This window comes from Sminthopsis crassicaudata, chromosome 2 (genome assembly GCF_048593235.1).
Source record: "Sminthopsis crassicaudata isolate SCR6 chromosome 2, ASM4859323v1, whole genome shotgun sequence".
Taxonomy (NCBI): Eukaryota; Metazoa; Chordata; class Mammalia; order Dasyuromorphia; family Dasyuridae; genus Sminthopsis; species Sminthopsis crassicaudata.
This window is the reverse complement of record NC_133618.1, coordinates 561118889-561356943: the sequence shown is the minus strand read 5'-3', so window position 1 is coordinate 561356943 and position 238055 is coordinate 561118889. Positions and strand designations below refer to the sequence as shown.

General features: G+C 34.7%; 1 protein-coding gene across 5 annotated transcripts; it reads left to right on the top strand.

Annotated features, from left to right (window-relative positions):
* Nucleotides 1–55211: 55211 nt before the first annotated feature.
* SV2B (synaptic vesicle glycoprotein 2B) lies at nt 55212–225893 on the top strand. 5 transcript variants are annotated; one of them, XM_074295084.1, is made up of 14 exons: nt 55212–55393; nt 64504–64554; nt 157388–158277; nt 179221–179401; nt 181081–181232; nt 189316–189449; nt 190976–191065; nt 195600–195710; nt 196405–196493; nt 197502–197666; nt 206399–206532; nt 207761–207961; nt 215492–215651; nt 217466–225893. In XM_074295084.1, the coding sequence occupies exons 3-14, from the start codon at nt 157731–157733 to the stop codon at nt 217647–217649; spliced, it is 2148 nt and encodes a 715-aa protein (XP_074151185.1). In that variant the 5' UTR covers nt 55212–55393; nt 64504–64554; nt 157388–157730; the 3' UTR covers nt 217650–225893. The 5 variants fall into 5 exon arrangements, with proteins under 5 accessions (XP_074151185.1, XP_074151183.1, XP_074151182.1 ...); XM_074295082.1 differs by having other exon boundaries at nt 64504–64558; XM_074295081.1 differs by lacking the exon at nt 64504–64554.
* The last annotated feature ends 12162 nt before the right edge of the window (nt 225894–238055 follow it).

Below are 238055 nucleotides of genomic sequence, written 5' to 3'. Positions count from 1 at the left end.
AACTTTCTAACAAGAACAATGGTACCAATTTTGTGCAGTTCAGGAGTATTTTATTAGATGATAGAATAACAGCCTTTTAGAGGCATGGAGAATAGTTATTGAAAAGACACAGTCAGGAAATGGAGTGTCTTGGTTGAGAAATAGCAAGGAGGTCGTGTTACTGGATCTCACCAGATATGGGAGGGAATAAGGTGCAAGAAATTCAAAAAGTAGGAAAAGCCCAGGTTGTAAAGGTCTCTGAATGCCTACAGAGGATTTCATATTTGATTCTGAAGGTGAAAGGGAATCACTGGAATTTATTGATTGGGAGTGACATTGTCATACTTATGCTTTAGGAAGAGAAACTCTAAATAGGAGATGGACTGGCATAGATGAAGACGTGATATAAAGACAAATATCAGGTTTTTGCAATAGTCTAAGCATGAGTTGATGAGGGTCTTCACAAGGATGGCAGAAATGCCATGGGAGAGAAGAGGACACATATGAGAGATGTTGAGAAAGTAAACTGACCACTGATTGTATAAGAATTACTAAGAGTAAGAGTAAGGAGAAAAGGATGACACTTAGTTTGCTAATTTGGGTATCTGAGAGCATGATGCTACTCTCCATAGAAATAAGGGAAGTTAGGAAGATGTAAGGATTTGAGGAGAAGAAGACTGTTTTAGTCATGTTGAGTTGAACATATCTACAAAATATCTGGTATGAGATATCTAAAAGGAAATTGGAAATGAGAGTTAGGAGGATCAGGAAGAATTTAGGACTAGAGAAGTAGATCTCAGAATTATTAGTACAGAGATGAAAATATGAAGCCACGGGGGTGATAAGATCAAGAAGTTAAATAGAAAAGAAAAGATGGCTCAGAACATACACCCTTAGGAACAGCCACCTTGAGGGTAATAACCTGAATCAAATCTAACAAATGAAACTGAGGAGTGATCAGACAGGTGAGGCGAGAACCGGTCAGGACAGGGTTGAGTTCAGTTTTAAGTGACTCAATTCTATTAATTCAATTTGATTCAAAAAAGCCTTCAATAACTACTATGTACAAGGGCCCAGTACAAAGAAAATCAAGATGAAATATGAATCCTTTTCCTCAGAGTTTACAATGAACAAATTAAAATTTATATTAATCACATACTCTGTACCTAGGAATAGGATATGGAAAAGTTGATGACCTAGGTTTGGTAGTTGAGTAATTTGGCAGTTGAAATTTCCCAATAATCTGGTTGGGAAAACAAATCTCATATACAGAATAGCTTCTTTTTGTATGTACTAAACTTTTTTCAAAGCAATTTTATAATTTTATTTGTTCTTTGCACCAAAATTTTAAAAACATAGAGTAGGTGTTATTATAAATGAGGATGCTGAGATCTAGAAAGGTTAAGTGCTTTGTCAACACAGTAAGCTAATTGCAAAAAATTGCCGAGTGTTTTAATTGGAAGGGAACTGAGAGATCATTTAGTCTTTACCTGTGCAGAGAGAGATCATTTAGTCTTTGCTTTTCAAAAATTAATTGTTTTTAGTCTTTGCTGATAGAGATCAGATAACTTGCTTGAGGTTGTATCTAGTTAGTGGCTGGTGGAGCCAAATCCAGAACTCTAATTTTCAGGTCCTTTTAGCTCTAAAGAGACTAGTAGAATGTGATCTGTGTAGTCCATTTCTTTTATAATATTAATCAGAACACCTAACTTTTATATGGTGCTTTAAGGTTCACAAAACATCTATATACTTTATTAGATTTGATCTTCATAATAATCCTGTGAGTTAGGATTTATTATTATTTTTAATGTAGTAAGTTTATTTTTAATATACATTGCTTTATGAATCATGTTGGGAGAGAAAAATCAGAGCAAAAGGGAAAAACCATGACAGAGATTTAAAAAAAAAAAGAAGTGAACAAAGCATGTGTTGATTTACACTAAGTCTCCTCAGATATTTTTCTGGATGCAGATGGCATTTTCTGCCCAGAGTATATTGGGATTGCTTCTGATCACTGAACCACTGAAAAGAACCAAGCCTTTCATAGTCGATTATCACATATTCTTGCTGTTAGTGGGTACAATGTATTCCTGGTTCTTCTTGTTTAGTTCAGCATCAGTTCATGCAAATCTCTCCAGACCTTTCTATAATCAGCTTATCATTTTTATAGAACAATAATATTCTATGTACTACATAGAATATGGTACACATGTACCACATGTACCACAGCTTGTTCAGTCATTACCCAATTGATGGGCATCCATTCCTTTTCCAATTTTTGCTACTACAAAAATTTTGGAACATGTGGGTAATTTACCCTCCTTTATTATTTCTTTGAGATACAGATCCAGTAATGGCACTGCTGTATACACAGTTTTATAGCCCTTTGGACATAGTTCCAGATTGCTCTCCAGGATAGTTGGATCATTTTACAATTCCACCAATAATGCATTTAGTGTCCCAGTTTTCCCACATCTCCTCCAACATTTATCATTATCTTTTTCTTTCATCTTAGCCAATCTGAGAGGTATGAGGTGGTACCTCAGAGTTATTTTAATTTGCATAGGATTTATTATTAACCCCACTTTACTGATGAGAAAACTTGTCCTAAGAGAGGCTGAATGACTTTCTAGGGTCACATACTACTAAGTGTCTGAGGCAGGATTCCAATTAAGGTCTTGTTAACTCATCAGACCCAAAGTTCATGAGCTACCAGTTGCTCATGAATGAAATGTGAGAAGCAATTAACAAACAAAATTGATGCAGAACTAGGATTTGCCTGCATGGTGTAATTTGTGGATTCTGAAAAAGTACCCCTATCCAAATATCACTTCTAGTTGCCTAATTCTGTTTCTGAAATTCTCCCATTACAGATTTGTGATCTCAAAGATTCTTCTGTGTGTGTGTGTGTGTGTGTGTGTGTGTGTGTGTGTGTGTATCTATCTATATATCTCTGTCTCTATATCTTCTCTCTCACTCAGGAACATAGTCTTATTATTAGTCATTAATAAGTCAGAGACCAGAACCATATCTAGGAATTTTAGTACCGAGACAAACAAAACAAATTGTATCTAGGGTATGGAAGCTTCTTCAATTGGTATGTGTTGGGAAATGATGCTAGGAGACTGGCTTCTGTGATTGGAGATCACAGGATACCACAAAGGGGATGCTGAAGAGCTCCCTTCAGAAAGCAGGAGAATTAGGTCTTCCAAAGTTAACCAATTATTCTTAATAATTACATACTAAAGCCAGTCGTTCTTTGCACTTGCCATCTAAGAAATCTGATTACTGTAGCATGCCAAGCCTGGAGTTAGGAAGACTCTAGTCTAATTCATTCACTCATACTTATTAGGTATGTGACCATGTGACCACTTACAGTCTTTTTGCCTCAGTTTTTCCATCTGCAAAATGGGGTAATAATAGCACCTATCCTTAAAAAAAAAAACCGTGCTTTTTAACACTACTATTTTCTTTAATCCTTTCTATCAAACTGAAGAGAAAAATCAGTACCATTTTGTTGACAAGTTGCACTTAAAAAACCCTTGCTTTTTATTTTATTTTTTAATAATAGCATCTACAGCATCTACTCCCAGAATTGTTGTGAGGATCAAAATGAAATAATATTTATAAAGTTCTTAGCATAGTACATGGCACATAGTAAATATTAGTTATTGTTTTTGTTGTTGTTACTGGGGATGAGGGTGGGAGTGAAATGACAAACAGATGTCTTTGAGGAGGGGTTTGGAAATAAAACAAAACCTTGATGCCAATCTTTTCAGAAAACTTCAGAGTATCATGTTACAGGTAGAAATCATTTAATCATTTGGGATCATCTAATACAACTCCTACATTTTAAATTTCCCAGAGAAGGGAAATGTCTTGCTTAATAAGAAAGTTCAACTTGACTATAATTGAGACTGTACTGGATTTGAGTGAAATGGAGCCCAAATCTAATATACTTAAAGATTATTAGAGCTGGAAAGGACCTAATCCCTCATTTTGGATAGGGGGAAACAGAAGTACAGAGTTAGTGTTAGAACAGACATTGGACCTAAACCTCTTGTCTTCCAATGCAATGTTATTTTATCCAGGTTATTGAAATTTGGCTTCCCTTGGGGTACTAGCCCTTTCATATTATTAGTCTCTATTCTCATGACTCATCACAGTTGGGAGGCATTTGATTCCTGTAGTACATTCTGGCCCCAAATAGATCTTAGCCAGTGTACTAGTCTGTTAGCAGGAAATTTTGAGAAGTGAAATAAGGCAAGACTTGCATGTAAAGAAAAGGCTCCCAGGATGTGGATAGATAGAGACATTCCTAGGAAGGCATAGTCCTCCAGCAAGAACTGAAATATTGTTTTCTTTCTCTTCCTTTATGTGCTACTGAGCAAGGGTGGGGATGGGCAATGGGCTAATTCCTAGACAGTTCCCCAGATTCCACAGGTATGTTTCCCTTTTTCCTCAGGTTGCATGTGCTGTAAGGCAGTCCTTGAAGAGTATCCAGATAGAACTGGGGGCACTCTCTTGCTAGACCAGATTTAGAACTTACCTCTTTATACCTGAAATGTGGTTCTATTAGCTAGTCTTCTGTCTTTCCTACTACTTCAGTAGGGAATCTGGAAGAGAATGAGCTGAAGTGAGGTTTCTGACTCAATTCTCAAACTCCTGTCACATTCCTACTTCCCCATCCCAATAGACTCTGCTCTCATCTTTTTAAAGGGAGGAATATAAATGTTGGAAATGTTCCTTTAAATTTCTCACTCTGAGGTAAGCCTGTTTTCCAGCTTTGTTGATAGTGCCGATAGTGAATACTCAATCAGATGATATTACAATCTTGTCTGGAATTAAGCTGCCACATCACTTTTTGGCTACTGTTTAGCCATGGGCCTGCATTCTGATCACATTTCTCAAATCACTCCCTAAACCATTATAGAAGGAGGACTCTGGTTTTGAACTCAGGAATCTGGTAAGTGGGTTTTTGCTTAATTTTGTGCAGAACTGGGTTTCCATGGCACTTTTTGCTAATTTCAAACTATGCTGTCCTATGAATATCCCATCCCTTTTCTTTGTTATTGATATTTAGTAGTGTCTAACACTTTGTGAACTTGTTTGGAGTTTTCTCGGCAAAGATACTGGATTTCTATTTGCCATTTCCTTCTTTATTTCATTTTACAATTGAGAAAACTGATATAAACAATTAAATGACTTGCCCAGGGTTATGAAACAAGTAAGTGTCTGAGGTCAAATTTGAATTCAGGTCTGGTCCAGTCTTCATTGAACTGTGTCATCTATCTTCCCACTCTTTTCTAGCTCCCTTTTATATATTGTTTAAATATATTGTATATAACTATGTAAGATAATTTTTATATTTTTATATATGTTTTCCTATTAGTGTAAAACTTTAATGGTAGAGACTTTCTTGCTTGTATGTATATCTTAGCATAGTGACTGCCACAAAATAAGGGCTTAATAATTGCCTTTTCAATCATTAAAAATACAGTAACATATATGACAGGTAAATTTTGAGGGAGATGATGGTAGAATCGTGCTCAGAAAATTGGGATCTGCCCAAAGGGTGGAGTACAATGAAGAATCTATGGGCATCCAGGGAACATCATTGGAGGCAATAGGTACCAATTTGAGGAACAGAAAGGATATGAGAATGCTAAATAAAATTTTACTAATTTAACAAATTTTGCTGATGGCTGGCCTTTTGTATATATACTATTAAGAGGATTTCAAAGGGAAGAATAATTGTGTTGGAAAAAGGTTAGAGAAAGCTCTGAGGAACAGGTTTGAAAGATTTGAATTGACAGAGAGTAGTGAGAGCAATTTAAGCTGTGGAAACAGTTTTTAAAAGGCTCTGTAGTACTGTGGTGGTGCTAATGAGTCAGGTATATGGAGACTAGCTTTATGGTAACGGCTTATATTCTGAAGCAGGGAAGAAATAACCAGGGACTCTTTCATCTTTTCACTGACATCTATTTAAAATGCTGCTAGTTCCCCTCTATGGTTGTTCGAGTTTTTGTGAGATTCCCTTAAAAGTCCTCCTATCTCTTTTTCCCTAACTCTTTCCCCTCCTGTGTCCATTACCTTTTCATAGGTAATAGAGAGACAGGAAGATATAGAGAAAGACATACACAGAGATACAGAAACAGAGACGGAAATGGAGATAGATAGATAGAAATAGAGACACATACAAGAGAGAGAGAAAGAAGAGAGAAAAAAAGAGAGAAAGAGGAAGAAGAAGAAGAAGAAGAAGAAGAAGAAGAAGAAGAAGAAGAAGAAGAAGAAGAAGAAGAAAAAAAAAAAAAAGAGAAGGAGGAGGAGGATGAGAGAGATACTTAAATTATGTATATAATTCTCTAGGGCTGAATTGGATGATTCCTGTCATATATTTCTTTCCTGGGATCACATATAAGTTTTGTTCTGCCAAAATTCTTCTCGGGAAATTTGAAGAGTGGGTATATTCAAGTCCCAATCATCCAGAGCCATCCTATGAAATAGAAGTAGAAATGAAGTACATGAAAAAATCTTGATTTCAAAAATTAAGTTTCTGAATTGTCCTATCTATGTTTCTACAGATAAGAAATGTGGTCCAAGGCACCATGTGGTATAAGGGAAAATAGCCTGAATTAGGAGTTAGAGGACTTAGACTTCTATCCCAGTGCTGCTGTCTGTTTTCTGAATGATGCTGAGGAAGACCCTACCTTTCTGGGTCTTAATTTTTTCACCTGTAAAATGTTGGGGTTGCATTATAAAACCCCATAATTCTCATCACTTTAAATCTATGGTCTGATCAGCAGAGATGGAGCATTAAAAAAAGGTTTATTATGTGCCCTGTACCTTTAATTTGTTGTGTTGAGGCAATGGAGTTAACTGTCTTGCCCAAAGTCACATAGCCACTAACTGTATGACTTTGTATTTAAACTCAGTTCCTCCTGACTCTAGGGCTGGTGCTCTTATCTATTATGTCTTCTAAATGCTTGTAGCATTTTATAATGGGAAGTAAACTCATTGAACAATAAACCAGATCTGGTTTTTTAGACTTGTCTTTGCCACTTCATAATTGTGTGATCTTGGGCAAGTCAATTTCCCTCAGATCCCGCATTTATAAAGTGGGAACAATAATAACCTGCCTAGCTTTATTTCACAGTTATTGTGAGAATCAGTAAGATAATATATATGAAAAGTATCTTGTGAGCCCTAAAACATTTTATAAATGAAAAGTATAATTATTGTGTGATGTACTCTCCACTTCATAGCACATCTCATCCCATGGGTGCTTAAGTTAACTACATTCATTATGATTTAATTCAATTAAAAGACCATAAGACTCAAGGTGTTTATGCTTTTAAAGAAAGCATAATAATGGTATAGTTGTAATAAAAATGAAAAATCTCAGCTTATTTTTAGTTACTATTCCCAATTCTGACAAAGCTTCTGGGGACACAATAAATAACCAAGAAGAGGAGCTAAGAAATCACAAAGAATTTAGGGAAGACTTTCTTTGCCTTGTATTCTATTGTGCTGTTAATGTGAATAATAGAAGGGCAAGGTTTCTTCAAGGAGAGCTGTTTTCTATAGTTCCAAACAGTCACATTGGCATTAGCTGTATGCCACATCAATATAATAATAACCATAATTTATAAAGCTTCATCTCAACCGAATCTGGGATGGTGCACAAATAATAAACAAAAATTAAGCCAAGCTGGGCATGGTGCCTAGGAAACCAGTCTCATGCACGCTAGTCAAAGAATACTTAGTATTTATAAAGCTTGTTATATCTTCAAAGGGCTTTGCTGGCCAAATTGGGGAAAATATGAAATGTTTCTTAAAGAAACAAACAACTGGAGTACTTGGAAAGGAAAATGCTTGGATTTTTTTTTAAAGCTTGGGACATGGTCAATATTGTTTGACATCAGCAGGCAGACCTGTGACTAGGATTTTATTTTATTTTATTTTTTTCTAATGATGCAAATAATAATAGTTAACCTCTATATTGTATTTATTATATGCCAGGCAATATGCTAAATACCTCATAATTATTTTCTGATTTGTTCCCCATAACAACCTTGGGAGGCAGATGCTGTTATTATCACACTTATTTTACAGACGAGGAAACTGAGGCAAACATAGGCTATTTGTCCAGGATCACATAACTAATAGATATGTGAGACTAGATTAAATTCAGGCCTTCCTTGTTAGGTTCTTACTAAGTGCTAAGTCGGTACTTAACAATTCTCTAGTTCCGGCCTTTAAAGGGAGTTTTACCCCTTTGAACTTCAGGGGAGGAGCTTAATGTTTAAAAGGAGCAAGTTCATTGGTAGAAGTAATCTTCCCACAAGCCCTTGCGTTATCCCCCATTCTCTGGGAGGATAAAAGAGGGTGGCACTCTGGAGGAGGAGAAGTCTCTACTCTAGGTCAGAGCTGGCAGCAGTTGAGACAGCAGATCTCCTCCAGAGAGCAATGGGCAGTTTCTGGAGACAACAGGACATTACATATTAGTGTCTACAACGTGGGGCAAGGACTTTTGCTTATCCTGGCAAGGACTGATTCTGAGCCCTTCAGAGGAGCTAGCCCAGACCTTCGCGCTTCCTGATTCTAGATCTGGAGGTCTATGTACTGTATCACCTAGCTGCCCCACAAACAGGAGCAAAGTAGTATGGAGCATTCCCTCAGTTAAGAAGGGAGTTGAGAAGGGACATCAGCCCATGCCAGGAAAAGAATAGGAATCTGAAGATACTTGCTGGCACAAGATTATCTTTGGGGGCTATTATATAAAAGTAGTAGTGGACTGTACTACCTAGCTGCCTTTTGCTAATTAGGTACTTTAGCTTTATTGTTTCTGTACTACTGAAGGGCTATAATTGCTGTCATCTGGCAGCACCCTCTATATTTGGTGTTCTTCAATTCAGTGCCTGAGACAAAGCCCCAATCATTTTTATTAGTTTTAGTTTGACTGACAAAGACCATGAATGTAGTTTTTGGGAAATCCTGTCTTTTCTGTTTATGCAAGATAATAAAGATGATATTAGAATCAGTTTTTTTTTAAATTTTTTTTATTATATATATATATATATATATATATTTTTATAATATTATCCCTTGTATTCATTTTTCCAAATTATCCCTCCTCCCTCTATTCCCTCCCCCCGATGACAGGCAATCCCATACATTTTACATGTGTTACAATATAGTCTAGGTACAATACATGTGTGTGAATATCATTTTCTTGTTGCACAATAAACATTAGAATCCGAAGGTACATGCAACCTGGGCAGACAGATATTAGTGCTAACAATTTACATTCACTTCCCAGTGTTTCTTCTCTGGGTGTAGCTACCTCTGTCCATCATTGATCAACTGGAAGTGAGTTGGCTCTTCTTTATGTTGAAGATTTCCACTTCCATCAGAATACATCCTCATACAGTATTGTTGTTGAAGTGTACAGTGATCTTCTGGTTCTGCTCATTTCACTCAGCATCAGTTGATTTAAGTCTCTCCAGGCCTCTCTGTATTCCTCCTGCTGGTCATTTCTTACAGAGCAATAATATTCCATAACCTTCATATACCACAATTTACCCAACCATTCTCCAACTGATGGACATCCATTCATCTTCCAGTTTCTAGCTACAACAAAAAGAGCTGCCACAAACATTTTGGCACATATATGTCTCTTTCCGCTCTTTAGTATTTCTTTGGGATATAATCCCAGTAGTAGCGCTGCTGGGTCAAAGGGTATGCACAGTTTGATAACTTTTTGGGCATAATTCCAGATTGCTCTCCAGAATGGCTGGATTCTTTCGCAACTCCACCAGCAATGTATTAGTGTCCCACTTTCCCCACATCCCCTCCAACATTTATCATTATTTGTTCCTGTCATCTTAGCCAATCTGACAGGTGTGTAGTGGTATCTCAGAGTGGTCTTAATTTGCATTTCTCTGATCAGTAGTGATTTGGAACACTCATGTGAGTGGATATAGTTTCAATTTCTTCCTGTCTGTTCATATCCTTTGACCATTTATCAATTGGAGAATGGTTCGGTTTCTTATAAATTATGGTCAGTTCTCTATATATTTTGGAAATGAGACCTTTGTCAGAACCTTTGTTTTTAAAAATATTTTCCCAATTTGTTACTTCCCTTCTAATCTTGTTTGCATTAGTATTATTTGTACAGAAACTTTTTAGTTTGATGTAATCAAAATCTTCTATTTTGTGATCAATAATGATCTCTAGTTCTCCTCTGGTCATAAATTCCTTCCTCCTCCACAAGTCTGAGAGGTAGATTATCCTCTGTTCCTCTAATCTATTTATTATCTCCCTCTTTATGCCTAAATCGTGGATCCATTTTGATCTTATCTTGGTATATGGTGTTAAGTGTGGATCCCTATCTAATTTCTGCCATACTAATTTCCAGTTTTCCCAACAGTTTTTTCTGAATAATGAATTTTTATCCCTAATGTTGGTATCTTTGGGTTTGTCAAAGATTAGATTGCTATAGATGTACCCTTTTTTGTCCTTTGTATCTAATCTGTTCCACTGATCTACCGGTCTATTTCTTAGCCAATACCAAATGGTTTTGGTGACTGCTGCTATATAATATAGCTTTAGATCAGGTACACTTAGACCACCTTCCTCTGAGTTTTTATTCATTAGTTCCCTTGCAATTCTCGACCTTTTATTCTTCCATATGAATTTTATTGTTATTTTTTCTAGGTCATTGAAATAGTTTCTTGGGAGTCTGATTGGTATAGCACTAAATAAATAGATTAGTTTGGGGAGTATTGTCATCTTTATTATATTCGCTCGGCCTATCCAAGAGCATTGAATGTCTTTCCAATTATTTAAATCTGATTTTATTTTTGTGGCAAGTGTATTGTAATTTTTCTCATATAATTCCTGACTTTTCTTTGGTAGATGGATTCCCAAATATTTTATACTCTCAACATTTGTTTGGAATGGAATTTCTCTTTGTATCTCTTGCTGTTGCATTTTGTTAGTGATATATAAAAATGCCGAGGATTTATGTGGATTTATTTTGTATCCTGCCACTTTGCTGAAATTTTGAATTATTTCTAGTAGCTTTTTAGCAGAGTCTTTGGGGTTCTCTAAGTATACCATCATGTCATCTGCAAAAAGTGATAGTTTAATTTCCTCATTTCCTACTCTAATTCCTTGAATCTCTTTCTCGGCTCTTATTGCCGAGGCTAGCGTTTCTAGTACTATATTGAATAGTAATGGTGATAGTGGTCAACCTTGTTTCACTCCTGATCTTACTGGGAAAGGTTGCAGTTTATTTCTATTGCATATTATGCTTACTGAAGGTCTTAAATATATGCTCCTGATTATTCTAAGGAATAGTCCATTTATTCCTATACTCTCAAGAGTTTTTAGTAGGAATGGATGTTGGATTTTGTCAAATGCTTTTTCTGCATCTATTGAGATGATCATATGGTTCTTATTAATTTGATTATTAATATGGTCAATTATATTAATAGTTTTCCTAATATTAAACCAGCCCTGCATTCCTGGAATAAATCCTACTTGATCATAGTGTATTATCTTGGAGATGATTTTCTGAAGTCTTTTTGCTAATATCTTATTTAAGATTTTAGCATCAATATTCATTAAGGAGATTGGTCTATAATTTTCTTTCTCAGTTTTCGATCTACCTGGTTTAGGTATCAGTACCATGTCTGTGTCATAAAAGGAGTTTGGTAGGACTCCTTCATCCCCTATTTTTTCAAATAATTTATATAACATTGGGGCTAATTGTTCTTTAAATGTTTGGTAGAATTCACATGTGAATCCATCTGGCCCTGGGGATTTTTTCCTGGGGAGTTGATTAATAGCTTGTTCTATTTCTTTTTTCTGAAATTGGACTATTTAAGCAATTTATCTCCTCCTCTGTTAATCTAGGGAGCCTATATTTTTGGAGGAAGTCATCCATTTCACTTAAGTTATCAAATTTATTGGCATAAAGTTGGGCAAAGTAACTCCTTATTATTTCTCTAATTTCCTCTTCATTGGTGGAAAGATCCCCCTTTTCATTTGTAAGACTATCAATTTGATTTTCCTCTTTCTTTTTTTTGATCAAATTTACCAAAGGTTTATCTATTTTATTGGCTTTTTCATAAAACCAACTCTTGGTTTTATTTATTAAATCAATAGTTTTTTTACTTTCAATTTTATTGATTTCTCCTTTTAATTTTTGTATTTCAAGTTTAATTTTTGGTTGGGGGAGAATCAGTTTTTAAAATATTGACCATAAAGTCTTAGAATATTAGAACTAGGAATGATGTCTGGAGATCATCTAGTATAATTCCCTTCCTTTTATACAGATGGAAACAGAACTTGTCCAAAGTCATGCAAAGAGGTATGCTACTGACAACTGTTAGTACTGACCCACTGCTATGACTTGACAGATTTTCTGGATTTACAATTTTTCTATCTTCTTTTTTGAATGTATTATTCAATAGGACTAGCTGCACAATACCACTTCTCCCTGGACAACTGGACTTTTGAAAAAAAAATGAATGTTTCATTCATTCAGCAACTATTATAAGAAAGACATTATACTAAATACTTTTTATTCCCTTTGACCTTTGAGGCATTGTGAGGTAAATACAACCAAAACTTTGTATTCAATAAATAACAGTTATACAGTTACTCCCCCTCCAGTAGGTTATTTTGATTATCTTCTTACATCATAAACTTTTAAGTGGCATGATAACTTTGACAATTGTCAACATGGATTGAGATGTCATTATTACATTGCTTATGGTGAATATAATGATAATAATTTATGGCCATGAAGATAGAGTTGCTTGGTTTTCTCTGCCAAGAAGAATGACCTTTGGCTTAGAAAGGATAGAACAAAATGACTATTATGGAGTTGGTATCCAAGTGAAATAAGGATATAGCAAAAAAAACTTAGCAGTCTTTGATGTGGCCTACTTACTAGACCCAGATGAAATAGATTCAAGGTTCTGGGGGAAAATGGTAGCTATGATGCTGTGTCAGTGATCTTGTAAAGCTCATGGGGAATGTATCATAGATCTAAAGAAGGTCAAGTGCAAAAATTTTAAATAAACTATTAGCAAAGAGATTACAGCAACTTATCAGCAAGATAATACACTATGGCCAAGTGAAATTTATACCAGGAATGCAGGGTTGGTTCAAAACTATTATCATAATTGACCATATTGATAACAAAATCAACAGAAATCATATGATAATCTCAATAGATGCAGAAAAGGTTTTTTTTTTTTTTTTTTGACAAAATACAATACCTATTCCTATTAAAAACACCAGAGAGCATAGGGATAAAAGGAATTTTACTTAAAATAAAACCCATAGCAAGCATTATTTGTAATGGAGAGAAATTGGATGCATTCTACTAAGATCAGGGATGAAATAAGGATGCCCATTATTACCACTGTAATTCAACATTGTATTAGAATTGTTGACTTTAGCAAAAAGAAAAGAAAAAAAAATAAAGGAATTAAAATAGGCAATGAGGAAATAAAACGTGATCTTTGCAGATTATATGATGATATACTTAGAGAACCCTAAAAAAATCATACAAAAAATCTACTAGAAACAATTCACAGCCTTAAAAAAGTTTCAGGATATAAAATAAACCCACAGAAATCACCAGCATTTCTATATATTACTGACAAAGCCTGTTCACAAGAGATAGAAAGAAAAATTCCATTTAAAATTACTGCAGGCAAATAAAATACTTTGGTATCTACTTGTCAAGATAAATCAAAGAACTATATAAACACAATTACAAAACACTTCTCACACAAATAAAGTCAGATGTAAACCATTGGAAAAATGCCAATTGTTCATGGATAGGTTGAGCTAATATAATAAAAATGACAATTCTGCCTAAACTGGTCTACTTGTCCAGTGCCATGCCAGTCAAATGAACAAAATATTATTTTATAGAACTAGAAAAAATAATAACAAAGTTCATCTAGAAGAATAAAAGGTCAAGATTATGAAGAGAATTAATGGGAAAAATTACAAAAGATGGTGGCTTAGCATTACCAAACCTAAAACTATATTATAAAGCAGTAATCATCAAAACCATTTGGTATTGGCTAAGAACTAGATTAGATACACATGACACAATAATCAAAGTCTATAGCAATCTAGTATTTGATAACCCCCCCCCCCCCCCGGTCCAACTTCTGGAATAATAACTCACTATTTGACAAAAATTGCTGGGAAAACTGAAAAATAATATGTCAGAAACTTGGCATAGACCTACATCTCACAGCCCATATCAAAATAAGGTTAATTTAAATTCCAGGACATGCATTCTGGTGTTTTCATAAAAGAAAATATTGTAGTCATTATGTTTATTCATTGTGCGGTGTTTTGGAAATTTCCCATGTAATGAATATGCATTCTTATATAAGATTTGTATGCACTCCTATTATGATTTGGGCATAAAGGATGATACCATAAATGAATTAGGAGAACAAAGGATAATTTACATATTAAATCTTTGGAAAAGGGAGGAATTTATGACCAAAAAAGAACTAGAGAACATTATAAAAGGCAAAATGAACAACTTTGATTTCATTAAATTTAAAAGTTTTTACACAAACAAAACTAAAAGAAACAAAATAGAAAGGGAAGTACAAAGCTGGGAAAAATCTTTACAAATAGTATTTCTGAAAAAGGTCTCATGTCTAAATATGTAAATTTATAAGAATATCAAATTTATAAGAATACAAGTCATTCCCCAATTGATAAATGGTCAAAGGATATGAAATAGACAATATTCAGATCATAAAATTAAAGCTATTTATAGTCATATGTAAAAATGCTTTAAATCTTTATTGATTAGAGAAATGCAAAATAAAACAACTCTGATTACTACCTCACATCTCTGAGATTGGGCAGGAAAAGATAATAATAAATGTTGAAGGGGATGTGGGAAAACTGGGACACTAATGCATTTGAGTTGTGAAATGATTCAATCATTCTGGAGAACAATCTCGAATATGCCCAAAGTGCTATAAAACTATCACACTCTTTGATCCAGCAGTGCCACTACTGGGTCTACATCCCAAGGAAATCATAAACGAGGGAAAAGGACCCATATGTGCAAAGATGTTTGTAGCACCTCTTTTTGTGGTAGCAAAGAACTGGAAAAGGGGCAGATGCCCATCAATTAGATAGGCTGAACAAGATATGGTACATGAAGGTAATGGAATTGTTCTATAAAAAACAATGAACAAGCTGATTTTAGAAAGGCCTGGAAAGATTTATATGAACTGATATGGAGTGAAACAAGCAGAACCAGGAATACATTGTACACAATAACAGCACCAATGGGGGATGATCAGTTATGGAAAGGTTGGTTCTCCTCAGTGGTTCAGTGATCCAAAGCAATCCCAATAGACTTTGGACAGAAAATGCCATATGAACCCAGAAAAAGATCTAAGGAGACTGAATGTAATTCAACACATGCTTTGCTTACTTCTTTTTTCTGTTTTTTTGTTTTTGTTTTTGTTTTTGTTTTTAATCTCTCCCATGGTTTATCACTTTTGCTCTGATTTTTTTTCTCTCAAAATGATTCATAAAGCAATGTGTGTTAAAAAAAATAAACTTACTAAAATAATAAAAAAAATCCAAAACATTTTCTTCCACAATACCCCTGCCTATGTCTTCAAAATCTCTGGAAATTTTCTTTGTTAGCTCAGGATGCTGTTCATGTCTTTTATTGCTCTTCTTTCTTTTCCATTTCCTCCACCTTCTTGAATCATTGTATCTCTCCCCACTGCTCCTCTTCCCTCTTCTTTCCTCTTCTCTTTCCTTCTTTTTCTTTCTCTTCAATTCCTTCAATTTTCTTCAATATTCAGAATCCCTCCTCCTTTTCTTTTTCCTTATCTTCTTCTTCCATCTTCCTCCTCTTTCCTTTTTTTTTTTTTTAATGTATCAGGATTTTTGGTGAGAATGAATGGATAGTCACAAATATTAATTCACTGAGATTTTTCTTTTCTTGCTTTATAGTGTCACTACTTATATGTGTTTGAGTAAGTAGGTGGGTAGTGACTTGAGATTCTTTCTTTCTTAATTATATGATTTTGTTTTGCTTTTCCAGTTAGGCCATATTGGATTGACTTTTGAATTGGATATTTATTAGTAAGCTAGGCTTATGTATTAAAGTGTTTCTCTAATGCCATATTCTACTCTAAATTATTTAAAATACTCAAAGGCTCCTCTCTGCTTATAGAATACAAGCTGAATTTCTTAGTTTGATCTTCCAGACCTTTTCCAAGTAGGAATTCATTTACTTCTACAATTTTTCACTTATTTTCTTTTATATGCCTTTTGCTGTAATGCTACTGGACTACAAGTTTTCTTTATACAGTCCAAACCATTCACTCTATCAGGAATGTTATTCTCAAATTTTTGCCATTTCAAATATGCACTTTTCAAGTCTAATATATTCCTACCACAAAAACTTTCTTTCAGTAACACTCTATATTTCTAATGGCAATTACTGAATTTTGAATTATAGTATAGCTAGCTATTTGTGCATGTCTTAATTCTCTGAATAGTCTAAGTTTTTTTTTGAGGCAATATACAGAGTCTCATTCACTTTTGTCTTTTCTACAATGCTTTACATAAAGTAGGTAACTAGTAAATATTTGTTGAATGAATATTTGTGAAGAAGGTTTCAAGGGCATCTTTATCTTCTGGGAATGGTGATATTGACTCATATGGTGATGTCAGGAAGCACTGTTATCTTGATTTTTTTGTACACTCAATTCTGGTTCTTTTATCTTGGGGCATTTGCCAGAGAATGTTAACCAGTAACAGAGACTCTAAATGGGCACAGCTTCTGAGAAAATAAAAATCTCATCTGGATCAATGATGCTGTGGATACCCAAAGGACTTGTTAAAATTCATGAAAAATAAACTGAGAACACATGCTGGGGCCTCACATTATTTTTCTTCCCCTAGTTAGGGAAGTCTTAAGACTGAATGCTGAATTTGTGGAGAAGGGTAGCAACTGCTTTTACATAGATTTTTACTTATGCATAAAGGCCTCTCCACTGGAACAGTGAAGTTTCTTCTCAACTTGTGTGCTGTTGAGGCCTTTACTTTATCTCTTTAATGCTTGGATGTTTTCCCTAATGCCAAAAGTTTCCACAGTTTTCTAGCCAAGAAGATTGATTTCAATAAAATGAAAAAATTTGTTAAGGTTTATCTTTCTTCATTTTTATTACTGATTTCTGAATTCTGAAAATTCTATGTTGTCTTTGAGAAGAGATAAAAAAGTTAATAAATAATTAAGCAAGTTAAAGGACACTGAAAATTGCTGAATGGCACCAAATGATTCATTCTTATAATATCTGAAAGTCACATCAAAGCTTTCATAGAACAGTGATTTCACTGGTGAGAGTACTCCTTCCATCAGAGATCTACACAATGATTTTTTTATTCCATGTGATTCTTCTATGTCTTTCCATAACTCTTTCTAAGAGGATCAACCCAATGTATTGGTAAGTCTTAGTTTTTTTTTTATATCTAATATGTTCATGACCTTTTCATGAGCTAAATGTGGAGCAGATACTCTCTGCTTGCTTTTGTTCTAACATGTGGAAGCTTGGAGCAGAGTACAGAGTCCTTTGTATAGGGTCCTTTATTTGATTCCTTTAAATGGCCACTGAATCAGAACAACTGATAACTCAGGGGACCTTTTAAAAGAAGAGATAGCTTCTGGCTGGACTTCTTTGTTGTGGCTTTTCAGACAAGATGTGTCTCGTGAGAAGTAAGGATAATCTCTAGTGAGAAGAAAGATAGGGCTCTCAGTCCTAAAGATGATCCTGCCCATATGGTAACTAGTGGGCAAGAGATTCAACCAGGCGAGATACTGTCAGGTCTTCTGGCTACCTTTGCCTCCTTTGTGTTTGTAATTTCCTGATCTTAGGTGTGCATGCGTCCAGGCGATGTTGTGAATAGCAAAAAAGGTCTGAAGTTTTGAGATTGTGGTGACAGAAGAGTATATGCTGGCAGAATAGTAGCAATGATGTTCATCCAAACAGCAGTTGTTGATGACAGAGGAAGCAGAAAGATCAGGAAGTCCAGGAGAGAGATTGCAAATAAAAAGAACAAACTTGGCTTCTGGATCAAATAGTGTTCATAGCTAAAATGAAATATGAAATGCCTAATTAGCAATATTGTACAACTATTGTGTATTGTGAGTCTTAAAATACTAGTCTTTCAAATGGCTGTAATCATAGCTATAAGTTAAATTATTGAATCCTATTTTAAATTTTCCATTAACTGATACTATAATTCTTTCTTTGATTTAACATTTTTTTACTATAGCTTTTTATTTATAAGATATATCCATAGGTACTTTTTCAGCATTGACCCTTGCAAAACCTTCTGTTCCAACTTTTCCCCTCCTTCCTCCCACCCCCTCCCCAGTTGGCAGGTAGACCAATAAATGTTAAATATGTTAAAATATATGTTAAATACATTATGTATATATATGCATATATACATATAGATACGTATATACATACATACATATATATATATATACATATATATATATCTCCATACAGTTATTTTGCTGCACAAGAAGAATCAGACTTTGAAATAATGTAAAATTAACCTGAGAAGGAAATAAAATTACAAGCAGACAAAAACAGAGGGATTGGAAATACTATGTAGTGGTTCACATTTGTTTCCCAGAGTTCTTTCACTGGGTAAAGCAGGTTCTATTTATTATTGAAGAAATGGAACTGATTTGGTTCATTTCATTGTTGAAGAGAGCTACGTCCATCAGAATTGATTATCATATAGTATTGTTGTTGAAGTATATAATGATCTCCTGTCCTGCTCATTTCACTCAACATCAGTTCATGTAAGACTCTCCAGGCCCTTCTGAAATCTTCCTGCTGGTCATTTCTTACAAAATAATAATATTCCATAACATTCATATACCACAATTTATTCAGCCATTCTCCAATTGATGGGTATCCACTCAATTTCTAGTTTCTAGCCACTACGAAAAGGGCTAACACAAACATTTTTGCACATACAGATCCCTTTCCCTTCTTTTAAGATTTCTTTGGGATATAAGCCCAGTAGTAACATTGCTGGATCAAAGGGTAAGCACAATTTGATAACTTTTTGGGCATAGTTCCAAATTGCTCTCCAGAATGGCTGGATGTGTTCACAATGCCACCAACAATGTATCAGTGTCTCAGTTTTCCCACATCCCCTCTAACATTCAGCATTATCTTTTCCTGTCATCCTAGGCAATCTGACAAGTGTGTAGTAGTGTCTCAGAGTTGTCTTAATTTGTATTTCTCTGATTAATAATGACTTGGAGCATCTTTTCCTATGGCTAGAAATAATTTCCATTTCTTCATCTGAAAATTGTCTGTTCATATCTTTTGACCATTTATCAATTGGAGAATCACTTAATTTCTTTTTTTAAAAAAATTAAAAAAAATTTAATAGCTTTTATTTACCAGATATATGCATGGATAATTTTACAACATTGAGAATTGCCAAACCTTTTGTTATAATTTTTCCCCTCCTTCCTTCCCCCGCTCCCAGATGGCAGGTTGACCAATACATGTTAAATATGTTAAAGTATAAATTAAATACAATATATGTATACATGTCCAAACAATTGTTTTGCTGTACAAAAAGAATCAGACTTTGAAATAGTGTACATTTAGCCTGTGAAGAAAATCCAAAATGTAGGGGGACCAAATTAGAGGGATTGGGAATTCTATGTAGTGGTTCATAATCATCTCCTAGAGTTCTTTTGCTGGGTGTAGCTGGTTCAGTTTAATGAGTTATTTTCTTCATTAGCTTTTTTTTTTTAACTTCTTTTTGTATATGTCCAATTGAGTTTTTAAATGAGTTGTTTTGCTCTATGGAATTTTTTTTATCCATTTCACTAATTTTTTTTTTTTACTGAGTTATTTTCTTTCTCCAATTCACAAATCCTACTTTTCTGGGAGTTCTTTATCTTTTCCAATTTAAAAATTCTGTTTCCCTGGGAGTTCTTTATCTCTTCCAATTCATATTTTAGGAAGTTATTTTCTTTTTCCACTTTATTAATTTTTTCTTTTAGTGAGTTACATGCCTTTTCTGTATTCTATTGCATGGCTTCTCTTTCTGTTCCCCATTTTTCTTTTAGTTCTCTTTTAAGATATTTTATAATTTCTTCTAGGAGAGCCTTGTGTGATGAGGACCATGTTACATCCCCCTTTGGGGTTTTATCTGGAGACTGTCTGCTATTAGTCTCCTTGGGGTTGAAAACCTGCTCTTTTTCTGTATAGAAGCTATCTATAGTTAGAGTTTGCTTAGCTTTTTAATTCATTTTTTTAAAAAGCCTTTAGGTTCTGCCTTCAGGGCAAGGAATTTACCAGCTTCCTTTACAGAACAAGGATAGATAGATGAACAGTAGCTGTCCTGCAAATGGGTTGCAAAGAGATGCTGAGCTGCAGAAGTGCCCTATGAAGAGCCCTGCAGCAGAAGTTTCACTGCCCTGGGAACTGTGGCTAAGCTGAGGAAGTTCTACTGTCCCAGGCACAGCCTTCTCCCCAGTGCTGTGCAGAATTGTGGCTGCCCTGGGCAAAAGCTCCTTACTGCAGGATGTGGCTGCACAGTTGTGCTGTGGTCCATGCTGAATCACTTCTGGTGCTGGGTGGGTAGGGCCAGGTCCTGTTAAATTCTGGCGTTTTCTGGAGTACACTCTACTTTTGGCATTTATATAACTTCTCTGCTGATCTACTGCTTTGCAACCAAAGCAGAACAGCCAATCTGTGGTAGAGTCCTCTCTGCAAATTCTCCACTTGTGGAGACCATCCCCACCCCTGGTCTGCTCAGTGTGCTAGCCTCCATATTCTGCCTGCCTGCTTACACTGGCCTCCTCCCCCAGGTCTGGAAAAGATCGCCTTTTTCTGGCAATCTTCCAGATTATCTTTGGCTGGTAATTTTTTGTACTCCCAATATTTGTGGATTTTACTAGTCAAGCACTATTTCTGAGCCTGAATTTGGTAATTAGTAGTGAGGGTAGAAGGGGAGCTTAGAATGATGCATGTGTCCTCTCCTCAATCTTGGCTCCGCCCCTTGATTTAATATTCTTTTGCTTCTGAGCAGGAATAAAGTACATGTCCCCTATCTGATTCATATTCTACCTTTAGTACATTTTTGTTTCTTCACTTTTGGAGTGCCACCTAGACTTTTGCAGCCATAAATATTATTATCATTGGTATTGTCTCTGGACTAAGGGCTAAGCAAACCAATAAGTGGACACAAGACATAAGGCTTTTCTAGGAATGAATTCTGCACAAATTTCAGTGGCTGGACATAGAACAAAGAATAGCATAACTCCAGTGACTTTTGGCAATGATTTCTACATGTTTGAAATGTTTTGTGGATATTACTAAAAACAGCCTTCAAAATTTCAGGAAAAAATCCTTAAATTTTTTTTATGACTTTTTTATTATTATGGTTTTTATTGACAAAACATATACATGGGTAATTTTCCAACATTGACCCTTGCAAATACTTCTTTTCCAACCTTTCCCCTCCCCGAGATGGCAGGTAGTCCCATACACATTAAAGTATATGTTAAATACAATATAAGTATACATATTTATGCAGTTCTCTTGTTGCACAAGAAAAATCAGATTTAGAAAGAAGGTAAACATAACTTGGGAAGAAAAAAATGCAACCAAACAAGAACAGAAAGAGTGCAAATATTATGTTGTGGTCCACACTCATTTCCCAGTGTTTTTTCTCTGGGTGTAACTGGTTCTATTCATCACTGATCAATTGCAACTGATTTGGATCCTCTCATTGCCAAAGATAGCCACTTCCATCAGAATTTATCCTTATATAGTATTGTTGTTGAAGTGTATAATGATTTCCTGGTTCTGCTTATTTCATTTAGCATCAGTTCATGTAAGTCTCTCCAAGCCTCTCTGTATTAATCCTGCTGGTCTTTTCTTTTACAGAACAATAATATTCCATAATATTTATATACCATAATTTACCCAGGTGTTCTCCAATTGATGGGGCATCCATTCAATTTCCAGTTTCTAGCCACTATGAAAAGGTCTGCCACAAACATTTTTGCACATACAGGTCCCTTTCCCTTCTTTAACATCTCTTTGGGATATAAGCCCATTAGTAACACTTCTGGATCAAAGGGTATGCAGTTTGACAACTTTTTGAATATAGTTCCAAATTGCTCTCCAGAATGGTTGGATCCGTTCACAAATCCACCAACAATTCATCAGTGTCCCAGTTTTCCCACATCCCCTCCAACATTTGTCTTTATCTTTTCCTATCATCTTAGTCAATCTGACAGGTATGTAGTGGTATCTCAGAGTTGTCTTAATTTGCATTTCTTTGATCAATAATGATTTGGAACACCTTTTCATATGAGTAGAAATAGTTTCAACTTCATCATCTGAAAATTGTCTGTTGATATCCTTTGACCACTTATTAATTGAAGAATGGCTTGATTTCTTACAAATTATAAATTATTACAAAATCTTATAAATTAGAGTCAATTCTCTATACATTTTGGAAATGAGGCCTTTATCAGAACTTTTAACTGCAAAATGTTAGGAAAAATCCTTTAAAGGATAAATGACATGAATGGATAGGAGTTGAAGAAGTTATCAGTTCTCATAAATATTTTAGAGAATAGTGTCAAAGATATCCAGGAGTAGTAGTGGTGGGAATAATAAAACCAATAATAGTAACAATAATAATTTCTTTTTTGTGACACTATTAATTTCTCACAGTTTTCACTGTGTGAAAACTTTCACTCAGTGAACAAGTATTTATAGAGTGTCATCCTTCTCTGTACTAGGTATTTTAGAGGATGCAAAGATAATTAAAAAGTTTCTGACTTTAAACAGCTCACAATCCCCTAGGAGAGATGATATAGAATGTGAGGTACTTGAAAGTAAAGATAATTTCATTCTTTGTATTGGTATTTCCATAAATTATCACAATACCTGATACATAGTAGGTACCTGATAGTTTCTTGCTGATTAATTGAAATAACTGTACTACCCATAAATATTTGTAGTAGCTCTTTTTTTTTTTGTGGTGTCTAAGAGTTTGAAATAAAAGGGATGTTCATCAAGTGAGGAATGGCTAAACAAGTTGCGGTATATGATTGTGTTGGGATACATTATTGTGCTATAAGAAATGATAAGCAGGATGATTTTATAATAATCTGGAAAGACATACATGAACTGATGCAAAATGAAATGAGCAGAACTAGGAGAATGTAGTTAAGAGCAATGTACAATGAAGAAATTATAAATGACTTGGCTATTCTCAGCAATAAAATGATCCAAGACAATCCTAAAGGACTAATAATGAAGCATACTATACATCTCTAAAGAAAGAACAGATATTGTTTGAATATAGACTTAAGCATGCTGTTTTTCTCTTTTGTTTATTCCTTTTATTTATTCAAATGCTATTGTACAAAATGATTGAAATGAAAATGTTTTACATGATTACACATATATAATCTATACTAGATTGTTTAATATCTTGAGGGAGTAGGACAGGAAGGATAGAATTTGGAATTCAAAATAAAAAAAAAACAAACTCAAATGTTAAAAAATGTTTTAATATGTAATTGGGGAAAATAACTGTATGATACAGAGGTTTGGATAAGTACATGTAAGTGGTATAAGAAGAGTACTCTTCTTATACCACATCACAGAAACATGTATTTAGAGCTGGAAGAGATCCCTCAAAAGTCATCTAGTCCAACCTCCTAATTTTGCAGATGTGGTCAAGAAAGTTTGCACAGTTAGTATATGGCAAAGCTGGAATGCAAATCTAGGTTGTCTTCCTCAGAATCTAGCACTGTAAAGAAAATATGTCATTTGAATGGCACCTATATTTCATGTCTGTCTTATTTTACTCTTATAGAAAACCTGTGAGAGATATGAGATGGATATTATTATTTATTTTTTGACCAGTCAGTAAACAGAGGAACTGTTATTTGCCAAGGTGTCATAGCAAATAAGTAGAAGAAATGAAACTAGAACCCAGGTCTCCAAATTTCTAGTACAATAATCTTTCCACTATAAATATTATCCTGGCCTTCAGGGCTAATCAGTGATATAAAGATTATAAATAGTACTTTAATAGGCTTTTAAATGTGAATATTAATTACAATTCTCTTTTTCATATTTAGAAGGATATGAGTAAATGTTCCCTTTTCATTTTTTCCAAAGTAATCTTAGAAAAGTGACTTAGTCATATATGGCTCAGTTTCCTCCTTTGTAATAAGTTATATCAATATTTTCCTTGTCTATCTTATAGAATTATTGTGTGAAAAAAATTAGTTGTGAGAAAGAACTTGAAAAATATATTTTAAAAATCCATTTAAAATATTTATCATTATGATACTGATCATAATTATGATAGCCCATTATCTGCATTTGTATTCAATCATTTTGGATAGCTACAGTAGGGTTTCATCATGGTGTGAAAATGACCCTGAATTTTCGAAGGCAATGCCAGCAAAATATACTATCAAGCTCGGAAGGTTCAAAAGTAGGAGCCTGGTGGCAAATTGTGTCTGACAGCTGAGTCTTAGCCTAGGTAAACATAGAGTCTTAGTACCAGAAGGTGATGAATATTTTTGCCAGGATGACCCAAGAAATAAGCAAAACAACAAAACAGCTGTCAATGATCTGGTTTTCTTGTGTTTTGGGAAGTATGGCAAAAGAAGTAGAGAGTAATAATAATAATAATAATAATAATAATAGTTAAATTCATGTAACACTAACTATAGGCCAGGCACTGTTAAACACTTTATAATCATTATGTAATTTAATAAAAAAAACCAAATTGTATCTACAAAGAAGTTATCTACAGACATTAATTTAATTTTTGGCACTTGGGTGCATGCCATCTTTGTTTAACAAGAAACAGAGAACAAAAAAAAGAGAAAAAAAGCCTTATAAAATAAATGTAGTTACCTGAATATGATAAGAAATACAATGTTTCACATCCATGGTCCTTTGTCTCTACAAGAAAGGGAGGGTGATACATTTTTTTTTCAATCTCTGAAGCTAAACTTGGTCATCATAATTATAAGACTTATTTTGTTCTTTCTATTTACATTATTGTAGTTCTTGTGAATCATTTACCTGGCCCTATTTCATTCTATAACAGTTCAGGTGTTTTCCAATGATTTCCTAAGTTCTTCACATTCATCAGTTGTTAAGGTGAAATAATATGCTAATATATGCTAACAACTTGCTTAGTCATTTCCAAATTGTTGAGTATTTACTTTGTTTCCAGTTCTTTGCTATCATAAAAATGCAATTACTATTGATTTAATAAGAACTTTCTGTTTCCCACATATATTTAAAAATAATACAGAATTCTTTGATATGTATGATTATGGAAGTTATTTTGTTCAATGATCTGCATATAGACATCAAGTGTGGTATAGATTGGAGATTCACAAAATCATAAGATAATCACTTTGGAAGGGACTGTACCTATCCTCTAGGGAGTATAACTTCTTCATTTTACAGATAAAGACAGGGAAGCTCATAGAGGTTATGGGACCTCTCTAGATTCCATATTAAATGACACAGTAAGAATCTGTGTCCTGTGGCCTTTATTTTAAATTTAGTGCCTGTTGATAGTCACTTTGTAGAATATCTTAGACTGAGTGAATTCTTTCTCATTGGCAAAGTCTTTTTGTGATAATATTTTCAAATTACATTGTACTAATTGTATTGAATCCTAATAAATTATGAAGCCTTCTTAGTGAAATACATAAAAGTTCAAAAGAGAGTTGAAAAATGAAGTGTTTATAAAATACATATTCCCCAGACATGTACCTGGAAAAACAATCCACTGAACAAGCACAGATACACACATACACACATGTATAAATGTATGCATGTACATATGTACACAAATACTGTGAGCATGTGTTTGTATATGTATCTATATTACATATTCATATATAATAGATACTGTAGATAGATAAGAATGTAGGTTCAAAATTGAATTGGAGGGGATGAGATTAGATTGTATAATATTTGGGAAACTGCATAGTGTTTTTAGTGTTCTTGATGTAACAGAGATTTTATCTATGTTCTTTCTGACTAACCATTGCCCTATATTTCAGATAAACCTTGCTCATAAAGCCAAGGAGAACCAAGGGAAACAAAGGCAGTGGATCTAGGATGGCAATGATCTGAAATACAGCTCCATCATGAACATTTAAAGAGTATAATTGAAAGTTAACAGGAAGTAATGGTAGCTTGGAACTCTCTCTGTGCCCATCCTGTCCTTCATTGCACTCTATGATTCTACTAGTAACAAACAGGCATAAGGATCATTTGGGGTCCCATGCAGTCATCCACACCAAGAAAAGTCAGGGAACAGTTTTAGAAGCTGTTTCCAGAGGCAGAACTATGATTGAAAAAACAGCAGCAACAGGAATCACTTCTGGTTTCCGAGGTCACCAACTGATGTGACTTTCATCCTCTAGGAATCTGTGATTAGGGAAGCAGATGGTGAGATAACTTCAACTCTGATTCAGAAAGCAGTGAGCATATTTGCTAAATTCAATCCTTGGTGAGAGGAGGAGAAAGAACATGTGAAGCTCTAGTTGGGAATAGCTGAGCCTAAGCACCTGAATTATATCTGAGACCTCTTGGGTTTGGGGCATGCTTACAGAAGAGTGTGTCTTATAGCCTAGGAAAGGGATACAAGGGATTATGGCCTCCCTCAGAGCAGGACTTAATTCTGGCAAACCTGGCTTCTCAAAAAATCAGTTTTTGCTGTATAGTTATATCTACTATTCTGGAATGACTTCAGGTGAATCTTAGACACAAACCTCTTATATTGCACAAAAGTCAGTGACAGAGTTTATATTAGAAAAGATACTTATTGTTCTTATATAAGTATCATGTAAAGAACAGCTGTTTATTTCCTTCACTACAGAGATCACCCAAGGAAAAAGAGTCACAGAAATGAATCAACAAATGTAGAAAACACACAACATCTCAATAGCCTATTACACTTCTTATTCTCCCTGGAAGTTAAAAACAACTCTCACCTTCATTTTGCTTATGCATTCACTGACTTGGCAGTGTAAGCTCTAGATTTCTTGAACTGCCAATGCATGGCTTTCTTTAATCTTCTAGCTACAGGATTCTGGAGGTAGTCTTGTTCTCTTCTGAGAAATGTTCTTTTGTATAAATCTCCTTTTTGTTGGCTGATTGAATGCCAAATATAGGACTCTCAGCTCATGAGGTAATCATTAAGGCTAGAAATATCCATTTCTAAAGATCACTAGTCATTGATCTGCTCTTATCAAAGGAAATAAAAACAGAAAAAAGGCATTTAAGACTCAGACTCGTCTAAACAGACACATATTCCATTTCCATTGTTTGCATGACAAGCCATCATTAGTGACAAGCCTTGGTGGATGAAGAGAGAAATTCCCTCAACTTTGCCTGTTGATGGAAGTCCAAGAGAGATCAAATGATGGAAAGAGGTACTCTAAAGAGGACAGAGCTCTGTCTCCTTAATTCTTTTATAGACACAAACAATGCTGTTTATTCCAACAATACTCTATTCTCTCAACTCTTAGTCAACAGTCTTAGAAGAATCAAAATTGCAAGTAGACCAAATGTTAATAGATAATGTTATAAGGGATGTATGTAGGCTGCAGTATTCAATGATGATTTGTGTGTGCAGGGTGACATGGATAACATCATTTATGCTTAGAGAGGGAGATGAGTCAACAGAAATGAGAAACAACAAACTAACAGACTATATTCATATCAGAATCAGAGGAATTCTTTGAGTGCATCAGATGATTCAACAGTGTAAGATTTATTAAAAATATGTGGGTGAAAACTGCTTGGGATGAGATGGTCAGGAGAGCACTATTTGTGAAAGTATTGTCCAGAATAATGAAATTAATTTAACGAACATTTATTAAATATCTAGTTATGTTCACGGCATGATGCTGTGTTGGGAACATAAAGAGAAAAAAGTTCTTCCTCTTGAGGAATTTACATTTTATTTAAGTATTATGGGCTTGAGAGATCACTTAATCTCTACCTGTTATTTTACAAATGATGAAACTGAGGCATAGGGTAATTAAGTGATTGGCTCAAGATCTCACACAAACCTGAATTGGAAACATAAATCCTCACTCCAAATTGAACTCTCCATTTCAGCAGCTACTGAAGTGACTGAGTTCCCAGATGCACTATAGTTAGGGAAGGCATGTGTGTGTGTGTGTGTGTATGTATGTATGAGAATAGTGACTTGAAGGCAGTGGGAGGCATGGCAAATAGAAATACAGGAAGAATTGCCATAGTAACTTGCTCCCTTGCTTTACCTCTTCCCTTTCTGAGTCATCTTTTCTGTGATGGAGAGGCTCCTTGCTTTTACACAGAAAATTCTTTTCTTTTCCTGCCTCCTTAACTCTACCAGGCACAAGAGACTAGAGTCAATAAATCTATTCACTGCATATAATATGCATATATGCACACATGTATCTTATCTATGATGACATATGCATAAATAGAAGTAATATTTTAAATTCAACCTTTTCCAATAAAACTTTCCTGGTTCTAGTAATTGTCATCATTTAACCCTGCCTGATTGTTGCCAAATAGAAACAAAACAAAGAATGTGAAATATTAATGATTGGGGGTTTGTCACAGCCTGCTGTAAACATTTAGAGATCATTTGTCCTTTTCAAATCAATAAAGCCTGAATAATATATGAGTGCCCTGAAAAGTCACATTTCTCTTCATAATATATTCTTTTGAACTGTAGTGATAAAAGAAAAAGAGCAGTTAGCTAACTGAATTCAAAGAATCTCTATTTTGTGAGTTCATGATGCCTTTCTAACTGATCTTACCAAAAACAAGATCTCCAAATAAGAGAATTTAGGGTCAATACTTATTAGGGAAATTACTACTCTAGAAACTCTTGAAACACAAAGATGGAAGGTATTCATTAGACAAATTTGGAAGTCAAATTATGGAAGCTGTGACAAATAATTGAGTTTATCCTTACCTACTAATTTCAATTTTCTACAAATCTAGGAAAGAATATTTACAGAATCTCTGAACCCCCAAGTCTCTATTATTAAATACTGCCATAATACCCATTTCAGCTAAAGTTTTCAAATTCACATAATACCTGTAATAGTTAAGGCATTGTAAGGAGAATGATTGGTGTTGTTTTAGATATATCTGCATTGTATTAAATATTCAGTGAGGGAGTGCAATAATTGAGCTTACCCAATGGGTGACACTCTACTGGGACCACTAACTTGATGGGCTCTTTAATCTTATTGTGATCTGTGTAGCATACCCTTCTTAGAAGGCTGTATTATTGCCACTGGTCACCTGATGTGGAGACTTTCTTTTCTCTCTCTTTAACTGTTCAACTTGTTGCTAAGCCTGTGACTTTAAGTGGTAGTACTGGATTGAATAAGAATATAATTCAAGTGGTGAAAAGAGATTCTCAAAATCAAAAATTAAAGAACTATATTTAGTCTAAAATTTGTTCTGGAGCCTGGATTCTTTTTTTTTTTATTATCTTAGCTCCATCTATACGAGAGGACTCAAATACTAACCATACTATGACCACATAGCATCATGAATATAGAGCTACAAGAAACCAGAGAGGTCATCCAATCTAATCCATTCATTTTACAGATGAGGAAATTGAGTCTTGTGGAGGTTAAAGTGGCTTGCCAGAAATTTGCATAGCTAGTAAATAAGAAAAGTAGTACTTGAATTCAGATCTTATATCTCTAGAGTTTGCAAACTTTCCCCCATTCCTTTCTGATTCATTAGTGAATAAAGTAAATAAATACCTCCAATTCACAGATCTTTAGAGGTGGTAGAAAAAAATTGTCCAGTCATTTACAGTCATAGTTCATGAAAAAAGTAAAAGGTACATGCATGTATATGTGTGTGTGTGTGTGTGTGTGTGTGTGTGTGTGTGTGTGTGTGAATATTTGTGTGTATGTTTTGGATCCTGTCTGTTACAAATTATTGCAATGAAAATTAAGGACAAAAAAGTAGCCCCTTCTCAGCCCAACATTCAATTGATTTATAATAATTGTTAGTTTGGGCATTCTTACTGCATGTTCAGAATTTCCTCTGCAGCATAGGTTTTCCATAGTCTCAGTCACCAGTGGATAAAATTCAGATCAGAGAAATATAGTCACTGCAGTCAATCTCATGGAAGCCTGGCTATCCCAAACCAGTAGTAGCTACCACTCATCCATTATTGCTTTTACATGGATATCAGCAAGTTGAGCTCCAGTGGCAGTTCTCATTTATCCCAGAAACTATTAGAAAGTCTGAATCTCAATGGTTGTGGAAGTAAAGGTAGCCTATTTAACTGCCGCACACAGATAGTATGCCACTTCGTCTTAATTTCCTTCCCTCCCTCTTAAATGGGATGGAAGACTGCAACATAACCCCCCTTTTTTGTGCCAGAAACATCAGAAACTTTATCAACTCAAGTCATTATCAATCTGTTCCTAAAGGAAAATAATAATTCAGAGAGTTGAAAGGGTAAGATATGACCACTGAGCTATACTTGGAGGCATACACTTTCTGAAGATTAGATATACAATTGGTTAAATGTGCTAAACTTTGAGAATACAAAAATAATAAAATAAGGAGGTTCCTTCTCTCAAAGAGATTATATTCTAATAGAAGAAGACAAAACAAAAAAGGTGAAAAGGGTGTGTTGAGAGAAGAAAAGAGGCTACCTAAGCTGAGGCAAAGTTGTTGCTGAGGAGGTAGGACAGTCTGAAGAGTGAGTTAAGCTTGGCTGAGGACCCTCATGAAATGGTGATCCTAGCTAGGGACTCACAAATTAGGTATACAGATTAGGCACATGTTGTGGAGATATATTTACCTGAGCAAGGATTATAAGGAAATTTATAATCTGGTAGGAACATCATTCAAAAAATTTCTGTTAAGGTCTCATCTGTTCTAGCCACTGTGCTAGGTAAGATAAGAAAATCACACAAATAATTATATTACAAGACAGAATATGAAATTCCATATATAAATTATTTGTGATTTTATTCACAAAGGAAACTCCTTTGAAATAATAAAGATGGCAACCTTCTGTGATTTAGTGTTTTAGTATCTGAGATTTTCTAGAAACATGAAGAGGTTAAGGGACTTGCTTTCCAGTAAGAGAGGAAATATTTGGACCCAAGACTTTCTAACTCTAAGTCAACCACACTATCCATTATGTCATGTCACTTCTAAATCAATACAGCAAAGACACTTCGGGAAAAAAGATAACATGACTTGCCATTGCTGAATTGTGAAAAGATTTTCTCAATCCTGTCTCTATCTTTTTTTGTATAAGGTATAGATATTTCCTAAATTGCTTTTGTGGTAAAGGAGATAATTCTTTGTTTTGTTATTAATAAATGTTAAGACTCTCAAAGTGGACATAAATAGATTGTGACATATTACTAGCAATAATTGGTGTGTAGGAAGTCATGTCAGTGATATTATTGATGATATGATTGATAACCTGGCAAAGGTTAAGTGGTCATGTGAAATTATGAGAGGTAACAGACAAAGAATTGCAATGGTATATTAATAGTCCTTGGTACTCAAAATTTAAAAAAAAAGTAAGAGGAAAGATTCTAACTTTCTTGGATAGATCCTCTGAGGAAGATTCCTGGAAAAACAGAAGAATTAAAGAGAATGAGAAGGCAAAGAGGGATTATATTTAATATCCCAAGAAAGTTTATCCACACCAATGAATTAGAATTGAACAGATAATGAATTTATGCCTGAATTTAAGAGACTTTAGAGAGTTGAATCTAACCTCATCATTTTTACATTTGAGGAAAATGAGACTCAGAGAAGTTGTAACTTATTAATGATCACCAGCTAGTAAGTATTTTTAGTGGTATTTGAACCTTGGTCTTCTGGATTCCAGTAAAAAAAAAAAAGAAAAGAAATGGCAGCTATTTTTAGAATTCACGTGATCTGGAAATATGCTTGGCATGGTTACACTTGCAAAAAATAAGAGAGAAATTGTGATTCTTCGAAAATGCATTGAGCCAGTAGATAGTATTTTAAAAACATGGCTTCTACAAATCTTGTGAACTAGTTAAAAGTCTATATTTTGCTTTGATTCTGGATGAGTTCAAAAGGCCAAAGAGAAATAATTCTGGATTTTGAGCCATGATTTGCTAACAAAGTGTAATGACATCTTTAAGCATTTCTAATATTTGTGGGTTAATCCTTTTACTTCAATAGGCTATTTTCTTATTTTGTGTACCACATTTTACAAGAAGAGTTTGAAGAATTTGTAGATAAGTCAGAAGGATGTTCTAAAAATGAATAGGAATTTGGAAAATAGGATTAAAAATAAAAGCTTAAGTAATTGTTGTTACTTCACTAATGGGAAAAAAAATGATTGGATGTTCACATGAAGGACATTTGTACAGACATAATGGCCAACGTTTTTTTCAGTCTTTTCTAAGGAAATCGATTTAAAATAGGGGATATTCAAGGCATACATGAAAAAGAACTGATACCTTTGTCACTTAGCTGTGTGACACTAAGCAAGTCACTTAACCTGAGTGTTAGTTTTCTTCATTTGTAACAGTAAGTTCTCATGTGGATTAGATGGCCCCTCATTTCTGATGTGCAATTTTGGATAATAAAATGGATTATTGAAGAAAGCTGTGGAATTTTCTTTTCTGGAAGTCTTTAAGAATAAAGTCTTTACTATCTATGCTGTGTCAAGAGGCACATGTAGGAGTTTGAAGATCTCTAAATTCCTTGAGCATAAAGCTTAATCATCCTGTAATTTATTAGTCCTATAGTACCCTGACTTGGTTGAGCCCCATGTCCTATTCCCCAGGTGATATCTGATTTTTTTATTAGCACTATTGGATAAATAAAGGGAAAGGCCTTTGGCTTTTCTCACTCCACTGTCTCCTCAGGCTGTAACTTCCTATTATCTGAGCTACTAGCCCAGCATTTCCTAATAATTTTAATGAACACCTAAAATTTACTACCATGTGGAAGAATTTCAAGGTATAGGCTCCAAGCAACTGAGTTATGTATTTGGTATAGTTTCAATTTATTCAATCAGTGGACTTTAAATTAAGAATGCAATACTCAGTCATCTCACTGGGGATCAACCAGGTTACTTTTGGATTGCCTCCTTTGATTCCTAAAATACCACAATCTGATGATTCATCTGGCCCCTCTCTAACTAGGTCTCTGTTTTCCCCACTAACTGCCTATCCTCTTCTGCTGATTGTTAAGGTAGGTGTCTCCCAAGATTCTATCTTTGGTACTTTTTTATTTCTATATCCTTTCTTTTGCTGCTTTTTGATCATTTGGCTTTATCAGTGCTACTCAATGTCCAAGATTATATTTCCATAAAAGACAGCATGACCTAGTAGATAGAGAACTGCTTTGGATTTATGAAGACCTGAGTTCAATTCCTGTCTCTGAAACATGCTAATGAGATGTAACTCTTGGACAGTAACTAATTTCTCAGTGCCCCAGGCCATTCAGTAATACTACAAGTTGCCTCATGCTTTAGATTTTTTTGAACTAGGTGAAAGAGGAGATTCTTTGCCTCAACTGCTTCTTAGCCTTAATCACTGAAAGAAGTTGTCTCAGACAAATTGAAATGTGTTGAAGACCATAACTTAAAAAGGCCAAGGTTTCTTATTTCAATCAAGATATCTTGATCTATATCCTGCCACTGGACCCAGAGGGTTCTGGAGAGGGAAAGTGAGACAGGTGACCTTGCATAGCCCTCCTTCACTTAAATCCAACTCATTTGCATGTTATGGCATCACCTTCTTGATGCCATGGTTCTCTTAAAAAAAGGACAACAACAACTGCATCAGACTTCTCTCCTCCAGGAACTCCTTAAAGTGATGAAGTCACAGGTCTAGTTAAAAATAAGCTTTCCAAACCCAATAACTCTTTCAGGATTTAGTCCTATGTCTTCAACTTCATATAAGGCAACTGAAAAAAACTGTTTAAAACCAGAGCTCTTTGTTGTATTGCCCAGATATAAGCCAGGATCAAGGTTAGAAGCAATCAGGCTTTACCCCAACTCAGATAATTTTGGACACACTGAAAGTGTGCAGGTTCTCAAAGTGAACGATTTTCAAAACCCTTGGAGAACAAAGCATTTATATCCTAAAAATTCAGCAGCAAACCCTTAAGAAAAAAATATAGGACTAATCAAGGCTTGGATATAAGTGTTCAGAAGTGCTAGGAACCTGGCTCTGACTCAAAGGCTAAATTAGTAAAATTCTCAAAAAAAAAAAAAAAAACCCCACCCAAATATACATTGGCAAGTATGGTTCTGGGAATTTATAAAGTAAGTATGGTGGTTGATGAATAGTATAATGTGTCTGGAGGATGGGATGCTGTATACACACACACATCACACACACACACACATTACACACACATACACACACACACATAACACCCCCCCCCCATATATCCAGATATGGGTGTGGGTAACCTAGCTCTGGAGTATAACCAACAGAGTTACTAGCTGGCACATATTCCTGTACCATGTATAGCATTAAGTTCATTCATGTTGGATCTGTAAACTGTTCTGGCCTTAATTCACATAAGTTCCCTGCTTGGTCTCTGTGCTGGAAAGCCAGAAGTCTTCAGAGTTTGAAGAACCTTGGGATTGAAAAAAAGTTTCATTGTTATTTTTCCATGGATTTCCTGATCAGACATCAGTGAAGTATATTTTCTAGGTCTTTGCTGAACGAGTTATAGAGAAGATCTAGCCTGAACTCTGTCATTCCTTACTCTCCCCCCCCCCCCCCCCAGTCCTTTCTGACTCTTTACAACCTCATTTGGAGTTTTCTTGGCAAAGATACCAAAGTGGTTTGCCACTTTCTTCTCTAGCTTATTTTATAGATGAGCAAACTAAGAAAAATAGGACTAAATTATTTGCTCAGGGTCACACAGCTCATGTCTGACACCAGATTTGAACTCAAAAAGATGAATCTTGCAGATTCCAAAACCAGCACTCTGCTCAGAGTACCCACTGTTTTGCTTCCTCCTATTTCACTAACTTGGGTATTTCCTATTCTTTGTGCACAGAATTCCTTCCCCCTTTCTGCCTTTAAGTTCTAGCCTACATGCTCTTCTTGCAGCAAATCTCTCATTTCCTTCATAGTCAGAAAGACCTTTCTATGTATTTAGTATCAGATAGTTTGCACCTATCTGGTATTTTCATGTGTTATTTTATACAGTATTTGTTCTTGTGCCATATGATGCTATCATCTTATGAGCTCAATGAGGAAAGAGACTGAATGCTTTCTACACAATGAGCAATCAGTAATTGAACTGAATTTAAATTATAAAGATAAAATGAACAGTTTAAAAGACAGCTCTGTATCTTTCTGAGGTATTGTTTCTAAGTCCATAATCACTTTTTTTTTTTTTTTGTATATGGAAGGGATACTATTACAGGGCTTGAGTCTCTCTCTGCCTTCATACTGGGGAACACACATTTTCTTGGCATAGAAAATAGAGCTACTCGGATTTGTGTTTGGCTCCTGGGGAGGTCTATAGCCAGAAGTTTGTGATGCAGGCAGCTGTGACAATTTTCTGCATAGCAGTAAGGGACTTTGAGAGAAGTTCAGGATTATCCCTATAATATAGGGATAATTCCTGGAATTGTGGATCATGGGAACACAGGGGCATATGGATCATCTTGATTAAGATGAGGTTGGGAAGGAGGAATCATTTATGTTCTCACTTTTATGTAAATGGACAAGAGTTGGATGGGGGAATTTTATACATCGATATATTCTTTTTTTTTTTCTGATATAAGTACCTCAGACTCATGACAGCTAGACATTTGACTATTTATGCTTCTGATATCTCTCTGTATTGTTTGCCTGCCTGTTACCATCTTTTTTCCTCCTTTTCTCTATTTATCCAGGGAATTGATTCTCAATGGACAATATAAATGAAAACACTGGAAATTTCCTAAATGATTTCCGAAGGGCTCTTTTATTTCCCGACTGATTTGACAAACTAAATTGTTTATACCTGAAGGAATATTTTTGAGTTGCATTTAATACTGGGTGTTAGATGATCAGCAGAATGATTTCAGAGAGGTATTGAGAGACTTAGATGAACTGATGCTAAGGGAAGTGAGCAGAACATGGAGATCATTTTCCATGGCAACAGGAAGATTGCATGATGATTAATTCTGATGGGCATGGCTTGTCTCAACAATAAGATGATTCAGGCCAGTTTCAATGATATTATGATGAAGAAAGGCATCTGCACCCAGAGAAAGGACTATAGGAACTGAGTGTGGACCACAATATAATAGTTTTATTATTTTTTTGTTGCTTGTTTTTTCTTTCTTTCTTTCCTTCTTTCCTTCTTTCTTCTTTTTTTTTTTTTACTTTTTATTTATTTTTTATTAAAGCTTTTTTTTTCTCTTCAAAATATATGCATGGATAATTTTCAACATTCACCCTTGCAAAACCTTTTGTTTAAAATTTTTTTCTCTCCCTTCCCTCTACCTCCTTTCCTAGATGGCTAGTAATACAGTATAGTTAAACATGTACAATTCTTCCATACATAGTTCCATAATTATCATGTTGCACAAGAAATGCCAGTTCAAAAAAGAAAAAAATGACACTTACCATCAGTTTATGTAAGTCTCTTCAGGCCTCTCTGAAATCATCCTGCTGGTTGTTTCTTATAAAATAATAATATTCCATAACATTCATATACCACAATTTATTCAGCCATTCTTCAATCTATAGGCATCCATTCAGTTTCCAGTTTCTTGCCACTACAAAGAGGGCTGCCACAAACGTTTTTGTATATGTGGATTCCTTTCCCTCTTTTAAGATCTCTTTGGGATATAAGCCCAGTAGTAGCACTGCTGCATCAAAGGGTATGCACAGTTTGATAACTTTTTGAGCATAGTTTCAAATTGCTCTCCAGAATGGTTGGTTCTGTTCACAGTTCCACCAACAATGTATTAGTGTCCCAGCTTTCCCACATCCCCTCCAACATTCCCCATAATCTTTTTTTTTTTTTTTTAATCTTGCTTGCATTAGTTTTTTTTTTCAGTACAAAACCTTTTTAACTTAATATAATTAAAATTATCTATTTTGTGATCAATAATGATCTCCAGTTCTTTTTTGGTCACAAATTCCTTCCTCCTCCACAAGTCTGAGAGGTAAACTATCCTATGTTCTTCTGATTTATTTATAATATCATTCTTTATGTCTGGATCATGAACCCATTTCAACCTTATCTTGGTATATAGCATTAGGTGTGGGTTTCTGCCTAGTTTCTGCCATACTAGTTTTCAATTTTCTCAGCAGTTTTTGTCAAATAGTTGGAGTCTTTGGGTTTGCCAAACACTAGATTACTATTGTCATTGACTATTTTGGACTTCCTTTTTTGGTGGGGGATCCTTTTTCTAGATGTTTCTAGCCAAAGCTGAGATGATTATTTGGTATGTTGTGGACTGGAATTTTCTGTTCTTATTGGTGTAATCCTTAACACTTTTCCCCTGAATTATTGCAGTAAACCTTCTTTTATATCTTTCTATGTCCAGTTTCTCCTCGCATTACTCTACACTCCATATACTTGCCATGATATTCCTGAATTCCATATCATTCTTCTAATCAAGAAGTTCTGGTAACTTCCAAATATCCATAAGATAAAATACAAATATCTCTAGTTGGCATACAAAGTGCCTCACAATCTGGCTCCAATCCATCTCCCTAAATTGATTATGGATTATTTCCCCTTACATAAACTATATTCCAGGTAAATTGTCTAACATGTTATTCCTCGTACACGGACTTTCATCTACTACATTTGTGCCTCTGTGTGGAGTATCACCAAGCCTGGGACATATACTTCCCTTATTTCCAACCTAATAATACTTTTTTTAAAAATTTAAGGCTCATTTCATGTACTGCTACCTCCATCAAGAGATCTTTCCTAATTGTTAATACCAGCCTTCTCCAATTGTGATGTAATTTTTTTTATATTTCTATTTCCTTCTAGTAAAATATGAGGCCCTTGAGAGTAGGAATTGCTTTATTTTGTCTTTATATTCTAGGACATCACATTTCCTTTTACATAGTATGTATTTATAAATGTTTGATTGATTCTAGCTTAAATAAACCCTATGATTTTGTAATCAGAATATGAAGTGTTTTGTTATTGTTCAGCTGTTTCAGGCATGTCTCACTCTTTGTGAGTTTTTTTTTTTTTTAATTTTTTTTGGGCAAAGGTATTGGAGTGGTTTGCCACTTCCTTCTCCAGTTAATTTATAGATGAAGATACTGAGGCACAGGGTAGCTTTCTCAAGGTCACATTGCTAGTATCAAATTTGAATTCAGGGAGATGAATCTTCCTGACTCTAGGCCTGATACTCTATCTGCTGTAACTTCTACTTGGCCATTAGATGTTAGTAATCTGTATAATTGTATAGTAATATATGTAATGAATATAAAGTTAAGGAGTTTGAAGCAGCATCAAAAGTTTTTAAGTAGGATACTGAAGCTAAGATGTTTTAGAAAGATTAAAGTGTCAGGGTGATTGATGCCAGAAACCTGTGATATTTAGTCAGTGAGCCAGTGTGTGAAAATGTGAGGAGAGACAAAGGTATCTGCTAATATCTGAATAGATTATTTAGATGCCATTTACAGTAAAGGAAATGATATTTAATGATAATAAGACATTTCAAGATTCCTTTTGTTACTGAACTCCTTTGTTGTTAAGTGTTTTATTCACATCCAAATTTCTGTTTAGAAGCAGTGATCAGACTTATCCGGAACTTATCTGGACCTGACATTTCTCCTCCTATAATGAGTATCTTAAATACCTTCTTCTTGGGGGTTTTAATTTCAACCTTTAAAAGATGCAGTAATAAGATGCAAACCTATGGAAGCTTCTAATGAGAATTAATATTGGACTTTTCATCATTATATCTAATCTAGATACAAATTTCAGCCAAAAGTGCCTGCTGGTGTTTTCCCCCTTGTAGTTACAGAAAAAAAAAGAAAGCTATTTCTTTTCTTTTAAAATAAATGTGCATGTTTTCCATGGTGTAGCTTCAGTTGGCATTTTATCCTTTTTGATTGCAGATTTTAAGGTGCCTGACGCTAGCCTGGTTCCTAAGTACTGATCATCTTTTTAGATATTTTCTGGATATTTTGCTGACTCATGGTTTTATTCAAATTAACTCTTTTTCTAGGAGCAGTTTAGGGGGTCCATAGACTATAACTTGTATTTTGAAGAATATAAAACAAAACAAAAACAAACAAAAAAACTCCACAGCCAAGTTGTTTCCCATCCTGCACTTGTAAATTCATTTCATTATCATGATACAAACTGCCTGCTAATACTGCAGTGGGAAAACAGATGCTTTTCAGAAACCTTTCTCCAACTTCTTGTAAGAAAGAAAAAAATTCAAAGGTGGATATTTAAGGAAACAGTGTTTCTTCCTTGTAATCACAGGAATGAGGGGGAAATAATTTGTAACAATGGAATTATTTATCAGAGTTATGCTGCTATTAGAAATAATGTGTTGCCCAACAAATGCAAAAGGACATTGTATGCATTTTCTTCCTAAAATATGCTCAGTGTTAGGAGTAAGACAGAATTTCCTTAAATAAGGAATTACCTTTTATTTGTTTTATTTTTTTTTCTATTTTAGTATTTCTTTATTTTTAAAAACATTTCTTGTTAAAAGTTTTGAGTCCCAAATTCTTTGCTTCCTCTCCTTCTTCCTCCTTGAAACAATACATAATCAGATATAGGTTATGTATGTGCATTTACTTATAACATTTCCATACTAGTCATTTTTTCTGTTTACTTATTTATTATTTAAGATTAAAGGTATATTTTCATTTTTAATGTATTTCCATAATCAGAACAAAAAGGAAAAACAATAAGAAAAGAAGAATAAGGGGAAAATTCTGATCAGCATTCAGTCTCTATAGTTCTCTTTCTGGATACAAATTATATTTTCTATTCAAAGTTTATTGGAATTGTCTTAGAACACTGAATTGCTGAGAAGAGCTAAGTCTATTTATCATAGCTAATCATCGTACAATCTTGCTGTTACTATGTACAGTGTTTTCCTGGCTCTTCTCACTTTATTCATCATCAAATCATATAAGTCTTTCCAGGCTTTTCTGAAATCAACTTGATCATCTTTTTTTTTTATAGAACAATAATTCCATTTCTTTCATATACCATAGGTTACTCATCCATTACCTAATTGATGGGCATCCACTCATTTTCCTATTTTTTTTACCACTACAAAAAGAGCCACTACAACGTTTTTGTAATTGTTCATCCTTTCTCCAATATTACTCATTTTGTATTAGAAGACTTGAATAAAAGAAAAAAAGCTAGAAAGCATGCTTCAGTATATATTCAAATGATATCAATTCTTTCTCTGGAGATGGGTAGTGTGTTTCATCATTAGTCCTTTGGGATTGTCTTGGATCATTATACTGCTGAAAATAGCTATCATTTATAGTTCTTCATCAAACAATAATGCTATTATTGTGTATAATGTTCTCTTGGTTCTGTTTACTTCATTATGAACCAATTCATGTATATCTTTCTAGGTTTTTCAGAAATCATTCTGCTTGTTTTTCTTATAGCATAATAATATTTCATCACAATTTATGCCATAGCTTGTTTAGCCATTGTCAATTGATGAGCATCTCTTTGATTCCTAATGCTTAGTAACCACAAAAAAGATTTGTTATAAATATTTATTTATATTATTATGTATTATATACAATTTATATAATATATGCACAATATATTATATATTAAATATAAAAATTGATTCTTTCCCCTTTTGGGGGTATTTTTGGGATAAAAACATAGCAGTGGTATTATTGGATCAAAGGGCATGCAGTTTTATAGCCTTTTGATCACATTTTTTTGCTCTCCAAATGGTTAGATCAATTTACAACTCTGCTGACAGTGTACTAATGTTCCAGTTTTTCCACATTCCCTCAAACATCCAACATTTTCCTTTTTTGGGGGTCATATTAGCTAATCTGAGAAGTGAGATGTGGTACCTCAGAGTTGTTTTAATTTATATTTCTCTGATCAATAGTGATTTACAGCATTTTTTTCATGTCATTATAGATAGCTTTGGGTTTTTTTTTTAATCTGAAAAGTGCCTATTCAAATCCTTTGACCATTTATTGATTGGGGAGTGACTTGTATTATTTATATTTATATGGTTTATATTTGTGTTCATATAGTCCTGGGTGTGTCTTGGCAGATAGGCTCACAAGTATTTTACATTGACTACTGTTATCTTAAATAGAATTTTCTTTTTTAATCTCTTGCTGCTGGAGTTTGTTGATAATATATAGAAATGCTGATGATTTATATATATTTATTTTGTATCCTGCAACTTTGCTAAAGTTGTTGATAATTTCAAGTAGTTTTTTAGTTGATTCTCTAGGATTTTTCTAAGAGGGATAGTTTTGTTTCTTCACATCTAGTCTAATTTTTAAAATTTCTTTTTCTTCTCTTTTGCTATAGCTAACATTTATAGTATAATATTAAATAATAAAGGTGTAGAGAACCAGAATTCTGAAAAGGTGTACTTGAATCTAGATCAGCAGAGTACTTGCAGTTAAGCATATACTTAGTGTAATATGGTGATGTAATGGTTATAGTTGGCACATGCTCAGTATTCTGTGGTGATGTAATGGTACTGAAGTATTTAAGAGCTGGAAGGACACCGAACAAGCCTCTCAGCCACATAGACAAGAGAAGATGCCAGACTTTGGATTCCATCTTTGATCAGCCTCGTGATGGCCCTCTTGCCTCCTTCACTTCTCTACTAAGACCCGACTGGGCCTGATCCCAAGGTCCTCCAGAGAGCTAGACCACATTACAATAAGGGGCATCCTTGCTTTACCTTTGATTATATTGGGAAAACTTTCTGCTTATTCCCATTACAATTAATGCTTGCTGATGGTTCTAGATAATTATTACCATTTTAAGGTAGGCTCCTTCTATTCTAATGCTCTGTAGTGTCTTTAATAGGAATGAGGACTGTATTTTGTCAAAGGCTTTTCTTGCATCTAATGAAATAATCATATGATTTCTGTTGGTTTTATTATTGACATAATTAATTATGATGATAATTTTCTTAATGTTGAACCAGCTCTACATTCCTGGTTTAAATCATACTTGATGACCATCAGTTAGAGAATGGCTGAACAAGTTATGGAATATGAATGTTATAGAATATTATTGTTTTATAAGAAATGATCAGCAAGATGACTTCTGAGAGGCCTGGAGAGACTTATATGAACTAATGCTAAGTGAAATGAGCAAAACCAGAATATCATTGTACACAGCAACAAGACTATATGATAATCAATTCTTATGGACATGGCTCTCATCAACAATGAGGTGATTTGGACCAGTTGCAATGGTCTTGTGATGAAGAAAGCCATCTACACTCAGAGGAAACTGAGAACTGAATGTGGACCACAATATAATATTTTCACTCTTTTTGTTGTTATTTGCTTGCATTTTGTTTTCTTTCTTATTTTTTTTTCCCTTTTGGATCTGATTTTTCTTGTGCAGCATGACATTTATGAAAATATATAGAGAGGAACTGCACATGTTTAACATATATTGTATCACTTGCTGACTGAAAGGGAGGGAAGAGAGGGAAAATAATTATAACACAGGGTTTTGTAGGGGTGAATGTAAAAATTACCTATGTATATATTTTAAAAGTAAAAATCTATAATTAAAAAAGATAATTTCTTGAAAGATTTTTTCCAGATCTTAAATTTTTAGATCATGACTTTCAGATGATTCAATAGTTCTTACATTATATAGTCCTGGATCTATTTTCTAGATTAGCCATTTTTATAATGAGCAATTTAACATGGTTTTTCTTCTTCTTTTTTTCTTCTTTTTTCTTCTAATTTTTTATGTGTTATTGTATCTTAATGTCTTATGGAGTCTAATTTCCACTTTCTCAATTTTAATTTTTAAGGAATTATTTTCTTTGGTGATCTTTTATATTTCCTTTTCCATTTGGCTAATTCTATTTTTCAGGGAGTTATTTTTTTGGTAAATTTTTGTATGTTTTTTCCCATGTCTCTGGCATTATTCTAATTTCTTTCCCATGTATTTTTTTTTCCATTTTTCCAATTTGCTTTTAAAAATTCTTTTAAAGCTCTCCCAGGAGCTCTTTTTGGACTTGAGACTAGATTTCATTTTTCTTTGAGGCTTCACATGTAGCTATCTTGATACTATTGTGCTCTTCTAAGAAATAGAAGATCTTCCCTGTCCTATCTCTATCCCTCCACATTCCTCTACCATATTAACTTTCTGTAGTTGTTCCCCTCCCCCCTCATTTTTCTGCCTTTTTGGTGCCTTTTTATGTGAGACTTGGTCTCTGATGCTGTACTTTCCTGAGCTTTTCCCCCCCATACTTCAGGGTGTTACTGTTGAATTTCACTGAGCTTCAGGCTTCAACAGTTTGTTTTCCCTGGAGAGTAGGCTATCCTTTTGGCTTTTACTAGGAAATGGAACCTCTTTATTGTTCTCCCTTGGTTATCAGGTTTAGCTACTGACCTGTCCTAGGGTGGGGCCTTTCTTCTGAGTTGCTATGCTAATAGAGTCTTTCTGGTTGCTGGCCCTGGAGAAGAAATCTTGTTACTGATATGCCCTTGGTGTGTAACTCTGCTGCTGAATTGCTATGCAAATAGGGTCTCTCTTATGGCAGGCCCCAGCAATGGAATTTCAATGTTGATCAGCTTGGGATGGGCTTCACTACTGGTCAGCAAAGGTATCAGGGGGCAATTGTGACTGGGAATGAAGTCAGTAGGGTAGAGCCTTGGTGTGCTACATAGACTACTCACCTGCTTACAGGGTTTCTGGTTTGCAGGAGGGTGGGACCTCACTGATAGACTGCCCCAGGCTTTGGGCCTTGCAGTAGGCCCCCTGATATGAGGCTGGTTGCTGTTCCTGCTCTTAGATTTCACTCCTCTCTTACCTTAAGGAAACACTTCACTGCTGGTAAATTGTTTCCCTAGACCAATTCTTGAGGTGGCTTTCTAGTTTCTTGGAGGGGTATTTGGGAGGACTTCAGAGGATTCCTTCTTCATTTTGCCATTTTGGCAAGTTGGGATTTCCTTTTTCTCTCCTACTCTCCACCCTACTCATCTCCCTTTTGTCATTTCCATTGAAAAATTCTGACAGCAACAAAACCCTAGGAACATGTTATAACTCTGTATGTTTATTCTGAATGACTTCCTTTATTGATGGGTGGTCAAAGCTATTATTAAAGTTGAAAAATGAAGCCATGAATATCTTTTGCAATGTTATAAAGGGGAAAAACTTGTGCTTTCTCTTTCCTGTGCACATCTTGCTTGTGTTTTCCTACTTCTTTTAAACTGAAGCTAATCATTTTGCAGAAATGGGGAAAGATTTAGCAGGAATATTTTTACCTCTAGGAAGCCAATTGATTTACAAATGGAGCTGGGGTGAGGGAGTGAATACACATGTGGGTACTTACCTAAGTTGACATCTACAGAGTGGATGGAACATTCGGCCAAGAGTTGGGAAGAGCAAAGTTTCAATTTGGTTTCAGACACATAGTAGATGTTTGTCACTAGACAGGTTACTTATTTGTCTTAGTTTCTTCAATTGTTAAATAGAGATAATGATCACCTTGTTCACATTCCAAAGGTATGCTTGCCAAAAAGATGGTTTTATGGAGAATTCACACAAGACAAACACTCACAAAAGTGGTCAGAAAAAGTGATACAAGGACATTCTTAAGTTATCTTTTAGGAAATTTAGAACTGATTACATGACATGGGAGACACTGGCACAGGACCACCCAACATGTTGTGTCCTCATCAGAGAAGGTGCTGCACTCTATGAATAAAGTAGAATTAAATTAATCAGAAGAAACAGGAGATGTGCAAAATTAGAGTCCATTCCAAATGTTTATAGGGACTATTTGTGTTTGACCTGTGGCAGAGCATTCTGAGCTTGTATTGGTCTGATCAACCACAGTTGGATATACTGTAACTCAACCCATTTTGATCCTCTTTGAGAATGAAGGATAAGAACTACCAACCAACAAACCAACCAACCATTTTCTTCAATTGTAAAATGTGAATAATAATAGCACTTTACTCACAGAGTTGTTTCAGGATCAAATTACAAAATATTTGTAAAAACAAAAAAATGCACTTTTCACAATGCCTAATATAGTTCATACAATGTAAAAGCTTATTCTCTACCCTGAAGGTCATACCACTACTTACTGGCAAAGCTGAATTTGAAACCAAATCAGTGAGCTCCAAATTCAGTGCTGTTTCTGCCATATCTACATTTTTTTTTTTTTAACCAATGTGGAAACTGAGTCTCAGAAAGCTCCTACTTTCTGATCATCCTCAAGTAAACATCAAATCTCCAGCTTGAGTGGGAAACCACCTTGGCTCCCTGTAGCCTGGTTAGTGAGAGTTCTCTATAACTAGCAATTTCCACTGCTATTCTTAAGCCATCTTTGATCTATGCTATACACCATGTACCCTCTCTTTGATCCTTTTTTCCAAATCACTTTTTTGCTAGGGAACAAAAATTATATTAAGATTATAATTCTTTGAAAGGTTATATAAATTAATTGCCTTATACCTTCATTCCTCTATCTTCTCAGCCCAAAATATTTCTCCCTGGCCACCACTTCCTTATATGTGGTGTCTTTCTATATTAGAATATAAGTACCTTAAAAGAAGGGACTGACTTTCTTTTTACATTTGCATTATCTAACACTTAAGAAGATACCTGGTAAAGTAACCAAAGTGAACATGGCAAACTTTAAATAAATAAATGATTTATCATTCATTCAGAAATGAAGTGACTTCTTTAGTTTCACACAACTAGTAAGAGGTCAAGCCAAAATAATGTGTCTTCAAGTATTTTAAAGGCTCTTACATAGAAGAGGAATGTAATATTCTGCTAGTCCACACAGAGCAGGAATAAGAGTTATGGAGAGGTAGATGTGGGCTTGAGATAAAGATTTAACTTTCCAACAATAATGTAGTTTATTTTTGAATGTACTGCCTCAAGATTATTATGAAGATTGAATGATATATATTAGGTGCTTTGCAAACTTTAGAGCTCTTTTTATATGTGATGGTAAAGAAAAGGATGAGGATTATGATTGTTAATGGCTTTTCCCTCCCTAAAACTCTTCAGGCAAAGGCTAGATGACCATTTTTCAGATATCTGGTAGAATTGCTTGGTATATGAATGTTATGGAATATTTTTGTTCTATAAGAAATGATCAGCAGGATGATTTTAGAGAGGCTAGAGAGACTTACATGAACTGATGCTAAGTGAACTGTCAGAACCAGGAGATTATTATACAGGGTAACAACAATATTATATGATGATCAATTCTGATGGACATGACTCTTTCCAACAATGAGATGATTGAGGCCAGTTCCAATGGTCTTGTGATGAAGGGAACCATCTATACCCCAGAGACAGGACTGTGGGAATTAAGTGCAGATCATAACATAGTATTTTAACTCTTTTTGTTGATATTTGCTTACATTTTGTTTTCTTACTAATTTTTTTTCCTTTTTGATTGGATTTTTCTTGTTAGGAAGACAATTGTACAAATTTGTTTATATATATTGGATTTAACATATATTTTAACATGTATAGCATCTATTGGATTACTTGCCATCTGGGGGAGGGGTTGGGGGGAAGGAGGGGAAAATTTGGAACACAAGGTTTTGCAAGGGTCAATATTGAAAAAAAATTATCCATTCACATGTTTTGAAAATAAAAACCTTTAATAGAAAAAAAAAATCCCAAAACTCCAAATATTGCTTAGATTTGATGATCTCAGAGGTCTCTTCCAAATCTCTACCAAATTATGTGGTAATCTCTAAAACATTTTGGGATTTTAGGATAATCTCAAATGAAGAAAATGACCAAGACTTTTTTTTTAAGTAGATAAGAGAATCACACCTACCTTCAAGAAATCTAACCAAGAGGCCAAAATGGAGATGAGGAACAAAGCATCAGAGACTGTTAGGTCAAAAGTTTAGTCCTCCAGGAGGAGGAATGTCCTGATCATGACCTCATGGAAATTAGAGGGGAACATAGTTCTAAGGTTGAGAATGTGGGTGGAAAGGTGTGATGGCACTGCAAGGTGTCAGAGAGAGTAGAAAACAAAAGATTGGGATCAAGGATGCAGCAGACCAGGGAGGAATTTCCCAACTTGTTTTTTGTTTTATGTTAGCTTTGTATTGAGAGAACATATGGCATGAGTAATTTTTGCAACATTGTCCCTTGCACTCACTTCTGTTCCAACTTTTCCCTTCCATCCCTCTACCCCCTTCCCTAGATGGCAGGCAGTCTCATACATGTTAAACATGTTAAAGTATATCTTAGATACAATATATGTGTGCAGATCCCTACAATTCTCTTGTTGCACAAGAAAAATTAGATCCAGAAGGTAAAAACAACCTGCGAAGAAAAACAAAAATGAAAGTATTTCACATTCATTTCCCAGTGTTCCTTCTCTGGGTGTAGCTGATTCTATCCATCATTGATCAATTGGAACTGAATTGGATCTTCTCTATGTCGAAGATATCCACTTCCATCAGAATGCATCCTCATATGGCATTGTTGTTGAAGTGTATAATGATCTCCTGATTCTGCTCATTTCACTTAGCATCAGTTCATGTAAATCTTTCCAAGCCTCTTTGTATTTATCCTGCTGATCATTTTTTACAGAACAGTAATATTCCATAACGTTCATATACCACAATTTACCCAACCATTCTCCAATTGATGGGCATCCATTAAATTTCCAGTTTCTAGTCACTACAAAAAGGGCTGCCACAAACATTTTGGTGCATAGAGGTCCCTTTCCCTTCTTTAAGATCTCTTTGGGATATAAATCCAGTAGTAACACTGCTGGATCAAAGGGTATGCACAAATTGATAACTTTTTGAGCATAATTCCAGATTGCTCTCCAGAATGGCTGGATCCATTCACAACTCCACCAACAATGCATCAGTGTCCCAGTTTTCCCACAGCCCTTCCAACATTCATCATTATTTTTTCCTGTCATCTTAGCCAATCTGACAGGTGTGTAGTGGTATTTCAGAGTTGTCTTAATTTGCATTTTTTCTGATCAATAGTGATTTGGAGCACCCTTTCATATAAATATAAATAGTTTCAATTTCATCATCTGAAAATTATCTGTTCATATCCTTTGACCATTTATCAATTATTTCCCAACTTTTTACTCTCCACTGTAGTGGAGAGTAATGTGAATACTCGAGCAAAATCCCTGTTAACCTCAGATATAGCTCAAGGAATGAAGAATCTGCTGTTTACACAGTACCCAGGGAATTGTTTCTCTGGTGATAGTTCTCTTTAGTTGTATCAATTTAACTTGTAAGTCTTCACAGATTTTCTGTAGAATGGTAAAAGTCTGTCCTTCATCTAGATTGAGACATATACATATGGGAGAATGGATAAGTAGCAGGATTAGGTTTACCTAGGATAATATGTTGCTTTTATGAATTAAAAAATGAACTGAACTCAAGATTTGATATTTATTTGTGATAAGTTATGTTTGTAGGACAGTTTTCTTTTTCTGAAAAGCTCTAGATACTTTTCAGAAAGTACCTCAACCTCCAAAGTAAATACTAGATTTATTGGCCTATTTTAAGGGTTTTTTTTCATTCATTAAACATGTATTTATTAAATTCTATTAAAAAAAATGAAATAGTCCCTGACCTCAGGAATTACATGTTTGCATGTACATAAGTAATTCTATGCTACACACACACACACACACACACACACACACACACACACACACACACATAGTATACCATCAAAATTGCTATACATATATATGTATATGTATATATATACATATATATATGTATATATGTATATATATACATATATATGTATATATGTATATATATGTATATATATATGTGTATATATATATATATGCACACACACACACACACACTAAAATTTATATATAGTAATTTTGGTGTTGAGAAGGCACTCAAAACTGGGGGGAATGAAGAAAGGTTTCATAAAAGAAGAGGTATTTAGGCTTAGCCTTGATGAGAGGTAGGCAATGAAATAAGTGTGTTTTAGGTATCAGGGAAATCCTATATAAAGAGGCTAAGGTGGAAGAAAGAATGTCATTTACACAGGACAGATGGAGGCCAGTTTAGATGGAATGGAAAATATGTAAGAGGAAGTAATGTGAAAATAATTTGGAAAGATACGTTTTAGCCAGAATGTGAAGGAGTTTAAATGTTGAACAGAGGAATTTGTATTTTATCTTAGAGGAAACACAGAAGGAGGTAGAGCCAAGATGGAAGAGTAAAGTTAGAAAGCTGCTCAAGCTTTCCTAGTCTCCCTAAAAAAATCACATGAAACCAAACCTCTGAAGAGAGTCTGATGGAATGAAACCATTCTCCACTCAAGACAAACTGAAAAAAACTTCAAAAAAGGTCAGTCTCACTGTGATGAAGAGAATGTTTCTCCTGGGAAAGTAGTGAGAGTCTTAATCACAGCAAACCAGCTACTAAGACTCTGTCCTGGCTTATACAAGAGCAAATCAATGGGGCAGTTTCCAGTTCCAGCTGAGAAGGCAAACTCTAGGAAACCAGGTTGTTTCCTGAACAGAGCAGGCAAAACTACCTCCTGCAAATACAAGGGACCTCTTGTGCTCAAAGCCAAGGTTCAGAACTGCACAGGAAGCTTGGGACAGCACCACTTTTACCCTAGGAGCAGAGCTCTACTTTAAAAATTTAAAAAAAGGAAATACCAAAAGACAAGGAAGGAAAATGAGAAAGAAACAGAAAAGAACCTTGACCATAGAAAGCTACTATGGTGACAGGCCAGACCAAACAAAAACTCAGGTGAGGACAGAATGTCCACAGAAGAAATCTCAAAGAGTGAGATAAATTGGTCTCAAGCTCAAAGAAGCTTTTTGGAAATGTTCATAAAAGACTTCAAAAGGCAAATAAGAGAGGGAGAAGAAAAAATGAGACAGAAAATTAGAGGTATACATGAGAGAGTCAACAGTTTGGAAAAGAAAGGAAAAAAATTATCTGAGGAAAATAACTACTTGAACAGTAGAATAAACCAAATGGAAAAAGAAATACAAAAGATAACTGAAGAAAACCACAGATCAAAAACTAGAACAGGGCAAATGGAAATTAATGACTTTGTGAGATAGCAAGAATCAGTCAAACAAACTAAAAAGAATGAAAAAGTGGAAGAAAATGTGAAATACTTCATTTGCAAAACAGCCAACCTGGAAAACAATTCCAAAAGGGACAATTTAAAAATTATTGAAGGCCTGAAGGCTATGACCATAAAAAGAGCCTGGATAGCATTTCATAAGAGGTCATTGAGTAAAACTGCCTCAATGTTGTAGAAACAGAAGGAGAAATAAATACTCATTGAAGGAATTCATCAATCACCTGTGGAAAGAGATCCCACAAGGAAAATCCCAAGGGACATTGTTATGAAACTCTAAAACTGTAATCTCAAGGAAAAAATACTGCAAGCTGCCTGAAAAAAAAAACAATTCAAATATCAAGGAATAACAGTCAAGATTACCCAGGATCTGATAGCTTCAACAATAAAGGATCTGAGGGCTTGGACTACTATATTCCAGAAGGCAAAGGACCTGGGGTTATAATCAAAAATTAATTATCCAGTGAGGCTTAGCATCAGCTTTCAGGGGAGGAGATGGAGCTTCAATGAAATAAGAGACTTTCAATCATTTCTATTGAAAAAACCAGAACCAAACAGAGAATTTAATCTACAAACACAAGACTCAATATAGTTATAGAAAGGTAAATGGGGGAAATTGATCTGGAAGAAGAAATTCATCCAAAAAGGTCAAGAATATCAAGGGAATTGATGAAACAAAATACAAAGGATGGTGATTTAGCAATACCAAACTTAAAACTATATTATAAAGCAGCAGTAATCAAAACTATTTGGTACTGACTAAAAGACAGAGTGGTAGATCAGTGGAATAGCTCAGATACACATGACACAATAATCAAGGCTATAGCGTTTTGTATTTGATAAACCCCTATTTGACAAACTATTTGACTATTTGACTCACTATTTGACAAAAATTGTTGGAAAAACTGGAAAATAATGTCAGAATCTCAGCATAGTCTTACATCTTATACGCCATATCAAAATAAGGTCAAAATATTACATGATTTGGGTATAAAGGATGATTCCATAAACAAATTAGGAGAACTTTACCTGTCAGATCTTTGGGGAAGGGAGGAATTTATGACCAAAGAAGAACCAGAGAACATTATAAAAGGCAAAATGACCAACTCTGATTACATGAAATTTAAAAAATTTTGCATAAATTAAACCAACAGAAACAAGATTAAAAGGGAAGTACAAAATTGGGGGAAATATTTACAGGTAGTATTTCTGAAAAAGGCTTCATTTCTAAAATATATGAAGAACTGTGTCAAATTTATAAGAATATGAGTCATTCCACAATTGATAAATGGTCAAAGGATATGAACAATTTCCATATGATGAAATTAAAGCCATTTATAATTATATGAAAAAATGCTCTAAATCACTTTTGATTAGAGAAATGCAAATTAAAACAACTCTGAGGTACCATTTTATACTTCTGAGATTGGCTAAGATGACAGGAAAAGATAATGATAAATGTTGGAGGGAATGAGGGAAAACTGGGACACTGATGCCTTGTTGGTGGAGTTGTGAAATGATCCAACCATTCTGAAGTACTATTTGGAACTATGCCCAAAAGGCTATAAAATTGTGCATACCCTTTGACTTAGCAGTGTTATTACTGGATCTGTATCCCAAGGAAATCATAAAGGAGGGACTCACATGTCTAAAATCTTTGTAGCAGCTCTTTTTGTAGTAACAAAGAATTGAAAAAGGAGTGGACACCCATTAATTAGAGAATGGCTGATCAATTTGTGGTACATGATGCTAATGGAATATTATTATTCTATAAAAAATGATGAACAAGCTGATTTTAGAAAGACCTGGAAGATTTACATGAACTGATGTTGAGCCAAACAAGCAGAACCAGGAATACATTGTAATAACTACAAGAATGTGTAATGATCAAGTAAGAAAGGTTTAGTTTTCAGTGGTTCAGTGATCCAAAGCAATCCCAATAAATTTTGGATAGAAAATGCCATCTATATCCAGAAAAAGAACTAAGGGGACTGAATGTAAAGCAACACATGCTATGTTCACTTCTTTTTTCTGTTTTTTTTTTTTTTAAATCTCTCTCAGTTTTTCCCTTTTGCTCTGATTTTTCTGTTTCAACATGATTCATAAAACAACGTGTATTAAAAATAAATTTACAAAAAAAGAAGAAACATGGAGTTATTGAAGTTTCTCTTAAAAGAGATCTTTAATTGATGTTTTTTGTTTCCTCATTTTATTCATTTCTTAATATGTTTCTTCCCATCTTCTACTCATCTAACCATTCCTTGTTAAAAATATTGAAAAGGAAGATGACAAAAAATAGACCAGCAAAACTAATCAATATATTAACACATTTGATATGGTATATGAAAAAATCCACACTCATTGTCTTCTATCTGTAAGCTAAAAGGAGAGGATATACTTTATTAACTTCTTGTGTGCTAACCTTGGACACTGACATATATATGGATTACAGAGGAGACAGAGAGACCAATTAGGAGGCTAACTTTAGACAGCTCAATTTTCCAAGTGTAAATTATAAAGGTTGTGTTTAAAAACAATTTTTTTTAACTCCCAACATAACAATCTTCAATGTTGTTTTATTTTATTAATTCTTACTGCAGTTTTATGGCATTATCAATTATAAAGACCTTATAAAAAACCCTCTATTTAAAGTTCTACTTCTATCAGTCCTATAATCATAATCATCCTACAAATGGTACAGAGTTGTTAAGACATCTGGTCTTAGATTATTAAGTTAGCTATAGTTAGATTTAGATGGATTTCATTCTTATAGCCACTAGACTATACTACTTATATTTAAGTATCTTCCTTTCTAACCCCCTCTATGTTCTTGTAAAGAAGTAGGGTTAGTTTTTTCCTTCATGAACTTTGCCAGTGACTAGCTATTTGGCCATAACTAGCAAAATATTATTTATCTTGTTTAGCCTATAATATTTAGTATTAATAATATTAAATAACATTTTCTATGTTCTTGTTCTCCTCCTCCTCCTCTTCTTCCTTCTACTAATACCTTTCCTCTTCCTCAAACTCTCCTCTCAATAAAGGGAAAAAAATCCTTGTAGCAAATAAAGAAAACGAATTCACACATTTCCCATGTCTAAAAGCGCATGTCTCATTCTGCTCCCTGATCCATTGTCCCTCTGTCAGGAGGTGGACAGCATGTGATTATAGTTGGTCCCTTGAAGTCATTGTTTATTATTGCACTGATAAGAATTTTTAAGTCTTTCAAAAGAGATTTCCCTTGCATTATTTCTTTTGCTATATAAATAGTTCTCTTGGTTTGGTTTACTAGTTTTGACTATTTTAAATGAAAATCTTCCTGAAGTGAATCATATACTTTTCTGCTTTTTTAGGATACAAATAATACAATTTAATATTTTATTAGTGACTCAGATCATCATTATAAATATAGGTCAAAATACTGTAGTTTGATGCTTTCAGGACTTAGTGGGTCATGTAAAAATGATAATGCTCCTACATTAAATGACTTCAGAGTAGAATGCCTTTTTGTCTGATTTTCAAAAAAAAATTTTTTAGTCTCCTTGCCTATGTCATAACTCCTTCCCAGCGATATGCCTGTCTTCTAATATGTTGTGTCATCTTGGCTATCAGATTGGAAATCAGATAGCCATATTTGTTGAAATTATGTCTGATAAAAAGAGTAATTAGAGTATGAGTAAATGTTTGTATAATTAATTCTCTTATGAATAAAAGATGTGAGCTTTATTGTATAGAATTTCAGACATTTAGTTGTTATTGTTTTTTCTTTTTCCCCCTGACTCTTGGCTATGCTTCTTATAGGTAAGATTGCCAAATAGCTAAATTCCAAATTCAATGTCATTAAACAGAAAGGATGCAATTTTCTATTTTGATCCCTGAACAAGGTGTTTGTTTGTTTTACTTATACATAGGTCAAAATGAAGGAATTTTCTCCCCTCCTGCAACACACTGGTGTGCTGAGTCAATCCATCATTCAAGGGAAGGATGAGGCAAGTGGAGGAGTTGTGGAAAGTGCCTAGGAGAGAGCTTAGCTCTTTGCAGATGCTTAACTGTCAACTCATTGATGAAAGTTGAGGGGAGAACTAGACTGCTGATGTGGTTCCAAAAGTCTTTGGGGTTGAATAATCAGAGTACTCTAAGCTTCTCACTGGGGACTTGCTTCCAGTGTCTAAGAGTCTGGGCCATTTACCAAGAGCAGGGCTTGATTAGCTGAGCTGGGATCTTCTCACTGCAAATCAATCTCTTTTCCTTTTTGTTTTCCCCCCAAATAGAACAAAGCAAAATAAAACAAAGCAGACTTTGGACTTGAGAAGGAGATTGTTGGTAATGGATTTCAGAGACTAGAAGGGACCGTAGGGATTATTGAATTGGTCCGCAACCTGGATGAAGAGAGAATGGCTGGTAATGTAAGGTCAGTATCACCTGGGGCAGATTTAAGGGAGAAAAAGTTTTAGATACATTGACCTGCAAAATGTAACAGTGATGGAAGCCCTCAGTCCCACTTTGGTTTGTGGTCAAAGCAACAAAACAACAACCAAACAAACATCAGTATCTGCTTGCTAGAAGAAGATAGTTTACAAACTACGAGATTTGCTGCAGTGATCGCTTTTTGTGCAGAAGCAAAACGGTGGTTATTCTATTATCCTGATTCAATTATCCAAACGTTCTCAGGGTCTGTGTCTTGCTTTCCTCCCCCTCTCCTTCTGCGCCTGCAGAGCTCTGCTTCTTTCTCCCCGTCTGGGCTGCTGGCCGCGGGGGCTGTGATGCAGGTATGACATATGGTCGGCTCTTGCCTCAGCTGGGATCCCCTCTGGTGTCTCGTTATCATGCGCTGCCTGGTGGGGCTGCATCATTGTTAAAGGAGATTCCAGCGCAGCGCGTGCGTCCCTCTTCTCTGGGACTACGAGGCTGCTTGGGCTCGAAGGAAGCGCGGAGTCGGCTCAGCCTCAAATAACTTCCTATTACAGGTAAAGAAAGCAAAGTCCTTTCATCTGAGCTGCCGGGGAGGGGATATACTGAGCGTGAGGGAACGAGAGAAGCAGCTGGCTCGTCTAGGTTCCAATTACTTGTCAGTGCTCCTCTGCTCTCTTTTAGGGGCTTAAGTAGATAAATGCTGTTTACACTGATCTCTACGTCTAGTAAATGAAACAACGGATAGGAGGTAGAACTGGAAAGGGGAAAACCTAAGGGCATGGACTACTCAGCCCTACTGAGATGCACAGTCACGGGAAGGTAAAGGGCATGCTAGTGGGGCTGGATTTAATACCCCATATGGAACCATGAAAGCAATTGAATATATGATCTGACTATGATGGGTGTTACACTATGTATTATAGACTCTCTCTCTCTCTCTCTCTCTCTCTCTCTCTCTCTCTCTCTCTCTCTCTCTCTCTCTCTCTCTCTCTCTCTCTCTCTCTCTCTCTCTCTCTCTCTCTCTCTCTCGTCTCCTATTATTTTCTAGCAGGCTTTTATTTTTTTCCATAAATTATGAGTTCCATTCTTAATGTCTAGATAGAAAGTAAGATTTTATGATTAAAAAGATTTAAAAGGTGCCTGCAGTTTGGGTATGAGTGCTATGCCAGTAGATGGGAGAGCTTTCTAAGGGTTGATTTATGGTAAAATGGAACAAACTGGGTTGCATCTCTCTCTCTCTCTCTCTCTCTCTCTCTCTCTCTCTCTCTCTCTCTCTCTCTCTCTCTCTCTCTCTCTCTCTCTCACTTGGTGAACATATTATGTAGTATCTATGGATTTGTTTGTGGATGTATTATTTCGCATAAGGTAATGCACACATGAGTTGGCTTGTAGGAATGGGTGAATGAATACATTTATCTAGGGAGTAAACTCTGTTCTGCTCTTTTGCAGATTGGTATTATATATCTCAATTGCCCTTAGTAGAGCAGGGCCGCTGTAATATGATCTGTTATCTGAAAATCACAAGCATACACTAAATTCAAAAGATAATTTGACATCTATGCCCTTGGCTGGGACAGAATCAATCTTGTGTGATGGGGTGACTCCAGGGTTGGTTTTCATCTAGATTTTTGCCTTGCCTATGCCCTGTAAGTGGCTCTCTGCCCATGGCAAGCCATGGAGGAGATGAAAGGTAGGAACTACCTGACAGATGGATCTTAGCTGGCTCAAATGTTGCTGTGTATCATTATTTTTTTTTTTTTTTGGCTCTTCTCTTCTGTCCTTTTCTGGAAAGACATTTTGCTTAAGCCAGATATAGCCATCCAAAACTGGCTCATTGTGCACCTGAAAACAGAAAAGCAGGTGATTGTAGTTATTTAAATTGAAATACCACTTTAAAACTAAACTTGATCCTGGAAAAATCCCTTGTGAAAGTCCCTCACAAGCATTCTAAGATAGCTGCTCCTCCTTTACCACCATAAGCTACCATGCCTTGACTCAGTGATATGAGTCTTAAATTGGAGTTAGAAAATTGGGGTTCAAACACTACTTCAACCAATACTAGTTATATTAATTCAATTCATTTTACTTCTTGGGGCCTGTTTCTTTTATCTGTGAAATGAGAACTTAGATTATATAATCTCTGATATTCCTTCCAAATTTAAATTTATCATGCTCTGATGTAGAGAGGCTGTTTCTATATTATCTATAGTAAAGAGTAGCCTGGATTCCACTTCTTTCTTCTGTCTAGCTTTTGCAGAGAAATAAACCAATCCTTGGTCAATGTAAGTACTATCTATAAATTTCATAATCTTTCCATGTTGTATAACAGCATCTCACAAATACAGTCCCAGGAAAATTCTAAGGAGATGTGAAGAGCCTCTGAATATATCCCTCATTGTCACCTTCTTCTTTCTCTATCACCTATTATCATTTTTCTTCTCCTAATCTTAGAGAGACCCTGGGACAGAATCTGAAAATTTCTGAAATAGATGAAAAAAAATGTATATACACACATACGTAAATATGTAAAATCTGTTTGGCCATTTGTCTGGCTATCATTTGCCTAGTTATCGTTTTTCCATATAAGATGAAAATATTGCACACAATTTCTTATTTTCTGAAAAAGGAAGAAATGAATCATGATGGGACTTGGGATGAAAGATTGGAGTGCCATTGTTTTATGACATCTATATAGTATAAAGCTCCTGTAATTATAGTAAACAATTTACTTGTGGCATAAATCATTGTTGGGGTTTTTATTTTTCCTTTGAAACTTCTACATGAAAATATAAATAAATTTAATATTTGGTTCATAGATGGTAGAATGACTCTAAAATCCAATAGGTTTTTGTATTTTTCATTATATTTCTTGATAAACCTTGAAAAATATTTTCTTGAGGTGGAAAAAAAGGAGGCTTGAAAATTTTAGATTTGACATAAACTACACAGTATGCCGATCTGATTTTTCTAATAACTAACTGACTAAAAATGCATTTTCTAAGGAGAAGCAGTGATGAAATTCTTATTTTATACAGGACAGTCATTTTTAGTCATGTGAGTGACTTTGTGAGCCATTAGGGGTTTCTTGGCAAAAATACTGGAGTTATTTGCCTTTTTTTTTTTTTTTTCTCTGTAGCTCATTGTACAAAGGACGAAACTGAGGCAACAGGGTTAAATGACTTGCCTGGGGCTTCATTGATAGTATATGAGGTCAGATATGAACTCGGGAAAAGGGATATTTTTGACTGAGGCCTGACACTCAAACTACTGTGCCATTCAACTGCCCATGAATTCCTTCTGCTCATAAAATTGCCCAACCAAACTTCCTTCTAGCCCTAGGTAGAAAATTACCTATCCATCTAATCTATATTTTCTTTTCTACATGTTTATCTTTTACAGAGAGAAAAGCATATATATGTTATTTATATAGGTAGAAAGAGAGGTATCTCCTTTTTACTTATATAAAGAACATGTATACACACATATGTACACATATTCCTTATATAAAACAGATATACTATATAGAATGTCCCAAAAGTCTTAAGTGAAATTTTAATCTTTTAAAGTTTAAAAAACTTCACTAAGATTTTTGAGAGATTGTATAAGAACACACATGGTCCTTTGTGCAATGAGTTTATTGTAACTGCATCATTTCTCATCTTTACAGATGGAAACTCTAGTTTGTTAAACTTTTTAAGGCTTTCAAATTATTTAATAGTCAGGAACTTAAAGTATAGTTGATGAATAAGATGTAGAAATAATTTCATGTTAAAGCCATGTGAAACAGAAAAACTGCTTATACTTTAAAAAAATTGCCACAAAGACACCAAATGCTCAGAAAAGAGATAGCTGAAATCCATGGTGTAATGTTCTTTGGATGATAATTTGTGTTGGTTCTTGATTTGAGAAAGAGGAAAGGGAAGGAAACATAATGGGAAAGAATTATTTAAATACATTTTTATGTTAAGTAGAAATGATTATTGCCACAAGCTTTTCTGACTACAACTATATCAATAGCAATTTGCCTTCACTGTTACTGTTTAAAAATGGGGGAAAAGGAATATTTATGATGTAAAGGATGGGAATTTTCCTGTTTCCTTGACCCTAGAAATGAGCACTGGTGTGAAATGAACATCTCTGTACACATAGCTTTTGTTGCCAATTATGCAAGAGAATCTGCAGGTAAGTGTAATTAGATCTGTGATAGAAGTAGGGGAATGTCCTAAGTCCAAGTGTGTGTGTGTGTGTGTGTGTGTGTGTGTGTGTGTGTGTGTGTATGTGTGTGTGTGTGTGAGAGAGAGAGAGAGAGAGAGAGAGAGAGAGAGAGAGAGAGAGAGAGAGAGAGAGAGAGAGTGAGTTAGTTTATGATTTGATTTATATCTATTGGGGTATGTGGTATATAGAATTGTTTATTGATGTACCTCAGTCTATGAGACCTTGGATTCTAAATCTATTGATATAGAAGTCATTTGAACTATCTTAATTTCTTTAATATTTTAAAATTAGTAAAGATTTAAAAAATTAATGTTTTTTTAGGATGCTGTGTGTGATAAAGGAAATACCATAGAAGTGAGCACATTCACAGTATTCACAGAAAAGCTCATAGAAAATTCAGCTATCTTAAAGATCATCCACTCTTCCTTGTTTTAGAGAGGAAGAAAATGTGCTCCCCAAAAGTTTAAATTACTCATCTGCCAAACATATGGTAGAACTAGTACCAGAATTTAAACCTACTGGTGACTAATTCAGTGCTTTTTCTATAACGTTACTGGAATAATATAGGCATAGGTCTTTTTTTTGCTAAAATGTTATCTTTTTAATTCATAGGTCCATTTCTAGATTGTGATTTGTATAAGGGCAAAGGACTGCATCTTAACTGGACTTTGTAAAATCCATAGCTTTCCTCCCTTCCCACAATGGATTGTATCGTGCTCTGCTTATAGTCTGGGGACTAATAAATATTTGTTGAATTTAATTTCTGTCCTAGAAGTGGGAAATTCCTGTCTGGGGCTGATGACTCTTTCATAATTTCAGCCTATTTGACAGATTTGTTGGTAGTACTATTTTTGTTGCCTAGGCAACTTAGCCGGCCAGGGATGGGTGTTCATTGCCATTCCGATTTCAGAGTCCCTTAGAAAACACTGGCCTAGTGATGCAGTAGAAGTCTACAAATAACAACTTGAAAGGGGAAACAATTATAATTACAAAAATGATAATTATCTTCAGTAGAATATCAATAATTTAGAATTATAATTTATAAAAATTCTGAGTAGCTCATAAATAACTTATTAAGTCTTCCTCTCTTCACAAACAGTTACATATTACTCCAATCTCATAGTACCTTGTAACCTCAGAAGATGAAAAGATTTCACTTGTTTTATTTCTATAGTACGGCAGGCTGTAGAAGAATTAGCTCTGTCTTGTCCCAGGAATGACTCCCTTGTCTCTGCTTGTATTAAAAAATGTTCCAGAATGTTGAATTTATGGTCAACTGCTTTAATGTAATGTAATCATAAAATAAGCTATAAACATAAACATTTCCTTAAAGCTTATATTATATTCAAATCATCTCTTGCCTTTATTCCAAGTCATTTAGTTTGGTAATATAAATATAGCATGATATAATATAACAATATATATTATTGTCATTCAGTCATTTCAGTCATGTTTGACTCTTCATGATCCTACTTGGGGTTTTCTTGGCAAAGAAATTGAAGTAATTTGCCATTTCCTTCTTCAGTTCATTTTACAGATGAGGAAACTAAGGTAATGTGTTAAGTGACTTGACCTGGTTCATAAAATTTGTAAATGTCTGGATGCAGGATTTGAACTAAGGAACATGAGTATTCCTGACTTCAAACCTGATATTCTATTCATTGTACCAACTAGCTGCCTCACTATCTAATATAATACAAAATATTGTTCCTAAAAATAAGATGGAATGAGATCACTTTTTTTGGTTAGTTTGAGTATCCTTTGAAATGAAGTTATAGTGACTTTTTGTCAACAAACCACGGATTAAAAAAAATTCTATAAATTAGACCTGAGAGTTAATAAGGGAAGAATTTAGATATTTATCCTTTAGGGTGTTTTTTGTATAAAGAGAAATTTATTTAGATTCAAATCCTTGATTTCAATCTAGCTCTTTTCCATTGTTATTAGGTAAAGTTAAGTTTTACAATTCAAAATTATAAAATTCAGAGGAATAATGAATGATGCTAAGTTATTTGTCTTTACTTTGTCAAGGAAAGCAAAGCCCTTTTTAAGAAGGTTTTAGTTTCAATTTTTGGATTTGGTTGAACTTGATATTTTAGTCAGCTTTCTGTTCTCCCTGATCCCAGATCAAGAATTTTTATTAACATCTCTCCTACACCTTTGGATTCTACTCTATTTCCACATAATAACTTCAGGTTGCTTGATTTTCAAATACATTATCCTAGGTTTTCTCTTACGCTTTCCACCCCCCCCTTTTCAATTCAATTCAATTAATTTAGTTTAATAGATATTTATTAAGCATATTTATTTATTAAGATTATGAAGACTATTAGTACCTTCATGAAGTTCTTTGACTCTTCTTTTGTTTTTCTTATCTAGTATCTCTCAATTCCACTTCTATAACAATATTTTTGGAACCCTCAAACTCAGAATGAATGGAGGTGGAGAAATGAATATTTATGACAACCAAAAAATGTAGAGGAAAAGAGGAAGATCAAAGCATACTGCTTATAGGGGATAGAATGATGATAAAAGAAGATGGCTTGTAATGTAGTACTAAGCTCTTATTTCAGTTCACCAGTATGGTAAATCAGTAGTGGTAAACAAGAAGTTGAAATCCAAGATAACTGCAGAGGGAGTAAGAGAACATAAACCTGTCCACAATGCACTCAAAGGAGCTACTGCAGAGATTACTCAAAGTATAGGGTGCTTTTATTATAAAGTCATTTTTAGTGATTTGTGAAAGACTGTGGAGAGTCAGAGAAGTTCCTCAGAGTTGGAGATGGACAAATGTCCCTTTTTTAAAAGAAGAGGATAGAGTTTTCAAAATGTAGATCTTTGAGCCGAAGTCCTAGTCCTGGTAAAATTCTGTGAAATATCATTAAAGGGATTGTTTCTGAACATTTTGAAAACAAATCAGTGATCAGTAAGAACTTTGAAGGCTAGGTGGGGCAGTGGACAGAGTGCTGGGCCTAGAGTCAGAAAGACCCCTAGTTTATATGTGACCTCATCCAATTACTTAATACTCAATAATTACCACATAAAGGTATTCAAAGATACAATGGGGGAAGATAATATAAAATATGTTTGGATTTATGTCCAAGATTAATAAACGAAAGAAGTTAAAGGCTTAGGAAGTATTCAGAAATTTCACATCTAAGTATCACAATTTTTTTTTCAGGAAGAGAAGTAGAATATATTGGTTGTGATAAGAATGAAAGATCACAAATATAATATTGATGTTGTTTGTCTTTTATTCTCAAAAAGTGTCATGTCATCAGAAAAGTGATGTCATGATTTGCTAGTGAATTGGATTCAAGTGAGGGAGCCAGCCTTGATTTCTTCTCCAGAGCTATCTAAGTCCTATGGCAATACACAGATCAGACTGACTGAGAAGACCCTGGATGCAGTGGGCCTTTTTCAAGTATACTTATATTCTAAGAGTCACAAAATAATAATAAATAAACATCTAAATATCTAATCCCAGACACAAAACAGAATTAATAAATATGTAAATCAGCTGTTAATATGTAATAATACCATCATCTAGTTAGAGCAAAGGTTAAATATACACAAAGTTGGAAGAAAGCATAAAGATGAGAAGACACTAAGTGTAGTTACACTAACCTATTTAAATTAGCTACGGATTCTTAAAAATGGGGGGGTTGGGAATTGATAAGAGCAAAGACATAGGTTTTAAACATTTCTTAGAGAAGCATGACTGATTCCAAATAGTTGTTGCAATGAGGAGGCTAAAGGGGCCAAGAAATCACTTTGGTCTAAAAAACCTTGATCTTTTTGCCAAGTGGAAATATATGTCAACAAAAGCAAAGCCTATTTAGAGTTTTGGTTCATTTGCAAAATATCATATTGGAGGATATTATTTTTGCACAAAGCTGAAAAGCATTTGGTTAGGGGAGTATGATAAGATAAGAGTTGGGTCAAAATATTGTATAATCACAATATATGCTCTATTTAATAAGGATTTCCCCCAATGTGGGTGTCAAGAAAGCAGGTGTAGACTTCTAAGTGAGCAAAATTTCCTCATAGGGAGGGTCCACTTGAAGAGTATATAAGGGTCATGTTAGGTATTGCCCTGAGACTTCTCTCATCTACTGGGACTTTAATTCTATATTTAAGTCTGCCTTCATCTGCTAGTCACCAAACATATAGTCATAAGGAAATTAAAACTTCCTGGGATAAGAAGACATGAAAGTTTGTTTTTTTGTCCTCTACCAGCAAAAGGAATTCCCTACATAGGTGAGATCATTAGTCTACTGAATTATCAAAGTGCATTAGATAATTACAAATGAGAGTGTTATAACATAATATGTAATATATATATATAATATAATTAATATAATATAATATAATATAATGGATTTCCTTTATTCCTACACAGTCTTTCATCTTTTCACTTACTGAATTCTTGTGCCTCCTTCAAAGTCTAATTCAGTACTACCTTTATCAGGAGATTTTTACTGATCCTAACCAGTTGATGATATCTCATAACAATTTGTTTTGCATTTTTTTAATGCATTTAATTTGCTCTATCATGATATCTATTTGTGTTGGTATCTTTGAGGGCAAGGAACATACCAACCAAATGTATCCATCAAAATTCTAGATATCCATTAGTTGCTTATAAAATGTTTTATTGTTGTGTCCAGTTATTGGAAAAAGTAAGATTAACCTTGTGCTTTTGGGGCTTCTGATTTCTTGGTCCTCATGTTATTATTTCCTTCCAAATAATCTCTAAATGAAGTCAATTCAATGAATATTTAAGTGTCTACTTTGTACAAGACAAAAGAACACAAAGACAAAAACATAATAATTTCAAGGAGAGGAGGGGGAAGATGGTAATATGTATATTGGTAATTAAATACAAGGTACATATATGTATATATATGTATATACATATATATACATATATGTATAACAATGAAAATAGTTTTTAAAAAAGCTAATGGGAGAGGGATGAGGAAAAGCTTCTTGTAGGAGATAAAGGAAGGAAAAGGAAGGGAAAAGTAATTTCAAAAGACATGGGGGAAGAGGGAGTAAAATTCAGACTTGAGGGACTGTTTCTGCAAAGTGATAGAGATAGGAGATAGAATGCCATATATAAGGAATAAATAGATCCCATATATCATGGAATTACAGCTTCTTGAAGAATCACAGATACCTAGAAATATGATTATTGGCAGGACATCATGGGCCTATTGATAGGCTCCATGTCTTCCATCTGTGAACTAACCTAATTAAGGTTGAGAATGGTTATAAAGTGATGAATTTTTACTAGGTCATAGAAGAATTACTATCTGTATTAGAGGAGAAAGTGTCTGTGCTAATGAAATCAGACATAATCATATGGTTACATCTTTTTTTGTCTTACCACTCTAGTAGTTTATAAGTTCCACAATGGTAATAATTAAATTTTATTTGACCGCAGATATCTGAAGAAGGAGAGAGATGGACGGAGAGGGAGAAGAAAAGAGAGATAGTGAGTGAGTGTTAAAGACCTCTCTCTATTTACATCTAAGAGTATTGTGATCAGGTGCATATATGGCAGTATAATTAAGTGTAATGCACTATCTTATGCAAGAGATAAGCTATTCTGAGGCTTACCAGATACTGTAGTCACTGTCCATTCAGCTAGGAAGAGTTTCAACTAATAATTCATTAATTTATTGTGATCAATCAATCAATGAGCATTTATTAAACGTTGTGGCATGCCAGGCTGTATGCTTGATAGTGGGGATATAAGCACAAAGAATGAATTGTCTTATCTGCAAGGAGCTTCCATTTTAATGAGGTAAACAAGTTTAAATATAAAATATATACTGCTTAAATATAAAGTGATTTTAAAATGTGCTATATTAAACTATACTAAGTGATTTAAAAATTAAAAAAATTTATATATATATATATATATATATATATATAAAGTATATACAGCATAACATGATTTTAAAATCCATACAAAATACTTAAATACAAGGAACTTGAGAGGAAAAGTATTCATAGTTGGAAGATCAGATAGGTTTCATAAACTCAGATCTGACTGTGATCTTATTTGGGATTTTCTTGGTGAAGAAGGGTTTGTGGTTCCTTCTCCAGATTAATTTATACATGAAGAGATGGCAGCAAACAGGATTAAGTGACTTGTTCTGGGTCACATAGCTAGAAAGGATCTAAGGTCAAATTTGAAGTCTGTAAGAGAAGTTTTTCTGATTCAAGGTCCAACACTTGTACCACCTAAGTTCCCCAGCTGTGTTTTAAAGCAAGAAAGGAATACTGTGAAATAGAGGTATGGAGGACATAGAGATGGGAGATAGTGTGTTGTATAGGACTGAGAGAGACAGAGGGCAAGCAAGAATTGACGGTATTATAAGTTACTTTGTTTTTCTTGATGTCTGACTTGGCAATTATTCAAACATTTTTATATATGTACATTTTCTGTTTTTCATGTTATATAATCTAGGCTTATTGAGGATTAAAATCATGTGGACTTAATCTGAGAAGGCTTTCTGAAGCAGGTGGATTTTGGAGTCTAGATCTGGAGTGAAATGACTGATGTGGATTGGAATTCAAATTAGAGCTTAGAAATTAATATGTTATATATGTATTTGTATATATGTGTGTGTGTGTATGAATATATATATATATATTTAATTTTTAAGTGTAGTATATTTTTAAGCCAAAATAATAAAGCACCTGTGATCAGATCACTATCTCTTAGGGTTCTCTATTCTATGGGCCAAGTAGGCAAGACTAATTCTTTCCCTCAAACTGTCTTCAACACTTGATTGATCTAGGATTTTAAGACCTAAATCACATCTTTTTTTTGCTGCTTTTTCTTGATGGTCTAGGGCTGTTCTGAAGTAGCTTCCAAGTCACCTAAGGACATACAATGGCCCACCCATTTAGAGTTGGGACTCTTCAATCTTGTTGGATGTCCTGCTCTACTGAAAATATATCTTTCCATATGGAGGCCAAGAAAAGAATTGTCAATTTATGAATATCTTTTCTATTATATAGATAACTTTTTGTTAGCTGTTGAATAGTTTGTTTATGAGTGTAATTATATCCAAATTATCAGGGGACTTTTCCTAATCTACAATAACCATTAACCCTCCCCCTCAACCTTCCTCCCACCTCCCCTTCCCCATCCCCAGCCTGAAGAGAAGGGCTTTAATAAGGTAGGTAAGAAATTTCACAAATGAGATGAGGTAAGGGAGTGAGATGGTAGTAATAGTGATGGCATTTAGAAAACAACAGCCTGTCTCTGGTTCCCTGTAGTTGGAATTTGAGAACCATTAGGCAGAGCACCTGACTGAACTGACTTGCCATGATGGAGCACAAGGAGAGAGAAGATTGCTAATGTGGCAGCAGTTCAAACCATTTAGGATTTAGGGAACATATTCCACTCTTCAGATTGCTTTCAGCAGCAAAAAATGCAGCCAGTCTACTCACTAGTATAGTGTGCTCTTTAAAGACTGAATCCAGGCGCATGGTCTACTGGCTGCATTTTACACTGGCTGTCACTTCTAGAAGCTCTTTAGAAATTGTTTCAAGTAATATACTTTTGAAGAATATAAACTAGGGGTGACAAAGATGTAGTGTAGTGCAGAGGAAAGAACCCTAATTTTGGAGTTGAAGAACCTTTTTTGAATTTTGGTTATATTAATACTTGCTGTGTGATTTAGTGTATTTTACTTTACCTCTCTGGGCATTAGCTTCCTCAACAGAATTTGAGAGTCAGACCAAATGAACCATTAAGATCTGCCTTTTGAGCTCTAAATCTATGATATCTTGACCTCTCTGAATTGCATTCTCCTTGTATATAAAATGAGAGATTTGGACCTCCAAATTTGATTTTGGATTCTCCAAAGCACCTTCAATCTATATTGCTTGTGAATCTGTTTTCTTTTTCTTTTTCCTATAGTCATTTCTGAACTATGACTAAGACTTCCACAGTTAGCTCCTATTTGTTTCCTGTGTTTTTCTGCTAGGTTTAAGAGATAAAATGACACTATCTCTGCCCATGAGATGAAACTGAAGTCCCAATTTGTAAGGGAATTCTTTTGAAACTTCAAACAGGCGATTTTCTATTTTTATTTCTTTAGAATATAGACTGAGACTGTTCATGAGTTCATTATAAAACTGTACCCTAACACTCTGGAAATAGCAAGGAACATTTTCCTTTGTAGGAGATATCTTTCTTCAGCATTTGACAATGGGAGAAAAAGGGGCATTTAAAAAAAGTTTTGTAGTGTGTTGAAAGGGCCTCTTTTAACAAGTTGGACAGGTGAGATATCATTCTAGCTAAAGAGTGTGAAAAAGTAGTGGAAAAAAGTGACAGTTAACAATGTGCAGCTAGAAGAAATGAAAAATGATTCATACCATCTAAATATATTTTGCTTTGGGAGCCTAAACTCTTGTCCTACAATATTTATTATCAATTTACTGGTACTTTAATTTTAGTTAATTTAGATCAGAAAAATTTCATGGAAGTAGAGTATGAGAGGATGGAAAAATTTGGTTAGGCAGAGAGAAGAGAGATCATTTCACTCAGCAGGGTTGGAATAAGCAAATATACAGAAGCAGAACAACATAAAACCTTGTTTCATAGACTTTGAGAAGGCAACTTTAGCCAAACAAGAGGAGTTTTGTTAAAGGTTAATGAGATATTAGAGGTTAGATTGTGGAGAATCTTTAATGTCAGTATGTGAATATTATCCTGTAAGTCATAATGAACTATTGCTAATTTGCAAGCAAGCAAGGGACATGATTATAAAGTATACTAGTGATAAGCTTTTACATTTAGATACTGAGCTGGCCATTGTCTTTGACTATAGCAAACACTTCTGGTAAGCTTTTTCTTATTTTTTTTTTGTTCGACACGATACAAATAATTAGAAGGTTCTTGAACAAATCACACCCATCAAAGAATCTTGTACAGTACTTTGTCAAGTTTTCAAAATGAATTCACATATGGCATCTCATTTGCTCTTCTTGTCAACTCTGTGTTATAGATAGAGCTGTGTGCAAGGTAAATAGTGTGGGGATAGTAGAGAAGCTTAGTGGCAAAGACCTTGTTAAGAGGCTACTCTTTTCATGAAGTGATAAAGGTCTGAGGTAGATAGAGTAGTAGCCATGGGAAGAAAAACAAGGGAATTTTATGAGAGCCTTTGTCAAGGAAGAATCAATTGAATTGGTGATTGACCACAAGAAGTGATTAACCTCTCTACCAGGAGAGTGAGAAGGAGTTAAAGATGACAGATTCCAAAGCTGAGAGACTGGTTTATAATAGCTACTGATCTTTTAATTTTATGCAAGTTTCCATTAGAAATTCTGACACATTCTGGATTATAAACTTGCTATGATAAATTCACTTTTCTTTCCTAAAAAGGTACTTGCTCTATATCTTGAGAACAAAATATGTAGCCACCTTGAATTTTTTTCTTTTGTGAAATTATAGAAGCATAAATTTAAAGTTAGAAAGGATTGTAAATATTATCTAGTTCTACCAGTTCAATTTATAAATGAGGAAATGAAGATTCAGAGAAGTGACTTATTTAAGGTCTCACAAATGGCAGACATGAGTAGTATAGTAGCCATATTCTTTGACCCTAACCTTAATCCTCTTTCCTTTATAGCATATGATCCTGTCTGACAGGGGATTGACACAATGGCTCAGTGAGAAAAAACATTTGAAGAGGAGTTGGGAGAATTGACTTCTAGTCTTGGCTCTACCAATCTCTACATTCCTTTGAGCAAATTATTCCTTTCTCTAGGTTTTAACTTCCTTATCCACTATATAAAGTGGGCTGAAGTGATGACCTTTAAATTCTATTTTAGTTCTGACATGTTATATGCTATGAAATTTAGCAGTGACTTAGTCTGAATTTCTATGCCCAGGCTTGAACTATATGAGTCTAAAAATTTAATCTATTTGATCATGGCTCCTTAAAATGGTTCTATGAATGGTGGTGATCTGGGTGGGGGGATGAGGGTGGGTGGTGGTGGTGGTGAAACTGTATCCCCTTTAATGTGTAAAACGATGGCTCTATGAGAGTCATTATAAATAATGAGTCTATGAGAGAGCATATTTCCCAGGCTGGGCTTTTCTAAGGCAAATCAACTCTCCTCCCCAATTGATCTTTTGGATAGCAGATCCCCATTCAGGAAGCCTTCCAAGTCATTTTCATTCAATTGGGAGATCTGGGTCTGATATTGACTGGCTTGAAACTCCAAGTATCTAGGCATTGGCTTTCTTTTCAACTGGGAGCTTGAGCCTCAGACTCCTATAAAGGATGATTCTAAACTCCACATTTTTGCAGCAGTCCTAAGTAGTATGTTTTGCTCCTTGGCATAGCTGTCTGCTGGGACTCCTGTTTGCTGTGAAGAGACCTTCTTCTCAATGCCAATTAATTTACTTTTTTGCCACTAATATTTTGGGTTTGTGAATTCTTTTACATTGAGCCTGATCAGAAGGAGATTGCTACTACTCTCTGCACTGCCACTAGAACAGCATTAGTAGGATTGGCATTGTCATATAGTTCCATCAAATGACATGGCTCTATGTGGACCTGAAAAAAAATAGAAATCTGATTTGGTTTTTGCAATAGGGACTGAGAGAAAGAGGACAAATAAGTCCTGCAGATTAGTATCGAGTCTAGAAATATTTTGAAACATATGCGCATATAAAAATCCTTAAGAAACATTATAGAAATTAGGCACTCATAATTAATGTTAGTATAAAATGAGTGGGGCAGACATTTCCATGCTCTGAGAGCAAAATAAATGAATTGGGAAGGGAGCTCTGAAACAGAAGAAATCATGGCTCAGAGAGAGAAGTCTTTGAGAGATGATGTGCTTATGGGTTGGGAAAACTAGAAAGACACTGTGGTTTATTGCTGAGAGTATTGGATTTGTAGTAGAGGACCTGGATTTGAATTCTGGGTCATTTACTAATTGCCAGAGTGATCCTGGACTAGTCATTATACAAATCTAGGCCCCAGTTTTCTCATAGGGAAAATGAAGAGATAGGAATAGATAACCTATTCAGAACCCTTCTAAGATATTGGGGAAACTGGCAGATTGTCTTGAAAAAGTTATTGATACTCTTCACCACTGAGGTTGGGGCTTGGGCAGAGGTAGGTATAAGTAGAGAGTATTTGCCAAAGAAAGTGTAGGGGATTTCTCATATTCAAATGTCCATGCTTAAAATTTGAAAACCAAATAAAGTGCTTGATAGATAGTCAAAGTGGATGAGATGACTTTAAAGGAAGAATGGGTTCTATATTTAACATATAATTCCCTTTTAAGGGGTAATCCTCTTTGTCTGATTTACTCAGCTTTGGGGATTAGGTCATTTTAAACTCCAGGCCTTGTCTGTTCTATCAGTCTAGTGTGGTATACAAAGCTTTGGGGGAAAAAAATGTAACCTGTCAGATACCTATCACAAGGTGGCCCCAGATTATTTTTCCTTTTTATGACAATTACATCATTGGCTCCCCTCACTCGGGCCTCTGGGGAGATCTTTGCAATGGATAATAATATAATGAGTTGATAAGGTCATCTTCTTATTTGCAAGTAGTTTAATCACAATGTGCTGGAGTTTTGCTAAAAACAAGGAAAATCAACACCATTGATTGTATGGGATGCAACAGATGAATCACAGTGGGTTTTGTCTTTTTCTTTTCTGGCTAATTCAGAATACAGTTATTATTTCCAATTGGTTTTTCTACCTTTGTTTTCTCTCCACTGCAATCCGTTCAATACTCTGATTCCAGATTAATATTCATAGAATTACAGAAATCCAAATTAAAATAACTCTGAGGTATCACCTCATACCTACTAGATTGGCTAAAGATGATAGGAAAAGACAATGATGAATGTTGGAAAGGATGTGGGAAAACTGGGATATTACTGCATTGGTGGTGGAGTTGTGAAATGATCCAACAATTCTGGAGAACAATTTGTAATTATGCCCAAAGGGCTGTCAAACTGTGCATACCCTTTGATCCAGGAGTGCCGCTACTGGGTCTGTATCCCAAAGAGATCACAAAAGAGGGAAAAGGACCCACATGTGCAAAAATGTTTGTAGTAGCTCTTTTTGTGGTTGCAAAGAATTGGAAAATTAGTGAATGCCCGTCAAGTGGGAAATGACTGAATAAGTTAGGGGTTTTGAGAGCAATAGAATATTATTGTTCTATAGAAAATAATGAATGGATTGGAAAAGCCTGGAAAGATTTACATGAACTGATGCTGAATGAAGCAAGCACAATCTGAAAACATTGTACACAGCAACAAGATTGTTTCATCGTCAACTATGAAGATGGCTACTGTGTCTCCCTGGATGTTATCCAGACTAAACATCCTAATTTTCTTCAGCCAGTTTTCATATAGCATGAACTCAAGACCCAAAACTATTGGGATTGCCCTCATCTAGATGTATCCAGTTTATCAATGTTGCATCTAGAATTGAAACTAATACTACAGAGATGATCATATCAGTGCATAGTGCAGAGAGACTATGACCCTCCTAATCTGGGAAGCTGTGCCTTACTTAACAGAGCCCTAAAATGATCTTAACATTTTTAGCTACCATATCTTGCTTTCAACCTATATTGAACTTCCATTTCACTAAAACCTTTAAATCTTTTTTCTAACCAATTGCTATTAAACTATGTCCCCTCCATCTTGTATTTGTGAATCTGATATTCCGAACTAGGTAAATCTTTAAATTTATTCCTATTACATTTTATCTTAGACTTAATCTAATTATCTAACCTGTAAATCTGATAGATCATAACTTTGTCCTTTCTCAATTTAGTTATTTCTTCCTGCTTTATGTCATCTTCAAATTTGATAACATGTCATATGAGCATATATTCCTTTATGCCTATTCCTAAAACAACATTTTGTGATATGATGATTGTGGACAGTAGCTAGTGCTAATTAAATAAATGTCAGCATGACAAGTGTATATCAATCCTGGAATCCAAAGTTATTAACTTATCTTTCTATTAAACTATATGGTTCTTATAAATCAATTCAAGGTTCTTCCTCATAAGAACAGTTCACAATTTTCCTCATCTTAGTTCTCTTCTAGTGGCCATTTCTACTGCAAATCCTTGGCATGTAGCCACTTTTGGAGACTTCTCTGTCTCATAACTCAAAGAAGAATCAGGTAGAAAATTCTTCAAAATTCAAGAAGTAGGTGTCTCCAACTTAGCAAGCTTTCTGAAATCCAAAATATCTGAGGGCAGGAAGAGGGAGGTTCGTGAATACCCTCAGAGAGTTGCTGAATTCTTGAGTTATTCTGGTAGTCCTTGAAAAAAAAATCCATTCTATACAGAGAGGCTTGGAGAGACTTACATGAACTGATGCTGAGTGAAATGAGCAGAACCAGGAGATTCAACAGCAATACTATATGAGGATGTATTCTGATGTAAGTGGATATCTTCAACAAAGAGAAGATCTAATTCTGTTACAATTGATTAATGATGGACAGAATCAGCTACACCCAGAGAAGGAACACTGGGAAATGAGTGTAAACTGTTTGCATTTTTGTTTTTCTTCCCAGGATATTTTTACCTTCTGAATCCAATTCTTTCGGTGCAATAAGAAATTAATTTCTGCACACATATATTGTATCTAGGATATATATTTAACATATTTAACAATGTATTGGACTGCCTGCCAACTAGGGGAAGAGGTGGAAGGAAGGAGGGGAAAATTCAGAACAGAAGTGAGTGCAAGGGATAATGTTGTAAAAAATTACCCATGCATATGTACTGTAAAAAAAAGTTATAATTATAAAATTAATAAAAAATAAAGTAAAAAAAATACTTAGTATAGTACCTGGGGCATAGTAAGTGTTATTAAAATTTTAACTATTAAAAAAAGAAAAAAATCCATTCTATTTCTAAATATACTCATATTGAGTTTTGTGTCTTCTTCCAGACAACCTTAGACTTCCTTACTACTGTATTGTTTATCTGAAGACTAAGCTTACCAATTTCTTCCTTCTTAAAACCTCTCAATGACTTCCTAAACTAATAGAACTTGTATTTGTCTTGATTGAAAAAAAAAGAGCATTTGGTTTTTCTGAGCACATGGATTTACGAATTCAAGGTAATTTGCTTATGCATATACATTATTTTCCATGGTATCCAGAATCATCCATATTCTCATCTAGAACATTTTTATGCCAGCCTTCTATTGCTTCCAGGCATAAACCATTCTCTCTAGATGAAATGGTTATCCATTGCCATTTACTTTATTGGTCATATTTTGCTTATAGAAGGTGGATAGACGTGAGGATGGAAACACATTTATTATTTCCACCTCGTCTCTTTTTTCCTTGACAGTCAAATGTGAATTATTGCCCATTCTATCCTGAAAAAGGCATGTTTATTCCTACCTTCAAATACTTTTTACTAATCCTGTTTCTCCTACTTGCAGTGCTCTCCTTTCTGCTTATTTAAATCCTAGCTTTTCTTTAATGCTCAATTTCAGTCTCACATTCTGGAAAGTTTCTTCCAATTACCACAGCCTACATTGATCCTCTCCATTTAACTCCAGCACTTAAGTTTGGTACCATTTATTTGGCTTATAATACTTTAATTGTTATTTATAGCTTTAGAATAATAACAACTCATATTTAAGCATTCTTTAAGATTTACAAACTATTTTCATTACAACACCCTTGTTCCTTAATTTTTCTTCTGTAATCAGGTTCTACACTCTTGCCCAAGAATTCAGAACCAATTAGTACTCATGCTACTTACCCAATAGGGGAGTTATGAAAAAAGTCTGAAAAGTTCTTTACAAATTTGTTATAGGTTACAAGTTGGGTGACAGAACTGAAATGACTCAACAACAACAACAAAATGAACTTAGAGGCAGAAGACCCCAGCCCCAGCTCTTTTTTGTGATCTTGGATAAGACAATTCAAATCCCTTAACTTCATTCATTTACTTGATAAAATTAGGTAATAATACATCACCTAACTTGATCCTATTTGGGGTTTTCTTAGTAAAATATTGGAGTGGTTTGCTATTTCCTTTTCCAACTCATTTTACAGATGAAGTAACTGAGGCAAACAGGGTGAAGTGATTTGTTCAGAGTCACACTATTAGTAAGTGTCTGAGGCCATATTTGAATTCAGGTCTTTCCTGACTTCAGGCTCAGTGCTCTATCCACTGTGCCAACTAGCTGCCCAACTTCATTCCTTTTCCCAGTTCTCTGTTAATTAATTTGCTTGTTCCATGTATAATGAGTTCTGCTAGATATGGACCCTGAGAAGGCCACTTTTCAGTATTGCTGTCTTGATTATCTGATATTCTGCCAAGGAGCAGAGAAAGGTCAAATCAGGGGAAAGAAAACAGAACTAGGAAGAATGCTATTCCTGTTAGTTCTCTATGGGTCAACACTTTGTATATTATTGTTCCTAACTCTTTCATGCAGCATGCTTAGGGATAAACCTGGGAGAGATTGAGGAGTGATTGGGACTTCAAAAGCTCTGTGATTTCAAGGTGTGTGATTTCCTTTCACTTATTTTGATTGTAATCCCTTTATGCCTTGATAGACAGTCTTCATCATTTTGTTGTTGTTCTACTCTCCCCTCCATCTTTTAATTCATCACCTGTTAGCTAACCTACTTGTGCTAAACCTTTCTAGATATAGGGGGATAGGCAGATTGGTTCTTGAATGACATGCAGTCCATTTCTGGGTCCTATCCATGAAATCTTTCTAGCTTATTAGGACCTGCCAAAGTGTATATTACACAATCGAGGGTAAAAACCAAACCAACCAGTTCTTGGTTTTCCCCAGATGTATTAAATTCCTTTTCCCTATTAAAGCAGTGTGGCATAGTAGGAAAAACAAACCAACCAACCCAGCAGTACACACTTTGGACCTGGATCTGGACTCAAAAAACTTGGGTTCAAATATCAGCTTTGTTATTTACTAACTCAATGAATGGGAGCAAATCACTTAAACTCTCTGGGATTCAATCTTCTTATGTATAAAATTAGGGAGCTGGACCATATGGCTCTTAGATCCCTTCTAATCCTAAAACTGTAATATTGAATTTTTCCCATAGAACTAGGAGAAGACTGGATATTAAAAAAAGTACAGTAACTTCAACTTATTCCATCATTATATTGATTAGTCAAGCAGATGGAAATGATCTGTGAGTAAAAGGGTCAGTGCCACCAGCTTCATACAAGGAAAACCTATGATCTCACTTTAGGAAACTGGCTACAATGTTGAAAATGCAATTGGAATTGGTTAAGATGCTGGAATGAGAATTGGGAGACTAATAGCCCACTATTGATTCAGTAAGCAATATATAGTGAATCTCTGTGTGTGCTTCAATATTCTCATTCTATACAAAGTAGGCAATAGCCTATCCTGCTGTATCAAATACTTTTTAAAAAATTGTGGGATCTTTCATTCTCTTCAACTGTCAGTCAGTTTTGTGAGGATGAGTCTCTCTTTTTTATAATGCATCAAATTTTTAATCAATATGTCTACAGATCATTCTCTTCAACATTTTATAAGATGAAGAAGTAAGAATGTGGAATGGTAGATTTTGATGTTCTCTTGATCATCTTTTTGGGGAAGAAGGTAGTAATACTATCCATTGAATCGTTTCCTCAATTGTTCAATATCTTCCTATTTTAAAGAGAATTTGAAGACTGAGTCCTACCAAATTTGTATTATATTTAGCATTAATTTCTTTCGTCTTAAGTGCTTTCCCTATGTTTTTCTTTATTCCATGCTATTTTTGCATCCTTATAAGGTACAATAGTGACTGAGATGTTGGTTCTAAATGTATTTCTATCCACTCAGTTCTGAACTGAGACCATGTGCCTTCATCTTCATCTTGCCCATTTCCACTCTACTTTGGAATAAATTCTCCCAGCAAGCTTTGCCTTTTTCTACTTCTTTATTTGAGAATTATAATCAAACTACTGCTCTCTTGCCCTCTGGAAAGAGTACATCAATGGACTGCTGTAATGTGACTTCCCAGATCATTATTCCCTTCCAAAGCCACCATTCCTTACAGGTGTTATCTTGCTTTTTAAAATGCAAACTCCTTGAGGGTAGAGACTGTTTCATATTTATATTTGTATCTTCAGAACTTAGTACAATGTTTCACACACAGTAAATTCTTTCCATTCATCTACTCACTGGTATTGATGACAAAATAATTGGTTAGAGAAATATACAGATTTATCCCAGTCTGATGATGTTGTCTTGCTTCCAGTTTTATTTTTAAATTTCTTAATAATCTGACTTAGTTGAGTCTAAACTTGCTGAAAAGTTATGTTTACCTTCTTCTCTTATGCTTTCTTTGAATTGATGTTATTGAGATTTCTTGATTTGATTTGGAATATCTTCTCAAATATTTCATAGAATTTTCTACTTCTTCATTCACTCCAAGAATCTGGTGTCTACATGGTATCTGCCCAAATTGGTGGGGGTTTTTGCTTATGTTTGCCCTGAGCACAGCAAAAGAAATAATGATGATGATAAATTTACTTATGTTCTCTTATTTGATTTTTGTAACAACTATTTGAGATAGGTTTTAATATCCTAATTTTAGAAATGTAGAAATGCTAAGAAAGATTCATAGGATCATAAATTTAGAGTTGGCAGAAGACTTAGGGGTCATTTAATTCGACCACTTTATTTTATAGAAAAAGAATATGTGTTGTTAAGAGAGAACTAGCACGGAGACATTTTTAGGCTTATTATCCACCTTTGGTATCTAACTGGTTCACCTAATTTTCACCTGTGGTTCCAAAAAATTGTAGCATGTGCAGCAATCATAAGTAGGTAAAACTATTGTGGCAGACAGGCTAAACCAGGCTGAAGATAATTAATATTCCTCAAAGCTGTCAGTGAGTTAGAGAGATGTTTTTACAAAACATGTGAAGACTTCCCCACTGTATGCATGAGAACAATTTGTTCAATGGCCAAGGTAGCTAAAGTACTAAGTACTTAGAGTTTGATCAGACATCTGAGGTCAAAGTCATCCACTACACTCTAGGCCATCTCCAGTCATCTTGACTTTTATCTTGTCACTAGACTTTGATAATTCTAGAAGAAAAATGAGGCTGATGACTTTGTGCTCCTCTACTTCACTTAAATCCAATTCATGAGCTAATCAAGACATTACTTCATGATGTCCTTCTGCAAAAAAAAAAAAAAAAAAAAAAAAAAAAAAAAAGTGGTTAAATTCCTCTAGGTCCTCTTTGAAAATGAAGAATGAATAAAAACAGATGAAGAAACTAAGAGAAAGAAACTAAATGCTTGGTGTAGAGTAGCAGTGAATAGTGAATACTGGAGATAGCATTTGAACTCAAATCTTTCTCATTCTAAGTGCAGTACTTCTATTTCCTATAACTTGACAAGTTATCAGTAAAAGGAGCACAGGATGGTTGTTGAAGTGGGTGAACTCTAGCAATATCCTTAGCTTTCTGTATGCATTCATTGAAGAAAAAAGGGATTTGTCCCTATGGTTGAATATTCTCAAAAGGGTTACTTTGATGTTGGGTGGGAAAGATCCTTAGATATTTGTATATATGTCCATCTCGTTCCCCTTCCCTGGACATCCAGGTCCTTAGTTCTGAATTTCAAATATTTTTATTTTATTTTTCTTAGATACTTTTGTTAGATTCATAAAATTTCACAGTGGGAAAGGAACTGATAAGACATCAACTTTAACTTGCACAAAAATCTTTATAGCATCTCAGCAAGTAGTCGTTATTGGTACGGCTGAAGACTGAGAACTTACTGCCTTTTGAGGCAGTCTGCTCTCTAGTTTTGTATAGTTCAAATTGTCAGGAAGATTTTCCATAAATTGTGCTAAAATTATCCTCTTTGTAACTTCCACTCATTCCTCTTATTTCTTGCTTCTGAGCCCAAGTTAACCAAAGAGGAAGGAATCCTTCTTCTACATGACAATATGAAATATTTCAAGGCTGCTAGCCTTGTTATACTAACTCTTTACTTCTTTAGTTCTGTTTATTAGTTCTTCTATGGTATGCATCTGAGTCCTTTCACTACCCTGCTAGCCCTATTTTGGATATGGTATGTCCTTTCTAAACCATGACATCCATAGTAGATGTGATCTGATGAAGGTAGAGAAGAGTGGGCCTATCCCATTCCTTGTTCTTCACCTGATATGTCTTTTTTTGTTGTTTTGTTTTTGTTTTTGTTACCAGATATATGCATGGGTAATTTTACAACATTGGCAATTGCCAAACCTTTTGTTCTAATTTTTTCCTTCCTCCCCCCCCCCAGATGGCAGCTTGACCAATACATGTTAAATATGTTAAAGTATAAATTAAATACAATATATGTATATATATCCAAACAGTTGTTTTGCTGAATAAAAAGAATTGGACTTTGAAATAGTCTACAATTAGCCTGTGAAGGAAATCCAAAATGCAGGCGTCTAAAATTAGAGCGATTGGGAATTCTATGTAGTGGTTCCTGATATGTCTTTTAATGTAACCTAAGGTCATATTGTCCTTCTTGGCTTAGACCCAACTAATGTTGAGCTTGCAGTCATAGAAAATTCCCATTTTTCAAAAAATATGAACATTACCTATCCTATTAAAAACCTATTAATTTTTTTGCAATTTAGTTCCATTATTTTTTCAGATGCATCTTTTAGAGGGCATTAGAAAAACCTTATTGCTGCTTGAATTTCACTTGGAGTTCTGCAAACACAGTTGCTATGAGACAAGTTAACCTTTGTAATCTATAGGTCCATCTGGCCTCCACAGCAGGTGTTAGCTTTGGTTAAAGATATGAACATATTCATGATTTATCATTGTTTAAGTTCTACTACCAAAATCCACTTTTTTGAATCTGAGATGTTTTCCACTCATTGGCTTCATCTCATAAAATATTGTTTCTAATTATTTATTTATTCTTTAACAAATAATTGTCAAATATCTAATTAGTATAATGTATTGTACAAGATGCTGGGGAGATAAAAAAGAAAAATAAGACAGTCTGAACCATTGAGGAATTTCTTTATACTAAGTGTGACAAGACCTATATACAGAAAGAATGTGTATGAGATCCTTTCATGTACACAAGCTGGTTTTTTTTAGAGAAAGAATATGATAGAAAGTAATGAAACTATTTCCCCTCAAGCTCAAAGAAACTTTATTTTCCAAGGCTTAGGGGAATCAGAGGAAGGTGAAAGAGCAAAGAAGGATTCATAAAGGGTGATAAAGCAAAGGGGATAACAAATTTCTCTATATGTATGTTGTAATATTTCATTTACATGTTTTTTTTTTACTTCTACATATTGCTTAGAAAGACACATAGGTTCTACAAGCAAACATATTTATATCCTACCACCTTCATTGTTTACCTTTTTTTAAAAGATAAAAATAAATTAAATTGAAGCCATCTTTTATCTTTCCAATTTCCTAGGGCTGCTTCTTAGCAAATAAGAGGAGAAATTAGACAGCTCCTTTGTCTAAATAGTTTAACCTTATGAGTGATCTTTGTTCTCTCTGTGTGGGTTTCTTTGTCTTTCTTTATTTCTGTTTTCTCCTCCTCCTTGTCTCTCTCTCTCACTCCTTTTCTCTACCTTTACCCTTTTATCCCAAGGTATCTGGAGATAGAAGTATTTAGGGTAGCAGAAAACTAGCTAGCCCCCTTTGGATGACTTCCACTTTTATATATTTGGAATAATTTTCCCCTAAACATCTTTCTTCCAAGTCATATGGAGTTGGTAACTGTGCTGAGAGAAAAGAATGGGGAAAATCTTGTCTGAGGTGTTTTCCTACTTACCAAGTTTCCTTCACAGAATGCTACTGTTACTATTTTTTTGTATTCAATGGAGAATCATGAGGCCTAAATTTACATGATTTATTACCCTGTTTGGGGAATTTATAAAAATGTTAAGTACTAATAAGATTCTCTTTCTTATAGCTCCTGAGCCCCCAAATGAGATAGGATCCTGACAATTCAGATGGAAAGCCTAAACTTTTGTCCTTTTAGCTTCTGTCTATTTGCGTTGCTAACATAGCAACCTCCATCCCTTCTTTTTTGGACTTCCCTTTCACAACAATGAAGTGCATAGATCAGAAACAATAATTATTTATCACTTTATGTAATTGGAAAGTTCAAAAAGAGTTAAGCAAAATTGCAAATGTATCTTTAGAGAGCAGAGACAAGCATTGTAATAGAAACATTCTTGCCCTGGGAGAACAGAGGGAGAAGTGAGAAGGATGAAAAGTTTTACTCTCAACAGAATCAAGTAGCTACAATATCTTTTATCTTGGCCCTAGTTGGTATCTCCATAATTTTTAGTCCTCTTTCTTGTCATCCAGATAACAGCAGCTGGCACTTTCTCCATCTTTTTATTTCTTGTTTCTCTGTAGATTCTCTCAAAGTGCTAACATGAACTCATCTAGCACATTGTGTAACTAACACTCCATATCTTCACCCTCCCTTTGTCTCTTTCCTATTTCTTCTTTGGATTTCTTCCCTCCTTTTTGTTCAATAGGGATGAGTGCACTATCTTTTTCATTCACAAGGCATGAGTGTATTAATTTTTTTTTCCCTGGGGTACTGGCAGTGTTGAGGTTTCCAGAGGCTGGGGTAGCTAAACACTCAGAGTCTTCTTTGCCTAGGTAACTGACACTCAGTTTTTCGTGCTAAATATACAGAAAGGTAAGGAGGTTGGAGTACATTTAGTAGGGAAAAGGGAACCTTTGAATGTTTTAAAATTCATGATGGAATAGTACCAGTGTTATGTAACTCAGTTTCATTGGCTTCCTTGGAAATCTATCTCAAAAACAAATTGGTTTGTTCTCCTAAGATTGTGAACGAGGGGGTGGCATTCATCACTGTTGCTTATGTGCTAGAGTAATAAGAGAGTGCTAGTCAGCCTACTGGTTTCTTGCTCTGTATTTGTGTTTGGACTGCATATTTACTTGCTATTCTTGAGTTATTTGTATAAGTTTAGCAACTAATAGAAGTGCAGGTTTTAAAAAAAAAAAGTTGGGCGACAACTTTAGGCAGTGGTAGGGAGGGGGATATAATATTGATTATGATGTGACCTATACAATCTATTCCAAAAAGAAAATGATGATGTTGAGTTACATGACCTTGGGGGTATACTTCTCAGAAGGAAGAAATGATTATGCTATTTTGAGAAATCTTTATTGGGCTTACATCTTTAAAGTTCTAGGGGATGGAAGGGAAACCTGTTTTAATCCCACAACATTTATTAGGGGAAGAAAGTAATCCTTAGTACCTTAGTTTGAGGGGAAAAAACTTATTGTTTGTTTGTTTTTTCTTTTCTGACAATTAGCGTAAAAGCAATTAATGATTTCTGTTATACTAAGGATCAGACCTGAAATACAAACCTAAAATGGCAGAAAGCCACCATCAAAGCCTTGATCTCTCCTTTTCCTTCTGCCTATTGTTCTTTTCCTTCTATACTGAGAACCTCTTATTTACTGTTTGAATTGAGTCAATACATCTGTCATGCTGGTAACTTTCCCATCCCCCAACCCCTTCCCATCATTACCACCACCTGTCAACTCTTCATTCTCTTCTCTCTCTCTCTCTTTTTTTTCCTGGAACTTCCCTTTTTAAACTCTTCCTGGGTACGGATTTTTATTTTTCAAATAATTGTGACTGTATTCTTCCATTGGTAGTGCCTTAGTTCCTGCATGACTTGCCCTTGGATGAACAGCTTGGAGCTCAGAGCATTTGTTCCTAATCCACAGATTATGGCTTTGCAGCAAATGTAACTCTCTGCAGGGTTGATATTCCAGTTGCTGGCAGGGGGAATATGTGACTGGTGGATTTGATAGCAATTCTGTGACTGAACCTTCCCCAATTGTGGTAAGAGCTATTTATGTCTCTTCAGACAATATTTTATCTCTTATCTTGACAATTTCTTAACATTCAGTTAAGAAAGAAGGAGGTTAAAGAGCTAAAGTGGATAGTGGAAGGGAAAGAAAAATTGAGAAAGGAGATAAAGAGATCTGTGGTGTGCAAGATGCAATTTAGTTTAGGAACTTTTCCAAGTATCTATGTTATTGTTATTTAAAATGCAAGGAAAGAACTGAGATCAGTGTATTCTCTCACTGTTTATATCTGGATTGTGTATATTGCTTTGACTAGATCTAGTATGTGTCAAATTCTACATCTCTCTCTAAAAATATTTTCTTTGTGTGGTCTCTTTATGATGAATTAATGTAAGTAATGTGGTTATTTCTACCTCAGTGTTTACATGGTCACTCCCCAATGTTTCACTCTCTAGTTAGAATGAGATCACTTAGTTTCTTACTCGTAACTCACTAGGAGGCAAAATTACAAAGCTGAACATGTAACACCCTGTCTTTAGTGAAAGGGGCATTTTGAAACAAGAGAAAGCTTGGGTCCACACTGCCCTCATCCCCCAGCCTCGATCACAATTAGAGAAATCTTGATCAACAGAGAGTTCTTTGGGAAAATCTGGAGTTTGACTCAGAAGTTTAAAATGAAATTTCTGAGTGCTTGAATGTTTGGCAGGAGACAGCTTTCTATTGGTAATGGAACTGACTTAGAAAACCTACTAAAGAAAAAAAGTTTGGTGATAATGACCAAATAATTTAAGGAACTGAAAATCAGACTTGCCCTATTATTCCCTCTTCCAACTTCTCTATCTCTTAAGGGGGATTTAAAACCAATAACAATTTGGTTTTATAGATACTATATTTTTAATCAGTGATTTGATCTGAGCAGGTGTTCTCAATTCACAGAATGCTTTCTATTTATATTATCAAAATAATCTCCACTTTTGTCTAATGAATAAACATTTATTAAGTCCCTGATACTGAGGGAAAGGAAAGGGGGAACCCCATTTGTCGGCGCATAGATCCCATGAGGCACAGTGTCCCCTGTAAAATGAATTTACAGGCCCGAAAACCTAGATTGATAAATAAAAGGTTTATTGTAGGAATTTGGAAGTAAAGCTCAGTTAGAAAGACGCCAGGGCCAAAGGTGGCCTTTGGCGGGCAGGGACCCTTACATGGCTGGAAGGATACCATGTGTTGGCTGGGAGGGCTCCTGCAAAAGGGCGTTCCAGCTTGTTTCTTTTATACCCAAAAGATGAATTCATTACTGCTCTATTAGAGTTGATTTGGTTCATCTCGTTGAAGATGGCCACATCCATCAGAATTGATCATCACATAGTATTGTTGTTGAAGTATATAATGATCTCTTGGTCCTGCTCATTTTACTCAGCATCAGTTCATATAAGTCTCTCCAGGCCTTTCTGAAATTATCCTGTTGGCCATTTCTTACAGAATAATAATATTCCATAATATTCATATACCTCAATTCAGTCATTCTCCAATTGATGGGCATCTGCTTAGTTTCCAGTTTCTGGCCACTACAAAGAGGGCTGCCACAAACATTCTTGTGCATACAGGTCCCTTTCCCTTCTTTAAGATCTCTTTGGGATATAAGCCCAGTAGGAACATTGCTTCAGTATTCTTCTATTGGTTATATTTTGTTTTTAGACATGTCCATGTAAATGATAGGCTTACTGCTTTTGCCAATAACCAACTATTCCTTCTCTTTATCTTGCTTTTTGAAGTCTTGTTCTTCTAAATGACCATTTAAGCAAGCTAGAAGTTGCAGTTAGGAAAAAAAATGCTTTTTTGACTTGGTCTTTTGCTTGGTAACTTGTATTCTTAAAATGCTAAATAAGAGTTTAATGATATATGTTCACATCATAAACTGATAATTTGACTTTGACATGCTCATGGTAATGGAGGCATTACTCCATTATCTCAAGATTATCTCAAGATTTCCTCTCATGTTTCATAGTGGAATAGATAATAATAGCCAGGGGACATAGTGATAGAGCCTTGAACCTGGTATCACAGGAAGAGCTGATTTCAGATCCACCTTCCAGTACTAGTCATTTGAGCCTAGGTAAGTCACTTAATCTTTGCCTGTTCTAGTTTTCTTTTTTTTTCCTTTTAAATATTATTTTTTCCAAGTACATGCAAATATAATTTTTACATTTGTAAAAATTGTGTTCCAAATTTTTCTCCCTCCTTTCCTCACCTCTTACTCCCTAAGATGGCAAGCAATCTAATATAAGTTAAACATGTGCAATTTTCTGAACATATTTCAATATTTACCATGCTGTGCAAGAAAAATCAATTCAAAAGGGAAAAAACACAAGGGAAAAAAACCAAGCAGATAAACAAAAGGAGTAACAAAAGGGTAAAAATATTACTGCATCAGTTTTCTCATTTGTAAAATGTGAATAGTAGTACCTATTTCTCAGGGTTATATTGAGGGTAAAAAGAGTAAATGTTTATAAAGTGTTTTGCAACCTTAAAGCACTATAAAAATGCTTGTTATCATAAATTCCCTTTTTTTTCTCCTCTTACTCATTCTCATCATCATTGTTTTTATACATAGCTCTCAAAAGCTATATATGGCTAGCTTTACCAAAACAGTAAGTCTTCATCTGTGGCCCCATAGACAAAGGACCAGCCCCTATATTTATGGAGAAGTTCATAAATAGAGAAAAAATGGACTTTTTTTTTCATTATGGTAGCCTATAAAACATCAAAATGAAAAACACCATTAAGAGCTAGTCAGTCATTTTTGCTTCTTCAATAATGATAGCTGACTGCCAGGAAAGATGATACTCAGAATTTCCAGGGGATAGTACACTCACTATCATTAAATATATGCACAAACACACATAGGCACATGGGAATTGCATTCATTTGGTCAATGAATGGGTAGGACTCAAAACTAAAGAAAAGGAGAATAGGCAGTATTATATTTGGGAAACTAAATACTTTTAATGCTTTTCTTTCCTTCAGAAGTCCATCTTTTCTGAAATCATTTTTTATTTCAGTGATGATATATGAATATAAATCATGAAACATCAAGATCCCAGAAAACTCAAAATTGCAGAGCCAAAGGAAAATAGAAAAATTTATGGTAGGTGAAAATAGGCCTCAATATATTGATAATCATTTCTTACATATGAGATATAAAAGACATTTTCATAGGTCTGTATTACTGGAAAAGGCTGATCATATGTCTAGAGTAAAGGATTACAAATAGAAAGCCCAGATGCTTTATTTTTTAAAACCTCATTTATTAAGAAAATCAGAGGAAGATCCTTAGCATTTTGGGTGGATCCTCCATGGAGTATTTATGGGAGAACAATGACAAGGTTTTCACAGGTCTAGGGATGGAGCAGTTGCACCAGTAGAGGGAATTTTCCCACTAATGAGATCATGAATTCCTCAAAATTAAGTAAAGAAGGAATACTATTGACAATTCAAATTCACAAGGAATCTGACAGGATAGCCAAAGAGAGACTGATTTAGATTAGAATGAATTGGCTGATGATTTAAGGATTTTTTTGGAAGAAATCATTCTGATAGTAGTCAGCATTAGACTCGGTTACATACTCAATGTGCCTGATGTTGCTCCCTTACACAGAGCTTAAAAATCTACATAACTCTTCACCTCTTCACATATGTAGTAAGGTTATTTTTGTTTTACTGAAGACAACTGCTTGAAAACCTCCTATTGAAAAATACGATAGAGGAAAGGAGAGAGGAGAGAATGATATATTTAGGATTAGAAAATACATGAAAGGTTCAACAACTAAGAAAATTGAGAATTACAGATTATATGACTCTCCTAAACTCACAAAGGGAGAAAATAGCACAAATGGCTTTTGAATTCTGGTCCTCTAACTCTAAATTCACTGTATGATGCTATTTGCTAAGGAAAGGACTGTAAATGAAACTGTATCTGTCGGAAAGATCACAAATTCTTGGGGGGTGGCACAAAAATCTGGAGACTGTCATGTCATTATCATATTCTAGAGGGCTATTAGGTATTATACATTCCAATTTGAAGCTTTAAAACTATTTTGATGGGATTTTGAATTCACAAATGGTACTATTCTCTTTGTTGCTATGAAAAAAAATAATTAAGAAATGGTATTCTAGTGGGGAAACAATGAATTCTATCTCCATGCCCAAGTTTTTCATAACTTTTCATACTGCATTCATTAAATTATCAAAAAGCTATTTAGGTTTAAATGAAATCTTCGAATCTCATGGGCCATCTGTTCAATCTATTTATTCTTTTGGTGAAGTCACGATTCTGTTATTTGCGATATTGAAGTCATTTCTATAATGGAAAATTACAGTATTTCTAAGATGGGATGAGGACATCCTAACTTACAGTTCCTCCATATGGAGTTATCAGTGATAGTGATGGATGGTGATGATGATGAAAATTTCCTTGTCCAGGAAATTTTAACCTCTTAATTACTATTGTGTTACTGGAAATGAGACCCCCCCTCTCCTTATAAGGGAGGAAAGCAAATAAATATTGAGCCAGTCCCATTTTTATATAAAGAGAATTTTAAGTGTAGGAAAGATTAAAGGACTTGTTCCAAAAGATATCATAGATTATTAGTGGGAGCAAGAAAAAGTCTTAAATGTGATGATGGGGACTTTTCATTTTCACGATCATATAGCAATTTCTTATTTGAAGCTCTGCTTCCAAAATTCCTAGTTAGAATCACAAAACATTAGAACTAAAAGAGCCCTTGAGTATAATTTAATCTAACACATTCCATTTTACACTTGAGAACAGTGAGTGAGGTACTGAAAGGTTAAGTTACTTAACAAAGGCCATATAAGTACCATGTAACCGAGGCAGATCTCAAACCCAGGTTCTTTGACATGTAACCTGACCATTCTTACCACTACTTAGTCACTCTTGCTCATTTATATTTATTTCAATTGACATTGAACAATTTAGTAATTGTCAGCAAAATGTAGCTAAGATGGATTGTATTCCTTTGTAAATAATACAGATCATCTTGTCTTCAAGGACTTTCTCAGCTCTCTAACATTTTCACAGCACCCCACGAGGCAGCTTAACATGGCAATTCTCATTTCAATTGCTTCCAGATGGAATGATGGAAAGCTGGTCTGTGCATACAATTCAGGTTGTCAGTGTGTTTAGGGGCTTCCAATCCATTCTAAAGCAAAGCTCTTTTCCAACAGAAAACTATTATCAATGGCATTTTGTGTGTGTGTGTGTGTGTGTGTGTGTGTGTGTGTGTGTGTGTGTGTGTATGTGTATATGTACATGGGTGTATGTGCACGGGTATCTGTGCACAAATCTAATTGCTTTGCTTTGTAAGGAAGAGCCAAGAGAGGGATTCATTGGTTCTAGATGATAGTGATTTTGATTGATTAAATTCAGTCCTATGGAGCTGCTCAGTTTTTATTCTGTTTGTTTTCTGTGACAAAGAGAATAATTTTTGAACTGGAAAGGCCTAAACAAGAATGGTTAATGTGGAAATTAAAAGAAACAAAGTTGGCTGGTTTTTTAATTATGAAGATTTGGGTTCAGGTTCTGACTTTAATGGGTAATGATGAATGCTTAACTCATTTAAGCAATCAGTGCCCAAGCTCTCTCCAAGACTATAGTGATAAATTGGTACAGCTTTGAATAACTGGTGGGAATTTGTGCATTAATATTTTCCTACACTAACAATATACAAGATTGAGGAAGTGTGACTTGAGATGAGTTAATTTGAAAAAATGCTTGAATATTTTAGTAGATACAAGCTTAATATGGGTCAACATATGCCATATGATATGAAAGGCACAGAATCTATAATTTCAGGCTGTATTAATATAGTAATGGGGTTTAGGGTTATTTAGTTTTAGGTTTAGGACAGGAAATTCATGCTACTGTGTTCTGGTTAAATCACATCTGAAGCATTATGTTGTTATGAATTGTATGTTTTAAGAAGGACAGTGATAAACTGAAGAGTATCAACCAGGATGATGTAGATCATACCATATGAGGAATGGCTAAATGAATTAGGTAATGTTTCACTTGTAGAAGACTCAAGGAAGATGAGAGTATTTGAGAGACAGTTACATAGAAGAGGAATTAAACTTATTTTGCTTGATGCTAAAGACTGAACTATATCAGGTATAATGAGCAGAAGTAATATAGGGGCAAATTTACAACTTATGTAGGGAAAAATTTCTCAACCATGAGAACTATCTCAAAGTGGAGTGAGCTGATTTGGTAGTAGGGTTTCTTCTGCACTAGAGTTCTTCAAAGGCTGGATGACCATTTATTGGGGATGTTGTAGGGAGCATTCATGTTTATATATGAATTGGACTAGAGCATCTCTGAGATCTTTGATATCATGTAATTCTTCATGAGTGAGATGGATGTTGGTAAGATGGAGTTCCTGAAGAACAAATGTGTTGTTATGTCGTCTGTTGCTGGGTATATTTTCTGAGGAAAAAAAGATTGGGATCAGGAATGGAAGAAAAGCTATGCATCTCTAGGCTAAATCTGCATATCACTATTGCTCAAACTTTCCACTTTCAAAGCCACTGGTACTGAAGCAGGACCCATCTATAATCCCCATATAGATATATGGGGAAAAATATATTCCACTAAATTCCTGGCTGCTTCTTTTAGAGAATCACATCTTCTAGGACCACACATAGAAAAATAAACATCAAGAGAAGCAGGAAGCAGTGTCATACCAGCACTGTAGTAAGAGTTGCTATAAACTCTTCAGAGCTTTATCTAATAATTTCTTTCTTTACTAATACACTGCTCAGATATATCACAAAGCACGATTGGATTAAAAATCATAGAAATAATATATCACCATTGGTCCTAGTGTGGACTTTTCCCCTGGCTTGGGTGTGGGCAAAATTTCTATATCTTATTCTTGATACTTAGCTCCAGATATATTTCTTTGGACCCATATTGATTTTAATAGTTGTTCTCCTTTTAATGACCCTCCTCAACTAATTATTTTGAGGAAGTAGACCAGTGCCTTTAGTGGGTATTTGGCTTCTACCATTCTCAAGTCTTGTTTGATTGTTATTTTTCTTTGCTATTAATTATCTCAGTTCCTGATTTGTCACTTACAGGAATCTAGAATCTCCTGTACTTCATATTATTTCTACAAGTCAAGGTATTTTTGAGTTGATTTTCCCCTACTGTTGCAGGGAATATGGAGGATGTGCAGTGTTTAGGTAAGTGATATGCAACACTGGAAGGGGCTTTTCCAAGGCTTGGATAACCCTATTTCTTACATGGCATTGGTTTTAAATGTTAGTTGATAATAAAGTCTATTGAGTAATGCTTATTATGAACTGAGGAGAGTCTTCATGATAGGAGGTACCTATGGTTTAGTATTCTGGCTCTAATGGGGGCTCTCAGTTCTTTTACTTTCAGATGGATGATTATTGTTGAAATTGTTGGTTTATATAAAGTCCTACTGTATATAATAATAATAATAATAAGCTAGTATTTATACATCCTTTTAAGGTTTGCAAAGTACTTTGCATACACTAAGTCATTTGATTCTTTTAAGAGAACTATGGACTATTACAGTCCCCATTTTACAGAGAAGGAAACTAAGGCACAAAGGAGTTAAGCTCCTTGGGTAGGGTCTTAAAGCTAATAAGTATCTGAGGTAGGATTCAAACTTAGTCTTCTTGATTCTAAGTCCCATGATCTATCTACTGTATCACTTGACTTATGAATCCTATACTTCCAAAGGAGGCAATGCTACATCCTTCTAATATAGATTATTAAGAGATGCAGAGGATACCCACATAAAAACTGGAACTGGAATTGTTTCAGCATAGAGGGCATTGGGTAGTTGCAGTCAGACTTGTTCACTGGCAAGAGCTCTGCCAAATCCTGGTATAGATTTGTGATCTAGCATCTTTGCAAGTATTTAATCTTTTGGATTCCACTCCTATTTTGACTATATTAGTCATGCCATATATGCAACTGTGAAGAGTAAGTAATTTTTAATTTTTATGGCATCTCCTTTAGGATTTTGCCATAAATTGCAACTTTTTTATATGAGAATCTTTACCTTAGAAGCCTGCGTAATTTAATTTGGGAGGCACAAGACATTAATCATGGCATCAGGTGGCAAATTTGTAAGCAACATACATAGTAATGAAGATGGTTGCATAATCTAAGGATGGAGGTAAAGGCCATAATGTAAAAAAATCAGTCTCTATTTGAACCTGAGAGTTCTGAGAAAACAAATTTTATAGTAGATCCTGTAAGTTTTGCTAGGACTTTTTGGTACTAGGTCACAACCAGTGCCCTTTTATATAGTGACTACTAAATGAATTTCAAAGGATTCAGAGAAAGAATAGAAAGGAGCTCATGATGTAGAATTCTATAGAGGAAGCCAGTTCAAGAAAGTTGTAAAACTATTAAAAAATAAACATCTGGTCTCAAAGATTTTACACTGGAAAGAAAGGGGAAATTGAGAAAACTGTCTATATATAGAACACTGCTTGTAAAGCAGTAACAATAGAGAGTAGCTACAATATAGGAAGAATTTTAGCAGATACCCAGAAATTCACAAGGGACAAAAATCTAAGAAAAAAGACAGTTAAAAAACATTTGTTTTTAGATGTTTATAGAAAAATGCCCAAACTATCAATAAGAAATTGTGAAATAATCTTAGTAAAAGGAGGCAAATTTGGCATTTTAGCTAGAATAAATAGGGAGTGCTATAACCAGTTCCTGGTCCTCTTGAACAGTTGGGTGAATGGGCATATGACTGTCACTCAGGTACTCTCCTTCTACTCTCTCTCTCTCTCTCTCTCTCTCTCTCTCTCTCTCTCTCTCTCTCTCTTGTTTTTATATTATAACTCCACTGTATTGCCATGCCATGCAATCCTTCTTACTTTGCATGGGGTAGGGAACTGTGGACATGGCATCAGATGGTGACTTCATAAGAAATGATTCACAGTAAGGAAGATGGCAGACTCATCTTAAAATCAAAACTCAAATTCTCTGGGCAATTAATATTTGTGATGCAAAGCATCATTGTTTTAGCAAGCAGTATAATTGATTAAAGAAATATATAAGTAGAAAATTAATCACTTGACCTTGTTAAATCTTGTTAAAGCTTTTTATTTTCAAAACATATGCATAGATAATTTTCAATATTTGGCCTTGCAAAATCTTGTATTCCAAATTTTTTTTTCTTTCCTTCCTCCAATCCCTTTCCCTAGATAGATGTACAATTCTTCTATTCATATTTCCACAATTATGTTGCACATGAAAAATCAGATCAAAAATGAAAAATGAGAAAGAAAACAAAATGTAAACAACAATAAAAAAGGTGAATATAATATGTTGTGATCCATACTCAATCCACAGTCCTCTTTCTGGATGCAGATGGCTCTCTTCATCACAAGGCCATTGGAACTAGCCTGAATCACCTCATTATTGAAAAGAGCCATGTTTGTCAGAATTGATCATCATATAATCTTGTTACTGTGTACAACAATTTCCTGGTTCTACTCACTTCACTTAGCATCATTTCGTGTAAGTCTCTCCAAGCCTCTCTGAACTTATCCTGCTGATCATTTCTTGTAGAACATTAATCTTCTATTACATTTATATTCCATAATGTATTTAGCAATCATTCAATTGATGTTTTTAGTTTTTTGCCACTACAAAAAAGCTTCCACAAACATTTTTTTTTTTTGCACATATGGGTCCTTTTTCCTTTTTTATGATCCCTTTAGGATACAGGCCCAGGAAAGATACTGCTGGATCAAAGGGCATGCACAGTTTGATAGCCCTTTGGGCATAGTTCCAAATTGCTCTCCAGAATGGTTGGATTAGTTCACAACTCCACCAACAATGTATTAGTGCCCCAATTTTCCCACATCCCCTCCAACATTCACCATTATCTTTTACTGTCATCTTAGCCAATTGAAGAGGTATGTAGAATCACATGACCTTATGTAAAAGGAATAGGTAATATAAAAGAGAAGTGGTGGGGGGAGGTTGAATTATATATTAAAATATGAGATGAAATCAAAGGGCAATTAGCACATTTGAGAATGTTATAGAACATTTAGGTAAAATTCAATGGAGGCAGAAGTAGTAATGATGTTTTTGTGTATTCAGTAGGGTATCTGGTGAGAAAGAAGATATATCTATTGATAAGGAGTTTGGGAACCAGATCAAAAGTCTGCCACAGAGAATTTGAAATAGTGATATGGAGACTTCATTTTTTGGAAATCTACTGGACTTCTGTCAAATGCACAGTGGATCATTTCTTGTCTCACCATAATAAAAATAATAATAATAATAATAGTACTTAAAAGCACTTTAAGGTCTGTAAAGTACTTTGTAATATTATCTCCTTTTATCCTTATAACAACCCTGGGAGCTAGGTGGTATATTATTCTTATTTTATATATGAGGAAGCTGGAGCAGTTAAAGGTTAAGTGACTTGCCCAGTATTACACAGTTAGTAAATGATTGAATCTGAACTGGTCAGATTTGAACTCAAGTCTTCCTCATTAAAGGCCCAGCACTCTATCCACTATGATATCTAAATGAATCACAAAAATGGTACATTGATTATTTTATCCTTAAAAGATAGGAGACATGATGCTCACATGGTATGCTGTTTCAAAGTACATGACATTTTCATTGTTGGTGAAAATTGTAACTTGGATACTGTATCTCTCCTAAATGATCCCATGTTGCCAGGCTTGTCTTAAATACTTCATTCATTCCTGCATTATTCTCCTTTATGCTATGTTTTGCTTTTAAGTATCTAGAGTAGGCATGGCCAGCAAGGCTTCTTTTTTGGGGTGGAAATTGATCAAACTGCCTATTTTGTTCTGACATTTCAGGAGAGCTCATTATACAGTGCTCTCTGGTATTAGTTTCCAAGTACTTTACTCCCTTAAAAATGTCGACTTTATTACCCAGCTGTTCATCTTGCCATTGTTTCTTTATAGAAGCAGATTTCATTTCTCCTTCTTCATCTTGTGAAAAAGAATGATCCTTAGAACAAAAATCTTCAGTTTTGATTTTGAGAGAAAAAGGAGATATATTTGATACAACTCAGTAGTTTAGGGAGGTTAAAAAGAAATCTTGTAAGATCTCACTTTCTTCTTGTTAACTGAGAGCACATTTTGTCTATCATAGATTCAGCTCTCCAAAGCACCACATCCACGGTCTCAGGATACTATCATTATGACACTTTATTCACTTCATTTCACTTCAAGACACTTTGGACTTGACTAATACTAAGTGGTAGCTGGTCTTTAGCATTTTACATGTTGACAAAGTTACTGCTCTAGTGAAATTCTTGCCTTTGGAAATGAGAGAACTATGAAGGAAATATAAGGTTGATGACAGATGGATATGGTTACCAGGATCACATTCCTTAGTAATGTATTGTTCAGCTACAGAGTGGACTTAGAGATGGAAACCTTTCACAGGTTTGTACCCTAAATTAGGGAGCCTGGGAAAAACTCCTCTGTGCCTCTTTTAAATATGAAAGGAGGCTGAGAGATAACCTCTCCTCAACATAGACATCATATTAACAGGACAGACTTTAGTTTTAAATCCTTTCCTATTCTTTGCTTCCCCAGAAATACTAATGCCAGTTTATTTTCTGATTACTGATATTATTTTCATTTAGTCTTTTGATACAAAGTGGAATGTTTAACATAGTGTGTTTCTGCATAAGGAAAATTCAAGAAGTGGTTTGGTCTGGTGGTGAGCCAGCTTTGGAATCAAGACTACCTGAATTTGGAGTCTTGCCTTTAACACATACTGTCTATGTACCTAGGGACAAAGTTACTTAACCTGCCATTGTTTCAGGCAACCTTCTAAGATTGCAAATGACTATAACTGCATCAGTGAAGGGAATTGAAACACATGTGGAAGTCATATATATATATATATATATATATATATATATATATATATATATGGAAGAAAAAAATAGTGGTGAAAATGTACAAGTTAAATGCACAAGTGAACCCTAAATTGTGGGAAGACTTCATTTTCCACCAACATCCTGGGGACAAGCTTAATCATATAATCTTCTCTGTCTAGCTAAGATTTTCAGCACCCACAGAATTATTTTCACCTTCTCCCACCAGTGAGTCATCTTTAGAGACTGCTTTCCTTTGGCAGAAGGTGGGATGAGAAGGCTGGGGGAGGTGTGAAACCTGCTTTCATCTCTTCCAATGTAAATGACAAAGCAGTTTCTAAAAAGCTATGTCTTATTTGAGGCAGAGCAGTTGCATAGATAAACTCTTGGCCTGGGAGTCTGGCAACCTGACTCCGTTTGAATAAATATCTGGGAGCATAGTGTGACTCATTTGTGCTCCTCTTTCTTTCTGGTCAAGAAAAATGACACTGATTTTGAGTTTGCATGTAGTATGTTGTAGGGAAACAATTTTAGAGGCATGTCAATATCATGATATCAATAATGAGCACTACATACTAAAACTACAAAAATTGTGTTATTATTGAAATAATTAAATTGCTTTTCTTTTTCTCCCCTCAAAGATGTATGATAGAAATGCTTGGGACCCATGAACTTATTTTTAAAATTATATTTTGAGGGGCAGCTAGTCCCTGAAGTCAGGAGTGCCTGAGTTCAAATGTGGCCTCAGCCACTTAACACTTTCTTATCTGTGTGACCCTGGGCAAGTCACTTAACCCCAATTGCCTCAGGGGAAAAAAACTATATTTTGATAACTATTGTGCAATAATTCATTTTCTTTGTAATCCTTTGGATTTTCTTAAGAATTTCAAGACATTATTTTGAAGTGATCTATAGGCTTCATCAGACTGTCAAAGGTTCACTACACACTTCAAAAAAGTTCAGAACAATTATCTGCTCACCTCCCATAGCATTGTAGCTTCAGAATGGTAAGGAAACTTTGTGATCACCTACTTCCTCATTTTAGAATTAAGGACACTGTAACTCAGAAATGCCATGACCTTTACCCACAGTAAATGGCAGAGAGAGAATCTGAAGTCTCATCTTCTGACTCCAAATGCAGTATTCTTTCCTTTGTATCATGCTAGTGACCTAGTATCATAATATCATTTTTATTTTCTCACTTAGGACCTAAAACTCCATTTCTGTGTCTATTATTGTCATTATGATTGAAGGGCCTTTAAAGAACTTTGAAGAGCCACAGACTACAGGGGGAAAACAATCTTTGTGCTGATAAACATAAGAGGTTGAGGAAGGGCAGGTTTTTGCTCAGCAGCACTTCCTCTCTGAAAGAGATGTTCAGCCAAGGAACATGCTTTGATACTAGAGAAAAAAGAACTAGGTGTATTCTACCACAGTAGCTTAGCTCTTTCTTTTTTTAAAAAAATGAGGTTATCTCCTTTATGCAAGGGAATTTGACTAATTCTAATTGAGATCTCTTTTAGATGGAGTGCTAAATTATTCATCCACAGGCAAAAATGGAAAGATTCCAGACCTGGAGCCTTCCTAGCTGAATTGTATATGCCAATTTGTCAAGATTTAAAAGGGCCTTTGGATGGTTAAGGGCTTTGGAAACAGGATGTAGAACCTTCCACTATAGACAGAGAGTTTGGGTTTTGTCTGATAGTTGAGTTATTCAAACAGCCAATGATTTGCTGTTTACAGTCTGTACCCAGGGCTTAGGTGAAAGGTGGTGTGGCACCAGAGACACTAGGTTTGGTATGTTTTTGTTGACATGTGCCTCTCTCACATTAGCATGGTCATTAGCAAGGTAGTGGAGGGTACCAAAAGCCTTCTGTGCAGATCCAGATAGTCTCAGTTTTTCTGCATGTGAGCAGAGAAGTTATAGCATCACATCTTAAAGGGTGATAATATAGACAATTTTATATCATCTGAACTCTGGCAACTCTGCTTATGAATATATTTGTCCTAAGGGTGAATTAGAACATAGGAGAGCCTTTTGAGATTCCTGGGTGTGTGCTTTTTTTTGTTCTTCCAATCCTGTTTTGTACTCTTCACCTTTGTTTCTGAAAATTCTTTATAGGCTATCTCACCAGAAGAATACTCTTGAGTGATTTATAATACCCATGCTTTGGGAATTTAGGAAAGCATTAATATATTATTATTGTTATTCTTATGATAATGACTATTATCATCTATGCCATCTGGTACCCAGAATTTCTCTTCAGTATCAGTAAATCAGCAATGCTTTCAAAACAACTATTTTATCATTGTAGGAACTATTCCTGGAATCACTATTACAGATAACGATGTAAACTCAAAAAGTATAAAACAACAGTGAGCTCAAGGAGGGGAAAAAATCAGTTCATATCACCAAAGTGTCACCTGATATACTTATTTAGCACTGGGCCAATTGTCTCCAATTTCCTGCCTCTAACTCAGGTTGTCCCATATCAGCTATTGCCAGCCTTGTCGATTTTCCTTCCACGACATCCTTCACATCTGTTTTTTTTTTCCCAATCACATGGCCATCAATCTAATGCAGTCCCTCAGACTAGATAAACAGAGGTGTCAAATTCCAGGGCAAAACTTCCTTGAGCAGGTAGAATCTGATTAAAATGTAATGTAATTAAAATGTAATTAAGAACTGCTTAACAAAATAAAAATATAATACAACATAGATAATGTTAATTTGTGATTTTCTAGGTTAATATGTGGGTCAGTAGACACCTGTTTCTATTTGGGTTTGACATCACTGGGCTAGAACATTGGACCAAACCAAATGGTACAGCTTAATTGTGCAAGCACAGGTACTAGATGGGCAAAGGTTGGCTAGAGCATACTTAATCTGAAAAGATCTGGGGAGCTAAAAATCCAATGTAATTTTAGGTAACTTTTACCATTCAGGAATGGGGATGAAATCAACATACTGGGTTGCAGTGCTCTGGTCAGACAACATTGTATTCAGTTTTGAGTATTTAAAAGGACTTTAGGAAACTAGAGAACATTCAATAGAATATGACCAGGGTGATGAAGGGCCTTGAGATGAGCCCTTATGAGGATTGGCTATAACATATGGAGATATTAAACCTGAAGAAGAAAAGGCTTAACTGGGGACCTCTTTTTAATCTTCAAAGTTGTAAAAGATTTTTTTGTTGGAAGGAAGGAAAGGAGATAAGAAGAAAGGAAGAAAACAAGCATTTAGCTTAGCACACGCATTGTGCTAAGCACTTTTTTACAATTATTATCTCATTTGACCCTCATAACAATCCTGTTTTTATTATCATTTTATAGTTGAGGAAACGGGTTGATAGAAATTAAGTGACTTAGCCAGAATCATACAGCTAGTAAGTGTCTGAGAGAGGATTCGAATCCCTGATTCCAGGTCTAGCACTCTATTCACTGTGATACCTAGTAGCCTTGAACTTTCAGAAAAGATAAAGATATTGTTAAACTTGCTTGTCTTTGGAGGGTGGAGCAATGAGGGAAATAGCAGAGGGGAAGATTTAGACTTGACTTAGGGAATAAGGTGCCTTCTTCCCTATCTCCTCCTTCCCCCACATCAGCTAATACCTTCTCTGAGAGCTAGCTTTTAATCTGTTCTCTATATATCATATATATATGATATATATATGTGATATATATATATATATTATATATATATGTAGTGTGTGTGTGTGTGTGTGTATGCTAATGTATATGCTGTTTTCTTTAATAGAACACAAGCTCCTTAAGGAGCTTTGCTTTTTCTCTTTGCTTTTTCTCTTTGTTTTTTCTTTGTATCCTCATAACTTAGTATACTGCCTGATAGATCCTAAGTGCTTAATCAATGTTTGCTGATTGTTTTGAATATATAGTAGGAGGATTTTTGCTCAGGAAGTGGTTAGATTAGATGATAGCTAAGGTTCTTTCTGACTGTAAGATTCATTGGTTCTTGAGAAATAAGTGATATGATGAAAGCAGTATTTTCAATTACTTTGCCAATGTCATGTAACATGAACTGGAGGAGAAGGAGGAGAAATGGCAAAGAAAATACAGGGAAGTGACTAGGATACAATTGAGGGGATAAACCATATATGAGGTAATCAAGGCCTGGGTAAGGGATAATTGTAATGGAAATTGAGAAATCTTTTTTTCTTTCCAACTTACTCCACAGAAATTAAACAATAACTGCCAAAATAACCCACCTAAGGCACATATCTGACCATGACTCTTTTTCTGTTCTGGAAACTTCAATGGATCCCTATTGTTTTTATTTTTTTATTTTTATTTTATTTATTTATTTATTTTTGAGGCTGGGGTTAAGTGACTTGCTCAGGGTCACACAGCTAGGAAGTGTTAAGTGTCTGAGATCAGATTTGAACTCGGGTCCTCCTGAATTCAAGGCTGGTGCTCTATCCACTTGGACACCTAGCTGCTCCTCCCTATTGTTTTTAGGTTAAAATCCAACCCTCTTAACTAAACATTTAAAACCCTTTATACTCTGGCTTCTACATTTCCAGGTTTGTTTTATATTATTCCATTTTACAACTTTCTTTTTTAACCAAACAGTCCTACTGATCTGTTCTCAGAACTTGGCATTCCATTCTCTCCTTTTCAGCCTTTAAATAGTCTAGCTTCCATTCTTTAGCTTCTATCGAGTGTGAAGTCATTTCTCATGGGGAGCCTTTTCTGTTTTACCTTCTTTGCAACTCTCCTCCTGTATTTGCTAGGTACTTTTCCTTCCTCAAATTGTCTCACTTTTTCTTATGTAATTATGACTAAATATTCTCTCTGTCAATGAGGAGAGGCTTAGGCAAATGCCACACTGGAACTCTGGGTTATTCTTTTAAATATCTGTATTTTATCCCCTTAACAGAATATAGGTTCCTTGAGGGCAGGGTCTACATTTTTGTTCCCACCTTTGATCTATCTCTAGCACTTAGCACAGAGGTACTTATAAAATGTATTTTGAGCAGAGTTGAATCTGAGACATTTAAAGGCAAAATATGACAGGATTTGGTATCAGATTGGATTTATGGGATAAGAAAGAGGAAAGAGTCATAAAGGGCTTTTAGCTTCTATAACTAATTTCACTTCTAAGTAGAATTTTCATTTATTTATTTATTTATTTTAATTTCTTGTAAGAAAAGCTATCAAAACATGTTTAATCCAGGGTTAATTTTAGTATGTCCTAGTGCAGGATCATCTCCATAACAAAAAACACGCCAAACTTTAACATTAGCTTCAAATTCTTTTCTTACAGATACAGATACATCTACAGATACAGATGCAGCTTCTGTTCAATTGGCATCTTCTGGCAATTTTGGTAACAAGTAGACTTTAAGCAACTTATGTGTGTAAAGATGGGATACTTGGAAAAGAAAATAAGATACAATATACTTTTATCTTTATAGAGCTTGTAAATACTTATGTAGGTTCAACAACTAAATTAACTTTTGATTTGCTTAATAACTGTAAAGATTTTGTGATTCATATGTGAATCTTCCTTCTCAATATTTTTTAATCTTAGAATCAACAATCATAGAGTTAGAAATGGGAAGCACCTTAAAGTCTATCTAATCCTACTTCTTCATTTTGTAAATGAGACAATGGAGGCCTAGAGAGGTTAAAAGAATTCACATGGATTGGAAAGGGCAATATTTGATTCCAGATCCTTTGATACTAAATCCAGCTATTTTTTTCAAGTTACCAAGTTCTTTTTTCTCAGTCTAATTGGTTCCCAATCATGTGAGAATTTTCTCCCTTTTCTGCCTTTTCTAATATGAGGAGATACTAGGGCTTTGAGAAGACTAATGGTTTGTCATGTGTTATATTCTTTCAAGAACAATGTGCTGGTCAACTGGACAAGTGATAATTAGCTGAATATTCATTCAATTTAATAGTTTAGAGGAAAAACTCTCCCAAACAGCCTTTAAAATAATTGAACATAAATTCACTTTTTTAATGGGAAACATTATTAACCTTAATGGAAATCATTGGTGACTTTAGCTAGGGCAGAAAGCCTATTAGTTTGCATGAACTGGATAATGTTTATACACCTGCAGGAACTAGCTAGAGGGAACCAGATGAAATTTCTAGCTGTTTTATAATATTTACTTTAAAGAATGCAAAGGTCAGCATAGGGCTTAGATGGTTGGGGTGATGGAGGATGTTTAAATACACTGGAAGCAGAAGTTATTTTCCTTGGCATGTTTGAAGGTGAAAAAGGAAACTCCTGTGGGGAATTCGGTGCTAATTGCACATTTGCTGGGTCTTGGAGCCACATTGTCCAATATTTCACCAACTCTCTAATTTAACATGTTTACACACTGATTTTCCTGTATTCTTTTTTCTCTAGTGTTATAGAAGCTGGTAATGAATTATCAAAATGTCATCAGTGACTAAAAAATGACATGTAATTTTTTCTTCCTCTTTGTTAATAACCTTCTTAATAATTCATGATTTCATTATTTGCAGAGTCTCCAAGTCTTAAACTGGAAGAATTATAAAACTGAGCTAAAATTGATAGATTTTCTGAACCTATGGAAGTAAGCAAATCTCATCACCCTTTCATTTCTTGACAACAGTGATCTTCTGGCCAAGAAATGTTGAATGATGCTTTTTCTTCTCCTGCCACCTTAGTCAATGATGCTAAGCCTGTTTTGGCAACTGATAAAACCCTCTTATCTAATGAAGAGGGTTCTATAATTAACTCCAATAGTTGCTTCTGTGTTAATTAACATGAGCATTGTAGAATGCTGAATTAAAAAAAATTAAAAACGTGTTATGGAGATAGCTGCTTTTCATGGACACAACCTCCAGCAATAGCAGATGTTATAGGTTTTGCATTTGGGAAACCCAAACCTTGAACATAAACCTGAAGCTGGTGCTCATTAGCATGAGACTCTTGAACATAAGGCAGTAGTTCCTAAACTATGATCTATGAGCTTCCTCTTAGATGGCTGTGGGTGGAAGCTATCTTAAATTATGCATAAAAATGTAGCTATGTTTCATATTTTTCTTTCAGACATTATGATGTAGTGGGAAAAGGAAAGAATTCTAGTCTGAGTTCTGCAACTTAAAAACTATCATTCTAAGCAAATCATTTAACTACTTTAAGCCTTGGTTTTTACCTGTAAAGTGAAATTATTACCTGAACTGCCTGATTTAAAAATTAGTATGAGGATAAAAAGAAATGTGATTTTAAAATTGAGATCCATCTTCACTGATTGTTGAGTTGTTTTTTCTACTATAAGTTGGAAAGTCACCAAGGGTCCTTCTAAATCCAATGTTATGATTCTGTATTAGTGTAATTTCTTACTATCAATTATGTCACACTAGTTTCCCTCACCAAAACCTTCTCTTATCATTTACATGTATATTCTGGTGAATTTTTTCCCCCTAATAAGTAACAGAGCCTTCATTAAAAGCCTATTCTGATGCTCCAGGGTATGAACGTTACCCTTGGTTCTTCAAAGCTATGCCAGTGGATCAGAATCGCAGCTAGTCCTGTCAGGCTACAAAGGCTTCAAGTATGAACTTGGTAATGAATGCCACTTAGCAAAGGTCAGAGAGGTTGATGAAATTTGCCACAGCAACTCATAAAAATCAAAATTGCTAAAGTATGAAAGGGCCTGCAATTGAAAACACAAATCTTTTAAAGTTTTGATGTGAGGAGAAGAGGCAGAATATATTATAATTATATTCTGCCAGGCTGAAGTGATCAGTGATCCAAGAAAGTCTTAGAATTCCAATGCTGGGATATTTTGCAAATACCCAAAGTTAATCACTTTCCTTCTCTCTGTTTACCATTTTTCTTCTGCCCTTCTCTGACATTCTTGGAGATGGTGGAAAGCATGCTTGCTGGATGTAAAGTCCAAGGATCAGTATTCAAATCTTGGCCTTGATATTTTCTACCCATTCGACATTAGGTACATCATTATACCTATCTTGGTCTTAATTTCCCTCTTTATAAAATGAAGGGGTTGGACTAAATATTAACTTAACTTGTCAGAAGTAGCAAGTTTCATCCAAATAAATGGCTAATTAACTACTAAGTTTAAAACATTATACTTGCTGGAAAGATTTTTGATCTTGAAAGAAGTTTTAGAATGCTTTTTTCTTAGCTCATGGAAAATATTACAAGTTTAGTTAAAGAGAGAATGAAAATAAATAGTTTGGAGGAGAGTTCTATCTTGGGACTGAGTGTTGTGTTTCTTTCTGGTTTTGCTATGCATCATATTCTCTGTCTCTTCTTCTTTTAGAGAATAAAGATGCACATTTTCAAGGACATATATATACATATACATATATGTGTGTATATATATATATATATATATATATTTTTCATTCCAATAAAGTTCACTGTTCCTCATTTTGTATGCCTGGGAAGCACTATATCATTTAACAGGTTCTTTATAACCTAGCACAATCTCGGTGGGAGTTCTAAGAATGGCAGACATAATAACTATAAGCAAAAAACAATCTTAGGGACACAAGAATCAGGTTATGGTATTTTGAAAAAATCTAATCTATGATATTTTAATGAAGAGGAGGAATAGAAGATGTTAGTTTGTTTCTTTAGCATCATCTATGTTTAAGTTCAAGAGAGCTCTGAGTGTCTGTAGAAAAGGGCAAGATAAATTCCCTTTCATCTGCTAGGAGCTGAATAGTGTGAGGAATGCTGGGAAACCAAATAAATATGAGTGAAGGTAGCCAGTGACTGAACAGATGGTGCAGAAAACAGCCCTACCAAACAGATAAGGGGAGCATTTTTTGTCTGAAGGAAGTATCCTTTTTGACGTGATTGACCTACAGTGAGTTTGTGATGTATTTTTCATTCCTATCACCCTGTAATTCCCTGGTATGTAAGATAAAAAGACAGAGAGAAGGAGAGGGAGGGAGTTTATGACACCACAGCAGAAGTTCTTAATCCTTTTTTGGATTATGGACTCCTTTGGCAGACTGGTGAAGCCTATGGACCTCTCAGAATAATGTTTTTAATGAAATGTTGGATTTTAATTAGAGGTTAGAGAAAAAAGTGGAGATGTAATCCCTCTTCCCACCAAGTTAATGGATCAAATATTCATACACTAGATTAAGACCTCCTGCTTCAGTGAGTTTGTCATTTACATCATTCTCTTGCAAGAAAAAGTTGTGATAGGTGATTTCATAGCACTAACCCAGGGACCATTTCACAAAAGGAAATAAGATAATCAATTAAGATAGATCCTAGAACTCTTAAACTCTTGAATTTATGTGCTGAATGATCTCAGGAAAGCTTTTAATTTTCTGGTGCCTCTAACTAGTCTGATAATGGCTGATCGCCTGGTGCAGATGATTAAAAAAATAGAGTATAGTAAATAAAATAATAATGGTATAATTCTTTCCTTCATATGTAGACAAGGATACTGCAGATCCATCCTTAGTAGGTGTGTGATTTCCTTGATCGAGCTGATATTTCTCATTCAGTACTTTTTGTGACCAAGGGCATGGTATTTAAGATAGTTAACCAGAGCCACAATCAGAGCAAAGATTACTGGTTCACAGGAGCCTTAAAGCCATATATTTGACCCTATTAACACCTTGCTCTATGGAAGTTTCCTAAAATAATTTGGCTTTTCCACCTTTTTTTTTTTTTTTTTTTTTGTTCTTAAATGTATTGAGAGAACTGCAAATGTTTGATTGGAGGAATTTAGTAATATCCACGAAAGAAAGGGGTATTGAAGGAAAATTAGAAGGAAACAGAGAAAATTAAACCTATTTGCTTATTAAAAACAATTGGTACACATAATAAACATTTTAGACATATTTCCCAATTACATTTTTGTCTGAATATGACTGCACTTGGGAGTGTTGCAGTGACAAGCAGCCAGTAAACTATTATGTTTAATACCTTGGAGGTTAAATAACTTATCCAAGATGGTATAGCCACTGTGTATCAGAGGCAAGATTTGAATCCAGTTTTTCTTCATTAATGAAATCACAGGTTCAACAGAAAAACCCAGTGCTTTAATGACTTTAATGCAAAAGTAAAAATAAAACTGGATAAAGAAGATATGCTGAAAAAATATGCTTTAGAAGTAGGAAATTTCTATAATGTTTATAGAAACTTCATATTATACTGTCTTTAAAACAGTAATCAGGAAGCACTGAACATGCCATGCATCAAATGACATTTTACAAAAGGAATTTATTCTAAAGAAAATGGAATGATTATTGATGAGGGAATACTTTCAAAATCAGCTGTTTATGTAGAATTAGTGAAGATGAAAATCTACATGAAACTTGGAAAAAGAATAAAAATAAAATGTTGAAGCAACTCAAATTTGACCTATTTGAAATGTTATTAGGAAAAATATAAAAATGAAAAGATAGAGAAAAAATACAAAAGGACATTGATATTAACTATCACTATTTCCTTAGGGTGGCTAATCAATGTAAATTGGTCACTATTACAAGGAGACCAATAGAAACTTGATACCATTTCACCCAGAAAACACTTGATTTCTTTAATATGGATGAAGATTTGACATCCAAGGATAACAGTGGTTTAGACTATAAATCCATTTGAAAAATATTACAGAGAAAAATGTTGAAATATTATTGGCACTATCACCTTATAAATAAGAAGAAACTATGAATGATAGAAGAAAAATATCTTTATAAAAAGCTTGGCAAGAAGTCAAATTATGTCAAATCTTCATGCTATGTAAGGAAAGACAATAGATAAAAAATGGGGGGGATCTGGCTAGGATTTAATAACAAATTTTTTCTATCAATGACTGTGAAACCACCATATTTAGATAGATCTTGAGCAAGGGAGTAGAAATGGTACTAAAAGAAACCAAGAAAAAAGAGATAAAGTCTTATATTAGACTAAATATACCCAAATCAAGTTATTGCTGATTCTGATATAATTTTGAGGTTTGAAGGAATGATTTTTAGAATTTAGAAGAGGAGAGGATATCAAACAATTTGAAAAAAGTCTCTGTCTTTATTATAGTCCCAAAATGTTGACTAATAAAATTTCAGTAATTGCCAACATGTATGTTTAATTTCTGATCTCTATAAAACCCTTCAGAGAGGATGCTTCACATATATTAAGGTCATCCTTGACAAAGGTATGAGAAAGGAATAAGCAACTTTTATGAATAGAATTGATATTTCATGGTGGGGAGGAGGGAGTGTCTACCTTGCTCACTCTACCTCTGGCTCAATTTGTTCTTTGGAGTTCTCCATCTATTTAGCAAAATCCTTACCCCTTGCTCCTTCTGCCCTTTCCACCTTCCCCATGTGTATCATCAGGGACTGTCTCTTTTACTTGTTTTTATATCTGCAATATTTAGTACAGTGCCTGATTCAGAGTAAGCACTTCATAAATCTTCTGTTTATTGTTTTACAGTAAAGCACATTTATTTTTACAGTCATACAATTGACATCTATACAAAACCCAATTGCAATTATTGTTTGTTCATTTTTAATTATCAGTGGCCTAGAAACTTTATATCTTAGTTCAGTGTTTAATACTTGCTGGCTGGTAGACATAAATGTAATATCAGTGCAGATCCTGAAAGTGCAAAAGAAGCATTTCATTAGGAAGATTTAGTTGAAGTAGAGAGTGAAGTTCACATTGAGGGCAGATACTTTATGAATTCCTTTCTGCATTTCATGATCATCTTTGTTCACTCTATAAAAGCTGTTCAGGCTATCCCTAGCTGCTATAAATATTTAAAATTATAATCTAGATAGGAGTTTTGTGAGACAAGTTCACAAAGGTTGTTATTAATAGGCTGTGTCTTTGAAATACATTTATCAAATATCTGCTATATGTTATTTATTGTGCTAGGCATTTATGCTTTGGTGCAGAAGTAAAACATGGCCCCTACCCTCATGCAGCTTACTAAAGATACATGGTAAAAAAATATGAGTTAACAATTAAGAATACAGATAGGTATATGAGTAGTTATAATAAATTATTGACATCTGCATTTGAATTTGGGGAAAATATTCCATTTAGCAAGAGATAAGTCAAGCTAAATTGACTTCTTTGCTAGAGCATTAAAAGCATGTCTACAGGGACATTTTTTGCTTGAAGGTCAGATCAGGCTAATTATAACCTGTGTTTATCCATTTCCAGGGAGTCTGACCGGTTCACATATATATTTCATGGCTCCCTAGCCTTTTTGAGGCTTGTGGTGTAGGTGGATAGCATTGTGTCTGCCTGCAGGATCTTGAAAAGGTCTATGAATTGAAAGTATAATAAAGGGGAAGAAAGGGAAAGGAATTAGCATTTATATTGTATCTATTATGTGTCAGATACTATGCTAAGCCATTATTACAAATACTATCCCACTTGATCCTCATAAGCATCCTGTAAACTGGGTGCCATTATTATTCCCATTTTATAGTTGAGGAAATTCAGGCAAACAGAAGTTAAATGATTTGCCCAGTGTTAGATAGATAATAAGTTTCTGAGGCTAAATTTGAACTCAGGTCTTCCTCATTCCAGGTCCATTTCTCCATCCCTTATGCCTCCAGTTGCCTCATGAATGAGGAACTGTAGTTGTCTCCTAACATTTCTAATTTCTGAGACTCTCCTTTATACACATTCATCATTATAAAATTATGGAACCCCTTCTCCTTCCTTCTCAAGGACATAAGGAGTAAAAAATTAATATTTAAAGCAATGTAACACAATGGAAAGAATACTGGAGATGGGTTTAGTGGACCTAAGTTCTAATCTACCTCCAGCACTATCTGTGTATTCTTGAGCAAGTCATGAGCTTTCTGAACTTCATTTTCCTAATTTATAAAGTGAGGGAGTTGAACTAGATTGCGTCTGATGCTCTGTCTACCTCTAAAACCCTTAACTCTTTAAATAAACTGCTTTGTGACAAGGTAAGTTTCTCATCTCTGGAAATGTTCAAACAAGAACTGGGTGGACACTTGCCAGGAAAACTGCAGAATGGGCTGATCCCCCTAGTCAGGGAAGTAGAATAGACTCTTGAACTTTTCCCACTTGTGATTGCTTTTTACTCAAGAAATTTTTATGTGATTCCAGGTATATAAACTAGGTATGCAAATCAAACAAAATGCTAATAATAAGTCATAATTGGGGCAGCTAGGTGGTGTAGTGGGTAGAACATTAGCCTTGAAGTCAGAAGGACCTGAGTTCAAATCCGGCCTCAGACACTTAACATCTCCTAGCTTTGTGACCCTGGGCAAGTCACTTAACCCCAATTGACTCAGGAAAAAAAAAAGAGATAATAAACCATAATTTTGTTATTCCCCACATTTAGTTTTGAGATTCCATGGATAATGGTGAACCACAGTTTAAGAAACTGGAGATTAGATAACCTGTAAAGTTCCTTCTAACTCTAAGATTCTATGATTATATATAATACAAAGATAAATGAACTTTTAATGAGGCACTTCCTGGGGAGTAGATGGTGCCAGAGCATATGAGAGACATGATCCTTCCTCTCAGGAATATCATGCATTTTTGAACTTGCACTAGGCATTCTATCCCCTCAACTTCTATTATTGGAACTGATACTTATTTCTTACTGAATAGTCTACCTAATTCCTTCACAAGGACAGACATTTCCTAATGCCAATATTCTACTGAACTAAAGTAGACATGAATTCTGAGCACAGAGATTGAGTTTGTGAGAAGTGCTCAGTAGCTTGATATGATTATTATGTTGTTATAAGCTATAGTGGGTTTCCTAGTTAAAGATAAGTTGCATAAGCATAGGAATAGCCTTTGTCTTCATATGCATCCATTACTATTTTCATACAACTTTCATTCAAGCTGTATAATTTTAAACCAGATCTGCAGACTTCAAGGCTGATGCCCTTTTCACAACAAAAAAAAAATGTAAAAAATGAAAACTAACAACAAACAACCACAACTTGTCAGTTGAGTATTGCCATCCTAAACACTGCTAAACAGATGTTCTTTCAGTCCATTGTTCCTCAAGCATAAAATGGACTGAGTTCATGAGTCATATAAAGAACTTCCTTTCTCAATTATGCAGCCCACTAATTGGAATTTCTTTGTTCACACAAGGCACTGGGGGCTTAAGACTTTATTTAAAGCTGAATTGAGTAAAGAGGCTAGGGTTATTAGCAAGGTAAAGGAAGAGAGAAGGAAAAGACTAGTTTTCTCCCTTCCTTCTTTCCTTCCTTCCTTCCTTCCTTCCTTCCTTCCTTCCTTCCTTCCTTCCTTCCTTCCTTCCTTCCTTCCTTCCTTCCTTCCTTCCTTCCTTCCTTCTTTCCTTCCTTCTTTCCTTCCTTCTTTCCTTCCTTCCTTCCTTCCTTCCTTCCTTCCTTCCTTCCTTCCTTCCTTCCTTCCTTCCTTCCTTCCTTCCTTCCTTCCTTCTTTCCTTCCTTCCTTCCTCCCTTCCTTCCTTCCTCCCTTCCTTCTTTCCTTCCTTCCTTCCTCCCTCCCTTCCTTCTTTCCTTCCTTCCTTCCTCCCTTCCTTCCTTCTTTCCTTCCTTCCTTCCTTCTTTCCTTCCTTCCTCCCTCCCTCCCTCCCTCCTTCCTTCCTTCCCTCTTTCCTTCCTTCCTTCTCTCCTTCCCTCTTTCCTTCCCTCCCTCTCTCCATCCTTCCCTCCCTCCTTCCTTCCTTCTTTCCTTCCTTTCCTCCTTCCTTCCCTCCTTCCCTTCTTCTATCCTTCTTTCCTTTCAGATTCTACTAATAATTTGGGAAAGAAAATAGAATAAACTTGCTGAGTGTAGAATTGACCCATGATTCATCATGGGCATTTTATCCTAAGGGATCTCTAATCTACGTCATAGATGTTTGGCACAGCTTTTTGTCTTGCCCTTGCTGAGGCAGGGCCAACACATGTCAGTAATTAGGAAAATCCATCCTGGAAAGAAGAGTAATTATTGCCTGGGGTAGAGGAGAAAATTGGGAGAAAAACCAGTGTAATCCAAAAAGTTCCTCCAGATCGGCTCTGAAATGTTTATGGAGCCCAGAAATCTATAGGATTGAAAGAGTGAACCCTTTCTTAGAAGAACGTGCTAAGGAAGTAGAAGGCAGCTTAGGGAGATGCAACCTTTGAGAAACTGTGCAGAATAATTAATTCTTTTCTCAGCCTACAAAAAGATGTCAAGATGCTTCATATTAAAGATTGTTTGGCTTAATGAGTGTGAGATCCAGCCCCAGAAAGAATTTGGATGGCTAGTATTTGTGATTAATGACTGATCTGAGTCTGAAATGAAGAGTGAAGGAGTGAGATGAGTGTGGTCTTCAAGGCAAAGATCAAAGATCTTCAAGGCAGAGTGGTAGCCTTGTCTATATAGATTGTTGGAGAGATTTGGTATGAATTCTGGCCCTAATGTCACTATAAGCCATGATTTCAATTGGGAAGCCATGAACAGAGAGACTTACTTGGATTTAATCATGAATTGCTCTCTGAATTGTCATTTTCTGAGCTTCCTCAGCTTTTGCAATGAAAAGAGAATGTTGAGGAGAACCCAACAATAAATCAATCAATATTTATTTAATGTCTCCTATGTGTCAAGTGCTTTTTAAGCACTGGGAATACAAAGAAAAAAGATAGTCCTTGCTCTCAAGGAACTATATTTGATTTGACTGGGCTGAGCAAGAACAATAGCTTACATATATGTAACTATGCAACAATGTGAAATAAATTTTTAAAATGATAGGGTAAGTGAGAAGCTAAAAACTATGGGACTAAAAAAAAGGTTGATTTTAGTGAGTAGAATTTGTGCTTAATCTTGAAGAAAGATAGCAGATTTTAAGAAGTAGGAAATAAGGAGAGAAACATTCCTAGGAGTAGCAGACATTTTCTGCCAAGAGATGGAGGCAGAAGGTGCAATGTCAGACACAGGAATAGCAAGTAGAATAGTTTGGTGGGAGAATACAGTATATGAAGTAAATTAATGTATATGTGATAAGCCTGGAAATATTGGTACAATCTAGACTGGAATAAAATTTAAACAGACAAGTTAATATTTTATCCCTGAAGCAAAGAGGAGCCACTGGAGTTTTTAGAGCAGAGAGTGTGATGTGTTCAGACTGATGGTGTAGGAATATAAACTTGACACATATGTGGAGGATGGATTAGAAAAGGAAAACTTTAGAGATAGAGAGTCTAGGTAGGAGAGTGCAGAACCATTGTCACAGTCGTGATGGGGCTTGAGCTAGGTGGCTGTATGAGTAGAAAGAAGGAAATAGATATGATAGATACTGAGGAGGTGGAGTTAATAAAACTTGGCAGTTTTATTATAAGTATAGGGAATGAAGGAGAATGAAGTGTTGAGGATGACGCCAACTCTGTGAATTTGGCTAGTAGTGTTCTTGATAGGAAGTGAGAGGTTTCAAAGATGGATGGATTTTGTATTTGTATTTCCCCCTCCTAAAAAGATAATAAATTTCTTTTTTGGATGTTTTAAACTCGAGAGATCTATGGGACATTTAGTAGAAATGGTTGTTTAGGATATGGAGTTGCAAGATTGGAACTTAGGAGACTCATCAGGAACTCAGAAGATTTGAGAGTCATCTGCATAAAAATCCTAACTAAATTTATGGGCATTGTTGAGATTATAGAAAGAGAAGAATTGACATTATCAAGAGAGTCAAGAGAAAAACAGTCCAAGTCATATTCCACTGATGATGTCTCACAAAGGTCACTAGACTCAGTGTAGGGATATGTGTGTGTGTGTGTGTGTGTGTGTGTGTGTGTGTGTGTGTGTGTGTGTGTGTGAATTGTGTGTGTATGTAACAGATGCTTAGCACAATCCCCCATCACTTTGGGAAGGTTAGTGAGGTCATTTTATAGACAGCCTGGGAGAATAAGTTTTGAAGGTGTGATCATGAGGTGCCTTATGAAAATTTAAATTAGGTTAAAAGAAGGGAGGGAAGGAATGAGGAGAGGGAAGTAGAACTTTCACCAAAACCAGGGACTGATGTTATGTAGCTGCCTAGGGTACTGCAGTATGAAGGAGTGAAAAAAATGCTGAATTCAAGTTAAGAAAACATAAGTCCAAATCCTGGCCTTGTAACTTTAAAATATTATCAATATTAGGTTATCTTTAATTTCAGAGAAAATCGTTTTACCTTTCTGGGTACCATCTTCCTTCTCTATAGAATGATGGGGTGAGCCCAGTGATGTTTAGGGTTCTTTATAAGTTTAAACCTACAAACACAAGGAAATAAGTCATACATTTTTCATTAGAAATGTGTACTTTTTAAGGCTGAACATGTTTTCCCATAGCACATTGGTATTAAATTCTATGAACTGAGATCCAGTTTTTAAAATTTTGGGTTTCTTGCCAGGGGTGTTCTTGCATTGTCAAGGGTCTGCCTGTGACCTCTATCCCAGAATGTCTGGCATATTCTGTCAGATTTGTCACATACACAGAGAAATGGGTGAAAAAACAGTAGGGGTTACAAAAGAGAAAAAATGTTTAAAAATGTATCTTGTAAGAGCAGTAAACCTCAGATCAAAAAACCCAAATCAAAAGAGATTCTTCTTATGACAGGCTACAAGTCCATCTTTGATGGTCATTGCCTTAGGGATGCTTTTGGCAGAAAAGCTTTTCCATTGATAATCATTAAATCCTAGGATTAAAGTCCCATCATCTAGGGATAACCTTGGAGTGACAGAGCAGAGAGCAGGATGAGCCTTTAGTCTAAGCTGTCAGAACTCTGTAGTTGACCAGAATTATAACTGCTGAGTTATGATAATGGAGTTGTTATCAATATAATAGCCATCCTGATACCACGGGAAAAGGGATAATAATGATCTTTGGATTTTTCTGAAATAATTCTCTCTCCTCCTCATCAAGTAGGTGGAATACCTTATATTCTAATCCCTGAACTCTTCTCTTGAATGATATATTGCTATTTAAAAAAAAGGTAGCAATGATATGTTAGGGAAAGTGCTGAGTTGAAAGTTACAGATATGGGTTTGAATCCTAGCTTTGTTGCTATCTGTAGGACACTGAAGAAGCCATTTCATCACAAAGGGGTCTGACTAGATGATTTTGGGGGCCCTTCTAGTTCTAAATCTATAATTATGTTGGCTTTTCATAATAGTTCAATGGATTTATTGCACCATATGCTATACTTGTTTAGCAAATATAAACTTGTTCTTTTCATATTTAGTTTCATTCTAGATGTTGGGAGCTTTTAATGTTAATCCTTGAATGTCCTTTGTCTTACAGCAGGTCGTTATTCGTTTCTGGGACAAATAACCTCTTGGGATCATGAAGCTGAAGTGAAAGCCATGGAATTAGCATTGGTTATATAGAAAAAAAAATCTACTCTGCAATTTACTTAATTAATTACTCATGAACTCTGGGAGACTGGTAGATGGAATTACACAAAAGAAAGACAATGAATGACTTGGTCTTCTAGACTTAGGTTTTATAGTTGCTCAATCATTTTTCTGACAAGACACAAAGATTTTTGGGGCTCCTGAGGAAAGGAACTATGAGAGGAAAGAGAGATTTTTAGGCTTGGGTAGGTCTGAGATTATTTGGCAGAGCATCTCTGAAATGGGTTTTGGATTTCCATAAAATGATTTAGTAGGGGTTACTAGAAAGATTGAGTAAGATGGAGGATCTTTGGAACCAAAGATGGAACTAAAATCTAAAAGATGGAAGCTTCTTTGAAATTATTCTCCTTAATTGTTTCTTATAGCATAACAATATTCAATCACATTCACATACTGAAACTTGTTCAGGTATTCTTTTTCATTTTAGTATTTTGTTTTTCTGCAGTTTACATATGTAAAAACAATTTTTAACATTTGTTTAAAAAAACATTGTTTAAAAAACTTTGAGTTCCAGAATCTCTCTCTTCCTCCTTTCCCCCTTTAATCTTCCCCCTTTCGGAATGCAAACAATTTGATATTAGTTATACATGTGCAATCAAGTAAAAGATTTTCATAATAATCATGTTGTAAAAAATCATAAGTCCATCCCCCCCAAAACCCCCAAATGCTCAAAAACCAAAAAACCTCAGCTCTCAAGCAAAATAAAGTAAAAATAAGTGCGCTTCAATCTGCATTCAGATATTACCAGTTCTTTGTCTAGCATTTTTCGATATAAGTCCTTTAGAGTTGTTTGTATCATTATATTCCTGAGAATAACTAAGTCATTCACAGCTGATCATCTTACAATATTGCTGTTTTTTTGTACATAATGCATTTCATTTTGCATCAGTTCATGGAAGTCTTTCCAGGTTTTTCTGAGAGGATTCTGCTCTTATTTCTTTTTATTTTTTTAATAAGCTTTTTATTTTCAAAACATATGCATTCACCCTTGCAAAACCTTGTGCTTCCAATTTTTTCTTCCTCATTTTCCCTCCCCCCTCCCCTAGAGGCCAAGTAATCCAATATATGTTAAAAATCTTCCATACACATTTCCACAATTATCATGCTGCACAAGAAAAAATCACATCAAAAAAGGAAAAAAAAAAGCAAATGAAAGTAAAAGCCTCTGGATATTAAGCTTAAAGCTAGAATCCACTTTTTTCTGGTAGGGGAATGTATGGCACGTAAGCTCAGTAGTCTAAAAATGAAAGATCTATAACTTTATGCCCAGGATAATCATTCCTTGAAAAGACCTGCAGTGATCACTTTTTTTTTAGTGGGAAAGTATACTGTAGTTTAAAGTGTGGCATTTTTTGAAACTATGAAATTTAATTAAATGATTTTACTTTGAATTGTGTCATTTGGATGGCTAATACAAGAAAACACATTAGTGGGGTGTCATGAGCTGGATTTTTTTTTTTCAATTAAAAATTTTACATTTTGGATGTGGACTTATTAGCTCATATAGGCGCATTCATGTAAAAGTTGAATGATATTCCTAGGTATTTCACAAAAAAGAGTTTGGAAGTTAAAGGACATAAAATTAATTTTCTCTATTGGCTGGAAAAGGCACCTTTCTCAGAGGATTCTGGCAAAGAAGCCTGGTACAAGGACTCTTTAAATATGGAAGTTTTTGGTCTATCGGGAACTGAGCAGGTAGGTTTGAAATGTTCCAGATTCAAAGTTAGACAACCCTTTCTAGCAACTACTGGAGTGACTGCTACCCTGAAAATCTCTTAGCCGCTTCAAAGAGCTCTCCAGATTAGCCCTCTAACCCAAAGGCTTCTTAATACTATATTGGTTTAGGACTTTAACTTTTAGCCCTTGTTGTTTTCTGATTTCACAGGGATTTATTTTGTCTCCTTGACTGTTCTTGTGATTTGTCTTTAGTGTTAAACACTGATGACATAGAACTAATAAACTTGGAACAGAATAATTCTTAGGTTTTACCTTCCAGATGAATGGATCATAGATTTAAAGTTGGAAGGGAACAGAAAGGATACTTAGTTCATCTCTCTTATAGTATCAAAAGGATACTGAGGTCCCAAGAGGTAGTGATTTTGTCTAGGATGACATAGTACCTGTCAGAGCAGGGCCGATTTTATGATTTTATATTTCTAATTAAGTTATAATAACAACTATTCCTGTGTAATAAGCAAAAGTCCCAAATGGAAAAACTGGTTCTGGGTTTATATACTGAGACCAAAATAACCTGTCTGGCTAATTTAGAAAATAGGCTCAAATAACTAAACAGTAGTAGAGCATGCAGTTTGACTCTGATACCCTCTTTTCAATCATCTCTACTAAAAGAGAAGGAAGGAAGTGACTGCTCTCTTCTGGGTTCTCATTGTTAAAGAAGAATACTTCTTCTGAGCATCATTAAGAGGAATGGGTAGAGGGAGAAAAACACCTTCTAATTTTTGATATGAGGATGGAGAGTGGAAATCATGCTTTACAGCAGGTGTTCTCCTTACTTGGTATGCTGGATCAGGTGCCAGACTTGGAGTCAGGAGGACTTGGATTCCAGTCCCATCTCAGACTCATAATGGTTGTGGGACATTGGGCAAGTAATTTAACCTCTGATTGACCAAGGCAATTCTCTGATATTATAAGTTGAAGAGCAGGAGTTGATCTGCATTGGCAGAGTGGTTTTTTTTTGTGTGGTTTGTGAAAATAGAAAATTATTCAATTAATAATTAGAAAGGAAAAGACTTATTGAAGGAGAAGAGAAAAGAAAGAGTCAGTTGGAAGATTGACTTTTTCTTTTGGACCCTAGAGGAAATAGAAGCAATAGATGGAAGTTGTAGAGAGGCAGATTTAAACTTTATGTGAAGGAAAATTTCCTAACAATTATAGCTATCAGAAGATGGAGTGTAGTTTCTTGGAGGGTAGTTGATTTTTCCCTCACTGGAAGTCTTCAAGCAAAGGCAAGATAACTACTTTTAAAACATGTAGTAAAGATTCTTATTCATGTATGTGTTGGATTAGATAGCCTCTGAAGTCCTTTCCTAATTGCAGTGGTTGAGACCTTGTGAAATAAGGATTTAAAGTCATCAACTTCACTTTTTCCTCTAGAAACATCTGGGTCCAGTGGTCAGTTACAGATCAGAACAGCTGGAGATGACTCAGGGTGCTGTGATAGACCTTGGACTATTTAAACTAAGGTCTTTAACAGGTCTCAGTTTGACTTAGAAGGCTAGATAAGGAAGAAATGAGGCAAAGAAAGGAAGATGATGAAGACAACTTATTATGCATTGTAGCAGGTGTCCTTCATTTGTGGGTCCTTCATAGGCCTGGCAAAGGAAGAAGTAGGCCTGAGGATCAGAGTGGATCAGCATTCTGAACTTCTATAAACCTGGGATTGGAGGAATAGGTTGGTTTGCTCAGAGAAAGGGGAAAAAAGTATTAGGCAGGAAGATTAGGTGGAAGGTGAGCCTGGTGAAATCTAAGTGGATATCCAGAGGGAAATTTTGTAGTAATAAGTGTTCAAGATCTTCATGGACATGGAAATGTCACAAAACTTGTTAGTTCAGGGGCCATTTCACTCATCATTAGTGTAGGTCTTGAGAGTTAGTTCTTCCCAAAATTTCCACACAGTATGGTAAAGTGGAATGAACCCTGGCTTTGGAATCAGACAACCTGAGTTTAGATCTCAGGTTACTTTAGTAAAATTACTTAACTTCCCTGCTACTCATTTGTTTATCTGTAAAATGAGAGGTTTGGACTAGATGGCTTCTAAGGTCCCTTTCAACTTTATGTCTATGATTCTATTTGTTTTGAATTTGGTGCTCCTGAATGTTGCCCTTCATTTTTAGAAGTAAATATCAGATGGGAATGTAGTAGTGTTCAGGATCAGAGTGCTTAAAATAGTGTATTAACAATCTCCTTCCACTCCTCCCCAAAGAATACTGGAAAGAAAAGAGAGTTATTGGAGTATTTTTAAAATGCACAAAATTGAACAAAAGTTCACAGGAAAACACAAAAAATCAGTATAGCTTAGAAAATAATATTTTGAATTTATATATACTTCAAAATAAAAGCAAGTTGTATATATTAGAGACTTGTAGTTCTACACATGATCCTCTTCCTCTTCTACTTTTTATTTGGAGCTGTTCTTTTTTTTTTTTTTTTTTTTTTTTTAACTATTTCTGATGTTCATTCAATTCAGAATTATTTTTTATAAAGTAAACAGAAGGCTGTCTTCTCTTCATCAGTCTTCCTAAGTGCCAAATGACAGGCAGCTCATTGGGTCCACTGAATTTTCTTAAGATTAATTTACCTCTCAGAAGCCTTTCTATACTGCTTCAATCTCATGGGCCTTCTGTTCCATGTTAGAAAACTAAAAGATGAATTCCTCACTCTGTTGTATACTTCAAAAGGTAGAAAGAAATGTAAGAAAGAGGGTTGTCTTCAATTAGAAGTTTTAAATTGCAAACATGGAGGGACCTTGTGTATTTTGTGGTAACATAATTAATAGTCCAATTGAATTTAGTTCTTCACTGTGATTTTTTACCAGGAACTGCCTTTAGAAGAAGAGATAGTAAACTAGGAATGAAGCTGTCATGCAAAAGAAGCTAAAATGTTATCAATAACTGCTAAAATATAAGAGAATGAGCATTTCCTGGCATGTGGGAGCAGGTGGAGAGACTTTTGAGATATCCCATTATCAATGATAAAGGACACAATGAAGGATGCCTTTATTAAAGTAGCCCAGTCTTTGGGCACTACTTAAAAAAAAAAAAAAAAGAGGTTCATTAAAAAGAAAAATGAGCTTAAAGGATTTAGGAAGTAATGATGACCTTTGCAAAAATAGCTTTTGATAAGAATCATGTTAGAAAGGACTGGCCTTAGAAAATCTGAGCAATATAAATCTGCAGACCTTGAGAAGGGGAGAGAGAAAATAACAGTAGCTAGAGACTTTTCTAAACAAGATAAATATACAAGAGGTGTTAGAAAGATCTAGTTATAAAGTCATGTACTTCTTTCTCATCAGCTTCTCCCCACCTACCAGGAAACAAAACAAAACAAAATAAAACAAAAAACCCCGTGAATTCTGTGCATTCAAGTTGTACATTAAGATAAATGATGAGAAGGCTGCTGCCCTAGAAATTAATAGCTGCAATAGATCATCAAGCCTGTACTATGGGTGGCTCCTCACGCTTTCACAGAGGACATCTACCTAGGTTAGATTAATGGATACTTTCAAAGAACCTCAGGAGTTATTTATTTGCTCTTTGGGATGTTGCTGTGAGTGATTGTTTAGTGTAAATGCCTTATCGACATTACTATGCAGAGGCTTCTAGTAAGAGTTGGTGAATTGCTTCTCAGGCAAAATTTGAATATTGTGCCTCAGTCTTGTGACTTTCCATGGGAAGCTTTAAACTGTGCTTGTAACCTATGGGATTTAATTTTATAAATATTTTCCTTTGGATGAAATTTTTTTAGTATCTAAAATGTATTGTTCAATATTCGTATGGCTCAGTGATAGATGGTAGGTTTTCTCTCTAATAATTCAAATGGATAATATCCATATCTGTTAATCCAGACCAGGAAGAGGAAATCCACTCAACATGTGAAGAGCCTTTCTCATTTTCTCTTGATATCACAAGGATATTATTGACTATTTATCAGTTACCCCTCTTTTCTTTTGGCTAATCCATATTCTTGCTTGATCATGCTTTTAAAATGCATATCATGTGTTTAAAAAGGTAATAATAAAAGATGTCTTTTGTCAAACTCCTACTCTGCAAGAAGAAAGTGTCATATATGGGAGTAAGAATGGCATATCAGAAATAGAGGTGGACTTGGGATCAGAGAAGACTTGGTTCTGCCCTTGCTACCTGTAGGATCTTAGTCCTTTTTGTCCATATCCTTTTCTGAAAAAATGAAGGATTTAAACTAGGTGGTCTCTCTATCTTTTCTTGATCCTAAATATATGATTCATGATTAAATATATCCTAAATATACATTTATGCTTATGTAATTGTTCCTTGTTCCACTTTTGTGTCTTTTTTGAAGTCAGAAGAATAAAGCAGAACTATATGATTTTGGTGAAAGCAAGCAATCTGATGATACTGTGGGGCAGCTTGAAGTGCTACTCAGCTTGATTTCATATCCTATGACCTTAGACATGGCAACTTTCTAAGCTTCATATTTCTTGTGTGTAAAATAAGAATAATGTTCTCCCTAACTCTCCAACCTGGCTATTGTATGGGTCAAACTAATGGAAAGCATTCAACAAATACCAATTATGATTATGGCTGGCCTTCTTAGCTGCTGCTTAGGGGGAACTACACAATCCAGAATGTGTAGCTTCATGGTCACTATTGCTATAGTTTAAAAAATTCATTAATCATATTTCATTATGGATTTTGTTTTAATAATGTTTATTTTTTCTTATCAATTTCTTCCATCTTCCTCTATTCCTTTTTTGTCTATCCTTTTAAAGTTCAGAGAGGTTCTCCTCTTAAATAGTTCAAATCATTAAAGTTTTGATGGACTGCTCAGCAAAATAGAGATGGATTAGGGCATGCTGGAGGTAATTGCCTTCTCCTTCTTTGGGCTTTATAGATTCACACATATACAGGTTGTCAGAGTTGTAAATAACCTACTTGGATAGATGCTCTGTTTCCTTGTGACTCATCACTTCAACAGGTCATTGAACATGAATTATAAATCTGCCTTCTGGGGCGAGCTGAGCAAACTGGGAAACCTGTCTTCCCCTTTAGAATCCTCCTCACTGATTCCCAGTGGAATGGAAGTTTTTTGAGGAAAGGGACAGTTTTGCCTTTATATTTCCTGAACTTATCTGTGCTTAATCAGTCAATATTATCATGGTTGTATTTTTTAAATGAACAAAAACATCATTTATATCTAGATTTTCCCCAGTGGGTTATTTGGTAGAGTATTTTCAATTTGAGTTTTTGTAATTTAACTTTTGGAAAAAAGATGGCTTTATGGATCCCAAGTTACAAATAAATTTATCTCACAGACAGCTAAGTTAATTAGCTTTATGTTGGTCAGGAAAGTTAGACTGGTAATTGAATTCCTGTAGTATGGTGCCTTAAATTTGAAATTGTGTGTCAGCACATGCTATGGTGCCATAACCAGTGATGAACACTAAGCTTTCTAGCTGACTATCTGAAGTATGTGTTACAGACTGTATGTCAGGTTGGTGCTTCTTTTTGCTGAAATATTTTGCTCAGACTCTTACTCTACGTTTGCCCCAGAGACAGTGTCTGGGTACATAGTCCATAAAACACACCATCACAGCTAAAATGGCAACTGTCTTTCTTCCATGGTCGATATGGAGTGCTGCAGTTTTATTGATTGGATAGCAATCTATAGCAGCATTAAGAATTCTACTGCCAGCATGTCTAGCCCTGGTGGGCTTTATTTCCTTTTGCCAGACAGAAATATACTCACTTTTCTTAATTAGCAGTGTTTTCTCTATTTTCTCTTTTGAGTATATGATTATGCTACTGTGAAATGTAGACAAATTCTGAAGACTTAGCATTCTTTCATTCATTAATTCATTCAACAAGCCCTTATTAAGCACTTACTACATGTCAGGCAGTATTCTAGTCACTTAGGATATAAAGACAAAAAACAACCAGTCCTTAAATTCCAGGAGTTTATTGAGGGAAAATGATGCTTATAGCGAAAAAGCAAATACATGATATATGCAAAGTTGATACAAAAGAATCTTCAGGGGAGGGCCCTGACAACTGGGAGATCAGCAGGGTCTTTTAGGAGAAGGTTACACTTGAATTGAGACTTGAAGGAAATCAAGGTTGATTGAACAGGGTGGAGTTATGAAGGGACTGAGTGATTCCAGACATGAGAGACAACCTGAGGGAAGGTCCAGAGGTGGGAGAGAGAATAACATGAATAAGTCTAATAGTAAAATCTAACAACACTTAGAGCCATTTTGACAACTCCATCAACATTTAGTTTGCTCCAATTGTGTGTAAGGTACTACAATAGATTTATATATGACTGATTTTGTACTCCATCATAATTATGTACAAAGAGTGGGTAGATCACAATCTTATTGAGGGTCTAACTTTTTTTTTTTTTTTGGTCTTTTATTTTTACTTTGGTCTAATATGTAATTGTTTGATAAATGCCTCTTAAACTGAATTGATATAAAAATTGTTGTGATTACCATAACCTTTGTACAGACAAACCAAATTCTTAGAGTCTTTCTGTATTCTTTGCTCGTTTTCACATACATGTTAATGTTGATGATATTCCTTAATATCAAATTTTGACTGTAAGAAATGAAAATAATTTCATAAGGTACAAACAAAATCAGTCTCATTAACTTTGTATTCACATCTTGTATAGTTTGCTTCTCAGTTCTCTCTCTCAGAATGCTAAATACACTTAAGGGATTGGAAATGACTTGTATAACAGGGACTCCCATTTACATAGCACAGGGATCCCATTGCTACTTTATAATACTGCTTTAGTTCTTTCTGTTCTTCAGTCCATCTGATGTTCCTGGAACAGTGCTTCCAAATGTTCTCTCCCCATTTGAAGGATTAGCCCTAGTGTCCCAAGAGTCAAAGGAATACAGGAAAAACATTGGGGCATGAGGTTATAGATTGTTGACTCAAGGGCAGGAGCATGATTATCGCCCTTCAGGGATAGAGAGAAGTAGGAGAAATAGATTAAAAAGGTAAGACAAGTGATTGGATCAAAGGAAAAAAAAAACCTCTTAGCAGATATTTATGACCTTGCCTATGTGTATGGTATGGTAATGGTAGAAGGTCACAAGACCAGAAAGAATGTTGCAGGGAGGAAACATTCCTTCCTCTTTCCCTATGTTAATATCTTGGAAGGTCACTAGCCCAGGTATCTTTCAACCCCCAAGATTCTGATATGTCACATCTCTCTACTGAATCCCCTCTCTTTACTATTTTGAAGTATTACTTTACCTATTTGTAGGGAACTAAAACTGGAATTTATTCCATGCAGGATTCCAGGAACACCTCAAAATGATCATAATTTCAGCTATTGAGTGCTTGCAAGAATAACTAGAGGGGGACACATAAATTTGAAAATAACTTCTATTTATTACCAGTTAGAATTATATAGATTACTGTCCCTTTCTTCCACACCACTCAACAATTTATACCCTGTGACAGTATTTTCTCTTTACAGTCTCACAACTCTAATTCAATTCATATCTGAGAAAGAACCCTTCCACCTGTTATTTGTGTTGCCTCTGTGTTCTTTGTCTAGTCTTATCAAATCAGATAAGAAGTTTTAGTGGAAATAGATTTTATCTGGGATTTCCTGAACCCAAAATGGGTAGGGTAGTTCAAAGAATTTATGAAATATGGAATGGTAAATTTGGATCATGAGAATTAAACCACACACTTTTTTTTTATTATAGCTTTTTATTTACAAGATATATGCATGGGTAATTTTACAGCACTGACAATTGCCAAGCCTTTTGTTCTAATTTTTCCCCTCATCTCCATCCCCCTCCCCCAGATGGCAGGTTGACCAATGCATGTTACATATGTTAAAGTATAAATTAAATACTATATATATATGTATATACATATATATATACATATATATATGCACACACACACACACACACACACACACACACACACACGCACATGTCCAAACAGTTGTTTTGATGTACAAAAAGAATTGGACTTTGAAATAGTATAGAATTAGCCTGTGAAGAAAATCAAAAATGCAGGTGGACAAAAATAGGGGTATTGGGAATTCTATGTAGTGGTTCATAGTCATCTCCCAGAGTTTTTTCGCTGGGCATAATTGGTTCAGTTCATTACTGCTCTATGGAACTGATTTGGTTCATCTTATTGTTGAAGAGGGCCACGTCCATCAGAATTGATCATCATATAGTATTGTTGTTGAAGTATATAATGTTCTCCTGGTCCTGCTCATTTCACTCAGTATCAGTTCATGTAAGTCTCTCCAGGCCTTTCTGAAATCATCCTATTGGTAATTTCTTACAGAATAATAAGATTCTATAATATTCATATACCACAGTTTGTTCAGCCATTCTCCAATTGATGGGCATCCATTCAGTTTCTAGTTTCTGGCCACTGCAAAGAGGGCTGCCACAAACATTCTTGTACATACAGTTGTCAGGGCCCCGTTGCTAGAGACCATTGAAACTGGAAGCATAGAAATGAATTTTTCCTCTTAAGGACAATTCCATCCTCTCTGGGGAGTGATGTATTAGTAAAGCTTTGCATTTCCACTGTCCTTTTCAGTTTACAAAATATTTTTTCCATTCATTATCTCACTTGAGGAAATCCCTTTCCCTTCTTTAAGATCTCTTTGGGATATAAGCCCAGTAGTAACACTGCTGGATCAAAGAATATGCACAGTTTGATAACTTTTTGAGCATAGTTCCAAATCATTTTCCAGAATGGCCAGATGTATTCACAATTCCACCAACAATGTACCAAACCACACACTTTTAAAAAAATTTAATTTTATTTTTTGCCAGCAATACAATGGTGGACATCTCATGCTTGGGATACTGTCAATAAAATCCCTATTCTTCTCCAAAGTTTGGGAGTGATTGTGAGTAGAGGGCCTTCTTACTTCCTGTAGCATCACCATGGTCCTTTCATATCTGGGAATCAGAGCTTATAGTTTGTGGGACAAAAGATCCTGTGACCCACAACATTTACATATTTCTATTGGACTCTCTGGTTGATTTACTTCCTGTAATCTCACAGATGTTGGTATAACTTTCCATTATTGAGGCAAACATCTGAACCTAGTCAAGCCAACTTCTGAATTCTAGCTGTGTGGACTACAAAAGCTAAAAGACATTTGAGAGGTCATCCTGCTCAAACCTATCATTGTATAGATCAGAGTGCTGAAAACCAGAGAAGTGTAATGACTGTATGCAGCAAAGTCTTATCTCCAACTTGAATTTTCTGATTCTGAATCTAATCCTCCTACAATTCCTACATAGGAGGGACTTTATGAAGCATAATTTATAATCTTACTTTTTTATAAATGCACATATTTTAAATTATGACATAAAAAGGATTGAATAACTGTTGGACAACCCAGCCTGTACCCACATCTTCAGGATATTGTTTTACAGATGAGTAAATTGAGGCCAGGAGAACTAAAATGTCTTGCCTGAAGTCATAGGATTCAATAATGGATGAGCAAGGATGACAATCCAGGTTTGGGATTCTTTTCCTCTCACTATATGACATTTGCTAATATAATGAAATATGTAGTAAAACATTTTTTCAAGCATTTATTTAATAGTTAAATTGGCTTGCTTATATAACAATTTTGATCACTAGAAATTGCTATGGTTGTCTGACAGATGTTAACTTAGGGTCTGTGAACTTTTTAAAAATTGGTATTTCAATATATTTGAATTCTTTTATAATATCATGTATTTGATTTTATTATTATATTTAAAAATAATAATTTTGAGGTATTTGTAGGTCATAAACTCTTGAAGAAGTCCTTGGCACAAATGAGGTTAATACTCCTGCTTTAGAAACATGTTTCTAAAAGCTGCTTGTTGTTGAATTGAAAATAAAAGTTGCCTGCAAAAAGGAAATTCAGTAATATAGAGAACATGATATAAATTATTTTTCTAACCATTACTAATCCCAATTCAGATAATGATTAAAAAAATAAAAAGGGAAACCGGGTTTGCATAGAATATGTGTTTATTACTTAGCCAGGGAGTCAGAAAAGTAGTCCTCTATAGATGCAGAATATAATGTGTTTATAATATATTGCCTGCTGCCACTAGCCTAGCTGGGAGGCATTTGCTGGATGCTGTGAAATCAGTGGGGTTAAGAAAAAGAAAAAGAGATTTGATTTTAAGCCAAGCACCAAATTCCCTAATTGGATTAAGGCCCAGTACAGTAACAACCTTGTTTCCAGAGCCTTCATTGTAAATTAATATGAAAGGAAGGGGGAAAAAAACAAATAAAATCCCATTAAATCTAATCAAGAAAACATAAGGCTGGTTGCAACTGCTGAGAACTGAGGCAGTACACACCAGGCAGTAGAGTACCCTTGAAGGTAATTTTACTTTTAGGGAGATTGAGTATGCTGTGGAGGCATTAGGAAAAAAAACAAAAACAAAAACAAAAAGCCCTCTTTCTAAAAGAACACTCCCAATTGTGACATTTCAAGAGAAACTAGCAGAAGCTAGTTCAGAGATTTCCTAAGTTGTCAGGGCCCCATTGCTAGAGACCATTGAAACTGGAAGCATAGAAATGAATTTTTCCTCTTGAGGACAATTTCATCCTCTCTGAGGAGTGATGTAATAGTAAAGCTTTGCATTTCCACTGTCCTTTTCAGTTTACAAAATATTTTTTCCATTCATTATCTCACTTGAGGAAATCCCTTTAGGTCAAGCTTTGTGATCCTACAATTTTCTCTACAACTCTATAAGGTAGGGAAAGCAATTATTATTCTCCCTATGTTGCAAAGAAATAACTTTCATCTCAGATACATAGTGTAAAGAGCAAAACTGCAACTATTACCAAAAAATTCTTGAATTACCTTTTGTTTACATTTGCCCTTCTGCATAGACAAATAGCACTGTTTAATTTGACTTTACAAAAATTTTGCTTGGTCATTGTCTCAACATTTAGAAAGGAAACAAGAAAGTAACTGCCTCTATTCCAAAGCTGTGTGAACATCAACAGATCAAGGAAGTAAACAAGCCAAATCCACACTGACTTGTGATTAACAGAAAAACAGAGGGACAGGGAACTGTCAATTTGCCAAGGACAAAATGAACACTGATGGAATCCTACTTGTGGTCTTCAGAAATGCTGACATTTTCATGTGTTCATTATTTTTTAATGAATTTTTTTCACAATTTTCTTAGCATAATTTTCCTTGACTCCTTGAAGCAAGATCATAACTGCAACATAATGATGAATTATTTGTCATGAATTTACTGAGCAGACTATATTAATTTAAATTCTTTGTTGAGAGCCTAGAACCTCAGTCAACATTTAGATTATTGCAAAATATCATAGTGTCATGAAAAGAACGTTGTTAAGAGATAAGGGTTTTGAGTCTTGGTTCTGCCACTTCCTGGGTAACCTGGGATTGTAAAGGGGCTACAACTGAGCAGATGCAAGGTAACCTAGCACGTAGGGCTAATTACCAATTGGACAATTCTCTATTAATATATGATTGGAGAATGACCCTCCCCAACTATTCTGTGCTGGATCTGTGGGTGTGGACAAAGAAGGAAAAGAGAGAGAGGGTGGAGTAGGACAGGCAAGATCATTCTTTTAGCAGTGGAGAGAGAGAAAGGAGGTGTTGGAGATTGCTAGATCAAATCCCCTGATGGCGACCCCAAAAGACCAAGAATAAAGACTTTTGCTTATCTTGATTCTGGCTGATTCTAAGATATCCAGGGTCACAACAGGGAACAAGTAATTTAGCCTACCAGAATCTTGTTTAAAATTAGAGAATTAGATCAGGTGATATCTAATTATGTTTCTAGCTCTAATGATCTATGAATTTCTTCTATGAACTCATTAATATTCACAATAGTCTCGATTTCAAAGCATGGAGATTAATGAACAAAGGGAATTTAAAGCAAATAGCCCATTCAAAAGACTCAAATTAGAATCTAGGAGGTAGTTTAATTAGAAAATCACTTCCCAAAGGGTCTGACCAATACCAATTCACAAAGCTGTCATAATGAATATTGATCTTCTGTTCTTATCTGTAAAATATGTCTATGGAGGAAAGGTGAATTAGAAAAATAAAATAAAACAAAAGCGGATTTCCCTACATTCAGTCACAGAGGGTGGGGGATGGATAAGGAAACATTGTAGGAAGAAAATTATATTCTTGATTTGCTTTATACATCATCCTGAGCAACACAATATATACTTGGATCCCTGATACTGGCTATCAGATGTTGATTTGACTGTCAGAGAATAATTTGTACTCTAAGCTGCACAATACACATGTGGATTCTCAATTCTTATTATCTGATATTGACTTGATTGTATCCAACCAAAGTATTAGTTATTTATGAAATGTTCCTTCATTTTGTTTATCATATCTGATTTGAAGGACATGGTAATCTGGTTCTTCCCATGTCTGATCATTCTTCAGTGTCCTTGCCATTCATATATTGCTCTCTAACTGTGGGCATCTCCCCAAGGCTCTGTCCTAGCTTCTTTTTTTCTTATCTTACAATTCCCTCTATTTCTGCAATCCCATCAACTCCCATGAGTTCAATTATTTCTATGCAGAAGATTCTGAAATCTACATATCTGCTCCTAATTTTTCTCCAGGGCTCCACACATCAGTCAGTATATTGGTCAGATAAGAAATATTTATTAAGCCCTTGCTATGTGCCAGGCACTGGGGATACAAAAAAGGCAAAAACACAGTACTTCTCCTCAAAGTGCTCATATTTTCAAAGACAACTATGTATGTATAAAATATGTATACTATGCAAATGGAAAGTCAAGGAAAAGGGCATAGGGGAGAGCAGACTGGGGACTTTTAAAGAAGGTGAGATTTGAGGTGAGTTTTGAAAGGAATCTATGAAAGCCAAGAGGCAGAGGTGGAAAGGAAACATTCTGGGTTTGAGAGTTGTAAAGACAAAGGAGCTACAGTATTTGCACAGAGAACAACAAGAAGGCCACTGCCACTAGATAAATGGGTATAAGGAAGGGAATATGTAAGAAGAGTGAACAAATAGGAGAGAACTAAGTTCTGAAGGCCTTTAAAAACCAAGCTGAGGATTTTACATTCCATCCTAAAAGTAATAGGAAGCCCCTGGAGTTTATTCTATGGCATATATATGTGTATGTATATGTGACATTTTCATACATGTATTTTAACACTTCGAAATTTGAATAGAGAATGGACTGGAATGAGGAGAAACTTGAAGCAGTGAGATCATACTCTTGTAGTAGTATAAAGTTAAGGGATGAGGGTCTGCCCTCAGGGTGCCTATGTGTGTCTAAGGGGAGAATGGGAACATATATTATAGATGTTACAAATTGGATAAGCAGAGTGAGTGCAAGTCAGGAATCAAGGACGACCCTGGGGTTGTGAGTCTGGATGATTCTGTCCTCAACAATATAATAGTGAAGTTGGACAAACAACAGAATTTGAGGAGAAAGATGAGTTCTATTTGGACATATTGAGTTTGGGGTGTCCAATAGATAGTTGATGATGCAAAACTCTTAATGATGATGATGATGATGATGGAGAAAGGTTAAATGAGGCTTATAGACAAAGGTTAAATGGATTTGAGAAAAATCTGCATAGAGGTAATGACTGAATAATGGCAGCTGATAATATTCCCAAGGGTAGAGAGAAAAGAGAAGAGGACCCAGCATAGATTCTTGGACAACATGCACAATTAGTGAGCATGACCTAGAGAAAGATATAGCAAATGCCTGAGGTGCTTTTCCATCTTAATTTCCAATATACAATTCAAACTCAACATATTCAAAATTCATTATGTGAACTCATTATATGATAACCTTCTATTCTTCTTCCCACTCCTGCCACAGTCCCTTCTCCATACTTCCCTACTTTAGTCAATGACACTATTATCCTTAAAAATCTTTTTGTTGAATTGAATTAAAGAAATAAATTTAGTCTTGTCTTTCTCTTTATGACTCATATAATATGGAAAAGTTAAACAAGGAGTCAAGAAGTCTTTGGTTTAGAGCAGAGTCTTGAGATTTAGGCCTGATCAATTTAATTCAACAAATTTTTATAATATTCTACTATGGAGAATGTACAATGCTGAATACATTCAAAATACCATACAACATACTGAAGAAATATCTGAAAGTTTTGAATGAAACAGAAATCATAGTCATAAAATGTTAGAACTAGAAAGGACTAGTTCACCCTTTCCTTTTTACCAATAAAAATACTTTGATTCAGGGCAGATAGGGCACATAGTACATAGAGTGGAGTCAGGAAGATTCATCTTCCTGAGTTCCAATCTGGCCTCAAACATTTACTAGCTGTATGATCCTGGATAAGTCATTTAATTCTGTTTGTCTCAATTTGCAAAATGAACTGGAGAAGGAAATGACAAACTATTCCAGCATTTTTGCCAAGAAAATCCCTGGTGGGGTCATGAAGAGCTGGACTTGACTAAAGAACAAGAGCATTTTAAACCAGAGACTTTAAGTGACTTACCTGAAGTCACATAATTAGTTTTGACTGATCTGGATAAAGAACTTAGATCTTCAGATTTGCAACTTGGATATTAAAGGAATGCTGCTACTATAGCAGACTGTACTCTTTTGGGACACTGATGCTGTGTCTAATTATACTATGGAAAACAGAAGAAATTTTCAGATATTTCAGAACAAAGCCTGCTAGCTCTTAAAACCCCATGTTCCAGTCATAGCCTCCTTCTGCTATATAGAGGGTTGTAGCTTCAAGGTAACTTGGAATTCAAGATTTTCAAGAATCAATTCAAATGGAGCTTTATTCTCCTATGTGCCCTGGCTTGGCTACAGGAACAGAGAATGCCATATGCTCATAGATACTTGAGCTCTCAAAGGTAACATAGGACTTATACTCCCTCCCACAACTTCACCTCCATGATATTGCACATATCCTATATAATCCCTCCATTCCCCTCTTAAAGCCCTGCCTAGAGACTTATATCATGATTAAGGGGCAACTCCCCTTAACCAATATGTATTAATGTTACTTTAGTCAATTTGATCCAATCACTAATATCTCATTATCTCTTAGTTCTACATGTGATTCTTTTATCATCTTTTTTCTCCTTTATTCTTCCTGCTTTGATTAGTTTTGGTAATAGACCAGTAGTAACCAATCTTTAGAATTTAAGCTCCTTGACAATAGGAATTATTTCATGTAGCCCCTAGCACACTGTCTGGAACATAGAGTTCATACTTGTCACTTAGTTCAAATTTTGCTTTATGGGGCAGCTAGGTAGCACAGTGGGTAGAGCACCAGCCCTGAAATCAGGAGGACCTGAGTTCAAATTTGGTCTCAGACACTTAACACTTCCTAGCTGTGTGACTCTGGGCAAGTCACAACACCAATTGCCTCAGGAAAAAAAAATACTTTATTTTAGTATTCAAAAGTCTGTTATATAGAGAAAATAGATTAGATTTGTTGTCTGTTAAGACTGTTGGATAGAGGATGAAAAAAGAGGAAGTCTTTGGCCCTAAGGAAAAAATTCCTAAGTAATCAAAGGTATTCAAGTAGGATGTAGTTAAGTTTCCCCCTCAGTGGAGGTCTTCAAAGAAAGATTGAAGAGGAAGTTGTAGCAGAAGATATGATTGGATTATTGGAAAATATGAATCTGTAATTCTGTCATTTCCCTGACCAACCAAAATTTGTAGAGGAAACAAAAGAAGAATTCTCATACTTTCTTTTAAGTCATTAATTCTGTCATTAATCTTCATGGTCTTGGAACTAAACCACATCCTGTTGAAGCCATGGCCCTTAACTATCTTAAACCTGTGATTGCTGTTTGAAAAGCCAAGATAATTGAGAACAAAATTTTGGCATTTTATTCAGTTAATTGTCTCTATTCTCCATATAGTTCATAGACACACATAGAAAATTGGACAAATGTTTGGATAATTCAAACAAATAAAAGTTTATTTCCCCCTTCATTTATCTATGTAACTTAAGCAAAAGTGGAACACTTTGAAATTATATGGTAATTGTGTCTACAAGTAGATATAACTTCAGTGGGATAGAAACTACAGGGCTTTCTAAGCTCCCATCAATTATATATTTTTAAAAACTATCTGTGAGCTGTTAGCTATGCTAGATTTGCATTTGGCTTGTGGAATAATTTGAAGCTGATTATGGCCATAAGAGGATGGGAAAATAACATTCACATGATGTTCTTTATATAAAAAGGGAAACAGATGTGGGAAGACTATGGATGTCTTATCTCTAGTTTAGTTTAATTTGGGAAGTGTTTACTAAACAACCTCTGTGTGTAAGTAAGCATTTATTGAACATCATCTATTTGCAAGGCACTCTGCTTGATGCTAGGGATACAAAGAAAAATATAACAGTACCTGCTATCAAGAAGCTTACATTACACTGAGTAAAAACAATGGATACACTGAAATGTGAAATCAAAATATATGCAAAATAGATATAAATAATTTCTAGAGGAGAGAGCCCTAGCAACTATGGCTACATAAAACAGTGTGCCTTAGAAGAAGAATAGCTCCTATTTATTTGATACATTTAAATTTACAGAGTCCTTTGCTTTCAATAGCCATAGGCGCAAGAAGTTAGAAATGAAGGTAATGCTCTTGAAATGACATGAGCATCAAGTTAAACTTTGAAGTTTTTTATTTTTTGTTTTTTCCCCAGTGGGGTTTTGTTCTGGTTTATTTAGGTTTCTCTTTTGTATCTGGTGGCACAAGTTTGAGAAATGATTATTTGGAGTTAGAGATATTATCAATGACCACAGAATAAAGCAATCGTTATTTGCCTAATCAAGGATCAAATTATATGACTTTGGACCCATTAGCACAATGTTCTTCTAATCAACTTGGTTTAAAAAATCCAAACAACAAAAATAACAACAATAAAATGAACTTCTGAATTCATGAGACTATAGGCAGACTCTACTATCTGGATAGAACAAAAAAGACAGAATAGAAATCTATTAGCCTGATGAAAGTAGACAGAGAATATAAAGCAGAAATAGACCCCACTAATATTGTTTCAGAAAGAAGCTACCTAGTCTTTTTATGAGCTTCATTTCTTTGTTTTCCAAGCTGCCAGTAGTACACTTCAAAATGCAACTTTGAATCTTAAGCCAATGATATTTATCTACAGATCTGTATAGTCTTAAAATCTCAAATATACAAATATGATATATTGAAAGGAAAGGAGAAAATGGAAAATATCAAGTGCCTGTTTTATTCCTTTGTCCTTTCAGTAATGAGCCTTTAAAGTTAAGGATTTCTACTTGTTATTTTAAGAAATCTTATTACCATTGCCCTGATTGTATTGATATATGACACAGACTTGCATTAAAAGCATACTGCTTGTAAGAGCTATCTAAATGGAATTTTTATGCACTAAAAATACTCATGTTTATTTTCACCCTTATTTCTCATAATGGGTGACATTTGACAACCTCCTTACTTTCAGAGATGACAACCTTTGAAGCTGTTGTCAAACTGATTTATTCAATTTGGCCACATTCTAGTTAATTGGTTGATTGACTCATCATTTTGCGATAGAGATGAATATCACAATGGAAAAGAATTCCTTTTTAAAAACAGCCAGGAAGCAGGAGGTATGAGTCTTAGCAAAACAATAGTCTAAGTAGGTCACTAACAGGATGGTTCCAAGGATATCTGACAGCATCACATCCCTTATCAGACTATTCACAAAGCAAAGGTAACCAAGGTTTGGTCAGGTAAGGTCTTGAATAAAATCGCCATGAGTGCTTAAGAAGTGGGGGTGCTGTTGGGATTCTCCTTTTAAAATTTACTTATTCATCTACTTATTAACTCTATTAAGTATTATCATCTTAATATGATATTTTTGCTTATAAGAAGTAGGAAATTGCCCCTATGAAAATGGAAAGGTTCAACTGTAAACTTTAGTTATGTTTCTTTGGTGTTTTATTTTTCAGGTAGATATCAATAATGCCTTATATTTAGTAGTGCCTCATCATTTATAAAGCTCTTTCACACTTATTATCTTATATGATCCTCACAGTAATCCTATTATTTGGATAAAGCAGTTATTGCTATCATGTTGTAGATGGGGAAAAGGAAATTCACAACTGCTAACAGTTGACCCTAGTTGCAGAAGTCTCCAGGTGAAATTTGGATCCAAGTCTTCTGAAAGCATGGTGTTTCTTCCATCATTCCTAAAAGTATCTATGGTACTACTTTCCTTGAGAAAATTCCTTTGTACATAATAACTTTAACATTTCTAGCCTAATTTTATTCTTTATACAACACACTAATCTTTAATATCCACACAGTCCCTATTTTGGTATTTTCCTTTCCTTGTATCCATTTCTTTCTTCTCTGACTTTTCCTCACTTGATTATTAGCTGTGTTTCCTTTGGTGTACTTGAGGAATGCCTACTCATGGTTTGCCTCAGTACCATCTGCTTCAATTTATCATTAGAACTGGACTGAGCCAGCTGACCTTCTCCAACCTTTACTGAGCATCTTAATCATTCAGATGCAATTATATTTTTATACTTTGCTGCCTCTTTAATATATTTCAGAAAAATAATTCTAAGTCACACTGTAACCATTCTTTGACATAATGTTCCCCAAAGAAATTCAGCTGGAATGCTCCTTAAAGATTATTGTGCTAACTGATCTTTTTATAGATAAAGAAAATCTTGAAATTTATCCCAAGATCACCTACAAAGGGAATGGCACAGTCAAAATTTAATCCCATCTCTCCATTTAATTTCAGAGTTATTTACTTTATATCCTTTTATGTCCTTTCTTGGCTCAGTATTTTTTTTTTTTTGACAGAAAAACATAGATTGTTGTTTAAATTTTTTTCTTCTTATTCTCTCTTTCTGTCTCTCTGTCTCTCTTTCAAGGGGGAGAATGACTATTACAGATCTTTATTTTGCCTTTCTAGCACTTAGCACTTATGCCTCAATTTTTCACATAGAAGGGTCTAAATGAACTTCCATTAATTATTAATTATTACAGACCAGGGGGCAAAGTAGGTGCAAAGGAGGTTTGACTCTGAACCAATTTAAATCATTAAAATGAAGTGTGAAGAGAACAGTCAAAAAACCGATCTTTAATCATGTGTTCTTAAGTTCATGGTGTTAAAGACAATCTAAAAAAAGCTAAATGTCCTGCAGCATCCGAATAAGTAAGAAATCTTCAGAGACCCTGGTGTGATTTGTTCAGTGTAATGTTCTTAGGTTTACTGGTGGTCTCTGGGGCAGCCTTCATTTCAATAGAGTAATCACCATAAGAGTAGCCAGGGGTTAAAGTCCAAATTCTTTATTGTCTCCTTCAAAATCTTGTCTCCTTGTCTAGGGCTTCAGCTAGCTTTCTTAGAGGTCTTCTGAGTCTTGGTTTCAGTGGAAAAACTAAGGAGGAGAGCCTGCCACCAAGGTAGTGTGAGATGGGATGAATGAATCTGAGTCTAAGGGCTTGTGCTTTACCCTCCAGTCCCTTGTCTTTCCTAGTTCTGAATCTGAGCTCTCTCAGTCCCCCAGGGGAGCCTGACTTAAGGTGGAAATGAATCTCTCTCCTTGGCTCCAAGAGCTTGGTTTATATGCTCTACACTGAGTGTAAAACAATCATTATATTACTAGAAAACCATTAGTTGTTGTAAAAGTAAATCAATCATACTGAACTTAGAGAACTATCAAGCACCATGCTAAACTAGATAACCATTGTCTCATCAATTCCACTTAGTACCTTGTAAGAATCCTTGTTTCAAGTTCAGAGTTCTGGCCCATAATGGTTCAGTTTACCAAGGTGGTAGGCTTTTATAGACATGGAATTTTGATGTCCTAAGTCTGCTTCTAAGTTAGTGCCACGGGCCACCTGGTGAATTTTCCCAACTTGCCAAGAGATACCAACTTGGAAATCATGTCACTCCCTTCCTAGGTCTTTTTTTGGAAACAACAAGGGAGTTTTGTGATGAAACATTAATATAAGAAAAATAATAATTCCTTAAGAACCAGGCTAATGTTGCCTTATAATATAGAAAATCCTATATCCCAGGTCTGTACTCTATTTTGTTATAGGCCTTTGCAACAGTGGGGTTGCTATCACAAAATAAAATCTGTCATATGGTTAATCTCATTTAATCTGTTTTAATATGTTAATAATAGTGTGGGTCTAATAGCCTGTATTTATTTCCAGCTCTTAGCACAATGCATTGCAGGCATATAGGAGGCCCTTCATAAATGAGTATTGGTATATTTAGTTGTAATAATTAGTTAAGGCTACAAGGATAGTTGAAGTCAACTGATCAGCTAATTGTTTTATTGAAACAATGCTTTGACATATACTTGGACTTTAAGTCTAGCTTTGGCAAAGCAAAAGGGAAGGAATTGAATGAAGATATTTCATTCCTTCCTATCAAGATCTTCTAGACCTATAGGAAATAACACTGAGCTAATTCCTAAAATCTATGAGCCTAAAATAACATATATAGTGTATTATATATAGTGTATTAGTATATACTAATATACTATATGTATATATATACATAGTATATAGTAAGATATATATATATATGCATATATATATGTATATATTATAAATATAGGAGGAATTTTGTCTAGACATTTGTAACTAGTATGTCATGGATATCTGTATGTATCATAAGGTGAAGATGCTGTTTTTTTATATGTCCAGCTTTGGAGGCAAAGTGTCTTAAATCCATCCTGATATTTTATAATTGACTAACTTGCTCTTGAAATTCTAAGGCTAGGTCTTGTCCTGGGAAAACAATTGCTGAACTCTCTCTGTCCTCCTAGGATCATAAATTCAGAACTGGAAGGAACTCTTCAGAAGGCATTGCATATACCTCTCATTTTACAGATGAAGAAATTAGGGTATAGAGAGTTTAGATGACTTTCCTTGGGATGCCTAGCTGGGAAGTATCTTGAGATAGAATTAAAAATAAACGTTTTTTCACCCATGGTCTCTAAGTCCAGCATTCTATCAATTTTTGCCACCTAGCTACCTTTTCTTCCCAGTGTGTTCTACCACTTCTATTTTTGTTTTGTTTTGCTTTGTTTTGCTTTTTCATTATAACTAAGTGTATTTTTTAAAGGCTTGGTTCATCTATATTAATTTTAAGCAGTGATGTGGAAAATCCAGTAGGATTTCCTACCCCCTCTATCATAAAAAGTGGCTAAGTGGAAAACATTTAAATTTATAAAGGAGCTTGAACTGTTAAGCATGTTTGTATTGAAAAAATTTTGAAGTTCTGATATAACATCTCCCTAATTTTAGAAAAGACTAAAATATATTTGAGCTATATTCCATTATTGCCCATTCCTGTATCATTCTTCAGGAAACTAGATTCTTTTGGGAAAGAATATTATTCTAATGCCATTCTCTAAATTTGCTTTCATGAATGCTACACTTTTTAATGTATGTTTATAACAGGTTTATTTCATGGTTAAACAGATTTATTTCATGGTTAATAATGTTGTATGAAATGTTTTCTTTCCTTTTTTATTAACCTATATTATTTGGGGTTTAGGGCCATTTCTCTTAGTTAAGAGGTTACTGAGCTGACTAAAACTTGTCCAATGGGGTATTAAAAATTTACTGAAGATCACAAACATTCTTGAGATAAGAAGCCAATTTGACTTGCTTTATTTGGGGGAAGGATCTAAACTGGCTTTGACTCTGTGAGTATCTTTGTCATATGTCAATCTCTCCTCTCAATCAACCCTCTAAATGTAGTTTAATATGTGCTTTGACTAGGTTTACCTGTAGTCTGTTTGGCCAAATCTATTTCCATAAAGGATATCTAAGACTATGATTCTGTTGAAGCCTTTTCCAGTTTTTATGACTTAAGATATTCAAGATTGCTGTGTGATCAAAACTTTTTTCTCTGACTCTCTAATATAATTAAGATCTAGATAAGCTTCTTTAGCCTCTCTTCCTTTGACCTGTCTTTAGTCTTTTTTTCCCCTAAATGACCACATGTTCACTAGATTTTCCTAATAGAACTAAATTTTTTTGAGTTTGTTTTTTTTTCTGGTTGGAGAGGAAAGGAATAAACCAAGAGTTTTCTTTTTTTCCTTTCTCTTTCTTTTTTCTCTTTTCCTCTCTGGCTCTCTCTTCTCTTTCTTTTGCTCATTAATAATAATAATTACAAAAAGTCAGACTTTCTCCTTGCTCAAGACAGATTTATGTTCTATACCACCTTCATGTTGAGGCAGGAATGGTAATAGATCCATAACTTTACTTTAAAACCAACTGTATTATTTTCCCCTCATGCTATTCATTCTGCAGTGCACTGCAGAATGAATGTCTTCCATGACATGTAATGTTAAACTTAGGTTTAAAACTCAATCATCTTAAGGGCTTGAGGCTGTCTTTCTGCCTCACACTATTTATTTCATTAATATTTCTTCCTGGAAAATGAAAAACAGTGAAAAAATATTGGTTATTTTGTTTCTTCCATTTAATAGCTGGAGGCTTCTCTTATTCAGCATAGTGTAGAGGTAAGCAGATAAAGAGCAGTGGAAAGGAAGAAGTGGAAGATAGAAGCATAGTACTTGCACAAAAAGGCCCTTATGCTCTTATGGGTTTGGATAGGCTTTTCGTTATCTATTTCTCTGATCAAGGAGAGCTGGCTTTGTTTTGTCTTAACATTTATAAAATTGGTCTTAAAAATGGAGCTTGAAAATCTTAAAAGACACAGACATTCTTTGTTTCCTTCTCATTCTCTTGGGGAAAAGCAGATGCTTCCCTCCACCACTGGTTTAATCTTTCCTGGTACTCTAACCAAGAGTCATACCATAGCCAAATCATAACTATAAACCTTAAGAGAGTTTCAAAGACATTCAAAATCTTGTGAAGAAGAAGAAATGTTGGCAGTATACATTAAGTCCATATTTAAATTTTCCAAAGCTGTTTCACTTCTGAATTTTGGAAAAGCCTCAGACATTGATAACAGTTCAGTATCAAGGAACCATAGATGCTCAAAATTGAAATTAGAGATCTTTAATTTTATAAATAAGAAAATTAACACTCACTGAAGGTAATGACTTGCCCAAAATCACACAAAGTGTATGTGAAATCTGGAATGAAGTAAATGTAAAAAAGGAGAGAGAATTAACTTTAATTTTGTAAATGATATAGTTGTGATTGAGAACAGTAAGATACATTTGCTCCAAAGAAAGAAAATATTATATTTGTCCATGAAGTACAACAGATTATATAAAAGTCTTATTTAAAAAATGAATTTAAACACCAACTTCAATGTTTTGTTGGCCCTCTCTCTGTGCCAAATGTAGAAGCTTATATTTTATACACATATTCTTCTGTTTTCCAGTGAAGTAGAAGGGAAAGAATAAGTTGTTTTTTGGGAATTTATTTGAGACACTGGACTATAGTTCTGAGTATAGTTGAGTAAAATCTCAGGTAATAACTAGTTCAAATCAGGCGATGCTTAGACCAGGTAAGGTGACTAATAATGATGCTAGTCAAGAACAGATTAGATATAGATTGGGTCAGGCAATTAAATGGCTAAAGACTCAGAAACCGTGTAGGCTGTGTTTAGACAAGTGATTGGGTAAGGTTCAGGATGGGCAGAATTAGCTGGTCAGTCACAGAGACAAAAGATTCTGTTTTTCCACCTTTTAAAAGAATTGGTAGAGGGGTAGCTAGGTGGCCCTTGAATCAGGAAGACCTGAGTTCAAATGTAAGCTCAGATATTTTCTAGCTGTGTGACCCTGGGCAAGTAACTCAGCTAATTTCCTTAAAAATCACTAGAGTTTTGTTTGGACATGATAAACCCTTATAAATAAACATCTAAACACTCTACCAAGTACCATTTCTCACTATATAAAGTTATCTAATGGAGTGATTATGAGTGATGGATCAGTAAAATATGTACAAAAGGATTTTGCAAACCTTAATGTAGTAGATAATGTAATAGATAAATGCTAACTATGATGATGTTGAAGCCCTGTCTTTGTAGTTTCTGATCATAAATAGAAAAGAAGGATATGCATATTAAATTTATTCATTTGGTATCAACAATGTTGGAGGCATCTAGGTAGCTCAATGGATAGAGTGGGCCTGAAGTCAGGGAGATCTGAGTTCAAATTCAGCTTCAGACACTAGTTATATGACCCTGGGCTTCTATCTTTTTTCCCCCCTGAGGTAATTGGGGTTTAGTGACTTGCCTGGGGTCACAGAGCTAGGAAGTGTTAAGTGTCTGAGTCCAGATTTGAACTCAAGTCCTCCTGAATTCAGGGCTCTATCCACTGTGGCAACTGGTTGCTCCCTAGCCTTCTATCTTATTCCATTGGAGGAAAAAATGGTAAATCATTCCAAGAATGGACATGGACCCAATTGGTGTGCCATAATCCATGAGGTCACACAGTCAGATATGATTGAAAATAACAACCAGCAATATTATCTTTTGGTAGAGCAATGTATAGAGTGCTGAGCTTGAGTCCTGTATTCAAATATGGCCTTAGATACTCACTAATTAAGTTCTTGGTAAATCACTTAACTTCTGTTTACCTTAGTTTCCTCAATTGTAAAATGGTATGATATCACCTATCTTACAGAGTTGTTCTGAAGATCAAGTGAGATAATATTAATAAAAGCTCTTAGCACAGTACTTGGCACATAGTGGATGCTATGTAAACAACTATTTCTTCCCCTTCCCTTACTATTTATGTAGGTATTGTATATATTGGTTTTTATTTTTTGCTTCTTTATTCTTTACTTACAACAATTCATATGTAATACCTTAGAATTGTTTTAATTTGTATTTTTCTGGTTATTTGTGTTTTTGAATACATTTTTTGTGTTGATTTGAATTTCTTCTTTTAAAGCTGTTTCTGTCCTTTTAAAATTTATTAACAGTTGAATAGCTTTTATTCTTTTAGATTTGTGTTAATTTGTATCTGTAAATGTCAGACTTTTAACAGAAAAATGTAGATTGCTTCTAAGTTTTCTTCTCATTCTAGCTAATTAATTTTGTTTGTACAATATATTTCTTATATAATCAAAATTAATTATTTTGTATTTTGTAGTCTGTTTTATTTGGTGACTGGTTATGCATTCTTGTTTCTTTTCTTTGTTTTATAGCTTTGGCCTCCAGTCAAGTTCCTGCTCCTAACCTAGGAAAGAGAATGTGCTATTAGAGTTTCAGAAAGAAAGCTCCAGGGGAGATCAATCTGTGGAAATGTAGGAGGGAATCAAATTGCTTGATAACAAAAGAAGCTAGGTTCTAGTAAATATTGAAGAATTAGAAAAGTGTATTAGTGGAATTAAAAAGACCATGGCATGATTTGTTATGTTGGTATCTTTTTGGTCAGTGTTCACTTTTGTTCATGCCCTGTGGGATAGGAGGAATATTGTTTTGTAGACTGAAATAATTGAATTTGTAGATTGAATTTCTCTTCTTAAAGACCTATCCCATACAGGTTAGGCTAGTTTTTCCCAAGTCATTAAACAAGATTTGATTTACTAAGATGCCAACCTGGTCAATTGATTAAAAAAAAAAAAGTCAATGCATGAAGAATCAGGAGTCATCCCTGAGGCTTCTGGTGGACAAAAGTATCATGACCAACACTGGGGAAGTGTGCTTAGTTGATTCTGCCTTATACCTTCACAAACTGTCTCCTTGTTTGGCTGAGCAAACCTCCTTTTGTTAGCTGCTAAATGTATCATAAGTATTTTACTTTGTTCTAATTTTGAATCTGACCCAGGCCAGAGCTACATTATTTTACATTAGGTGATGTTTCTTTAAGTGACCCAGAGTGGCAGCAGGGCAAATATAGTATCAGATAAAGATTGGATTAATAATGGAAACATTTCATTTTCTTGATTAATGAAAGATAATTCTCTAACAAATTAATCACAATTTGGTCAAAGTAAGTTATAGCTCAGTAGTTTTTTTCCTATATAGCAACAATGCTATCCAAAGTCATATTAATAATCAAAAAGCTTCTATTTGAAAAGGGGCAAGTGTTGCAAATAACCCTCCACCAAAGCCTTGCTCTGATGGCTTTTGTCATTGGAGGTGACTTGAAGTCTGTGCTAACAATGTAGCACATATTATGGCAGTTCCTATAACTCTAGAAAAGCTACATATAATGGTCCCAGTCATCTGTTGTCCAAGGAACAACCTCATTTGTAGAGCTTTATCATCAAGTTGGCTGCAGGGTGATGGATTTTTCCAGCCACAGCAACTTTAATCTTCTATGAAGTTAAAGAGAGGGTTGTGTTCTGTATTAATGGAAGGGGTAGTATTTTAAAAGAGTTAAGAGATCCTTGCAAATCTTTAAAAAGTTAAACTTGCTAATAAAAATAAAAAACCAACAAATAATTATGTAGCACTTTATATTTATATAGCACCTCCATATAAATTATCTCATTCATGCCTAAAAATAATATTTGTTCTGGTCTCATATGACCTATGCTCACATCTCACCTCTGATATTTACTACATGTATAATGTTAGGCAAATTGCTTAATCTCCCTGAGCTCTTTTAGTTGCCTCATCTATAAAATGAGAAGGTGGTTTTAAGCTGCCTTCTAGTTATAAATCTCATTTATGATCCCATGAATACTGTGAGAATCAACTATAAGTATTATATCATTCCATTTTTCTGACTTTTTTTTCCAATTAGGAAATTGATTTTTTTTTTCTGCTTAGGAAATTAATCCTTATGGTATTTACCAGTCAATCAATATATATATATATATATATATATATATATATATTTTTTTTTTTTTTTTTTTTTTTTTTTTTTTTTTGCTGAGATTGAGGTTAAGTAACTTGCTCAAAGTTACACAGCTAGGAAGTGCTAAGTGAGGTTAGATTTGAACTCAGGTCCTCCTGACTTCAGGGCTGGTACTCTATCCATTTCACCAACTAGCTGCCCCTCAATAAGCATTTTCTAAGTACCTACTTGATACTAGGTACTATTCTAAGTGCTGAAGATAGGAGGGAAAATAAAAGACTCTTGAGTTCACAATCTAAAGAAAGTAATTATGTATAATCAAACTTTATATAAGATAAATTAGAAATAAACAATAGTTGGAAGACACTGGAATTATGGGTGATAGGGAAAGACCTTGTAGAGTATAGGATTTTGGTTATGTTTTGAAGGAAGATAGGAGATGAAAATGAGGAGGAACAAACATTCTAGGTTTGGAGAACAGCCCAATGAAAACTACTGGAGTTGGATGATGGAGTATCTTGATTATATGATCACAGAACTACCAGTCTATATGGCAGAGATCATAAAAGAGGAGAAAGGGCCCACATGTGCAAAAATGTTGTAGGAATTCCTTTTGTGATAGCAAAGAATTAGAAATTGAGTGGATGCCCATCAATTGGGAAATGGTTGAATAAATTATGGTATATGAATGTAATGGAATACTATTGTTCTTTAAGAAATGAAGTGCAGGCTGATTTTGGAAAAGCCTGGAAAGACTTACGTGAACTGATGTGAGTAAAGTGAGAAAAACCAGGAGAACACTGTATGTGACAACAGCAAAACTGTGTTAAGAACAACTATAGACTTAGTTTTTGCCAATGTGGTGATCCAAGATAATTCCAATAGACTTGGGTTGGAAAATGCCATCTGTCCAGAGGGAGAATTATGGCAACTGAATGTGGATCAAAGTATATTATTTTCATATTTTTATGTTTGTTTGCTTTTTTTCTCTCATGGTTTTTCCCTTTTGTAGTGATTCTTCTTTCCCAAGATGACTAATATGAAAATATGTTTAAGATTGTTGTATATATCTAATTTATATCAGGTTGCGTGTTGTCTTGAGGAGAGGGGAGATAAGAAAGAGAAGAAAATTTGGAACTCAGAATCTTACAAAATTGAATGTTGAAAACTATTTTTACTTATATTTGGAAAAATAAAATACAATTGAAATAAAAATAATAAAATTACAGAGCTAATAAGTGGCTGAGTCAAGACTTGAAGCCAACTCTTCTGATATAAAATTCAATTCCATTTCCTCATTTCTTCTTCAAACCAGCATAGTTGTTGCAATCATAAGATACAAGAATGAACAAAACGAAGCTGTCAAACAAGATTTTCTGGAGGTGGAAGTAAACATAAATAGTGAGTCTATCAATGTCCAGGCGTAGGAGTCACATTATAAAAGAGACATTGACACATTGAGGAAACATTTCCAAAGGAAGATGATTCAGTTGGTGAAGATCATAATAACAGCAACAATAATAACTCTCTTTTATATAGTAAGCACTTGTAAATTTGTGGTGGGCTTTTCCACATAATAGTTTCATGACAAAAATCTGTCTTAATATCTGTTATTTGGATGAGAAAAATAAGACCTAGAGAGATTTACTTGCCAGGGCCATGAAGCTAGAACATAAAAGAGCTGGGAGTTGCATCCAGATGTTTTGACTAAGGTTTTTTTTTACTCTTACATTGTGCTCCCTGTTCTGTGAGGTGAAAGAGTTGAGAAAATTTAAAATTGGAAAGATGGGGACATAATAATTTTTTCCACATATTGGAGAACATACATTTAGGACCAATGGATAAGAATTGTAAGTAGGACAATTTCAGATTGGTTTAAGAAAAAGGATTCAATAATAGCCACTAGAGATTTCTCAAAATGGAATTGACTGCATCTAATAAAGTCTCAGGGAATTTTTTCGTGGGGAGAGGAGGTAACTGGGATTAACTGTTTTGTCCAGAGGCACACAACTAGTATCTGAGGCCATATTCAAATTTAGTCCTCTTGATTCCAAGGCCAGGGCTTTATCCATTACATTAGGACTTCTTAAACTTTTTCTACTTTCAACTTCTTTTTGTCTGAGAAATTTTTACATGGAATATATAAAATAAACATTCAAATCATACCTTTACTGATAATAAATTATAAATAATTTTATTTTAAAAAATTCTTTGGTATACATATAATTTCACCACATATTAAAGTTGAAAGCAAATTTGCATACTAATGAGAGAGATACTTGTTTATTTTTACATAAAAAAATTAAATCTTGATACATTTTACTCTTACCAAATTTTTTACAACCCCATAGTCAGTTACAAGGCCTTTGTAGGGTACCACCTCACAGTTTTAAGAAGCTTTGAGTTATACCATCTAGCTGTCCCACAGGACATGTTTAAACAGAGGCTGGATGACCACTTCCTGGGGCTATTGCATTAGGCTAGTGTTTGAAGAGGTCACCTCTAATCTTGCCTCTAATCTTGCTTCTGGTTTTAAGATTGTGAGAATATTGGCAGGTGAAAAACTTAAGCACATGTAGCAAATTCACATAATTAATCAACAGATAAGAAGAATACCTAGCCAAGTTAAATCCTTTGGAGGCTATATGGTACAGTGGAAAGAACATCAAATTCAGAGACATAAAAACTCAGGTGAAGTTTTGATTCTGCTCTTATGTAAGTTAGTTTGGACAAATCATTTAATTTCTCTGGGCTTAAATTTTTTTCTCATCTGGTTTGGGCTAGGTGAAACTAGGGTTCCTTCCAGCTCTATATGTATGATCCTTTGATTGAATCAAATAATAGAGGATAGTCCAGTAACCAGCAGTTTACTTGGGTGAGGAGTAAAATATAAGAATGTCAAAGAATGAAAGAAATTGAATCTGATAAAAAATGAGACAGACAACAAGATTATCATCAGTGAGCAAGGTAAGTAAACTTTAGTTTTAAAGGAGAGATTCTTTGGTTTTTCTTCTAATTTATGCTTGTTGAGTTCAGAGACATTGAGTAGGATAGCAAGGAGTAGAATAATTTTTGATATGTCAAGAAACAAATTTAAATATAAGACATTGCTTGGTTTTGGTAGTGTGTCGTGTACAGGGAGTTTGGAACTTGGAGTTAGAAGATCTTGTTTGAATCCTACTCTAGATACTTAGTAGGTATATGATCATAATCGAGTTATTTAACCCCTATAAGTTTTAGTTCCCTCATCTTTAAAATGGAAATAATATTAGGATGGAAATCATAGTGATGATGTAAGACTCAAATGCTTTATAAACTTTCATATGCTATAAAAAAGTAGTAAAAAAAGGTAGTGAATTACTTGTAATTATTCTTAATAGTAATATAACTACTTTCCATCTTTTTCAAACTCTTACTGGCTTTTGTTTACTTCCATTAGGTACTTGGTAAGTGACTAGAAGCTTTGTTATTATCTATCACTTCTATACGTGAACTATGTCCACTCTTCATGACCATAAACTACAATAATCTCACCTTGAACTTTACTGAGAAAACTGAGTTTATTCCTTTTGAGATCTAGCTATGTTCTCTCCTCTACACTTCAAAACCCTTTTATGCTGACATCCATCTTCTTTGCTTAAGTATTTGAAAAAAGAGATGCCTTTTTGACAGGTTTGATTCTTTTATTTGTGCTCTTGATCTGTTCCCTGAATTAAAAAAAAAAAAAAAAGCAAACAAAAAGCAAAAAACAAACAAACAAAAAACTGCATTGACATCAGTTAATTCAGCTAAAGTATTTGACTTAGAGAGCCACATATTACAGGATGGTGAAAATCTGAAACTACTTTTTTGGAATTTGACCTTCTAGTTTCCAGGTCTCATGTTTGACATTCCTGCATAAGAATGGGATTTCATTTGTCTTTTTCTGTATATTGTCTTGAAATTAACAATGTTTTCTCAGGACTTTGGAAGGAATATGATCATTACTGTGTACTTTAGTGTAGAGAAAAACTATTTTCTTTCTAATATCTAAACAGTAAAACAGTGCAGGTAAATCAAGTGCTACATATTTATATGACTTTTGCATTTTTTGCTAATTATATTTCAACATTCAGGGAAAGAAATATCAGAAAATATTATGGATTTGGCTTTAAGCCCATTGGTCTTAAAGTGCAGATGCAGAACATTTCTTAATGAGTAGATTTTATAGCCTTTGTTTTAACTCCAGATTGTCCTCATGGCTTTAGGGATAGGGCTTTGGGCTGCTACCCTGCAAGGAAAATGCAGCTCTCAGGGGTAGAGAGGAACGTGATGCTTGATGAAGAAATTGTCAGTCAAGCAGAATGAGACAGTGAAGTACCATCTGTTTCAAGGGTTATTCAAATAGTTCAAAAAATATCCCTGAGTTGTTCTGTGAATTCTTCTATTTTTCACCCTCCCCACAATTAATCATTTAGTAGTATTTGGGGGACATTATTTGTGGAAAGGGTAATGTGATAAAAGACCAGTCTTTCTTTAGCCATTCCTCATCCTTGATCTTTTTGCACACAATGTGTATTTCTTTACTTTCCTCTTTTCTGGTTCCACATTAACTGGAAATAGCTTTTCTAAAGATCATTTTTGAATCAGAGATTTGTTTCAAGTCTCCTTCAGTTTAGTGTTCCACTGGCTTTATGCTGGAGTAGGGCAGGAGTCCAACAAGAGACTAAAAGATTTGAAAAATCAAAGCACAAACTGTCCTGATATCGTGTTGGTAACAGTGGTACTGAAAAGAACATTGAGTTGTATATGTTAGACTGTTAACTAATGTTGTATATCTTTCAATTCTTTACAAATATCTTGAGTGTTACCTAATTATAAGATTAGTACTTTGTTTAGACTGGCTGAAAACATGAGCAAAGTCAATTATGGAATAGATCTACTACACAAAAAGGAATGCAGGTTGTCTCAACTTATAAAAGAGTCATTTTTTTCCAAAAAAGTCATATGTGCCTTAATAGTTTGGAAACCTGAATTCATTTTCTCATTTAAACAATGCTATACCTAAGAGTTAAGGCCCTTAGATTAGTCTACAAAAGTCTATTTAACCCACAATGTACTATAATGCTATGAATTGGTACTAATAGGAACTTAATGATGACGGGTAATTATTTTTTGTGGGGCTATTCATTCAGAATTCAACAAGGGATGTTAGGGAATCATCTCCTCTAAAGTATATCCCTACCTCTCCAACTATTGTACTGGAAGCAGACACTCTCATTTCTCATTTTCACATCTAAAAGATAGTGGTATAAGACACTATTAGAGATTCAAGCTGCTCCAAAAGCCTTAAACTATGGAAGTAGGAGAACAGAGGTTCCAGGGGTGTAGACCCAAACCAGTACCAGTGACCTGCTCTTTGTAAGTTCAAGGTGCTATTATCCTAAGCTAAGTATGTATAATAAAGGAATAATTGGAACCTTATCTGTCTTGCTAACCCATTAAAGGAGTGATTTACTTGGATAGAACATGCTGTTTTCTTAATTGTCACTGGGTTCTGCTGAATTTATCTCTTATCTACTATATCCCTTTCTCCTTCATCATTATTTCTTGAACTGGTACCACTTACCCTTGGGAGTTTCTTCTTTTCTTTGAATCTTGTTTATTTTTTTTTGTCTGTACATTTATGATAAGTTTTGTCTCTAGATAAAATTAAACTGTTTTTCATTTTATAATAACAATGCATAAAAAGATTAAATAGTTATAATAAAAATGGTAGACTATATACCATGATAAAGGGGAAAAGAAAACACATGAACCAATAGCCCTAGATTTAATCACAAGCCTAGTGTCTGTCTCTCTCTGTCTCTTTGTCTCTCTGTCTCTCTGTCTCTGTCTCTGTCTCTGTCTCTGTCTCTCTCTCTCTCTTTATATATATATATATTTCTGTTTTTCCCTCTTTCCTTTAGTCCCTCCCTTCTTTTCTCTTCTTTCCCCTTGTCTCTCACCTTAAACAGTTAACAAAGTATATAACAATATACAGATAAGTGTTCTTATTTATCAAATGAAAATGTTGGTCTAAATCAGTGATTTGTTGGATTAGACCAGAGTGTCTAGTAGACAACTGATCTAGTGGTGTTATATTCAAATAGAAAAGTGGGCAGGGTGGGGCCTAAATTATACATAATATCCCTTTGGGATGCATGTTGACTTAGAAAACCTCATATTAATAATATGCATGTTTTATAGTGGAGGCTGCTAGGTGACTCTGTGAACAGAATAACCAGAATCAGAAGAACCCATCTTCCCAAGTTCAAATCTGTGTTCAAACTCTTATTGCTGGGTGATCGTGGGAAAGTCACGTAATCCTCAGTTTGCCTCAGTTTCTTCACCTGTAAAATGAGCTGGAGAAGGAAATGGCAAGCTACTCCTCTCTCTTTGCCAAGAAAATCCCAAATGGGATCACAAAAAGTTATACACAATTGATATACACAGTTATACACAAATGTTTTGTTGCATTTTTATTTGTTCAATATATTCAGTTACATTTCATTTTGATTTGTCTTTCTGGGAAAGTTGCCTATTGGCCATGTATTTAACATCTCTGGAGTAGATAATCTTTAACAACTTAAATGCTATGAATGGGACACAATAATGGGGTCCCAATAGGGATTTAAGATTTCAGCCATTAGGGAGATGGGGAATTAGAGAAAGCTTCATGGAGAATATTGTAGCAAGTGGGCCTTATAGGATGAATTGGATTTCAACAAATAGATGAGGGACAAAAGTATTATGGATCTAGGGCAAAAGAAAGGAGTAGTGGGATGAGCTTGTGGACAGCAAGAGATCTGCTGGTCTGGAGTATGTGATAAGATTGTTTCAAAAGGTAAATTGGAGACAAATTTTAGAGGACTTGAATGTTAGGTTAGTGAGCTAGTAAGTTAGTGAGTTTGTACTTCATTCAGGAGATAGTGGCAGCCACAGAAGTTTTTTGAGCTGGGAAATAACAGAATAATTATGAAGATGAATACACACAACTTTTAAATACTTCAAACCCAGTTCACTTTTGGTTTTTCTATTGGAGCAGACAATACTAATTGGCATTTTCCAATATCCACTTTTGTCTAGGAAACTTGTTTCTTTGACTTTTACATCAGAATTAGAAATTTCAGCAAGATGGGGAAGAAAAAAAATCTTAATTTTTTACTCTAAGGAGGTATGTAGAAAGGGATTGTGCTTTTTGACTGATACATTTTATAACTGGCTTGTCACTTCAGAATTGCACTTGAATTCTTTTATTTGTTTTTGATTTTAAGCCATTTGTTTATTTCTGATTTTTAAAACCACATTTTCAGGCAAGGGAATTTCTTTAGAGCAGATTTTATTCCAGGAAGAAAAAATAGCATCTAAAAGATCCGGCAGGTAACACTCTCTTTTTTTTGGCCGTTGGAGATTGAAGTCAGTTTGAAATAAAACTTGCCAATAAAATGCTACCTTTTAAGTTCCATTACTTGTCTTGTGTACCTCTAGATTAATTTGTGCCTGAAAATATTATTTCATTTAGATAGATTTCTTTCTTCCTTAAAAAAAAATAGTGCCTCTTAGGACAAAAGTTAAGACTGTAATATCTGACTATAAAACATTTTGTGTTGACAGGAGAAAGCAATCATAGAAGCAAATGTGGGATGGTTGAAGATTTAGAATATAGAAACTATCATTTAGAGCTTTTCTTCCATCCCAAGGCCTGCCCCCCTTCATAATGTATTATTGACCTCATTCCTTATCTCTCCCAAGAGAAGGCTGGGAAATTTAGATGGTTAAGACAGTATTTTTCTACCTATTACCATCTCTCCTCACATTATCCCTACTGCAAGGGTGTCAGGTTCCACCAGGGCCTGTAGATCCTTGCTCCTCTCCATGATTGGACACTTCTTTTTATGGCAAGGGATAAGCTTCCTCTTCCTGATAATTGCATTCCAGCTAACCTTTTCCCTTGGTACAAAAATAGGTAGTTATGTCTCTGCACTCCCTTTATTTCATTAAACTAGTCAACTTTCCCTAGATCTGCCACATTTTTCCATTTCAGCTACAATCTCTATCCTTTCTAATTCTACTGAAATCTTTGTCATTCAAACTCCATCCCCTTCACCTCCAAGGTTTCAAATAACTGATCAGTAAGTAAATGGATTTATGATAAAATATTAATGGAAGTAGCTAGAGGGTCCTGATGCATTTATTTGTCTGCTGATTGATCAAACATTAAGCAACTTAGTAAAGATCTACTATGCATTAATCACTGTGGTAGGTATGGGAGATATAAATACAATAAATATAATAGTCCATATTCTCCAAAGCTGATATTTTAACAGGGAGAAACATGAACATGCATATATGTATACACACCTCTACACACATACATATGTATGTGTATATATATGTACATATATATATATATGTATATATATATATATACACACACAATAAATATGAAGTGATTAAATATATCATTTTGCCTGTCTCTTTGAACAAGTATTTATTTTTAAACAGTATTTTATTTCCCCAAATACATGTAAAGATAGTTTTCAACATTCACCTTTGAAAACCTTGTATTCCAAATTTTTCTTCCTCTCTCCCTTCCTCTCCCTCCCCAAGATAGCAAAATATGTGCAATTCTTCTAAACATACCCTCCTTCTCCCTCCCCAAGATAGCAATTAAATATGTGCAGTTCTTCTAAACATATTTCCACATTTGTCATGCTGTACAAGAAAAATCAGATCAAAAGGGAAAAACATGAGAAAGAAAAAAGTAAGCAAACAACAACAATAAAAGTGAAAAGACTATGTTCTTATAGTAGTGTTTCTACTGGACTTGCATCCCCAAGAGATCATAAAGGAGGGAAAGGGACCCACATGTGCAAAAATATTTGTGGCAGATTGCTAGTGTGTAGATATAACTGTTTATTTGATTAAGTAGTAGTGGTTATTCCGAGCTGAGCTTATGTTTATGCAAGGAGAATCTGTTCATGTTACTAATGTTAGCATTATATCTTCTATATGTTTATAGAATTGTCCAATATTGGGTTAGGGATTTTGATGGATTTTTGGGATTAAATAGAATGTGAGTTTGAGCTTTAACGCTTTCTTAATTGGTGGCTGCTTTTAGGCCTACAGTGTTTTGTGTATACCTCATTCTCTAAGGAAATTTGTTTATGTGTCCCAAGAGTGGTTCCCCTTTTGAGTAGCATCTAAATTTAAGTTGCGTTTGTTAGTACTTGTGTTAAATTTAAAGTGTAACTTAAATTAGTTTTTTGGACAACCAGCTATCATTAAGTTCAACTAGGCTCTTCACCCCTATTGTAAAATCATCTCACTATTCTGCCACATTGACGAGTTCGTTCTAACAACTGTCCTATAATAACTCACTTATTTTCGGGGAGATAGGCTTTAATTCTTTTTGTCCGGTTTGACTAGCTAAATCATTATGCAAAAGGTTTGAGGTTTAATATTTGCTTTTTGTCCCTGTAGGTTTAAGGAATCTTTCAAAGTTCCCTCGCGGTACTATCATTATCATGCCTATGCATTATATGTTCTATTACCTATACTAAGTTGAATAAATGTTTTGAAGTGTAAGGTAAATAATTTAATTATTTAGATTTAGGACTTGGTCTCCTTCAAAATGGTCAGGGTTAGCTGAAATCTTTTAGGTGTAAGCTAAATGCTTTATTTAAACTACATTTGTGCTAGTGTGAGATCATTGTATATGGTAATAAGATGACCAATTCTGATGGATGTGGTTCTTTGCAACAATGAGATGATTGATGCCAGTTCTAATGATCTTGTGATAAAGAGAGCCCATCTACACCCAGAGAAAGGACTCGGAGAATTGAGTATGGCTCACAACATAGTATTTTCACTTTTTTTGTTGTTTGCTTGCATTTTGTTTTCTTTCTCATTTTTCCCCCTTTTTGATCTGATTTTTCTGGTGCAGCAAGATAAGTGTATAAATATGTATAGAAAAATTGCACGTTTAACATATTGGATTATTTAGGGGAGGAGGTGGGGGAAGGAGAGAAAAATTTGGAACACAAGGTTTTACAAGAGTCAATGTTGAAAAATATACATGCATATATTTTGAAAATAAAAAGCTTAAAAAAAGAAAATACTATGCCTTGATCCACATTAAGTCTCCATAATTCTCTCCGGATGCAGATGGACTTTCCATCACAAGTCTATTGGAATTGTCTTGGATCGTTACCTCACTGTTAAAAAGAATTTTGCTGTTGCTGTGTACAATGTTCTCCTGGTTTTGCTTCTTTCACTTAGCATCAGTACATGAAAGTCTTTTCAGGCTTTTTTGAAGTTAGCCTGCTCATAATTTCTTATAAAACAATAATATTCTCTAGCATTCCCATATTATAACTTTTTCAGCCATTCTCCAACTGATGAGTATCCACATAGTTTCCAGTTCCTTGCCACTACAAAAAGAGCTGCTACAAACATTTTTGCACATGTAGATCATTTTCCCTTTTTTATGATTTCTTTGGGATACAGACTCAGTAGAGACACTGCTGCATCAAAGGATATATACAGTTTTATAACCCTTGGAGCATTAACAAGCATTTATTAATATGACTATATGCTGGTCATTGGTTAATTGGTTGGTTATCCTTTGCTTTTGAAGAGTATCAATGACATCAAAGGTGATATCCTAACTTGGGAGAGAATTGGATTTGTAAGGCAGGATTGCAAAGTATCAGCCTCAGAGCTCAATAAAAAGACAAAAGTCAAGATAGCTTCTTGAAGCCATACGTGAGAATAGAGTGCCAGGTGGACCAGAAAGGTAGATGAGCAGTCCTGAAAAGGTCTCAGCAAGCCTTCACACCAGAGATGCTAATTCTCCTTAAATACACTTATAAGCTAGGCACTGTGTTAGATATGATAGATACAAAAACAAAGCAAGCAATTCCTTTTTTTTTTTTTCAAAGAGATCACAATTTATTATATACAAAGAATACCATGATAAAATATGCCCAACAAAATTGAATTGATCTATGTATTTTAACTATAGTCTTTAACTATAGTAATTCTAGTCTTAGAAAAAAGCCTGATAGTAAAGAAAAGAGGTTAAATTGGTGAGGTAAATATTTTGGGACAGCTGAGATTCCATTTTAATTTTACCTTTCGGATACTTAAGTAAATAGTATAAACCTGGGAGGGTACATTCATGAGCTCTTTGACCATTTATTATACAGATAACAAAACACAAACTTTTTGTGTAAAGATAGCTAAGGAAAGTAACCAAGTGACTGGATTATTCAGATTACCTAAAATTCCCTTTAAAGTTGTTATTCCTGCAAGTTTGAAAAGTGAGTTATATAGAACCTTAGAGTGTAAAGTCTGAACTCATTTGCATTTCTTTGACTTTTCCTTTCTACCTCCACCAGCTACTCCCAGCTTTCTTTTGTGTAATAATCCATTAGATTATAAGGTCCTTGTGAGTAAGGACCATCTTTGTTATTTATTTTTGTTTTCATATTTGTCTCCTGTGCTAACCTAGGTAGCACAATAGATAGAGCACTGAGTCAGAAGTTGGGAAGACTTGAATTCAAATGTGATTTCAGATGTTTTTATGACCCTGGGCAAGTCACTTAACCCTTTTGCTTCAGTTTCCTCTTCTGTAAAATGAGCTGGAGAAGAAAATGGCAAAATACTCTAGTATCTTTGCTAAGAAAACTCATAAATGGGGTCATGAAGAGCAGAACATAATTGAAATGATTGAAAAATAAATCTCTAATGCTTAACACTTGATAACATAATGGGTACTTAAATGTTTATTGACTATTAAGTAAAAATACTTAAAGGATCATCCATCCCTTAATCAAATAAAAAAAATTATTAATCTCATTCCCAATATTAGTAAGCAATCTAGTCCACACTTGAAGTCCTCCATTGATGGGATGGAGAATTTACTATATCCCCTTATAATTCATTCCATTTTTTGACAAGTCTAATTAAAAAAGCAATTATTCATTCTACAAAATTATTGCTTCTAGCACAGTTTAGCAATAGAGTAAGCACTATATAAATGTTAATAATAATAATGATAATTATTATTATTGTATTTTTTACTTTTATACCACATTTTTTCCAAAAATATTTGGCCCTGATGATAGGGCCAGTCTTTTAAACGAAGAAGAGAGGGAGAACAAGGGGGAGAGAGAGAGGGAGGAGGAGAGAAAAGGAATTCAGCAAAATTAACTACCATATGATCTAAGAATGATCATGTATGTAATATTTTATAACCGTATTCCTCATCTCTGAAAAAGAGGGAGGCAGGTACACATTGTTCCTCTCTTCTTTTGGTTTAATCTTGATGATTATAACCATATGGCATTTAGTTTCAGTTTTGATAGTTCTATTTAGAAAGATTTTTCTTATGACAAGCTGAATTCTAGTTCAATGGAACTTCTCTATTCATAGTCTCTAGTCAGGGATTTGCTGATAGATATTTAACATTTGACTCATTGGAGAAAAATTTAAGTATGATCCATTTTAAAGTTTCATCTACATTATCAACATTTTTCTCATCTCTCTAAGCCTAGAAAATCAACAAAACATTAAAACAAGCCTTGATTTATACTGTTCGTTGATTCAGAGGTTCAGATACTCATATTGAAAATCTAATTGGCTCTCCAGAGCTGGTTCAAACTGGCAGCAGCACACATCCCTGGTCCTAGAATTGCCCTCTCCAGGCAAGAAAAATAGGTTCAAATCCAAATATAATTATGGAGTTTGCAAAATAATTACAAATTCCTTTCTTTCTTTCTTTCTTCCTCTTTCTTCTCCTCTGTCCTCCTTTGTCCCTCTCCCTCCCCTCTGTCTGTTTCTGTCTCTTTCACTGTGTGTGTGTGTGTGTGTGTGTGTGTGTGTGTGTGTGTGTATTCTGAGTCTGAAAGGGGTTAGATACTTGCCTATAAATTCAAAATCAGGCCTTCCAGATACCAAATCTGGCTCTCCATACTATCTGACACTTAGTTATCTTCACAAATATATTTTGTATCCTGCTTCCATTAAAAAGAGGCATAAATGGGCTCTACTGAATCTTTAGATTGCTTATTTATTCTAGCTAATTGGAAAGAGAGCAGAGAGTGGAGGATTTCCAACTTGGGACTATCTGTCCCCATAACCTAAGGTTTTTATTATATCATGCTATTCACACATTATATATTTTGCCTTGATATTTATAAAATGCTTTCCAACAGATTGAAGTATCTATATCCATATCTATATCTATATCTATATCTACATCTACATCTACATCTACATCTACATCTACATCTACATCTACATCTACATCTACATCTACATCTACATCTACATCTACATCTACATCTACATCTATATCTATATCTATATCCATATAGATATAGATATAGATGTATGTGTATGTGTATGTGTATATGTATATGTATATGTATATGTATATGTATATGTATATGTATATGTATATCTATATTTTGCTTTGTTTTTTGGGTGTGTGTGTGTGAGATAGATGCTTTTTTCACAATGCCTTTTATGGAAATGTTTTGCATAATTTCACATATGCCTTCTCAATGGAGTGGGGGTGGGGGTGGGAAAGGAAGACAGGAGAGGATCTGGAATTCAAAGTTTTAAAAACAAATGTTAAAAATTGCTTTACTTGTAACTTGGAAAGTATATTAAATAAAAAAATGTGCTTTCCTTAAATTACTGACATAACTAATGAAACTGGGATTCAGAAAAGTTAAATGACTTGCCTATGGCCATATAAGTAGTAAGTATACAAATTAGGATTCAGATCCAGGTCTTTTAAGTTGAAACCTAGTGTCCTCTTTGAACATAATTCTTCCTTCTTGAACAAAGTGCTGAAAGTTTGGTTGACTGATTAAAAAAATTAGTGATATAATAACAAACACCATTGAAAAGTGGTGCAAAGAAAGGTGTTGTTGCCAGTCCCAAAGAAGTAACTAACACTTAAACCCAACAAAATAAACCATTCTGTTTTCATACCATGTGTTGATGTGAAGTATTCTATAAACGTCACCCAGTGTATTTCAGGACTCTTAGCAGGTGGTTAAAATAAATGAGAGCCAATAATACATTTTGTATTCAGGGAGAAAATAATAAATAACAGCCAGTACTGAAGGAAATTATTGTACACTCTCAGTCATCTCAGATATTAACTTCATTTTAATGGGTGGCTGTGGAGCAAAAAATTGACTTCTTAGAAGCAGTTCTTGCTATGAAAGCATGATTTCAGAGTGAACATTCAGATTGCTCTCATTTCCTTTTGTTGTTGTTGTTGTTGTTTTTTAATAGGGTTACTAGATAGATTGATTATGAAATTACTATATACATAATTTACTCTGTTTTCCTTGAAAAATTTGACAGATTCTCTCATATTATCTATGTGGCTCTATGGAGACTCTGGGACAGGTAATAATATATATAGCTAGGTAGAGAATTTTCAAATTTTGTTCATCTCCATTATCTCATCTAATGCTCACTACACACCCTGAAATGATAGTGAGGTATGATGTATGGGATGTTCAGGGAGGACCAGTACCTCTGCTGTAAGCCCATTTCAGGGATATTCATTTACCTTTGGTGTCCATCTCTTACCAAACTCTTACCTGTGGCTCCACAAAGCTGTAGCATGGACAGTGGCCATAGCTCACTAAAATCATCTCAGCAGATAAGCTAAACCAAGTTGAACCAATGGGCACTTTAAATTTACAATAACTTTAGTGATAAGTTTGATTCTAGGACTCAGTTTTCAGGGATAAGCATAAAAACCATTTTTTTAATGGTGTAATGGTATAAACAGGGAAGAGAGAATCTCAGGCTTCCTATAGCCAGATTAATATTTTTAATCCTCTAACTCATTTGTAGATATTAATATTGTCTTCCATATATTCTTGATTCATAATCTGAACCAGTTTTTTGTTTATTGTAAGGTAAGCTCCTAAAGTTTGGAGTTTGAGAAGTAGCATAATATAGTAGAACACTGTATAGTACACATATATAATACTTATAGTATTATGTAATGATATTCCATATTCTATATAAAATATGTATAGCTGTATAATATATATATATATATATATATATATATATGCATTTATGTGTGTATACATATACATCTATGTGTACACAATTGTGATTGAATTTAGAAGACATGGATTAAAATACTGCCTGATATTTGTTAACGATATGATAATGGTTTTTGAGTAAATCACTTAACTTTTTTGCTTCAGTATTTTACTTTGTAAAATGAGATAATAATTTGCTTTGTAAACCTTAAAACATTATACATTTTGAATTTGAATTTAAATTTGATTTTGAATTTGAATTTAAAAGATACATAGAGGAATCTCTTTGAGGATAGTTTAAAAAAGGCTAATGTCTTATGGAAAATATCTACAGTTGTTTTCATGGCATTCCTTAAAATGATTCTAGTATGATCAGTATTTTCCCTGGATGTTACCATTCATGACTGTCCATATCGTATGACTCTTATTTGTTTCTATCAGTAAGTTCACCATAGCAGGTGAATGTGCTTGGGACTTTTTAAGTTCTCCTGACATTGAGAAGATAGTGGTACACTAAGAAGGTGTCCATTGGTTCTTTTTTTTTTGTTTGTTTCATCAAAGAACCAGTTCAATTAATTTTTCTGGTAATGAATTTATTTGATAATATTCTTTATACTACTTGTACTTCATAATTTCATATTTATAATGTATTGCAGTTTTCTCATCCTCATCATGTTTCTCCCTATTGCCCTTTGGGTTCAAGGTCAATGTTTCTGAGATTGTAGTATTTCATAGTTTCCAAACATATGATGCTTTGATAACCTTTAGAGGGAGTTAGGTGGTGCAGTGAATACAATACTAGGCCTAGAATCAGAAAAAAACAGAATTCAAATTTGGCCCGAGGCACTTATTAAATGTGTGATCCTGGGCAATCTCTGTCTGCCTCAGTTTCTCATTTGTAATATGGAGATAATAATATCACCTACAACCCAAGGTTTTTGTGAAGATCAAATGATGCAATAAACAAAAATGTTTACCATATTGCCATATTACCATATTTAATAAATGTTTATTTCTTTCCTTTCTTCCCTTAAATCAACTCAGTAGTATAAATTCCTTGGTTCTGGGGCTGGTTATTTCCAGGGCTTCTTTGTTATTATGAAACAAAAATTGGGAGAAACAGTATCAGTATTTAGAGGAGTCTATGAACTTCAACTATGACATGAACATATACTTTTCTATATTTTATGTGGAAATGGCTATTGCCTCTCATTAATAAATGTGTGAAAATAGACATTTTCATCAAGACATTTGTTAGTAAATATGAATCCCTTCAAGAGTCAAGGATAAGGATCTAAAAAAATCCATATGTTAAAAGACAACATCCATTCATTTACCTAAAAGATTTGTCCTTCTTCAAGAGGAAAGTTTTAAAAATTTTGATCCCCCTAAAATCTCTGCATCATTTATATTCATTAAATCCTGGTCTTTTTATTGGGGGTGGGGTGGGATATAAACATATAATATTTTCCTGTTTCATGAATTTCGATGCATTGCTCTTGATTTGTATTTTATCTATTTTATTGAGTGTTTCAGGAATAATTTACAATTCGCTTACATTTGTTTTCTCGCCCCTTTCCATTCTACCTAGGGCTCACCTTCATCAACAGAATGAATCAGAGAATCAAGCAATCTACTAACACTTCCTAATTTCTTGTCAACCAAAGTAGGAGGTATATTTCCAATCAATATCTCCCAACACAGCACTCCTGTGGCTTTTAAAAGAAGCAAGTCTGAAGTGTGACACTTTTTTTCAAGACTTCTGTCTGAAACTGATCTGAAAAAAAGTTCCAGGAGTTTCTTTGTACAAATCCTGTATATTCAGGAAATGAAGTTCATTTAATTTTAGCAGAAGTAATCACACAAATATAACTGGTTATCTCTAAGTACCAGTTGATGCAGTGTGGAGACTGCACTTAAACCATATACTTATAATGGATGGTGGTTATAGAAACACTGCAAATCTCTATCATGGAGCAAGGGATATAGCTAGAGAAGCAAATCAACAATCTAGGAATCAAGGAATGGATGACTATAGGTATCAAGATGGCAATTATGAAGGGTATACACCCAATGATAGATATTACCGTGGAGGAGAGGAATCCAACCAAGATGAAGATGCCCAGAGTGATGCTACTGAAGGCCATGATGAAGATGATGAAATCTATGAAGGGGAATATCAGGGCATCCCCCACCCAGATGACATTAAGGGAAAGCAGAAAAAGAAATCTCCCTCCAGGTCTGATGACTATAGAGACCAGAAAGATCTCATGGCAGAACGACTGGAAGATGAAGAGCAGCTGGCTCATCAGTATGAGAATATTATTGAGGAATGTGGTCATGGACGTTTCCAATGGACGCTCTTTTTTGTGTTAGGTTTGGCCCTGATGGCTGATGGGGTAGAAGTTTTTGTGGTGGGTTTTGTACTTCCCAGTGCAGAAAAGGACATGTGTCTGTCCAGTTCCAACAAAGGAATGCTAGGTAAGTAAAACCTTTAAAAAGTCATTCAGTTGGGGGCAATAAAAGAAAAGCTTCAGAATCTAATTTCTTTTTGGATTCTAAACAGCTTTCCATCCCCAAACCAACAAATTGGATTTTTTCCCTATCAGATTTGAGATCTGCAAACTAATGGGGTTTCTGGACTTCATCATATTCTCTCTCTTTCTCTCCCTGAGTAGTCTCCCTGTGAGGTAGTGCCTCTGCTTTTGCACCTGAGGTCTTCTGGATAAGAGGTAGAGTGGCTGAATGCCCAGTTTCTTGAATGATGCATGATGAAGACCAGACATCTGCCTAGGGCACTCACAGCAGAGTAAGAGGCCAAAACACTGTAGGACCCAGATGGCTAATCTAGGGGAAAAAAAAAGTAGCAAACTTTAGCAAGCTCACAAATGAAATGTGGTATCAGAGTGATTAGAGTTAAGTAACCAGTGTCAGGGATTAAATCAGCTAAGATTTCAAATGATATTTGATTTATTTTTAGCAAATATGGAAAGAGGGATTGGGAAATAGAATCTGATTATAACAATTCATTACTTTAAAGATTCAAGCCTACTACAGCTCCTCCCCCCAAAAAAGTCCTTTTAAATACCAAACTTGTAGGAAATAAAGTCTGATCCAAATACAGTTAGCTTAGTACTTGGGTGCCTATTCTACAGCTCTAGCTTTCTAAAGGATTCGTATGACATTGTGATTTTTTGAGTTATTTAGCCATGTGTATCTCATTACCAGATTATTCAAAATAAAGAAAGCTCTAAAGACTATAGCCACTGAGGCAATAGGATTGTGAGAAGGAACTTAAAAAAAAAAAAAGACTGGGTATAAATAAGAAAAGAAAATGAATTGAGAAGTAGAACTTTCACCTAGCCTTCAAATACCAACTGTTTATTAGCAATATTCACCCTCTGCGTATATTTTAAAAAACCCTAACAACCTCTCATTAACACATTGTCAGTGTGAATGCCATTAAAAAATTCCTTCTCAGGATTTCCAAGACATTAATTTGTTTTTCAAAATTATCTACTGAATCCCCCAGTCCCTGTTAGTGCAAATTGGCAGTGTCAGTAATAATTTCATGCTGTGTCAGTGTCTCTGTTACTCGATGCCTGGCAACCTCTTTAACGAAGCCCCGCTATGTCTAGCTCTGCTGCTCATCAGTGTGAGTGTTTGGCAGGAGCGGGTCAGGGAAGATGAGGGTGTGTGTGTGTGTGTGTGTGTGTGTGTTCTGGTCCTAGCTACCACATTCCTTCTCTTTCCTAAAGATTCACCTGGTCATATTTTTAACCTTCTATATATTCACTGCTGATCTACTATCATAAACATTTCTTCAAACTTGATTTCTCAGCAAGGGGACTAAGTTTGAGGAAAGTCCTTTCACAGTGTCTCACTTGGTCCTCACTGGGACTGAATGGATGTGGGACAGAGTCTCAATGACCTTACATTGGTTTTTATCACTTAAGCATTTTCAAAGGACTTTTTCACACATTATTTTGTTTGCCCCAATGACACCATATCTGGCATAATTTTAAATCTCTCACTGACATGCTGTTCACCAGAAGGGAGATTAATGTCATGTTGTTCTGATCAGCTTGCACCTACACCATGTTGTTCAGTCCTAGGGGCTGCATTTTAGGAAATGAAGTAGCAAAGTGGAAAATATTCAAAGGTAGGTAACCAGAATGGTACGGTTTTGGAGACTGTGACATACTACAGTTGGTTGAAAGGACTGGGAGTACCTTAATTTGGAGAAGACAAGGCTTTAGGATCACAACAGCTGTCTTGAAATATTTAAGGGGAGTCATTGCTAAAAGAGTTTGGACTTATTCTGTCATCCCCACAAGGCAGAATTATGAAGAATTCAGAGAAACAAATTTCAGTTAGATGAAGGGAAAACTTCTTAACAAAATTGTGTAAAAGCAATAATATGTAATAGGTTCCCTCCTCACTAAAATTTTGAGGCAAAGATTGTGTGACTACTTCTTGGAAGGGTAGTTGAGTGGTTTCTATTGGGTTATCCTGGAGGACCTTGAGGTTTCTTCCTACCTATGATTCTGTGATTTAAATTTGAGAGGACTTAGAAGTCAACAAACATTTCTTAAGTGCCAGGCACTGTGCTAAGCAGCGGCATATAGCAGATATTATTATTACTATTTGATGAGGAAACTTAAGGGGAGAGAGAAAAATGACTTGTCTAAAATTCTACAAATAGTAAATAGTAGTCATGGGACTAGAAATAAGGGATTCTTCTTTATGTTGCCTTACTTTAGTTCCTTTTACTTCCCTTCTTTAGTTTCTTCTGGTAAGATAGGCCCCTCTGTTTAGGGGTGTAGTCTGTGGAAGGGAAGTCAGTTAATTAGTCCCAAGTGGGGACTAAATTCCTGATGCTGGCCTTCTAGTGCCAATTGGATTGGACATCTACAAGTTTCTTCTATCTATATCCTGTTCAACCATTGATTACAAAAATATAATGTAGTTGGAGTGAGTCCCTGAAGGGACTCCTCAACAGGAACTATTAAAAAAAAAACCCTCACATTTATACAGAACATTTTATATCTATTAACTTACTTTGGTGTCATAGCAATATTTTGAAATAGATATGTACTATTAGTATTATCATTCCATTTTAAAGATGAGGAAATTGAGGGTCAGAATGTTAGTATCAGTGGCAGGATTTAAACTCAATTTTTCCTGACTTCTAAGCCCAGCATTCTAAGCCCTATGCCATTTCCCCTCTCAGGAGATGCTTTTTTGTTTTTTGGTAATTGGTATTTCAGATGCTTTGAAGGGCACCTCCTTAAACGCTCCCTCCTCTCAATCCCATCATACTTTGTACCATAGATTCATGCAAAAGAAGTTACACTAGAGGCAGCTGAGTGGTACAGGGGATAGTGAAGTTATAAGCCCCAACTTTGAATTCAGCCTCAGATACTTACTGGGAGATTCTGGTAAAATCACTTTTGCCTCAGTATCCTCACCTATAAAATGGAAATGTTGATATCACCTACCTCCCATGATTATTGTGAGGATAAAATGGGATATTTGTACATCACTTTTTGTAAATTTGTAAAAAATTTTTTATAAAACATTAATAATAATAGCTTTAAAGCTTGCAAAGCACTTTATAGGCACCATCTTTTCTGAGTACCATAATCCTGAAAGCTTGGTTCTCTAGGTTTTATTTTCTCCATTTTGCTTATGAGGAAACAGTTTTAGGTTAAATGGTTTACCTAAGGGCAACTAGGTGGATCAGTAGATAACAGTACTGGATCTGGTGACAGGAAGACCTGAGTTGAAATCTACATATAGACACTAGCTAGGTAAAGTTGGGCAAATTACTTAATCTCTGTTTCCCTCAGTTTCCGGATCTGTAAAAAATGGAAATAATAATAGCATTTGCCTTCCAAGGATATCATGAGAACAAAATAGTATACTATTTTTAAAATCCCTTGGGAAATCTTTAAATTATAAATACATTTTTTCACCATTATTATCATTATTATTATTATTAATCATGGTCAGACAGAGGTTAGATTTAAATGTAGATCTCTTTGATTTCAAGTTCTCTTCATGGGACTATGTACAGAGTTCTGTACTAATTGCTAGGGGAATTATAAAACTTAAATAAGACATCCTCCCTGCTTTTTATATCTTATAATATTTTATACTATCGCATTTATATATATATATATATATGTATACACACATATATGTATATATTGTTTATATTATAGCATACTATAACATAGGAAGCTGGTTAATACTTATAATCTAGGAACAAGAATTTTGACTCAATTTAACTTATGTCACAGATGGGAAAGGTTAAGAAGGATCAATCTAAGAATGGAATAATAATATTGCAGCAACCAAAACCAAACTTCTGTCGCTTGTTTAAATTGCTTCTTTCATGTACAGGAACAAGAGGAAGCTATTGTTCACAATTGTTTGGTGATAAAATTAAATGTAATTGGATCAGTAAAGCATTGTTATCACTAGGCTAATCATCCGGATGTAGAAGTGATTTTATTTTAGAAAATTTTCTTTTTAATGGTTTTTGTTGCTATGAAGTTTTACATGTTCTTTACATTATGTGGTCTCAGGATTATGCTTTACATCTTTGCCTTGCTATTTATATCAATGGTGCCCTCTACTGCCTAATCTGATGTCTTGACACCAAAAATATTTATTGTGTTTTAATCATTGCAGGAAAATGCACATTAATTTGGAAATAATGTCTTATTGTTCATATACTTGCTGAATCAAGAAAAACAAAATTTACATCTGCAAAGGTTTTTAGTTCCTTCATGATTTTCACCCCTCTAAAACATTTATCTTCGAGTTTATTTGAAGTGTTACTGTTTATTTTTGCTAATGTTGCATCTATTCTGGCTATATACTATTTAAGAAAGTGATTTATGGCAGTAACAATTATATTCCAGAAGCTCTATGACTCCATCTTTGCCTTAGGGAAGAATACCTGGGAGAATAGAAGTTGGGTGAGTGTGTATGAAATGAAATTACCACAAGAATTTTCATAACGCTAAAGGGATCTAGGGACTACACATGTCATGAATGATTATCTGTTTGCTGTTTCCATGCAAATGGAATGAACACATAAAATTAGATTTGTTGGCTACTATCTCTAGTTATTCTCAAACTTGGGGAGCCACAGTCTCCTTTGATGGCAATAAAAGGCTCTGTGAATCAAAGTCACTCTTGTTAATCTACCATCAATGAAGGTAAAAATTCATTTTGAGTAAATAGTATTCAAGCTGGCAAATTACAATCATTGTGATTTTTTTTGTATGTTTCCCATTTGAGTTGCTTAATTTAGATGTATATTTTCACCTCTCTATGCTATATATCTATATCTATATATCTATATCACACATATATACACATATTTATACATTATATATACACACATACATACATACATCCTCATTGTTTCAAGTTTTCTATCTTGAAAAAAATATAGCATTTTCCCCATATTGAATGTTTGTTTGGAATACTTAGCAATTTTTTTGGTAGTCCAATGTGAAAAAAGAGAGATATAAACATAATAAAAGAGGTCATATAATTAATTCTTAATCAGGAGTCCATGGGCTTGGGGTTTGTGGATAGATTTAGGAGCATCTTTGGAGTTAAGGAGAAATTATATTGTTTTTTCAATAAAATTGATTTTCTTTGTAATCCTATATATTTTATTATATGCATTAGAAACAAACAGAAGGTGTCTAAGCTTCTCCACCCACATTGCCAAAGGGCTCCTTTACACATAAAATTTTTAAAATCTTTGATCTCATCCAATTCTTTCTTTTTACAGGTAAGGAAATTAAAGGCTAGAGAAATGAACAGGTGAAGCTTATGAGATTCTAGCTTATAGGGTGAGTTAAGATAGGAATTAAGATAATAATCTAGATTCCCCTAACTCTTAGTCTAATGTAATTTCCTCTATATTATAGTGAAACTCAATATGTATAATACATATATAGAATTAGGGCCCTCTGCCTTTTTTGTTTTGTTTTGTTTTTTTGTTAAATTTAAAGAGTTATTTTCTCATGTTCATAGATTCCTTGCCAGAAAAGATTAGAGACTGTAGTTTACACATCAATGATCTTTCAACATCAGATGTGAGCTTTAGGATTCTGTTATGTTAGCCTGGTGTTGGAAGCTCCTTCTGGCCCAGATTTAGATTTGGTGACATGAATTAATGAAAGACCATTTATGAAATACTTACTAAGTGCCAAGCACTGTGCTAAGATCTGGGAATAGAAAAACAAAAAGAACCTTCTACTTCTATAGTTTATTCATTCCCACCCAAATAATATGGGAACTTTAGTATTTTACATATCTTCCTTCCCCTAGTATTTTTTTCCTGAATATATAAACACTCCAAAAAAACCACACAGGTTTATTATTACTCAAGGAAAGCAAAAAGTCTTGAATCAATATCCAGAAAATAATAAAAGAAGTCATCAATTAGCATAGTCGATTCTTGGTAACAATGGGCAGGTCTTCCATTGAATGTGTTCTCATTGAGTATGCTAGCCATTTTTGGTTATTGTTCCTCCTTCATTTTCAAAAAGGACCAGTGGCATAGGGAGGGTGATATCTTGACTTGCAAATGAATTTGATTTAATTAAGGCAGAATTGTGCAAAGTCAACAGCTTTATTCTTTCTTCCAGAGTCATCTGAGTCCAGTGGCAAGAATAGGTTAAAATGACTGGAGATGGCCTGATATCAAAGCCATTCTTGTCTCTCCTGGCTGTAACTCAGGTCTAGCAATTGTTGCCCAATGCTCCGCCATTCTTTTTCAGACTCTACTGGTGGTACTTTGATTATTTTCTTCCTCTACACATTGTAATAGGCTGGTGAATCCACTCACTTGTCCCCTCCAGGCTGTACTTTTCATAAGAGTAGGGAGTGGACAGAGTTCTAGCAAAACTCTTTCATCACTTGTGTCCATTGATGAGGTCCTGGGTAACTAGGTGGTGTTAGCAGAGGAAGCCTGAAGTACTGATAACTCCTTGAGGCACACATTGAAGGGAATGAGCTCCACCTTTCATTCCCACCTTCTGTGGAGGTCTTAGATAATCAAGACTATATCCAATTTAACTTGCCCATCAATAGTATACACCCACCTCACAGTGAAATTCCCTTTCTCCTGGTTAATTCCACTGGGGAACTTGTCTTTTCCATTGCTAATTGTTAAAACCCCTTTCCTTGCAACAATATGCTCTCCCAAATATATTTCCTATTTACCACTTTTGATATCTATTTTATCTCTTCATTTTGTCTGTAACTTCTCATAAATAAATATACCTTTTAGCAAAGGAGAAAGCCATTGTGAATTCAAGCCAAGACCAAACCCCAACATTTGGTGCCTATATCAATCCCAACATTTGGTGCAAATTGCTCACTTGAATTTCATCATTTGGTGCCTACCTCAATCTCATCACAAGGACTTTCTTCTATCCTGTCCTTGAATCCAGCTACAGCAAAGAGATTGTAGAAAATCAGCTCTGTTTCTTCCCCAAGAGTTAAATATGGAAATCTTTCACCCCACTGACAGTTCTTAGTCACCAATGTGTCATATTAGACTCCATTCTACCCTCCTTTCTCTGCAAATTCTGGGATTTACCCCTTCCCCCTTTTGCTCTTTACCTTATCTCTTGAGAACATCAGAAATAGGGAACCTTAGTTAGTCCTAGGGTTTTTTTTCTTTCTGTAATAATTGTAATAGAGAAAAGCCAGGGTATGGGAGCAAAAGCTTGATATCAGCCACACACAGATTGTTGGAATTTTGAAACCTCTTCCATACTTATTTAGTGCTAGTAGGATGTCATTTAATGTTGATTATCCTATATATAATAATTTCCTCCTAAACCCCTGCAAAGGAATCCTTTCAATCAAGTACATATGCTAAATATGCATATACATAATCACAGGAAGAATAAAGGAAAATCAAATTATAGGTGAGCTCCCACCAGGTCATAGAGCCACACATATTATATATTATCTTGTCAGATTAGAAGGATCATTTGATTCGTTTTGCTATTCTCTGAAATTAATATAATAGTCTTAGTCTCCATGCCTTTGCCTGGGCTTCTTTTTATACCTGGAGTGTGAACTATCTTTACCTCAACCTCTTATAATTCCTGACCTATTTCAAAGCTCACCTCAATCACCACCTGCCAGGAACCTTCTTTGATCCTTGTAATTATCAGTTTTCTTTCCTGCCCAAAATCATATTATATTTCCTTATTGTGTCAATGTAATCCCCTGTAGAATGCTAGCTCCTTGAATATAGGAACTGCTTTTGGGGGGGTATGGGGAAGAGAGGTAGGAGAATTATTTTTAATTATATTTGAATTCTCAGAAACTAGCACAGTGCCTTGTACATAGTGAGTACATCAATACTAGTTCACTAATAGATTAATAGATCAGGAAATGACAACTGCTGAAATCTGGACAAGATACTAAAGACAAAAATTGGTCAGGTTAGAAATTGTTAGCCTGCAGGATGAAGGGTCAATAGGCCAGCAGTTCTTCCTCCATCAGCCCTGAAGATTTTTCTGTGTGAGTTAGTTGGATGTAATCCTGGGGAGAGCAGAAGCAAAAACACTAGTCTGGCCTTCCCTCCTGATATGTTTGAGATTCATCACCAAATGATAAGATAGATATAAGCAAACCAAACTAAGATAGAGGAGAGCAATTGGCACCAAATGTTGGGATTGGTACCAAATGTTATTTGGCAACAAATGTTGGGGTTCGCTCTTGTGAAGAATTCACAACAGCCATTCTCTTTGGCAAATGGTAGGTTTATTTAGAAGTAGAAGTTACAGACAAATTGAAAAGATACAACAGACACCATGAATGATAAATATGAAATAGAGTTGAGAGAATATATAGTTAGACACCATGAGGCAGGGTGGAGAGGAATGGGGTAAGGAGAAATGCACCATGAGGCAGAAGGCAGGAGTGGGCTAACCCAAAATGGATTCAGCAAAGATGGCATAGACCATGGACAGATTTATAGGGGAAATTTAACCTTGGAGATTTGACATAATTTGGCTTTCTGATTGGATATCGTAAGGTGGAGTTACACAAAACCTCCACTGATGTAGATTATAAAATTGAGGTAATCCCCATCAGTGCCCTTCTCTGCTTTCCTCAAGGAGCAATCTTATCATTATTTCAGGCTTTCTCTGCCAACCCCACTCAGGACTTTTATCACCAACTACTTCCTGCCCTTTTACTTTGTGAAAAGGAAGCTTAGGCCCTCAAGGATATTTCATAATCAAAAAGCAAAAATGTCTCATCTGATTCAGAACAGTGGTTGTAAGCATACCCTCTTTTTATTGTACTTTAATTATTTATTTACCAAGCATTTTTCAGATTTTCAAAACATATGCAAGGATAATTTTTCAACGCTGACCCTAGAAAATCCTTGTGTTCCAATCCCCATCTCCGCCCTTTACTCTATCTCCTTCCTTATATGGTAAATAATCCAATATCTATTAAACATTAAAAATATATGATACTCTTTTTTTTTTTTGTAAATAGCACTAAAATATTTCCCAACAAAAGCCCAATTATGCAGGTTTGTATGTAAAATTGAAGGATTCATTAAATTACTTAAGAAGATAATGGGAATTTATCAAGGGATAAGGAGAGGAAAGAAGGTAGAGGATGTTGTGAATTTTACAATTTATGGCCATGTCTTATGGTGTCCTTCTGAACAGATTGAGTGTAGATACCCTCCTACTATCTAGACTTAGTCAAGGCTGCTTAAAATATTCATTGTGTGCATTTTCTACTTCATGTGTGCAGATCATGTGCTGCCTTAGCCACATAAATCTACCTTATCTAGGACTCTGCAAAAATGAATCCAGAAAAGTAATATTGATTCTTCTAGGTTTCTCACCTTGTTCTGGAGAGAGGCTTTAAAGATAAACTTCTTTTCTCTATTGGTGTTCAAAGGACCTCTTGTATGTAACATTTAAGGCCATTTATTAGGAAACACTCCCACATTCTTTTTTTTCTTCAACTAAGAAAATGTCACATGAATCAGTCTAATATACTGTTCTAAATCCTATCACAATTAAAGGGCATAGAGATGTTAGATAAGTAGCTTCTTAACTAAATTGTCTACCAAGATAACTGCCATAAATATAGGGAAATTGAAGAAAATGACTCATACATTTAAAATAATTTTGATGCAGGTTCTTTTTGTTTTTAACACACAAAGTATATGTTTGTGTGTATGTGTGTGTGTGTGTGTGTGTGTGTGTGTGTGTGTGTGTGTGTGTGTGTGCGTGCTTTGATCCAGATCTGAGATTTTACAAATTCATAGAACTCCCACTGTAGAAACTTCCTGGAAAACCATAGATTGGCAACACACCTGTAATTTATATTCTTAGAAAGTTGCTTAAAGACACTGCAAAGCAAAGAGATTTGTTTTTGGTCAGGTAGCCATTAACTTTCAGAGACAAGTCTAGAGCTTCTTGGAGTGGAAGAATGCCCCATCTGATACAGCAGTGGTTATAAACATACCCCCTTTTTTGTAAATATAATTTTTTGTAAATTAAAATTCAATTCTTTGTGCCTTTTGCTAACTTTAAAATTTTATTTCTTATTGGAGAATATAGTCTTTTCTTGTAGGTTCTTATTAGCCTTTTTTTGTTGCTTTCTTTCTTGGGGGAATGGATGAATAATTATTAAATTTGTAGATGAATCAAAGTTTGAACATTGAGTGGAACAGTTGAAATCCCAAAAGATCCCTATAGATTAGAATATTGAACTAAACCAATTGTTCATCTGTTCAATATCGAAGTCCAGTCCTTATAGCTTCCGTACCTTTCCTTACACCAGAATATTTGATTAGGGGTTGTCTAGGTGTTTCCAGATCAACTTAACTATGACCCTAGATATATTAGATATTGGAAAGACATAGTAGAATAGAATAGAAAGAGACTAGATTCTTTCCTAATTACTATCTATCAGGCCTTGAATTACTTAACCTCAGGTACTAAATAGATAATATTTAATAATTGTTAGCATTTATATAGCACTTTGAGATTTGGGAAGCAATTTACAAATATTATCTCATCTGATCTTTGTTTTGAGAGGATCAGTCTTATGAAGTACACGCTATTATCTTCATTTACAGATGAGGGAATTAAAGTTGAGAGAGTCCCTTTAAGTTCTGGTGATAAAATTCTGGGCCTTCCTTTATCTGTCTAACTTTTCTCCCTCAATTCCCAGACAAAATCTCTTCTTCTATTGTTAGTTCTGTTACTTTTCAACCATACTTCTAAAAATGTTCCCCCCTGTGAAGGACACAGTTTTTTCACTCAGTTACTCTCTAAATTTTAAAAATTCCTTAAACAATTTTAAAGGATTTTTACCCTTGATGTGATATTGTATGGGCCTGGAGCTTATAAGAAAAAACCCTAACAAACTACCAAAGTAGAGACAAGGTAGTTGAGAAGAAATTTAAACCTTTTCCTCCTCGCTTTTCTAAAGTCATTTAATAAATGAAGAAATTGAGACCCATAGAGGGGGAGTAACTTGCCTAAGCTAGTGTCAAGACTAGACTTAAGTGCTCAGGTCAGAATCCGAGGAAGGAATACCTAGAAGTCTATTTTGCTTTAATTTCTCAGAGGCAGCTAGGTGACACACTGATTGGGCCTGGAGCTGGGAAAAACTGAGTTAATTAGCCATATGACTTAGGGCATACTAGCTGTGTGACTTTGGACAAGTCACTTAATTTACTTCAATTTCCTCAACTGTGACAATGGGGATAAAATAGTACTTACCTCCCAGAGTTGTTATGAGAATCAAATGAAATAATAATTGTAAAGTGCTTAGCACAGTGCCTAGCATATAGTAAGTGCTATTACAAATGTTAGGTATCATTAGTATTACTTAATCTTTATTTGCTTCTATTTTTTCAACTGTAAAATGGGGTTAATAATAGCACATACCTTGAAGGGATTGTTGTGAGAATCAAACTAAGATAACATTTGCAAACCATTTAGCACAGTGCCTGGCATATAATAGGGGCTATGTAAATGTTTATTACCATTCCTTTATGGCTCTTAGGAATGTTACTTGGCCATACCTGGGTCTTAGTTTCCTCATCATAGGAGAATAAATTTAAATTCTGGATCACCAACAAAAATAGTCAAACACTGTTACTTTATAATAACATCTGTAGCAGCCACTTTACAGGATTATTATGAATTTCAAATAAAATTATATATATGGCAAGATAAATTTGTATTAGCAACTATAAAGCAGGTGAGTATCTCAATTAAATTTTGCCAAACCAATTTTCTCAAGAAGGGCAGAAACATATATACCACAGACCCAGTGAGACTGCTAAAAATAACACACACACACACACACACACACACACACACACACACACACACGATAATTTGAGTCAGAGAGAACATTAATGACCTTCAAATCCCAGTTCCCCATTTGAGATTTTGAGGTTGAGAAAGCTAATTTCTGGCAAAGTTTGTAACCAGGGCTATATAACTAATTAATAGAAAAGTCTAGGATTAGAACCCAGGGTTTTTGGCTGCCAGTGTTCACTATACTACATTGTGCACAGCTAAAGGAGATCATGTATAGAAAGTAAGAAACCATTCTCAAATTGCTGCATTTTGGGGGTAGAAACAAGGAGAATAAAAGGAAGAATAAGCCCATATAAGTGAAGAGAAGCATGAAATTAACATTGACTAAAATGGTTGCGATACTAAAGTTATTTGACAGAGAAAAATCCATCTTTAGCAGAAGAAATTAAAACAATAAATTTGGATAATTAGAGTATAATAGAGTCCTCAAAAATAACTGTAACATAAAGCAGATAAGGGGCAAATTAGAATGGTAAAAATATGCTTTATATGTGATAAAAATTCTAGAAAATGTATTATATCTACAATTCCAGATGACAAGCTCTGAAGCATCTGGAAAAATGTTTTAATATTATGGGTAATTTACTAAAATTAAAAATCGTTGATTATTACCTGGAGGGATGCTGGAGAAAAGTAGGGGTGTGGTATTTTGTGAAGTGTAGGGGGAGGAGGGGTGAAAATTGAACAAAGGGTATATCATTCTAACCTTCAAAGGAGGATATACTACAGTTCCTTGAACAGAGTTCAATAAAGAGATATTGAGCTAAGTGAATGAAAACTTGAAATGACGTTGCAAGGAATTGGCGAAATAAAGTTGGAATGATACACTGAGAAGCTCTTTGGCAAAAAGATGAATGCAATTAAAAGGACATACTGCTAAGCCACTAGAATGATTAAAGGAGTGTAAATAAATAGTTTGCCCATAGAATCCTACTTTACTATCTTACTGTGATGTAGATCCAATGATGGTGGTGACATTGAGTTCAACAGAGTTCTGTCAGGTCTTGCCAAGCTGGCAAGGTTTCCATTGCACTCCTGGCAGTGGACTCCATGTTTGTTGTCTGAGAACCAGCTTAAGTAGCTTTGGAGAGGTTCATCACAAAAGGATCGATCATCAATCAAATGATGATTTTTTTTTTTGGCTGTAGTTGTTCATGAAGTTGGTTTTCTAAGAGGCACAAATGGTTTGCAATATGTATTAGTGGAGAGAGAATCCACAGACATGAAATCATTGGTCCTTGAAATATTAAAGTAAGAAAAACCCTCATAGGACCATAGATTTATAGCTGGAAGAGGTCTTAGAGGCCATTCAGTCCAACACCCTCATATTACAAATTAAGAAACTGAGGCCCATGCAGGTTAAGTGATTTGCGTAAAATGATACAAATAATGAAAGATTTAAACTCAAAAAGTCAAAATTTTATATACTTTCTTAGTGTAATGCAAAACCTAAATAGCACAGATGAAATCACTTAGAAGATCTGATTAATGTTCATTCTTCCTGTAGGTTGCCTTTTGAAATACTCAGAATTTAATTAACTCATATTAGGAGTAGCCTTAGAAATATGTCAAAACTTTAAAGTGGAATACTGAAATACAAGTCCCAGTTATACAATTTGTAAGTCATTTAACCCTCAGCTTTTCTCATCTGTAAAATGAGGATAATTATATTTTGATTACCTATCTCAGAGAGCTGCTGTGAGGATCAAAGGAGAAAATATGGGATACATGCAACATAGTCCTGGTATCGAGATGGCTCAGTGGATGGAATGAGGATCTGGAGTCAGGAAGACTTATTTCCCAAGTTCAAATCCAGCCTTAGATGTGTACTAACTGTGTGACCCTGGACGAGACAATTAATTTTGTTTGCCTCAATTTCCTCATCTGTAAAATGAATTGGAGAAGGAAATGACAAATCACTCTAGGATCTTTGCCAAGAAGACCTCAAATGGGGTCACAAAGAGTTGGACATGACTGATAAGTAGCAACAACAGCAAGGATCTGTATGGTTGATTTAATACTGATTGACATTTTTATAAATCTTGATTCAGACAGATCATATAATTTAACTAGTAAGTAATATAGACAGGATTCAAAGCTAGGTCAATCTAGAACTCTATCTTCTTTATCACACTTCTTCTCAGTGATGCCCTCAGCAGCAACTACATTCTATAAAATGATTTGTCTCCACAGAAAATTTCCCTAGATCAGGGATTCTTAACAGACTCCTTTCCAACATAGGAATAGGTTCAGGAAGTTCATGAACTTGAATGGGAAGCATTACATTTTTATTTTCCTTTGCCTTTAACTGTATCTCCTTCAAATATTGTTCTGAAAAGGAATCCATAGACATTTCCAAACTGCCATAGAGTCCATTACACAAAAAAGTTAATCACCTCTGCCCTAAAATGTCATGATTTTTTTAGTTTTTTAATTTTTTAAAATGGTTTTTCTATCTCCTTCTTTGTTGACATGTTATTTTAGGTATTACTTATATCACTGTCAATGTACTTATGTTTAGCAGTGTCCCCAGATTCTGAGTCTAATTTTCTTATTTTAATATTTTGTAATGTGGGAAACCGAATCACTAAAGTTGTTAGAAATAGGTGTGAATTAACAGTAAATAGCTTCAGCAAAGATCAGAGCTTTTGATGAATTAAGTAGGTTTTTTTTTAAACCTCTCTTTTGCATACTAGAGTTCTCTTATTGCTTAAATCCTGATATTTGACAGTATTCTGTCAAATACTGAGTCTGGTTGATAAGTTGCCTCTGGATCAATTATTGTATAAAACTGCTGAGGCTGATACTCTAAATTGATTTCCTGTTCATCAGCCATAAGAGCTGGACAGTAGTGATTTGGAGATTTCTGAGGATCAAAGGTCTTTGCATATCTGAAAAGAGGCAACTGTCTTCTCTGGTTTGGTATCAGAACACTATTATAAAAAAATAAAAAAGGGCAAAAAAATCACTAAAATCAAAGGAGAAAGGTCAGGAACATGAAAAGGAAAGGCTGAAGTGTTCTAGCAGACCAGGATCATTTGATTTGTTTGCTTTTAAGAGCTGAGCACCTGCCAACTTGGATTATTCACACACACACACACACACACACACACACACACACACACACACACACACACACACACACCCAAATAGCCTTGGCCAATCATTCATTTAGTCCATAGACCAATAATGTGCATTCAGTCATAGTCTACTCCACTTGCTGATTACACATTTATCTGCATGGCTCAGATTTCAGGCAAAATCAGATCTTTGCAAGTCCATTACCCCAACCCCAGTGATGCTGATGTTATATTGTACAACACACATCATTCAGGTGGAAACAACATAGGAAGCTATGAAGCCATACAATAACCTGATTAAGTTTTAATATTATAACCTTCCATTTTCAGTAATGTGCATCAAAAAAGTGCCTTGGAAAAGCAGTGCATCAAGAATTTATAAACAAATCCAGAGATGAGGCATAAGATGAAATTTCCTTTAATTTGCTTCTCCCTTGTTTTCCCTTACCAGTGGGTTTAGGCAAATAATCTTCCTTTAGTTCCTAACTCATCAATAGGTGGGTTGAGTACAATGAAAAAAATCTGCAAGAGCTTTGACTTTTGAACCAAAGGAAGTGTGATAGTGGATGAAGCTCTGAATTTGGAAGTTGAGGGCTTTGATTCAAATTCCAATTCTGTTCCTCCCTTCCCCTTCCTTTTCTTTCCTTCCTCCTTCCCTTTACTCTTCTCCTTTTCCCTTCCCCCTTCCCCTTCCTGTGCCCCTTCTCTTGCCCCTGACCATGACCTTTTCCCTTTTTCTTTTCTTTCCTTCCTTTTTTCTTTCCCCATCTTAAACTATAAAGTATTTTACTAAATATTTCTCACTTTTGTCATCTGAAAAAGGAAGGAATTGAAGTAGATGGTAAATCCTGTGGTACCATAATTTTTCTCCACACAATTGTAATTTTATTAATGTAGGGAGCACCTAGTAATGCATTTCATCTACTATTATTGGGTATGCTGAGACATGAAAACATTTCCCGGAATTACCTAGCAGCCTGTGTCAGAGACACAATTTGAATTCATATCATTCTTATGTTGAGTACGGCTACTCTCCATCAGTTGTCACTATTTTACTTTAGATTATGAGACTTGGTAATAGCTGTCCTTCCAGCTTCCATTATGAAGATGCAATAAATCTCATCCACATAATTTTAGAGCTGGAGAGGACTTTAAAACCATCTTATCTAACAGTATTGTTTGACAGATGAGCAACCTGTGGCTCAGAGAGATTAAATAACTCGTCTAAGATCCTACACCCACCTAGTGGTAGAATTAAGCTAGTATCTATGTCTCATGACTTCTAGGTCTGTGTTTCTTCCCATTACATCATGTTTGCTCTGATTAGTCCAATTATTTTATTTTATAGATAATAAAAATGAGGCTTAAAGATTCCATGCCTTTCCCAGAATGAGACAGTTAGTGGCTTTAACTCAAGTCATTTATTAGTTCAGAGTTCTTTCTAAGATATCCTCTGTCTTTTATCAGTTGATGCCCTCTGTAGCATCAGGATATCTGAAGCCATTCAGGTGGGAATTGCTGGCCTAAAGTAATAAACTGCCATCACCTACCTAATCATTGAGTCTTTCTAACTTTTACAGATATTGATCTATGATCTAACTGATACTCTCATGGTAGAGATTCTACTTGGCTTAGCACTGCTGTGGGCATGGCAATTCATGTTTGCAAAAAATCTATAAATCAACCTGTTTGCTTTGCTTTCGATATAATTACAAAGTAGTTAGAAAATCCGAAGTGAAATTTGTATGTCAGTCCAGTGGGTGGTAACTGGGAAGTACACAGATAAATCTAAATACTTCTAAGAATTAGCAATTAGTGGATGGAATAGAAGGGAAACACAATTACTATGGATCTGATTTCAGACTCTGAGTGGAGATTTGTTAATAGAAAGTTAATTTGAAAACCCAGAAACGAGAAGAAAAATAAAGTCAACTACAACTTGTTTAGAAGTCTCCATTCTGGTCAATTCCTAGTTGCTCTGTTCTTTCTTTCACCTTTGTAAATATAGCTCATTTTGATCAATCTTTCCATTCCCTTTGGATCACTCAGACATGCTAGTGCTTATGCTTTTATGTTTAATAAGAATATTTTTTCTTCACTAAATCCCTGCAACCCCATATTTTCCTATCTGTCCTCATTTTCTGCTTAGGAACATAGTTGATACACCATCAAATATAATCCCTTATTACATAATTTCAAATGGTAACATGAGCAGCTGCTATGTGCAAGATTTTAAAAGGTATATAGACAAATGAACCCCAGATTTAACAAGCTTATAATTTGGTTGACCCTTTTCCTGATGAAACAAACCAATGTCATGTGATAAACTTTTGTCAAGTTTCCAAAGTATTCCTCCCTCCTTCTTCTTCCCAAACACCAAAACACTAATAAAGCAGATGCCCAACCTGCCCCAACCTGCTTAGTCTTGTTTGCCATTACACTGTTGAATTATGGCCTTAGCCAGTGAGGAGAGAGAGACAGGATAGTCAGGTTGCTTGTTGGATCAGCTATATTTAAAATGATTTCAGTTTTAAAAGAATATGAAGGAAATGTTTTAACCTAGATCTAATTAGTCCTTCCCTTCTAGACCATTCACCTAAGGCAAACTTTCCTGGGCCATGGGCTGAATTGTTAATGCCTTATTTCTCCAGTTGAGATTTGTCTGATTCTGATTCATTTATGATGTGATTTTTTTTTTGACTGGGGGAGTATGGAAGAGAATGTGGTGAGATTGGCTGTGTCTATTTGATGTCAAAACATCTGGTCATTTCAGTCTAATATTCATTTAAACCAGTCATTTGAAGCCATTTGGAAAAAAAATCTAGATGAATAACTGAATTCTGACCTAATTGATATAATTGATGATATTTGTATTATTCCCCCATTTTATAGACAAGGAAGTTTAGATTATATGACTTGCTCATGGTCATAAAACTAGAATTAAAAGTAGGATTGGAACTTAGGCTTCCATTATCAACTGTGCCATGCATACTACCTCTTTGTCATTTGAACATGGTAAGAGTTACAGGATGAAATAATGGAAAGTGGTGCTGAGTTTGAATCCCAGCACTGCCACTACTGCCTTTGGAATCTTAGGCAGACCTTTGTTTCCTCAAGAGAAAACAGAGTCAGTAACCTCAAAGTTCTCTTCTAGCTTTAAATCTGTGATTTATTTGAAGGTAAGAGAAACTCTTTAAAAGAAAAAAGGTATAACAAATAGAATGTTAGACTTGGAGGCAGGAAAACCTGATTTCACATTCTATTTCAGATATTTATTACCTAGTTAGAAAGAACCCTAGAAAAGTAACTTAGCTTCTCTCAGCTTCAGTTTTCCTTATCTGTAAACTGGGGATAATAATAGCATCTTCATCAAAAGGGCTATTGGAAATATCAAATGAGATCACATGTAAAGTGCTTCATAAATCTTAAAATTGACTATAAATATTAATTATTATTGTGTTTTCATCCTAGTATGCATTGATTTCTATTCCATTTCCTTTCAATCTATAACATGAAAATTTTTGTTTGAATCATATAGAGACTAGTTTTGTTTTGTTTTTAACCTAAAACACCATGACTAATGAAATGGGAAACCTTGAGCTTTGTTTTTCTCTCTAAAGGTTTTTACAAAGAGAGGGAGATAATCATATCCCCAGAACATTTAATTCAATTTGATTCAGCTTTGCTTAGGTCACCTCAAATATATCCTCTGTGTGTCCCCTGAGTATAGTTCCTAGATATTATCCTGGCGGTGCTATAATAGCCCCATAGAATATTGTTTTTAATGCGTATTTCATGGATATGTGCAAGAACATTAGAAATGTAACTAATAGAACATATTCTAGAATTCATTTCTCCTAACCCCCACCTCTTAGAATCTGTAGACTTAGCTCAAATATAATCTCCTGTAGACTTCTTATGATTCTTTTGTTAGTGACTCTCAAGTCCCAACATTCCCTTCAAATTACTTTATATTTTCTTTTTTTGTATTTTTGTATATATATATAGTATATGTATATATATGCATATTATATATACATATCTTATATATATATTATGTTAATATGCTAAACTCTACATAGTTTGACCTGAAGTTTGCAATTAAGCTCATCAAGGAGTCATACTTCCTTCCCCACCCAACATATACAGCAGCAAACAAAATACCTCAAACTTGCTTGAAAGCCTGATTATACTCAGCTGTGCATCTATTTCCCCCCTTCCCCCAAATAGAATATAAGTTCTGTGAATATAAGGGTTATTTTCCATTTGCCTTCATATTCCCAGCATCTAAGAATAGTATCTGACACATAGTAGGAACTTAATGCTTGCTGAGCTTAATTGAATTTATATGAACATAGGCAAATTCTTTGATCTCTCTGAGCCTCAGGCTCTTCCCCTCTTAAAAAAAGGGAATTTTTAAAACATTAAAGAACTTTTTAAAAAGTGTCAGTTATTATCAGATGGAAATATTGATTGATGGAATGCTTTCCTACTAATTTTGTTGGTCGTATAAAGGTCACTTATGACTGTAGGAAGCTCAGCCATCTGGCAGCTGTCTTAGCATAATATACAAGTATCCAGAAAATAACTTTAAAGTATTTTTAAGAAATCACTTGATTACAAGGCAAGTAATTGTTTTACATTTTAAGACATTATTACTTTTCTATGTCATCTAAGAGATTATCATTGGACATAGACTTATATGTGTATACGCACACACACACACATATAGCCTTCTACCAGTCTACCAAGAAAAAAAAAAAAAAGACGTGTTTGACTGTGAAACAGGAAGAAGATTGACTTTCACAATGAACCAAAATTCAACTGTCTTTTGTTATTAGTTTCATTTATATTATCATATTCATTTTGTTGATTGTTTCTCTAGTTCTGTTTATTTTATTCTACATCAGTTCTCTATCATATTTGCCATTTTGTTTTAAGGTTAAATGGCATTCTAATTATACTTCCATGCCACAGTTTGTTCACCCATTTTTCAACTGATGAATTCTGATTTTGTTTCTAGTTTTTTGTGCCAACTTAAAAAGATGCTATCATGAAAGTTTTAGTATATATTGGGCCTATCACCTCACCTAGATATATAAGAAGCAGCAGAATGGCTGGGTCAAAAGTATAAATCTTTTATTAATTTTTCTTACACGATGCCAAATTGTTATATAGAATGGTTGAACAAATTCATAGTCTTACATCAACTGTTTCATCTTTTATCAGCTTTCCAACTTTGAGGAGAATCTTTGGAGTGATTTTATTTTGTATTTCTCTTATCATGGATAATTTAAAGTATTCTTTCATGTAGCTGTTGATAGTTCACAATATTTTTTGAAAACTGTTCATGTTCTTTTACCACTTAGCAATTAGAGAATAGAATTGGTATGTTGCTGACCTACCCATCACTGAAATACTTTGTTGACTTTAAGAAACTCTCCATAGCCATTTCAACAAAATGGCAATGCATTCCTTTAGGGGTAAAATTTAAAGATAGAGACACAGAATGGACATTTTCTGGGAAGGGGGACTTCTTTGACCAGGAAAGGAGCCATTACAAAACAACTAAGGCATTCCAAATTGCATTTAGAGCATGTCTACTAACCACAAGTTATTCATAAATGCTCACCGATAACATGGTATTATGTGCAGTGACTTACCCTTGTTCATTTACTGTTTATGTAATTCTACTGCCTTACATTCATAGAACCCACTTATCAGTTTGCAAAATGTTTTTTTTTCTTTAGATTATGTATTTTTATGATGCTGTGATTTCTAGGATAGGAAAAATGCCGGTAGTCCACCATTCCAGAATATGTTCCATGTTGGATGCAGAACACTTTGAATATTCCTAACATTTTTCTCTTTTTCTGTGTTGCTTTTTGTCACCCTTTCTCCTCCCTCCCCTCTCACAGGGCTGATTGTCTACCTGGGAATGATGGCTGGGGCCTTCATCTGGGGTGGCCTGGCAGATAAACTTGGGAGGAAGAAAGTTCTTGGCATGTCTCTGGCACTCAACGCCTCCTTTGCATCCCTCTCCTCCTTTGTGCAGGGCTATGGTTTCTTCCTCTTCTGCCGCCTTATCTCGGGTATAGGGTATGTACACGTAACATAAGACACGAAACTCTGAGTCAGACTAGTTCAAATTCTACTTCCTGGGGAAGTTTTTTAGTTTTTCTAAAATACAGGCAAGAAAAGGACTGACCAATCATCCAACTGTGACCTTTCTCTGGACCTCTTAAAGGCAGAAATCAAAGCCTCGCTTGAAGAAAGTTGGGACAAATTCCAAATCACTGCCACCTTTAGCCTTGGAAAGAAATTTCCAGATATTTCTTCCCACTCTAGATCTAGATTTTTTGGTAGCTTTCTCCTGCAATCTTCACTCAGGACTGATGGGAGGGACTATATACTGTGATCTATCCAAATGAGTATTCTGTCTCTACTGATCTTGGGTATTGGGATAGTTAGGACACAGTGAAAATAACCTCCTCTGATTTGTAGTCTTTTATCTCTTCTCTAAGAATTAGATGAATGAATTCTTATCTAAATATTTTTGAGGCTTTCTAGCAAGGAAGAGAAATGGGATGTTCGTTTATTTGGAATAAAGCTTAGAAATAAAATGCCACAATATGAATACAAACTAACAGTTTAAATTAAATTCACATTTATTAGACAAATTGCTTTGATAGTGTTGCTCAAAATTGACACGAGACTTTCCCTATTTTGCTGGACCTTATAATCTTTTTTAATTGAAGTTTTTTATTTTCAAAACATATGCAAGGTTAATTTTTCATCATTGACTCTTGCAAAACCTTGTGTTCGAATTTCCCTCCCCTTTTCCCCACCATCTCCCCTAGATGGCAAGTAATTCAATATATGTTAAACATGGTAAAATGTATGTAAATCCAAACCTTATAGTCTTATAATTATAAGTAAATTGGACATTTTTTATATGTAAAAGAAAGTTGAGGTATGATCAAAGTGGCAAACAATAGTGATTTTAAAAGACTGAAGATGAAACAAATATATCTTTCTTAATGGAGAAGGAATGGATTCAAGATGCTGAATGAGATAGGCATTCTTATATAAGACCATTGTGTTGATTTGTTTTGCTGGACTATACATATTTGTTTTAGGGAAAGTTTCTCTGAAGGTAGTTTATTGGTAGTAATCATTATAAAACAATACCATCAAAAACTATTTTGAAATTTTAAAAAAGAGAGCTAGCTGGAAGCAGCTTAAATTAAAGTAGTAAGCAATTCAGTGTGTTATTCTCTACATAATTTTAATATACTAAGAAAAAAAACTGGCACCAACATCATAATATTGTATCTAAGATTTAGGCACAATTTCGGTGCTTATTGGTTGCCTCAACCAGAAGGACTCTAACTATTATAGAGACAATTCCTTGCTCTGAATTTAATGAAATAATTAGGACTTCTGAGCTTCTTGATAAAATTTGCTCCCTAAATTTATCAAAATGCTTCGAGTTGTTTTATTTTTTTACTCATCATATGTTCTTGATTTACTAACTAGTCAATTCACCTTAGCTCATTAGCTTTGTCTTAGTTTAACCAGAATTTCAACTTCTTAATGAAACTTAGTTCCTTCATTTTATTCTGCCAAGTATTATATTTCAGTGTCCCTATAGTTCTATCATCTCTCAATATAGTACACTAATTGGATATGTAAGGGGGTGGGGTCAAGAGTTGATAATGCTTGTTATCTTCCCTTTTCTATACACATATTCCTCTTTGGTATTTTCTCCCCCTCAGGATCGGGGGGTCCCTCCCCATTGTATTTGCCTATTTCTCTGAATTCTTATCTCGTGAGAAGAGGGGAGAACATCTCAGTTGGCTCTGCATGTTCTGGATGATTGGGGGAATTTATGCTTCAGCAATGGCCTGGACTATCATTCCACACTATGGTAAGTACACTAGATTCAAAGTATTGATATCATGATTGTGTTTTCAATAGTTTTAATACCTATATCTAAAAGATCTTTTCCCTTTGTTTAAAACATTCTCTTAGACATGGTTTTTGGATAGCTTTCTTTTATTCCAAACCTCTTGTAATCCTCCTGAAATAATAACAATAAAAAAGTCTACCTGGAAATTATGCAAATTTTCCTCCTTCCCATTGAATATTATTAATATTTTTAAAAAGACAAGGGAAAAGAAATCATAGGTACTTTTTAGTTTATAGAGTTTGAAAAGGCTAAAGAGATCATATAATTCAGTTACTATATCTGAAGAAAAGATATTTTATTCTCAATTTATAGTTGTGTCAAGAAACACATGACACTATGATAGACATATCTCTCCTGAATTAGCATAGACCAATTCATAGAAGTGAAAAATACCATTTTAGGGTTGTATATCACTAATTACATTTCTGGCTAGGAAATATACTAGCACTAATTATTTAAAGACTGACACAGGGGTTATAAGATAAAAACACATGAGCAAACATTTTAGTAAAGTTTAGAAGTGATGACTTGGGACCTGAAATAGGGATCAGATTTGTTATCATCTCTACTGGAAGAATACAAGGCTGGAAGTGGGAATAGAGGGGAATAGATGTATTTGACAACCTTTGTTAATGTCACATCAATAGGATTTGTCAACTTACTAGGCATAAGAAGTAAGGGAGAGAGAAGAATCAAAATTAACATCAAGGTTTTAAATACTAGAGAACAGATTAATGATAGTGTCAGCAGAAAGAGTAGAATCAGAAGTAGAAATGTTTTGGGTTTTTTTTGAGGAAGATAATAAACTAATTTTAGGGTATGTGCAATTGAGATTCTGCTGGTATGTCTAGGAATTGAAAAGTTGGAAATATTGTTCTCTAGTGCGGGATATAATTCTGGAAATATCAGTTGGGCTTTTTCATCTATTTATTGGTAATGCTTGTAGCCATAAAATCTAATCATTTTTGCCAAGGAAGATAGTGTAGGGAGATAACATAATAGGATCAAGGAAAAAGCCTTAGAAACCATTTACCTTAAGAACTTAGGAAGAAGAAAAGAAGCAGTAAAGGAGAGATCTAAAGAGTGAGGAGAAATGTGTGAGAACTGAAAGAGAGTGGTATCCCTGAAGATAAGGAGGAGAGAAGATAATAAAAATAATATATTCACATAGCACGTCACACAATAAGTGTACCTTGTGTGCTAGTGTGAGTATTATTAACCCCATTTTACAAATGAGGAAACAAGTTCAGAGATATTAAATACTTCAACCTCTGTCACTACAAAGGAAACTACCACTTCCATAACTGCTGAACAGGCAAGGAAGAAAGCAACTGCAAAAAGATCATTGGGTTTGAGAATTAGGAGATATATGGATACTTTTGAGAGAACATTTTCATATAGGAATGATGAGGAAAGACAGATTGTAAAGGTCTGAAGAGAGAGAGGAGTATTAGAAAATGGAAAGATGGTTGTTAGATTGTTTTTTTCCCAAGAAGTTTAATTGTGGAAGTAATTGATACAGTAATTAGATGATACATTTTGTGTGTGTGTGTGTGTGTGTGTGTGTGTGTGTGTGTGTGTGTGTGTGTTTTAGGATTGAGAAGATTTAAATTTATTTATAGAAGGGGGATGAATCTGGGTTGTAGGAGTATACTGAGTTAGAGGCAGAAGTGGGTCAAAAGAATTGCCTTTGAATTGAGACTGATCTACTTTAGTAACACATTGGTTGTGTAATTCTTTACTGCTGAATCTTGTATATGTTTACTGTGTAATATTTTGTTCATTATCTGTATTTGCATCACATCTCCCAGTTAGATTCTAAGCTTTGTAAAGACTTGGATCATTTATTCTTGCCTAAACTTTGTATGTAGTCCCAAACATAACACGGTACACTTCACATAGTAGATTTTAAAATGATTTTGAATGAATGAATCTCCGCTTTGATGAGTCCCAATGAAGGCATAATGGGAAGAAGGCAGTACCTAGCAAGATTAAATACTTGAAGCAGAGATAGAAATAAAATTGCTTAGAGTCATTTAACTGATAAGTACTACAGATGAGCTATAGGTAATCTAGGAGTTATTTTTTCCCTCAGTACACCATGATTTGTCTTTAGGCTTATTGTTTGTTTGTAGTTATTTAGCTCTCCCCATGGAGGAGTCAATTATTTCAAAATATTCAGATGATTCACCTTTATTGTGATGACCATTCAGGCCATCGCTTAGCAAATGTACTCTCATTGTCAGTAATTTCAGGAAAGGAGAGATACTGTTATCTCCATAGGAAGAGCAAGGTAGGTGCAGTTTTGAAACTGTATAGCATTTAGTGATTTCATGTCCATGATATTTTTGAGCCTGTTGAGAGTAATGGAAATGGTGCTGGATTAAGAATTAAAGGTTTAAAGGCAGGTTTCCTGGTGTGACTTTGGTGAAGTGAATAACCTTCCTATGCCTCTGTATCCTTTAACAGAGGAGGGTTTGGACTAGATTGGGAGAGAGAATCTCACTTCTCTGGTCCTGTCTAGTTCAGAATTTATAATACTGACTTATCAGTACTACTCCACTTGGATCTTCTTTGATATTATCTCTGAACCAATGAGAGCTATATGTGAAGGAAATATGGTTTAGGAAAACAATGGGATTTTCTGTTTAAAACAAAGGGTGTGTCTGTATAAGTAAAATAAAATGAAGAGCAGAACAGTTTATCAGTTATTTCTTGTGATGTAGACAATTAATCTGAATATTTAGGATGAAAATTCTAACTTTTCTTAAGAATTTTTCTATTATCCAGCATTTTTTCCTAATATTCATTTTTTGTTTTGTTTTGTTTTCCTGTTTGTATTGGCTCATTCAGAAAAAGTTTGAGAAAAGGTTTGATTTTTATCTTAATATTTTCCTTGTCTATCTTTCTTTAATACCATTACATATAAGTTGATATTTAAAAATGAATCACACAACTAAATTAAATTATACTTTTCTTTGGGTAGGGGAATTAGAAATATAAATTATATCTAGAAGAAACAGGAGAGTGGTGTGACCATGAGCAGGTTACTTCCTCATCTGTAATCTAAAAAGGAGGGTAGGCCCATATGAAAAATCCAAATAGAAAAAAAATTCTATCATTCCATACTTAAAAAGAAGATAATTGAGGGAGTTATCAAAACTGTTTTTAACTGTTAGATAAATTTTGTCAGAAATAGCCAAATAGTTGATATATAGATATCAATCATCAAGATAATTTCTTATATTTTATTGTTTATTCAAATGTAGATTAAATAGCTAAGCATTAAGATAAAGATCTTAAGCAATCGAATTAGAAGCATATTGGTAGAATTACCTGAGATTTTGTGCTATTAGAAAGTCAGAGATCGATTTGAGACCTATAATTGCAATTGTCAGTGCCTAAAACTTGAAGATAAAAATTTAGCCAAAAATGCCTAATATTGTTTTATTGTTGTAGATTTGTATAGTCTCTAAGTTTTTCAGTTCTTTGAAAAATTTTCTTAAAGATTTTTAAAGTAAGACTGATGAATCAGCAAGCCACTAAGTTCTCTCAGCTCCTACTTGTCAGATTATTGGCGCCTGGTTGTCCTTAGTGCTCAGAGAAGGCCAAGAAGATATCACTTGACTTGCAGTCAAGGTACAGTGTGTTGGACTATGGCTGAATAATAGATCAATAGGAGCTTGGAAGGCTCTACCACAGGTTGGGCACAATAGTCCATATGAAGGTTTGGAGAGGAGATGTCTCTAAATTTGCACATTTTGTTTCCTTTGAGCTGTTACAGTTTTGCTTTGAGCTGGAAAGTGTGTTACTGTCCCTCTAGGCTAAATTACTTATTTTATAGATGATGAAATTATTTAATGCCCTTAAGTTACTAAAAATTTGGGGGGAGATTCTAAAACTGCTCACATTTATTTAGTACTTCAAGACTTATAAAATTTTTTTCTCATTAACATTCTGAGGTAGGCTACTGCAAGTTTTATTTCCATTTTGCAGATGAAGAAACTGAAACTTTTTTTTTTTTGCTAGGCAGATGGGGATGAGTGACTTGCCCAAGGTTACATAGCTAGTACATGTTAAATGTCTCAGATTGAATTTGAATTCAGGCTCTTTTGACTCCAGGGCTGTTGCTCTGTTCACTGTGCCATCTAGCTACTCTGTCAGAAAAAAATTAAATGACTTTCACAGCATCCCAGAGGTAATAATTGTTAGAGCCTAGACTCCTTATCCAGAGCTCTTTGGATTTGCAAAGCTAATGATTTTTAAAAGTACTTATCATGTATGATTCCTTAGTTTTTGTATTTTAGTACTTTTATTGTATTATGCCTTATGTTTTACAACATGCTTTCATATCATACTCTCATTTCAAGTCACAAAAATTCCATGAGGGAGGACTGGTACATATTAACATTCCCATTTTATGGATGAAAAATCTAAGTTTATAGGAATTCTGTGATCTCTCTATATTTACACAGCTGGTAAATAGCAGAACTGGAATTAAAATTCAGATCTTTTTGCCAGTCCTCTTTTTATAATATCTGAGGACCTCAGAGTGACTGATACCTACTAGAAAGGTTGGATCTCATAAGATGAAGTTAGGGAGTAAAGTATTAACATACAAAGTCAGGAAATTTAAGTGGTCTGCTTAGTCTAGTCTTCTTTCCATTACATTCAAAAATACACTGTGAAACAGATGCCCTAAATTTGATGATGTTTCAGAACATACATTTCTAAAGTATAACACATTTCTACTATTGTTAATATTGTTTGATTCCACTCTTTCTCATGAAGCAAGGAGATATGGGGAGGGGTGTAGGGATGGACTAAAAAGTAGTGAGACTGCTTTCCTATGTAGTTTGAAGAATCAATATCATTACTGTATTTTCAAGTATCGTACAAAGGGTACAGTGCCTTGAGGTCTGACAAACTTGATGTTGGGTGAAACTGTGACTAAGGTAGAAGGATTGGGCTTTTGCTCTGAAGGAGTGATTCTTCTTTTCAGTGATAATTCTCATGAACTTCCACTGGGATCACATTGTTTGGTTCCACTTCCAAAATTTTCTCTCTTCCTTTCTGACTTTCCTTTACTCCTGATTCTTCCTGGACATAAGAAGTTGGGAATCACTGGCTCTCCTGTTTCTGAAAGAACTATCTCCTTTTCTCTACACAACACAGCTCTATTTTGCTAGAATCAACTTTTCTTTTCATTGTTTTGCCCTCTGCCTTCCATCTTCCCCATCCAAACTATAAGCTGAATTTTTTCTTTCCCTGAGTTCCAAAAATTTCTAGCTATGGCTCTGTTAAAAACCCAGAAAAAAAAACTGGCCATCTCAAAAGGTTTTTTCTGATAATGACCTCAGTTTTCTAGGCTTAATCAAACTCCTTATGGGAAGAATTTGTCTTTAATATTTGTAATCTCACTATCTACCATAGAACAAATGAATGTTGATTGGTTGATTAGTTGATTGACAAAAATGAGATAGTTTAATTAGCAGAAATCCCAGGGCCCTTGCTTTTTTAATATTCTGCAGTTCTATGATTCATACTCATAGCTCTGGAAAATCTGAGTATCTATTATGAGAGATTAATTCCTGTTTCAGCCAGAAACACCAGCTGTTTGTGAAATCCTGATGGAGAAAAGTAGGGCAGCCTCAGAGAACATGAAATTGAACAATATCGCCTTTTGAAAAACTCCCCATCCCAGAAATGCATATTATTCCAAGTGTTGAGAAACAGCCCCATCATAAAAATTATTTTAATGCCTCAAAGATCTGTGAATGAGATAACCTCAGATTATTAAAAAGAAAATAATCATGGAGAGATGAGAGAGTAATGAAGCTGGAATAAAATATGTACATTTGTTAAAACAATAGCAATAATAGGAAGAAATCTCTATTGGGCAGTCTTTCTAAATTTCGGAATTGGAGAAGCTAGCTGCCTGTGTTTCTCTGGCCACGTTGCAGAGTTGGAGGCCAGTAGGAATTTTGAACAACTTCACTTTTGACTTTGCCAGAATAATTTTAGGACATTGTTTGAGAAAGCATAAGGACAATTTTGGTCATTGCCTGCTATTCTACTGCCCCCACTGGGAGAAAGGAAAAAGCTTTTAAATTAAAATGAAATGTCAGAAATCAAGAAGTTGAGGAAACTAGACCAGAGAAGGGAAGCTTGATTCTGTGAGAATGAATTGAATAGAGCATCTTTTCTACTGGAGTGGCTGGTTATATTTTAAGTAGCTGCTATATGGTGGTTTTCCCCCCAACTGGGAAACCTTCTGACCTCTTCCATCAAATGGTATAGCAAACTGAATATCAGTAACAGTAGTGGACAAAGAATATATTCTGTACAGGATGCTGGGTCAGGCACAGAGTATATCAAAGATGTGATCCCTGTCCTTAGAAGAACTTTGGTAAAATGAATTACAGTTATAATAATAGCTGACTTTTTATGCAGGTTATAACTGATTCATTTTACAGAGCGTCCTGAAGGCCTTTTAGTGCAGCTTTAGGCTATCTTAAAACTTAAAACTTTAAAATTACATTAAAGCTTAAAACTAGACTAAGAATTTTGGTACACCCTGTGTAATGCTTTGAGGGTTGCAAAGCAGTTTATATACATTATCTTGATTGAGCCTTATTATAATCATATGAGAGTAAGTGCTGCATTATTATTCTCATTTTGTAGGTGAAAAAACTGAAATTCATAGAGGTTAAGTGACTTGCCCATGAACTTGTCATGAAATATCAGAGGTAAAGGTTTGAACTCAGGTTTTCCTGGCTACAAATTCAGCATGTCATAAACTATAACATTCTGAGCATAAACAAATGAAGTATAATCTCAAAAGCAATGGAAATTTTCTTTTAATATAAAAACCTGAATTTATCCCAAAGAACATTATCCTTTTCAAAGGATTCATCTCCCAAGATTAGATAATGACATTTATATAAGGCTTTAAGGTTTGCAAAGTGCTTTACATTTGGGAACTCATTTGTTCCTCATAACTCTGTGAAATGTTTGCTATTATTATCCACATGTTACAGGTGAAGAAACTGAGGCAGAAATATATTATGTGACTTGCCCAAGATGATACTACTAGTCACTGTCAGAAACAGTATTTGAACTTGAATCTTCCTGATTCCAATCCCTATACTCTATCTATTGTACCATTTAGCTGCCTTCTTTTCACTCCTAAAATGCTTATATCAGTAGAATCTTTGGTTCAGACAAAATCTGTAGCATCATCTAGTTCATCCTCCTCATTTGATATAGCAGGGACCTGAGGTGAAAAGTATATAAGCTTTTCACAATCATTTGACAAGTCCTCGCCAGACATTGGACTGGATCCCATGTATCTGCTTCCTAGCCCAGTATTCTTCCCATTGTCTGATGCTATTCAAAATGCCTTTGAAATGTGTTCTGCAGCTGCCTTCTGTGCTCATTAATAAGTCAGTCAAGACTGGGCAGCTAGATGGTGCAGTGGGGTTGAGTACTGGCCCTGAAGTCAGGAGGACCTAAGCTCAAATCCAGTCTCAGATCCTTAATACTTACTAGCTGTGTGACTCTGGAGAAATTATTTAATCCCATTTTGCCTTGCAAAAAATGTCAGTCAAGAAACTGTCTTACTAATTCATAGTTATGCCTCATTTTTGACCAAAAAAAAAATGATAACAGTATTTACCTTCATCCATTAGATCACTCCATTAGAAGTGATTTTGAATGAATTTTATTTGTTAAAAAATGAAAACAAACAAAAAACCCAAGTACATTTCAGGGGACAAATTGTACTCTGTTCACAAGCTGAAAGGTATATTATAAAGGCTTTTATGTCAATTACTAAAAAGTAGTTCCCTCAAATATTTTGAGAAATGGAAATATTGTTGGAATAAGTTTATAACTTATCTAGGGAATCACTATGATAGGGACATCACATATTTATATGCTATGTTCCAGTGTATTTGCAAAGTTTAATTATCTTATAAGCATAGCTTCTTTAGCAGAGGAACTAATCCTGAGAGAAATGTGTCCTGGTGTTTCATTACAGGATGGGGCTTCAGCATGGGAACCAACTATCATTTCCACAGTTGGAGGGTGTTTGTGATTGTTTGTGCTCTCCCATGCATGGCATCCATGGTGGCCCTGAAGTTCATGCCAGAGAGTCCACGGTTTTTATTGGAGGTAAGTTAGCATGTTTCAAAATAGTATTTCATAGTAATTCAGTAAGCAACCAACTGAAGAACTAGATTTGAATGTTTTCACATTTTCAGGATCCCATATCTTTTATTAACTTCCTAGGCTCTTGTGAGGAACACCCATATCCTTAAGTTTGGGTTGGTTCCTATTTTTTAATGACTGCATCTTTGAATTTTTTTTTTTTATTTTCTAGCTATTTAGTTCTTGAAACCAAAATTTTGGGACTTTTGGGAATTCTTTCACATGGGCTTATAAGTTAACTTTACCTAACCTACTACTCTTGCTATCATAGTTCAAGGGAGCTTCCAGCACTGTGCAGCTTGTTAGAGAGGAGGAGAAAACCAAGGAGTAGTACAGAAGGCACCAAAGAGCAATCTAAAACAGTATTAAGAGGATGAACTGTCTCTTCTATTTCTGGCACTTGTCATGTTTTGGGTGAAAAAGACACTAGAGTTTATTCTTTGCTGCAAAGCACAAAATGGGATTAGCTAGGAATTAAGGATTCCAGTGAGAGGACAGTAATGTTCCAATAGGGATCAAAGGAGAGAAATGTAGATTACAGGGACAAAGGAAGAGGTAGGAGCAATGGATTCAGGCTAGTAACAATTATAGATGTAGTAGACTTCTGATGGTCAAACATGGCCCTTATGGTAAAAATCTTCCTGGATACTTAAACCCTGATATTTGATTGAAATCTGATGCTAGTGACTTGAGAGAACAAGGATAATAGGTAAAGGAGGAAAGAAAGAAATAACTTAGAAGGCTAGATTATCACAGATTATCACAGAAAGAATTAAAGAAATATCTCATGAATTACCATTATTAAAAATGTTCATAATGAAGGATGATAATAATATTTAACATTTGTACTTCAGAGCTAATTTCATTATCAAAAGCACGGATTATTTCACTGGTTTCAGTATGCCTTTTACAGATACAGATCATAAAAGTTTAATAAATATCTTTTAATGCAAAGCACTGTAATATGCAATTTTTCCATATCTAGACAATCTTTATAAGTTGCTATGGTGAAAAAACCCCAAATTAACAAAGCCTCATCACCTGGTAGTCAATCTTCTGATAATAAATCTCTTGACATTTAGCCAGGCTGGTTTTGAAGTGATAGATACACATATGTGATGGGGTTTACATTCAAAGCTTTTCCAACTTGGAAGGAAATGCCAGTTCTCATTCTTCTGACATAAGTTTTGTGAACCATGTCAACCTGCAGTGAAGAAATTGGGTCCTGGATACTTTATAACGAAAACATCATTCCTGTTTTATATATGAGATTAACAGGGAATATTCATCAAGAGTTGAATGAATCTCAATGACTAATGAAAAAAAAAAAACTTAGAAGGCACCAAACATCACCATATCTTAGAAGGACTTTTTCTTCCTTAGGAGTAGGAAGTATGAGAGAGACATCCTCCTCAGACAGTTAAACAAAGGCAAGATGAATAGAGATTGTGATAGTTGATTTGGAATAATACTTCCTTTGACTTTTTCAGATGGGTAAACATGATGAAGCCTGGATGATTCTTAAGCATGTGCATGACACCAATATGCGTGCCAAAGGTGCACCTGAGAAAGTATTTACAGTAAGTATGCAATTGCCTTCAGGAAACCAGCTATGACTCTTTTAAGACAGGTGTTCTCTGCATTAACTCTGATAAGCAATCCACCCAAACAATACCTTCTACTTTTCCTCCTCACTGATTAGTTTTCATCACTTCCATCAATGTCTTCTTCAAAACTCATCTCCTCTAGGAGTAATATCTGAGCACATTGACCATTATATCCTCATCTACTCCTTTGTGAGACTTGTACTTCCAATCTAAATTATATTTTTCCCACTTTCTGAAATTTCATGACATTGGTCTAAAATTTTAAATGAATGTCTGTTTTTAGTTTCCTCACTTAAAATATAAGCTCTTTAGAGAAGGGCATGGTGTCTTATCTATGTCACACTCTAATATATAAATATACTAAATATATGTTATTTGCTAAATAGTGACTATTAACTAAGCTTTTAGGAAAAGTTATTCTTAAATCAATCCAAATGGACTTATCCTATTTTTCAAGTTCTGGGTTATTTATTGTTCCTTCACAACACTTTGCAATGTTAGGAGTACACTTTTTTCAAAAAAAAAAAAAAAGAAATCCTTCCTTTAGGATTAACTTTGATATTTTGGTATTCTAAAGGTAAATGTGATACTTTTTACATGAGGACTAACATTTATTTTTTCTTTTTCTTATTCATTATTTATTTTTAACATTAAAAATATGTTTTGAATTTTCTCTCTTCCCACTCTACTCTCTGAGGAAGCATGCAATATGTTAACAATTATATATATTTCCATATTGTAAAAAAAGCAAGAAAAATAAAGAAAGTGAGAATATTATACTTCAGTTTATACCTAAAGTTGATCAGTAGCATTTTGGATTATTGTGTCTTTTAAAGTTGATCTTCCTTACAGTATCACTGTTACTATGTGCAATGAATTCTTGCTTCTGCCCACTTCATTTTGCATCAGTTCATGTAAATCTTTTTATGTTTTCTGAAACCTTGGTCATTTCTTATAGTACAATAGTACTATCCATCACTCCATCACAATCATATGCCATGGTTTATTTATCCATTCCATAATTGATGGGCATCCCCTCTATTTCCAATTCTTTACCAATTAAAACAAAAGAATTGCTACAAATATTTTTGTACATATAGATTTTTTCCTTTTTGTTTTACCTATTTGGGGGCACAAACTAGTAGTGGTTTTGAGGGATCAAGGTATTTTCACAGATGTTTAGCCCTTTGGGCATAGTCCTAGATTATTCTCTAGAATGGTTGGACCAGTTCGCAATTCCACCAACAATTCATTAGTGTACTTATTTTCTCTTATCTCTCCTAGCATTTGCCATTTCTGATAGTTGTGAGGTAGTACCTTAGAATTGATTTAATTTGCATTTTTCTAATATGTAATGTAATAATTGAGAACTTTTTACCTATATGCTTATAGTTAGCATTTATATTTTCTTCTGAAAACCAACTGTTTATATCCCTTGACAATTTTCAATTGGGGAATAAATCCATTTTTTTGTATTTTAATAATTTTTATTTACCAGATATATGCATGGATAATTTTGCAACATTGACAATTGCCAAACTTTTTGTTCTAATTTTTCCCCTCCTTCACCCCGCTCAGATGACAGGTTGACCAATACATGTTAAATATGTTAAAGTATAAATTAAATACAATATATGTATACATGTCCAAACAGTTGTTTTGCTGTACAAAAAGAATCGGACTTTGAAATAATGAATCCTATTTTTATTTGTCTCAGTTCCTTATAGATTTGAGAAGAAATTTTTTTGAGAGAAACTTACCATAATTTTAAAAATATTACTTCATTTTTTATGTACTTTTAATAAAAATGAAGTCTGCTTATTTTTTTAATTAAATCTATTTTTACTTTTACTTTGAGATCCTAATTACTACCCTGCCTTTAAAAAAAAAACTTCAGCCAAAATATAACAAATCTTGTTCTAACACCTTATTTTAACTCTGTGTATATATGTGTGTATCTTTCTGTTTCAAGTGTGTCTCTTGTAAACAACATATTTTTTGAAATCTTGTATCTAATCCTTCTGTTACCTGTTTCCATTTTGTGGGTGAACTCATCCCATTCACATCACAGTTTTGACCACTATGTGTTTCCTTCCATCACATTTTCTTCTGTTTATCTTTCCTTTTCTCTTTCTTTATCCTAACCCTCCTTAAAAATGTTTTGCTTCTGACTACTACTTAGTCTGCCCTCCCTTTTATCACTTCCCCTCTTTATCTTATCCCCTTCTGTTTTTTCCTTGTGCATAGATTACTGAATGTATGTATGTATACATACATATATACATATATATGAATAAGCATATATGTATACTACATATATATGTATATCTTTTTCCCTCTTTGAACTAATTCTGATGAGAGTGAGGTTCAAACATTGCCTTCCACGTCTCTATTTGCCCCTTTACCATAAAAGCTTTTCCTTGCATGTCTCTTTTATTTGAAATATTTCTTCCCCCTTCTCCCTGTTCATCCTTTTCTCCCTCCTCAGCAAGGAGACACTGGTCACTGTGTGAACTCCAGGCGGTCCTCCACATGACTCTCCTGTTTGACTGTTTCTTCTTTGTATCACTTCATATTGGTGTTATTATTGGTGTTATTAGTCTAAACTTTTCCAAAAGTCAGACTTGAGTTCTCTCCATAGCTTTTAGCTGAATGGTGCTAGGTGCTCCACATACTGCGATGAATTTCCTAAACCCATCTGTCTAGTCTTCACTGTTGCACTAGTTTGCTATGGAAAATGGGATGACTGTTTTCCCCAGTGAATTCACAAACTGAGGTAGAAATAGGTCAATTTATAATTTAGAATATGGATCTGAGTAGTGTGCTCCAGTTAATTGTAATTTAAAGTAATTGTACTTTATTTTGTCAGCATGCTAATGCTCAGATCTCTGTGGGATTTTGGTTAATATTCTTCTTAAAGATAAAAGAAGAAAGAAAAGTAGGATATAAATTTGGTTGCTATTTTCTATGTATTAGAACTAAAGCAGTTTTTAATGGTAAAAAGTATCTTTGTGGTATTACTAAGACATGATTTCAATCAATCCAAAAAAATCTTAAATCAAAGAACTCCCACAACATATAGTAGTAGTGTGCATGTAAGGGTGTGTGTGTGCATGTATACATGTGAGATGTTTAAGACTTTCCTGGGAGGGGAAAGTGTTGCTAAAATATAGAGGACATTGATTTTTACTCCTTTAGGAGGGATAACAATTGAACTTATTGTATGGGCAATAAGAATAATTACTTAAAATACCAGATGGTGTCCTTCCTGTCTAGCCCACCTATCCTTTTGTATCCAGCTGGGGGACCTTCACCATCAATTTCTTGGTGAGTTGTTTTGGCCACGGACACCAGACTTACTAGATTCTTCTACCTTTTTGAGTTTTGCTGATCCCGAGTGAGTTCCTTAAAACAAGTTATATAGTATCCAAATATCATGAAAAATGCAAAGGAACAATTATTTGTTAATATTATTAGTCTTATTCTAATTTCATTTGTTATATGGATGATAACAAATAATATTTGTGAACATTTCTTGTGATGATCTGAAGTAGTTGGCTATTATCTTATCTAATATCTTAAGTGCATAGAAAAGGGACCTTATCCTTAGATACAGGCCCCTACTCTGTCCCTTATGTTCATCGAGGTCTTTCCTTTTTGGTCTTTCTCCTTTTGTTGATCATATAATACTACCCCATGTTTTGTAAGCAAAGATGGTCATTTCCTATAACAGGTTACTAACTGTATGTTGGGTAGACTGTAAAAACAAATTTGCATTGTGGATGCTTCTAATCTCAGCTTTACTCTATCTATATAATGCAGTGTGGCAAAAAAGAAAGAGCTTTGAACTGGGAATCAGGAGAGTTAGATTCTAATCCTAGCTTTGATTAGCTATATGGTCTTGGTTCTCAGTTTTTTTTCCCATCTATAAAAGAGGATGAATAATATTTGCTTCATTGTACTGTTATAAAGATCAAATGTGATACTACAATCGTGAAATGTGTCATTATGACTATTCATCCATTTCCATAGGTCGTAAAATAGAGAACAAACTAAACTTTAAGTCACATCTTATTCTACCAGTGGAGCATCTTATTCTACCAGTGGAGCAACCAGGTTTCATGAAAAAAATAATGGAAGCAGATTAAGAAGAACCTGGCCCATCAATAATCTTTGAAATTTGCTACCTACATGTATATAGGGAAGACATTTAACTTCTCAGGACCTCCATTTCATCATCTGAATTATGAATAACATTGTTTCCCGCTTTTTTCCATTGACTTGCCATAGTTAAGATGAAAATGGTTCAAAGAGAAAGGTAAAGTGATCCATAAGCTAGGAGCCGATGTATTTTTTCATTGAGCTGATCTTTTCTTACAAGATGTTTAAAAATAATTCCAAAGCCAGAGTTTTTTATATAATAGTTAAGAAGCAAAAAGTTGGAAAAACATAATATCACTTTGAGTTTATACTCTTCAACTCAGATTTTATTTTTTTCTACTTTCAGGTATCCCATATCAAAACTCCCAAGCAAATAGATGAGTTCATTGAAATACAAAGTTCAACAGGGACTTGGTACCAACGTTGGCTGGTTAGATTTACCACTACTTTTAAACAGGTATGAATATGAATGATTGTTTCTCTTGTGGGAGTCTAGCTTTGAAGGGATTTACAAGCTCAGGGAGGAGAATGAATAAAGATATTGGATAATGTCCAAAAGGTGCCTTACTGTGCTGTGCGAGGCAGTGCCTGAGTGTGTTGGTGTCAGGAGACTTGGCAGATAATAATAAGTTATAAAACCTTGGGCAAATTATTTAAGCATTTTTCAGTTTTTTCCTCTGTAAAACGAGGAGGCTGGCCTTGATTATCTCCAAATTTTCATCTCCTTTATATATCAGCTAATAGAATCATATGGCTTACAATTGTCTGTTTTCAACAAGGAAGCATGTAAGTGTAATCTAGAAGAGATCCTTCTGAATGTAAAGGTTGTTCTTGTCTGAAACTGAAACCCATATGCAACTTGATTACCTGAGGTCCTTAGGTGCCTTGTTTATTTATCCTTTCAACATTTGGATCTGTGTGTTTTACATTATATTTTTGGACATTTCTTTATTTTCACTGGACTGAAGATACAGGACTATCTATCATGGATATTCATGGACAGCAAATCTATACCACGTGAGGATTCAAAATGAATTATTTTACCTCTAGGGACCTGCCTATGATTTTCAAATTTCAGGCAGAGATCAAAAATCAACTTGGTAATGTCAATGAAATCCTTTTAGTAACCACTCTTTGATTTGGGTTTGTAGGTCTGGGACAATGCATTATACTGTGTGATGGGTCCATACAGAATGAACACACTGATTCTGGCTGTAGTTTGGTTTACAATAGCTCTGAGGTGAGTAAGTTTGTCCTTGTCCTAGCCAACATTTTAAGAATTTATTAATAACATCGGATATGAACCTATAACATTACTAGTACTTTAAACTGCATGTTTCAAGTAAATGATTTTCTAAATTTGTTTATTTTAGTCAAGCAGCATGAGTTCAGATTGGCTCTGATTTTTCCTAGCCAGATTATCATCTTTCCACTGATTTGCTTTTGTAAAAACTACAGGAAGATTGGTCTGTCCAATATGCTAGCTATTTTCATTATAGCATAAGCATAAGGGAGACAAGGGGTATTTGTTGGATCCTCTTATCAAGTCTTTTGTCCCATGTATAGACAAAAATGTGATCTTGGCATTAATACTGCTAGAACAAAATAATTGGAAGAAGAATAGAAATATTCTCCTCTCATTGTCACAAAATAAGTAGAGGCAAATTTCATAAAAAATCATTCCTGTATCCTCAACTATCATCCTAATCCCTGCTGCTTGGTTCAAATCAATTTGAGTAAACTTTAGATTCTATAAGTCAGGAGACTTAGACTAACAACTGAAAACTAGTGTACTATGGCCATAAGTATTACAAAAACATAATCCTTTGTTTCCTTCATTGTTGTAGAAGTGAAATTTAAGCACAGTGTTAATCTCATATATTCCTTAGAGACAAATTTTTCTAAACAGACTCTTCAGTGCATCCATGTCAGGATACAGATTAAACTAAGAGGACTCACTATGTACTAATTTGAGAGGGCAGATTTACACAGAACCAAGGTCATCAGAAAATCAGGTAAATTTAAACACCAAGAAACAAGCAAAAAATAAAGTATATATATATATATGCATGTGTATGTGTGTACACACATACATATTGAGAGAGAGAGAGAGAGAGAGAGACAGACAGACAGACAAACATACATGTACACACACAGAGGGGAAAGAGAAAGGGAAGGAGGGAGGGAGAAAATATATTAAAAGGAGCTCTATGTCCCGATACTCTGATCTTCCTTCTTTTTGCTGCAGTTACTATGGCCTAATAGTTTGGTTTCCGGACATGATTCGCCATTTTCAAGATGAAGCTTATAAGGCCAAGGAGAAGATCTTTAAACATGAGCATCTAGAACATGTCACATTCAACTTTACACTAGAAAACCAGGTGCACGAACATGGAAGATTCTTCAGTGATAAGTAAGTGAAAGAGCTTGGACTTCCCTCATGTCAGAGTGGGAGGATATAAAACAACAACTGTTTCTTAGGAGAGAAAAATAGGAAATTGAACATTGGGGAGCCACTGTATAATTTATTAATATATTGTAGACTGCATATTTACTCTGATATACTGCTTTACACCTTTATTCAATCTGATCTGATGGCTTTCTACACCTTTGGCAGTAATGGAAATAGTTATTTTTGCTCAGATTTTTTGAATTTGAGAGCCCCAGTCCTGGGATCTCCTGGATTTGTAGGCATATATATATATGTGTGTGTGTGTGTGTGTGTGTGTGTGTGTGTGTGTGTATGTATATATATATATGCCTTCTATTACTTACCATTACTTATTATGATTATACAATTATGAATCCATGAAAGAGTTACTAGTGATGGGGTATATATGAATTTACTTTAAAAATGGACCTGGATTTCACTGGCATAGGGAACTCATGGTGATATTGTTTCTTCCCATGAAACAGATTGCTAGCTGTTCTTCTATGTGCAGTCTTATGGAATTGCCTAAGAATTCTGAGGAGTTGTTATTTGCTCATGCTTATATGATAAGCCAGGGGCAGGATTTGAACCTAGGCCTTTCTAGCTCTGATATTTACTATCTACTCATTATATCTTACTGTTTCTCAGTTTATATATTTATAATTTCCCAAATTATATTTCTAATTTATATATTGGAGATACATTCAATTAGGCACATGATTCAATTTAATTGAGGTTGTCTGAGAGAGTATATTGTTATTTCTGCTGCTAGATAAATCTAAAAGGAATCCATGAATTTCTCCATTCAAACTGAATAAAGACATAAGATAGTAGGTTATTGATTATTATTTTTTTCAGTTTTAGGTCATTTTAAATTTCATCCTTATTTATCTGACCAAATGGTATTTTTTATTTGGAATTTTGGCCAGCTTCAGCTATTCCTTCTGGAAAATATGGCAAAAGTGTTTATTTAGAATTGAATAGAAGATAATTCTTAGAAAGAGGCTTCATTTCAGTGTATTAATTTCTTCTGAGATATCTGAAAATTGAAAATTTTCCTTGATACATTTATTACATTTAAAAAAGTAGAGATAAAGTAATATGTATGTTGATGGTATGGGGGTGAGGGTGGAATTTCTTTAATGGTGAATTAGTAACATTTCACTGATCTAATGACCAATCATTCAGCTACCTCAACTACCTATAACCTAGATGAAAACCTAAAAGCAAGCCAAAGATCTTGAACAATTAAAACAATGTAATGAACACTTATTAGACACCAAATGTGTGCCAGATACTGTAGTAAGCACTGGATATAAAGTGAATGTTTAAAAAGTCTATACATATTTATTTGGCTTATAAGAGAAGCCCAAAGTTAAAACCTTCTCATTCTTACATGTAATTCTAATGGACAATATCTGACATCATCTATTAGCTGATTAAAAGAAGGAAAAATATATTAATATGAAATGAGGATATGTTGTGTTGATTCTAGAGACAGACATATAGGACAGTTAGGAATTGAGTAGGAAAACTATGTGAAGCATAAATGAATACTTAAAAAGAAACAGTTGCATAATTATGGTAATCCAACATATTTCAATAACTCAAGGGTATTATAAGACATTTTTATAGGACTGTATTATAAAATAGTGTAGTAATTTATATTTGCATGATGATACTGAGTTAACAAGGAAATTTAATTTATGTTAATTATATTGTTTTTAAGAGAGAGAACTATGAAGGTATCTTTTTTTGAAAAAAAATGCATTGAACATGGTTTTGATCAATTGGAATATTCTCCTATGTGTAAAACATTCCCTGATGATGCTGGATAAATGAGGAATCACATGTTCTAGCATTGTACATTATGAATTTTGATATGGGAAAGTCATGTTCTAAATCTACCTCTGTCATTAAAAATCATGTAATTTTCATCAACTCACTTAACCTTTTGGGGGCCTTAATTTCCTCAACTATAAAATGATAGAGTTGGACTAGATAATCTCTAAGGTCCTTTCTAATTCTAAAATTATGCAATCCTCCAAAATGAATAAGCCAACAGATATCATGAACATGTGGACAATATAAATGGATTCTTGCTGTGATACCATTTGTTTTGGAGAAGAAATTCATTAGAATAAATTGGAACTCTTTCAATGGTATTAAAGCAAGAAACCTTACTTGAGTAATTTCCCTCATAATCTGGTTTGACGGCATTGACTCATGGATAGTATTATTTCAAGGATCTGGTGTGATACATATCTTTTTATCATGTCACTTTGTTTCTTGGTGATTTTGGTTATAAATTTTTTGTAATAGTTTTTTTATTTTCAAAATACATACAAAGATAATTTTCAACATTCACCTTTGCAAAACTTTGTGTTCCAAAATTTTCTTGTTCCTCCCCATCCCCTTTCCCTAGACAGCAGGTAATCCAATATGGGTTAAACATGTGCAATTCTTCTAAATATATTTCCACATTTATCATGCTGCCCCCAAAAAATCAGATCAGAAAAAGAAAAACGAAAGAGAAAGAAAAAAAAAAAAAGCAAGCAAATAACAAAAAAGGTGAAAATACAATGTTGTGAACCACATTCAGTCCTCATAGTCCTCTTTCTAGATACAGATCTCTTTATCACAAATCAGTTGGAACTGGCCTGGATCACCTCATTGTTGAAAAGCTTGGCTGTAAAATATCAATCTAGCCTTTAGATCCTTTGAAGGAATGATAAAAGTCCTTTGTGATCTCACCACAACATATAAATAGGTGGATTCTAAGACTAAACTTTATTTGGAAAGTGGATTTTATTAATTGAATCACTCATTTCCAGTTTCTTCAATTCATCCTAATCATGACTTTCTTGCTTTAGAAGTTACTCTAGCAAGTCCTGACAGGAATATGATGGATAAATAGGTAGGAGCAACAAATCAGTTAGCTTATGAGAGGGGAAAAAACTCTCTTTCCTTAGGTCACACTGACATCTGGTGGTCTTCAGTAGGAAATAACTTCTTGCTTTGGATTCCTCTAATCTGATTCTAAAAATCAAATGTTTTTCTCTGCTTCCTTATGAAATCTTTTAACAGTTATATTCTTGTGAAATATGATCATATTAGCTTAGATATAGATTAAAAATTCTTGCACAGAACCAGGAGATCATTGTACATGGTAACAGCAATATTATACGATGATCAATTCTGATGTACGTGACTTTCCAACAATGAGATGATTCAAACCAGTTCCAATGATCTTGTGATGAAGAGAGCTATCTGTATCCAGAGAGAGGATTGTGGGAAGTGAGTGTGGATCACAGCATAATATTTTCACTCTCTCTGTTGTTTGCTTGCATTTTGTTTTATTAATTTTCTTTCCTTTTTGATCTGATTTTTCTTATGCAGCAAGATAATTGCATAAATAAATGTTTACATATGTTGGATTTAATATATACTTTAACATGTATAACATATTTTGGATTGCTTATCATCTATGGGAAAGGGTGAGAGAAAAGAGGGGAAAATTTGGAACACAAAGCTATGTAATGGTCAATGTTGAAAAATTATCCTTGCATATGTTTTGAAAATAAAAAGCTTAAACCCCCCCTAAAATAAATAAATAAATAGAATAGAACATTATTCTAAAAAAAATTTCTTGCATAATTTGCATATCCAAAAAAACCCTCTTTTTAAAAGAAATCTCCATTTCCAGAATGTTCCCCAGTTCAGGAAATTCTCTTTAAAACCTAAGCATATCAGTTCCAAGGACCAAGGAACCAAGAAAGAGAGCCATTTGGTAGAGTAATTTTCCAAGATTTCAAAAGCGGGTTAGAACAAAGGTAGATTGAAATTGAAATCTTAATCTAAAGTGACAGAAATGGCTTTCTCAAGTTTCTTCATGGAAGCCAAACAACACTTTAGCAGAAAGAGGCTTCTTTTTCTAGGCATTGAAAGTCTCATCTACTGGGTTAGGAATTACCTCAGGGATTGGGAAAAAATGATAACATCATAATAAATCAGGATAATATATAAACACTGGGAGATTTACTAGACTACGCTTATACTATTAAGAAATGAGGAACCATTTCTTCACCCCTATCACTGTCTTAAAATCTTAAGGATCTTCAAAACGCAGTTCTTTTTATAAAGGATTTCCTGGTCTTTCCTTCTATAGCATTTTGTGTCATTCTCAAGAAATTTATTACTTATTACTTTATTTGAACTTTGTTAAATTATAAGTTCTTGAAAGCTGAAATTTTATCTATCTTTATAGCCACAGATATCCTAGCATAAGATCAATCTTAAATTCAGCAAATATTTGTTGATTAAAAAAGGTGGTTTGGAGGAAAAAAAAACGAGTGGAGAAATTGATCAACCATCTTCCAAGCAAGACATTTATTATTATTTCTCTCTCATCTCAGTTCAGTTCCTGCCCCTGATACATTCTGGCTTGGCCCACTATCTGGCACATGAGAGTGAATTAATAAATATTATATTGATTTACATATTAACCATGTACTACAGACAAGTTGCCAATCTGCATTGGTGGAAGGAATTTCTACACCATAAGTTCCTTCTTAGATAAAATTATAGTTATGGACCGCCCTATCACCTCTCTAAACTACAATTTAGAATTCATATAATTAATCAATCAACATAAAAAACAAAGACAAGATACAAAGTCAAAGATACAAAGACAAAAATAAAACTGTCCTTGTCCTCAAAGAACTTACATTGTATTGAAGAAAACAAAATGTCTACATAGAAGTATATATAGCATATATACTAAGTAAAGTATGATGAAATTTTTTTTTTGGGAAAAAGGGGGGCAACTCTCAGCTGGAGGAAAAATCATTGAGTAGATTCAGTCCAACAAAATTCAGATAGAAAACACAGGTATCAAATAACCAGGATACCTACACATTCTATAGCACAAATTGAATGGGAAGTTATTGGACTAGTATTTTCAGGTTTTCCAAGACAAAATCTCATAATGCTTAAAAAAGTGACAGCAAAACCATCATTCTAGCTCAGTCAGCATTTTCAATATCACATCAAGAGTCAAGGCATTCAACATTATTGATTTATGAAAATCTATATATGAAGAATCTAAAATTCATATATCACTGCAATCCTTATGCTAAAATCTGGCAGGGCTGATCTGTCACTTTGGAATAAGAATTTGGCTATAACTTCTAGTTGCCACTGAACCTCTGCAGTTTGTAGTGAGGTTGTACAGTGCATAGAGGGTTGGACCCAGAATCAGGCAGATCTCAGTTCAAGTATATTCCAGTTTTATCTCTGTGACTTTAAGTAAGTCACTAGATCTCTGTCTTATCTTCTTCATTTGTAAAATCAGAGTAATCACAGCATCTACTTCTCAGGATTGTTCTGGGGGATAAAATGAGATAGATTTATAAAGTGCTTTGTAAATCTTAAAGAGCTACATCAATATTATTGTGGTCTAATCAAATTCATCTAGAAGAAGAAGGATATTAGTGGATTTGCCAATATCCATCAAAGGACTTGGAATTATATTTTGAGTACATTTATAAATGCACTAGCTTGGACTTAATACAACCACAGACTTTCCTAGTTCTTTTAGATGTATTACAGGATTATAGATTAGAATTGGAAAGGGCTGTAGAGGCCATTAAGGTCCAACTTTTCTCATTTCACAGATGAGGAAAATGAGGTCGAGAGTTTAAATGACTTGCCAAGAGTTGCATAATTAGTAAGTGGCTGATACATGATTTGAACTCATCTTCTTGATTCTGAGTACAATGGCCATTGTTCCACCTAACTGTCCTACTTCCCTTGTTTTATTTGGATAACTTTGGTGGAATGGGTGGAAATATTCTATTCTATCCTATATTATACTTCACATAAGACAACCTTTTTTTTTTTTTTTTTTTTTTTTTTTTTTTTTTTTTGAGGTAAGTGATAGAGTTAGGAAAATATCTCCTATCTCAGTTCAGTTTCTGTCCCTGACAAAAACTGCCTTAGCACACTATCTGGCACATGGGAAGCAACTAATAAATGTTAAATTGATTTGCATGACCATGTATTATGGACAAGTAGTACATTAGTGGAAGGAATTTCTAGACCATAAGTTCTATGACCCTGGTAAAATGGAATTGGTTCCTTACATGAACAGACTGACAGGTTTTGTTATTGTATATGTGATGTCTTTGCATAGAAAAAATAAAAGCAACATCATAATATATTATGGTATATTGACACTTCAGCTCTCCCTGTTGGTCTCTTAGATCCATGCAACCTTCAAACAGTCTACCCTAAGCCCAGTCATCCAAGGAAGAGACAATTCAATTTGATGGAGCTCAATAATACCTACTTTTGCATATCCTAGTAGCCCTTTCTTTTTCTTTTTTAAACAGAAAATATCTAACATACTATTTCCTGGTGTTGATTTTCCTCGATTCCAATGCTCATGCGAATAAATCTAAGTAGAGAAATTAGGAATTGGGCATGAGGGGAAGCTGTGCTTTTTTATAAAGTTTACAACAACATTATAGAAATTAACTTGAATTGACTATAGAGTCACCCCTTGTGAGTGGGCAAATGAGTATTAGAAATACAATGAGGTTTCCAATTGATGTTCAAGTAATGGCTCTAGTAGGCCCAGATGAAGTCACCCAGAAGTCCAAGCTTGTGATTTAACTCCACTTTGGAGCTTGGAAGGAGACAAAATTTCCCCCATCTGACACTTCCATTTTTTGGTGTCCTGATGCTGACAAGGGTCTCTGAAAGTTCCTTGATGTCACTAACTCATCTATGGAGGCAAGGCAAACTTGTTAATGTCCTACTCTTGCAGCTCTGACTTTAAGAGCATTTCCAGTTGCCTGGAAATAGGTCACAGGTTTGTTTATTTATTTTTTTGGTCCTTTTGACTCTCTGGGAAGAACTTTGTTATTTCTTTGTTAAAGAGGGATGTTAAACAAGAAAAGCAATAGGCTTCCAGAATAAAATCTGAAGCATAGAACTGTATTCATCAGATGTTTTATAGCTATTTATCACTTACTATTATAGAAGAATAAAGACACAGTTTTGTTATACTTGGGTAATTTAGGTGAGGGCTAAAGGTGGAACTCCAAACTTATTTTTTTCAGACCACACAAAGATAGGACTGGCTTGGATGGGTGTGCTTGAACCCAAACTCTTTCCCTAGTAAGGATTATGTGCTTTTGGCTCAGGGGATGGCCAGAGCAGTTGGGGCTCAATAATACCTACTTTTGTACATCACAGTAGCCCTTTCTTTTTCTTTTTTAAATATAAAATTTTCAATAAACTATTTCTTGGTGTTGATTTTCTTTTCAATTCCAATGCTCATGTTAATAAAGATTATCTCAGTAGAGAAATTAGGAATTGGGCATGAGGGGAAGCTGTGCTTATTTATAAAGTTTACAAACACATTACAGAAATTAGCTTGAATCTTTGAATTCTAGAATGTGTCTCATAAGCCTATCTCTTTTCCTTCCTCTCATATATCTGAAGCTTTTACAACTCACTCAGAGGAATATTTCAAGGCCTGTGTACTTATTATCTTCTTCTGTGATTTATGGCTCTTCTATATCACTTGCCCTTGGCAGAATAAGTAGATCACTAAATACCCCATGACTGCTTTATTTCTTTGTTAAAGAGGGATGTTAAACAAGAAAAGCAATAGGCTTCCAGAATAAAATACATTAGGTTTGTAAATTCATGTGGAACTGAGCCTATCATCTAATAGCAGAGGGATTATTTTTTAATCTGGGGAATTGTCTCAGGCTTGACAATGACTTTGTGAACTCTCCTTTGAGAGGGATAAGGAGTGGACCATCACACATGTCAGAGCTTGTCCTATTTTAACCTTCAAGCATCATAAGTTACCTCCTAGTTATGATGAGGTTCTGGAGAAAAACTTGATTGTTATGCTAAATGATAATTGAATAAGTAATTCAAACACTGAGTAATGAGGTAAGGTACAATTCTTTCTAATTTATAAATAAACAAATAGCAAACTGGGAAGAATAGATTAAGTATGTCAACCTTGTATTATATCACTTTCAACTTCTCTTATGTATTTATGTCCTGTTTGTATTAAAGGAAACTGCGTACATGTTGCCAGAGACAGCCTAATGTGATAAATAGAAGGTGGGAATAGGAGTCAGGAAAACCTGGGTTGAAAATATCCTCTGATACTTATTTGTTGTGTGATCTTGGGCAAGTCACATAATCATCAGTGATTTGTCAACTTTCTTAACTTTCTCAAATAGAGGCAGAGTCCTGTGAGCTGATTATTGACTTATAAAACCATAAGAGCATTATCTATGTTGTATTTTACTTATTTTGTTATACATTTGCCAATTTCATTTGAATTTAGTTCAAGTGTCTGTTCTTGGATATCTCTGCTTTAGACTGTTGTGATATATGGGAGTAAGAAAATTCTAGCCTCCAAGAAATCCAAAGGCAAATATTGTCTGATATGGGTTTTATGTGACCTCCAGAACTTGGTGCAGTGTTCTCTGCTTGTGGCAGATGCTAAACTAATGCTTTTGGGATTGATTTGAATTGACTATGGTGTCAAAGTGTCTTATCCTGCAATATTCTCAGCAACTGTCTTTAGTATCTTCTGTTTTGTATTGGCATTTCAAAACTTCATTTTTACTATGTGAATCTTTGTACTTGAGTACCACTGTAAGGTGATGCCTTTTCTGCAGGTTCTTTAAGATGAAATTCAAGAATGTAATCTTTGAGTCTTCCATCTTTGATGAATGCTACTTTGAAGATGTGGTATCTACTGGGACTTTCTTTAAAAACTGCACCATTGAATCAACCGTCTTCTATAATACAGGTAACAGCACTATCAGGCAAACACTAGGCAGAGATGCTTAGCTCAGAATAGCTCTCAATAATAGTGATCATCAATACTGAAAGACGGTATGGAGTACTGGATAAAGAGTTGCCCTTGGATCCAGAAAAACTTGGATTCAAGTCTTGCATCTGATACTTTCTGGCAACGTGACCTTAACCAAATTTCTGAAGTTCTCAATGTTCTAGACCAGTGTCTTAGACTAAAAGGTATGAACAAAATGCTGTACTCCCTAGATAGGAGTGTTTTCATACAGGAGTTCATTATACCATTGAAACCATAGGACCAGCTCCCCCTTTTTCTCCCTAATAATAGCACATGTGCACATAGTGTTTCAAGGTTTATAAATCATCATGACATTGCTGGTTCCTAGGATAGCCATCTGGAGGATGTCCTCATCATCAATGGAAAGAACATTCAGAAAACTTGAATGGGATCCCAGTTTTACCCTTTAATTATTTTCATGACCTCAAGCAAATTGCTAAACTCCACATTTCAGGGTTTTAAAAAAATCTGTGAAATGGAAATAAGAAGACTAAGTAGGCCATCTCAAAAGACTACAGAGAAGATGAAGGGAGGAGAAGGGAATAAGTATTTATACATCTCTTATTGTGTTTCATAAATATTGCCTCATTTGAGATGATGTCAATGCCCTTGATAACTGCAGAAATAAAGGGAGTTTCCTTACTTAGGAATTCTCTATATTAATGAAATTATGAGTACAATCTCTGTTCCTATGATTATTCTTTGTAAGGTCAACTTCAAAAAATTAGGGATGTCCCACAAGTATTTTAAGCTTCAATGAATAATTCATAAATTTACCATACTTGAATTATGTAAATTTTAACTCTTACTAATTCCAGTTTTTAATTTTAAACCTGATGATCTCTTTCTTACTTAGAATTTTGAACAGTTAATTACATTTTTAAAAGGTTTCTCTGTCTACCTACCTGAAAGAGCTATGTACTGCTTTCACTTGGAGAACTTCCTTTGCTAAATATTGACACGTTCCTTGCCACATGGAGACAGCTTAAGTTTATGATTCACCTATCTGTCTCTCTGCCTCATCCATCCTTCTTAAATTTCAACAGACATTTATTAAACACCTATTACAAATTCAAGGCACAGTGCTAGGAACTGGGAGAGAGAGCTGAAGATGAGATGCCCTCAGCGAGTTTACATTTAATGAGTAAACTTCTTTCCCTTACAGATCTCTATCACCATAAATTCATTGGTTGTCGATTCATCAACTCCACCTTTTTGGAACAAAAAGAGGGATGCCACATGGACTTTGAAGAAGACAATGACTTCCTAATTTATCTTGTTAGCTTCCTTGGCAGTCTGTCTGTATTGCCTGGCAACATTGTATCAGCTCTGCTTATGGACAAAATTGGGAGAATCAAGATGATTGGTGAGCTTGGGGACAGTGATGGTGGGTATACATATAACTTAGGAGACTTGTTTATTATGCCAATAAGCACTTTTGTGATTATTAAGAAATCATTTATTCTGTCTGTGACGCAGTTTTCTCATCTGCAAAATGAATAGAATCATACTTGCTCCCTTTATTTCACAAAGTTTTTGTGAGAATGTGATGAAATAATAATATAAAGGTTTTTTTGGTTTGTTTTTGTTTTTAATTAGTAGACAAACCTAAAGAGTAGAAAACTTTGGTAAGGGAAAAACTTGTTCTAAAACATTGTGCGTAAAGAGAAAGTTATCCCCCTACTAGGCAGTTGGGGTTAAGCCACTTGCCCAGGGTCACACAGCCAGGGTGTCAGAGGAAGATTTGAACTCAGGTCCTCCTGACTTCAGGGCTGGTGTTCTATCCACTGTGCAAACAAGCTGCCCCCAAAAGTTATGAAGGGTAGAGAATGCAGAGAGAGTACCACATGCCAATTTATGTTATGACCTTGTAACTCTTGGGATAATCCCCTTACCCCATCTCCTTTTATTTGTCATGTAGAGACATTGCAGTGTAATAGAAACCACACTGGTCTAGCAATCAGAAGGGTTTGCTTAGGACCCAGTTCTGTTCTTTATATGTTGGATGACTTTGGGCAAATCACTCTTTGAGCCTAATGGCTCAAATGGCAACAACTGCTCATTTTTTATAAATAGGTAACATTTTGAGGGAATAGATTTCTCACTCTTTTAATATTTTACAGCTATTAGGCAAAGTTGAGAAGAGAAACATACCCCTCCTTTCCCCCCCTCATAATGAAATCCCTAGTAGATAATGTTAATTTATAGTTGTTCATATATTAAGTAGTGGAATAAATGTACTTTCTTTCCTTGTTTCTTTCCTTCTTTCTTTTCCCCTTCCTTCCTTTCTTATTAGTATTAAGTGACTTATCCAAGGTCACACAAACAGTGTCTGAGGTCAGATTTGCATTCTGACACTCCTGTCTCAAGGACCAGTATTCCATCCGTTGTGCTACTTAGTTGCTCATAGAATAACTATTTCTTGAATTGAATTGAATTATTTTACCGGCTGTAGGCTTAAGATGATTTTTAGAATATAAAGTAAAAGGTAATAATGGACCTAATAATTATAGTTTTAAAAATTGTCTGTTGACACTTTTTTCCCCCACTGGCATATATATTTTCCCACCAGCCCTGAATTATCCCTTGTAAAAAGAAAAAAAAAAAGAATGCATAGAACATTCTATAGTACCCCACTTCTTTGCTGATAAACATTTTTATGTTCTAATATGTTCATAAGGACAAATACTTAGTTAAACATTAAAAATTATCTATTTCCAAAGGTTCCATTCCATAAAAGTCTGTTGGGGGAGGCAGGCTCTCATCTCCAGGTACTCCCCAAACTGTCATTCCTGTCTGTAAGAGCCCTTCATTTTCTCTCTTTCCTCCTCAGCTCTGCGGGAAGTGTTGACAGTATTGTCTCCCTCCTCCCCTCCCAGTTTTGGTTTTTCTACTTAAATATTCATTTTTCTTTGGAGGGGTCCATGCCTCACTCTGCTAAGTGGGCTTTCCTCCCTCAGCTCTTTTTCCCTCCCTCATTTTGGGACCCATCAGTGAAATTTGCTTCAACTTCCAAAATTTCAGAGAAGTCCCTCATTTGAAGAAGATTTCAATTTTCTTCCAGTCTTCCCCTCCTCTCTCCCCCCCACCAAAAATCAATTCCCTCCAAAAGAAGAGAACCTGGGGCAATAAACAGAACACTTCCCATCACCATCTCTTTCATTTTCTGCCATCCTTTCCACTTAATGCAATTTCTACACTGGGCTCATATCTCCAGTTCCTAGGTTTCTGTTTTGTGTTGAATTTGCTTTTTTCATATTGAAAAGATGCCCCCCCATCCCCAAAATAAAAAGGAAATGAGGGGAAAACCCTATGAAACAAAAAGATTCTCTATTTCCCATGTGCTTAAATTCAAATATATGCTTAAATGCATACATATGCATTGTGTATGTATATACATATACATACACATGCATGCATATACACCTGCACGTGTGTATGTATGTGTGTATGTTATATTATGTGTATCCTGTACAAAGGCATACTGGAAAGTTTTTTTCTGACCAGTTCATTGATATAATGGCTTTGTCTTTGGCCTAATTTTCTCTGTCCTGGAAATCTCAACCATTCAATAGTTTCACTTATCATCTATATGCAGATGACTGCCAAATCTGTTTCTTTCATCCTCTATTTCAAAGAGCTTATTACAGTTTTTACTTTGATGTCCTCCTTGTACTTCTAACTCAACATTTCCAAAAGAGGAAATTCCCCACCCTACCTCCTCAATCTGTCCTTCCCCAAACATCTTTATGTCTGTTGATGGAATTACTGTGGAAAGTTGACCTCCCCCCCCCAATTCCTTGTATAATCTTCCCTCAAAGAATTGTGATTTGATCCATTCATCCCTCCTAACTATCATCCCATTTGTTTTCTCTTTTGTGACTAAACTCCTCAAATAAGAATGCTGTAACGGATGCCTCTGCTATCCTCTCCTTACTCTATTTCTTCTAGCACCCAGTGTTCTAAGTAATGTGTAGGCCAAACTATGTCGTCCCAATAAACTTTAATGTCTCCTTGTAATTTGCAGCATCAAATAGAATATTCTCTGGTTATCAAAGCTGTTCATAAACTACCTCTATCTCTCCTGACCTACCTTTCCATTCTTCTTACACCTTTCCACATGTTCTGTGATCTAGTGATACTTTTCCTCAAAGAAGACATATCTCCATGCCATGCATTTTCATTGGTTTTTTTCCCCCATACCCAGAATGTTCTCAATTCTCCATGTCTGCCTCTTGATGGCATTTCCTTCCTTGAAGTCCCAATTAAAATCCTACTTTTTGTAGGAGATAATTCCAATTTCCTCTCAGTTTCAATGTTTTCCCTTTGTTATTTCCAAATCCTCCTAGATATAGCTTGCTTGTTAATAGTTTTTGCTTGAAAACAGATGTTGGCTTTTGTCTTTCTTTTATCCTCAGTGCTTAGCACAGTGCCTGGCACATCAAATGGGCTTAATAAGTAATTATTGAATGACTGGTCAACCAGACACAACATGAGGAATTATCCAAAATTTTAAAGCTGGTTATTGTCTGAAAAGACAAAAATTCAGAAAAGAATAATGCTGATGATACAGATATATAAATTCAGTTGTGTAAGGTCTGATCTTTTAGCTACATAACATTTTAAGGTTTATAAAACATTGTACAAATATTATTTCATTTATCTTTACAACAATCCTGAGAGGTAAGTGCAAATCTATAAAATGGGAGTAACAATTCTATAGATGGGGCAATAATTACAGATCTGTAAAACAGTAATCAAAACACCCGACAAGGCAAGTAAAATGATATCAAATAATTATACATATGAAATCATGTACAACATATTTACATATGAGACATATAGCAAAAAGATGCAAAAATGAGAAAAATTGTACTTCATTTTATGTAGAGGTGGATAGCATTTATCTTGAGTCATTCAGAATTGGAAAACTTCAGGTTTTTTTGGGCTGCTGTTTTCAGAGCTAATTCTGGGAAGGGGGGGTTGAATTTTTTGGGCCTTCCAGTATGTTGTGATATGTGTAGAGGCATGGTCACTGCTCTCCTGGTCTATGCTCTGGGCCACTTCTTCCCTGCAACTGCAAGCACTTGACCCTAGTCAGATCACCTCTCCTGCTATCTGAATAACTTGTGCTCCTTTCAACCTTAGGATTGTGACCAAGCCCCTATTCTCCTGTGATCCTTCACAAGACTTCCTCTTTTCTTGGAACTGCACCCCAGAATTGCATATGGGCAATAGGATTGCCAGTTAACACTAGCTGCTCCCAATGCCAACAGAGATTTCTTATAATTTCTTTCTGATCAGTTATCTAATCCCCTAACCATCTCTGGACTGAAAGCACCCCAAGACTGCCTCCAAGGCCCTGTACTGGTGCTTCTGTTCCCTGCAGTGTCACAGACCTCTCTTGTTGACTTCCTAACTTGTCTTAGGCTGGAATAATGTCCCATTCAATCTTTTGAGGTTCTACATCTCCAAACTTCGGTTTGAAGAGTTCTTTTTAAAGTCCTTTGGGGAGAAATGTTAGAAGGCTTTAGCTGGATTGCTCCTGTATTCCTCCACCTTCTTCTCAATTCACAAACCCTTTAACTCCAAGGCTTCTTAGTCTCTTATTCTTGTTTATCAGATTATCCTCAGATTCACTATTGTGTTGCAGAGGTGCTCATCTTCAGCCTCCATACTCCCATACAGACTCTTATTTCCCTTCAACTTTCATTGGAAGGCATCCGTGGAACATACTCTCATAACTGCTACTTTTTTCACACTGATGCACACCTAACTCTCAAGGCCCTGATATAATATATACCTGTAGTCTGCCCATTGTCTGACATTTTTGTCTATCCCATCAGATTTGCAATAATTTGCTTTCTATATTAATTAGACTTTGGTAAGTCTAATTAATGGTGGGAGGTGGAGAGGAAATCTTCTTGCACCAGGGAACCTGTTTTTGTTGTACACTTGGTCATCCAATGTCTTAAGCCTTTTAAGTTCCATTCTCTCAGTGATCCAGACATAAAGCTTGGGAATCATCTTGTACTCTTTCCTTTTCTTAATCCTTTATATCAGATTAGTCCCCAAGTCCTTTGGATTCTGCCTCTGTAATATTTGTGATATCCCTTATTTCTTTTTATTGTTACTAAAACCATTCTGATTCAGGTCCTCATTATTTCTCAATTTTGAGCCACAAGATGGCATAGGGGGAGATTAAAGTTGTGGGACTATTTCTTTAGAATTGGGGACATTAAGGGTCAAAATAGTACATGCCTTAATGCCTGCTTCTGAGGAGGCTGAAGCTGGTGGATCATTTGAGCTTGGGAATTTTGACAGTTAGGTGTCCACACTAAGGACTGCACCAATGGGATAAGGCACCAAGAGTGGGCTGCCTAAAGAGCACACAGTGGATAAGGGCAGGGCTCGCAGATGAGTTAATGGTGGGATCAGGCCATTACATTTCCATTTGCTGGAAAATAGGGAGACGTGGTTTATTAAAAAAAATGATATCATTAAAACATGAACAAGAAAATGAGGAATCTTGCTTTATAGTTCACTGTTTTCTGATAGTCCTCTAGCATAAGGGAGTTTCTTTGGGAGGATATAAAGTTTATCTATTGAACTTTGTTTTCTATAACTGAGCATACAGTTCCCAATGTCCTTCCAGTATATATGTGATTATCAATAGGGTAAGGTCTTGTTTGGGTACCCAATTTAAGTGTAAAGAAAGGCCAATCATCCAGCCAAAGATAAGGAGGAAAAGGAAACTTTTAGTGAGTTCAAATACTGAGAATAATATGCAAAATAATGAAAGAGTTAATTGCAAAGCCTTATTACAAGGAATGAGAAAGAGGAGTAAGAGGAGAAAAGAGAGGGAGATTTAATTTGCAGTTCTTTTGCACACTGATTTAGATTATATAATTCATGTAAGGACAATGCTATGTTGGGAAGCACAGAAATATGACTCCAGAAGGAAGAGGGTGCTCCAGCAGGGAAGTGTGTACTCCAAAGTAGCCTTTTGAAGACAAAGTTCTTATATCACAATTTTGCATGGCCTTCTTAAAATTGGTTGAGTTGCATATCAAGGGTCAGGAAAAAAATATTGCTTTGGAGATTTGTAATTAGGGAGAGAAAACAAGCTAGAGGTAGACAAAATATTATTTAGATAACAGAGCTTTGAAAAATGTTATTGTCAGTATTTTTCCATGAGTATGTTCTATTAGTTTACAACTTCGTTTAAGGGAAGACATTCAGTCTTAATTGCCCCAAAAACCATTATAAAATCTTTTAATAATCAATTTCATGCATAGATTTTATAGGCTAAAGCCCATAAGGGGAGACTGTGATAGTAGTCTTAAGACCACTAGGTGTAATCTTACAATATCCACAAAGCTGACAAATTTGAAATAATGGAATTTAAGTGAAAGGTTAGGTTTGTATATAAAAATAATAAATCAAATGTTTTTACAATGGAGAGTTGATTTTTTGTCATTGCTGATTTGGAGCTTCATTCCTTTTGTGTACAGTGGGAATTACACTGGTATAGATCTCGTGATCTACACTACACACCTCTTAGATTGGCTGAGATAACAGGAAAAGGCAATGACAAATGCTGGAGGGGATGTGGGAAAAGTGGGATACTGATACATTGTTGGTGGAGTTGTGAAGTGAGCCAACCATTCTGCAGAGCAATATGGAACTATGCCCAAAGGGCAATCTAACTGTGCATACTCTTTGATTCAGCAGTGACTCTACTGAGCTTATATCCCAAAGAGAGCTTAAAGAAGGGAAAGGGACCCACATGAACAAAAATGCTTGTGGCAGCCCTCTTTGTAGTGGCAAGAAACTGGAAACTGAGTGGATGCCCATCAGTTGGAGAATGGCTAAATAAGTTATGATATATAAATGCTATGGATTATTATTGTTCTTTGAGAAATGATCAACAGGATGATTTATATGAATTGATGCTGAGTGAAATGAGCAGAACTAAGAGATCATTGTACTTGGCAACAACAAGATTATACAACGATCAATTCTGTTGAATGTGGCTCTTTTCAGCAATGAGATGATTCAGACCAGGTTCCAATGATCTTGTGATGAAGAGAGCCATCTATACCTGGACAGAAGACTGTAGGAACTGAGTGTGCTGATGCACAACATAACATTTTCACTCTTTTTGTGGTTGTTGCCTGCATTTTGTATTCTTTCTCATTTTTTCCTTTTTGATTTAATTTTTTTTGTGCAGCAAGATAATTGTATAAATATATTATATTTAGCATATATTTTAATATATTTAACATATATTGGGTTACTTATTATTTAGGGGAGGGGTGAGGGGAAGGGGAGGAAATTGGAACACAAGGTTTTACAAGGCTTAATGTTGAAAAATTATCCATGCATATCTTTAAAAATTAAAAACCTTTAATAAAATAAAATTAAAATTAAAAAAGACCTGGTGGTTGAGATTGGAATCCCAGCTTTCTCACTAAATAGCTGTGTAATCTTGAGTAGTGAGATGATACAGTGAATAGAGCACTGGGCCTGGAGTCAAAAAGATCTGAGTTCAAATCTAGTCTCAGACACTTAATAGCTGTATGACGCTGGACAAGTCACTTAATACTGCCTCAGTTTCCTTCAGTTTCCATCTGTAAAATGAGCTGGAGAAGAAAATGATAAACCATTCTCCTGTATCTTTGCCAAGAAAACCCCAAATGAGGTCATGATGAGTGAAAATGGACAACAACATAATTTACTATTGTGTTTCCTTCCTGATCTTTTCCTTGGCTTTGAGGATTAGGTCATGGAAGGGGTTAACTTTTCTTGAAGTATATTTCTGAATTTAACTGGTCAATTGAGAATTTGACTGAAGACATTGATACCATACTTCTTTCTTTTGGCTCCTTTCAAGGTGGCTCCATGCTGATATCAGCAGTCTGCTGCTTTTTCCTGTTTTTTGGCAACAGTGAGTCTGCCATGATTGGCTGGCAGTGCCTGTTCTGCGGGGCCAGCATTGCTGCCTGGAATGCTCTGGATGTGATTACAGTGGAGCTATATCCCACCAACAAAAGGTGAGTACTCCTCTGGGTATTCTAGTGCTTGTCTCCTGAGCTTCGCTTTTGTCTTGCTGTGATCAAGTACACATTCTACCCTTCAACTAGGGAAGGGGGAAGAAATTTAAGGGGAATGAGAGAGGGGAAGAGGGAGAGGAAGAGAGGGAGATATCTTCAAGTGTCATAGCTCTTGCCTTATTACAATAATTCTTTGATAACTCTGATAACACAATGTCATAAAATAACTATTAAAAAACTAATAATATTTTATTTTTCCAAATACATGAAAAGATAGTTTTCAATATGCACCTTTGCAAAACCTTGTGTTCCAAAATTTTTTTTCCTCTTCTCCTTCCTCCTCAAGACAGCACACAATATGTGCTTAGGACAAATTAAGCATGTGTAATTCTTCTAAACATATTTCCATATTCATCATAATAACTGAGTTCTTTGAACTGAGTTCAAATCTTGCATCAGATATTTACTAGCTGTGTGACCATGGGTGGATCACTTAACTTCAGATGATCTAAGTGCCTCATCTATAAAATAGTGAAGATAGTGGTAGCACCTACCTTTCAGCATTGTTGTGAGGAAAAATGAGATTAATACATGAAGTGCTTTGCAAATCTTGAAGTGCTATATAAATGTTAGCCATTGGAGGGTCAGGTAACAAGGACATTGATGGGTGAACCAGCCTGGATCTCTACTTGTCTGAGAACAGGAATTTGACTAGAACTAGAGGTCAAGGAAGATTCTTGGCCCCTGAACTGAGGCAGAAGCAGGTGTCCCAAGGGACAAGGTCAACCCTCTGCCAGGAGAGTATAGGAGCTAGAGGAAGTTGTGAGACCATTTATCTCTGTCTCCTGTTGTCACTTTCTGTAGCTCTTATTTCTTTTTGCCCACCAAAAACAGCCACTTAGTATGCATAGTTTTTTAATGTACTCTATAAGCCAGAATTGTTATTAGAAAAAAAGTGAGTGGCTAGGTGACACAGTAGATAAAGCACTGGACTTAGAGTCAGAAAGACCTGAGTTCAAATCTAGCCTCAAATATTACTGTGTTCCCCTATCACTTCACCCTGTTTGCCTCAGTTTCCCTATCTGTAAAATGAGCTAGAGAAGGAAATGACAGACCACTTAAATATCTTTGCCAAGAAAGCCCCAAAAGGGGTCAGAAAGAGTCATGACTGAAAATGACTAAGTAACAATAAAAAAATAGATGTGATGTCAAATGTAAGTAGAAAACTAAAAGGGAGAAGTACATTCAATTTTCCATGTCCCTAAAGCTCTCTAATATTCTTTCTTAATGGTCTAAAATTGTCCATATTTGGTCACTAGCCTATTTACATCTTATAAAAACTCAGCTCTCAGTCACCCATAGGAGATTAGTGTTCTTATATTCTAAATCAGGAGGTTTTTTTCCTGCTGTAAATCTCTTATCTTGAGAATAATAAACAGGGACCATAGGATCATATATTTAGAACTATATCTAATCCCAGAGTATGTATATGAATCCAAGGGTTCTTAATCTTTTTAAAAAAATAGATACTTTTGGTAGTCTGCTCAACTCTATGGAATCCTCCTTAGAATATTTTTAAATGAATAAAGTACATAAGACTTTAATTTTAAAAGTTCACAAATCCCTGAACCCCCTCATTTTACAAATAACAAAGTTGAGGCCCAACAATGTTAACTGGTTTAAAGTCACATTTATAGTTAGTGACAAAGGTAATAAGATCACTCAGTTATACTTAATGTCATCATGTCTAGCTCTCTTCCTCTACTCTGGTTTACTTTTGTTCTTTTCTTTTCTTTTTTTTTTTTCCTCTACAGAGCAACAGCTTTTGGTATCCTCAATGGCATCTGCAAATTCGGGGCCATCTTGGGAAATTCCATATTTGCTTCCTTTGTAGGAATAACCAAAGTGGTTCCCATACTTTTGGCTTCTTCTTCCCTGGTCGGGGGAGGCCTGATTGCCCTTCGATTACCAGAGACTCGAGAACAAGTCCTGATGTGAACAACTTGGGGGAGAAGGAAAAGACCTACAAATCCATATCAAAGAAAATTGATATGTCCCTACTCTTGCTATTTATCACTTTCTGGTGGATACCTCAGATAACAGGAGAAGAAAAGCTAATTTTGAGACCCATAGTTTAGGACCAGTTTCAACTGTGAGAATGCTCTGATCTCAGTGGATTGTTTTGGTGGTACCGACAACCACCCAAAGGAACACAGAGCTTTGTGCAGTGCCTTAGGTCTCCCTAGCCTAAGGCACAGGGAGTGAAGGTACAGTGTCTCCTCTTCCAGTGAGTGCACATATTGTGCAGGAGCGAGGGGGGCCATCTCTGCTTCTTTCCCTTAGATGAGGCATAAGTCACGGTTTGCATTTCAGTATTACTTTTCAGCTAGGCTCCTTCACAGAATTATGTCAGGGTTATAAAAGTTAACAAATTGTTTTAAAGATTAGTTCAATCTTTTTGATTTTTGGTATGAGGGAAAAGTGTGAGTATGTGTTTTAAGAGATTTTTTAAATGCCACCTGTTTCAATTTCCTTTTAAAAATTCATGTAGAAGCATCCCAGATACCCCCAAACAGAACCAAATATATAACTATTTGGAGCAGAATTTGTTGAAATTGACCATTGTTTCCCAGCTTTGTTCTATTTATTAGATTGAAATCACAAAATCCAATATAATTGATGGGAAGTTTATTTTTAATTTAGTTTTATTAGAAGGTGACGGACATTCTGCAAACCAAATGTATACATATAATGACATGTCAAAAGGGGGTATTTGGACATTAAAATTTAGAATATGGAATCTAGAGATACTTAGTAGCATTTCATCCATGTTTGAGAAGGTATTGTTGTTTGGGGTACCAGTAGATATGGGTCAGATGGAATGAAATGTAAGCACTTTTTTTATAGCCATTTAACCTGTTATCTAGAGGATGCACTAGCAAGCTCATATTGTACAGTCCATTTAACCCAGGCACTTTTCTCTGCATAGATGGATTAGTTAAATTTTATATGCTGTAGAGATTACCCATGAAATACAAATATATGGTCCTAATGACCTGAATTTGACTTTTACCACTTATTGGGACTCAAAGTAAGATTAGTTCAATGACCTTTGACTACCATCTTGTTGGCAAGAACAACATGCCATTCAGTGGGGTGAAAAAATATGGTCAAATTTTCACAAAGTATAGATTCCTTTCAATCATTTTAACAGTTAGCCAAGTTAGCATCTGTCAAAAGAGGACATGTCTCATGGGCAGGTATTGCTACTGTGCAAATACTGCCTGCCTGTATTTCTTTCTTTCAAAGCCTTTCCAATATTGGAGGAGAGAGTGGAACATTTACTCAATCAGTTTTCCATTCCTCAGTATATTAAGAAAGATGTTCTGGGATGATTATATCTAGAACTTAGATGTGGCTAAGCATATTGGATACCTTTTATGGAAATAGGGGCCATAGATGGAATGGTTGCCTCTTTATTATACATAGCATTTATTTTGCACAATGATTTGCAGTGTGCTCTCTGACTGTTAAATAAATGTGATTATTTACTACAAGGAATACTTACTCATGTAAAAATAATAACTGCATTTACATTAACTATTCAGAAATCTCCAGTTTGGGAGTGAGTTGTTTAGGTTCAGAGATGATTTGAGATTGTCTCATTCAATACTCTCATAAGTGTAGCTTTTTCAGCCTTTTCTTTGCTTCTCTGTTTGATCTTGGCCCTATCACTATGTACACTCCCATTCTAAGATGTTTTTCTTATTTTATATCAGAAAAAGAAGTCACATCATCATCAGCAACATGATCTTAAACCTTACTCCAACCCCTGCTTCCCATTCATGTATTTTGTAATTTCATGTTAATTGCCCTGCTATTAATGGTATATAGGGTGTAACTAATGCAAATGCTACCTCTTTTTTGAGAGATTCTACATATATAGTAATATTTGCCACATCTAAAATATTTTGGCTAACTTTATTAGGAAAGATCATCTATTCCCATGATTTCCATGACCCCTGTCATATAAGTCTTCAATAGAAGACCAGTTTAATGGATAATTCCACTTAAAGAAGTCACAGGCTGTTGGGTCCTGTATTTCTACTTATGATTGATCTTTTGGATCCTGAAAGTGATGAACGGGGGAGTACTGGAACAGTGGTTATAACTCTAGGTTCAACTTTAGTCAGTTCTCCAAGTTCTGTCTTCTCAATTTATAGGCATCACTGCACCATTTCTATTGCTGCTTAAACCAACTCTCAAACCAACCAAGCGCAACTTTCATCCCATCCATCACTGAGTCCCCCATAAACAGCACCTAGTCTTCAAGAGCCTTTAAATATGAAGGATAACCCAGCAGTGGCTTAGCTACTTCCCCCATGCTGTCATGGTGGTTGAGAAGGATAGCATTCATTAAACATTGTCTAGAGGGCATACTATTAGGGAAGATGATTGGTTTCAAGGCGATCCCTTAAATAATACTTGATGGATTCTTTGTTGTTTTAGTCAGAAAAGGAAATGTAAAAGGGCATAGTATGAGACTATATTTTGACAGTAAAATGGTATGCCTTTCATGATTTTTTTTTGTTCCTTAGAAATAGCAGAGGTAGCATTGTATAGAGGAAAGTCAGTCTTAATATTAGAAACGCCTGGAATCATGTAGCATCCCTGACACATACTAGCTCTATGACTATGGTGGGTCAATCCCTTATCTCCTCATCCCCATCCCCATCCCCAAGTCCTGTTAAACAATAAAATTACAGATAAGAATCCCATCTGCAACAGCAGGGGTTCCCCAAGCCATTAAATAATTATTTTAGACTGAAAATAATATTTTTAAGAATTACCTGTATAAATTATAGGGTTTTTTGGAAACTGTTCATTAAGATATTTTAACACTTTATAGGGTTGAATTCAGACAATTGATTTTACTGAAAACAGTTAGCAGTACTTAACTTTGTGAACTTTTTACATGAGACAAACTAGTAGTTCTCAGAAATATTCTCTTATTCATAGTCTTTAACAATATCTTAGATTTATTCAATTTTTTAAAAATTTTTGTTAATTAATGGACCTTGGATTTCATACCCCCAAATTCCTTAAGCAATCAGATTTTAGCAACTGAATCTTTCCCTAAATTTGTGATGATGGGGTCACATGACTACTACATGAGTAGTAATTGTAATGTTAATTGTAAAATGTTAATTTCTAGACCTCACAGAGCTAATAAACACCTATAGACTTTTCCAATTAATTGAAGTTTGCTGAATATAGATGGCACGCTGAGGATTCTCAGTTTAGTTTGCCATAATTTGATTCTGTATATCAACACAGATAAGATAGATAGCAATAATAACAATTTCTAGCATTAATGTTGTGCTTTAGGTTTGCCAAAGCCTTTATAAATGTTATCTAATTTATTTATTTATTTATTTTTTTACAGAAGAGCAAACTGAGGTAGCCTGAGATCGAGTGATTTGTCTGGGGCACACAGCTAGTAAATGATTATGGTTGAGCTTGGACTGAAGTCTTTCTGGCAACAAGTCTAGTACTATGTCCCTTCACTACAGTTTCTCAATTTTTTTTTATCATTCAATCAAAGATTTTACTTTTCAAATAGATGGGTCTAGACAATTGATTAGTAGGCCCAACAGAGGGTGGGAGTAGCAGAGGATTATTGGAAGGCAGTTCATAATTAGATAAAAGATAAAGTGTAGAGTTAGAAATGAAAATCCATTAACTCAAGACAAATCATTTCCTTAGAAAAGACGTTCTTAACTGTTTTTGTGTCATGGATTCTTTTGGCAACCTAGTGAAGATTATGAACCCCATCACAGAGTCATATTTTTTAGTTTATAAAATAAAGTGCATAGATTATAAAGAAAACCAATAATAACGAACTATAATTATTTCCCCATTTCCTCCTAAAATAGTTGGTTAATCTCAGGTTAAAACCCCCTAAAAACAATAGAATCTCAGAGAGTTGGAAAGGACTTCATAAATCATGTAGTCCAATCCATACTTACACAGAAATCATCTTTACATTGTTCCCAAAGAGTTGTCATCTATCCTTTTCTTAAAAATCTCCATTGATAGTGATCTTTCTACTAAAGTAGCTTTTTGGAAAACTCTAGTTGTTGAGAAGAATTTTTCCCCTCCTTAAACTAACCAGAATACACACACACACACACACACACACACAGAGTCATATTTGTAATATATTGCCTTTTTCTTATCTGCTTATACAGTTATGACAAATTATGTTAAGATTACTTGATAACACAAAATATGTTAAAGTGGTAATGAAAATTCTCTCAGCATAAATCCCGCATAAATAAAGCCAGGTAGTTTGCATATAACTATACATAAAGCTATATAATATATACATATATATTTAATAGGTCATAACCCTTCTGAATTGGCTGAAAACTATATTAGTGCATCTCATACCTATAGTAGAGACATTAAGAGTTTATAGTAGTGTTATTAATCAAAATTGAGTTTGTGTGTGTTGGGCATATTTGCCATTAAAAAAAAATTCTTTCTTTACTAACCATACTTTTCAAAATTTTTTTTAGTTGTGGACCTGTAGACTTCAGTGAAAGTATTAAAGATTTTAGCTTAGTGATTTACAGAGAATTTTATTTACACATGGTCAGAAATATATAGTCATAATTTTTTAAATTGTACATTACCATTTATTATTGAAATTTAAAGTGATATCTCTTCTAAATATCCTTGCCTCAACTTCTCCCTAACTATAGTGTCCATAGGAAGTGATGGAGAGTATTAGACACCACAAAATTAAGTCTGATTTAATAATATCATAAGAATTCTTTGTTTTAGAAATTGTACTTTGAACAGAATAAAAAACAAGATTTTGAAGGAAAAGTAAAATAAAAAAAATAACTTATCTTACATTGATACTACTTATCACAATATGTATTGCATATTCTCCTTTAAACTACCTTCTTCTCTCCACCTTTTTTGTTTTTGGCTTTTTTTGATACAGAGGACATTACATGTTTTGGGATATTGTATGAGACACAGCCCACGGGACAGTCTGGGAATATGTCAAATTGATGCAGCTTTTGAATTTGAGACGTGCTTTAAGCAAATTCTCTTTAATGTACAGAGATAGGGTATAGAATTTAGATGCATGCTTTTGTGCTTGCAGTGAGGTTTCCACAGAGACAAATCAGGAAATGACAGAGAAGTTAGTTACAGAGGTTAAATAAAAAATAAAATGTGTTATAATATTTAATTATTACTGAGTAGTGAGGCATGTACATAGCAAATTGAGAATATACCATCCATTTAAAAACCTTTCTTTCCTCAAAAACACATTTAGATTGCCCTAGACTGTGATTTGCATGTCTTAAACATATTACAATATTTTCAAAAGCATGGATGTGTATTCAGTAAAAAAAAACCCTCATCTGTTCTTTATCAATGTGAATGTGGAAATATGTATTTTGAAACAAGTGGGCTAGTTCTATTTCTCTCAGCTGACATTCCTGATGGGGCTATATCAAAGGGAGTTTCCATTCAAAAAGAAATGCATAACCTTCCATCTCTAATGTAATAAAATATCAGTAATTCAAGCTAAAAAGAAATATGAATTTATGATAATTCTACTAGGGGCTAGACTGAAGTTTGCCTTTGACATACCCATCTATGGAAAGAAAAAGAATGGTCAGACAAATTGACAGTATAAGCAAAATTGAAAGGACAAGTTTTAAAAACTATTTGAGAACTATTAAACTCTTCAAGAACCTGTTTTTTTATTTTTTTTTACAAAAAATAAACATACTACTATCTCATTACCAATAAAAAATTCATTCAGCATTTACCCTTAGGTATTCTATTAGGCCACTATTTTTCTTAGCCTTGGTCCAGCCCATCCTAAGTTCTTGAAAGCAAAACAAAGCAAAGCAAAACAACAACATTTCTTTAAAAAATAATACAACAAAAATCCCAAACCCAAACAACTTAGAAATAAGTTTTCTCACCAATTTAATCTTTGTCTAGATTAATGGGGTGTTATATACTACAATTAAACAAACACTTATGAAGTTCAAATTATGTGTCAGGTACTGTTAGTTGTTAAGAAAACTGACAACAAACAAATAAATACCCACTCTTTATATTTTTTCGAGAGATTCAGCAGATATTCGAGGAAAGAATTCATTTATTTAAGTCATTGATATCCCATGTAACAGTGGCTTTAAGTGCAACTTTTTTCCACTCAGAAATACTTGTGATGTCAAACTACATTACAAATAATTTTTAAAACCATGATAATGAGGATGTCATTGAAATGTGATTTGGAATTTGGACTGGGGAAAAAAGGTACAATCTATTGTCCAACTTATTGTCAGGTTGCGATAAGATGAATCTTTTAGTGAAATCCAAGTGTTGGATCAAAAAAAGTTGTTGGAAGGTATTGTGAATATAGAAGAGGCCTATGTTAAGTTCTCCTTCCCCCTACAGAGATGATAAAGAGAAGAGAGGAAGGGATTCATATATAATATGAATACAAACACTTGTATAATATGTCCAGCATTTCTGTGTAAAATAATGAATGAGCATGAAGCATAAACTTATTTCATTCAAATCACTTTTGGAAAGCCACCTGGAAAATAACAGTAAAAAAGGCGAGAATTTGGGCCCATGAGAAAATAAGATATGAGTAGAATAAAATAAAATTCTTGAAATGTATTTAATATATATAATCAGCTAGTTTGGACATCCTATTTTTTAAGATTTGAAAATAGTATTTAAAAGATTCAGGTATCTAACAACTAATAGTATATATATATATATAATGCCAATTTTTGCAATATTTCAAATGTCTATATTAAAAATGACTTATAGATTCAATTTATCAGGAACTAGAGGGCATATTTTGGGCTACTTTTTGCCTGAGATTAGGTCTTGGGTTTTGATCCATCTGGATGATGGAGATCACTAAATCCAATACTCTAGATACTGTTTTTTGTAAATATTGGACACTGTTCCCTATGTAATTAGTTGCATAGAAAAAAAGATGATGTAATAAGCTAAACCTTTGCAAATACACTTGATTTTTGGACGAATGCTTACAAACCTCTCTACTAATTCCCAATCAGATAATTCATTGAGGTTAAATGAAAGATGATCAAGGGAACAGTATTGGAAAACTGAGATGCTCTATTATATCGGTTATCTCTGTATTAGGAGAAGTAGTATCTAAGGAAAATATATCAGAGGTATTGCCAGAGGTGCCATCTATGGAAAAATATATGAAGTCTTGGAACATGGCTGATCATGCTTGAGCTGTTCAGAATGGTTTGTAAGTGACAATGCTAAAATTTTCTTAGGAGCCATTACAACTTTGGTTGCCTCAGTCCTCTGACTGAGTAGGGCATTTTTCTTGTCTTAAAATTGTTCCTAGTCTTGAATTGTTGAGTTGTAATGTTAATCTAATCTGGGAATGGCTATGTTTGTGGGCTGTGTAAATAAAGATGAACCCTCTGAATATAATAGTTTGTAAGTTTGTAAATGACTTTATCATCTGTAAAGAGTAATTTGTATGCACAGCAAATGTTCTGAGTGATGTTGCTACTAATGAAACACCCAAGGAAAGAGAGAGAATATTTGCCTTGGAGGACTTCATTGTTTGTTGAAAAACTCCTTTACACTGTGGTTAGCAACATTCATTTGTGTTTTAGAGTGTATGCAATAGGAAACATATCCACTTCAGGCTTACACTGTTTTATCTCAAATTCATTAATTCCATTGGCCATTTCAATGGCTCTTGGGTCTTGAAAGGGAAGTCAGCAAGTGGAGTATAAAGAGATTCTAACAGCCCCAAAAAACACGAAATCTAGCATGGTCTCAAATTGTCTTCAATGTGGGTTTCACTGTAAATAATTTCAAATGTAGTGCAATTTATTGGACTATTTCAATGTTAGTCTGCTCTGCTTGATCTGCATGTATGAAATGGCCAAGTTCAATCTTTAATTGCTCTTTGTTTCATTTTTTGTTTTATTTTCTTTAATTGGACCTCATCTAACTGGTCAAATAGACAGTGGGAATGTTCTAACAGGTTATATTTTGAGATTGTTTTTATTTATTAAAAAAATGAGAAGAAAATAATGGGTAATAATTTCCTTATATCTTCTATCTTTATTGATTTCAATTTTCCAAGCATGTAAAATATTCCATTAGAATAAATGAGATTCTGTTTATGGATGCTTCCAGTCCATCAGAATATTATTAAGGGATAGGGATTTTATAAGATGGGAAAGTCTTAGCTGAAGAAACTTCATTGCACAATGGAAGTCAGTACCTTTTCTGCGGGTTATATATATCTATATATATCTATATATATCTATATATAGATATATATAGATATATATATATACACACACACACACAGAGTTTCTTGGGGACATTGACTTGTCCAGAGTCATACAGCCAGTATAGATTAAAATCAGGAATTGACACCAGAACTTCCTATGTTCCAGCCAGCTCTCAACCCACTATTCCCATGCTCCCTTCCAGATATAATAGAAGCAAAATTATAATTTTATGGTAATGTCCTCTTAGAGTAATAGATAGGGTCAACTCAAATATGAATGAGACCATAATACTATACATAAGGCTCTCTGTAGGCCACATACTGAATTAGAAAGTCACATATTAACATTATTTGTGTGGTTTTGCATTTTTATTTTGTTAAATATTCCCAATTATATCTTAATATGTTTCAGGTGACTTCAAAGTGTCAGGTGGTTAATATCTGCTTTACAGAGTCAATATAGTGGTTCCCATTCTTGGGAAGATGGGAACCACTGACCCAATAACAATGAATTTTGTTCCACAATTTTTATAGTGAAAAGCAAATTGAATTTGAGTCAAAAAAGCCTGAATTTGCACACTAGCTCTGCTACCTATGACTTTTTATGTCTGCTTTAATATAGTTTTTTCAGTTTTCTGGGCCTAATTTCTTCATCTGCAAAATGTCACCTATAAGACATCTATCTTCTGGCTCTAAATCAGCCCTACGATTCTATGAATTGGTGCTTCCTATTCAGTCTGATGAATCTGTATGATTAGTGGAAATCTCCAGGACTAATAGTGATTGTAGGCAAAGAACAAATTGGTTGTGAGGCTGGTACCAAATTATACAAAAATCTCTGCTTCCTTTCTTGAAGTAAATTGAATCCACCAACAGAGGGCAGCAATTCCTCAGGAAAAAATATGACATTCTCCCTATCTTAACAAAAAAGGTTGTTTATTAAGCCAGGGCACTTGATTCCTCAATATTGACACGCCTGTGAAAGAATATTTCTAATATGAAAAGTTGAATTTTGTTTCTTCATGTTTTGAAGATTGCTTATGATAAGGGCCAGATTTTTCCAGAAGGCACTCAAGCACTTGTCCTGAATCCTGGAGAGTACCAGGGTGAAAGAGTGGGCTGCTCTCTGAGGACAGTTTCCCTCATGGCCTAGCAAACTGTAAATATTCCTAGCCTGCTTTATGGGAGCTTTTCTTATTCCATGAATTTTTTTCAAAAACATGGGATGTGGGGGATAATAAAGTGTCACAAGTGAGAAATGGCGTTGTGGTGGTTTGTATGTTCATGATACATTTGACTTGTGGCATTCCATAGAGATGAGCTATATTGCATCTCTGTTCTCATTGATGTGGGCGCATTTAATATGGAGAATGCTCAGAAAGGACATGATAGCTTCAGTAAATTAAAGGATGGTCATATATAAGAGGAGTTACACTTGTTTTATTAGGTCTAAAGAGAAAAAATAGGAACAATGGGTACATGTGACAATGAGGCAAATTTGACATCAGGAAAACTTTCCCAACAGACCTTTCTAAATGGACTGACCATGAAGGTAGTGGAATGTCCCTCCTTTAATGGCTTTAAGGAGAAGCTGAACTATTTGTGAGGTCTGTTGTAGTAAAGATTCCTTTAATATATGACTTGATTAGAAACAGCGGTTTCTAACAAACTCTCAAAAATTTTGTGATTCTGTATATTTTCTCTCCAGTGATTTAAATCTTATGGATAGATTCTTGTCCAGTTTGTGCCTCTTTTGTCCACAAAATTCTCTAAAAAGGGGTGTGACAAGTAATGAATTTAGGTGATGCAATGGATAGAACTGTAGTGTAAAACACTTAAGTTCAAGTCTGACCCTAGATACTTACTAATTATATAACCCAGGGTAAGTTACTCTCTGCTCAGTTTCCTCAATTGCAAAATGGGAATCATAATAACATCTACCTTCCCAGGGTTGTTATGAGGCTTGAATGAAATATTTGAAAAGTGCTTATCATAGCACTTGGCACATAGTAGAGATTTAATAAATGCTCATTCCCTTTCCATTCCCCTTCAAAATAAAGGAGAATCCATTTATCTGCCTCAGTTTTTACTAAGGACCTTTCAGCTGCAGAATTTTGTGACAAAGAGTTATATCTGTGGAAGAGGGAGAAGAAAGGAAAACCATCTCACTTCAAGAAGTTGTTGGAAGGCCTAATACAATGAATAATAGAAATCAATTTCATCTTGAAAGGTTTTACAAAACAAGTACATTATGCAGGACCCACTTTACTTTTTCCTGATGTAGTCTATGAAACAAAGAACCACATGGAAAAGGGTAATTGGGAACAACTCCAAAGAGAAAAACAAAACAAAGATAAATCAGTAAATAAAGATGGACAAGGATAATATGGAAACGATCTAAAGAGGAGAATTTACTTTATTTTCCCTGACTATTTATGCTAAGGTATTTTTTACTTATGTAGTGAACAAATAGTCACCAGTTAGTGACAACTTTTGAGCTTCCTCGTAGTACCACCATGGTTTTTACTTGTGATTAGTTGTCTGATGGGACTTTTTTTTTTTTTTTTGAAAGACCCAATTTCCTCTTTTCTCTGAAGATTTCTATTGCATTGGCTGCCTAATAATTTGCTCTCACTTCCTACTCATAGTCTCACTAATATTTTCTGTTTTTAATACATATTTCCTGAGTTCTATCATGAAACTGGAATGAAGGTTTTATGTTATGATGGGTTTATGCTCTCAACAGAGTCAATCTTCAACTCTGCCTGCTTTTTCCAGTCCAGTCTACATTTCTGATTTGGCCTAGGCTTAGATTTGTGTTGGAATACATGGGAGAGCTCCTGGAATACACGGGAGCCACCTGATAATCACTGCTGGAGATTCAACCCAGAATGGATGTCCTCTTGTGAGAGGATGATACAAGGAGACTGAGAGGCAGTTGCTGTTCTCTGACATCTCTGACTGAGAGACTGTTGCTATTCTCTGATCTCTCTCCTCTTCCCTCTGCCTCCAGTTTATCTCATTCCCAGTCTACAACACCTGAGTCAGCAAAGGCTGCCCTGCAACTCCTTCAGATATTATGATTCACAGCTATGGAGGCTCTCAGAGAATTGACCTGTCTCTCAACAGATTTGGACCATGATTTTGCCATATTAGATTCATGCAATATCATATATCTGTAAATGTATTTGTTCTGTCCTGCTTATCTGATAATTTTACATTTATCATGGTCCCTTTTCTCTGAAATGTCTCATTCTTTTTTTTCCCCTACCTGCTAAATGTCTAATTCAAAAGCTATTTTACCCCATGATGCCTTCTTTTTCCCCTTCCATTACAAATAACATCTCTATCCTCTGAACCCCAAATAAACATTTTTTTTTTGCATTTTCTTTATGGGCATTTTCTTTTGTATTTTAGTTATTTGTGTATATATAATATACTGTATACTGGCTATGAGGTTAGAAAGATCCAAGTTCAAATTCTACCTCAAATGCTTACTAGCTACTGAGCCTTGTCAAGTGCTTAGCTTCTCTGCCTCTTAGTTTGCTCATCTGGACTTGAAGACCTCTAAAATTATTTCCAACACTAAAGCTATGATTCCATAATCTCTTCTACCTCTTCTACTTTTCTCAAAACTTTTTGAGGGTGGGGACTAAATCTCATTTATCTTTTTATTTCCTTTTGTGACTAGCATAGTCCTTTGCAAATAGTACATAGTCAATAGATGTTTGTCTAATAAATGTTTATTAATAAATAATTACTTGTTGAACTTTTCTCTCTCTAAATCATAGCTTAAGTTTTTACTACTAGAGATCATTCTTTGGGATAATGGGTAATGGATAGTGCAACAGGCCTTGAGTTGAATACCAAACATAATTGATCCTTGTGTTATAAATCTGATATATTATCTGATAAACATTGCTCCCAAATTATAATACCATCTCTAGTAATATGTATTTGTGGGAAGAGTCCTGTCCTTGGTCAACAAAATACTTACCAGCCATTATCTGTCCCATTGAGAAAGCTGTTCCAAATCAAGACCAAGGACAATTCCTTCCCTTTTTTCCTAATCTAGAATTAATAGTTTGGTTATGCTGTTGTGTGGACTTTGTAATATACCTTGCCTATACTAGCCTCTGAGATGCTGTTCCCACTTTCTGTCTGAACTCTATTTTTTACCTGTTACTTCATATCTAGTTTGAATTCAGTTGTTTACTGGGGCAGAGAGGTAGTGGGGGACAGTTAGGTGATGCAGTGGATAGAGTAGCAGACTTGAATTCAGCAAGATTCTTCTTGAGTTCAAATTTGCTCTTAGACATGTACTAGATATGTGACCTTGAACAAGTCACAACTCTATTTGCTTCAGTTCCTCATCCATAAACTCATTTAGGAAAGGAAATGGCAAATCAGTCCAATATTTTGCCAACCCCAAATGACATCACAAAGAGTTGGACACAACTAAAATTATGAACAATAACAAGCTGTCTGCTGGCCCCCGCTCATATAGTTAGTCTGAATTTCCTTCTGCTTTTTCTTGCCCTATTTGCATTTCTGGATTTGAGCTGAGTTTGTGACCTAAATCTCTGCACCTTGTACATTCCCTCCCATTTGCTTTGAGACTCTGACTGTAGACTTGATTTTGCCATCTTGGATTCATGTATTCATGTTTCCTTTTCCTATAATACAACTTTTTTTTGTGGTTGTGAGAAGTACTAAATTTGAATCGAGAAGAAACAATTCTGCTCTCTGCTTTTTGTTATTTTGGATGTTTCCTTTCTATGGGCTTCAGTTTCTTCATAATAATAATTTCATTATTTATAATATATGAATATGAACATATAATATGCAGTTTATAAATATACTTCATTATTTCTAAGATTAATCCAATTCTAAATCCAATGATCATTCAACAAATATTTTCCTCAATGCAATCCCATCCCCATGATCACCCCCTTCCCCCAAAATGCTCCATTTCCTAGTTCTTGCTTTTTAGTGACCATCTTCTTTCTATTGCCACTCGTAATGGCTTTTGTCAGGCCTTTTTCTATTTCTGGTTTATTTTTCTTTCTGTTTACTTAGATCCTCTGGGGAAGTTCTTTCTGTGAATAGTATAAGATAGACATAAGAATGTCATGTAAACATATTATTGATTTTCATGTACCATAATGTAAATTTGTTGTCCTCTACATATATACTTGTGGAAATTCTCTATTAAGGAAATTAGAGGCAGCTAAGTGGGACAATAGAGTGGTGGACTTGGAGCCAGGGAGATGAGAGTTTAAATACAACATCTAGACACTTAATAGCTGGGGGCAAGTAACTTAACTTCTCTTTGCTTGAGTTTTCTCAAGTCTAAATGTGAATAAGAATAATATCTTCCTTATGGGGTTATTGTGAGAGCCAAAGGAAATAATATTTGTAAAGTGTTTAGTACCATGCTTGACAAATAGGTGCTTGTTAAGCATTTATTCCTCTTTCCCCCATTAGCAACAAAATCATTGAGTTGGCCTTTGATAAGCCAGATAGTTAAAAGCAAATTGTGATGTTTATATCATTGTCTTGTGAGGCATTATGCACTTTTCCAGGACCTTAGAATTTGAGAATTTATTGAAGTTGGAAGGGACCCCAATAAGTTGGGGGTCATAGACTGGTGTCAAAAGAATTTGCAGGCTTGAACTCATTCCAAGTCAAGGGGCAAAGTTTTTTGTAATTGTAATGCCAATTTAAGCAGTCTAAATTCCAAGAAAATTTAGCAAAGAGACAGAAGCAAGGAGATACATTTATCTTGTTCTTTGTGTTATAGATATGCTAATTTGTGGCCCAGAAGTAGAACTGAGAAGTGGTCTCTGGAATTTGACTATCACTGACCAACAGATTATCCATTTGATAGTTAGCAATGAACTAAGTACTATTCTATTCACTATTGTCTCAGGAGTTTGATTTGTGGGACTATCATGAGACTTTAGAATTCTCAGGTTGAGTGTGGGTGGCCTTGGTCACAGATTCCAAAGTCAGAGGGCTTAGAATCATTGATATTGTTAGAATGGAAGCCCTCTAAGGTCAGAAGACCTTAAAATTATTGCTGTCTCCCTCTAAGGGAGCTGTAAAAACTGAAAGAGGTCTATTGAAATGATTCCCTAAATCTTCTTTATGTCACAGTAGATGAAATAATAATAATAGTAATGATTATGAAGATGATAAGAATAATAGCTAACATCTAGATAGACCTGCACAATTGGAAAATTCCTTTATATATTAGTTAACTTGACCCTCACAACAACCCTGTAAGGTAGGTGTGATTATCAGCTCCATTTTGCAGAGGAGAAAATTGAGGCTGACTGAGGTTAAATGTCTTGCCCAAGATTATACTGCCAGACTTAAAATATTAGGTAATTTGATCCAGGACCTTCAATGCTTCAGTGAAGTTATGAAATCAGTGTAAATATTATATTCTCTTCAATAGTACAAATTATAACCCATCAACCTTCTCATTCTGTAACCATGTACTCTCATAAATTGGGTTGACAAGAAATAAAGCTAATATTCCAGGGACCTTTTTCTAGATCATTTCATTTTTTATGAATACTAATGGGGCACAAAAGCTATCTATCCCTTGTTCCTACTACATGACAGGACTACCTCATTTTTTTGTCCTACTGTTGAGGTTGTGAAGGGGATCCCAAAAGTTTGAGGTCACAGACCGATGTCACAAAGTATCTCTAAAGAATTTGCAGGCTTGAATCCATTTCCTTATCAACTGGCAAAGTTTATTGTAATTATAATGCCAATTACAAGTAGGCTGAATTCCAAAAGAAAGTAGCAAAATCCCAAGAGAGAGAGGATACCCCTTTATTCAGCTTTCTATTATTGACATACTAATTCTATGTCCCAGAGGAATGGTCTCTGAAATTTGGTTATCACTGACCAATGTAAAGGGCTAGAACTGAGCAATGCACTTGGATAATGAAGCACATGAGACTAATTGCCAATTGGACAGTTCCCTATTAACTTGTTTGAAGGTTGACCCTCCCCAGCTATTCTGTGCTGACTTGATTGGTGGGACAAAGAGGGGGGAGTGACATGTGGGGGAGGAGGAGGAGGAAGAGGAATTGAGACGAGATGCTGAGTCAGTCTCTCCCGGTGTTTGAGGGAGGAAGGTGTGTGTGAGGTTGCTAGGCCTAAGTCCCTGACCTTGACCGTAAAAGATCAGGAATAAAGACGTTTAGTGATCCTGACTCCAGCTGATTTCTGGGAAGACAGAGCTCCAGCAGAGTATCTATCTGATAGTCAGTAATGAACTGAGGAGTATCTCTAGGGTTTGGTTCCCACTGACAAGATTATCAGTCAGCAATGAATTGAGGACTGGTCTATTCAGAATCAAACAGACAGGGTGTGGGAGTTTCCTGAGGCAGACTCCAAAAGCAGAAGATTTAGGATTTACTGACTTATTGTTAGAACAGAAGCCCCACCCCCCAAAAAAACCAGGGGACCACAAAAATCATATTACATCACTACATATTTCAGATATCTATTTTAGATACTTATATCAGGGCAACCTTCCCAATGAGCCAGAAGCAGATCAAAATATAATTGGGAAATATTTAACAAAATAATACAATGCAATCTAATATCAATTTGTATTTTTTTGAATTTATATGTGGCCACAGCCTTCATGGGTCCACAGTGAACATCTCCATGATTCTTTGATAACCCAAAACGTTACTGTTTTGTAAACTGTGGTATTTTGTGATTTAACTATGTAGCATCATCTGAAGACAATAGATTTTAAAAAGATGGGGCTCTGTTTTAGGGAGTAAATTGAGATTACTAAAAGCATGATGCAACGAGTTCTTAATATTTTTGAATCATGTACTTCTGAGACTTCTCAGAATGATATCTTAAACTACTCGATAATATTTTATTTTTTCTAATTACATGTAAAGATAGTTTTCCTTCCCTTATCTTTCTTTTTCTTACCCCTTCCCCAAGATAGCAAGCAATCTGATATAGATTATACACATGCAAATATTTTAAACATATTGTCTTTCAATACTTGAAAGAAATGTTATCTAAATTCACAGATTCCTAATGTGTATACACAGACCTGCATTCCAGTTCCAAAACTCTGATATATTTCAAGATTTATGCATTATATATAGCTAGGTGATGTAGTAGATAGAGTGTAAACCTTGGAATCAGGATAACTCATCTTCATGAGTTCAAATCCAGACTTAAACACTTTTTGTAAAATAAGCTGGAGAAAAAAGTGGCAAATCACTTCAGTATCTTTGTCAAGAAAACACCAAATGGAGTCATGAAGAGTTGTATATGACTGAAGATGATGGAACAACAAAAATATTCACTAATGGACCAGATTTTGTACATCCAACTGTGTGACATTCTTGACAAAATATATTATTTATATTTTTGATTTTTCTGTGTGTATTGATGTATAAACTCTTTGGAGTAATTATGGATGTCACATAAGATGATTTGCAATGCTCCATAGTTTGTATATAGCAAGCACAATGTCATCTATAAAGAAGTAAATCCAGAAGTCCTTGCCATTTCTATTTGGGCTCTCCCCTAGATGTACTCTATGAAAGTGACAATTGATTCCATTGCAAGAACACATTTATGTGTTTCATATCTCACTTGATATTAATAATCCAAGGGAGATAAAGTGATCTTAATTGTTAATTCAAGGAATTTTGTGTAGTTTTAACATGCATGAGACACAACGTGTTAAATAATAGCATCACTTTTTCCGCAACTTAACACAGAAAATTGCATAGAGCAGAGCCCACAAAACGCCAGAGTGCTGCTGAACAGATGAACATATTATTGAAGAAAGTTTAACAAAATAAATAAAAATACAATAAGATAATGTTAACTAGTGTTTTTCTAGTCAATGTGGAGTCAACAGGGATGTGTTTCTTTCTGAGTTTGACAACATTGGCCTAGAACATTGAGAAGTTAAAGAATTATTTAGTCACACTATGTGTCTGAGTTAGGACTTGAACTCAGATTTTTCTAGGCTTAAAGACCAATTCTCTATTCACTACATCACATTGTTTCTCAATGTTAATCTATATGTTGATTTAATTTAGAGAATTTCTATTTCTTCATCTCTTTTACCTCTATCTTTTTGAGATAGAGACACTGACATGTGGATACTAATGATTTGTGTGGTGGTGTTTTTGCAAAATTCTTCTCATGAGCACTACAATATGAAATTACAAATACTACAGATAAGAATCACTGTACCACGAAGCAATGCTTCATTTCCTTTGGATGCATAATTAACTAACTTCAACATAGATTGCATTTGCCTCTCCAAAGAAAATCTGGTCCACCCTTCCATTTCACCACAATTTCCCTTAGTAGACTGGCTTCATTTATAGTAATAATATTAAAATTGTTATGTTTCCTTTCTTTCAGTAGTATCTTATCTTGCCATTATCTGCACTCATTATCATTGTAGCCATTATCACCATCACCATCACCATCATCATCATGTACATTTCTATCATCCTCCAGAGCTTACAAAGACATTAATTTAAACAATCCTGTTAGTTAAGCAGTATCATTGCCATTTTACAGATGAGGAAACTAAGTTAAAGAAATTAATTGAACAAAAACGTATTATGAGTTTAATGTTTTCACAACTCTGTGTTCTAACAAAGATACAAAATGGTGTAATAAAAAGAATGTTAAATTAGAACTAGAGTTTGAATTCCAACTTTGCTATTTCCTATCCTAAATCACTTCATTTTTTCTAGGACTCAGTTTCCTTAGCTTTAAAATGAGGAGTTGAACTTCATGTCCAGCTACAAATCTATCATCATATGATCTCAAGTATGAAGAAAAAGTTTTTAAGGCCTCATATCCAAACAATATAGAGAATTGACTCAAATTTATAAGAAATCAAGCCATTCTCCAATTGATAAATGGTCAAAAGATATAAACAATTTTCAGATGAAGAAATTGAAACTATTTCTAGTCATGTGAAAAGGTGCTCCAAATCACCATTGATTAGAGAAATGCAAATTAAGACAACTCTGAGATACTACTATACACCTGTTAGATTTGCTAAGATGACAGGAAAAGATAATGACAAATGTTGGAGGGGATGTGGGAAAACTGGGACATTGATACATTGTTGGTAGAATTGTGAATGAATCCAACCATTCTGGAAAGCGATTTGGAATTATACTCAAAAAGTTATCAAACTATACATACTCTTTGATCCAGCAGTGTTACTACTGGGCTTATATCCCAAAAAGATCTTAAAGGAGGGAAAGGGATTCGCATATACAAAAATGTTTGCGGCAGCTCTTTTTGTAGTGGCAAGAAACTGGAAACTCAGTGGATGCCCATCAGTTGGAGAATGGCTGAGTAAATTATGGTATATGAATGTTATGGAATATTATTGTTTTGTAAGAAATGACCAACAGGATGATTTCAGAGAGGCCTGGAGAGACTTACATGAATCGATGTTAAGTGAAACGAACAGAGCCAGGAGATTGTTATACATGGCAACAACAAAATTATATGATGATCAGTTCTGATGGATGTGGCTCTCTTCAACAATGAGATGATTCAAACCAGTTCTAATTGTTTAGTAATGAAGAGAGTTAACTATATCCAGAGAGAGAACTATGGAAAATGAGTGTGGACCACAACATAGCATTTCCACTCTTTCTGTTATTTGCTTGCATTTTTTGTTTTCCTTCTCAGGTTTTTTTCTTTCTTTCTAGATCCGATTTTTTTGTGTGTGTGTGCAACAAGATAACTATATAAATATGTATACATATATTGGACTTAACATATACTTTAACATATTTAATATGTGTTGGACTACCTACCATCTAGGGGAGGGGATGGAGGGAAGAAGGGGAAAATTTGGAACATAAGGTTTTGCAAGGGTCAATGTTGAAAAACTACCCATGCATATATTTTGTAAATAAAAAGCTATAATAATAATAAAAAGAAAAAGGAAAACATATTTTTAAAAGTTCTTATCTTTTATCTCACAATCTAGTAAGATCCAAACAGAGCTCTTTTGCAGGTTATTTTTTTTCTAATCAATCAATAAATGTTTATTAAGTATCTATTCTATACCAGGTATTGTGCTAGATTTGGCTTATTCAAAGATAAAAATGAAGGTCTCTTCTATCAAGGAGTTTACATTGTATTGAAGAGACAATCCATCCATCCATCCATCTTTCTATAACAGTGGTCCTCAAACTTTTTAAATAGGGGGCGAGTTCACTGTCCCTCAGACTGTGAGAGGGCCGGACTATAGTAAAAACAAAAACTCACACTCTGTCTCCATCCCTCAGCCCATTTGCCATAACCCCGGCAGGCCGAACTGGCTGCTCTGACCCACAGGCCTTATCTATATGTGCATGTGTGTGTCTATATAGACTTATACATTCATGTATGTGTATTTATGTATATACATATATAAATATATATTACATCCATATGTATATATATATATATAGAAAGAATAACATAATTGATGGAGGCATAATACTAGGAATTGAGGGCAATCAGGAAAAGCTTATTTGTAAAAACAATGATACTTGAGTGGATTATTAAAGGAAGTAGATTTTATGAGTCTATAAAGGAGAGATGATGGGGCAACATATTCTATTCATAGGGTTTTATTGTTATTAAGTTGTTTTTTAGTCATGTCTGACTCTTCATGACCCCTTTGAGGTTCTTTTTGAAAAAGGTGATTTGTCATTTCCTTCTCCAACTCATTTTACATATGAGGAGACTGAGACAAAGAGGGTTATGTAACTTGTGCAGGATCACACAATCAGTAAGTGTCTGACACTGGATTTGAAGTCAGGTCTTTCTAAATCTGGACCTGTCACTCTTTCCACTATGTCATCTAGTTATCCCATCTGTAGGATACAAAGACCAGTTAACCTTAAAATACTCACTTTACTTGAGGTTTCTTCCTGTTGTATATCAAGAGAAGAAAGTATGCATTTTTATTGAAAACATTTCTGAATAAGCAAAGGGAATGACAATTACTTCTT

Coding starts and splice junctions, on each gene's coding strand:
- SV2B (XM_074295081.1), top strand. CDS start 157,731: ATGGATGGTGGTTATAGAAACACTGCAAATCTCTATCATGGAGCAAGG. Junction 158,278..179,220: donor TTCCAACAAAGGAATGCTAG/GTAAGTAAAACC, acceptor CCCCTCTCACAG/GGCTGATTGTCTACCTGGGA. Junction 181,233..189,315: donor GACTATCATTCCACACTATG/GTAAGTACACTA, acceptor GTTTCATTACAG/GATGGGGCTTCAGCATGGGA.